The following is a 288,358-nucleotide window of genomic DNA, read 5'->3' as shown; positions in this document are numbered from 1 at the left end:
GTAGCTGTACCCCCGGGGCATGCACCCCGTGGCCTGTACCCCTTAGCTGTACCCCTGAGGCTGCACCCCACGGCCTGTACCCTGTAGCTGTACCCCTGAGGCCTGAACCCTGTGGCCTGTACCCCATAGCTGTACCCTTGAGGCCTGCACCTCATGGCCTGTACCCCGGGGGCGTGCACCCCACGGCCTGCACCCTGCGGCCTGTACCCCGTAGCTGTACCCCCGGGGCGTGCACCCCGCGGCGTGTGCCCCGAGGGCTGGGGCTGTGAGGTCTGAAGGGAACATGGGCACAGCCGGTGCAAGGAAGGCCGGGTGGCCCGAGCCGCTCGGATCCTGCTCACCCACCGTCTAAGGCTGCAGGTGCTAAGACATCAGCTGCACTGTGACTCCCTCACGGGGGCTGTGGCCTGTGCTTGGGCTGCTGCCCTCCCCCACCCCCCACGCCCCTAAGCAGCCCTCAGTCAAGGTGCGCTTGCTGGTGGACCAATTCTTAAAACCAATGAGCCCGCTGGGCCGCTGATCACTAAAAAGAGACCCCACCGTGAAGCCCAGAGTGGATCCAGAATCTTCAGGATCTTCCGGGCTCCTTGGAAATCCAAAATCATCTGGGGGTGGGGGGTGGGGTGGGGGTGGATCCAGACCTCCTCCTGCTGCTCTGCTGCACCCAAGGACAGAAAGGCCCCCCATCCCCCCAGTGCCCCCACCCCTCCCAGGGCCAGGAAAGGCAGTTTCCCTACGGAGGACTCTGCAGCTCTCTGCCCCCCACCAAACATCTCGGCCCCAGGGCCGTGGTAAGAGTGGCCAGTGACGGGGCGGCAGCGGGCGCAGTCCCTCCTGCAGACACGATACCCACGTGCGCCGCCCAGACAGTCAGGGTTATAATTTGTCATTTAACGTGTCCGTTTGAGGGGTGATGATCTCTGTGGCTTTCAGCTTTGTAATCGCTCGTTCCCCACCCCAGGGTCCCGGGGCTGCCCAGCAGGGCCTCTTGGGTCCTCCGCCAGCCTCCGCTCCCACCTTCCCCAGCTGTCTCTCCTGAGGGCTGCAAGATTCAAAAGCAGGGCCGTTCCGCTCACTCCTCCGTCGGTGAGCATTTATTGATTAATCCGTCAGTCGATAAGTACTTAGTGAGCATCTGTTCTGTGTATCAGTCATTGTGCTGGGAGCTAAGAGGACCCCTGAGAAGTGTAAAATTGGACCCACTCTCCGGGAGCTATGTCCACACAGGGAGCTCCCTGAAGACACACGATACTGGCCTGGATGGTCTTAAATGTTCTTGAGGGCACTGATATTATGTGGTTACAGACTAAGTGGTTAGGTTCGGGGCAGGCCGTGACGGATGGGGGGGGTCTGGCTACCTGGTAGGAGGTGGTGGGTGGGGGACGCTGTATTTCGGGGGCTGGAAGTAGGAAAGTACAGAGTGTCCTCCAGGGTCAGGGGGTCTGAGTGCTTGGGTGGAGGATTTAGGAAGATACGACAGAAGGTTCACTACAGTATCGGTTAGAGCTAACGGGCACGGATAGATGCATAACGCATCTCAGGCAGGAGAGAGACGGTGAGAATTTGAGCAGGTGAAAATCTAAAGTCGAGAAGAGTTTTTATAATAGCGTTCACACCCCACTGGGCCACTGTCGCCTCTCTGATGGACACTGCCGCCTTTGCCCTCCGCAGCCACCCCTGCTTCTTTTTTTTTTTTTTAAACGGAACGTCTGGGATCCCAGATCTCAAGTGCTAAAACTGGAACCACCCTGGGTAAACTGGGATGGAGGGCAGCCCCGTTAGGGCCTCTTGAAGCTCTTGGGGAAAAGACCCCCGAATGAGCTCACCGGCCGTTCCTGGTGCACCGTCTCTAACATCGGCCAGCCTCCCCTGCTTGGGCAGTCCTGGGCCCAGCCCGGCTCCCCGCCACCCCTGCCCCTTTCTCCGCAGCAGTGGTCTCCCGTCTCACCATGGCTCTCGCTCCAACTGCCTACCCGGCTCCCAGCGCACACCCTTTGCAGCTGACTTCTAATTTCACGGGAAAGAGAGACCGTTGGCTGTAAAACCCCTCACGCTCAGAATGCTTGTCCTTTCCTGCTGCTGGAGGAAGCCTTTCTCTGTCTCAGTGCGTTACTCCTCAGGAACCCAGAGGCCACCCCCGCCACGCCCCGCCGCACCTGTCAGGATCACCCTCCCTCGCTCCTGCCAAGGCTCACCTCTTTCTCACTATCCCTTCATCCTGGCTTCTGCCCTTACCCTGCTCTTGCAGGACCCGTCCCTGGGCTCCTTGGGGACCCATCCCTGGGCTCATCTGAAGCCACAGCTGCCGGCTCAGGGTGCTCCTGTGGACACCTCCTTTTTGAAGCCTGCCTGCCCTCCTCCCTTGATATCGATATCACCCCCTCCTACCTCTCTGGCCTTTCCTGTTCAGTCTGTTCAGGGACTTCTCTTCCTTTGCACTGTAAATACCTGTCTTTCCTTCCCTCCTCAAGTGTACTGGCTTCTTCTGGATGATTTCCGTCTCTAACAGTGGTTTCGGCGATTATCAGATCCTGACAGCTCCTCAATCTGTAGCTCCAGCCAAGACTTTTGTTCTCTGCCCTGACCTGTACGTGTTATGAAGTCATCCGTGTGATGGTCAAGGCCCGTGATTTTGGAGTCGGACAGATCCAAGTTTGAGTCCTGGCTCTACCACTTATTTACTGTGTGACTTGGGTCAGACGTTTACACTCTCCGTGCTTCGGTTCTCTCAGTTGTAAACCAGAGATCAGAATATACTTACCTCGTGGGGCTGTTGAAAAGATTAAATGAGATTATGCAGAATGCTTAATACAATGTCTGGCTCCTAATAACAATCAATGCACTTATTTTTATAGCATTATTTTTGTGTGTGTGCCTGTATTTCCTGAACTACTAGCCCCTAAGCGATTGAAATCATTCAATTATTAAAAACAAAAAATTTGAAACCCCGTAGGGTAGGTGTTATATACTCTCTACGGGTGAAAAAACGGAGGCTGACAGACAGAGCAACTTGAGTCAGGTCACTGGCTGGCAGAGAGGCCAAGCCCAGCTTTGAACAGATTGATGCCGAAGTCCTCCTTCTCAGCCACTGTAAGAACCCGCGTCTCGTTGTACCCAAATCAACATTCATTCTCTTTTCTGTGTCCCATGCTTGCCCTTCTGCTTAGAGTCCTGTTGTGCCAGAAGGATGTAGCACTAACCCGGTCAGCAAAAATCAACTGGGGGCGGGGGAGAAGGGTGTGGAGGGTGTGTGGAGACAGTCTGCTGGCTCCTTCCCTGGGGCTACTCCACCCAACCCTCAGGGGTCCCTTCCCGCATCTCTCCATCCACTGCCTCTGCCCTCCTGCAGCCCCTCCACATTTTCGGTGGGGCACTTCCTAAAGCCCCCTGCTAGAGCCAGCACCTACGAGAGTCATCAAATAACCTCTAAGGATCCCTGGCTGGTCTTAGCCTTGCCACCAGGTCCACCCTTTGCCCTGCCCTTAGGGTCTCAGTGCTAACACCTAACCCTGTTCAGTTCATTCTCCTGAGGGTCCCCCATTTCCCCAGGACGAAATGTCAGGGAGATTCAGGCAAAAGAGAAATTCCCGTATGAAAGGTTTTGGGGCCCCTCGTTGGAAAGGGGATTGCCAAAATGTGAGCCTCTGGGGTCTAGGGAAGATCATCCTCCTGCAGACATTGGGTGTAAGAACCTGGCAGTGGTGTCCAGGTAGATGTTTTTTGTCTCGGCTGCCGCCCAGGCCTCCCCGAGCTGTCCCTGTCACCCCAGGAGGGGTCAGTAGCGAGCAAAAGGTGTTGCTACCGGATGGGACTGGTGACCTTGCTTCTGTGCTGCCGATCCAGTTTCCCGGGCAGAAGTCCGAAGAAAACACTCCGGCCACACAAGTGGTCTTTTATTAGCATCTTTTCTGGCAGTCTCGGGGAGAATTTAGGGCTGAAGCGACTGGAAACTAGATGCTCCTGCCCCTGCCCCGCCTCCCCCTCCTGTCCCTGGGGCCACCAGGGGCCCCGGACCGGAGGACAGGCTGCGGACTTGGCTGGCTGGCCGGGCCTCGGGCACAGGCTTGCGGGAGGGCCTCCGCGGTCCTGGCTCCTCCGGGCATCCAGCCTCCTGCAGCCCCCCCTTGCCGTGACTCACACGGTTCCCTGCGCGGCAGCGGGAGGGGGCCGGGGGGTGCGGGGTGAGGGGGTCCGGAGGTGGCACCGGCCCTGGTCAGGCTGGGTGGTGTGGGGCTGGCTCCGGTGTGCAGGAGGCCTCTCTGAGCTTTCCTAGGGTGTCTCCCCGTCCCCCGTGCAGGGAGACCTGAGTCTGGGGGAGGCAGAGGGTATGAGGGTATGGATCGGGAGCCCCAAGCTGTTAAAAGTTGGTGGGAAGGGGCGGATGAGAATACCAAACAAAGGGAGAACCCTAAAGACAGAGGCTTACCTGCCCTGCAGCCCGGGGTGTGGCTGGATTGGTGGGGCCCAGCTGCGGGTTGCCTCTTGGGTACTTGCCAGAAGTCCTTGGGCTACTTTGAGATTTATGAGCATCAGCTTCTTACCTACTGGAATTCTGGAACTTTGGAGCCAGAGAAACCAGACAGAGCACCCATAGTTGTCAGTTCCTTACTTTAATGAGGAGGCCTGGAGGGCTAGGTGGCCTGGCCTGGTCCGTGCTGTTCCTGCTGTTAGTGATGAGTCACCCCTGGAACCCAAGTCCCCAGCTCTCCTGACAGCTGTTGTCAAAGGAGCATCTGCTCCTTGCCCTACCTGCTGGGTGGAGGGCTGGTGGCGGGGGGGGGGGGGGGGGGGGCTGGTTGGTGTGGGGTACACCGCCGGGAGCTGGCATTAGGGAAGCATTAATCGAATGAATGGGGTCTCCTGTGGGTTAAGAGCGTAGTGGTGGGCAAACGGTTTCGTGTCGCAGCTGGAAACTGGATCATCCGTGCCCCTCGTCTACAGCACAGCCTCCAGGGTCGTGAGATTCAAGCCCTAGTCCCACTCTTCGAGCGGGTTTGCAACTCAGTAAATTGTAGGTGGTAATTGATAGACAGGTAAATTCGGTCCTATAGGTAGAGATTTGACTTCTTCCCACCCCCACCACGTTGGCAGGAAAAAAAAAAAATCCATTCCAGTCTTCATTTGCAATTCATCTCAACATTCCCTTAACTCCAAGTAGATTTGTGCTGTTTTGACTTTTCCTTTGAACCAGTTATAACATCTACCTGCCTGGCTCTGTCCTATCATTTGAGCAAAATAAATTCTTTTTTTTTAAATATTATTTATTTATTTATTCATGGGAGACAGACAGAGAGAGAGAGAGAGAGAGAGAGAGAGAGAAGCAGGCTCCACACAGGGAGCCTGATGTGGGACTCAATCCCGGGATCCCGGGACTCGACTCGATCCTGGGACTCCAGGACTACACCCTGGGCCAAAGGCAGGCACCAAACCGCTGAGCCATCCAGGGATCCCAGCAAAATAAATTCTTTAACACGTGGTTCATGTTTTGAATATTTCTACGGAAGTCCCGATTTTACCTTGAGACGGCGTCACAGCTCCTCGGTCAGGCACAGCCGTCCCTCCGTGTGCTGTGGGGAGTCCCTGCCCGATGAGTCTGTCCACACGACCCCAACCTCAGTCACTCTTCTCCGGGTTTGCCTGGGGGCGGACAGAGGGGTTGACCGGGCCCTGCATCTCCACTCGCTGTTTCCAAAAACTGTGTCAGAGAGGAAGTCGAACCCAGTGCTGAGGACACGAAGGCGTCTTGGAGGAGAGGCGGAGGGCCGGGGAGAGAGCCTGGCTAGGGGCCTCTTCGGGTCATCTGTCCAGGGTTTGAAACTCTTTCCTCTGTCTTCTTGCTCATGGGTTGTTAGAACATCGAATAACAGAAGTACTTGCTTACTCTACTAAAAAGAGGGGGAGGAAGGGAGAGGGAGATGGGAGGAGATGAGGGAGCAGTGAGAGACAGAAGAAAGGGCAGCAGGGCCCAGAGACGTCTCATCACGGTCCCCTGGGCGACACAACATGATCCAAGGACAGGGCGTTAAATCAATAACGTGTTGAGATTATCCCTTCGTCGCTTCTGATGCTGTGAAAGAGAAGGCCTCAGCTTGGGGCTAGTCTGTCTTCGACACGTCTCTTAACATTTCCCATCTCCCCCCATCACCAAGGTGGGTCGGCCTCCAGCTCTGGGCCTCCTGCCCCGACCGACCGACAGGATCCAGCCAGAGTTTCATACCATTGCTCTGTTTTCGTTGTATATCTCTTCCTGTTTTATCATTTCCTCCTGCTTATAGCAAGGAATACTGATTTTTTTTTCACTGATGGAAACCTCCTTTTAAAAGTAACTGTATTCAGGTTTTTAAGAGGGAGTCAAGAGGGGGAAAAAAACAGCAATGTCAAAAAAAATTTAAGTAAATTGAGTATATGCAAAAATCACGAGGGCGGCACAAAATGACTGGAATTTTGGCCTGAAATAGAGAAGAAAAGGGAAGAAGACAAAGAAGAAAAGAGAAAGAAAACAGTAGGAAGGAGAGAAGTGAAACTGCTGAGGGGAGGGGCGGGGAAGGAGGTTGGGGGGGGCGGTCAGAGGGGGGTGTGTGTGGTAGGGGTGGTGGGGTTGGGGCCTGGGGCCGGGGAGCCCTGGTGAGGCAGCACAGTGAGTGCGGAGGGCCTAGAGGCATGGAGGAGGTCCGGCTTTTATGTTTGGGGTCGAGGGGAAGATGGGGTGTCTCAAATGTATCCCGACAGCTTCAGAGGCTGGGAAGTTATTCAGGGAAAATGTGAGTGGTTTAGGGTGACTCTGACCTTCAAGAAAGGGAAGGAGGGGGTGGTCCCTGCCGTGGGCTGCCCTGCAGATGAACTCTATACTCTCTTTCTGCCATTAAATAGCTACTGGAGTAGACTTCACTTCATTTTTTTCTTTCTTCATTGGTATTCATTAGATATTTTTAAATGTCTAATTGCAAGAGCTCATTTCAGGAAGCTTGAATGTTCATGCCGTGGCATGAAATTTGTGTCCAGTAACTCAGAGCCTGTCTGCTTCACTACTTAATTTAGAGATATGCTGGTTGGTGCAAGGCTTCTGGTGCCAAAAAAATCTCTCATTTCTGAAGACTTCTAGCCAAGCTCAATGAAAAATACAGCCATAAATACTCATTCCAACGACTCCCCAGGCCATAGTCACAAAGCTTTTACACTGCATTTACTCAGGGCTCCCCAGCCAAAATTATCTCTCTCATTCTTCTCCAGGGTCCTTGGAATCGTCTGTGTCCTCCCACCACCTGCCTCACTGTGTACCCCGTTTTCTTGCAGGCCATGTGTCTAGTGCCAGGTGGAAGCAGTGGGCCCTGATTTCCTGCAGCGATAAGCCTCTGACTCTCTGGCTTACTGGGAAGTGATGCCCTGGCCAGAGGCATTGGAGGCCGAAGCCTCGGATTCTGGCTTTTACTCTGGGAGGCCCTTGTCATTGGGGGTTCAGATATCCAGGCAGAGGTGAGGGGTCCCTGGGTGCTGGCCTGCAGGGTGGGTTTGCAAAGTTGATCCCTTTGGTCTAGCTTCCGAAGGCCAGGCGTAGACCAGTCACCGGCCAGCCCACACAAGGATGTGCTTGTGTTTCTCAATGCTGGCTACATATTAGAACTAACTGGGGAGCTTTAGAAATATTGATGCCTGAGCCCTGCCCCAGATTATTTAAATCTAGAATTTCTGAGGGCTAAACTTGGCCATTGTTTTTTTTTTTTTTAATTTTTTAATTGAGCTATAATTTAAATAAAGCAAAGTGCACAGGTTCTAAGGATACAGCTTCCTGAATTTTTGCACCTGGGCAACTACTACTGAGATCAATATTCAAGATGTGAAAGCTTCTAGCCCCTCCAAAAGCTCCTTTCTGCAGATGTCAAATATCACACAGCCCATCAGATCAGGAGCAGGTGCAGCCAGCACCTCTCTTGAACTTTTCTAGTCTTCCCAAACTGCTGGGGTAGGAGAGGAAAAAAAAATTCTTCCCTCCATCCATCTCAAGTTCAGTGGCTGGAGCTCTGTAAATCTGACTCACAGAAGACAGAATAATGAGAGAAAAACAGAGGTTTACAAACAGACACATCGTGCATAGCCATGGAGCCCTCTGCACCAAATCACAATGTATTTTTCAAAAAGAGACAGGACAAAGGAGAAGACTTTGAACTTCTAAGGGCAGAGTGTGGGAAGGCAAATAGCCAGGGAAACGGAGGAAGATGCGGGCTAGTATTAGCAAGGTGTGTGATACAGATTCCTCTGGTGCTGTCTCTGGGCTACCGAGGGTCTAGAAAAGCCTCCAGGGACTGACTTGTGTCCTTCCTGACAGAGAGGGCGGGGGGGAGGGGGACACCCATACAAATCTATATCTTCCCTTTTTAGGCACACAGGGGGAGGACAGAGAGCTTGTCTGTATCTGCTTCTTCAGAATTATCTTCAGCTCAAATTAGTCCTCAGGCCCAAATGGCATGTATCGGGGAGGCCTATTCTGCTCCCCTTCCCGGGAGACCCCTGTCCAGTGCTCTAGGTCCACCTCTTGGTCCCTGCATGAGGCTTGAGGGGAAGGGGAATGGCCGGGACTCCAGAGCAACCCTCTCCCTAGGGCCTTCACCACTAACATGCAGAAGGAGTGACTCAAACAGGTGCCTGATGCCTTCAGGAAAGTGGAAGCCTGGTGGGTTGGGTTTTTTTTTTTTTTTTTTTGCTTGTTTATTTCTTTGTCTTTAGAGCCTCAGGCCTGCCCCTGCCTCAAGTGTTTCTGTTTTTCCTATTTAACCTCCTACCCAGAAAGTTCAACACCTTTCCTTTAAAAAGCTGCTTTTGTCACCATTTATTTTTTAAGATTTTATTTATTTATTCAAGAGAGACACCAAGAGAGAGGCAGAGACACAGGCAGAGGGAGAAGCAGGCTCCCTGCGGGAAGCCCGATGCAGAACTCGATCTTGGGACCCTGGGATCATGCCCTGAGCCGAAGGCAGGCGCTCAACCACTGAGTCACCCAGGTGCCCTGTCACCGACCTTTTAAAAGTCCCAGATCACCTCTCTGGTATTATTGTTCTGTGTATGTAGAGTAAAATATACATCACATAAAAATTTCCATTTTAACCATTATTAAGTGTGCAGCTCAGTGGCATTAACTACATTCACATCATTGTGCAAACCATCACCCCACCCCTGATCTGGAAGTTTTTCAGCGTCCCAAAGGGACCCTTGGTACCGACCCAGGCATGACGCCTCTCGCCCCGGCCTCTGACCATCCTCCCTCTGTCCCCGGAGTTCGCCTTCCCTAGGGGGCCTCATGCCAGTGGAATCCTACGATGTCGGTCCTTTCCCGAATTCCACTAATGATGCCACGTCCTTAAGGCTCAGCCGTGCTGTAGCAGATTGCAGGACGTCCTCCCTTTTGAAGGACGAATAATAGTCCATTGTTTGGAGATACCACCTTTCGCTCCTGCGCTCATCTGGGGCCCTGACTGTTCCCACCGGTAACCCGGTTAGGGAGGCCGGGGCCCCGCTGGCTGTAGGAACTCTACCGCGTCCACACCTGTCCATGCACTTCTGCTGACGCTAGTGTGCGGCAGGGTCAGGCTCTGGCCCGGAGGCTCCTCATGCATGGTCCCTCTTCTCGGAGGGACCCCCCACAGGGCAGTTGGAGAAGCCAGGAGGTGGGGGCGCCAGGCAGGCCCTGGTACCATGGGGACTTCTGATTGATCCCGGGTCACGGCCGGTGCTGCCTCCTTGGAGGTGGGCAGGCTCCTGCTCCACCCAGCCACCACAGCATCCTTGAGCCCCAGAAAGTTCCTGGACTTTTTTGCAAGTTGGCTCTCCTTTTTCTCTTGAGATCAGCTCTGCACATGAAGAGTGGTAGAGAGGACCTTGTCTTCCACAAAAGATCCTGCTGCACTTTCCCCCGCCCCAGCAGACTCCACTAACACGACCACAAGGGGCCACTCCAAATATCTTCCTAGAACAACAAAAAAAATCTGCTCCAAGATGATTTCCGGCTTCTATCAAACCCCGGAAGCAGCTGGCAGCCCATAAATTGTCGTTTCAGGGGCTAAAAGGATATCAGCTTTGCTTAGCCAAGCACCGCACGGTAGTCACAGGCCTGCCAGGTGACGAGATCTGGCCGCGGGCCTGCACTGCACTGGGTAGCATGGGTGCAGTTTACCTGGTCTGCAGGGCCCGCTGTGCCATGGGGGCTGGGAGAGGTCCATTTCACTCCACCCCAAGGGGTACCTGGTGCGGCGCACTGGGGAGTGGGGACCTCGGGGGTGAGGGCTGTAAAGCTGGGATCTCCAGGGCTGGCAGCCGGGGATCCTGGGGTCAGTGCTCTGGGCTGCCACCTTAGCCTCTCTGGCAGGAGTGGCAGCGCCAATGCTTGCCTTGGCTTCCAGGGCCAAGACAGTGAGCTCACGTGCTCCTCCTAAAATCGGCACCAGAAGAAGCCGAAGTTCTGGGTTACGCAAGTGGGGGCCGAAGCCAAAGAAATCTGAGTTTTTATTGCTAATGGGGGTCCCTTTGGGGCCTTGGAAAAATTCTCCTTCACCTGGGTAATCCTCAAATTCCCATCAACAAATAGTAGGACTGGTTCTTAGAGAGGTAGCTTCAAATCTCCCCATTTCCCAGGACTACGGTCAGCCTAATTTGAGTTTCACCTTCCCCGACTGTCCCTGCTCCGGGGGTGCTGCTGTAGAGTAAAAAAGGGTTCTGGACACAAGGCTCTAGAGGCAGGGTGCACACAAACGTGGATTGTGTGCCTTGGAACAAGTAGCGAGGCTTATCAAGACTTTCCAGCCTTCTGCTTTTCATAAAGCAGTTCTTGTCCTGAGGATGAAACAGAGAGACAGCAAGAGCCCAGTAAACTAGGTCTGCCTGCTGGTGGCCAGAACGGGTCAAGCATTTCTGGGGCCACCACCTTCTTGGGGGCTTATTAAGGTCAAAGTCTTTTCTAATAAGGGCCAGGCAGCTGGTGAGCAGTAACTGCCTTCTCTTCATTGCAGCAGGAGCTGGAGCCCAACCGAGGGAGGCAGGGCTGGGACCTAGTCAACCCTGGCCAAGAATGGGGTATTAGAGACTCACAAGTTTTTTATGTTCTTCTTTCCCTTGCTAGGCTCTGCTCCCCAGCAAGCTTCAAGGGAGCACCAATTTTGTACAAGTCATTGCCCCGAGGGAAGAGAAAGAAAGAAGATAACAAGAAATTTACCATCTGGTAGAGGAGGGAGTCAGGCATATAAAGAAAGGAATCGATGCCCCAAATAAAGCGTAGAAGAGGAAACTCTTTCCCTCTACCCTCCTAGATTTGATAGTGGGGTCAATGAAATCAACGACAAGAGGCAGATTAGCTGGAGAAAAGATAAACACATTTATTAATTTTTAATATTACATGGACAAGGGCATCCGAGAGGGAAAAAAAGCAAATACCTGAAAAAAAAAAAAAAAAAGATGAGATTTGAGAACCTATGTACCATCTTAATGGAGAAGAGGGGGGAGATGCAGGTCACGTGGGGGAGGGTAAATGATTGGGAAGGATGAACGGGCCCTCAGAAGAACGGATGGGAGGTGTGAGGGTGTGGTGTGGACTTGTAGTCTCCTCTCCTGGGGTGGGAGTCGCTAGAGTTGATGAATCTCCCGGGTTGGGGACTTAGGACCATGGAGACCCTTTCAGAGGCTCTGAGTTTAGAAAGATGAGGGCAGTTCAGAGAGAGCCCCTCCCTGCCTCTGCTGTTTTTCAAGTGCCTTCAGCTCAAAATAATCGATAGGGCCAAGCAGCATGTTCTTGATCTCCTTCAAAAGCATGAGTGGAAAATGCCGAGTTCTGTTCACAAAATAAGTAATCCTCAAGCTGTGTGGAATGCTGTTCTGTGAAGCCTGCGGCATTGTTTTCATACAAGTTCAGTATTCTTTTAAATAATGGCAGAACCCTAACAAAATTTTATTAGGGTCAGATGTGTGCTAAGCACTCCGCGAGCATTAGTTTGTGTAGTGGCTGTGACGACCCTGAGAGGAAGGTACTGCCATCATTTTCTCCATTTTACAGACCAGGTCAGAGATGGTTAGAGATGTAAAATTGTATCCCTGTAGGAAGGGGAGCCAGAACCTTGACCCAGTTTGGTCCGACTCTAAAGCTTGAGTTCTGAATACGATGCTGCGCTGGACGTCCAGATGCATCAATAGGCATTTTGGAGGGAGCTCCAAAAAAGCGGGAGCTGACTGGTTCTAGTACAATCCAGCCTATAGCCCTACGTCAGTATTTTGCCTCAAAGGCTACGGTTTCCTTCTCCTTTATTTTAATGATTGAACCAGATGACTACAAATGCACCTTCCATTTACTAAAATTCCCTCAATCTAGGATGTTTAAGTTCCTACAATGAAACTTTCTCATGTGCACTCCCTTAAGTGCCTTAATTCCAAGGAACAAGGCAAGCAAGCTACTGTTGTACTTACCCACTCTCGGACCTTCGGGAAGGTTGCTAAAAAGGCCGAATGCAGTAGCAGGGTCGATCAAGGGAGTCCAAGGTAGGGAGCCACAATCACTTTAGGAAGGAACTCAGTACTCCTACCCTAACACACACGATGTGTATTAGAGTTGACTGCTACGTCAAACAGCCAGCACGTATCAATGGCTTAACCCAAGGAAAGTTTATTTCTCACTTAGGAATAGTCCAACCCAAGTGTCCTACTTCTATGGCTCTTCTCCAAGGGGCTTCTCAGGAACCCAGGCTCTGCCTATTTCCTAGGTCCTCAGAATACTTTGGCTCCAGTTGCAGAGGATCCCCTGAAAGGCTTTTAGGGAGCAAGAAGTAGCATCTTACTTCTACCCCATTCCACTGGTCAGAATTGGTCGAATGATCCCACCTGCTTTCCCAGGAGGACTGGGAAATGTAGTCTCACCGTGTTTCCGAAAGGAAGCTGACTTTGATGACTATACAGTGGTTTCTGTAGAAGACTGTAAGTAGTCAAGTCAATCTTTAAAAAGACAAGTAAGGAGGAAATTTAGCCTCCTAGTCGTGGAGGCTCTCCATTGCCGTCCTCTCTGGGATGCCGACAGCGCACCTTCCCACCATGACTGCTCATAGTACTAACCTGAGTGTCCTTTGGTAAGAATAATGTGACCCATCTTTTCCTTCTTGGTTCTCTAAGAAAGGGTGATAGGCCCTTTTTTCTTTCTCTTTCTCTCTCTCTTTTTAAAAGATTTATTGACCTAAGACAGAGAGAGAGAGCAGGGGGAGGGTAGAGGGAGAGGGAGAGGGAGACAGAACCTCAGGCAGACTCTGCACTGAGCTCAGAGCCTGATGCGGGGCTGGATCCCATGACCCTGAGATCATGACTTGGGCCAAAACCAAGGATCACATGCTTAATGACTGAGCCACCCAGATGCCCCTCTATCTTTCTTTTTCAAAGAAAAGTAGAATGTCACATGCAGTGCCTCATTTAGATGTGTCTGGAGTCTTGGAAGCTTGACTATCCTACGTTCTCCTACAAATGGACCTTGAGAGCTTGTTCAGAGTTTCCAGCAGGGGAGTGCAGCTGGTCCTAGGCCCTTGACTAAAGAATAGTTCTCTATGGGGGAGGGTCATCCTCTTCAGCTGAGTGTACAGCTTTGCGAGGGACACACCGAGTCGTGAGGGAAGAAGGGGACACCCATGTAGCTAAGCCAGATCAGCCAAATCCACCCTGGTGATCAGCGGGATGATGCATGTCTCAGCCAGATCCCCCTCACATCTGGTAATAGGCCTTTCTTCGAGTGTGTAATAGGACTTTCCTCAGTGTCTTGTCTTGGGACCAAGGGAAATAACAGTAACTAGCATTTATTGAGCACATATTATATAAACCAGCACTTACATCGTCACCTTAGTGGGGGCAAATCTCACCCTAGGTCTGGATGAGATGTGTAGAATTGAATAAATGGTTTCGACTTCTGTTTTTAACACCCATTCTGCTGGGTGTCAGAAAGGTCATTTCTGTTGCTTTGGCTTCTGCTCTATAACCAGATTTTGTCTTGAGTTTCCAGGGGATGGATGGGAAGTAGCTGGGATTCAATGTTCTGGTGTCCATCGGTCCATGGTGGCATCTGCCATTACATCCTGTCAAGTGACAAAACTAAAACAATTGGAGTTTAATGTCATTTATTCAAGGCAAAAAAAAAAAAAAAATCCCTGGGCCAGGGGAGGTGCCTCACAAGCCGTGGAGCTGTTCCCGAGGGCGTTTGGGCCAGAGTGAGCTTCACAGGGCCTTAGGAGAGGCAGCGCGGGAAGGCCGGGACCGGGAAGGCCGGGACCCACGGGGCAGGGGCAGGGGCAGGGAGGCTGGGCCGCAGGGGAGCGCAGGACTGAGGGCTGTGATGGCGTCTGTCTGCTCGCTTTCCCTGACGGATGGTTTTCCCAAGCTCAGGCTGACTTGGGTTGAGCTCTGTGACGTAGCCTCCACTGGGTGGGTCCCGATGTCCACATGAACGTCATCAGTCCAAACTGCCAGGCTTCACGGCCCGTCAGGCCGCCGCCTGGGTCGGTGCTCCGCTCACACCTCAAAGCCACGGTCGTCTCTGCTTCTACTTCACGTCCACCTCCCCCTTGACCAAGAACAAGCCACGGTTTCCGGCACCTGGAGAGATCCTGACACTCCCACCTCCTGCCTGACAGAGCCCCCCCCCCCCCCCCCCGCGCCCTCCCCCGGGGCAGGCCTTTCTCAGGGACCCTGCTGCCCGCTTGGTGGCTCTCCTGCCTCCATAGCCTCGATAATCCTCCTCTGCCTTGTCCTCTGAACTCTGTGTTCAGTATTTATGCCACAGAGGTGACGTGTTAAACTTTGCAGAGCCAAAGGGCTCCTTCTTACCACTGCTAAGTAGTCCTGTGGCTTTTGGGCCTTATCGCTCCTCCCCTGAGGCAGCAAGAGCCGCTGACTTCAGGCCAGATAAGGAAACACCACAGACGGGTCAGGAGGAGGCCAAGGGGCACTAGGAAGTAAATACGCTGTTACAAAAAAAAAAATTGCGAATTTGTCAAAATATTTTCCTGTCCCAATCTCACTGAATTCTCAAAGGCCCGTGTCTGAGGCGGCCGCCCTCACTCTCTACGGCACCGACGGAGACACTGAGTTGTACTCCTGGGATCTGCTGTGCCAGGATACGTTTTGGGTGTGTGGGGGATGGAGGAAGTTACTGCCGATTTGAATTGGTGGAAAGTTCGGAGAAGGGCCATTTCCAAGACATTCGCCCTTAGTACCCTGAAGTGCGGACACAGATGAACTGATACGAAATCTCATCCACTGGAGACGAGCCTCAGCCTTGCCTTTAACACATACCTGAGGCGCACTTGAAAATTGTAAGAAGCCTATTATTCGGAAGGGGGGGGAGGGACAAAAGGTTGGCGAAGAATCCCTTCAATTAAGTTAAACTCCTTCTTGCAAATCTCGTCTAATGATTTGCTTATTAGGAAAATCCTTTTATTTACCAACAGTGTGAATGTAAAGTTTGCTCAGTCATTCAATAAATATCGACCGAGGCCTTTCGAGGCCGAGTGCAGACAGTAATTAGGTTTTAAACTCTCCAATTTGCAGCATTGAGATGCTCTAAGCTGCCTCCTCCCCTCAGATTTGAAATCTTTCTAAAATTCAGTGAATCCTGGGAGCAGAAGGAAGGGGGTTCTGGGAGCCCCACAGGGATTGGGGGTGCTGGGAAGAGGTGCTTAGAAATGTGGGAGGAGACGAGGCTTGCAAGGTCTGAGGGAGGAACAGACCCTGCAGGGGAGCAAAAGGGATAGAACACCCCCCAGTCCTTCTGGGGACAAGGCCTCCATTTTCCATAGATGCTCCCTTACTGACCTGTGTTGACTAAATCTCCACGCCCAGGATGACGGGGCTTCTCTTACACCCCGGTGAAGCCCATCACACCGTGGTCTCATAGTGCCAGACAGCACCGCCGAAGAACCTGGAGAAGCAAAAGACGCAACAACAGGCGCAAACCAAGGTAAGTGTCCGGTTGGAGTATTGTTGGGACAGGGGCCAAGGTGGGTGGCAGGGGCTCTCATTTCGAAAAGGAAAAGGAACCACAGTAAAGTTATTTTTGGAGCTCGCCAACCTTTGCTCAGGCTTCCAAATGGCACTTACTAGAAAGCCTCTGGAAAACGCCTCCTCTACGCATCCGGGGTCAGGGGTTCGACGAGGGCTCATCATCTTCTGGTGGAAGAATTAGCGGCCTCAGAGGCCTTGCAGGCATGGGGTCAGCGGTTCTGAAGGCACTCCCTATTGTTAGAAAAGACGGCAGCGTCCTGTGGGTGGTGGGAAGACTGGGGCCCTCTTGAGAGAGCTGGGTGCGGCCTGCTGGTGTCCTTAACGAGGGGCACGTCTCAGTGGTGTTGGTATCGCCACCTAACTGCCTTCTCCGACACCAGCAACAGTAAGGGCCGTTTCCAATAGTTGAGCAGGTTCCAAGTCAAGCCTGAAGGTGACCATCAAGGAAGGAGTCAGGTGACTTGGGTTCAAATCCGGACCTTACCGCTTTCCAGGTACAGTAGATTTGGGGTGGCTGCAAATTCTTTGCACTCCTCCTCCCATTAAGAGATGGAGTCCAGGGGTGCCTGGGGGGCTCAGGGGTTGAGTGTCTGCCCTTGGCTCAGGGACCCGGGACCCCAGAATCGAGGCCCACATTGGGCTCCCTGTGGAGAGCCTGCTTCTCCCTCGGCCTATGTCTCTGCCTCTCTCTCTGTGTGTGTCTCTCATAAATAAATAAATAAATAAATAAATAAATAAATAAATAAATAAAGTAAAAAAAAAAAAAAGAGATGGCTTCCATTCCCCATCTTCCTTCTCTAGGCTGGGCCTGTGGTTCACCTTGACCTGGAGCCTGGGGTAGGAGTAGTGCTAGGCTAGTGCCACAGGGGACTTGCAGCTTCTGCCCTGGCCTCTCGGAATGCTCACTCTCAGGACATTCCCTGTCAGGCTGCATGGGACACTTTGTAGAGATTGAGAGACCTTGAGTGACTGCTCCAGCTTTATCTGTTCAGCCAAAGCTGTGCTGGGACATGTGGCTCAGTGGAGCCTCCACGTAGCTAGAGCCCCAGCCAACGTCTAACTGCAAATGCATGGGACTCCCCCCCCCCCCCCCATGAGATCTGCCTGCAGACGCCTCCAGGGAACCATAAGAACCAAGGCTTCAGGCTCCCATGTATGGGGGTGTGTACAGAGTAGGACCTCAGCTGAGGTACCTCACCACTCAGAGGGGTAGTTTCCTTCTATAAAAATGGGCAAAAGAGCGGGGGCTACTTCAGAGGTCTGAATGTGAAAATGGTGCAAGTGCCAAGCACAGTGGCCAGCACACAGTAGGTCTTCAATGCATGCCAGGCTCCTTCCCGCCCTTTCTCCAGGAGGTCCTACTTACGGCCCGGGTGTGAGTCAGTATAGGCTGCCGCTCTGGACCTCCTGGGCAAACACCCGACTGCCCTCAAAGGGAATGCCTGGGATTGAATCCGAAAATGGGGTTGGAGAGAACTTGATTGTTATCTTTCTGGGGCAATCTGCATCCCTCCACCCACCCACCCCATCCCCTGCCTTTAGGAAAAATATTACCATGTTGTATGAGGAAAATTGTAAGTTTTAAACACAATTTTTCTTCTCAGTTTAAGAGATTGAGAGATTAGGTTTTCGCCTCTCTCTTTTTTTTTTTTTTTTTAGCAAGAAATATGCTTGCTCACATTGAAAAGTACCGGCATGAAATAAAACAACTCCCCTTCTGTTCCCCAGCCAGCAGGTTTTCTTCAACACCCCAGCCCCGGAGAGCCACAGATTGCACAGCGGGCAGACTTTGTTGAACAGATGAACAACTGTGGCTTAATCTGTTTGGGGAAAGGAAAAAAAAAGTCCTGAAGCAATTGATAAAGAGGCTGAGAGGCTGAGGTCAGTGTGAAGGAAGAGTAAATGAGGCCAGATTGGGGAACGTTGAAACCTAAGCCTCTTCCCCCACCCTCCGCGCCTCTTCCCCCCACCCCCGTCCTGAATGGGGTGTGTGGGTAACACTCAGGACTAATCTGCTGGGAAAGGAGCTGAGAGCCTCCCGGACCGCCTAGGTCGGAGTCCTGTTTCCATTATTATCCAAAATTATTTATTTCATGGATTCATCTAGTTTATTACCCAAAACATTTTTTTTTTTGAAAACTGTTATCAGAGTGTAGCATAGGATAGTACAGGAATCCTAAGGACAGGCAAACGAGGGTTCATAAGCCGAACACATGGGGTAACCCGCACGCAGGTGGGGAACACACCCCCAGCCCCCCACTGGCCTAGTCGCTATCCCAACTTAGAACCTCAGGATGTCTCGGAGCTCATACACGTTCACGTGTGTCCTTCTAGAGACGATCTGCACATATGCAAGAATACGGATGTTATTATTTTATACAAATGTAGTAAAAAATGTATTTTGTAAGGTACATAGTGTATTATCCAGAATAGTCCGCCTCTGGCTTTTTTTCACATTTTTCTTGGTGATCGTTCTATATCACTATGTGGAAAGTGGCTACTTTCTTTAGTGGTTGCATAGTATTCCTTTGTCTAAATGTACCACAATTATTTAATTTTATTAAAAGGCAAAGAGGGGGGATCCCTGGGTGGCTCAGTGGTTTGGTGCCTGCCTTTGGCCCAGGGCGTGATCCTGGGGTCCTGGGATCGAGTCCTGCATCAGGCTCCCTGCGGGGAGCCTGCTTCTCCCTCTGTCCGTGTCTCTGCCTCTTTCTGTGTGTCTCCATGAATAAGTAAATAACATCTTTAAAAATAAATAAATAAATAAAAGGCAAAGAGGTTGTGTTCAATCTTTTTGGAGCTTTGGAGCTGGCTTTTCTTTTTTTTTAAGTATTCTTGAGGTATCTTTGTTGTCCTTCATATTTAAGGTGGCAGCTAGGCCTGAAAAATACTACCAGTTCCTACTCGATTCTGAAATGTGTTGGGTGTGGTACCACCTGGGGTGGTCGCCTATTTTATTGCCTCGTCCTGTTAGGACTCGGTTGTTCCGTGTTTGAGTATGTATCCAGGAAGTAGAAATAATGTCCCTGACCCCCCACTTCCCTTTCTGGCAAATCAGCATCCGGTGAATGAGTCCAACTGCTTTCCCCCACGCCCCTCTCTCAGGCCCTGGCTCCCCCAGCATTGTCCTGGCCCCGGGAGCTGGAGGTTTTGGAAGACAGGCCTCCAGCTCTTCCAGGCAGGACCAGTTGGAGGAACTGTGTTCACGCTGATTAAGCCGGGCCCTCCTTTCCTGCCTGCCTCCTCCTTCCAATGGTCTTTTTTTTTTTTCTAAGATTTTATTTTATTTATTCATGAGAGACACACGCAGAGAGAGAGAGGCAGAGACACAGGCAGAGGGAGAAGCAGACCCCATGCAGGGAGCCCGACGTGGGACTCGATCCCGGGTCTCCAGGACCACGACATGAGCTGAAGTCAGACTCTCAACCGCTGAGCCACCCAGGTGCCCCCCAAGGGTCTTTTCATCCCTCATCTCCCTCCCTGTCATTTACAGGAGCTCTCAGAGTCATTTACACTTGGTGTGACTTCACGTGGGTGCCTACCTCTTTCTCCAGCTGGCATTTGCTCTCGAAATTTCTTCCCTACCATATTTACAGCACACTAGTCTTTGCCCCCTTAGGGCCTTTTGACACCCTGACAGCAGGAGCAGTGATACACTTGGGGGGTTGGGGCAGTCTGCTCCCCTCCCTCCGCCGCCACCAGAATCAGGCCTGTGCTTTCCCGGCCCTCAGGGGACAGGCAGGAAGGGGTAGGCCTCGCTGGGCCAGGACCTCCGGGGAGGCAGGACGGTCCCAATATCTGTCACCTACAGCAGACGGGCAAATGCCACGGGCTCTGTGCAGAGGGGCGCAAGGCTGAGCTACGGAAGCATGTCCTCCAAAGGCGGGGTCGCAGGCAAGAGTCGGGGTTGGGGGCGCCCTCGTTCAGTGTAGGAGGAAGTCCTCGGGGTGCGACGCCAGGAGGCAAGCATCACTGGCTCACCTCTGCAACCGGCAACCAGGCCTCCCCGAGCCTCCGTGAGGGCGGTGACCGTGACCGCCTTGCAGAGCGTAATCGAGATGAGCTGAGCTGATGTGCAGCCACGTAAGCACGCCTGCGACCCTGACTGCTGTTCCAGGTGGCCCTGGTGCGGTGGCCCGGTGCTGGTCACCTTAGCCCAGGCCCTGCTCCCTTTGTCCTCCCGGGCCTGGCCTCTCTCCTGGCTCCCCTCGCTGTCCGAGCCTGTCCTGGTCTCTGCTCCCTCTTTCCCGCCCCCACCCCCTGCATGCCTGCTGCCTCCACCAGGAAGCCCTCACTCCTCCCACTCCCTCGGCCCGGCCCTCCACCCACGAGGGGGCAAAAAGCCCACCGCGAACCGAGGAACATACACCAGCTTCTTCCTCCAGAGCTTTTGTGTTTCGTTTGCCCCTTAGTCTCTGCACTGTCCAGGCTCCTTCCAAACTCCCAGCTCCAGGGTCTCCCTGACCCCCCACCTCCTCAGGTGCCCCAGGACGGTCTGGAGGGAGGGAGCAGGAGGTGCCATCCTGAGCCCTGGGGACTGCGGAGACCAGCCATGGCTAACACCCTCTCCACGGGCCTCACGTCTGTGCGTCTGTGCGGATGGTAAGAACCACGGAACGGAGCGATGTCCTGTGAGGGCCTGCTCCAGAGCCGGGCTGTTCCAGGCATTTCACGTTTTACTCTTCCATGTGATCCCCACAGCAGCCCTCTGGCCAGGGTGTCAGCAGCCCTCTGGCCGGGGTGTCGGAAGCAGCCTCTAGATTTTCAAGCTGCAGCTCGGAGTGGGTCCCTATCAAGGTTTCATCACTGCTCAAGTAGCAGAACCGGGACTTGAACCCGGGCCTGCCTGACCCCAGGGTCCAGGAGGACTTCTGGTAGTAGTAACGCTTCACACTCTGTTTTGTAGTTGGCTCAACTAGGCCAAGAACCGGTGTCCTCGACTCTTGAACTTGGCACGCACCCCGGACTAGCTGAGGACCGCAAGCTTTGTCTTGTCCACACGCAGATCTGATGTTGAAAGAGCCAGATTGTACATATTTGGAAGTAGCTTTGCCAAGACTCACGTGGGCGCGAGTGTTTTCCCAAACTTCTGAAATACCTTCCTCCATGAATGAATCTCCCGGGAGATAGTGGGTGTTAGAGAGGTGGTGTCGAGGGGCCCCCCGCCGCCCATGGGGACCTCCTCGGGACGGACGCGCATCACAAGAGGTATGGACGGGAAAACAAGTGGCTAGCGAAAGGTGCTCCTAAAAGGTGCTCCATGCGAGCTCCTAAAGGGCTTGAGAGTTTTCCTCAAAGCGAGCAGTGCTCCCCTTCAGGGTCAGCTGAGGGCAACAGCGCTCACAGCCTTCCCGTGGCCCAAACCTCAGGTTTATGGATCGCGTCCGTGGAGGCGCGGTCTGACCTTCCACCCGAAGTCTTTCCAACCCCTTTTTTCCTTGAGGTTTGGACTCTTCTTCCTCTGGATTTTTGCCTGCAGCTCTCACCTGAACGATAGCCTAATGATATCCCTAGTGTCCTAGCATTAAATAGAGGGGCTGCTCTGGATCGAAGTGTGTTCCCACAAAACTCACATCCACCCTAGAACCCCAGAATGCCTCATTACTTGGAAACTGGGTCTGTGATCGGCTACAATGAGGTCATCCCGAAGGAATTCCACCCCGAGAGGAAATCCCCTGCCTGGTGTCCTGCTAAGAGAAAGGAAAGGGGGGACCACACGGAGCCCCCGGGTGAGCCCGGAGGCCGGAGCCTAGAGTAACACGTCCCCCAGCCTGGGAACACCACGGGTGGCCGGCACCCACCAGGAACTGGGAGAGGCGGGGGAGGATGCTCCCTAGAGCCTTCGGGGGAAGCATGACCCGCCCACACCTTGAGTTTGGACTTCCAGCCTCCAGGACTGTGAGAGAATACGGATCTGTCATTTGAAGTCACCTGCGATGATTAGCTCTGGGAGCCCTAGGACACTGGTCCAGGGACTGTCACATGACTCTCTAAAGAAGATACTTTTTTGCTCATGAACATTCCATGGGCTTTGTCTTGTTTTTAAACAAAGCTCGCCGGGCCTCAGTTTTCTCACCTACAGGTGGCTTATTAGTCAACTCCGACTGCATTAAAAGTACCCCAGCCTCGGTGACACAAGGCACTGGGCCTGTACCACCAGGCTCACGGGCCCGTGGGGAGGCTGGTTGCTCTGCTCCACACATCTCTCGCTCTTTGAGAAGAAGTACAGGCCTCCCGGGCCTTCTTAAGGCCAGTGCAGAAGCCCCAGTGGGGAAACCCCGTGTGAGAGCACCTTGAAAGCCTCTGCATGTGGCACATCTGCTAGCATCCCTTGGCCCGAGCCAGTCAGAAGGCTCTGGAGGAGAATCCGTCTTCTTTCCTGTCTTGTTTTCTAGAGGCTGCCTGCATTATTTGGCTTGTGGCCTCCTTCCATCTTCAAAGCCAGCAGTGGCCGCCCAGACATCACTCTGACTCTCCTGCTTCCCTCTTAACTCCTAAGCACCCTGGTGATTTCGTTAGGCCAGCCGGACAGTCCAGGACGATGTCCCGGCCTCAAGGTCAGCGGACTGGCAACCTTAATCCTCCTGTGCCACATAACGTAAGATATTCACAGGTTCTGGGGACTAGGACGTGGGCATCTTTGGGGGCCATTATTCTGCTGATCGCATGGTCAAAACTAGTGTCACGGACTCGAGGGGAGGGGACGTAGACTCGACCATTTGCTGGGAGGAATAGCACAGCTTCTGTGGCTCTCTTTAACCACCGCAGCATGCATTGACTCACGCAATCCTCAGAGCAGCCCCACAAGGTGGGTACTAGAATTATCCACATTGGAAAGGAGAAAACTGAGAGCAGAGGTGTTAATTACGGGGCTAAGCTGAGCCAGCTGGTAAGCAGGAGAGCCGGCCTTCCATCTAGGCCGTTGGGCCGTGGAACCAGAGCACTGTCGTGCCTGGCATTCCCGGGGCTCAGCAGATGTGTATTTTCTCCTCTGTTGATCCCATTCTCTCAACCTTTCAGGAGCAGGAAGCTGGCCTGTAGCTCATGATACACACTCATCTCTCACGCATACACTCACACACACGAGGGCTATGGTAAAGTCCTCTTAATAATCGGGGTGGTGGAGTGATACCTATTTAAGTCAATAGAAATTTCATGTTGATCTTCCAACCCTCTTCTTTTTTTAAGATTTTTTTATTTATTCATATATGAGAGACAGAGAGAGAAGCAGAGATACAGGAAGAGGGAGACGCAGGCTCCCTGCAGGGAACCCGATGTGGGACTTGATCCCAGCACCCCGGGATCGCGCCCTGAGCCAAAGGCAGACGCTCAACCACTGAGCCACCCAGGCGTCCCTTCCAACCCTCTTCTGACTGGTTATTAGTTTTCTTGCGATTTCTCTCTACCATGGAACTGCCACCCAACTTCCATACTCTTGACTTTTTGACTCCAGCTCACTCCTGTCTGCTAGTCCCTATTTTCAGATGTTGTCTTAGTAATATGTGGGTCCCTTCCCCTCTCTGGTGTGGTGCCCTGGCCCCGACACTTCCCACCCCCACCCCAAGCCCAGGGTCCTCTCCCAGAGCAAACCTTTCTCTGTTGAAGCTGGAACGTCGCACAGTGCAGGTCCCAAAACCAAAGGCAATGGGGCGATGCCCAGAGGGAGTGGGAGCCGCAACATCTAAAAATCAGCATCTTGTTGGGTTGCCTGGCTGGTTTAGTCCGTAGAGCAATTGACTCTTGAGCTCGGGGTCCAGAGGTCAAGCCCCATATTGGGCACAGAGTTTACTTAATTTAAAAAAAGAAAAGGGGTGGGGGGCAGCCCCGGTGGCTTAGCAGTTTAGTGCTGCCTTCAGCCCAGGGTGTGATCCTGGAGATCCGGGATCGAGTCCCACGTCGGACTCCCGGCATGGAGCCCACTTCTCCCTCTGCCTGTCTCTCTCTCTCTTTGTGTGTCGAAAGAAAGAAAGAAAGAAAGAAAGAAAGAAAGAAAGAAAGAAAGAAAGAAAGAAAGACCACCCAACATCTTGTCTGAATACATTCAAATTTACGTAGGTTTTGAGATCAATGTATATGAAGTACTAGGGATCACGGGTGGGAAGCATTAGCCTAAATAATCATGCGATTTGCACCAAATTCTCTACGTCCTACCCTAGAACCCGTAAGAGCCTGGTGTCAAGACAGTCTGCAGACAGAAGTGGATGCATGCCTTTTAAATAGAGTAATGCTTTTGGATTCGTTCACTTGTCAGACAAATATTTATTAAGTACTTGCTATGAATCAGTCACTGTGCTAGGCATAGAGCACAAAGATGAATAATTTGGATGATTCCTGCCCCAAGGAGTTCACAGTTAATTACAACTATTATCCACATTTTATATTATCTACGTTTTATACGTGGGCATGGAAAGTCTAAAGATATTAACCACTATATGTGTCTGTCAGTTAGACGAGGTATTTTTCCCAGGAATTATCATTCAGAAAAGAGGGAAGTACTTGGAAGAGAGGCAAGATGGTGGAAGAGATGGTGGTCCTCGTTTCATGTGATCCCCCAAATTTAGCAAGACGAAAGTACTTCATCTTTGGGCCTACAAATTCTATACTAAATACTAAACACACTATAAAGGAATAATACAAAGTGTCCCCTTTACTACCCTTAGTCAGTACTTCTGACGTTTCTGGTCACCAGATGTGTGGATTTTCCACACTTCAAGCCATTGTGACACTATCTGGGTGTCCTACAATTTACCTCAATTCTGACACTCTCCCCCTGGAGATAGATCCCACAGGTTAGGGGCTCGGCCCCGTGAGACCGTCCCCCTCCCCCCTCATCTCAGTTCAGACACCAAGCACAAGTCCAGCTTGTCACCTGGGCTTCTGACCACCTGGCTGTAAATCCAGAGGCTCCCACAAACCCCTCCTCTGGTTGATTTGTTAGAGTGGCTCACCACACCCAGGAAAGCACTTTGCTTACTACACGACCAGTTCATCATAAAAGGATGTAACTCAAAAAAAACAAAAAAACCTTAAAAAAAAAAAAAAAAAAAAAGGATGTAACTCACAACAGGGAGATGGAAGACAGGCATAGGGCAAGTTACGTGGGAGGGGGTGCAGAGCTTCCACGGCCTCTCAAGGCCCCTCCACATGTTGACCAACCAGGACGATCTCTGAACCATGTCCTTTTTGGGTTTTTATGGAGGCCTTGTTATATAGGCCCGACTGATTAAATCATTGGCTATTGGCAATCGATTCACCCTCCAGCTCCTCTCCGCTGCCCCTAGTCAGACAGGTCAGGGGAGAGGGGTGGGACTGATTGGTTCCTCCAGCAACCAGCCCCCATCCTAAGGTCATCTTGGGACTTTCCGAAAATCACCTCATTGATATAAACTCAGGTATGGTTGAAGGGGCTTGCTATAGGAATAACAAAAGACACCCATTTCTCCTTTATGGCTCTAATCACTTAGGAAATTTTGAGGTTTTAGGAGCTCTGTACCGGAAACGGGGACAAAGACCAAATATACATATTTCGTAATAGAAATCCCAATATCATAGGATCCCTGCAACGGCTCCCATGTTACATCAATGCTTTCTAAATTGCTTTTTATTTAACAACCGTGTTACAGTTTTGAGGAAGACATTAGCCTAAAATACCCCTCGCCCACGCTAGCTTTGGAAGCTTCTGGAGATCATCGACTTGATACAAAAGGGGGACGAGGAAACGGAACACAGATTTGTTAGTTATTCCAGGGGATGCGACTTCACATTGGCAATGCTGGAAGTTGTCATAAGCAAGCCTTTTAGGATCACTGTAAAAAGCAGAACAGTGAGTAGTTATGTTGGAGAGACCAGAGAACACAGGAGCCGACCAATGCTATGCAGATGGGCACTTTGTAGTCTGGGATAAAATTTCCAGCGACAGCTTCCCCTACAGGGTCCCTGAGAATCCCCAGCAATCCCGGCGGAAGTGAGGACGCCTAATAAGTGGCCCTCATGACCAGGAGGACACAGGTGACCAAGAGGCGCGTGAACAGTTGGAATAGATCTGGTTCACGAAACAGGAGAGTGGGAACAAGGTGGTCCTTACAGATGAAATATTTTGCATAAATTAATTCATTGCATGAATGATCTTAAATATGTGTGTGTAACTAAACTCATACATCGAGCAAGCGTATCCCAGTTAAGTCTATGCAACAAAATGTTTTCTGTGCTCACGTTGGCCAATGATGTGGGAGGATTTCCCCTTTGGAAAGTTTAGGGCTGCCTTGTATTTGGTGCCAGCTTCGGTCTGGGCACACGTGGAATCTTTGCCCAAAGCCACCAACTAGGAGGGCAGAGCCAGATCTAATGGGTTTGCCTTAATTCTTCAGTCACGCCAAGCTTCATAAAATCTAAGACACTGGTCCCTGGCCCTGTTGTCCATCTATGTCATTCCATTTAACCTCAGAGCATTTATAAGCACCAACCCCCACCATGAAGGATTTGTTCTTCAAACCCTCGAATCACTTTTAGTGCAGAATTAAGAGAGAAGAGCCTGACTTTTAACTGAAGATTAAGGAAAAAGGAATAATTTGTCTACGAACAGCTCTAGATTCTAGGGTTCTGGGGGCCCCGGCTCCCTAGTATGCAACCTGAGTTCTAATCTTCCCTGTTCTCTCACTTACTTCCTGAGAAGGTTTGACAAATGCCTGTAGGCTCAGCCCCAGCAGGACAGCCTGCAAGGAACAAATCAATGAGCAAGTTCCCTTTGTCATCTTTAAAATAATAAACCAACAAACCCCATTCGTCTCTCTGGGTAACAGGATTTTACTGCTTTTTTTTTTTTTTTTGATACTTTGCAGTATCATGTTCATTTTCTACATGAGCATGTTCTTTAATAAGAACCCAAAATCTGAAATGTTCTTTATTTTTTCAGAGAGACGGAGAGCGAGAGAGCGAGTGCACGTGCAAGAAGAAGGGGAGGGGGGCAGAAGGAGAGAGAGAATCTTGAGCAGGCTCCCCCGCTCAGCGCAGAGCCCGGCCTGGGGCTTGGCCTCAACACCCTGAGATCAGGACCTGAGCCGAAATCAGAAGTCAGAAGCTCAATCAACTGACCCACTCACGTGCCCCTGAAACGTTCATTTTTGGAAACATGCAACTATTCAGCTACAGAATTCCAATTTCACTTCCCAGAATTGCCCGGAGCCCACCTCACATTTAAGTTCTTTCTTTCCAATTAATCTGGCCTAAGAGAACCAAACACTTGCCCATGGGAAATACATTCAGAGCTCCCCTCTGTTGGGATCTGCCTGCCACCCAACGCCACCTTCCCCCAGGACGCCAAGAGAGGTGTGAGTAAAGGTAAAGGGACAGAGATGCCCCAAAGAGCTTGAGCTTTATATTTTTTGTGTGTGTGTGTGTTCAACATTATTAGGTCTCCCTGAGACTTTCCTTTAAGGCCACATACTTACACATCTATCAAGTTCCTAGAAGTTCTGTGACATAGAGTAGAAGACCCTGTATGACTCAGAGCAAGCAGTGCAACCTCTCTGAGCTACAGTTTGCTCATGTGTAGAACGATGGTTGGATCCAAAGGGAAAAGGGGAAAAGAGCATGGCTTAGGGAGACAGCAGGACTGGATTCAAATCCCGATGGCTTATTGCTGGGCAAGAAGTTGAGCCTTGGCTTCCTTATTTGAAAGGAGACTTCTTGGGACCCCTGGGTGGCTCAGTGGTTGAGCATCTGCCTTTGGCTCAGGTTGTGATCCTGGGGTCCCAGGATCGAGTCCCGCATTGGGCTCCCTGCAGGAAGCCTGCCTCTCCCTCTGCCTGTGTCTCTGCCTCTCTCTGTGTCTCTCATGAATAAATAAATAAAATCTTAAAAAAAGAATGAAAGGAGACTTCTTGTCAAGATTAAATATACTGTATAATATATCCTGGTACATCTTATATGCTAAAAAAAAAATGGTAGTGCTGGTTGTTTTGATCATTACTACTACTACCATATATGCGAAAGGGCCTATTTCTCTTAAAACCATAAAGCACAAGGCTGTCAGCTCAGCTGCACAAGCTGTGCACTGCACAACTCCAGGGTGCCGTCCACATAGAACACAATGTCTAGGGCACCCTGAGAAAGCACTCTACAGATTTTAAATATTGATTTTATCGAGAATAACAGAGGTAACACAGGACTTCTCTTGTCATGTTAGGTGCAAATAAGGCTCTCTAAATGATAAAATAGGTTACAAAGGCGCTGGAACTTCTGGGCAGGACTTGTTAAATAGAACAACAAAACACGGAAAATCTACCGGTCACCCGCCTTTAAGTGATTTGTTCCAAGTGTTAGTAATGAAGACGCTGGGGAGAGAGTTGCCCTGGCCTCCTAGGCATGTCCCTTCTGCTTAAGGTACCTGAAGGGACCCGGTGGGCTTGGTGTGGGCCTCCGACAGTTAGGAAGGCGGGATAAGTTCCAAAGAGAGGCGCCGGCTGCCTTGCTCCTCGCTGGGCCGGGGACACTGCAAAGCAATCAGCCTCCGTCGCTCCAGCAGGATGGGATCAGATCGGACATATGGAAAAAGAACTGGCTTGAATGATTTTCCAGTTTCTTTAAAAGGCTTTTAGGCTCCATTTGCCAGGGAGGCCGAGCACGGGGGTGGGGTGGGGGGTGGGGGACAGCACATGCGGTGTGGATGCCCCAGGAGCAGAGGCTGGACCGAGGGGGAGTTTGGGTAGTGGGAGGGGTACAGCCCCTGCGAGGAACAGAGTGCATGCCCAGCGCCCCCAACCCAGGGTCCCTCTGCCCCTCTGCTCTGCTCGTGTTCTCTCTCTCTCTCATGCTCTCTCCCTCCCAAACAAATACATAAGATCCTAAAAAAATAAATAAAGTAAGTGCGAAAGCAAGGGCTTGAGGCTGGGCTAGCTGGAGACTCTTGAACAAGATGTGAGCTGAGGCTGGAAAAGCAGTGGGATGTGCCTTCTGAGATCCTCCAGAGGTGGGGGGATCAACACAGCAGGTGTTTCCAGCCTCGAGTCCACGGGCCTCACTTGATTCACCAGCCTACCGTCCTTGGTATTTGACAGGGTTGCCTCTGGCCTCCACCTCTCTAGATTCTTCCCTTCTACTCCTCGGCCAGGATAACCTCCACCTCCCCGGATGGACTGTGCTTAGGCCTCTCCAGCGAAAATGAATGCCCCTGAAGGCAGGGACTGTGTCTGGCCTTGTCCTCGCCCTCAGCGCCAAGGCCACGAGAAGCGTATTATTGAAGAGGATGAGAGGGCCTCGGTCCCAGAACAGAGGGATGGGAGGATGGTGGTGGGGGAGCAGGAGGGGGAGGGTGGACAGGAAATGGAGGTGCCGCACAGAGCTCATCCTCCCCCTTCATCTCTGGGACAGCCAAGGACTACGCCATTAGATTTTAGGAACAAGGAGAAATCATACACTGCCACCGTCATCTCTCCAAAAGCACCCTTCCCCGACTTAAAAAATTCAATTAGAAATTTAACAGCCCTATGGTAAAAGCTTTATTCCTCTGACCTTTTATTCATTGGAAATATCCAGTTTACTACCCATCTACCCTCCATGAGGTTGACTGTTGTTCTAATGATGATGCAACGCACTGGAAGTTTCCAAAGTCCTGAAGTCCTGTTCCGCCAAGACAGTCTGAGTTCCGCGACACGACAACTGGGTGTGCGGTACACACCGCGCGTGAAGTCTTCCAATGGTCGCTCTTTGTCACTTGGTTAGCCTGAACATCCCACTGCCCGAGCATGTCACATAACAAACATTTCTCGTTCTTGGGGGTCAGGCTCACCTCTGAGAGATGGAGCATGGACAGGGAAAATTCGCTCCTTCCATCGCTCAGGTAAGCCTTCATGCCACGTAGATCTCTCCAGGGCGGATTTCAGACGAGTGATGTTCAAGGTGAAACAAAGCGATGAGCCGACATGGAAACATATATCGCTTTCTCCATATGTTTATAGACAGATCTCTCTCGAACTCAAGAAAACACCTTTCCCCTCCACCGAAATACCAACTTCCCTCCAATTTCCTGGCAGTTCACAATCAGAGCACGCCGGGGAGGCTGCAATATTTTCCTTCAAATGTGTAGAAACACCTTGTTCTCCGAGAGCTGTGCTCAAGCCTATTGAGTGCTGTCTCGTGTGATCATCGGGGCCGTCCCACTTGTGCGGTAAAATGCTGGTTTATTCTTCTGGACGTCACAGATTCACTAAATCCAAAGTCAATGTCCATACAGAAGTTGTGGGTTTGTTTGAATGACATTCTCAGGCACAGAAACATGAATGTCCATGGTGGATTGATATAGAGGAAATTGTTAGATGTTGAGGGGCAGGGTGAGGGCCGTGGGAGGAAAGTTAAAACAAACAAACAAACAAACAAACAAGGAAGGAAGGAAGTCATCTCAGAGAATTAGGAAATCTGGAGCTTTCCTTTCTAGGCCTCGGATCTTTGTGGGATTCCATGTGGCTTTCATTTCCAGTTCCTTGTCTCCTAACAAAGAGAATAAAGATGGTTTTTAAAGTAAATGCGAGCCCTTCCAGGAAAAAGAGAGCTCCTCCTCCCTTCCCCTCTTTAAGTCCTAGTAGCAGAATTTTCTTTTGCACTATTAAAAATGGCGTGGGCCACCTTTTCTCCAAAAACACACGAAGCTGCGGCATAACTCTTTCCCAAATAATTAATCTTTCCAGTGGAATCTTTCAAAGCCCCACGTTTCCTGTTATTTTATACAGCTGCAATTTGTAACTGGAGCTCCTGCCCAGTGTTCCACGGGCAAAACGCCAAATCCACTACATTTCACCTACCAAGGTGCCCTGCACAAATAATCCTTAACCGCAAGTTAAACAGTTAGGTCCTGTTCTAGCCGAAAAGAAAAGCCCAAGGAACAAAAGACGTTTAACATACTTCTGCGTGAAAATTCTAGTGGATGCTCACAATATTCTATTTTCCAGGGTCAACATTGGGAGGCATCATCAGGATGCCACAATAAAAGAAGAATTTTCAAAAACTGATCGATTCTTGCGTTAAGCTATTATTTGTGAATCACAAAAATGACATCCTCTTCGTTATCCGGAAGCCAGAAACTCTGAGTTGCTGTATCAGACCCACCTTGTTTGCTTCCTTAGCTGGAAGGCCAGAGCTAAGACTGGCTGGAGGGCAAGTAGGGAGGCAAAAGGTAGGGCTTTGGCTGGGACTCCCTTCCGTCTCCTGTCTGCGTCTCCCCTCTTCCCTCCACCCAGTAATCATTTCTCCATGCTGCCCATGAAGGAAGTTCTCTCAAGATCACTAAGCCGGGGGTTTCTTCTATTTCAAACCCTTTCCACTCTTCTTCCCACTTTTCCACCCCCACCACACATTTCTGCATTTCACCTGCCTCCTACTTTTCAAAAATTGAAGCCATTGACCAAGACCCTCAACTTCCTGCTACAGCCTCACCTTCTCTGGCGCCATCCCCCTTCCTTTCCTCCCATCCTGGCTGAGGCTTCCTACCCTGAGGTCAGGCCCTGTGTTCTGGATCCCAGCCCCTCCTGTTCTCTCCTCTCCCCTGTATACTCCACCCTTCCCTGACACTGAATCCTTCCTCTTTACACTGAATCATAAAATTCCTCTTAAGATAAAACAAGAACACCCTCAACCCACAGCCCCTTCCTGCTATTATTTTGTCCTTCTCTCCCAGTGAAACTTCTGGAATAGGTTTATACTACATCTTCCTTTTCATCATTTTCCCTCACTTCTCAGCCCCATCACTTTGGCCACCGGTTAATGGCCACCATGTTGGAAAGCAAAGGACTCAGTCCTCACCTTCCTGGCCACTTTGGGACCTTCCCTCCTGAGACCCTCTTCCCTGGGTTCTTCTTGTTTTCCTCCTACCTCTTCCCCGCTCTTTCTCCGTCTTCTTTTCCTTACCATCCTTCTCCACAGAGCCATTAAATGTCTCAGTTTTTTTTACATTTCACTTCCCACTATATTCCCTCACTACCTTAAACAGCTACAGCTCCAATAATCAGGCTCATACATTCAGTCACCTACTCAAAATCTCCAGCTCGGCTTCTCAAAGCCACAAGTCCAAACCCCAAGTCACAATCTTTCCTCCCAAACATGAGTCTCTACCTCAGATTCTTATCTCAACAAATGATGCCACCATCTACTGGTTGCTCAAGTCTCATAAACCTGACATCCTTGGTAACTTTGCCTAGTTCTCAAATCTGACCATTCCCTTAGGCCTGCTGTTTATACCTGCTAAAATCTCTCATATTCATTCGCTTCTCTCCATTTCCACATCCACCACCCCAACCTTGGGCACCATCTGCTCTTGCCTGGACCATTGCAGTAGCTTCCCAGCTGGTTTCTGTACATCCTTTCTCAACGCTCGTTACGCAGTTCTCCACAACGTTGCCAGACTGTGGCACTCTCTTGCATGGATTCTTTTAATGATACAGGACACAAACTCTGTATGCTTCTCGGATTCCCTTAACAGTATCCTTTTATTTCTCCGGGTTGGTGTTCCCCGTATGCCTCAACCTCCAGGTTTGGATGAAACGCCTTTCACCTTGGGCACGACCACTGAAGAGGCTGGGTGGTTTGCTCTGAAAGCACAGGGGAATTAGCTCTTGTAGAGTGAAACAGGAACAATGGACGATGGAAGATGGGAGAATACTAGGCAGATGAATCACTCCCTCCTTTCTCCCTGATAAGAATGGCTCTGAAAATGTGATTTTCCTTATAAGCTTTCTAGAGAAATTCTGTGTGCGGCACAAACGCACCACTTTAGTCTTTAACTCAGAATTGACTTCCTAGCGGTCCCAGATAAGACAAATGTTTAGGATAAAGACCAAAATACTTATCCAAGACTACATGGATTGATTCCTGTCTACTTCTATAGCCTCTCTCATCTCCTACCACTTTCCTGTCATTTTTCTATCTCCGGCTACAGTAGAGAGGTTTTCATTCATGCCAAATCCTCACGTGCCAGAAAGTTTATCTGGAAAACTCTTCCTTTCCACACACACCACCCTCCTCCCCCGCTTCACCTGGCTAACTCTTTTCCCAGCAGATCTGTTTTACTTCCTTCACTTCCTTCCAAAGGAAATCTCCATGGCCCTCCCTCCTCCCTCCTCCCCCACTTCTCCTGTTTCCTCCGTTGCTAGGGACTCTAGATGATCTGTGTGGGGTTTGACTAGTGTCTACCCCTTCCCCACACTGATTGTAAACTCCATGAGAGCAGAGACAGCACCTGCTTTGGCTCTCCTTTGCATCCCCAGAGCAGAGCCTAACACTCCAAAAAACACACTGAGTAAATGAACTCATCCGATCCAACACTCCTGCTGGAGAAGCTAAGATCAAAGAGATGAAGGGATTCATTCAAGCTAACCAGTCAGTGGTAGAGCTCAGTTGTTCTTCTACCTTCTTTTTCAATCGAGAATCATCCTTCTTAATTCTGAAAAAGACAGTAACAGACAGATCAATGAAACAGAACAGAGGATCCCGAAATAGATCTAAATATCTGCTTCACATACGAAAAGCACTCACCCTCATTCATAATAAAATAAATGCAAATTAAAAATGAGGGGACTTTTTTTTATCTTTCCAGTTGGCAAAATTCACAAAGTTTGGTAATTTCCCCTCTTATGAAGGCACTCAACAGTAAAGAGCCAAATATATAAGAGTAAATATATAAGTTTTTATGGAGTATTTAAATTGTCTTCTTCCATGGGAGACAGTTTGACAATAGTTATTTGATTATAATAAGTACAAAATCACAAGAGCACATGTTCTCTGCGATTCAACCTAGCACTTCAACTTTTAGGTGTTTATCCTACAGATATATTTGCCCAGATGGGAAATAGAAAACATGCAGTTATTCATTGCAGCATTATTTGTAATAGCAAAAGATTTAATGTGTATCACTTGTGGACAGGTGAAGTAAATTGTGGTATTTTTATACAATGGAACAATATGTAGCTTTAAAAAAGAATGAGATGGGATCCCTGGGTGGCTCAGTGGTTTAGCGCCTGCCTTCGGCTCAGGGTGTGATCCTGGAGACCCAGGGTCGAGTCCCATGTCAGGCTCCCTGCATGGAGCCTGCTTCTCCCTCTGCCTGTGTCTGTGCTTCTCTCTCTCTCTCTCTCTGTGTCTCTCATGAATAAATAAATAAAATCTTTAAAAAAATAATGAGGTAATTCAATTCTCTTGACTTCCATATTCCTACCTGGGACTATTGCATATTCCCTTTGTAGAAATATTCCATATTCCTGTATATTCCATATTTTTATATATGCTATTATGGAACCCTTCCTACGATATATAAGTAAAACCCGAAGTGTACAGTAGTTATATAATATGCTCCTATCTGGTTAAAATGAACAAAAACCACAAATAAAGCCAACTGGATTGTAAACTAAACTTGGTGAGGACAGTGCTTTCATACAGTTTGTCTTTCTTACATTGAACAGTGAAGACTTCATTAATATTTTTAATTAATTTCAATGAGAAGAAACGTCCTCAGTGATAAGGGAAAGGAAGCAAAGGGCAATGGACAAGTAATCATTTGTTTGCCAACTGGATGAAATCTCACCAAAAGAGAAAGTGAAATCTAACAGTCAAAGATGCTCATGAATTGGCAGACAGCTTTGTTCATATGCTAAAGAAACAGGTATAAGTTGATTAAATCCAAGGTTCCTTATTGATGCCTGCATGTTCTTTTGGAAGATGTATGACTATAAAGCTTGGACCTGGGAAGTACTAACTGTGAAATCTGGCTATTGCCAAAGTAAATATCTGCATGTTTTCCTGTCGAAATGCTCAGTGTGTGTGCTCACTATGCCTCAGTGGGGACGTTATGGCTACAGAGGCATTTATGATATTTTTTCCTTGAAGGCTTTTTTCTAAATAGTATTCAAGTGTGTCAATACAAAAAAATGTTTTCTAGTGTGACAAAGGCCCAGTGATACTAATAACATCAGGAAGCTGTTTTCTTATCCTGAAATCACTATGTTAAAAGCAGTGAGAGTCTTTTCCACTCATCAGAGAGCAGGCAATGGGCTTTTTACAGGACTAGCCTTGACCCTTTGGCTTCATTTCAGATAGACAGATAGACAGATACACAGACAGACAGACATGGAAGATGGATACCTAAACGGTACATAGATAGAGCGGTGGAGAAGTCTGGAATGATGACTACATTTCTCAGCTTCTCTTGTGGTTGAGCAATCATATGTAGATGATATTTTTGTATGGATCTTCCAAGGACCTAAAAGAAGCTGAATCTGCTGGGATTTCTCATCCTTTGGGTCTGATGGCCTGTTAGAAGGCTGCCATAATGCAGAGATGAATAAGCACGGTCCCTCTCCTCGGGGCATTTATAATGAATTACACATTAAAGGTATGAAACAGAATACAGAAGGAAAGGGAATTGATTCTGTGTGAAGGAAACCCACAAGGCTTCACACAGAGGATGTGATCTAAGCTGGGCTTTACAGAATGGATTACAGCAACAATATCTCAGATTTATTGAAGACTCACCACATGCCAGGCAGTGTATACATGCTTTACAGGCATTATCTCATTTATTCTATGTGACAACCCTGGGAGGAGGGTACTAGGATTATTCCATTTTACAGATGAAGGAACTGAGGGACAAAGAGGTTAAGTGACCTGCCCAAGATTAGAGAGCTAGTAAGTGGCTGAGCCAAGGTCCAAACCTCAGCCCATCTGATGTTCCAAGGCTCAACCCCAGGATTCAGCTGCGTGGTGACTGACGTGGATGGAAGGGCAGGGAGAAAAGTGCTCACTCTCATCATGAACCAGTAATGGTCAGTGTGGGCAATTCAATCCAAACCGGTAGTTACGTAGAGATAAGGCCAGTATTTTCTAAAGTATAGTAGCGTATTTGGCAGGACATTCATCTTTTAAGATGCTCTGCAGAGAAAGTAACAAATACAAATAAACGAAAAGACTTATACACACACTTATAGGATGTGTAAAGGTCCTAAGAAGGCCTATGGTAAAAAAAAAAAAAAGATTAATTTTATTTTATTAAAGCTTGGATTTCTCAAACTTATTTGACCACAGAACTTTTTTTGCATCATAAAAATTGTTGAATGTAAATAAAAGTGGAAAGATCATGTATATACTCATTATCCAGCTTGGGCAACCACTGCTTTTCTGTCATACATGTTCTGTCTCTGACCATTTTGCCCCCTTTCCTTTTTTGCTAAACTATTTTAAAGGAAATTCCAGACAGCGTGATATCCTACCCTTAATTACCTAAGTGCGCATCTCCAAAAAAGGGGGAGATTTTCTTATGTAAAGTGTGATTAGCACACCTAATAAGAGTAGAATGTTCTCTTAATATTTTGTATTCAGTTCATATTCAATATTCCTGATTATCTAAAAAACAAGGCCCCTTTTCTAGTGAAGACGATTGGAACTCTCCGATTATTATATTGACTCAGTTTTATAAGCAAGTGCCAGTACCAAAGAACACATGTTTGAAAAATATACAATCATTGATAGTTCTTTTCTAAAACACCGTTAAAGAATTGAAGGCCTCTTAATCATTCAACCTGAAAAACACTGGGCGGATTGTGTTCAGTCCTTTACCCTCAAGATGTCTCCTGGCTGGCAAAGATACTAATAACTGGATTGAGCCACCTTTTATTTTTCCACTTGACTTTCCAAATGGCAACAAAATAGAATCCTTTTAGCATCCCAGGAATACATATTCTGAGGAACGCATTTTGGGAAAGCTTGATTTAGATAGAACAACCAGTTGAAAGAAGGCTTCACTTGACTTAGCCCTTTTGGTATTGAAGAGCTATAGCTTTGGACTCTGATTATCTAGGTGGGGTTTTTTTTAATTAAAAAAATTTTTTTAAGATTTTATTTATTCATCAGAGACACACAGAGAGAGGCAGAGACACATGCAGAGGGAGAAGTAGGCTCCCTGCAGGGAGCCCGATGTGGAATTCCATCCCAGGACCTGAGCCAACCAGGCAAGGCAGACACTCAACCACTGAGCAACCCAGGTGTCCCCAGGTTCTTTGTTTTTTTAAAGGCATCACATTGTAAAAGGGAGGACTTAATAATCAATCCTGGTTTTGACTCCAACTACACTTGTGATACTAAAACATGCACACACATGTCAACATACACATACGCATACAAAATAATACAAACGTTAAAACAGAGAAGCACGGCGGCAAAGTTAAAAATCAGATCAAAACCGTATGAAGCAAGTAACTAGGTTATTCGAGATCTGTTGGAAGGAGATGAATCTAAAAGAGACGCGTGCAACATGGATATGCAAAGTGACACAGTAATAAAACATAAAGCACAACAGCAATTTGGTTTCCCCATCTATGACAGTAGCTAAAATAAACACCTCATACCACTACACTGCCAACGGTATCTTCTAAATTAAAGAACAGAAGAAATGATTTCATTAATTGATGCTTCAATGGCTAGCTAAATATTTATACACCCCACAAGCACTGTACTCAAAATTTACAGTAGCAAAGCAGCCTGCAGCAACCAAAATATTGATTGAGTCATAAAAACTCAAGGTTATTAACCCAAATATCTTCTTGCTTTGTATAAAACTAATTGCTAGACCAGGGAATGCAATTTCTGAGACAATTACCAGGAATGGGGGCTTTAATGACTTTCTCTTACTCTTTGCATAAATAAACAGGAGCTGTCTAATCCAGGACACTGGATGCATTTCCTTGTGCAGCTCAGGGTTAATCAGATGTATTTCTCACCGTGTGTCCAGGTGATTCTTTACCGGACGTTAGACCCGGACACGTTCCAAGTTTAAAATGTGTGTTCTTGAAACAGTGTACATCCTCAGGCCCACGTCGTACCTGGTGGTACATTTTCAACCGTAAAGTTGTGGAAGGAAAACAAATACAAGTGTAAGTCATCAAACAATGAAATGTCTATCTATTATGAAAGCCCAGCCTAGTCATTTGCTGGTTTACGCTGCAGGCAGAAAATCTGGGCCGCTTCGAGGTTGGCTAGGGAAGGTGTCAGGGAAGACTTGGTAGTTACATGTGTTTCTTGCCAGTAGCCAGCCACCCTTCCTCCACATATCTTAAGACACAGTCAGTCCCTACAGAACACGAGGGACAAGAAGGAGTCAAGACCTAGAAGCAGAATTTCCTCCTAGAGTGGGAGGCCCAGCCAGCTGAAGGGGCAGTGAAGGTAGAGGCTGACATCTGGAAGGTGTGGTGTGGGGCAAACTTTGGTAGTGCCGGCAAGGGGTCTGCCTTAGCCAGCCCCACACAGAGCAGTGGAGGTGCCCCCAAAAGACAAACAAAGTATCGCAGCCAGAAAACCTGGCATTGGCGATATTCAGAAATCCGGGAAGATGGTTGTCTACCCAGGGGAGGTAGGTCGGTAGAAGCCAGGATGCAGGCATAGGCTGTAGGGATGACTTACGGGCATGTAGAGGCTCCGGTTATCAGAACAAGACAGAACCACAATGTTTTAGTCGGAGTATAAGCTGGGTAAGGCTGCGTAACAAAGACACCCAACACAGCATGCCTCAAATAAGACAGATTCTCATTCCTCTCTCATGAAGCTGCACAGCGGGGAGGACACCACAGCTCCATGAGGTTGTGCGGGGCCCCAGGAACCCTCCTCTGCTCACTGCGGCCACCTCTGTGCCTGAGATCGTCGCTCCAGCTGTCGTCTCCTCTCAGCCCCAGCATGCTGACCGGCACCGTGATGGCCTTCCAGGCTGTGGGGAGGGGAAGGAGAACGTGGTGGGTGAGAAACCTTATTGTGAAACCCAGGAAGCAGAAATTACACACATCATTTCTACTCACAGGCCAAATGGCATCACGTGGCCGCTCCCAGGTGTCGGGGGGACTGGGAGATGGAGTCCCAGCAAGGCGGCCACGTGCCCAGCTCAAATCCAGGGAGGAGGGCACTGGTAGTAGTTTCTTGTGGCTGCCGTAACACATTACCAAAAACTTGGTGATTTAGAACAACAGAAACTTATCCTCTCACAGTTCTGGAGGCCAGATGTCTACCATCAGTATCCCTGGACTGGAATCAAGGTGGGAGGGCGGGTCTCCCTGTGGAAGCCTTCCTTGCTTCCTGCGACCTCTCGTGACCTCTGATGCCGGCCGGCCTCCAGCATTCCGTGATGTGTTCCCCACACCATTCCATTCACCATTCCACTTCTGGAATCAGATTACCTTCTCTTCTGCCCAGGTAAAAATCCCCCTCTATCTCTCTTTTATTTTTTATTTATTTATTTATTTATTTATTTATTTTTATTTTATTTTATTTTATTTTTTTATAGCTCTCTTTTATAAAGATACATATAATTGCATTTTTTGGGTCCATGCAGGTCATTGAGATCCTTAATCACATTCGCAAAGATCTTTTTTTTTTTTTCCCCCAAGAAAGGTAACACTTAGAGGCTCCAAGGATTAGAACTTGCTCTTTGGGCTGAGGAGGGGGCTGTTACCCAGAGCGTTACAGGGGTACTCGATGCAAAGAGGAAGAAGGAGAAAATGGCCTCGGCATCACTCAGGCATCAGAATCAGGGAACTGGTCAATGCAGGGAACTTCATTCAGTGCTGAGCACCAAAGAATGTGTCTCTGGCTCTTCAGGTTTTCCTGGCTTGTCTAGCCTGGTGTGGAGCTTGAGCTGGGCTATGCCCTGGCTGGGGCCAGTCAGCCCTGGCCATGGGGAAAAGACAGCCACTACGCAAAGGCACAGGGGCCGGGCAGAGTGTGCCTTGAAAACAGAACCACCGTAGCGAGAAAGCTCAGGGACTGCTACCTAAGGGCACGCCTGAGGTCTTGCATCAGTAAATCGGCACTGAAGCCTTGGCGAAGCCCTGTTTGCAGATCACAGCCCCTTAAGACAGAAAGATACCTTTCACCCCCGCCTCCCCTACCCTCCTCACCCCCAAAATGCCCAAACGTCCACATGCTCGTTAGCGAAATGGTGAAACCCCCTTTCACCTACTTCCCCAATGTCACTCCCCAGAAGTAACCACTGTTAACAATTTGATCCTTCCTGGCTTTTCTTTTTCTTCTCCCCAATTTTTCTTTTTGTGTTTATAAACACACACACACACACACACACACACACACACACACAGAGGGAAATATAGTGGTTCCTTTTTACGTAAATTGGATTGTGCCAAAAATGTGTTTTATTTATTCACTTAATAATATATCACAGACATCACTGCTTGTCAGTAATAATAATAAATTCAGCGCTCACGCTGTGCTGGGCAAGATGCCAAGCATTTCCCACATTTTTTATGTTATGTCATTCTCACACCACCTTATTAGGTAGGTACTATTATTTTCTCCTCTGAGCGATGACAAGCATTCACAGGTTGCTCAAGGGACCGGCCCAAGGTCACACAGCGGGTGAAGGGCTGAGCTAGGGTTTGAAGCCAGATGGCCACTACCTGGACCTCAATCCTTGCTAGCACCCTTTGCTACCCCGTAGACATCCCTGGAAATGCTGTCAGGCAGCTCTTGCACCGGGAACTAATCAGCTGTTGCACCAGACAAGCTTAACTTTTGCATCACGACCTCTTAGACGTCCCTGGAAACTGAAGGGGTCTCCCTGGGTACTGGATTGCTGGCTGTCTTGTAGAGCACAAGGCTTCGGTGGCCCCAGTTTGTTCGGGGAGGGGGCCCTCTGTTCCATCCCAGCCGTTGCACCTGCCCTGGTCCCAGCCCCTTGACACCTGCCCTTGGTCCCTACTTTCTCTCTTCTCTCTAAAGTTCTCTGAAGCCCTAGTAGGTCTGGCTCAGCATCTGTCACCCCTGCTCAGATAAGCTGGCCAAGGGGCACCTTCTGCGGGGAAAATCTATGGTGGTGAATGAGTTTTTGAGGCTTCCTTGGGGCTCCAACTGGGAACCCCTCCTCTCTGCTGCTACAGGCAGTAGAAAGTCTGTGTAATCGTCAACCTTTCCTTCTGGTCTCCCCGTTGGCGGTGAGGCCCTGGTGCCCGTGAGACCTCTGCTCCCCTTCTGGACCATCACCATGGAAACAGGTGCCACAGAGGAACTACGCCCCCCTTCCCGTCTGTTCACACTTCCTGGGTGCTTACCTTCTAGGGAGCTCAGTCCCTCTCAGTTTCCCCCACTGACCTTCCTACCATTGAAACCTGTCTCGTGCACGTGCAGTGAAAATGGCCTAGAAGGTGGGCCCTCGGCCCCGGGTCTTCGCTACGACAGCAGGACCCCCGCGTGAGCAGCGGTCCCCGCTGATGCCCACAGACCCGGGTGCTGGCGGCTGCTGGTGGGGCAGGGCGGCAATCGCTTCAGAGACTCTGAGGCTTGTGGGCCGATCCGTGGCCTTTGGAAGCTAAGGGCTTGCCGGGGCCGAATGAGTTGCTCTGAGGTGCCAGGATACAAGGCCTCCCTTGGGGTGCTACTTGCGGGGAGCCCCGCTCATGCGCACATCCTTGCCGAAGCTGCCTCCTGGCCTGCCAGCTTGAGGGCTCAGTTCTTTGGCCTAGTTAGTGGCCTCCGGCCTCAGCAACCTGAGGGCCGACAAAGCAAAGAGAGCAAAAGGGTTGCCACAACATTGGTCACACAGACGCCACGGTCTCAGGTGGTGTTTCGGGTGGTTTCTCACAGGCCCGTGGATCCTCCTACCTGCCGAATTCAGATCTCCACAGTGGGACCCACAACGTGTCTTAACAAACCTCCCAGGTAAGTCTGAGGCTGGCTCATGTTTGAGAACCATTCTCCTGTGGTTCTTCTGGATTCTCTCTTTCCCCAGAGGTAACAGGTCCACTTCCCTCACAAGACTAAGGTTCTTTTTCCCCTGGGTAGCTGTGGTTTGTCACTTTGGACAAGGTGGCCAACCCTTGTCAGCCCGTGCCCAGATCTGTCTTGGGCCGGGAGCCAAACTTTTCTGTGCTCTGTTAGGAGAAGTCAGGTATCTACGAACGATAAGAAAGGTGCTTCACGTATGCCCCTCTCGGGGGTACTGGTGTTCTATGAGGTCAATGATGCTAACAGTGAAGCCTCAGGCTTTGGTTAGGAGAAGGATTTAGGGGAGACAGCACAGGTTTCCTTAAAACCATCATGTTGAGGGATCCCTGGGTGGCGCAGCGGTTTAGCGCCTGCTTTTGGCCCAGGGCGCGATCCTGGAGACCTGGGATCGAATCCCACGTCAGGCTCCCGGTGCATGGGGTCTGCTTCTCTCTCTCTCTCTCTCTCTCTCTCTCTCTCTGTGTGTGTGTGTGTGACTATCATAAATAAATAAAAAATTAAAAAAAAAAAACATCATGTTGAGAGGGCCCTCTTGTTGTCAGAGAGGGGACCAGACTTTGTAATGCCTCACGTGTACAGTCTCGTGCCACTTAGGCTGAAGTCAGACTTCTGATAACCACAACCTTCTAGAACTCGGGACTGGAGCGGGATCCTGCTGGGGCCAGATCATGAAAGGCCTCGAAAGCCATTTCTAAAAGTTGGTCACCCTAAGAATGATGGAGGAGTCATGGTTGGCTTTTAGGCTTAGGAAAGCCACACTCAGATTTGAATGTGAGAGACAGCTCTGGCTTCCTCGCGAAGAATTGGATTGGGGTGGGGCCGAGTAGGGTCAGAAAGAGTGAATGCTGGAAAACCAGCGAGGAGCACAGGTGAGAGAGCATGGCAGCTTGAGTTAGGGCATGGGCTGTGGGGGTAGTGGGAAGTGGACAGATTCTAGAAATATTAAAGGGGGAGAGGAGAAGGAAAAAGGAGAACGTACCTCCGTCGTACTTACTGTGTGCTAAGAACTGTCCCGAACATTGGCATGTAAAGCCTACAGTGACAGCCTTATGAGGTCTGTACTACTGTGATCCCTGTTTTACAGACAAGGAAACCAAGCCCAGAGAAGCTAAATAATATGGCCAAAGAGTTTCTGACTGGATGGATGTTGGGAGAGAGGGAGGGAGGGAGGAAAGAGTAAAAGGTGACACTTGGTTTCTGATCTGAGCACCAAGTGGGTATTTGTGCCACTTGCTGGGATGGACAACATGTGAGGAGAAGCAGGTTTTAGGGGGAGGAGAGAGAAGGAGCGCTCCCTTGCACTTGGGTTCGAGAGATGAAGCTCTCCAGCTGTATCTCCTTGGTCTTCTTTCTCAAAAAAGCCCCTGTGATGCGACGTACACATTTTTATCAGAAAGAATTACGATGAAAAAAATATTCAGGTGTTGGGAGGGGTTGAGTTTCAGGAATGTGGAGTTACTGGGACAGATTATTTTTAGGGCCCTTGGGTTCAGCCCACGCTTTAGGATTGTTATCCCTGAATCATGAACGATAAAGCCTTTGTTTTTTGTTTTTGTTTTTGTTTTTTCCATGCGTAGCCACTACCTTAGAGCATTTAATTCTCTTGTTCTGCATGTACAGCCACTTCTCTGCAAAAGGATTCTTCACCCAGGAGACCAAAATGAATCAAGTAAATATGTGTTTAGACTGTTTCTAAAAAATCTGTAGTTTAACCCAAGAGACCCGCAAGGTTGCTGTCTCCTAGGTAAACAGCAATTAAATGGTGTATTAAAATGTATATTATGTACCCGATTGGTCCACGGGGTAATTATGCATTTCAGGAATATTTTGAAACATGTGTTCTGCTTCCCTCAGCACTGTTTCAATCCGTCAAGTAACTGTATACTTAGAACATGTGTTCTGCATAGTAAGAGTGGTTTTATAAACCCCTCGTTAAAGGGAACCAAACTAAAAGGCATTAGCTGCAGACCATTTTTTAGAAGTGTTTATGCCAGCCAAATGTAGACAAAGGAACCCAAAACCCAAGAGGCAAAGTCGGCCGCCCCGGACCCTCCCAGACTGGCTGCAAGAACTCAAGGGCCATCCTGGACGGTGAAGAGCAGATGTTGGGGCTCACTCGGACACCTTCGAGAGTGAGGTTAGAAGATGTCAAAAAAAGCAAACAGGGAGAAGGGTTCAAGCGCAAGCACAAGGGGAAAATTCACACTTGCCCTGAAGAGAATGAGAAGCAGGTGTTGTCTTGGCTGGTTGGCAACTGAGAGGCAGTGGGCCGAGGTCCAACTCCGGCGAGTGCGTCGTGTCTGCCAAGGGGTCGGAGCTGTTGGGCACTGGGGGTCGCTGGGGATGGGGCTGTGGGGGGGCACAGGGGGAGAGCGAGCGGCAGGATCCCCGCTCTCAAACCTGAGGCCTGAGGCCCGAGGCCGCTGGGTCATCCAGAGCCGCCGGGGCCGCTGCGCTCCCGGGGCCTCGGCCCTATTCCCGGGCAGGCGGGGCCGGGGCACTGGCTTCTTCCTGAGCCACTGTGGCGGCGGGAAGGGACCAAGGATGCGCTGCCGCCTCCCTGGGCTGCACCTGCCCAGGCCTGTGGCCACTAACCCGAGGAGCCGGGAGCCAAGGGAGACGAAGAGCTTGCTGGGCAGGCCTGGGCGGGCAGGGGTGAGCCCGGCTGGGCGGGCAGGGGTGAGCCCCACAGTCCTGGGCGGGTAGGGAGGGGCTCCAGGGGTGAGCCCCGCAGGGCTGGGCGGGCAGGGGTGAGGCGGGCTGGGGAGGGTGGCCGGCAGCGGGCGGGCGGGGCGGGAAGCAGAAAGGTGCAGAGGCTCCCAGGGCTGATGGAGGGCGGGGAGGGGCAGGCGGCGCCCTCCCTGTCCGCAGGGCCGAGTGGCCGCAGCCCTCCTTCCTCCTTCCTCCGTGCTGCTAGCCCAGCCGCAGGGCCCATTATTTGGGGACCGGGAATTCCTTGACATTAGTTTTGGACCCCGTCCTAATCAGTTTTAAAGCACGACACAGACGTGTTCGTCTAATGTTTGATGCGTAGGGTCAAGGCTGCTGCGGACCGAGGGAGGCAATGCGCCGCCTGAAATGCCTGGTGGGCCGGGCAGGTGGTGCAGGTGCAGCTGGGCAGGTGGTGCAGGTGCAGCTGGGCCGCGGCAGGTAAGGCCACCAAGGGGCCCGAGGGCGAGGCAACAGGGACACCTCCGAGGCCATCAGCGCCATCCTGCCCCGGGTGGGGGGTGGCAGGCGGGGTGCAGGCCCTCGTTTGCTGGGCTCACCTGGTCCAGGCCTTCCCGCCCCTGCGCCACACTCCTCAGCCCTGATTCCCATGACGGGGGGCGTGGGGGGGGGAGGGCTCTACCTGCTTCATTTGACATCGGGGAGATCTAGCCTGATCCTGGCCTCCCGGGGGACTTCAGTCCTCGGGGCTGCCTGCACCACTACCTGGGAGGTGCCCTTGCTGAACTGCGTCTTCTGGGCTCATTCTTCACAGGACTCCGGCTTGTCACCCACCTGACTTTGTTCCTGTCGGGACAGCAAGTTGTGAGCAAAGCAGATTAAAGGAGCCCTGGCAGGGGAGGGGTCAGGGCCAGGACCCTGGAAAGGGCCCGCCCCCCAGGGTCCACTTGGTCACCTGCCGCACGTCCAAGGCCTGCCGGACGCTGCATGGGACACAAGGGGATGTTCACGACCTGCTCTGGAGGTGAGTCATGAGAAGCCACTGCATCAACCAGTCGGGGTTTGCAGAGCATCTGTTCAACGACGTGCTGGACAAGGTCGCTCCTGGGCCCTGGGCCCTGGGCTGGGGCTGCGAACAAAACAGACCAAAGTCCCTGTCCTTAGGGAGCTCTAGTCCGAGGGGACAAGCAGAAGAATATCTAACATCTATACACAGTAGACAGCAAGACAGGAAAGGGCCGCGTAAGGGGAGGAGGAGCACAGGGAGGACCTGGGAAGGCGATTGCCGCGCACACATCTGAAGGGAGCGCGGCCACCAGGTCGGGGAAGAGATGACAGGCCAAGGAAACAGCAACGTGGGACGGGGAGGCACAGGAGAGGGGGGTGGGCACCGAGTCCAGAGAGGGTGAGGCCAGAACGGGCAATGAAAGGTCTTGAGTGCAAGGGGAAAATGATCCTAATTTTTTAATCAGCTCACTGGCCACTGCGTTGAGAACCGTCTACACAGTTCTTAGGAGAGCAAGGACTGATGCCAAAAGACCAGTTAGAAATCTCCAGAAGTCCCCGAGTTTCTAGCCCTCCTTCGCCTCTTCCTCACCATCTATCTAATCCATCACTGAGGTTTAATGATTCTAACCCGCATTTCCCACTGGCCCTAACCCTAACCCTAACCCTAACCCTAACTTCTCCCTGAACCCCATCGCTGGGAGCCTGGGAGGATCTTCACCCCCCTGGCCTCTCACCCCCCAAGCCTTCTTCACATTGCTGCCAGCGCCGTTGCTTTAAGACACAGGTGGGATAATGTCACTTCTCTAGACAGCTTCGACCATGCCAGATGCTGGGGAGGTGGGAACAGGATCCCGGCCCTTGAGGAGCCCACAGTACAGGAGCGACATACCGAAGCCATGACCTGCTGATGTGTGCCACCAAAGAGGAGGGCACCAACCTCTGCCAAGGGCGAGAGGAGTGCAGAATGAGTCCTTTGGCAAGGCCCAAGAGGGAGACAGAAGGACGATAAGTACATCAGGCCATAACCGGTGAGGAACAAGTCTTTGGTGGAAAAGAAAAGAACAACATTTGAGGCAGGAAGAACAATCTGGGTCCATTCACTGCAGTCCAGGTTGACGGGCAGACCTGGCACACTGTGGGGGTTCCAGCTCTCAGAAGTGGACTCACATGAGCTGGACTCACAATGGCTGATGTAAACGCTTCAATCTGGATTTTTAAGAAATAGATTCTTCTTTCTTTCTTTCTTTCTTTCTTTCTTTCTTTCTTTCTTTCTTTCTTTCTTTCTTCATGAGAGAGAGACAGGCAGGGGGAGAAGCAGGCTCCATGCAGGGAGCCCGATGCGGGACTTGATCCTGGGTCTCTGGGATCACGGCCTGGGCTGAAGGCAGTGCTAAACCGCTGAGCCACCCGGGCTGCCCTAAAAAATAGATTCTGTATTTTTTAAAGCACTTTTAGATTCATGGCAAAATGGACAGAGATTTTCCATATACGCCCTGCCTCCTCATACACACTGCCTGCCCTACACCAAAATCCTGCACCAGAGTGATACATGGGTCACCCTCTAGGAGCCTATATCAACACATGATGATCACCTGAAGTCCCGAATTTCCCTTAGGGTTCACTCTTGATGTTGTACGTCCTATAGGTTTTGACAAATGTACGATGACACTCGTCCACCATCACAGGGTCACACAGAGTAGTTTCACTGCCCTAACATCCTCTGTGCTCCTCCTATTCATCCCTCCCTCCCCACAACCCCTGGCCACCACCATCATTTTAATGGGTCCATGGTTTTGCTTTTTCCAGAATGTCACAGAGCTGGAATCATACCCTACCATACCTGCTTTCTCAGGTTGGCTTCTTTTAGTTAGTAATATGCATCTAAGGTCACTCCCTGTCTTTTCAGTACCAGATAGTACTCCACTGTCTGCATGCACCACAAAAAAAATTTTTTTTAATTCATTGACCTACTGAAGGGTGTCTTGGTTGCCTCCAAGTTTGGGCAATTCTGGATTAAGACTGCTAGACACAGGACAGCCCCGGTGGCCCAGCGGTTTAGCGCTGCCTTCAGCCCGGGGCATGATCCTGGAGACCCGGGATCGAGTCCCACATCAGGCTCCCTGCATGGAGCCTGCTTCTCCCTCTGCCTGTGTCTCTGCCTCTCTCTCTCTCTCTCTCTCTCTCTGTGCCTTTCATGAATAAATAAAATAAAATCTTAAAAAAAAAAGACTGCTAGACACATTCCTGTGTACGATTTTGTGGGGATACAGGTCTTCAACACATTTGTGATGGTCTTTGAAATCCCCTCCTTTTCCTCTCTGACACTGTCCACTCCCAGTCCTCCTAAGGGGTAGACTGCCCTTCTTTCATCTCTGAGAGACTGTGAGCTCTCCTCATTAAGTTATGAGTGGTGATTCCATACCATTCTTTATTAATTTGAAAAATATAAAGAGCTTACTTCATACAGGACAGCATGCAGAGCTTCTTTCCCTGAAGTCTCTGTATAGCTTCAGAGGAGGTTTTGCGGGCTGCTAAGCGCTGATGAGAGAAATAAAAATTAGAAGGGATCCTGTCCTCAGAGAGGCCTTCCCAGATAGCTCTCTCTAAAAAGAGTCTCTCCTCCCAAACACACGGTGCTCTAATTTATCCCTTTGTTGATTTTCTTCCTAACACATCAGTGCTTGTCACTGTTTGCTGTTTGCTTAGTTTTTGTCCTCCTGGACTAGGATAACATACTCAGGGAAGGCAGAGACAGTAGATCTCCTGTCACTGCATCATCTCATGCCCCAGGACACATTATGTAGTATATCTGAGGTTCCTGGTATATATTTAGTGGTCAAATTTTTGTTTGTTTTTTCAAAGATTTTATTTATTTATTCATGAGAGACACACAGAGAAAGGCAGAGACACAGGCAGAGGGAGAAGCAGGCTCCATGCAGGGAGCCCGACGTGGGACTCGATCCCATGACCCTGGGATCATGACCCAAGCCAAAGGCAGATGCTTAACCACTGAGCCACCCAGGTGCCCCGGCTGAATTTTTTAAATTAATGGAATGAATGAATGAATCATTTGTCGGATGCAGTTCTTCCTCTCATCATAGGTAAGGGGGGCCTCTTCTGAGGGGTCTGGGACCATGTCCTCAGGCCACTGTCATTGCAGAAAATAGATGATGATGTCCACCAAACACATGCCAGAGTCTCTTCTTTCTCCTGCTCCTCTTCCCCAAACAATGCTACTTCTCTTGTGTGGGTTCTTAGTCTATACCATACAATTAATCACAGTTGTTCTAATAATTCAAATGTGTCTTTTTTATGCTCATGACACATTTTCATATTCCTGAGGATTTAGGAATCCAAGCCGTAGACCTTCCTATTATCTCTTGGTATGGCAAGACCACCACTTTGAGCCACATTTATTTATGTATTTATTTAAGATTTTTATTTTTAAGAACTCTCTACATGCAATGTGGGGCTCAAACCTACAACCCCAAGATCAAGAGTCACAGACTCTACTGACTAAGCCAGCTAGGCACTCCTCAAATTCCTGAAAATCTGGTTGTGCACTTGAAAAGTTGAAAAGATTCAACGAGGGCCTAAAGAAGTGAAGAGTGATTGCAAAGCAACGTCTCCCAGTAACCATAAAATTATCTACAGTTCCCACAGAAGTCTCCCCTCCGGCTGTGCATCTATCTCTAGGCTGGCACTGGATATAACTTCTCTAGCATTTAACACATTTCCAGCAAGTTGTACAGAGGTCTATAGCAAGCTGCAATATTTGTTGACTAACATTGTCGTAGGGATTGCACGTCCTGTTGTACCCAAAGTACATTTCACACGTTATTTTGAACTCATCCACCTGTGCGGGCTCTGCAGCCCATCGCTCGTCCATCGGTGTGCTGGTCTCTTGTCTGTCAGTCTTCTGACCCGTGGCTTGAACCAGATGCAGGAGAGCCACCACTGACGCATATGGGGTCCTGCTTGCTCTGTTCCACGCGTCCCTGGGAAGGGGAGCTATGTAACTCTGCAGATGCGTACAGTGGTGTCGCGTCTTCTCTTCAGCGTACTGCTGTCAGGCAAAACTGGCTATTTCTCTCCGGCTGTGTAAGCTGAAAAGGGTGGAAAAGGGAAACTGAGGATAAGCCGGATTGGCCTGGGCCAAAGCAGGAACTGTTCCAAAATCAGGCACAGCCATTGGGCACGGTGGCCACACACAACAATCGGAGTGAAAGAAGATTAAAGGCCAAGCTCAGCCAAGGGTCTGAGTGAGCTCCCAGAGCGTCTCCGCCCACCTGCTGTCTCCTAGGAAACCCATCACCAGGGCCCTCTAATTGTAATGAGGTGGGACCCAGAGGTAAGGCACGACAGAGCCAATGGGGGCAGGATATTCTGTGGTCAAGACACAGTGGCCATGAGGCAGGGTGAGGAGATGCCTGGGCAGGGGGTTAGAGTAGGGAAGGTTCTAGGGCCAAAGAAGAGGGTATATTAGGGCTTAGATCACACACCACATCGCTGAGCTGAGTTGTCTGTGGCTGGTGAGGAGCTCCCTGACAGGAAGGATTACGCAGGAGGTTATCAAGTGGGAATACCGTGAAAATCTTCCCAGATACGTGGCTCCTACCTTTCAGGAGGGGTGATCTTTTTTTTTTTTAATTTTTTTAACTTTTATTTATTTATGATAGTCACAGAGAGAGAGAGAGAGAGAGAGAGAGAGGCAGAGACACAGGCAGAGGGAGAAGCAGGCTCCATGCACCGGGAGCCCGATGTGGGATTCGATCCTGGGTCTCCAGGATCGCGCCCTGGGCCAAAGGCAGGCGCCAAACCGCTGCGCCACCCAGGGATCCCTAGGAGGGGTGATCTTGACAGCTAGGCTTCTGCCAGCCTCCAGAGGATGATCTGGGGAGTCAGAGCCAGTCATTAGGCACCACTGATGTTCAGGATCCATCCCACGTCACCTTGGTTTTATTATTCAAACATATCAATATCTCAGTAGTGGTTTATACGAGCCCCAGCCTCCCCTCCCTCTTCTCACTTCTTCCTTACTTGTGATTTTACATCTTGTACAGTCTTCAACTAAAAAGATAAATAAATAAAAAGTGAGTTAAGGGAGTCTGTGAAACTTGAAGTGGTCTTACTACTGTACATGTACCATACTATATGTGTAAGCTCGGATTTAAGGTATTTTTCCGGGGAGGAGGTTTAAATGACAATAATACCAAAAATGAGATCTCCTCATTTTCCGTGGATTTCAACATGATATGCAAATATCATCCCTCATACCATTAACTATCAAGAATTAACTATAGGAAAATAAGTACAGTTACAGATATAAACAGAGACACATATGCATATATCTCAAGTTTAACACTGAGAAAAGATCATTAGAAATAGATCTATTGTCACCTGCTCTTCCCGAGTTATCTTAACGATGGGAAAAATTGCAATATTTTATACATTGAAATCCATAAATGCTGAAGAAGCCAAAATAAAAAATATTTATTAAAAGCTAAAATGTAAGTTATTTTTAATAATACACAGATGGATTAGAATAGAAATCAGAAATGAGAGACTTACATAGCTATTTACACTATCTCTTTTAACCAAAACAAAGAAACGATTTCACTCACTCATTACTAACTAGATAGTGTAGACAAACTAGGGAATTTGGGCCAAAATTGCCACCTTGTGACCGAGTCTTTCTAAATTCTTGGTCTTCACCAAGCCAGAGTTACTATTCTCCCTCTTGTGTTACACTAGGCATAGGAAAAATGGATTCAATTTCAAAATCAGGTCACTACGTCAACAGTCTTGAAATCAATTTTTATAATTTAATGGCTGATTTCCTCACAGTTCACCAAAACACTAGCTCTTGACCTATTTATTTCTTTCATTTAGATATAATAAAAGGCTATAAAGAGTGTTGAACCTCTTCTCCACTTTTAAGTGAGTTAAATGAGGTTTCTTTTTCTTTTTTTTTTTTTAATCTTTGATATTTCACACAGCTATCCAAGGTTCAGACACATGGCCCTATTTGAACACCATTCATCTATTGTTTATATAAAAGCACAGACATTGAGAGTTAAAGGGATCCTAGGGCACCTCAGTGGTCAGTTGGTTAAGTGTCTGCCTTTGGCTCAGGTCATGATCTCAGGGTCCTGGGATCAAGCCCCACATCTGGCTCCCTGCTCAGTGGAGAGCCTGCTTCTCCCTCTCCCTCTGCTCCTCCACCCTGCTCATTCTCTCTCTCTGTCTCTCTGTCTCTCTCTCAAATAAATAAGTAAAATCTTTTTTAAAAAAAGGGATTCTACAAATAAATTAGTCTGCATTAGTCAGGGATTTGGGGGATGGGATACAAATGACAGAAAATAAACTTAAACCAGGTTAAGCAAAAGGGTGAATTAATTGGAATCAATCCGAGTGTCTCATTTAACTGTGGGCAAGGCAGGGGTATGTGTCGGTCCCAGAGACACCTGGTCCAAATGCCACCAGAACGATCTCTTATCTCTGCATGTTTTAGCTTCTTAGACTTTACATGGTGGAAACAACTGCCAAGCGGTCCTGAGCTCCATTCTGCACACTCGACTCAGAAGCGCTGATTCTCTTTTCCCAGTTCCAGTTCAAAACCCAAACCAAAAAACCTCAAGGAAGCGCTCCGATTGGCTCAGCTCCGGACAGGTGCCCCCTCCTGGACCAATCGACTATGGCCAGAGAGTAGCATGTAAGAAAACGGAGATCACAACAGGTGGGGTGTGGGAAAGAAACAGTTCCCAGAAGAAGTGGGGAAGATGATGGGCAGACTGCCCCCCTTCAACAAAAAGTCCACTGACTCATTTTACAGATGTGGAAATTCAGGCTCAGAGAAATTAAGTGACTCGCTCAAGATTACAACTTGTACTAAGCTCAGGTCGTCTGGCACCTGGTCAAATGCGTGCCTCACTCCCCCACACTGCTGCTCGTTTTGTGGAATCCTCGTTTCAAGCTCTTGGAGCAGGGCAGGTAGGGAGTGGGGTGGAGGGGAGTGGAACTGAGGGTCTTAACGCTACGCCGAGACGTTTTTTCCAGTGTTTGGCTGGAGTTCTAACTCCAGCAGTCTTTCTGTTGTCTGGTTTTGCTTCATTTTCTTACTGGGGGAATGTACACCAGAAGCGGGAATCCCCCTGTTGTCTTCGCCCGAGTTGGATGATTATCACAGAGCACTTAGCTGAGAGAGGACTTACAACGTACCAGGGACTGTTCTCGGCGCTTTGCGTACATTCTCTCATTTGACCCTCCTAACAGCCCTAGGAAAGAGCCATTCACAGCATTGGTATACCCATTTTGCAGATAAGAAAACTGAGGCACAGAAGGTTAATTGGCTTGTCAGGTCAGAGTTGGGAAGGGAAGGAGGCAGGATTTGAATCCAGCTGTCTGGCTCCAAAGCCCCTGCTCTCAAACCCGGTAATTTCCTCTGTCTTAGATAAACACCTCCAGCCTGGGGCTGCCTGCACTAAGCCCTGTTAGTGTCTGGGCCTCTCTGGATGCCTGCTTGACCTACAGTTGGTTCATCTCTGGGGCCTTCGCCAGCCTGTCTCTGCTCAAGGCCCCTCCCCCACTGTAACCCTGCTTCTCCTTCACCACTGCTGAGTTGTTGTGACTTGCCCGGGCCGCCTCATCACAGCTAGCAGGGGCTGCTGCTGTGGCTGGTCCCCGTAAGGGATCTGCCGTCTGGCTGCTGTGAAGAGCCAACTCTGCTGCCCACAATGGATGGAAGCTTGCCCTCCCCGCCCCCCAACCTTGCTGGCATGGTTTAGGGAGGAGTACTTTTGACCTCTCAAGAAGTCTTGCTCTCTAGGTGGACAGGTTTTCCTTCAAAAAACCAGAATCAAGGTCCAAAGGGGCAAAGGTGAACGTCATAGTGACCCCGTGCAGACTTACACACACCCCCATAAACAAAGACCTGGCCCCTGGAGACACACAAGGAGGAATACTGCAGCCCTCCCCCACCCCAGGGGGAGTCCCCACGACCTCATAGTTGGGGACAGCCTTTATCTCCTGCCCTGGTTGAGAGGGGATTAGAGTGTAGGCTTTGGGGCTAGAACAGGAGTCAAGGGCCCAGCTACCATTCCCTAGCCTTGTGATGTTGGGCGGATACACCCTTAGCCACTACTCTGTTGTTTTCTTTATTATTATTATTATTATTATTATTATTAATTTATGATAGTCACACAGAGAGAGAGAGAGAGGCAGAGACACAGGCAGGGAGAAGCAGGCTCCATGCACCGGGAGCCCGATGTGGGATTCGATCCCGGGTCTCCAGGATCGCACCCTGGGCCAAAGGCAGGCGCCAAACCGCTGCGCCACCCAGGGATCCCCACTCTGTTGTTTTCTTAAGTCTAAAATGAGGGTAGTAATATCTACCTCAAAATATTGTGATAATTAAATGAGATACAACATTAAGACTCACAGGAGAGTGCCTAGCATAACATAAGTCCCAATAAATGATGACATTACCAGTTTTGAGTCTTATTCCTGGGGGCTAGGCCTGACCTGTGGGGCCCCCCAAATCCTTATAATTTTTTGAAGGCGTGAAGGTGGCTTATGTGACTAGGATGGCTCCTAACCTATGTTTTGCTCTTGATCCACCTTCAGCTTAGGTCCAGGCTGGAGAAATGCGGGTTTGGTAATTCAGAAAGGTGGGCGGAAGTGGTGGCAAGATGGTGGAAAGGCCCCTCACCCACAGCTGGTGCTGGAAAAGACCAATCTGCCCGCTACCTTCCACCTGCAGAGGTAGGTGATTTTGTGCAATGTTCAGTCTCCACCTAACCTGAGGCCAGCCCTGGCGAAGCCTGCTGACTCCTGGAAATGCATTATTGCACAACCCTTACTCCTACCTCTCCTCTCGCCACTCACATCCTTTCTCACCTCCTAACATGTTAGCCACAAAAGGTATGCTTTTCGTTAAAACTTCAGCCATTCTTTTGCCTGGCTTTTTTTTTTTTTTTTTCAGGTCCCAAGTGTAGGAGCTATTTCTGATTTGTGTTTTGATAAATGTTTGTATTTTATACTCTATACCAGACTCAGAGGAAGGAGCCAAGAGTCAGACATTTCACAGATGGGAACAAGTGCAAGATGATGACCAAGGAGATGGCTCTCTATGACTTTCAAATACCGTATGATCAAAATTTTGCTTAATAAGTGTGTATGGGGGTGCCCGCGTGGCTCAATCGGTTAAGCATGGGATTCTTGACTTTGGGTCAGGTCATGATCTCAGGGTTCTGGAATAAAGCCCAGCTTTGGGCTCCCTGCTCAGTGTGGAGTTGGCTTGGGATTCTCTTTCTGCTTCTCCCTCTGCCCCTCCTCCTGCTCGAGCCTTCTCTCTAAAACAAGAAACAAAAATAAAAATGAAACTTAACGTATTAAGTGTGTATGTGGAGTGGGGGGAGTGGGGGGATATAAAATCCACATTCAGAGACGATTTGAAAACACACTTTTCTTGCTTTTCCTGCATGCCTTTTATTATAAGTAAGCAGCCCAGCACCCAAGACATTACAGTTTGTGATTTCTTCAGCTAAGATGGCTTGACCTATATATAAGTATAAAAATCCCAGCTAGCGCACACTTTCTGAAAGTGGAACTGTATAACACACGTCCCTGACATAAAATGCCATGAAACCTTCCTGGTTTTTTCCAGGAACCCTTGAGTCCTTAAGAGGACAGAACTTCAGGCCATGGGGAGAAAAACAAACAAACAAACATGCAAATTTATTGTTTATAAAAGAAAAACAAAAGAAAGTAGGAATGGAAGGGAGCCAAATTATGAAAGATTGAAATAAAATCAACTCAGGAAAGGAGGGCAGGGGAACCCGATGGAAGCGCCAAGCAGAAGGGAAAAGAACTGTAGGACTTGGGTGCACACACACACACACACACACTACAATGAAAGGAAAAGTGTAAAGGGGACCAAGTAGTTTGTGTGTGTGGAAGGGAGGGAGGCAGGGAGAGGGGGGAGAGAGAGAGAGAGAGAGAGAGAGAGAGAGAGAGAGATTGCGATCTGGAGACCTCGAGCGGGTCGGGCTGGAAGAACAAGCCGAGTGAGCCTCGAGCCTGGGTGGGGAAGCCCAGACCCATCTGTTTACAAAAAGACCGGCCCGTGGAAATTCCACAAGTGACTTCGGAGGTTCAGACCCGAAACAGAACAGGACCCAAGTGCACACGCTCCGGGAGTGTTTTCACCGCCGCCCGCGCTCCTGCCCCCTGGGCTCGAGGAGATCCCGGGCCTCCAGCAGGCGCTTGCGGATCTTAGGTTTCCGCAGACCGAGCTCGTCTTCCACGTGGCCGCCCCGCGCCCGCCCCCCCCCGCCCCCCACCTCCCAGGGCCGGGCCCCCCAGGGGCGCGCGGTGCCGGGGGCTGCCCCCCGCGGAACTCCCCTGCCCTCCGCCCTCCGCCCTCCGCGGGGGTCTCCGCTCCCCCGCGCGCTCCGGTTATTGTTCTGCCTCCGGCGGGGCGGGGAGGGGGGGGAGGGGGGGACGGGGGGGGGGCAGCGGCCGGAGGCGACGCCGACGGCACCCGCGCTGGGGCGCCCTCGGGCCCGGAGCCCCCCGCCTCTCCGCCGAGGACCGCGCGCCCGGGAGAGGCCCCCGTTCCCCGAGGACCCCCCATTTCCCGGGGCACCCCCTCATTCCCCCGGCGCCCCCCCGTTCCCGGGGCCCCCCCGTTCTCCGAGCGCCCCCCGTTCCCGGGCACCCCCCCGCTCCCTGGGGCCCCCCGTTCCCCGAGGACCCCCACATTTCCCGGAGCACCCCCTCATTCCCCCGGCACCCCCCGTTCCCCGGCGCCCCCCTGTTCCCCGAGGACCCCCATTTCCCGGGGCACCCCCTCATTCCTCCGGCACCCCCCGTTCCCCAGGCCGCCCCCCGGTTCCCGGGCCCCCCCCGTTCTCCGAGCGCCCCCCGTTCCCGGGCACCCCCCGTTCCCCGGGCGCCCCCCCGTTCCCCGAGGGCCCCCTATTTCCCGGGGCACCCCCTCATTCCCCCGGCACCTCCCGTTCCCCGGGCCGCCCCCCTGTTCCCGGGGCCCCCCCCCGTTCTCTGAGCGCCCCCCGTTCCCGGGCACCCCCCCGCTCCCCGAGGCCCCCCCCCCGTTCCCTGGGCGCCCCCCGTTTCCCGGGGCCCTCCCCGCTCCCTGGGGCCAGCCCCGTTCCCCGTTCCCCGGGGCATCACCCTGTTCCCCGCCGCCCCCCCCCCCCCCCCGTTCCCGGCCCCTCCCTGCTCCCTGGGCCCCCCCCCCCCGCTCCCCGGGGCTCCCCCCCCCGTTCCCGGCACCCCCCCTTCCCTGGGGCTCCCCCCCCCGTTCCCCGCCTCCCCTCCGTCCCCGGGCCCCCCATTCCCCGCCCCCCCCAGTGCAGGAAGCGGGGCGGCCGTCGGGTGCAGCGCGGGGCTCGGGCGGCCGCGGGGCGGGGCAGGGACGCACCGTCTATTCACAGAGGCCGCGGGGCCGCAGGGGCAGGCGCTCCCCCCCGTGGCGGGGCAGGTTGGGGACCGCGACCCCGGAGGACGGGCGCACCCGCGCGGTAGGACGGCCTCGTGCTGGCGGCCTGGGCGCGCGCTCTGGCCCGGGAAGGCCGGGGAAGGCCCGGGAAGGCCCGGGAAGGCCGCGGTTCTGAAGCTTCACAGCCCACGCGACTTCACGCGTCTCCTAAACGTGCCAGATAAATGCGTCTCTTGGGAGTTGGCGAGATCCGCCCCGAAAATTGGCTCCGACGGGATAAGGCGCAACCGCAGCTGGATCCGGAGAGAAGATGCTTCCCGCTGGCTTCTCCGCTTGCCACAGGCCGGCGATTCCCGCGGGCCAGTTTATTTGGGAGAGGAAGCCCAGAAAGGGAAAATCTTGCACATTTCAAACAAAAGCAGATTTGTCTTAGGGTTTTTTTTTTTGTTTTTTGTTTTGTTTTGTTTTGTTTTTTTGAAACTGTGGCTTTCTGATACCGACTTTATGCTTTTAGATGTGCACTATCTATATGATGAGAGGTGATTAAAAATAATTCTTACCTAGTCACATGAACATTTGCAGTAATTAAAACAGGGAATTTTTTTAGACCGTAATTTATTTCTCATAATTTGGTTGTTTGTGCGGCAGTCAAATGAAGAGGAAGCCTGATGATTATCTCTCATCTCGGTTTCTATTCAGTTTCACTTTCCAAACTCTGGTGTCAACTAACAAAATACTGGCTTTTAGATTTATTAAAGAAAAAGGTATACATATGTACACACAGGCCTATTTTAAGACAATTTTTTAAAAAGATTTTATTTATTTATTCATGAGAGACACAGAGAGAGAGGAGAGAGAGAGAGGCAGAGACACAGGCAGAGGGAGAAGCAGGCTCCATGCAGGGAACCAGAGGTGGGACTCGATGCCGGGTCTCCAGGATCACACCCTGGGCTCAAGGCCGCCCTGAACCACTGAGCCACTCAGGCTGCCCAAGACAATTTTTTAGAGCAATTTTAGGTTCATAGCAGAATTGAGAGGGGGATATACAGAAATTTTCTGTATGCCCTGGGCCCCCACACATGCACAGCCTCCCCCATGCTCAATATCACTCTCCAGAATGGGACATTTGTAACCAACAATGAGCCTACCTTGACACATCATAATCACCAAAGTCCATACTTTACCTTCAGGTTGACTCCTGCTGTTGTATATTCTATGGGTTTTTACAAATCGTGTAATGACATATGTTCATCTTTAAAATACCATATAAAGTATTTTTACCACCCCCCAAATTTTCTGAGCTCTGTGTAGGTCTATTTTTAAAAAAGTATAGCTAAACCACAGATCTGTTACCATGAAGGTAATTCTAAGACAGCAAAATGCAACCCAAATAACAGTCAATATGTCATTCTCGCTAACACCCAGTCTATTAAGTGACGGGTGTCTGTTATAACAGTTTTTATGACATGATTTTGCTGTGGAGGGTACTATATCCTAATACTGTGTAAGTTTTTGATGAAGTTAAAGTATGACCTCAATAGCAACTGTTACAGTACATTCAAAATGCCCCTGGTGAGAGGCAACTTGAGAGTGGCCATCACGTTTTTAAATGCCAATGCCCAGGGCACCTCCGTGGCTCAGTGCATTAAGCGTCTGACTTTGGCTCAAGTCATGATCCTGGGGTCCTGGGATCGAGTCCAGCATCAGGGTCTCTGCTCCCCAGGGAACCTGCCTCTCCCTCTCCCTCCGTTCCTTCCCCACCCTACTTGTGCACTCTCTCTCTCTCACTCTGTCTCTCTCTCTGCATTCTCTCTCTCCAATAAGTAAGTGAAATCTTAAAAAAAAATGCTTATACCCTTGGACCCATCAATTCCACTCTTGCGAGTTTATGCTGCAGATGCAGTACATACATGTGAAGTGTTGATCTTTACAGTGTTTGTACCAACCAAAGATTAGACACGTATAAATGTCCTGCAATAATGGCACATGTGTGTAATGAACTATTACATAGCCTTGAAGAAATCCCTTTTCATATCAACAGGGAAGTATCTCCAAGATGTGCTGTTATGTGAAGAAAGAAAGACGCAGAGACAATATAAAATGCTATCGTTTTTTTCAAAGATAAATATAAGTGCACATATTAACTTTTATATGTATCAAATGTGTACATATATGGAAATATTTTTTTAAAGATTTTATTTATTCATGAGAGAGAGAGGCAGAGACACAGGCAGAGGGAGAAGCAGGCTCCATGCCGGGAGCCCGACGCGGGACTCGATCCCGGGACTCCAGGATCATGCCCTGGGCCGAAGGCAGGCGCTAAACCGCTGAGCCACCCAGGCTGCCCCCATATATGGAAATATTTATGAAACTGGTAATAGTGTTTGCCTCTTGGGAAGGAACAGAAGGGAGAAACATATTTTCTATTATCTGTCCTTTTGTATCCTTGAATTTTGTTCCATGAGAATGCATCATCTATTACAGTTTTTTAACTAATAATACCTTTAAGTTCTTTATAAATTTAACTATATATGATAGATCTCTCTTCAATTTGTAGCAGTTCTGTATTTGGGGTTATTGTCATTTTAGAGACGTTTACTGTGTTGAAGCAAAACCAAAAAAAGCTAAGCTAAGCTTTTATCCTCAGGACTCTTTTCACCTGGCTCTACCTGAACTATGAATCATCTTAGAAATGCTTTGCCCAGAGGTTGCTAGAACTCTATTACCAGCATTTGTAAAGAAAGCACTCTGTTGTTGATTTTTTTTTCTCTATTAATGGGGCATGTTATGAATGGGAGCTGAGGCAGACTTAAGGTCTATTTAGCATCTATTATAAAATAATTATTCAAAGAGATTTATGATTCACCCATTTTATTTTACATCAGGCTGTTGCTTAAAACAAAGTTTTATTTACTAGAATTCATACTTCCTCCAGCGATTTTCTATAATTAAGATCAACTGAGGGCACCTGGGTGGCTCAGTTGGTTAAGCATCTGCCTTTGGCTAGGTTGTGGGTTAAATGGGTTAAAGCCCATTTCCAGGGACCTGGAATCGAGTCCCTATATCAGGCTTCCTGCACCTCGGGGAGCCTTCTTCTCTGTCTCTGCCCTCCGCCCCCCTCTCTCCCTGTGTCTCTCATGAATGACTAAAATATTTCTTTTTAAAAATTATTTATTTATTTAAGATTTTATTTATTTATTCATGAGAGACACACACACACAGAGAGAGAGAGAGAGGCAGAGACACAGGCAGAGGGAGAAGCAGGCTCCATGCAGGGAGCCCGACGCAGGACTAGATACTGGGACCCCAGGATCACATCCTGGGCTGAAGGCAGGCGCCAAACCATTGAGCCACCCAGGGATCCCCTTTTTATTTATTTATTATTATTTTTAAAAAATTTTATTTAAAAATCTTTCTTTAAAAAAGATCGATTGGTTAGATTTCTTGATATTCTAGTGAGGTAACGTGCACAGAGTGCATGTGCCTCCAACACAGAGAGAGAAAAAAGAGGTCTTGGCATAGACAAGGGGGTTGCACTATGAGGTTATACCAGAGATCAGCCAAATCATGTATATTTTCAGTTTCATTGTAGGTACTTTTTCTTTCCAGCTTTATCGACATATTACCTTGAACACATTTAAGGTATGCAATATGTTGATCTGATACACTTACATGTTGCAAAGTGATATTGTAGATATTTCTTACTTGAGTTTATATTGTTCCTCTTCAGTATAGCAACAGGAACGGGGTAGGACTGGTGTTGCCAGGGTGATTTCCGTCAGAGGGCCCAGCACCAATGCTCTGTGATGGGGATGATGGTGAAGACAAGGAGGAGGAAGAGTGTCTTTGCACAAACGAAAATATTGCAAATTTTTGTGTATACAATCTAACTACATAGAACACTTTGCCAAAGTCTGGCAGTTAAAAACGGCTCAAAATAGAATTATTATTGGAATGGGGAGAGGTTTACAATAGTCTCCTGGGTCACAAGTTCTGTTTCAGGTCATAGGACAAGCCTGCTCACAGACCATATGCCACTTTCTCAAGAACTGCAAAGTCCCCGTGAGATGTTTCCCACCTTCAGGTACCACCGAAGTGAACCACTTTCGTGATCCGTACTATCTATTATCGTACTATCTCTAGGCACCAGCTGTAATATTATTTCTAAAGGCTTAAAAAAAAATCATTCAAGCTAACTCTGCTCTCTACCTTAGCTTTTCTTTTTTTTTTAAGATTTAATTTATTTATTCATGAGAGACACAGAGAATGAGAGAGAGAGGCAGAGACACAGGCAGAGGGAGAAGCAGGCCCCACGCAGGGAGCCCGACGTGGGACTCGATCCCAGGACTTCAGGATCATGCCCTGAAGTTAAGCCCTGGGCCTAAACCACTGAGCCACCCGGGCTGTCCCCTTAGCTTTGTTCTAAGCAATAATCACGGCTTTTAGGTGTCCGTGGTATATATGTGTCTATGTGTGTGTATTATACAGTACACAGCACTAGACAAAATATACTGTGTATAGTATAATAGAATAAAAACTGTCTGTGAACCTGCTGGAAGCATCTCAGGTAGCGCGTCTCCCCTGTTGGGATGCAGAAAAGGAGAGCTCACCACCCAACTGTCTGTTTTTGACAATTTTGTCATAACCTGCAGAACATTTTGTGAGACACTTGGCAGCTACTGCTCCCCTTCAACATGCTCGGATTGGTTTGAGGTGGCTGCTCCGGAAGCTGGAAAACCTGATAATCACCTGCTACTCACGCTGCAAGGTGGACACTCTCAGGGCAGAGAGCTTTTCCAGTTCCCCGCCATGCGTGATTAGACCTGTGGATATCCAAGTGTCTGGATATCCACGTCTAGATTTATCCACCTTTGAACTTTAAGCAGATGGACTCTTTGATGACTTGCTTTTCCCCCCCTCAGCCTTCTATTTGTGAGCCTCAACCAGCCTCTTCCTCTCTCTCCTTATTGCAGACCCCAACCCAGATCCCCTCTGCGATTCTCGCATTTATCTCCCGTCCAGGCTCTCTGTCGACAGATTCTTCCCTCTAGAATTCACTGGGCAAACAGTTGCCAAATATTCACCCTAATAAAGTGTTGAGTTACGGGGGTGTCTGGGTGGCTCAGTCAGTTGAGCGTCCAACTCTTGGTTTCTGCTCAGGTCATGACCTCATGATGGGTCCAGAGATCGAGTCCTGCACGGGGCTCCATGCTCAGCGGGGAGTCTGCTTGAGCTTCTCTCTCTTTCCCTCTTCCTCTGCCCCTCCCCCACCCCTCCGGTCTCTAAAATAAATAAATAAATCTTAAACATTTTTTTTTAAATGCAAAGTTACATGTGAAATTGTTTCCTAGCGGCATATTCAGTGAGTAATGCTTATTACGTTGACAGATTTCGTACAAACATATTATAGATCACATTCGGGCAAAAACGTTAATGGTGTCTCTCCCTGGACAGTCAGATTCTAAATACTTTAATTTCCTTCCTGATGATTTTCTGTATTTTTCATGTTTTCAACGAATGCTATGAAACCTTGAAAGTGAGATTCAGGTCCTTCCCTGCTTTTAGTTTTCCACCTTCTAGTGGTTTCTGGGGTGTGACTGGTGGAAAACTAGGAGTGTGGGGCTCAAGGGCGGAATGCAGAGCCCCCTCTCTCAGAGACATAGCATGCTTACAGCCTCTGCTTTTGCTCTCACTGCCCACCCCCTGCCCCGGCCACCGGCCCAGAGCATCATTCTCTCAGCTGAGGCAGGACAGCCTGGCCCTTCATCTGTCCTTCCAGACAGGGCCAGTGTCACAGATGTACCATCACTGGCGCAGTCGCACCCTCGGATGGGCTCTTCTGTATCTACAAACTTGATTTTACTTTTGAACCTTTGTGTGTTAAGTTCCCCCACCCTGGACAAGGGAGCATGAGCCAAGGGCACATGTATATCTGCTGTTCTTGCCACACACATCCCAAACCCAACCATGAGCACAGAATTCCAGTTGTCCCAGGCCCTCTGGAGTTCAGCAAGATGCAAGTGTGTTTCATCTTTGATTGAGTAAGTGGGGGCACTGACAGCCCTGAGAGGTCAGGCTTTCTGTTCAAACCAGGACTTGTTTTGAAGGCAAAAAAAAAGGGCAATGGCATTCTAAAAGCATGAACCGGCAAAGAACCTTATCATATGATAACTGTCTTTCTTTCTTACTTTTGATACTGTCTCTATTAGGCAACCACATAGGCTGAAAATGAAGACCTAGAAGGAAAAAGAAATGTAGGGCACCCCATGGTTCCTTTCCTCCCAATCCTTCCTTGAAGTAGAGTGTTGGTAGAAATGTGCACAGATCAGGAAGTGACATAAAAACAGTTGAATTAGTTTTGGCTTGTCCACTCTTCTGGGAAGAATAAAATACATCGGCACATACGAGCTGCAGCACATGAATTGGATCACTTCCGGGATTCTGCTTGTAAGTTAAATGCTCTTATATTTGCATTTAAAATTGGTATTTCGCAATAGAAAAAAAATGAACAAGAAAATTCAGGTAACAATTTAAGTCTTAAAATTTTCATTTACTTAGAATATCACCAAGTAAGTGTTTAAAAAACATGATAGGTTGAGAGACTGTGGAAGAAAGAGCAAACTTTTTTTATTTAAGCGCTTCTTTCTGGACTCTGCAAATTATGCTGTGCCCCCCCTCCAAAAAAAACTGTACTTGCAAGTCTATGGTGTACGTTGCCTTGTGGCTTTCCTCTAAAACGAATTGTCTCTGCTGTGAGGTCTTAAAGCCCATTTCCAGACCTGGAGGTCAAGAATTCACTCTCCTTTCTTTCTGAGTCTCTGTTGTACAGTATCCATACCCCAAGGGAAGGGACTAGGGTATAGGAAATGCAGAGGAAGCACACCGGCTAATATCTCAAAATAGTACCCTCTCTATTAAAAAACAAAAACAGAACGACACTCAGCAACTATAAATTTCTTGAAGGCAAGGACTTTCTCTCTCTCCCCCTTTCCTGTAATAGGGACTTAATAACTCTTTGTCCTTTCCCTCAGTGTTTGCTCAATTAAATTTAAAACACTCTTCTCATCATGCCATGCCAGTCCTGAAACACCTTCAAAGGCTCCCTATTGCCTTATCCTATAAATTGAAACTCTTAACCAGGCACTTAAGGTTCTATAATCTGGGCTCCATCTGCTTTTCCAAATACATCTCCTAAGACTCCCTACAACTCGGTAAGTAATTGTTGAATAAATAATTCGAAGTGATTGGATTACACGGCTTCTAGGAGTTACAAAAACTACCGATGGATAAATCATTAGACCATTTAGGGTGAGATTTATGTAATACCAGTCAGCTAACATTAATGCCCCAATAAAGAGTGTTGCAGCCCCCAAATGGTAAACATAATAAGATGAGTGATGCTGGGAAGAGTCATCTCTGCGGGATCTCATTCTGGCTTTTGCAAAAATCAGAGATCCAAAGCTAGTTGGAGAGAAGCCTGGTGGGGCTGTCGCTTTGGTCACTGGGAAGGGGTGTGGGCTGCTGGGCTTCACGAAGCTCCCTATCTGGGCTCACGCAAGCTCCTGCATATGGGATTTTGAAGGCCATGAAATCATAGCCATTACTAAGGGTCAGAATTTCATATGCTAGTAATGAGCCATTAGGAAAGCTTTAGGCAGAGACAGGCTTTTAAGGCAGCATAACCCAAGTAGGGGCTATTCTCAGTATATCTTTGTGGGAAACCATTGTGTTTCCAACGATGCTGGCTCCGAGGAGATTCATGATGAGACAGGGCTGGGAGAAACTTCAAGGGCCGTCCCATCCATTCCCCCCGTATTTAGGTTAGAAAACTCCCAAATCTTTCAGAAAACTACCCATCTATCCCCAAACCCTCTGGTAATTCCTTGCCTTGCTTACCCACCCTGATTTCAGGGAGCTATTTCTGATCTCTAACCTAGATCTCTACAGCTCATTATCTTTCTTCATCTCCTCCTTCCCAATCAACTTTAAAAGGCCTGTGTGTCTCCAGCTTATTGACACAAAGCTAATATTACAATCAGCCGCTATTGTTTCATCCTTATGGTTATTATTAGCACTGACAGCACACTAAGAGGTACATAAAAATACACAAGCAAATGCATTTTTAGGTCAGTCTTGAAATAAAGCTTTTGAAAAATCCAGTCATGTTTGGGTGTTTGTCCCTTGGAAGGGGGTAAGAGCGGCAAGGCTGTGCAGGATTCCCTATCTCTGACTCTGGCTCACTCTTCAAGGGCCGTTGCTCCTTTCCCCCCCAGCTTGCGAAGGAAGCCTACAACCACACTTGATCTTAGCCAAAAGGCCGAGAAGCGATGGAAGCCTACAACCAGATGCACGAATATGAAATATGTGTGTGGACGCAGGGGCGTGATAGGCAATGCCACGTTGGGAGACACTTGGGGAAGCCTGCAGGGGGAATCGCCCTGGGGTGTCGGGGGAGGCCCTGCATGAAAACCTGCCACGGCTTCGCGTGGAAACAGGAAGGACATATTCGAGTAAGAAGGGAGCTGTAACAGCACCTTCCTTACCCTTCCCTCAAAGTGCCCCAGCTAAGAGCAGACATGAAAAACATCCCTGTAATGCAAAACAGCCAGAGCCCAGTGGCTTACATGCTCTTGCCCCGTTTCTTACCTTTTCAGGCTTACGAAACATTTTATTTTATTTTATTTTATTTTTTTTTTTACGAAACATTTTAAAGATTGATTCGTGCTATACGATGTACATTTAGTACATTAGTTCATATTTTCCCAGAGCACCTGCTACATTTTACTTACCTCTAGTACAGGTGTTAGATACTCAGGTTTACCTGCAACATACAGCTACCTCAAGTGCTGCTGTGATGAGCGTCTTCAGCTGTGCCCTCTTAGGGATCCATGCAAGAGTTTCTTAGATGTGTGTATCCCCAGGAGTGGAACTGCTGGGCCAACAGGAAAACAGATGCTACATTTCGTGATGGATGGCCAGATAACTCCAGAACGGCCGTACCAGGGCTTAACCCCCAACAGCGACATACAAGGGTTCACGCTCCTGCCCATCCTAGCCAACACTTGGTGTTATCCAACTTTCACATTTTTGTTTCTTTCATGGATGTAAAGAAGTATGTTTTTGTTTTACTATGCATCTATCTGATTATAAGCAAGGTGGTGTATCTCTTCATCTTCTTATTTTCTCAAGGTTCCCTTTCGTAAATTTGCCTGTTCATACCCTTTGGCCATTTTTCTACTATTTCCTGTTTGTCCCCCTGCCCCCCGCCTCGATGATTTGCAAGAATTCCTAGTATATTCTAGATATTAATCTTTTCTTGGTTTTAGCCTTTAGAAATACCCTTCAATCGATCAACTCTCTCTTAAGTTGTCTATGGTATTGTTGTTGAACAGAAAACTTTAATTCTGATGCAGTCAAGTTTAGCAATCTTTTGGCTTTATAGTTTATGTTTTTAGAGTCTTATTTAAGAAGTCTTTTCCTATCTTAAGACTCCACAGCAACTCTATTTTTAACCTCTATACACCTAACAGTTTGTCTTTCCTTTTTAGGCTTTTTCAATTCATTAAGAGCTCACCTTTGCATATGGATGCAACTTTATTTTTCTCCATGGTGAACCGATTTTCCTAAAATTACCTATGAAACAAAACCTCTATATTAGATTGGATTGTCATTCTCAATCCTTCATGTCTTTCCTGCTATTGAATTATACACACGTGCCCTTTGCCACGTGATTTTGTAGCACCTTCTACTACTGATGTTGGACTTGGCCGTGTGACTTATTTGGCCAATAGAATATGTGATGGGAGCAGAGGTATTAAATGTGTTTGAATGACTTGGCTTCACCTCTTGAGCTTCTGTAATTGCCAGAATGAGACATGTGATGAAGACCTGAACTTAACCTGTGTCCTGGAGCTAAGCCCAGTGAATTCAGTGGAGCCCAATCAAGTCTTGGTGAATCCAGATGAGATCAGCAAATCTCAGTTCACACACAGAACCGAGAGGGAGAAAAAACAATAGCTGCTGTAAGCCGCTGATTTTCTGGGGTTGTCTGTTATGTAGTATTATTATTGCAGCAATAGTTGACTGTGTCAATGTGATTTCCTCACAGATTTGTGACATCACCATTATCACATACCGAGTTCTTAGAGGTAAGGGTTTTTGAGATCTCTCTTCTGTTCCACAGTTCTACATGCCTGTTACTGTCACTTAGAATATATCTTACTATATGGGAGGGTAAATTTCCCCTCTCTGATTTTCTTTTTAAAAAATGACCAGATTATATGGAATTTAGTCTTCCATATGCATTTGAAATGTTTAAATTCCTTGAATCCTGCTACAAGTTTGAATAGTTTGCATGGAGTTTATGAATACATTTTGAGATCTTTGATAGCTTAATAATGTCATTATCCTATCCACAAACATTATACATAACCCTATTTAGGTCTTCTTTGAAGTCTATTAACAGAATTAACATTTTTTTCCATAAAGGTTTGTGCCTTCTTTCAGGTTAATTGCCAGAGACTTTATAGCTTTGCTGCTATTGTAAATAATATCTTCCTTTCCAGTTTGTTAGTACTCCTGCGTAGGAATACTTCTGGTTTTCATGAATTGATTTTGTGTTTGCGGATCTTGCTGTATCAGTTAGATGGGGTTTGGCTATAGGCAACATTCAACACACATACACACATAAGCTAAAATAACGGTAGCATGAATTAGATAGAGGTTTATTCAGGAAGTTCAAGAAGACTCAAGGTAGATATTCTAAGGCCGGTGCTGGTAAAGGAGATGCCTTCTGTCTTGCTGCTCCACTGTGTGTGGCTTCCATACCCAAGGTCAGTTCATGCTCTAAGATAACTGCTAAAGCTCCAAGCCATGTCTTCATTTCAGAGCATAGAAAAAGGATGAGGCATATCTTCTCCTTTCTAGGACTTACGTTCCAATGCCACTTTTAACCTATTGCCTGGAAAATGGAAATACTTAGCTATAAGGGATGCTGGCAAATGCTGTCTGTGTTCTGGCTGGCCTTGTGTCATGTTAAAAAAAAAAAAAGTATAGTACTATGGAAGAAGGAGAAACGCATCTCTGTCACCTCGCCGATTTCTCTGATTATTTCTAATAGCTTGTTTCTATTGGATGTTTTATATGGTTGATCAAGTTACTACAAACAATTCCAGTTTTATCTCTTTCCTTTGGATTCTTCTGTTTTTCTTCTTCCTTTTGCAAATCTTATCCTGTTAGCCAGGACTTTTAGTATCATGCTAAACAGCAATGGCAACCTTATCTTCATCCCATACTTAAATGGAATGTGTTTCAAGTAAAATCTATTAATAGTTTGTTGTACGTTTTGGTCCTTCATAAAGTTCAGTCAATTTCTTCCTATTCCTAATTTTCTCAAAGTTCTTATTATTAAGAGGTGATGCGCTTTCTCAAATGTTTTTTCTCTCTTAGTCTTTTTGAGATGAATTACCGTAGGTTTTCTGATACTGAATCATGCTTGAGTTTCTGGAATAAACCCTACCTGATCTATTATATTCATGATAAATGGCTGGATAGGAAGCTAGAGAGATGTATAAAGATAGGAAAATGAGGCTCAAGGTTTTTCAGAGTTCACTGGAGTAGGCATGTTGGATTTGGTGAGTTAATATTCTATTTAGAATTTTTGCATTTACATTCATAAGTGAAATGGGCCAGTATTTTTCTTAAACTGTCCTTTTTTGCATTTAGAATCTAATTCTGCTAGTTTCCTTTTTCTCTGTTTCTGTTTCCTTTCAATCACGATGGCTTTTTTACTTCATTTGTTTTGTAATTTGGATTGTGAGCTCATGCTTGTCTAGTCTCTATCTGTGGGAATTCTGTGAGACCTATTTTCTATTCTCAATAAAGGATGTGCTTTTACTTCCTGATCCATGTGGGGTAGTATATATTCAAACTAATTTATAACTAGCTTATAATCTAATTGAGGTCAGCTACAATCATATAAATATCTAAATAGCAGTAAAAGCAAAATAGTTTATAATCGCATACTGCTTGTATACTTTTTATTTTAGATTTTAAAACATATGGCTCTAAATCATAACAGAGTAAAATAAGTAAGCAAAAGGAAAACTAGATAAAAAATGAACTAAATCCTCATCTGTGATTAAACACACTTAAAGTCTTCCTAGACTTTTTCTCAGATTCCTATTTAACTGTTGCATGTGTGTACTTTGGAGCCTCTCAGCTAGGTCTGAGGCAACAAAAATCTCATATATTCTTTTTTTGGTAGTCATCACACTTCCTGGTATATCATTAGTTTCATTCCACTGGTTAGAAAAATTATGATAACAATATAAATATGTTTTTTGCATGGTGAAATTTGAGTTTTGAAATGTGACCCCTACATATGAAAACTTCTATATCTGTGCACTTTGAAACTATAAAATACTAAGTCTCAACATATCGGAGGTTCATATATAATATCGATTACAGTGATATTTTTAAGCTTATAAAATTATGACTTCCCTGTAGCTTTAAGTGTCATAGTTATAAGGTATGCCTATGATATTTATGAAAGACAATTTGCCAGCTTCAATCTCCTTTTTGGGGGATTACCCTGCCAGTGTATAACATAGACTTGTGTGCAAGAAATGTAGAAAGGGAAGTGATCATCAAAATAAGAGCTTGGAAATATACAGGAAAAAGGAAATAGGTACTGTGTGAGAAAGGAAAAGAAGAAAGAAGAAAAATAATACGGGTGCTCAAATTTTCAAAAGGAAGGAATAAATAGGGGTTCTCAAATCAAATGCTGATTTTAATATTTATTCAAGTCACCTGGGGTATTTGTGACAAAAGCAGATGCCCAGGTCCTGCCCGCAGAAATGATGATTCAATAGATCTGAATGCAGGCCTAGGAATCTGGGTGGGCCTTCGACAACCATTTAAGAAATACTGGAATTGAGAGGGCACAGAATTAGAAAATGACACATGGTAGAGATTAAAAGCATGCCAATAAGGGTTTCCCCTTATTGGGGGCATTTTCTGCCACAGGATGCTAAACCTGGGTATTTGGAGATCTTCTGAAAGATCCTAGTGTATGTCTAGATTCAAAATCTTCTTCTGTGTTACTAATACAGTATCTAAGATAACACGTTCACCAGGACTCAAGACTAAAGGTTGATACCATGGAGTAGGGCTAAAGTCAGAGTCAGCCCACACTTAGGGCTCAGGGGAAGGATCAGTACTTTAAAATGACAATAATCTAGGAAAGTCTCAATATGGCTAGAGTAAGCCGTTGTGCTAAGCTTATTATCTGTCCTCTGAATTTCAGACCACTGTAGGTTTTAATCTCATAATTACGAAAAAAATTATCTCGCTCACTTCAAGACCTAAATCAGGGGCACCTGAGTGTCTCAGTTGGTTAAGCAACTGCTTTTCACGCAGCTCATGATGCCAGAGTCTGGGATGGAGCCCCACCTCAAGCTCTCTGCTCAGTGGGGAGCCTGCTTCCCCCTCTGCCTGCCACTCTCTCTGCTCGCCCTCTCTCTGCAAATAAATAAATAAAAATCTTAAAAGAAAAAAAGAAAAGACCTCAAGTCAACCCTTAGGTCTCTCCAGTTGACTTGTCCATGAGAAATGAACAGCAGGCATTCTAAGCGGAGTTGAAAATCTTCTTGTAGGCACGCAGTATATACTTTGTCTTTTCCTTGGTTTTCTGGGAGGAAGCAATTGTTAAGTTTCAAGTAACGCGCGGAAAGGCACCTTGTGGGAAAGAAAGTGGGTTTTTACCACCGTCTTCGCTTTTGTGAGCATCTCTGGTCAGATGGGTAATTAAAGTGACTTCTAAGTAGAAGCGCGTGGAGAGTGTGAAGGTCTGTAAGATGATCACTGGACCGCAGGCAAGAAATGGAGAAAAAGCCAGAGCTGCTGGGAATGAGCAGTGAGAAGACCCAGCAGCGACGCTCGCTCCCCAGCACTGCCCTCGGGGTGCCAGGTGGAGGGTGGGCACACCAGCGGGAGGGAGGCCGAGGCACACACACGTATTTAAAAAAAAAAAAAAAAAAAGCAAAGCCCATATGGCTTCGCTCCTGCCAGGTTAGCAAAGTGCCTTTTCCGGGAGCTCGGTAAAGAAATGGCATGTGTTCGGGAGCTGTTTCAACCTGTCCACACCCTACCCCGACTTCCCCAGAAGACCTGCAAGCAAAGGAGGCTCAAGCCATTGCCAAGCCCCGGCTCCCGGGCTTCCAGCTTCCCCAGATGCCCGAGCCCCGCCCCGCAGGACGTCAGAGGAGTTGCCTCTCGGTGTGGGCACTGCGGGGACCCGGGGCAAAGTTCGGATCCGATCCACTGCTAATTCGGTCGCCCGTGGGGAGTGGGGTTTGGCCGCAGGGGCGCCCGCGGCAGCAGCAGCAGCGGAAGCAGCGGCCGCCTGCAAGCCGAGCACCGAGCCAGCCCCCGCCGCCGCCTCCTCCAGCCGGTGCGGGGCCCGCAGCTCCGCCAGTGCCTGCGGCTGTCACGCCGCCAGCAGCGCGGCCCCTCCGCCGCCCCCTCCCCCTCCCCCTCCCCTCCTCTCCCCTCCTTCCCCCGCGCGGCCCCAGCCCTCACGCTGTTATTTGCGTGACTGACCCGAGCCGGGCCGGCGGGCGGGCGGGAGGGAGGGGAAGGCGTTGGCCCGCCCACTCCTTCCCCTCGGGCTCGGGGCGGCACCTCCTTCCTCCTCATTGGTCGCACGCCTGCGTCCATCACCCCCGCGCAGCCTCCCGATTGGCGGACGGCGCACTCCGGGCGCTAGCAGGGCCGAGTGACTCCGCCGGTCCCCGGCGCCTCGTCTCTCCCTCCACCCCCCACCTCAACGTCCACCCACCGCTCCCCACCCCCCACCCCTGCTTCCCCCGCCCCGCTCGCGGCAGTGTCCTTAGAAGACTCATTGGGCCAGGGGCGAAGCCAGCCGCCTATGGAGCCGCGCCGTGATTGGCCGACGCCCACGCCCGTCGGAGCGGCGGGGCTCGCCATTGGCCAGTCGCTGCGCTGCGCTGCCCGCCCCCCCACCGCCTCGCCCTCCGGCTCGCCCCCTCCCCTGCCGGCGCTGCCTCGGCCCCCTTTCCCCGCCCGGCCCCGCCGCAGCTCCCCTGTCCAGCTGGGCGGGGACTGCTGTACGACTCTGTAAAGTCTGTGAGTCACTGCACAACCCATCAATCCAATTAAATGTCTTGAGCGAGCCGAGCAGGGGGTGCCGCCGCCGCCGCCGCTCGCCCCGCCGCGGCCGCCCCTGCTCGCAGCGCCCCTGTGATCCATGGCTGTCTGTCTGTACTTGTTACGGTGTAACCTCCTCCTCCTCCTCCTCCTCCTCCTCGTCCTCCTCCTCCCTCTCCTCGGGAGCCGCTGCAACTTCCCCTGTGCCAGCCTCCTCTGCTTGGGGACTGCAAAGGCATGGGATAGATCCAGAGCCACTTCCATCTCCCCTCCAGCCCTCGCTCAAGCCCTCCCCCCCGCCCCCTTTAAATTAAAGTCTGTTCCTCGCCTCTCGTCGTTTTAGAGATTTATTCGTCTATTATCTCCCCCGATTTATTCTCCCTCCCCGGGGCCGGGGGGTCGCAGGGGCCGGTGGGTTTATTTTAGGGAAGGGGCTCTGCACCCCCCACCCCTCCCTCTCCTCCTCCTCCTCGGGCGGTGACTTGATTGCCCCGCTCCTCTCCGCTCCCACCCCTCGAACTCACCGTCCTGCACTCGAGTGACGCACCGACACCCCCCCCCCCCCCCCCCCGCCCACAGCCCAGACGTCCCCTCCCTCGCTGCCACCCCGGCCGGTCTCGGAGCTGGACCCGCTGCAGACTTCCTCGCAGAAGGGTGAGTACCGTGTTGGGGTTGGCGTTGGGGTTGGGGTTGGGGTTGGGGGGAGGCGGTGTGGATCTGGAAAAATGCAGCCTGTCCACTCCGGGGAGGGCAGGGATCACGTTGTAGGCTGGAGGTTCCTGGTCCGGCGTGGATTCGAGGTGGCGACTGCCTCCCTCGCTCCCTCTTCCCCCGCCCCTCGACTCCTTATTCACCAGCTTTGCTGTATTTCTAGGTATTGCCAGACTTCCACCATCGGGGCATTATCACGCTTATAAAATGAGCGGTAATGGCATGTTTTGTTTTTTTTTTTTTTCTTTCTGTCTTTAGGATGCTTAGTGAGCGATAAATAGTCAGCGATGGGATCCCCTAGATCTCACTGACCTGCAAAAAGTGTAAAACCCCTAATGAGTGCATTTTACTCTGAATCACAGTTCAACTTTTATTTAATAAAGGCAAAGCAAAAGATATTTCTGATTTGAATGTGTGGGGATAGAGCGAGGGAAGACAGGTTGCCTAGGGGCACGGCTTTAGTATTTTTATTTTAAAATAGTTTTATGGGTTCCCTTTTGGGGGAAGAATATGCATTCCGTATTAAAGACCATGAAGTCTTTGAACCTGTTGGAAGAAAGCAAGGTAAGATGGAAATCCAGCTTGACACTTCATCTCTATCTCACTTCTATTCAAGCGAGGCATTACCGCACAGAATTTTTTTTTCTCAGTCCCTAGGCACAGTGGGATGTGTTAAGGATAAATATGGATTTTTTTTTCCTCTTGATATCCATTTTTTGTATACTTCGCTGCTCTTAAGAAATGTCATGCTACAGAATTTTGTAGGATTTAATTTGGTTTCTTGGTTGTGGGTGACTCAAAGGTACACATACCTGCTGCCCCTATATCCTTTATGAGAATCTTGCCTTAGGCATCTTTCATATTTAATTTGAGACAAAAGTAAAAATTATGAGAAATAGTTACTTTGAATCGGCTTCTGAGGTCACTTTTGAGAATTCAGCCTATTTAAAAATGGTAGTACTCTTTTTGAATCAAGTTCTGGTCTAGTTGTCCACAAGATTCAAATTAGGCCAAACCAAACATGTTTTGAAATATTAAAGTACAGGAAAGGCCTCTTAGTAGTTCATTCTCTCCTTTTCTTTCAGACTAACCAGAATAAGTTGTTACTAAATTTAATTTTAAAGAATAGACTGTTCCTGTACTGAAATCTGCCAAGTTTCTGCAGAAAGATTTCTTTTTAAAGAGCAGAAATGTGTTTATGATCAACCCAAAGTAGTAATGTTGACTCAAATGTAAATGCTATCGTAAGGAAATGCTTGTCATAAGCCCCCAAACCTTGCAAAGTGTTTCAGGAAGACTTATACAAAACCTTTTGGAATTGTTTAATAAATTTTTTTTCTTGTGGCCTTTTTCATGAGTCTGAGACTGAATCATTGAGAGGCCTTCATAGCATAGTGGAGCCCTGCTGCCTGAGTTTGAATCTTGCCGCCTACCCTTAATGGCTGTCTGACCTTGGGCAAGTTTCAAACCTGGCCAGTGCTGGTTTTCTCCTGCAGTTGGAAAGGATGACTTCTCTTCAAAGGGTTGATATAAAGATAAATAAGAGAGTGCATGTCACAGAACATGGGGTGTTCGCTGTCCCATCACCATCACCATCTGCCGAGAGGATGTCTAGGGTAGTGCTTCAAAGTGTGGCCTTTAGAACCAGACCCTTTAGGTTCAAGTCCCAGAATTTCCTCTTGTTATCTTTGTGACCTTGGTCAAGTTAACTCAAGATTCCTCATCTGTAAAGTGGGAATAATGGTAGCATTTGCTTCATAAGGTTAGTGTGAGTTTAGAATGAGTTGATAATATGCAAAGATCTTGACTAGTGTTTGGTAGGTCTTTTTGAACTTAATTCTCTAGTGTTTCGTGTATGTTTTGAAACACCAATGGCTGTATTTTTTAGAAGTACATTTTTGGTAAAGATATATTGCCATCAATGAAGTAAGCAGAATTCTTATCAATATGCATGATGTTTTATTGGATTTATACTTTTAAGCTGGAGCTTATATGAGTCTTCATGATATTTAGTTATTAGATGAGTCGGTCCCTCTTTCATTTAAATTTGCATCACAGAATGTATAGATCTCTATTATAATGGTACCTATCACACATTTGCTGTTATCTACAATTTTCTCCTATACTAAACAGAAAGCCCCTTGAGGGTAAGACTCGTTTTTCATTCAAAATTTAATCTCTCGTGCCTAGGAGAGTGTTGGGTACATAAAGATGCTTAATGAATGCCAAATAATAAGTTTTAAATACTGTTATTCTCAAGTTGTTTACGACTAGTTGAATGACATTTTAGGTGATACTGTGGAACTGTGGAGAATACTATTAATATTGCTGAATTGAACTTTTACATTCTCAATTATTATTTTTGTAAATAGAGAGTAAACAAGGGGAATTACTGTATTACTTACATTTTATTAAGAACATATTTTTCATTTTGAAAATTAAACTTAAAATAGTCTGAAAAGTGCATGTTGAATAATTTCCTTTGTTATCTGACATGTCCATTTTTTATTGTGAGACTTTCTGACTCCCAAACTTTCTGTCGCTAAGTTGGGTGTTACTATAATTAATATGAATTATACAAATTCTATTTTGAGTCTCCCAAATGATGATATGATGTTGTTATTGGCTTCAGAATTAATAATAATAAAGAGAATTTATCATACTCACACTGTGAAAATAAAGCAAACATCATTTCCTTAAGGACCAAATCTTCATTTCTCTTTCCACTCAAGACTAAAACTCTTTTTCTTGAGCACTCTTAATAAATAATTAACTTTTGAAATAGCTGTAGTAATAGTGTAATAGGAATCATAAAGGAGGTATATGTAATTAGTAAGTAAAACACTTAAACTTTAAACTTCACTGCACACTTAATAGGCATTACACAGTTGGGGAATATATATATTTTTTAAATAAGCAAAATTGATGGGGCCTACCAGCTGCTTCATTTATAGAATCATTCTGTTTTACTTGTCAATAAAATGCAGTTTAATTACTGTGCCCTCTGAAATTATAAAATGCAAGAAATGACTTTCATGAAAGGGAGATCCTCAGCAAAGAAACCTGAATACTAATCTACTCAGGAGTGTACAGTGTTTCATAACATTGTTAAAACTTTTCAAGTATGTGCCCTATCTACTACACCGTGGTATACATAATCCTTTGTTTAACTGAATCATCGGTTACCCAATTTAGCTGAATGTATTGCATTTTTATTGGCTAAAACAATTAATTTAATAAACTTGCCCTTTTTTATCCATATACTTTTAAAGCAGCCAATCTCAAATGAAACTTAAAAACGTTAACTTATGGACACTTAGAAACTACACTTAGAAACTTAGCGTCTGGTTTGTTTGATGGAAAGTTGCTTATTTTTTGCTTGACACATTTTAGCATGACATTGTTTCTGTCGTTCATATCTCTTTACCATTTTTGTAAAGTATTTATTAGCATTTTGCAGATGTATATGATGGGTCCAACTTTTAAAAAAGCAATGTTTCTGATGAAGAATTGCTTGGAAAGTAGAGGAGAGGGATAGAAATAACTTTCAGGACTTGTGATTTCTAGCCCTGTCTTTTTAACATTGAGAAAACGAGTAACTGTGCACTCTGTTAGTGATCGAAAAGAGAGGAAATAATATGTACATTATCTATTGACCAACTTAGAAGTAAGGTCCATGAAGTTCTAGACTGAGCAGTGCTACTGATTGGCACGTGACCTTGATCGGGTGCGCTTCACTTCTACTCCCCATGTTCTTACCCTTTCAGTGGGAAGAGGGAAGGCATTGCCCTGCCCTCACTCAGAGAGGACTTTGTAGGGGTTCTAAGTGCTTTTTAAAAGCACTGGAGAAGGACAAAATGCAAGCAAACACAAAATAAACATTAGCATTTAGAAATGGATGTTTGTTTATCATTATTTAAAAATTGTAACCTTTTAGATCTTTTGTCTGAAGGACATTTTTCCTTTTAACTTTGTGTTTGAAGAGACTTCTTATTGATGTGTTCACAAGAATGTGTAAGCTACCTTTTAAGAAGACAAGGAACTCTGGTTTAATTGAATGGGATTTTAATGTTGCCACCGAATTTTGGTATATCCTGAGTTAGAGCAGATGTTGATGTTGAAGAACAAAGTGTGTATCGAGGAGATAACTCATTTCATTCAGTTAAAGCTTGTAAAACCTGCACATACTTTGTAGGAAAGAAATGTTGAGATATATCAGATTCCATTAGACGTATATTCGAAGAGAAAAATTAATCGTATTATTTACTTTTAAATTTTAAAAGGATTACTTGGCTGTAAGAGCTTTCCCTATGCTCATTTATTTTGTACCTTGAATGCACTGAAATATGCACATTTCAGAATATGTATAGTGAATTGGAAGATTTCATTTATTATAGCTAATCTTTTATTTGGGAAGGTGAGTGAAGACACATATGGAAAGGCTGTATGTTAGGCAACTAGTTTTTTTTTTTTCTTTGTCTCTAAAAGTGAAGTTAGCAGTCTTTAAAAGTAAAAAGCCCAGGGTTGGCACATTATGTAAGTTTCTTTGAATTTAGCTTTTCCTCTCTCTTGGTTAGTAGAGAAGCGTTGACACAGCTTCATGACATTACTCACTTTTTAAAGTTGAAATGAAATTCTAGTGTACTCAGAGTAATACCTATTAAGACAAGTGGGACATATGAGAAATATTATTTATTCCATTTAATATTAGGTATAGGGAACAATGATCCTCAAATGCAAGATTGCTAAGCAGAAAGCAACTTTTAAAAATATATTGTCCTTTTGTCCTTACTGTTCAGTTTCCAACTGATAGAAACTTGGGGAATGATCAGATTTCTTCTCCACTTTTGAATTTAAAGTCTATGTTGATGTTTATAATTTTGTGTGGTGATATATATAACTCTATAGTACTGTATGTTTACTTTTAAGCTATTAAATAAAATGATCAAGACAGTTCATCCTTTATCTAAATTTGATCTGTTTTTCACAGCCCTCTACCCCTTGTACTACCATTGTTTTCAGTTTTCTAGGTGTTTCCACGAGTTTCTTTCTTTTAATGCAGCATCTTTCTAATTTGCTCCATCTCCTTTTCGCATTGGTTTCTTTCCCCTCTATCACTGCAGGTTTTCTCCTTAGCACTCTTTTGCCTCTGTGTAAGGTATAGAGGAGGGGTTTTCATTTAGTTCAGTCTGCTTTTATGAGACTGTGGCAACATACAAAATTTTCTGTATAGAAAATTTGCTTGGCCTTATCTCAACAGATGAACTCTCGGATCATCTTACCAACACAAAACTTCAGGGGACCATTTTGTAAACCTACAACCAGGTCTTGGCTTATGTGAGGTGCTAAAAAGGCAAAACTGTGACATGCTTATTATTTACTGCTTTTCTGTTCGCCTCTCTTATTGGGGAATACCACAGCATTTTCCCCATCCATGTTACCTTGAGACATCTCAAAGATCCAGGCTTTCTGGTGCGCCTTTTACTCCGTGTCCAGCGTGCTGGCAAGCTCTGGAGCTGTCTCAGCAGTGACCATTGCCACCTGACCACGTTGGGGGTGGCTGGCCTGAGAACATCACGTTAGCCGGAAAGAGCAGCTCCTTTGTTTTGTTTTGTTTTGTCGTTAACTCCTTAAAACCAGACAGAATGTCAGACCATGTCCACTGTGAGGTTTTCCAGGGTTCACCATTGTTGGATGATTAATGGTTCCTGGTGAAGTAACCATCAGCTTTATTGTCTTCCATGGCTTCAACTCAAATGAAATGTATCCCTTTGGGTTAACTTTTGTTTTGATTTTAAGGTTCTTTTCACCCAGAAAATCAAAGGGTATGAAAATGAATATGTATTTTTAAACAAAAAAGATTTACATAAAAATCCTTTGGGTAGAAAGTTTCCTAAGGACCCACATCCATTGATTTGGAGAGAATGTTTAATAGTTTCCCTAAATATCTGACATTATTCAGACATCAATAGTAGAAAACCTTTCAGTTTTATTAAACAAAATTACTCCTCCTTTTGATTTAGATAATAAACAGTCCATTGCTACTTTTTTTTTTAACTTCAACAAATATAAGATTAGATAAGCTGTATTTTAGTGTTAAGGAAGAGATTTTTCCAGAATTGTACTTTGTGAAACCTATGCCTCATAGAAAAACTTGATCTTTTTTTTTTTTTTAGGCACACCTGTATCCCTTTCCTCACTTCCATTCATTCATTTATTCAGTTCATTCAACAGATATTTATTGAACATTTACTGTGTACCAGCTATTCTTACTGGGGAAAAGAGTCAAATATTCCTGTCCTTGTAGAAATTACATTCCAATCCATTCTGGTGTGTATAAAGCTTGTTATTTACCATATGCAGTAGTCATAACTAAACATTGTGTAATAATGGTCTGGAAAAAAGTAAGATTTCTTCATACGGATTTTATGTCCTTCAATTTGGCATAAAAGGAATCCTAACTCCTGAAACAAAACTCCATTTGAATGGACAATTATCATTTGAGTTTGAGCTGAAGTGTTAAATGCCTATAATGTTGCTGGATGTTTCCACCAGAAATCCTGCAATCAGCCTCATTTATGAACCCTGGGTAACCTACCAGTGGATACAGTTTGAAATTTCTTCTTTGTTTTCTTTATACATTTATACATTTTTTAATTTATTTGATTATTTACTTATTTATTTCAAAGAGAGAGAGAGGGAAAGAGGGCCCACATGAGTGGGGGGTAAGGGCAGAGGGAGAGGGACAAGCAGATTCCCCGTTGAGCAGGAAGCCCTATGCAAGGCTGGATCCCAGGACCCCGAGATCATGACCCGAGCTGAAGGCAGATGCTTAACTGACTGAGCCACACACAGGTGGTCCTTCTTTACACTTTAAAAGTTGTTTTCTCCTTTTGCTTTGTTTTCTTTGTGACAGAGCCTGAAAAAAATGTGTAACGTTGAAAATTGCACAATGGAAATGTGGTCATCTCAGCTATATTGCACAATTAACAAGAAAATATTAAGTTTGCTTTGTCTAGTATACGTAAAGAACTAATTTTGGGGGGACGCCTGAGTGGCTGAGTGGTTAAGTGTCTGCCTTTGGCTCAGGTCATGATCCCAGGGTCCTGGGATCAAGTTCCTCATCAGGCTAACCACAGAGAGACTGCCTCTCCCTCTGCCTGTGTCTCTGCCTCTCTCTCTCTCTCTTGTCTCTCACATGAATAAATAAAAATTAAAAAGAAAAACCTAATTTTTGTCTCCATGATTGTCAAAACCATGTAATTCCTTAAACAAACAAATAAAACCCTTAGTGTACATTTCCACCCCAGATACTAAATATACCTAAGTGTTTTTGCTGTACAGACAGCATTAATATGATACGATATAATATAATGATTTTTATTTTTAAATTTTTATTCATAAATGAATTCAAGTGCTTGGGGGTATCAGAGACTAATAAGACATGGCACCTGTTCATAATGGTATTCACAGCCCTTTTCGGGAGACAAAATATCCCCACACGGAAATCAAATCTCTTCTATTAGGCAGTATGGGATTTAGCTTGATGGGAAGTCTCCTGCAGGCCGCTCCAGTAAGCTGAACCCTTGGTCAAATGGACTTGCCTCCTGGAGGCCCTGGCTAGCCTTCACGGGACTCCATCTATCCTGTTCAGTTTGGGCAAAGCCTTAAAAGAGGTTTTCTTGGTGCCTTAGGCACCTAAGGGCAGTGCAGTCCCCTTTCTAGCCACTGCAACTGCTCAGCAAGGAAGGGAAAGGAAAGGGAATGGAGCCCACATCCTAGGCATTTCTTAACATTCACTAGCAAACCGTGTCAGAGGCAGAAACTTCGCCTGTGAATGGAATGTGTATATAGATACCATGGATATGGTTCAGGTTCTTGAGGCCAAACAATTATTCCATAGGTTTGGGAAGACTGATATATTAATGGAGGCCCTGCAAACAAGGGGAATTTCCTGAAAAGCAGAAGCAGCACTCAGAGGCGAGGAAAAGAAGTGTAGACTGCTGAGGCTTTTGGCCGTCACTCTTTCTTCCTTAGTTTTGCCTGGAGCAGCCCTGCCTGGGAGATAGGCATGCTCTGGGCCTGATATGCCAAATTTAGCAAGTCTGTATGTAATGCTATAATCCGTAGATACCATCTTTCTAAATTGTTTTGCTTCAGAATTGGCCAAAATTCCTGATATGTGTGTATTTAAATTCTCAAACAAAAATCTGTGTGCCTATGGTTTTTGTTTTCATTTCCCTAGATATTTGAAGGTATTAATAAGCATCTCTTTGTTTTTAGAGTACATCTGTTTGTTTATTTGGACCTCGTCTACGATAGAATAACACATCACGTGCTTGTCTCTTAGATTTAAATTAGAAGGAAAAAAAAATCCAAAGCCTTAATGTGTATTTTATCTGTTGATAAAATGTTTTATCGGTTGAAGGTATTTGGACACTTGTGTATAGATTTCTTTATTGGTGTTGTTATTGTTTTAAATAACAATTTCTATCAAGTATTTCTTTTCCTGAAAACTATATCTGGGCAAGAACCATCTCACATCTATTTGATTTGAAAGGCCACCTAGGGTAGTTATGTTCATCATCTTGATTGCTATGGTGGTTTCAGGGATATACACATATGTCAAAACCTACGAAATTATGTACTTTAAATCTGTGTATATCAATTAAACTTTTAAAAAGCCACTTAGGTCTTAAGGTATATTTTCAAGATAAAATCCCCATTATAAGAATTATATTTTTAAAGTTTGTCATTTGTTTTTTATTTCTCTCTTTTATTTTATCTGTCATTTATTCACCTCCGTCCTATACCCCAGACACATATATTTTAAGAAAGACAAATAGAACTGAGGAGGCCTATGCGTCAGCTGAAATTTAGATATGGGACCTTAGAGAGCTTTTTTCCATATGTAAGGCTCACTGGAGTATCTTTAAGTAAATTGTACACATTTGAATTTAGAGAATTAGAGTTGTATATTTTTCAAGAAATCCTCCTTTCCTTGTAGTTTAACAGATTATGACTCATCTTTGGCATGGAGTAAAGAACATGATTTTAGTAAGACCTTCTTTTTCTTAAAAGAGGTTAAATGGCTTAATGCTTCCTCTTAAATATTGTCCCCCCCCCTTTTTTTTCCATTTTATAAACTAAATTTTGGCATGCTGAACTATAGACTCTATGAATAGATTTGTTTAGGAAGAACTAAATCTGCTCCACTCTTCATGCCCCATGGTCTTGAGCACAGCACAGAAGACTTAATATATGTTCTGTTAAAATGATGATTTGCTATTAATTGAGTATTCCTTATGTCACCCAATGTATGTTTCAGGGAAATTTCTTTATTGTTGGAATAATGCTTAAGTTTAAAACCCTGGCAATTTTTTATGAATAATAAATAGTCTAGAAAATTTTTCAGAGTTATCTTTACAGGATTGGGACTATCAGAGTTGTGACTTGAAAGTTGAGGCTCTTTCTAGCATACCAACCATACACATTAGGATTACCCGTGCCCAGGGCACAATCCCAGGGTGAAGCCCTCATTTAAGAATTTTTTTTAATGCCGCCAGGTTATTCAGTGTGCATACACACTATTTCCTCGCACTCAAGCTTTATTCCCCCCACACTCAAACTTTCTATTGTAAAACTTTCAAACATGTAGAGAGCTGGGAAGAATAATTCAGCAAATACCTGTATTCTCTTTACCTAGACTCAGTAATTATTAACCTTTTGCAGCATTTGCTTTATGCTCACATTCTCTTTTCTCTACATATATACCTTGCTGTACCATATGAAAATAGGTGTCAGACATCGTGACTCTACTATTAAATACTTCAGGACGCATCTCCTGGGAATAAGGACATTCTCCTACATAACCACAATACCATTATGACACATAAGAAAATTAATAATAACTTAGAATGCTCTTTAAGACCTCAATTCCATTTATTAAAGGCATATGAATTCATATTCTACTAAAAATTAAGTGCATATGAAATAAATTCTTCAGAACATGAAATTCTGGGAGTTCTTGCTAATGATGTGTTTTTCCTCTGTGTTTGCTTAAAACGTTTTATTGAGATAAATGCATTTTCTTATGTATGACGAGGTAAGAACCTTCCTAGCTCTCACATCGCATGATCATGTAATGAGAAAAAAAGTCACTTACCAAAGTTCATGCCACAGTGGAGTTTAATGGAAAAAATCCCAGTTTCGAGCCAGAATGATGTTGGTTCAAACACTTGCTCTGCCACTTACTGCAGGTGACCTTGTAGATACAGAATTCTATATTAGTTAGGATGCTGTCAGAAACTGCCTTCAAGCTCACTGGAGTGATCAGGAAATTTATTATTTTACAAGAAATCCAGAGGTAGGGCAGGCTCTGGGGTTGGTCAGTTCTGTCGTTTGGGATCTTAGCATAGCCCCGCCATGCCAGACTCCTTACTGGCTCCAACTAGTTTTGGGCTCCTCCCTCAAGCTGGTTCACATCCATACTTTATGCCATTCAGAGGAAGTCAGAAACCTCCCCACAGGTGTGATCTGTCAGTCTTTCTGTCTAATTGAACATCTCTGCCTACTTACGGACCAGCGACCGGGAATGGGGTTTTCTTAGGGAGAAGAAGGGAGGAATGGACGTTGGGTATACCACTAACAGTGTTCATCACTCCTCCAAGCCTCTGTTTTCTTTGCTGTAAAATAGGAACAATGATGTCTACTACTTCTGTGACTATCAACTGACATAAAATAGGTAAAGCGACAAACACAAAACTGATGCTTAATAACGCCAATTCCTATTTTATATCTCTCCTTTTCATTTTATAAAAAATTCTGTCTTCCTTTGACACTGTCACACTACATACTAGTGAGCACATAATAAGTGACTCTTCCTTACCTGGTCTCTTGTGCATCCTCTCACCTCAGTATGTAAGGCAAAACATTTTATGTGAGCTTTGTAGATTGGTCAGATACCCTCCATTAACCTGTTTTGGCCCATCTTATGTTTTCTTATATATTTCAGCTTCACTTTATATTAATGCAGAGCCAGGGAAATGAAACTGTCAACAGTGGGTATGTATTTATCAAGATCCAGATCAAATGTGAGCAGAAATCTCTTTAATGTCACTATCTGTAAAAACAACAAAGTTGAGATAGTTTTTTTCCCCTTTTATTAAAATAAAATAAGTGCACCATGACCTGTGAAAAAGTCAGCAAAATAAATTGCTATATTTGAAATATAGTATCTTATTTGTCCAGTATAACCCAGATCTTTGATACCTTGGGAAAATCTAGGCTTATCATCATAGTTTAGCTACTCTGACTTCTTCAGAACCTACTTTCTAAAAAGAATTGTGTCTTGTTTACCAGCAGTTATTTTTTTTTGATTGTTTGCTTTTGACCTTCTTTCACCTACCGTGAGAAAGTCATCTTCCAAAGTCGTGTTTTCCAATATGTGTGAACACTGGAGGGTCTTTGTTCAGACGTGCCCTTTTCAAAATATGTAGAGAAGGATTGTCATATTTTTCTCCCTATGGAATTTTTAAAGCACTTCTGAAACACCTATGAAGTTCTGCAGAATTATTACAAGCCAATCACATGGGAAGATCATCACCCTGTTTTTGACTTCTCTTCCTAAATAATCCGATCACTCTTAAAAGGAAGCTATTGCTCCTTCCTTCTTGACCTCTCAAGTAGAATATTGAATTCCTGTTAACCTCCATGACGAGAAAATAAAAGAACAATGACAAACCCAGTATCTCTCCCGACTTAGAAGATGCTGAACCTTGGCTCATCTTTTTTCCGTTACGTTTTTTTTTTTACTTTGTCTTTAATTTTGTTATTGAGGTATCTATTAATCTAGTAAGCTCTGTGAATACTGAAAATGGTCAGATTTTGAGTGGTTCCATTTATAAGTCAAACCTTCTGCTGGCATGAATCATTTTAGCCAGAGGGATATTTTTTATTTTGATTGATTGATTGGTTGATTAATGTATTTATTTCAGAGAGAGTGAGAAACCATGCGTGCACAGGCAGGAGGGGCAGAGGGAGACAGAACCCCAAGTAGACCCTGTGCTGAGTGTGGCGCCCAACGCGGGGCTCAATCCCATGACCCTAGATCAAGAACTGAGCAGAAACCAAGAGTTGAAGCTCAAATGACTATGCCACCCAGGTGCTCCCAAAGAGATATTTCTTAAAGGGACTTTTTAAGTGTGTGTTGATGTTTCTTATACATCTGAATGTATAAGAATGTTATACTAAATGTTCTCTAAACATTTAGTTATGAAGCAGCACAATCAAAGCAGAACTCTGAAATAAGTTATAATTTTATTTAAGAAGCCAGCTAAGGGACGCTGTGGCTATAACTTTAGTTAAAAGTGCTAGAGTTTTAGAAAAAGAAGTTTGAAATTTGTATTGCATTTCCTCAGACTGCTATTGGTTACTTTTAAAAATGGTGACATGTGATTATAGCTTATGAAACTTGATTTTGTCTGGGCAGATTTTTAATTTTAGCGCCTTGCCGGAAAGTTTTGTGGACAAGATTCCCTTTGCTGTGTAACAAATGCTTTTACTGTTTAGTTAAGGTTTGCTACCAGTGGCTCAGAGGCTAAAATGAAAAGTGAAATGGCTGTTGTTTCCCGTCTAATACCAGATTTTATTTTTATTTCCACTATGCAGTGTTAAAAAAAGAAATGAAAAGAAAGCAAAGATCAAGATCCAAAAGCTCAAACTAAAATTTAATTTCCTAACTAGAATACGCCTGAGTTTTGCCATGATGTGAAGAGTCATACGTAGGAAACATTTGTTCATAGTTATACAGTTGGCCATACTAATTGCTGGGATTAGTAGTTGGATCGGCATGTATCCCTGTCTTCAGACACTCAATCAGGCACGTAGAAACCAATCAAGGCTTAGAGGTTGAGATTGACTCAACTTTTATAACTCCCTACTGAGAAATGTTTCTACTGTGCTTCTTGAGAGAATGGAACAAAAATCTAAGTGATAGTGGGTTGGAGAGCAGTGCATTAATCGCCTCTTTTTACCCAGGACTTTAATGATAGAGTAATTGCCAGAGCTTTGTCTCTGTTTCTTCCTTGATTCTTTCATTTCTGTATTCTGTCTTGGAGCTTCTTCTGTGTTGGGTCTAAGTTGTATGGAATAGATTCTAAGGGCAAACTGCTTTCATCTCGGGTCATTTTTTTCACTTTTCATACGGAGTTCTTATTTTGACTGAAAATCACAGCATGATCAATGAAAAATTCTTGACCAGCTAAGAAAAATACATTTACAGTGGCTTTTAAAAATTATGTGGGAAAGAAATTATACTTGGAGAATCATTTTTGTTATTATTTGCAGAAGACCCAGTACCATGGAAGATTTTAGGGCCATGAATACATTTTGCCACTTCGAGCATTGTGCCATCCAATTTATAAATCTTCAACTATATGCTGTGTGACTGAGTCATGAAGTATTTGGGGGTACTTACTGGCCATCTTGAGTTTTGAGAAGTGATTTTTTAAAAATATGTAGCTGGACAAAAGCAAAGGGTCATTTGAGAGTATTGGAACTGTGTTATTAAAAAACTTGAGGGACGCCTGGGTGGCTCAGTGGTTGAGCGTCTGCCTTTGGCTCCTGTTGTGATCCCGGGGTCCTGGGATCGAGTCCTGCAGCAGGCTTCCAGCGGGGACTCTGCCTATGTCTCTGCCTCTCTCTATGTGTCTCTCATGAATAAATAAAATCTTAAGTAAAAAGTTGAATGTCAGAAAATTTGTCTGTAATTAGCCAATACATTTAGATTTATTGTAAACCAAGTCATGGACCCTGTTGGTGGTACAGCCCGTCTTTCTCCCAACTGAGCATGAAAACCTGGTAGTACAGGGACGCCCCTGTCTTCTCAGCATTGTCAAGTTACACTGCGGCTCCTCTCACATGTTACCGCTAACATAGTGACTACCAAGTGGTGAGTGTGCTACACTGATGTGGGTCATGAAGTTTTGGTTTTGTTCTTTGCAGTACTTATGCGCCCTGAGAACAATATGATGACAACCGACACATTTTCTATTTGGACTAATTTAGGATCACCAAGGCATTTGACCACTCTTCTTTTTTTTTTTTTTTAATGTTTTGCTCTTGTGTGATGACTAGATGGGGAGATGGGCAAAGAATCTATATTGGGGGTGATGGAGGAGAGGTGCTTGTTGCCACCACTTTTTGTTCATCTGTGTGATCATTTCATATGGCCTCTGGCAACTGCTCTGGTGGCCTCAGTTTCACTTCCTTTGCAGAAACTGTGACTTTTATTTTTGAATAATTGTATGAATAAGAAGGTGTTTTTTTAAAAAATGGATTTGCCATTTCCTAAAATAAAGTGGAAGCCTTTTGTTTGCTTATTCTGCTTCATCTTCCATTACCATTTGTACCCTGGTAGGCATGGTTGGTGTGAGAGCCTTTTCAGAGCTTTCCATTTGGTTTTTGTCCAAGGGGTTGACATTCCAGCTAGCAGTATCCCTACTTCTTCCTTGAGGAATATAAAGTGCATTGAGATGCACTTTGGAATATTTATTCTTTAACTTTTGAATATTGGATGCAGGTATTAGTACATGCTCAGTACACCATTATGTGATGAGAAGAAAAGAGACGTGTTTATGACTAGCGAGAAATTCTTGGCAAAGGGGAGTTCTGTCCTGTTCAGTCAGTGACTGAGATGGAACTGAGTTTTCTTTTATTAGGTGTGTCTTTGAAGTTGAAATGATTCAGTAGTCGCCTGTGAGCATTAGTGTATTGAGTTCTTGGAACCCTTTGTACTCTCACCGAGGCAGTTTGTGAAGCAGATGTATAGCAAGCACGTGTGTTATGACTTTTCTAAATAGTGTGCCGCATGGTGGATGATGTTTTGGTGGACGGGAATGTAGCAGTTACAGCATGATTTGTCAAGTGGAAACTCGGGCACTTGGTCCATCCAGTTAAAACTGTCTCCTCTTCATACACCTTCATTTTTCTCAGTGCGCTCTATAGCGATCCTGTCAGTTTGGCAGCCGGGCAACAAAAATCAATCCCAAATTGTTGCTTTTAGAGTTTGAAGTAAGGTGGATAGGGAAAAATACTAAGTATGAGGATTACCATCAGTTTGGTTTCTCTTACTATTCCTCTTGCTGGTTGTTTTATCAGTTGACCGCTTTACTTTATATGCAGTTTTATTTCTTTAAAAAAAAAAGTTCATGAACTCTGTACTGGTTCAGGATGTGGGAAGCTCTGCTGTAATCACTGCTCTGTTCAGTCAATAAAATACTTGTGATTGTAAAACATCTGTGACTGTCAGACTATTAATGTTCCTGTGTGCCACCATTTTACCATTGTTCTGTATCATCGTGGACTTGTGTGTTCAGGTATTCTTCACCATGTGAAGGAATGATGCTGATGACAGCCGTTTTCAGATATAATCTATACCTACTTCCATATTTTTCTACAGGGTTTTCTGGCATCCTTTATTTTATTTTATTTTATTTTATTTTATTTATTTCATTTTATTTTATATTTTTTGGTCATTCCACGTTAAGGAGGAGCCCAGAGATGGCCTTTCAGGTTTCTTGGTGTGTTTTAAGAATATGTCGCCAATGTTATTTGCTGGAACTGGCCGTAAAAAAGTTGAACTGGTGCCATATTTTTCATGCTACTGTTATGTCTAACTATAAAATGAAAGAAGTGCTAATAACACTTCCTACTTGTTTAACACGTTTTCCTCCCCAACTCTCAAAGGAGTTGGCCAATATCAGGCTGGATTCCCAGACCATGTTTCCATTATTTTCTAGTTCCTGTAGTGTATTGTAATGTTACATAAGACTTTCACTAGTTAGCTTCTTTTTTCTTACATTTTCCTAAAAATTGGAGACTAATATTTGTTGTTATCGTCCCCATTTCTCAGATACAGGGACTAAGGCTTGCCTTGGCTAAGTGTTTGATCTAGCATTATATGATAATCAGCTGCAAAGCCAAAAGCAGAACTCAGAATTCATTCTCATTTGTTACCGAGCTGTAGTTTCTCCTCTTTTCAGCTATACTTATAGCAGGACCAAAGAAAATACATTTTCAGGTACCAAAACTATTTCCCACGTCTCTTCTTCAGTGTTCAAATGTTAAGATATACACTAGATTTATTGTCTGAAGTAAAAAGTTCCTGTGCCAGTTATAAACATGATCTGTTGCCATATTATTCCTGATTTGACTGCTATCCCAGAAGGTGATGGATCATTGAAGAAAGAATATAATGAATACAGTCCCTATTTTCTTTTGCCCTTCTAAATTTGATTTAATATAAGGTTGCTTTCTGCCAGGAAATTTCATGAATGGGCATATGTTAATAAGCCAGACCTTTTTTTCCCCCCTCTTTACAGTAATAAACTTAACAAAATATCTCCCCAAAGTGGATTCAGTTGCTGTGTGTTAATACTTGAGTGAGTACTTCCTGAACTTCTAGGAGGAAGCAGCTCCAGCCACTCTGAAAATGAAGTCGTTCCTTATAAAACTTGGTTACTGCACTCTGATGAATCTATTTTGTGCTTTGAAATAGATCTTCCGTAATTCTTTGTGTTAGTGAATGTTTGTGGAACTTGAGCAGTCTGTTAAAACCAGAAGAATTGACTGTTCTGCTTTAAAAATACTTTAAAAAAAAAATCAAACAATGAAGTTTCAGGGAGTGGCATTTTTTTTTTTTCTTCAGAATGACAAAAGTGAAAGTTGCATTTTGATCAATTTTGATCAGGCATCTTAGTGAAAACCTAAGACCCAAAGTGTGTGCTGGTGCACACATACAAAGCAGTTTTCGTGTTCTGGCCCCCCCTCCCCGGCTCCCATGGACTGTCGCATGTATACACATGCCACACATAAAGAGTCCATTCTTGCTCACGAGCAGCTGAAGGAGGCTGGCCACTGTGGTCTTCTGCTCACTGGAAATTGGCAGCCTTTCTTCTCCTGTAAACAACAGCCTGACGTCACCCCATGCAGCGGTGATAGCAGACCCACTTTAGAGATTCTCCGTTGGCAGCGCAGTTGAAGGCCTGTCACGGGCTTTGGTCACCTTCAGCCTCACTTGAGTAAACGTCATGCAGGGAAATTTGTTAATGTCAGGAATCCGGGGTAGGCCTTTCAAGCTGTCTCTAAAGTCTTTATCCTTGAATTTGCACATAGAATCCTAACAAGAAACTTGTATGATGAGCGGGAGAACTGGACTTTTTCCCCGTTTTAGAAATGAGCTAACTCAAGTCCAGAGAATTAAAAAGTGTGCCAGTGGTGGTATTACTGAGATTCAGGCCTTCTAAACACGGTTTTTGTCTCTCTTCCCACTGTTTTAAGTAACTTCTTTAGTAATTGTTAACTGTTCTATTCTGTTACTTCCTCTCCCTTCTGAAATGTGTGGAGATGATGATTTATGAGGTTTTTTTTTTTTTTTTTTTTCCTGTTAAGACATCTGCGCATTAAAATCAGATAGCCTTGATGCATTTGGGAACCCTCTGACAGTAAGGCAACCCACTCCCTTGTCTCAGAGCCTTTTGGAAAATCTAGTGTAAGTCTACACTCCCCAGCGTAATTGGAAAGATTTATTAACAAGATGATCCTGTTTTTCATTTGGTTTCTGAAAGCAACATAAAATTGAGAGAATGAATGATTACAGTTCTTTTGTGTTGTTAACTGGAAGAGACAAAACCAACATGAAAGAGCCGTTCTATTAGTTAGAAGTCAGATTTTTATTGGGAAGGAGAGGAGAGTTGAGCCACTGGTAAGAATATAATTTATTTGTTATGTAAAATAGTTGTCTTTCTCATGTGGCCACTTCTAGTGTATTTTCAGGCAGCTGCAAAAAGTGAAAAGGAAGAATTTTACCTTCTATGATTTATAGTTAGTTGCATATATGGCTTTGGACTATTTTTTTTTAAGATTTTATGTATTTATTCATAAGAGACAGTGAGAGAGGCAGGGACCCAGGCAGGGGGAGAAGCAGGCTCCCTGCGGGAAGCCCGATGCAGGACTCGATCCCAGGACCCCCCGGGGTCATGACCTGAGCCAAAGGCAGATGCTCAACCCCTCAGCCACCCAGGCGTCCCTGGACTACTTTAGGTTTGTAGATAACCCTTAGTTTTCTGTTTGTGACTCTGAGATGGTTTTTCACTGTGACATTAGGACTAGGCAGGGAGGGTTTTAAATATGTGTAGATTATCCACAAGAAATTACTTGTACTTTAACTTCTCTGCTGACTGCCCTAACCTGAGCCAGCCACCCTGATTTTGAGGTGTATGTTTAGGGAATGCAAACTGATGTTGATTTTACCTTAGCCTTGACAGAAAAACAGTTAAAACTCCATGTATCCAAAAGGCAAATACGATTTTTTTAAAGGCTGCTATCTAGTGCTGCACTTTGGAACACAGTAGGCACTCAAAAATGAATTTTAAATGAAGCTATGATAATCAGAAGTCAACTATGTTGGCAACCTCGATAAGCTAGCATCTGTACAGGAGCTCACTGAAATATATACCCAAAAAAGTGCATTTGGGGTGAAAAGAAATGTATTTTATTGCATGACTTAACATGAACCAAAAGAGCTGTTTATTTTGCATTTTATTTATTATTTCATCGAGTGGGGAAAAAATCGTTTTTGCCTTTAAAAGATGATACTGCCGGCTTTTACAGTCCCAGCGGGCCGGAGGAATAGAGACCAAGTACATAAAAGAGAGAAAGCAGGTGACTACACTTTCACTGTCCTTCCCTTCGACCTGTGGGTGACCAGGAATAAGGGGTCAGTCCCGGCCTCCAGTCGGAGCCCCTCAGTCCTGCTGGGCAGCGATGTGGGACACCTGGAGTCACCGCTGCCACCAGCGGCCGGGCAGCAGGGAGCCTGGGGAAGCCCCGGCCTGCAGGACGGCCCGGCTCTGCCGCCCTGCAGGTTAGGGAGCCGTGCCCCAGGCTCTCAGCCTCTCCTGCAACCCAGGTGGGGTCCTCATAGGCTAGACGCCGCCGGTAGAGGTAGGGGCGGGCGTGAGGAGCTCAGCCTGCGGGCCGTGGGCCAGGACTCCTGGGTAAGGGTCTTGGCTTCTGTTCCACCGGCGGCGGGGGGGGGGGGGGGGGGGGGGGGGGGTTCTGATGTGAGCGGGAAACAAAGGGGGAATTTTACTTTTAACCCTTCATAGAAGTATTAGCTTTTTATTTTTAACCATTCAGAGTTTGTTGAAAAATGGTAATTTGGCAGACGTCTTACAAATCATGACACCACGTCGAGGTCGAGGTGCATGGTGCGTCGCGGTTTGGAGGCGCTCCAGGGGCATTATCCTCTCCCACAGCCACGGCCACTGCCACCTCCTGGGGTTGTGCTCTCCGCTCTTATATATAAGGAGAATTCTGAACGTTTACGGCTTGTCCAGGGTACCTAGGAGTAAGCAGGAGAGTACGGACTGGGATCCCTGCCTTTTGACCTGCTGCCCCAGTGTTCCCTCCGCCAAGCCAGGAGCAAGCACTTTTGTAGAGTTAATCTTTTTTTTTTTTTAAAGATTTTATTTATTCATGAGAGACAGAGAGACACAGAGACATAGGCAGAGGGAGAAGCAGGGTGCATGCAGGGAGCCCGATGTGGGACTCTATCCTGGGACTCCAGGATCACGCCCTGGGCTGAAGGCAGACACCCAACTGCTGAGCCACCCAGGCATCCCAGGAGCAAAGCACTTTTGATGACATCCAGCTTCGCAGTCTTCCCCACCTCTCACGCTTGTATCTCCCCAGAAAACCCCAGCCAGCAAATCCAGACTGCTGACCAGGTCATGTTCAGGGTAAGAGCACATATATTATCAAAGGGCAGCTTCTTGATTGACTTTGAAGTTAATACTCCAATAAAAAAAAAAAAAAGAGCAGTCTTGTTATTTCTTACTTAGAAGCAGAATGGTAGTGCAGAATGAACCTTAGGGACCGTGCAGTTTTAATATACTTTTTTTTTTTTAATCTACAGTAAAGCTCTTCCATTAGGAGAGTGAAACTTCATTTAATTGCAAAGAAATAAGACTTAGGGCTCATTCCCCAGACCCAGATGAGTGTGCTCTTTCTTTTAAAAAGTATATCTCCCAGGAGTGCCTAGGTGGCTTAGTCGGTTAAGCACCAATTCTTGATTTTGGCTCAGGTCAGGATCTCAAGATTGTGAGATCAAGCCCTATGTTGGGCTCTGCGCTGGGCATGGAGCCTGCTTAAGATTCACTCTCTCCCTCTCCTTCTGCCCCCCTCCCCTTTGCCCCTCTCTCTCCCAAAAATGAATAAATAAATAAAAGTCTACATCCCTACACAGAGGCTACAATTGCCATCCCAGGAGCTAATTTGACAGGAGCTTCCAGCAGACATTCCTGAGTGCCTGCCCTGTGCAGAGCCCGGTGCTGGACCCAGAGCCACAGGAGTGTGGGAACCAACGGGGGAGACTTCATTCAAGCTAAGGCGCACCCAGTGCTCGGTGTTCAGACATTTGAAAGACCAGGACTGTCATAGATCAATTCATGGATAACTCAGATTTGGCCTCGGCCTTCTGGAAACATTTATGAAGAAGCTCTTTGTTATATAACCTTCTATCTGTATGAAGAAATGACAATTGTGACCACTTTGGAAAGTTTCAGAAAAATGCTGTTCCTCCCTGAGAAACTGAGGTATAAAGATTAAAAGTAAATTGAAAGGACGCCTGGGTGGCTCAGTGGTTGAGCATCTGCCTTCGGCTTAGGACGTGATCCTGGGGTCCTGGGATCGAGTCCTGCATCGGGCTCCCCAAAGGGACCCTGCTTCTCCCTCTGCTTGTGTCTCTGTGTCTCCCATGAATAAATAAATAACATCTTAAAAAAAATAAAAGTAAATTGAAAGCAAACGAGAAGCACCTGGGTGGCTCAGTCAGTTAAATGTCTGCCTTCAGCTCACGTCACGATCCCGGGGTCCTGGGATCGAGCCCCACGTTGGGCTCCCTGCTTCCCTGCTCAGCAGAGTCTGCTTCTTTCTCTCCCGCTCCCCCACTGCTCTTGTTCTCGCTCGTGTACACTCTCCCTCTCTCAAGTGAGTAATTTAAAAAATCTGGACCAAAAAAAAAAAAAAAAAAAAGCAAATGAAATTGTTAGCAGCAGATTTTTCTTTGGGTGTTGTCCCTACAAGTTTTGACTGAGAACATCATATATTATTGTACCTTGTTATAAAAGCTCTGCTGATTACTTTTAATTCCTCGGCATACATTTTCAAGGAGCTGACGGCAAGCATGTCACACACTTGCTAGCCCTCCATGAGTGCTCTTCAGCTGAAAACCTGGAGAACCTTTTTGAAGCCTCTCATGATTTGGGCAGTCTCCAAGTCAAGCTGAATTGATAGGGAATGCAGAAAATGATCAGAATAATTACAAGTCCCATTATATAAGAGATTACTTTGCCAACAAAAACACTCATGGAATGCCTTTATAGACCTTCCTAGCACCAGAATTAAACTTGTCTTTCTCAGTAGCTGTTTCCAAAGCTGAACAAACTGCATTGTGTAAGTGGGTCAGTTTGTGCAGTATTGTGCATGAAATGTTCAGGTACACACACAAAGGCAGCTGGATTATAAATTTCAAGGGCAAACTAGCCTCCAGTAAAGCACAGACAGGAGGAAGCTGTTACATTCTTAGAGGAAGAGGCGTTTCTCTTTAATTTAAAAGCTGTGTTCAATTTCCCCGTCTCTTGACTTGGCTCGTACTCACCTCTGTGAGCTCCAGGTTTTGCTCTTCAGCCAGTCTCTCTCCATTCTCTCACGTTTCTGCCTCCAAGTCCTTGAATCTCACTCAGCAGTACTTGGTTGTAATCAGGCAGTGCTGCCCTCCCTCAAGTCTCCAGGGCCTCAGAACTTGATGGAATGATTTTTGGATTTGCTTTTAAAAAATAAACAGATATCCCATTGACTGAGGCCTGTGCAGTACCTTTCTACTGTAATGCTACCGGCTTCAAATCAGGCCCAAGACAGAGGCAAAATATTATAAATGGTGCAGATGTGAACTTTGCTTAAGAGGCTTTGAGGGTCCTACCTCCATTTACTGTGTCTCTCCCAAAGTGTTCTTTATTTCATTTTGGTAGTGAAGACCAAAGTTGAATTTCAATAACAGCCTTTTTCATATTTGTAGCCTCCTTCTGAGTTGTGCTAGTTTTCCCTCTTAGATGATAAATGGTGGAGCGGGGGGGAAGGGGAGTTCCATAGATTTTTAGGGCAAGAACCCAAGTCGTCATTCATTGGGATTAAATTTTCAATTCATCACTTCAGGCCCCAAGACTTGAGGAGAAAAACAGGCACTGCACGTCTGCCTGCTTGATTGAAAGTGTCAGAAACCTATCAAAGTAACTTTGAAAACAGAGACTTGACTTACAGAATCTAAGAAAGGCTTGGGTCACCCAACTGTGGTACGCATGTGAAGTGTAGGATTGCAGTTGGCCTGAACGTGGTCAGAGTTCTCCTTTCACCTCTTTCTGCACATTTGTTTCATTCCTCCTCCTGGCAGACCATTTCCCCACAGAGTTGGAAGCATGGCCACCAGCAGTTTATTTTTTAGCTTCTGTCACCAAAAAGTTCTCTGGAGGCCAACTTAAAAAAAAATCATAGTCGGGGAACTCATCAGATCAATATAGGTCATGTGTCCATTCCTGGAACACTCAGCAAGGATCAGGGGTGGGGGTCATGTAGGAACATGGTGACGCATGTGTTTACCCACACAACTAGAAGTGGGTGGGTGGATGGGCATTTCCCTGGATAAGAGATGATCGTTGCGAAGAAAATTCTGTAGCATGTGTGCTCACTACAACATGCCAGGCTAATGCCTTTCGAGGATTTTGACAGAAACTCATGGTAAAAAATACATTTTACATCGAGACGCACATTAGACACACGTTAAATATTTATTTTTCATGAAGCAGTATTCACCTTCACTATGATTTAAGGCATTTTGATATTTCCTATTACATTCTATTGTAGTTCATTAAACAAATACTGATTTTAATTCACCTAATTGATTTCATGACTCATTAGTGGATAATGATCTCTAGTTTGAAAAAATACTATGCTAGACGTTAAAAGTAGCAGACAGTTCATATGAAAACAGATACTTGGGCATGAATATTTATTGAGTCTTGTTGAAGAAATAACTTACATTTTAAAAAGATGCTGGAGTCTCAGGGTGACAAATATGTGACATGAAAGCCCTACCCAATTCCCATGGTGAATATGATGGTGCTTTTCCTACTGAAGAATCCTGGAGCCACTACCCAGACCTCTGTCAATTAAAGTGAACGAAACCAGCACTGTATGCAAGCATGCACTTCACTCTGTTTTAGATTTACCTTTTGCTGAGAAATACTGAAATCTGTAGACCTAGAAAATTTCCCAAAGTGCTTTCAATTCTCTCTTAAAGCATCAACACGACTTTCTTGAAAACCTCGTTGTGGCAGCGTGAAGGGCAGCTTTGCTGATCACTGTAACATTATAAAGAGACGGAGGATATATTTACTTACCAAGAGCCAGTTGAAAAGCCAAGGTATGGAATGACTCCTGAATGAGACATGGAAATGCAGAGAGGACTAGTAGAGCTCATAGAGGTCCTAAACCGATAAGCATGCAGTGCCATGAATCTCACTTGCGAAATGCAAAGCGGTGAAACGTTTAGGAGAGCATATTGGAGAATACAGAGTCAGGAATATGGAGAGATTTCATAAACAAGACACAAAATGTACTGACCATAAAGGAAAAGACTGATAAATTGGACTACGATTGATTAACTTCCGTTCATTACAAAGATGGGACAAACAGATTGGGAAAAGCATTTAGGACAGCTACAACGAAGGACTCATATTCAGAATACAAAGAACTGTCGTGGGAGTGTAAACTGGTACAACTGTGTTAGGAATAGGTCTGGTGGTATCTCGCGAAGCTGAAGATAAGATATCCTGTGACCTAGCAGTTTCACTCCCAGATTATACCTTCAGGCAGCAGTTCTTCAAACCTTTTGATCTCACTTAATACTTTTACGAATTATGGAGGACCTCAAAGAACTTTTGTTTATGTGGATTATAGCTAATGGTATCATCTGCCTTATTAGAAAACAGAGAAATTTAAAGAATATTTGTTTACTCATTGAAAACCCATTATGTGTTGACATAAGTAACATTTTATATGAAAGATAACTAAATTTTACCAAAACAAACCAAACATTAGTGAGAAGAGTGGCATCGTTTTATAGTTGTGCAAATCTACTTAATGTCTAGCTTAATAGAAGACAACTGGGTCCTTATATCTGCACCTTTGCATTCATCTGTTGTGGTATGTTGTTTTGGTTGAAGTGATGAAGAAAATGTGGCCTTGCACAAGTATGTAGTTGAAAAAGGAGTATTTTAATAACCTTTTCGAACAATTATAGATATTCTTCTTTGATGTCCAACTAAAACTACAAATGGTAGTTTTCTTTCTTTTTTAACAAAATATTTTATATTTTTTATATTTATAATATTTTTTATAATTTATATATAAATATTATAATTTATAATATTTTTTATATTTAAAATATTTATTCATGACAGACACAGAGAGAAGGGCAGAGACACAGGCAGAGAGAGAGGCAGGGTCCCTCTGGGGAGCCTGATGTGAGACTTGACCCCAGGACCCCAGGATCATGACCTGAGCCGAAGGCAGACGCTCAACCACTGAGCCACCCAGGTGCCCCACAAATGGTAGTTTCTTAAAACTCGGTAGCAGTATGAAACCTGAAACCATGTCAATGAGTTTGTAGTTATTTATTAATTAAAATATCTTAGTTCATCTTGCACGTTGCATAGGTTTTTACTCATGCATGATTTTGTAACACCAAACATCCAATTATTTGGAAAATACTAGTTTACTGAATTATGCGGATCTTTTCATTGTTGACACGTTTCATTATACAACATTAAGATGTCACATTCTTTAACTCCACTACTGATCTCATTAGAAGACTGTTTAAGTATTGGGAAGCTGTCAAGCACCCTAGTGGCAGATACAAGTTTTCCAAAATTCCGATTTTCACTTGAAAGCCCGAATTTTATCACTGGCACCAAAACTGTCAGTTGTTTTTCTGAAGTGATAGGCTTCCTTGTCTGCCAGATACTCAAGTCTCAATAACCAGAGTTCGTCTGGCTGTCATTCCTTCAGTAAAAATGGTGTCCCGTGAAAAAAGCAGCCACCGTCAGCTCAAAGGCAAACAATTGCCCAAGTGTCTTTCTCTAGGCAACCTTCGAACCTTGGTATGCAGCAGAAGTGCTTTATGTGTACTCTCGCGTTTTGTCACAGAATATTAAAAAGACATGTTCTCAAGGGTAGAGATGGAACAAAATTAATATTTTTACTGCTCCGTTTTAATGCGAAGCTGGCATGTTTTCCTTAGTGTGCGGAGGTGAGGAACACAGTGATTGCTTGTGCAGTTTGGTACTCCTGCCTTTGTTCATGTCATTTGAACCCATCCCAGTTTTCCAATTTTTTTTTTTTTAAGATTTTATTTATTTATTTGAGAGGGCTGGAAGTGGGGTGGGGGGGCAGGCACGAGCCTGGGGGGAGGGGGCTGGGGGGAGAAGGAGAAGCAGACCCCCCGCTGAGCAGGGAGCCTGACATGGGGCTTGATCCCAGGATTCTAAGATCATGACCTGAGTGCAAGGCAGACGCTTAACCGATTGAGCCACCCAGGTGCCCCCTCAGTTTTCCAGTTTTTCAGTAGTGAAGGGGTCTGGGATCCTGGGACCCCTTCTCCACTCCAGGTGTTCATTGGACTATGCTTGACGACTGCTGCCCTAGAGAAGGCACAGCTCTTGTGCACCAGGATACACCAGGATCCATACATTTTAGTGGGGGTCGAGGAGGGGTGTCTAGTGGGGAGGGTGCCTCTGGGATGCTGGCGATATTCTATTTCTTGACCTGGGTGGGGATGTCGCTCTATAATATGCAACTCGGTCCATCTGTATTTATGCACTTTTCTCTGTGTTTGTTAGTTACAAGTGCAGTTCTCTGACTTTTGCTAGTATTTCTAGTCTCTGGTTTAGTAAGATGGGGTGTTGAGAAGGGAGGAGCCACCCTCCAGCGTTCCCCTCTTTATACTGGATGCGGGATGTATTTGTCCAACCTCTTCTGCTTTTTGGGCTGTGGTTCCTTTGGTTCTATCACAAGTTGAGGTAGGAATTCAAATACTTCAGGTGCGTTTTCCTCCTCCTCATTACTGACGTGGCGAAGGCAGTAAAAATTATGACCAGGAAACTTTTTAAATTCAAAACTTCATGTAGTACTTAGTTATTTGAGACTTAGGAACCTTTCTGTAGAAGCTGTTCCTATATCCTTATTTTCTGGAAGGGGAACAGAGTGAAAAGTGACTTGAGTGAGGACTTAAATGGAGACTAAAACCATTTCTGATTCTTTCTGCTGTTATTAAATCTTAAAACTCTGGTGACTACAAATGAAAGAAGAAATAGCAATGAGATTTCAGCATTACTGGATTTTCTTACTTATGGTCGTGTGTTATAAGTGGCCAAATTTTATCTCTGTGACACTGAACTAAGCCCACCGAGGTCCTAAGATTTGTATTTCATAGGTAAGAAAACCCAGGGACAGAAAAGATCAGTAACTAACTGCACCAAAGCGAAGACTAGTCTAGATTGCGTGACTCCTAGGATTTGCTTTTCCCATGAAGCTAGATAAATTGTAAGGAATTCGAGACAGTTACCAAGCTGCGGACTCTTTTGTGTTTACCTCTTTGGCCCTCTTGCTGCAGGCCGAGCTCAGGCTCTCCCACTTCTGATCAGGACCATCAGTCATGTTCTGTATGTACATGAGCACCATCTACTGTGCTTCCTTATGTTCTGAGACTTGGAATGAGGACATTTAGAAAACCACAAAGACCTAAATCATTTCAGTTTTGTCTGTTAGGAACCGAGTCCGTTGAGGTGTGAATTCTCGGCTACTAATCATGGCCTTCAACCTCCATCCCCGCGCCATAAGCCAAGAGGAGTGTTTATTCCCCGGTTCTCAGTTGTCAGGATGACTGCAGAGCGGTGGAGCTGAGCTGCAGATGTGCCTGGTCTTCCAACAGGACTTTCCTCTCGTTCCTTGGCAGAGGTTCACACACTCTGGGTTTGTGTGTGCAAGAGTGTGCGCCCTGAGAGAAGAGCATTATCCCAGCTTGGTTGCAACAGATTAGGCAAAGATTGCTGGACCCTGGAGGATATGCCTGTAGAACAAGCTCTGATTTAAGTGGACATGTGAAGTCTTCACGAAAGTGGCTGAGAATCTCTGCCAACAGAGTGAAGGATGTTAGAAAATAAATTAAGGCTCTTTTTATAGTTTGTCCGGACTAATCTTTTTTTTTTTTCTTTTGAAGTGATATTTACCTTTGCTAAGGGTTAGTGTCCCTAGATAAATAAAAACATTTTTGGATAATATAGGCCTGTTGTTTCACAACCAGGACCCACATTCAGTACATATTTTTTCTCCTTAACTCCTCTCAGGATATTATTTCTAAGATTTAGGTCTTAACCCAAGTCTTTCACAAAGTGAGATATAACAGAAATCTAAGAAATGAAACTACTAATTGCACTTTTACTGATGCATTTCAAATAGGGCAGTCTAATTATAAGCAACCCTATACACAAATGGCTGTTGCTCTTGCCCCAGTTTTCCCCTTTTAACCAGACCCAGATGCTGCTGCCACGGGAGGCATTATCTGTGCTCATAGAATCTGAGGGTCAGAGTAGAGGAAGGAGGGAAGATTATGGAAACAGTGGCCAGGGGAGTGGAGGCCAGGAACAGAACCAGTCTGGTCACACTGTGGCAGTTTCCTGCCTTCTTGCCTTGCTACCAGAGTTCTTCTTACTCATCCTCGTCAAGTGCCACTGAACACAGTTAACAAATGTGTGTGTGTGGGGGGGAGAGGGGGAGCAAGAGTCTTCTTTAACATGTAGCAGGGAAGATAAGAGCATGAGTTTGGAGTCTGATGCTTCAGACTTGAAATCACATCCCAGCTGTGGAATCTTTGGGCAGGTGGCTCTCCTTCACCTGCCAAGTCTATTTTGTCTTCTGTGAATGAGGATAATTATAACTCCTTCTCAAGGTCACTCTAGGATTAAATTAAGACTTGTGTACGTACACCGGACATGGGCCCATGCTTAGGATGTAGTAAGCTCTCGGGAGATAGTAGCTCTTACCATGTAATGCAAAAAATTGAAAGGTTCATTAATGATCCCTCTAGCATACATTTTCTTTCTGACCATGTTTTATTGCAAATATCTAATTGAACTCTGCTCCCTAGAGGAACTGACGTTTCAGGAGTGGTAGGATAGGAGGGAACTTTTGTCAGAGAGATTCTAGGGAAAGGGGCAGGTGAAGGTGAGAAATGCAGGGGATTTAGAGCATCGTGAGGTTCTGTGCAATGGGGAGAGGAAGACTAAGAAATGGGATTGGGTGCCTTCTTTCCCCAGAAAAGGGGGAGAAATCTTCTTCATTTTCCTCCTCCCTATTGAGCCACATACATGTTGTTGCCAGGACCCCACACTCAGGTTGAGGTTGTTAAGACCTTTTCTGCCCTCCCACTGCACATTCAGGCACAGAGCCGACCCGTGCTTGGGTCTTGCCCCCGTCCCTCAAATCCGAATCTCTTCAGGGGTGAGACCCAACAGCACCTCAGGGAAATGATGTGCAGCCAGGGCTTGGAGGCACTCGAGCTATGTGTGGGTTAAGTATACTTGTGGAGGTTAGCCTGGACACCTGCCCATTCCAAGTCCTAAACAAGTGAGGACTTCTTACGTACACATGTGCATGGGCATGCACTCATGCACATGTGAGTATGGACATACACTCTTAACTTCACCAAAACTTAGCCCTTTGCTGAGTCTATGGTCGTGAGGGGCGTAGAAGAGGCTATTGTCACTGCTTTTATGGTGGAGAAATAAGTTTATTTACAAATAACCATAAAATTTCTGAGATGTCATGAATGCCATAATAGAGGCAGAGATTAGGATGACAATTCAGCGGAAGGAAGCACTCATACGTGCTAGCATGGAAGGCTTTTTAGAGGAAGTGCGTTTTGACTTGAATCTTAAAGGATGGGTAGAGTTCTGGATCATGGGGATGGAGAAGGAAAGGCATTCCAGAGAGAGGGAATGTTGTCAGCAGAGATGCAGAGATGGAAAAGCCCGAGGTGTACATAGGAACACTGGATGGGCCAGCTAGGGAGAGAGTTGAAGTTTACGCTGAGGTATCTGGCCAGTTAGTGGGTGTTTTGAAGCAGAGGCTAATGTGGAGAGAGCTGCCTTTTAAAGAAGGCGAATCTTCCTGATGGTACTCAGGATAGAGGACTGGAAGCAGGTGCATTTTCATGGATGTACTGGCTTTTCTGAAGACATAGAGGCTGCGTGAAGGAGTGAGGGAACAGTACCTGGGCAGTGGATGGTGGTGGGGTGACTGGAGAGAACAGGAAACGGGAGGGGAGGCGACTGGATCAGGGGAGAGGAAATTCAATTCTTTTGCTCGACCTGTGGTTGCCCGATGTCTACATGTTATTCTGCAAGATCTGTGTTGGCCCATTTCAAACCACGATTTGGGTTATTTCTCACAATGCAAGGGTGCAGAAAAAAAAGCTGGAAAAAAATTTTTTTGAAAACTACCTCTTTTCCCCGAGACTTTTTTCCCTGAAATTGAGCGTAGAACAGTAGAAAAATTGTTTATGATAAGGTGTTCCTATTGCAACCTGCTTATAACTGCTGATTCCCCCCAACCACCCCCAAATTATTTCTAAAAACCTGGCAGTAGACAGACTTCTCTGGAAAACCATCTGCAGCTCTCACTTCCCTGAATCTCATTCTCCCTTTGTCAGGCATTCTTTATCTAATGGCCCAGATAAAATGAACTCTGGGAGAATCTGAGTGCATTTCCACTTATGAGCACAGAGAAATACTTTATTTAGAAATAGGAAGGGTTTTGTTGCAAGCCAACCCGTGTGGCTGCTGAGCTCTGCTATCCAAAAATTCAGGAAGGCATGTGGGTGTGGGGACACCTTTCCTGGATTTGCCTGGATTTGCCCTGGACTCAGAATCTTGAGAAGGGATCGTGATTTATGTTATTTCCAGTTAATATAAATATTAAGAATGAGAAGAAAGGCTGTTGTTACTGCTGTCTTACAAATGAGACTAATTAGGCAAAAACCATCCATGAGAGAGGTTATGATATGGGATGAGGATGGGAGGTGGCCTTGCCTTAGGAAGTTTCTTCCACCTTAAAGAAATTTAAAAATTGGGTGATCCCTGGGTGGCGCAGTGGTTTGGCGCCTGCTTTTGGCCCAGGGCGTGATCCTGGAGATCCAGGATTGAATCCCACGTCGGGCTCCCGGTGCATGGAGCCTGCTTCTCCCTCTGCCTGTGTCTCTGCCTCTCTCTCTGTGTGTGACTATCATGAATAAATAAATAAAATTAAAAAAAAAAGAAATTTAAAAATTGGTATAAAGACAATATAACAATATTTAAAGTTTTTATTTTTAGGAAAGACACCTAATCAAAGCCATTGAACTACTGTTTTTATTTTTGACATTTGCCTTATTCCAAGTATACTATTTATATAAGGATAAGTAAAATTCATGCCATGATGTTGTCTGCAATATGCACTTAAAATATAACAATCATTTTCCTGTATCTCTATGTCATTTTTATTATAGAAATTTAGCATTATACAAGTTTTGTTAGATTTATAAATCATAATTTATCAAGCATTCTTTAATTCTGGATCGTTAGATTATTCCTTGTTTTTAGGTACGAGAAAAACGCTGCTTGTATATCTTCTACATATGCCATTTTGCTTTTATTCAGTTACTTTCCTCGAACAGATTCCTGGGAGTAGATTTATTTAGTCAGAGGGTATAATAATATCTTTATGGTGCTTGTGTCAGTTCCTTTCTAAAAATGAGTACTTTCTGTATCTGCTCAATGCTCTAATGATAATAAACCTAGAAACTATAAAACTTTCTTATTTTACTGCAATTTTGATGTTAGGGTTTTTAAAAAGGACTTATTTGTTTGAGAGATAGAGAGAATATGTGAGTGAGGGGCAGAGGAAGGGAATCCTCAAGCAGACTCTCTACTGAGTGCAGAGTCTGATGTGGGGCTTGATCTCACAACCCTGAGATCATGAGCTGAGCAGAAACCAAGAGTCGGTCGCTTAACTGACTGAGCTGCCTTGATTTTAGTGTTTTTTTTTTTAAGATTTTATTTATTTATTCACGAGAGACACAGAGAAAGAGAGAGAGGCAGAGACACAGGCAGAGGAAGAAGCAGGCTTCATGCAGGGAGCCCGATGTGGGACTTGATCCCGGGTCTCCAGGATCCCGCCCTGGACCGAAGGCAGACGCTCAACCACTGAGCCACCTAGGAATCCCCCTGATTTTAGTTTTTTAATCTCAGATTGACAACAAATACTATTTCCTTAAAATTAGGATCTCATAAATACATTTATAGCTGTACTATAAATTAAAAATAACTTAAGTTCATGAATTTATTATCTAAATAACTGATATCCTTTATTATGTAAAATAAATCCCACACATGATCTTCTCTTTTCTTTAATATTTCCAGAAAGTTCATCTCACTAGTTTTTTTAAACTATAAATTCCTTTAAAATCCCACTTTTTCCTTTCTTCATAATATACTAGGTCAATTCAATCGTATTTCCATACCTACTGTGTCTCAGAGTTTCCTTTAAAAATTCGGTGTTTTGTACATACGCTTGTGTATTTTTCTTTTGTTAATTTTAAAAAGGACAAACCTCATTCTTATTTGAGCTATTATATATTGATCTGGTATATTAAAATACATTTTTCTGCAGTTGCAAGTCATTTCGTGTTTAGGTGGGTCTTTTTCCAAGGGCTTATTTTCTGTGTGTCTGATATATAGCTATGTTAAGACTAAAATAAGCTTTGTGGCTGAGAATAGTCTCCTTGCCAGTTGGTTTCTGCCACACTTTTCTTTCCCCTCTGGTCCATCCTATTCATTACCCCCAGATTAATTTTCCTAAAACACTGCTTACTGAAAAACCTCACTGAAAAAACCTTAATTGACTCCCCATTTCTAGATGAATTGAGTGTAAACTTTTCACCTTGGCATTTAAGACCGACGACAAAACATGCTTGTGCAGGCTCCTGAGAACCCCCGGTGAGGACACTGGCTGCCACGGCCCCCCACCCCAGAAACCTCTAGGGGTAGGACCCTCTGAAGTCCCTCGCTTTTAAAGCTCCCCCGGTAGAGCACCGCTGGCCAGGGCTGACTTACCCTGGGAGAGGGCAGACACAGGCTTCCATCCTGGCTTTGCTGCTTCCCAGCTTAATGATTTCCAGCATGGGTGCAGGGCGAAGTGTAGGCTTTCTTCTCTCCATAAAATGGGGTCAAATAGTATCTTGTGGGAATCGCTGCAATTCTGCATCCAGTAATTGGTACAGGGTAAGAACTAAGCAAATATTGACTGCTACTGTTTCATAGTAATAGTAAGTAGTCATAAAAGTCCTAAGCTTTGCATTCGGGCAGAAATGGGCTTGTATAACTCAGTTCTTCCTTCCCGATTGTATCTAAATAACATGGTTCTCTGGCCCTCAGTCTCCTCACCTACAAACAGGGCTAATGATACCCCCCTTTTTAAATATAAGGTACAAGATAGAAAATATTAGCATGTTGCTACATAGGGACACAAAATTATGTGCCAGGGACTGTTCTTAGCTCTTATGTTTTAATTACCCTTCCCATGAACCCTGTGGGTTGATACCACTGCTATCATTATTCTACAGATGAAGAAACTAAGACACAGAGAAGTTAAGTGACTTGCTCAAGGTCACACAGGTAGGAAACCATGTGTTTCGACTCAGTTCTCTCACTCCAGAGCCCATTCTCATCCCCTGTGCAGTATTCCTTCTCATTATTGTATTGCATTATTATTGACTGACTTTATTCCCACCCCACACACATCTCTGTCAGCACTAGCTCCCTTAGGAGGGTAATTGTTCTTTATATCCCCTTGCAGCTCCTAACAAGTACCTCATCTGTAGAAGACACTAAACCAGTGTGTGTTCAACTGAGCATAATAAACATACCCATTTTTCACATCTGATCATAAGTAAACTAGTTTTGGCTTTAGGCAGCTATCTTCTGGCAGACTGTCTTCTAGCTTCAAATTAGAGGACTCTTAATTTGTGCACTTAGCTGCTTTTTCCTAGCCTCTTCCTTTTAAGCTTTAAAAGTCTGTGTCCTGAGGAAGGGAGGGTGGGAGTCTGGGTTATAGGATTTGATAGGGACTCTCCAGAAGGCCCGGGCACCTGGAAGGCAGCCTGGTTGGGGATGCTGGAAGGTGAGAGTCCAGCCTAGGAAATAGCTGTCTCAGGGGAAGGCAGGGTTAGCTGCCACCCATTTTGCCCTTCCCCCAATGACTGTGCCAAGAAGCAGCTCCCTCCTGCAGTTAACCCTGTACACCTCATTGGGTTCAGAGAGATGTTGCATTCATTTTCCGAAAAGTATGACCCCATCTTGACTTGCTGTTTTTAAAGGGGTCAGTTTGGAGGTGATTATCTTCCCTGACCTCTTTCCCAGTCTACAATGTAATGAGAGCATCAGTTACGTTCTCTTTTCATGCTGCTACCCTGACTTTATGGATTTCACACTTACCCCTTAAAAGACCCTTTTATTTTAGCTTTCTCTAGAGCAGAAATTTAGATGTACATCTTCCTTTTTTACTTATATTCTGAAAATTTGGAGATTTAATCAGAATTCCTATCTTCCTGAGTAATCTGAAATTCTGTATTACAGTTGTGATTTTTTTCTTTGATATTAAAATTTTATCTGGATCTTTGATTTTTTATAACACCTGGTATTGTATTTTTATATTATCAAATCAACATATATTCATCATAGAAAACTATGTAAAAATGCAGAAAAGATTAAGTTAAAAAATAAAAATTATGCAAAATTGTGGCATTTAGCGATACTTACTTTTAACAATTTGACAAGTGCTCTTCCGCTGTTTTTTCAATGAATACACACACACATAGAGTGTATACACACACACAGTGACCTTTCTTCCATAAAATTACCATTTGGCTGCACATAGTAGATCTTAATTTTCTTTCATTGTGTGATTTATAAGTATTATCCATTGACTTGTTTGAAAAAATAGTGGAAATGAATTAAAAGGGGACTTTGTATACATTGCTGACAAACATCAGGCATTTATTACTAATGCGTTTCTTAGGACCTGGGCAGCCTTTTGTCTGAGCTCCATTTGATAGTCTGTCTCAGTAGTAAGAGTGACTAAAAGAAAACAAGCTTGACAGGGAATTTCAAGGTGGTTCCCTCTATGGATCACAGGCACTGGCCTTCCCCTTGCCACTCGAGTCCTGTTAGGGAAACAAAGCTGCCTTTGGACTGTGCACTACTGTATGTGGCACTTGATTCTATATGTGCTGGTTTTCCACATACCTCGCCAAATTGGTTTCCTGACCATGACCTTGTAGTTCAGCATTTCCCTTTCCCGCCACCCGTTTCCTGCCTTTACTTTTGATCGTCAGGATTTTTTTTCACATGAATCCCACAGTAGTAATGTAATAGTCAGACCCACTATTGGGAGACCCCACCCTTGGTCTTCTGAAATTCTTTTTGGAAAAATACATTTTATCGGTCTGTACTCAGTAATTGTTATATGAAACTACCACACAATGAAAAAAACTGTCTTTTTCATTTTATTTTTTGTAGCAAATTTTGGCATCAACATTGCTGTTTTCAGCTCTTAACCTATATGCGCATGACTCCTACTTCTTATTCAACCCTCACATCTCCTCTCTGTTCCAGTTCTGTATACTTTTAGGATATCTCTAGTTAAGTATAACATTATCACTTTAAACTCAGCCTCTTATATGGACCTCATTATCTTGCATACAGACCTGCTTCAACTACCTGTCATTTTTCTTTCCTGTGGAATCTACTACTCTTTCACTGTCCTAGAATAACTATTAGTAGAAATAAATACCACTAGAGCTAGTGAGAAAAAAACAGTAAGGTGGCCAGATGCAAAGAAAATATACAGAATTCAATAACTTCCCGGTACATCATCAGTGATCACTTTGAAAATGTAGTGAAATAAAGCCCCCGTCACCATTGCAATTAGAACTATGTAATATTCAGGAAAGATTTTAATGGTAATTCTGTAAGATATATAACAAAATTTTGCTGAAGGACTAAATATATAGAAAGGCATATTCCTAGATGAGAAGATGCCAGTCTTCCCCAAAGTGGTCTATAGATTCAGTGCAATTACAACCAAAAGTCCTAATGGAATTTTTAAATAGAATTTGATAAGCTGATTCTACTGTTTCTCAAAATTTGAATAAGAAGAATAGTGAGGGATCCCTGGGTGGCGCAGCGGTTTGGCGCCTGCCTTTGGCCCAGGGCGCAATCCTGGAGACCCGGGATTGAATCCCACGTCAGGCTCCCGGTGCATGGAGCCTGCTTCTCCCTCTGCCTGTGTCTCTGCGCCTCTCTCTCTCTGTGACTATCATATATAAATAAAAATTTAAAAAAAAAAAGAAGAAGAATAGTGAAAAGGAATAAGAAAGAAAGAAATAGTGAAAGAAATAATCCTAATGGGTATAGTTCTACCTTAAATCTAGCATAATTAGTACATTAAAAATGATGCCATTGACAAAAAAAAAAAAATCATGCCATTGGCACAGGAAGAAACTAACAGATCAATGGAATGGAATAGAATCCAGAAGGGAAAAAAAAAGACATAGAACCAAACTTAAGATATGATAAATACAGCTTTCGTAATCAGAGGGAAGAGAATGGGCTGTTCAATAAATAGAAAGAAGGGATAAAGAGAATGTTGTAAAGCCCCTGAAGTGAGAGAGAGTGTGTGGTGCTTCCCTTGGAACAAGATGTTCTCATGACTGGAGAGGACGAGTAGGAGCAGTGAGAGAGATGACATTAAGGAGGTGAGCCGGGGTCCTTATAAAGCCTTTTCGAGTGTGGGTCTTTTATTCAAGTGCCTTAATCATCCTCAGATTAGTAAAAATATTCTCATATATTTTCTTCCGTGTTCTTTTATGATTTCTTTTATTACATTTAGATCTTGAATTTATCTGGAATTTATTTCTGTTCATTACATGAGGTAAGGATATGACTTTCATTTTTCCTGACTAAAATAATAGCCAATTATCCCAACTGCATTAATTGAATCTTCTCCCACTGATTTTAAATGCTGCTTTAAGCATCATCACATACAAAATTATTTTTCTGGGTTTGTTTCTGAACTCTGTTCCATCTGATAAACCTGTCGGAGTATTCCCATTTCTATATAAAATGCATCACCTTGGGTAGTCTTAAGCAGCAGAGTGACATGATGAGATCTACACCAGAGATCACACTGGCCAGTTAGGATTCTGTCCCAGTAAAATTCAAAGCAGGACAATTTCAGCTGGAAATACACTGGAGCAGTTGGAGTGGAACAGGCAAAACCTGGTGCTTGCTCGAACGCTGTGCATTTAGAAAGAGGAGGGGATGAGAATGGTGCTCAGGTTTCTGACATGGGAAACTGAATGGATGAGGCTAATGCCTCCCACTGAGAAAGAGGAAGAGCGGCTGATCTGAGGGGAGGCTTGAGAAGAGAATGAGTTCGGTTTTAGACATGTTGAATTCGAAATACCAAGAAGACAGAATTCTCAGAGGAGAAGTAGAGTTAGGCATTTGAGCGTGTAAGTGCAAATCTCATTAAAGATCTGGGTGAAGAAATACTTAGGAGGCGTCAGCAGATACCGCCCACAGTTGGTGTGTGGAAGTAGATGAGGGTGTACAGGGAGAGGACGTAAGTGAGCAGGTGAGGAAAGCATCCTCTGAAATACTTGAGCCTCACCAGAAAAGTGGAGAGAAATCCAGGTGAAGTGTTTTGGAAGGCAGGGGAAGAGGACGTTTAAAAACAATAGAATATGGTACAGTAGTTTACAGTCCTGTCCAGAGCTCAGGAAAGCTAAGCTCTAGAAAGGTTTCTATGGACTTAGTAACAAGGAGGCCCTTGCTGACTGTGACAAGAACATCTAACTCCATCTAGATGGAGTGCTGGCATGGAAACTTGTAGTGAGTTGAGCAGTGAACGGGAAGAGGAAAAAGTCAATATAGGCACTTGTTAAGAATTTTGACTGCAAAGAGAAGAGAGGTGGTGATGCCTAAGAGACAGTGTAGAGTTGAGCAATCTTCTGAGTTTCTTTTTTGAAAATGAAGAAGGTTTCAGTATACTTAGATGCTGATGGGAAGGATCCAGAAAAGGGAAAGGAAATAATCCACAGGTCCTGGTCTCTATGGTGGCTGACAACAAAAACCCCAGAGGGATTGGGAGGCAGAGACAGGGTGCACGTCAGGTTGTGGTGCTAAGAGAGTGTGAAGGCTTCTGTTTTCTCTGTGAAGTAGGAGCAAGGTTTTCTGCTGTGAACAAAGAGAGATGTGGTAGGGGTTTGAGAAAAATGCAGAAAGACTGAAATAGCCATTAGTAGAATGGAGAGTGGCAACTAGCACAATATGATGCTTTGGCTATGTGGAGTTTAAATTCAGAGGGACAATATCTATGTGAGGGGAGGGTCTGGAGCTGAGGCTTGAGTTCAAGATTAGATGTAGGCTTTCAGATCATTAGGAACCTTAAATTAAGGGTTGAGAGGAAAATGATCAATTGGCGGAGCAAATGGATCAGAGGAAGATACTCCAGACAAGGGTATTGAAGAGGAACAATAGAAATAGAAATACCCGAGGAGTAGGGTATCATGGTGACCAGTAGTTTCAAGTGGAAGGGGTGAGCTGATGAACAAAGGCAGTGTAGAGCCATGTTTTTTTTTTTTTTAAGATTTTATTTTTTTATATATAGAGAGAGCACAAGCAAGGGGGTGGGGGACAGAGGGGGAGAGAGAGAGAGAGAATCTCCCCAGACTCCCTGATGAACACAGAGCCCTATGAGGGGCTCAATCTCAGGACCCTGAGATCGTGGCCTGAGCCAAAATCAAGAGTCAGGCGCTTAATTGACTGAGCCACCCAGGCATCCAAAGCTGTGGTTCCTGACCCTGACTGCACATTAGAATCACTTGGGGAGCTTAAAGCAAGAACCCAGCCCTCTGCCAACCCAAGACCGGTTAAATTGGGAGTCTGCAAGTGGGGCCCTGGCATCAGCATTTATTTTGTACTGAGAGAAGTATCTCGTTGGTAGCAAGGTTGAGACTCACTGCTGTAGGGAGAGAATGATGAAGACCAAGTCGTGCTTGGACTTGGCAACCAAGTCATCAGTGGCTTTCAAAGAGTCGTTTCAGTAATGAACGCAGTGAGACCAGATTCCAGTCCGTGGGAGGAGGGGCTGGCTCCTCAAGACAGAGAGTTGTGTGGTGAAAGTGAAGTAAATGGAAGGAACTGATACTCCATGGCCCCCATCATCTTATAACGTAGGTGTTGTTGTCAGCCACTAACTGTAAATGGGGTGCGGATCTATTTGAGACTTTGTGGACAGTGGGGGGGAAAACTGAACAGATGCTGTGAGGGGTTGTAAGAGACTGTAAAGCCGCAGTAATGGCCTAGATGAGCATGAATTGCATTCTGTAATTATCTGGCCTCTGTTACTCACTGTTATTGAAGTAGCACGTACAGCGCTCATGCATATGGTGGAGTTGCATCTAAGGCAGGAGATAAGTTTTGAAGATAGCATGTAAGGCAGAAATTGCATTTGGTCAAACTTGCTCTTGTAAATCCCCAGGAAGGTTCGCAGTGAAATGACATTCCGTCTCCCCAGAGAGCCAGTTTTCCCTAGCAGCAGTGGACTAATCACGGTTTCTTTACTTGGGCCCGGATGAAATAGTTGACTTGCATATAACTAATGTTATATGAAAAAGGTCTCTTAATACTAAAACCACACTCCGCTTAATTAAATACTCTCTTGAGTCATTAAGGAGGGATACTTAAATACTGAAATGGACTAAAGGTGCAAAATTCGTTTCCCCTCTCCTGTCCTTTTGAGCATGATAAAATAAGTAAAACAGAGGGAGTTGCCTTTGCTACCTAAATTGTTATTTTCCAGTTTCTTCTTCTTTTTTTTTTTTTTTAAGATTTTATTTATTCACGAGAGACACACAAAGAGAGAGGCAGAGGGAGAAGCAGGCTCCATGCAGGGAGCCTGACATGGGACTTGATTCAGGGACTCCAGGATCACGCCCTGAGCCGAAGGCAGACACTTAACCGCTGAGCCACCCAGGCGTCCCCTCCAGCTTCCTGGATAATACACTACTGTATTTTTTTTTTAATTTATGTATGTATTTGGGGGGGGGGGTACAGGAGGGGCAGAAGGAGAGGGAGAAGCAGACTCCCCGCTGAGCAGAGAGCAGGACGAGGACAAGGACCCCAAGACCAGGACCTCAAGATCATGACCTGAGCTGAAGGTAGACACTAAACTGACTGAGCTACCCATATGCTCCTCACACTACTGTGTTTTTTCTTGCTTGTCCCAAATTATTTTGAGACAGTAGAATACAGTGGTTAAAGTGTTTTACTAACCAAAAACAGGGGCCATATTTATGACATTTAAATAATTGAACCTGCTGCAAAGGGGACTTCCTCAAATCTCACAACAGAACAGAATCACCAGTCATCACACCAGAGACCTTTACACTAAGATAAATGGTAAATATGCTGGGATATTGTGGATTTCTAGTAATGTGTGTTTTACAGATCATCTTCACCAAAACCAACTCTGCTATGTGTTGAAGGCACTCTTGTAGATTAAGTGATACCGTGAGTTGGCCAGATTTTAGGTCTCATGATTTTTCGCAAAAATAGACATTTATTTTAAAAGAGCATCCCTACTGAAAAGGGACGATGAAATGAAGTCTAGTGATCTGTTAATGAAATGAAGGGATGGCTCAAAATGGAGTGAGAAAGAAGCAAAAAGAAGCAAGCTTCATTTTAATATAATGAAGTGGGGGAAAGGTACATCTAAGATTAGAGCATTTCTTAGTACAAGGCTTTTTATATAGCTGGATTTTGTAATGGTCCCTTTCAAATTTGTAGTAATTACTATTGTAAACAACTCATTACCAGTTCTTTGAAGTATGTGTGTCATGTTTGCAAAGATGTTTTCTTTTCAGAATAAAACCTGCAACTGATAAACATACTCACTTTTACAAATTGCCTATTTGAAAAAAAAATTACCACATTTTGGCTCAGAAAATTAATTAGATTAAGCCTCTGAACTCTTTGAAACAATTGTACTGTGTAAGCTTATGAATAACATTTAGTTAATGCAGAGTTTTAAAGCATCTCAAAGACGTAAAATTAATTATTCACTACTTTTTTAAAAAGTCAGAACCATAATGAGTTGAATTATAAATGCCTTAAAACTTAAACTTAGCCTGGCTAGTTCCATGGCTATCCCACTGCATTAGAGTACTAGAGTCATTTATGCCCCATAATCATATAATAGCTAATACATTTATTGAGCATTCTCTGTATAAGGAACTGTTCTGAGTGTTTTATGTGTATTAACTCAGTTAATCATTATAGCTCTGAAGCAGGTCTTATTTTGTCCAGGATTTCGTAACTAGTATGTGCAGAGCCAAGACTTGTACTCATACCATCTGCCCCCAAAGTCTTAACCACTATGCTACACTACCTGTACTTGAATATGTAAGTTCTGAGATGGAGTTTAACATTCTTGCGTTTGGCATATATCTTATTTCTTAAAGAAATGGAGAGAGTTCGGGGCGCTTGCGTGGCTCCGATGTAGGTTGAACATCGACTCTTGACTTCAGCTCAGGTCATGATCTCAGGGTTGTGAGATTGAGCCCCACATTGGGGTCTGTGCTGGACATGAGCCTGCTTGGGATTCTCTCTCTCCCTCTCTCTCTGTGCATCTCCCCTTTGCCCCAGTCCCCCACGTGCTGTTTCTAAAAAAAGAAAGAAAGAAAAAGAAGAAAGAAAGAAAGAAAGAAAGAAAGAAAGAAAGAAAGAAAGAAAGAAAGAAAGAGAAAGAGAAAAAGCTCACGATATTAACTTGGATGGATTGTACAAGTTATGATACCCCGCAGAGAGTTTTCAGTTTCAAAGGCAGAATTCTTTTTTTTTTTTTCCAAAGGCAGAATTCTTGAGATTTTGTGTACTTCAGGATATTACAGGCCATTGAAACAAGACTTTTAGATACACTGGTTGTGCTATTTACTGTTATTAGACTGACAACTTGTATTACATTACCTCTTCCTGCATCAATCTTGCTTTCTATATTACATGCCAAACAATTTACTTTTTCGTTTTCTTTTTAAGATTTATTTATTTATTTAGAGAGTGTGGGTGTGGAGGAGGGACAAAGGGAGAGGGACAAAATCTCAGGTAGACTCTGCAATGAGCCCAGAGCCCGAGGAGAGGCTGGATTCCATTACCCTGAGATCCTCACCTGAGCCGAGAACAAGAGTCAGATGCTTAACCCACTGAGCCACCCAGGGGCCCCTGCTTACTACTTTTTAAATTGATAATATGTTTGAGGATTTTGGAATCAGTGGTGGGTGAATATGTTTTAGTTTGCAGCAAAATGAGAGACATTCTGGCAGTGTTGGACAAAATGATTCCACTGCATTTTGGATGTGTTTCCTTCCTTCCTTCCTTCCTTCCTTCCTTCCTTCCTTCCTTCCTTCCTTCCTTCCTTCCTTCCTTCCCTCCTTCCTTTCTTTTTAAGATTTTATTTTTATTTATTCATGAGAGAACTCACAGAGAGAGGCAGAGACACAGGCAAAGGGGGAAGCAGGCTCCACGCAGGGAGTCCGATGCGGGACTCGATCCCAGGTCTCCAGGATCAGGCCGTGAGCCAAAGGCAGACACTCAACTGCTAAGCCACCCAGGCGTCCCGGATGGGTTTTCTAGTGTGGGTTTTCTGAGTGATCAGAACTGATACAGTGACTATCTGAACAACTGACAGCCTTGGTTTGCTCCCTCAGTTCCTCAGTTTACTTGTTTTTTGTGTTAATTCAGTAAAGCATCATTTATAAGATAAAACTAGTTCTTTTCTCAGAATGCATTACCTGGGTAGCTTCTCTAGCATCTGTGTTGGGTCTTACACCACTAGAATGAAGGTGTGTTGGGGGGGTGGAATTTTATTCCTGGGTAAGCCAGTTTGGTCAGTTTTAGGCTTACAATACCATAATGATTAAGAGTCTCTCATATCTTATCTGACGACATACTAAATTTATTTCCTTTAGATATTGTACTAATTCTACATGCATAGGCATGTGTGTGTCATTTTATTATTTTGTATGTTTACAAAGATAATATTTGTTTATTTCAGAAATCCAAACCATAGAAGTATAAATCCCCCTAAATCGTCCACTCAGAATCTGCTGGCATAATTCTGATGAATAAACTTCTGGACCGTCCCCTAGGGGATATGTAGAAATTAATAACTTCATTAAATAAAGTCATACTATAGAAGCCGTTTTGCTTTCTGTTGTTTTCAGGCAGGGAAACCTTTCCATGTCAATATAGATTATCTTTTTAAATAGCAGCATTGTATTCCAGTGTGAATGGATGTATAATGATTTACTCACTGAACCAATATTGCCAGACATTTGCATTGTTTTTCATTTGTTTTCGTGGAAGCAATGTACTGCTGGGAATATCACTTACACTTACATCTTTGCACACTTTTCCATTTTTCTTAGTAAGATAAATTTGCTATAGGTTTGCTGAGTTTAGTAGAATGTACATTAAAACACTTAAGGGCAGCCCGGGTGGCTCAGCAGTTTAGCGCCGCCTTCAGTCCAGGGCGTGATCCTGGAGACCCCGGGGATCGAGACCCACATTGGGCTCCCTGCATGGAGCCTGCTTCTCCCTCTGCCTGTATCTCTGCCTCTCTCTCTGTGTGTGTCTCTATGAATAAATAAATAAAATCTTTAAAAAAATAAATAAAACACTTCTAATACTGCCGATTTCTTTTCTACTGTCTGTATAGTGTGTGCTCCTCCTAACAGTACGTAACAAAATCCGTTATATGTTATATCATATCCATTTGCTTATTTCCTAAACTGATTCACTTGTTTATTTAATAAATACCTGGATGCCTACTATGTGCCAGGGTATGCTAGGGTTTCAATGATAAACAACACAAAACTGGTTTTTGCCTTCCCAGGATTTGTGGTTTTGGGAGACTAGTATCTTTCTGGTTTGCCTTTTTACCTTAATTTCTTTTCTTTTCATTGATTTGAAATTTTTTAAACTATATGTTAACTAGTATTCTTTTGTGAATTGCATATTCACATATTTATTTGTTTATATTATATTATATATATTATATATATTTATCACATAAATATTCACATATTTATTTTTCTTTGTTTATTTTTTAGATTGTTATGTAGTCAGATCTATCTTTTTTTGGCAGGCCTTCTCCAGCCTAAGATCATAAAATCGTTTGCCTATCGCACCAGCTAGGGTTCCTGGTTGCAAAAACAGAAACTAACTTTGTTCTTCTACTTAAGCCATAAATGGACCAAATTCAGGTGCTCTCCTGAATCACCACGAATTGCCTGGAAGGCTAGAAACAAGGGGTCGAGAGAAGCTGAGTCGTCTGTAGCCACATGACAGGGATAGGCTCTTAACACCAGCCTTCCCATTCTGAACCTGCTTCTGTTCAAATAATAGCATCAAGAATATGTATGTAATTTTTCCTTACTTTTCTTCATTGTTTTCTCTTGTGGTGTCTTCAGTCTTAGGTATATCGTCCCTATGTGATAGTGGGGACAGCCAGAGGCAATGGTCTTACCTTTTTGGTATCCTTAACAGAAAGAGGGCAGTTCTTTCCCAGTCGTTTGTGCAAAGATCTTGGCATTGGATCTCATTGGTCTGTCTTGGGACATGTATGCATCTGATCAGTATGAACTGATCACCGTGGCAAGGGAGATGGACTGCTTTGATTGGCCAGGCCTATGTCATGTGCCCATCCCTGTATTGAGAGTAGAATCAGCTGGACTGAAAAAAAGGGAGGGGTGGCTCACAAAGAAAAGTACGGTGCTGTTATGGAAGAATAATAATAGATGCAACAAAAGCAACAGATGTCCTCTGTAATGATGGTACTTGACATTTTTAATAATACTGGATTCTGCATTCTTTCAGTAGAGCAAAATGCCACTTTGTAATTTATTGTTTCAGAAAATTAAAATTTTTTTTATTAAATAAGTTCTTTTTCCCTGTACATCAGTCACTAGGTAAAGGAAATATTAAAAACCCAATAAAGAAAGTAAGTTTCATCCTTCATTTTGAATCAATTATATTGAATGAAAGACAGCTGTGTAGAGGAATGATGAACTTTTTCTTTTTCATTGTATACATAAGAACATGGGTTCTTGAAGATTCATACATGCTGAAAATGGACATTTTACCAAAAACCAGTATTTTATTAAAATATGATAGCACGCTATAAACATGTTTAGGAAAGCCAAAAATATAAAACTGAAAAGATAAATACTTATACTATCAGTTACATGGCACGAAAAGTCACTGTCGTGTGTTACAAGATATTTCTGTTGTTATTCAAAACTGTTTCCCCATTTGAGTCAGTACTTGCTCAATGTGTTTTCTACCATGAGTGCTGGTAACAAACAGAAAAATATCAAGAAACAGTGAAGTGTAGTGAAACAAACATGAGTTTTAGAGTCAGTCAAACTTGAGTTTCAATCTGATGTTAAATGATGTGACTATGAGCATGCAGCCCCATCTGAAAAATGATGTAATATCTACCTCACGAGTTTAAGGACAAAATGACATTATTTGTATAGTAACTATTAATTGTCATTACAATTTGGAATTACTATTTGGGAGAAAATAACATTCCTTTGGAAAATCAACTGTGTCAGTATATGCAGAGACAGCATGTATATGAAAGAAATAAGATGCATTCCCAACTGTGTAGTGGGACTTTCTTTTGATATCTGCAGTTTGAGTGTAGCTGTGGTGAGCCTTTGGGGTGCAAAAGTTGATTTACCAAAGATAAGACTATAATGTGCTGACTTGAATTATTCTCATGTTTGAGGATCTGTGAGAAACTTTCTGTACATTTTCCGGTATAGGAAAGAACAGCAGTAGCCCTATGTGTAGCCCAACACCCTTGGAATGGAATGGAAATGAATTATCTGTGGAGTTGGCCTAATCTAGCCTAGTGGCATTAAAACTTGGGGCCACACTTTAATTTGATGAACACTTTCACTTATTAATGATCTTGTTGCTTTAGCACTCTGCAATTGAGTGATTTATACAAAGGCTTTATCCTTTGGGCAAAGCATGTATTTGTTGTCTAACTACAGAGTTTAGCATCAAATAATTTTATGACAGACCACATTTGGCATGCCTAGTTATTCAGGGAATTTTCAAAGAACTGTAGTGGGACATTTTAGTCACACATCCTCTCCGTTCTTAGTCATCCGTTCCTTTTATGGTAGTCATTAGCAAATATCTTTCAACCTCTTCTGTAATGGTTAGCAGTCAGGGTAAGCTCTCTGTAGCGTTGGCTGTTCTGAGCTCTGTGTACTTAATTATAAGACAGTCAGCATATACTTGTGAAAACATAAACTAAATGTTGGTATATTCTCCACATGGTTTCTTTTTACAGACCTACTGTTGTTAATACACAGATTAAACTATTTCAAAAATCACTAATTAGAAGATTTTTTGTTACATATATCTTTTTGGGTATTATCTTTTCTATCCTTTGGTTGTACATCTAAGTGTGGTAGATTACTTTCAAAATTAAGGAAAAAAACTGAAGAGCCAGTATGATTAGAAGTTTTGTTTTAATGCATAGGATGGCAGACATTTTTATCATCCAGGTGATCAGAAGCACCTTTTACATTGAACTACTTGCCCCTAATGGTTTGGTCAAATTCCAGTGTTGCACAATTGCATTCTACCTTCCCTAATACCTAGTAAATCCGATTGTTTGGCTACCTCCTATTTACTTTTAAGAACTGTTTGTTGACTGTGCTCGTATTGTAAGGATACACCAGAAGCTGTATTTGTCACTTTTCTAAAAATTTGATAATTTTCATTCCACCACTGTCTTCTAACCCTTCCACTTCCCCCCCCCTCAAACTCATAGACATATTTCTCCAAACATATTCAGCAGTGCTTTTTCATACATCCAGAAGACTTTTGGACATGTGGGTTGAAAGCAACACTAAAGGTAATAATTAATTAAGGTAAGAAAAGGAGATAATGGGTAAGACCTTCCATCTGATCTCCAGTAAGGTATTACAAAGGATCTTTCTAAATGTCTTACATTCCCCTGACTCAGCATATCTGGAGTTAAATTTGTTACCTCAACCCAGACTCTAGTTTACGCTCCTAAATGCTCTATCTCCTGTTATTACATCTCTCTCCAGCCTTTTGTCATCTCAACTGGAAGCCCAGCTCTCTTCCTCACACTGCAGCTCCAATCTTCTCAGCTCTTCTGTGGGGAAGGGGGGCTAGTGGTGGCCCTGAACAGCCCCAGTCACCAGTGTGGTCATTTAGCAATATTTTAACTGTATCATGCTGTACAAATCCCAGCAGCATAGTGGCTATATGACCTTGGTTGTAAACCTTTAAGTACTCAGTTTCCTTCTTTGTAAAATGGATGTCATAATAGTCTCTAACTTGTGGAGTTGCTATAAAGATTAAGTGGCAGATAAAACTATTTAGTGCTCAGTAAATATTATCTTACTGTAATTATATAAACTACTGAAATATTATTACATTGTTCCTTTTGTGTACCCTCTAATGGGTCCTAAGTTTCTTGTAAAAAAAAGGGGGGCTTTGTCTTACATCTATGATAATGCTTGGCATTAGTAGTAGTAGTAGCAGCAGCAGCAGCAAGTGCTCTGTAGATCTTCCTTTTTTAAATAAAAGATTTTTATTTATTTATTTGAGAGAGAGAGACAGAGAGAGAGAGAGAGGTAGTGAGGGACAGGGGGAGAGAGAGAAGCAGATTCCCTGCTGACCAGAAAGCCGGATGCAGGGCTTAACCCCAGGCCTTGGAGATGACCACCTCAGATGAAGGCAGATGCTTAACTGACTGACCAGCCAGGCACCCCTTTGTAGATCTTCCTATGTGCCAGGCACTATTCTAAGAACTTTGTTAACAGTCTGTCTCATATAGGGTTGTTGAGAGGGTCACATGCCCTGATAACAACCCTATGTGGGAGATACTGTTGTATCCATTTAACTAATGGGGAAACTGAGGCACAAAGAAGAGCTTTGTCCAAGACTACAAAGCAATTAAAGGGAGGAAACAGAATTTGAACCCAGGCGTCCTGGTTATAGATTCTTGCTCTTAACTAACCTACTAGGTTCCCCTATACTAGGTGCATAATAAATATCTATTGGAACAGATAAATGAATGTGATTCAGATAAACAGGCATGTAGGACAGAGTGATAGGAGATAGTCTTATTCAATGAGATGTAGATAAGAAGCAAAAAAAATTATCAAGAGTTTGCTAAGTGAATAAAAGAAAAACATTGATAAAATTGTAGTAACAGAGGATATAATCACTATCAGTGACAATGGGTGGCTGCCTGGCCCTTTGCAGATGCATAACTGCTCAACAGGCAGTACAGGATTGTGATCTCTCAGAGAGGGAAATGGAGTAAGCCCTGAGATCATTACAGGTTTCTGCCTGGAGCATTGTTTGTCCACATTGTAGCTGAACTGAGGAGAGACAGATTAGAGTTCAGTGAGGCTGAAGAGACTAGAATTTGCGAGGCCATGCACTAGAGAGGGAGAGCTATGCAGACATCTACATAGGCATCCCTGAGTCTGTTGCTGAATACTAAGCAATGCATGTCTGTGGTTAAACTCCACAAAGCTGGGTATGTTGGTGATCCCAGGATCACCATCAGTTTGATATTCTAGGAGGACTCACAGGACTTGGCATATAGTCATACTCCTGGCTCAGATCTATTACAATGAAAGGATATAAAGCAAAAGTCAGCAGAGGGAAAAGGTTCATGGAGTAAAGTCTGGAAGAAACTAGGTGTGAGCTTCCAAGAGAATGCTTCCAGCGGAATCACACAGGACACAACTTCCCCAGAAATCACCTGTGGCAACACGTGTGGAATGTTGTCTACCAGGGAAGCTCATTAGAGGCTTAGTACCAAGGTTTTTATTAGGAGCTGGTCACGTAGGCTTGTTCTACCTGACACATACCAAAATTCCAGACTTTCACAAAGAAAGCAGATGTTCAGCATAAACCATATTGTTTGTACAAACAGTTTAGGTCCAGTGAGCCACTCTTATCAGTATGTTGGGAACACTTCTGAAGTCCAAGTTCCTAGGAGGCCTTTCAAAAGATAGCAATCTGGCCTGCTATGTTAACTGTTTTCTGTACACCAGACAAAGAACTGGGAGAACCTGTAAGCTAATGATTCCCAGACCTCACCTACAGCATTATGCTATTTGAATCCTGAGTAGCCAGGGGGTCATTTGGTAGAGGTACCAGAAAGGTCACACCTTGGAAATAGGTCTGAACCAGACCTAGAGTAAAAGCTACCCTGGACTAGTGGTTCTCAACCAGGAATAATTTTTTCCCCATCAGAAGACATTTAGCTAGAGACAGTTTGTGTCATCACAACTGGGAGGTACTACTGATATCTAATGAGTAGAGGCCAGGAATGCTGCTAAACAACCTGTAATCCAGAGAGCAGGCCCCTGACCAAGAATTATATGGCTCAAAATATCAGTACCAAGATTGAGAAACCCTGCTATCCTAACAGAACTTTAAACAAGCCTAGAAAGGATCAAGTTGATCTGCAAATAACTTGAATGCTGGTCAAAACAAAATAACAGTTTTTAAAGGAAGACAGCAAAATCCAGACCCTTAAAAATGCAACATTTATAATGTCCAGCATCCAATAAAAAATTACTAGGCATGTGAAGTAGAGAATATGATTCCTTACCAGGAAAAAAACAAAAACAAAAACAAAAAACTTAGTATAAGGAGGACTAGAAATGACTAAGATGATGAGTTAGCAGACAATTATTATCAGTATGACGAAGGATTTGAAACATAATCATAAATAAGGACTGAAATGGAAAATACTTAAAAACAGAAACTTCTAGAGCTAAAAAGTACAATGTCTGAAATGAAAAATTTACTGAATGGTATTCACAGCAGATTAGAAATGGAGAGTAAAAGGGTCAATGAACTAGAAGACATAGCAACAGAAACTATTCAATACGAAGCATGGAGAGAAATGACTGCCAAAAAGAAGAAAAGAAAAATGAACAAAGCTTCAATAACCTGTGGGACAGAATATGTGGTCTGATATATCTATTGAAGTTCTAAGGATGGAGGGAAAAAGTATTGGACAAAATAAAGGACACAGCCAAATTTTCTGAAAACTAAGCCTACAGACTCAAGAAGCTAAATGAATCTGAAACAGAACAAACACAAAACCATGCCAAGCTACATCATAACCAAATTGATGAAAACCAGTATGAAGATAAAGATCCTAAAAGAAGCTAGGAGGAAAAAAGTTATTTAGAGAGACTTTTACATACAGAGAATTTTTTTGAAAAGTATCATAAACTACTTATCAGAAGCTATACAAGCAGAAGACAGTGGAATGACATCCCATAGATGCTGAAGGAAAACACAGCCAATATAAAATTGCATACCAGGTGCAAACACCCTTCAAAAATGAGGACAAAATAAATGTCTGAGACAACAAAACAACAAAAGTGAAAGAACTTATGGCCAGCAGACCTGCACACCCAGAAATATAATAGGAAAATTTTCAGGCTGAAGGAAAGGGATCCCTGATGAAAACTTTGATGTGCACAAGAGAATAAAGAGACTCGATGTGGGGAATATGTGAATAAATGAAAAGAGTTTTCTCCATGTAATATTAAACAAAACAAAACTCTTTGACAATTGACTATAAAGCAAACAAATAGATTGTATTGCAAGTCTTATTGCATAGTGTAGAAGAAAGGTGAATGACATCAGTAGTACCAGGAATGGTTCTCACAATATGTGAAGTTGTATATTATTTGGAGGTATATTGTGGTAGGTTTAAAAGGAATATTGCAAATACTAATAAAGAAATGAAATAAGGGATCCCTGGGTGGCGCAGCGGTTTGGCCTTTGGCCCAGGGCGCGATCCTGGAGACCCAGGATCGAATCCCACGTCGGGCTCCCAGTGCATGGAGCCTGCTTCTCCCTCTGCCTGTGTCTCTGCCTCTCTCTCTCTCTCTGTATGACTATCATAAATAAATAAAAAAAAAATATTAAAAAAAAATAAAAATAAAGAAATGAAATAAAATAGTAAAATATACTCAGCCCAAAAGAAGGGAGGACAAGAGGGAAAATGGAACAAAGAACAGATGAGATGCTAGACTTAGAGCCAACCTAGTTTAATAATTACATTAAGTGTAAATGGTGTAAACAATACAATTAAAAGGAGTCAGACTGGATAAAAAAAAATAAGATTCAACTATAAGAAGGGCCCAACTATATAATAACATCTATAATTATATATTATTTATACACTTACAATATAAGACACAGAAAGGTTAAAAGTAAAAGATTAGGGAAAAATAAACTGTACAAACACTTATCAAAAGAAAGCTTTATTATTATTATTTATTAGGCAAAATAGATTTCAGAGTAATAAATTGTGCTGGGGAAGCATGTGGATGGCTCAGTCACTTGGGCATCTGACACTTGACTTTGGCTCAGGTTGTGATCTGAGCACAGTAGCAGAAAGTACATTATTTTAAGTGTACTAGAATATTCACCAAGATAGACTATATTACTGGCTATAGAAAAAGTCTCAGTAAATGTTTAAAGATTGAAATCATGGAGAATATATTCTGTGACCGTGATGGAATCAAACTAGAAATCTACAACAGAAATACACCTGGGAAATTTACCAAATATTTGGAAATTAAACTTTACATTTTTAAAATAACACATAGTTTAAAGAAATTGTAAGGGAAAATAGAAAATATTTTGAACTGAAAGAAAATGAAATTGCAATGTATTAAAATTTGTGAGATGCAGTTAAAGCAGTGCTGAGGGAAGTGTATATACTATACATTTGTATGTATATGCTTATATTAGTGAAGAAAAAAGATCCAAAATCAATGACTTGTTTCTGCCTGGATAAACTAGGAAAAGAAAAGCAAATTAAACCTAAAGTAAATAGAAAGAAGAAAATAATAAAGAGAAATCAATAAACAAAATAGGAAAAAGACCAAAGAATATTTTTTAAATGATGAAACAAAAACTGGTTCTTTGCAAAGAACAATAAAATTGAATGTATTATGAGTCTGATTCCTGTTTGCATCATTAAAATATGACGCAGTACCTTTTTAAAATGAAATTTTGAAAACTAAAACATTAACTGCTTAATTGTTTTTTATTTAAGATACATAGCCTTGTTTTGAGATCTGGTTATTGAGATATAATACAAGTTATTTAAACAAGTCTTTTTTAAAAAAGATTTTATTTATTTATTCACGAGAGACACACACAGAGGGAAGCAGAGACATAGGCAAAGGGAGAAGCAGGCTCCATGCAGGGAGCCCAATGCGGACATCGATCCCGGGACTCCAGGATCACACCCGAAGGCAGGCTCTAAACCGCTGAGCCACCCAGGGATCCCCTTAAACAAGTCTTAGTTGCAAATTTAGTTATGATTAATTTATTTCAGACAGATTCCTTGGAAAGATTAGTTATACTTATGGAGAAATAGTATTTGTTTAAAAAAAAAAAGAACCCTTCACAATTTCTATGTTCTGTTTTTTGTTTTCAGTTTTGAACAAGAAATGTATATAAAACAGGCAATAAAAAGTTTGAGATCAAGAACAATAATATAAGTTTCAGGAAAATCCAGTTAAAGATGCTGAAAAACACATAGTGAGCATTTATAGATTTCATTTGCAAGAAACCTGTTTTCATAGTATACATTTACTACAGGGTGTTGTACAGCACCATAGATTATAAACAAATACCTGACAAAAGAAATAAAACTGTACAGAGACCAAACCGTTAATGTGCCAAATGATGATGTACAAGTGTAATAGTTGATCTCTTCAGTTATCAAGCCTACTGATAAATAATCTGTGCTACAATTTGTGGTGTTTTGTTGAAGCAAAAGATGAAGTGAGGTAAAAATGTGTAAGGAATCACGTTGTCCTTAATTAAGGTGATCTTAAAGATTCAATTTTATCTGAATTGTAAGATAATAAGCTAGTTACTTATAGTGTTCAGCAAAAAAATGAATACTAGTCCAGGGAAAAATAAAATCAGGGAAAATTCACTTAATCTCTAGGATATTTGGTAAATGTATATCCTTTCTTGATGATTCATTATCTGATTATTCCGTTCAGGGATTATACAGTTTTCTGTTTCTGTTAGAATCAAATTACATAATCCAGCCCCCTCATTCAGTTTCCTTTTGCTCTTCATCTTTTGAAACACTTCACTGATTATGAGCCTCCCAGATACAGGAAGGAGTACTTAAAACCAAACCAGTCAGTTCTGCTACATTCTAATAGTGTTTTTAAAACGTTTCTTCGTGTAGGGGGTAGGAGTGGGGGAAGGAAGGATGCACAAAGATAAAACAACCAAAATTAGGATTTCAGGATTATAGGTGAAATTCAATTTCAGATTCTAATTTTTAACTTCGTTTATTCGTCTCAAAGCTATTGTAATATGTTTGTCCACCTGCTTCTCAAGAACAGTTTCTTTCTGGTTTTGATAATCTTCCTTCTGAAGTGTGAATCTTTACCCCAGACAGAAGGTTGAGAGGTAATGGACTGTGAGGGCAGACTCAAGGAACACTTTATTAGGGTTCTTTTTCTGGGGGAGTTTGGATGGTTTGATTAGATCGAGTGCAGTGCTCAGAGTTAGATGATCTTTGGCCCAGAGAAAAGTCAGTTTTAAGGACCGAGTATCATTCTTCCTATGTGTAGATTCAGCCACCAGGAATTCCTTAAGTGCTGTGGATCCCAGGGACTGAGTGTGACAGAGTAATAGTTACACGCCTTATTGTTGGGAATTGCTTGCACTCTTATTTCCTGTATTCACGTCCTCCTTCTACATTTTTTGAGTTTGCTATATTTGACAGCTGTGCATCAGTGATATTTTTATAGTTCAAAGTAAATAGAAGGTGTTCTGGCTGTCACTTTGTACTTTCCGCGATTTTCTTTTTCACTCTCTAATAGGAGGGGTTGTTCTTCTTTGTCTGGAGCTGTATTTAAAAAATAAAGGGAAATAAACACCAAGCAAACTTGAATTCTGAGATGCATTGTTGCAGAGGATGAAGTCTAAAGCCTTCATAAATTGCCAGGGAGATACAAAATGAACGTGACCATTGCACTGTTTCCCTGTTCTGAGTTCAAGTTCTTTACTATGCCTTCCCTCTTTCTTAATGTTCCCAGGTGTCTCCTCTTGGGCAAGGTGGTTCTTGTTTATTTCTTCTCAGAGCTTCTTCCTTACGTTAAAAAAAAAGAAGGAAAAGAAAGGGCATAACTTTCTTAGAACCTAGTTTTACTTACCAAGTTTATTTGGCAGATAGTATTAAAAAAAAAAAAAAAGAATATTGTGAAATCTGTAAACTTTCCAGTAAAAGGCTTTCTTTCTATCAGAGTGGGCACTCATTAATTGTTGAATTAAATTAAATGAATTCTTATGCTTACATTTAATGAAGGATTGAGAAATACCAGATCATAGGAGTCCCCCAAAAGGATCAATTAATCCCAGGAGACAAAAGACAAAGATCACACATTCCAACGGTTTTGTAATTCTTCAGAGTCTGACAAAAGGGAACCCTTGGTTATTGGGTCACGTTGCATAAGAAGAGGCCTGAACTCTGTTCTTACAGCCTAGTTATTTACTACCTGGAATAAGCCAGGCACTGTGCTGGTGTTGGGATGTGGTGATGAGGTGAAAAAGGTGGCACTTCGCTTCCAGGTTCCCTGAGAAGGCTGTTCCTTGGCTTAGAGGCAGCCTTTTCTCATCTGTTTTTTCTTCTCTCTTCTCTTCTCAAACCAGTTCTAGGAGCTTTCTATGTTACATTCTGTGACATCATTACTTTGGAGCTCATATCACAGTGTATTAGAAATACTTATATGTCCCCTTTGCCATACCATAAGGGACTGACTGTCTTTTGGTTTGTTGCCCCAGTCTGCAGCAGCATGATGGAACGAGATTGGTGTTGATGTTTGTTCACCAAATAAGTCAAATTAGAATAATGCTTCACAATCTTTTTCCTGCTGTGATCCATAGAAAATGCTGAAGAGGGTGAGCCTTGCCTCTGCACTGGCTGAAGAGTTTCCATTGCTTTGGGCTGCCTTACAGACTGAGGGATCAGCATCTCAGCATACCTGCCACCCACCTGTGACGTTTTGCACACTGTACAGAAGCTCTGCACTAGAGAGTATCATGTGCTTTGGGAGGCCTCTGGATCAGCAGCTAGGAGGAAGGGGAAAGAGCAGGCCAGGAACAACTGTAAGACTAGGGGGATGGAGGACAGCATCATTAAACTAAAGACTGAAAAGGAATCTAGGAATTTTATTTTATTTTTTTAAAGATTTTATTTATTTATTTGACACAGAGAGAGCACCAGATAGCACAAGCAGGGAGAGTGGCAGGGGGAGAAGGAAAAGCAGGCCCCTCACTGAGAAGTGAGCCCAGATTCAGGGCTTGATCCCAGGGCTGGGATCACGACCTGAGCCAAAGGCAGATGCTTAACCAACTGAGCCATCCAGGCGCCCCAGAATCTAGGAATTTTAGCCAGTTGTCTGAAGAAGAGTAAACTTTGAAAAAATGCCTGCAGTTTAGCTTTGGAAGGTGGGACTTTAGCCTGTGAAAGGGTGATAGTTTCTGTGAAAGTTCCTACTTTTCTTTCCATCCTGGCCTCTCAAAACACCAAGTGCAAAATTAGTTTGTTGTATGACTCTGACTACACTAAAAGCCATTGAATTAGATGCTTTGTATGGATGGGTCATATGGTATGTGAATGATATCTTAATAAAGTTGTTAAAATTTTTTCTCTGCTGTATTTGCGTTTTAAAAAAATGAATCTGAAGGAAAAAAAAGTTGGCTGCTTCCTGTACTAGAGTCTACTTAGGGGGTTGAGATTACCAAGATATAAATAGTTAAATTACTAATAATTAAACATTTCCAAATCTGAACATATAGAAATTTGCTTAGTATTCTTGATATCTCATGGATTTTATAACATTTTATAAATGTCACAATTAGAGTTTGAGACTAAATTGTACTATTATCAAGATGCTATTTTATTTTGGTGGAAAAGAATAAGATACCTGTATGACTATGTAATATAGAGCATTACTTTGATGTGAAAACGTTAGTCCTCAAATATTTAGAAAAATTAATTATTTGGTCACTTTCAAAATCTGATTTGCTAGTGTCCAAATTGTGTAACTTAAACAAAGTTATTTTCATACTCTAGGTAATATATTCCTTTCTTTTTCACATAAGCACTACCTACAAATTTCTAGTATGTATAAAAGCAGCAAAACCATGAAAGGAAATCTATATATGACATTTTTTTGCTCACTTTGACAGCACATATATATAACTTTTTGAAATTGCAATCTCTTATCATCAATATTTATATTTTGGGACAGCTATATTATCTGTTACTGTATAACAAATTACCCCAAAACTTAGCTTCAAACAATAAGCATTTATCATTTTAGTTTTTGTGAGTGAAGAATCTGGGTGCAGCCTGGTTGAGTGCCTTAGGATCTCTCATTGCCAAGCCGGGCTGTGGTCTCAAATGAAGGCTTGACTGAAAGAGGATCTCCTAAATCTCACTCACATGGTTGAGGACAGGATTTAGCTCCTCGCAGGCAGTTGGAATGAAGGCCCCCATCCCTCATGGGCTATTGGAAGAAATTTCTTAATTTGTGGGTTTCTGTCTAGAGTAGATCACAACATGGCATCTGGCTTCGATCAGAGCAGTTGAGCAAGAATGGGTGAGTAAGATGGAGGCCACAATCATTTTGTACATCTAATCTTGAAGGCGAAATCCCTTCACAGTTGCTTCGTCTCTCTGTTAGAAATGCGTCACAGGTCAGCCTATAGTCAAGCGGAGAGAATTTCACAAGGACCTGAATACCAGGAGGCAGGAGTCGATGGGGACCATGTAAGAGGCTGCCTCCTACAACATTCCTCTCAGAAAGGTCTACATAATATGTATTTTAACTTAGAATTCATTTTTTTACTAAGAATGTTACAGCATTTCTTGAAAATATTAGTGATACTCAAAAGATGTCATAGATAAGGGACCAGGGAACAGTACACAAGAACTGTTATCATATCACCTTCTATCTTTTTGCTCCACTACCCTGGAGCATTACCTTTGTCCAGGATGGTGCAACATCCACTAAAACAGCCACTGGAAAGGGAAAACAGGCTGGGGAGGGGTGGGGGGATGGGCACACACATATGTCACATAAGCTGTCATTTCAGCCCAAATCTCATTTTCCAGAACTTAGTCAACTGGCCACCTCTTTCCCCACCCCCCACCCCCCCCACCGCTGCAAAAGAGGCTAGGGAATTTAGTCTTTGGTTGGGCAGTCGTGGCCTTAACTAAAAATTACATTGTTATTGAAGAAAGGGAGAATATATATTGGGGCAAGCTAGAAGCCTCTGTGCAAAGCTTTCAACAGCATTAAAATGGATATCACATGGCCATGCATTAATGCATTTTACTCAGAGGTGAGTAAAATCATGTCTTCATTCAGAGCCTATTACTTTTAATTTAGACAGAATTCTTATTAGCATAGTTACAAGGCTTCCCAAACCACTGCAGATTAGGAGGAAGTGTAGTAAGAAGTAGGCATCTTGACAACTCTGAAAATTGAGAGCAGAATGTCCAGTAACGAATATGGACATACAAAAGGCTGAGGCTAAAACTAAGCTGGCAGTTCAGAGAAATTTGATATAGGGCATACAGTTTTCTGGTAGCCCCAAAGCTTTGCTCATTTAACAACATTACCACTTAGTAAAATACTTAGATTCAGTAACAGTGATCCAGAGTATTCGTTGTGGTGAAAAGAGAAAACATTTTGGCACTCCCAAAGAAGTAAGTTTCATTAATTATTTAGAAAATTTATTTATGTAGAGCATTCTATGAACATGATCCTGTCAAATAAAGGAGCGGCCCCTCTACTTATAATATTCTTTATCTAATTACCTCCACTTTATTTGTATAGAAAAATTCTTTCTGAGTTCCATTTCTAATATCTAGAATTGTATATTAGAGTGGTTGGCATTAGTAAATTGTTTTTAAAGAAATTATCCGTATTAGCCAAGTCCCAGATATTGCATATTACAAACATACAGCTATTACTTCCCATCCTCACCATCTTGTAAAGAGTATAGAACGTTCTGATTACACATAGAGTATTATTGTAAGAAAAGGATTATCAGAGTTCTGCAGTTCTCATATTTTTTAAGCCAACTGGAATCATAGCTGGTATTACCATTCTGACACGTTAGCCCTGAATGTTCTTCCTCATTTCTCAATCTGGCAAACTCTTACTCAGTAAAGACCCAGATCCATTACAAAATAAATTGCATTGCACATAGCATGATCTGTGAAAGGAAGAATTGGCAAGTTAAGCCATCAAAGATAAAGTTTGCTCTATGAAAGACTATGTTAAAAAGATGAAAAGACAAGCTGCAGACTTGGAGAAAATATCTGACAAAGAACTAGTATCTAGAATATATAAAGAACTCTCAAAACTCAACAGTTAAAAAAAATCCAATTAAAAAATGGGCAAAAGACATGAAGAGACATTTCACCAAAAGGGATAAAATGGATAGATGGCAAAAAGATGTTGGACATCAGACCGGGGAAATGAGAATTGATGCCACAAGGAGATACATACAGATCTATCAGAATGGCTAAAATAAAAAATAGCGATGACACTAAATACTGGTGAGGCTGCTGAGAAAAAGTAGATTACAGATACATTGCTGGTAGGAATGTAAAATGTCACAGGCCCTTTGGTAAACAGTTTGCAAGCTAAACATGCCACAACCACATGACGCAGCAGCCGCATACCCATACAGTTAACTCAGAAAAACAGAAACTCAGGTTCATTCACACACCTGTATGTGAATGTTTAGAGCAGCTTTATTCATATAGCCCCACACCGGAGACAACTCAGATCCTTCAATGAGGGAATGATTAAACTAACTAGTATGCAGCACTACTCAGCAACGAAAAGGAACCAACTAATGATTATACGCCACAACTTGCATGAATTGTGCTGAATGAAAAGAGCCAGTCCCAAAAGGTTGCACACTTTATGATTCCATGCACATAACGATGTTGAAGTGATAAAAGTACACAAGTGGAGAACAGATTAGTGATTCCCAAGGGTTGAGGAAGGTAGAGGGTGAGAGAGAGGGAAGTTGATACGGCTAAAAAAAGGCAAGGATCAGTGTGGTGACAGAAACGTTCTATATCCTGACTACATCAAAGCTAATATCCTGTGCTGTGGTTTTTTTTTTTTTTTTTAATTTTTATTTATTTATGATAGTCATACAGAGAGAGAGAGAGAGAGAGGCAGACACATAGGCAGAGAGAGAAGCAGGCTCCATGCACCGGGAGCCCAACGTGGGACTCGATCCCGGGTCTCCAGGATCGCGCCCTGGGCCAAAGGCAGGCGCCAAACCGCTGCGCCACCCAGGGATCCCCTGTGCTGTGGTTTTGTAAGATGCTGCCCTTGGGGGAAACTGAGTAAAGGATACATGGTATTATCTCTTGGTATTGTTTTTTACAACTGCATGTGAAAATATACTTATCTCAAAGTTAAAAATTATGAACTTCTTACAACTCCATTAGACTGTGACCTTTGCAAAGGAAAGGGTTATCTCTATTCCCCCAGCAGCTAGGACAGTGCCGGACTCATAGAAGATGCTTTAAAACGTTTGTGGGTTTCCTGAAGAGTGAGAGCTGCAGAATATTTGAAGGTGGCCATATTAAGCACATCCCAAAATGAAGGGTGTCTGTCTGCTGACCCATTCATTTAACAACTGTTGAGCATCTGCCTCATGGTAGGCATTCTTCTAAATGCCAGAAATACAGCAGTAAACAAAATCAGTGGGAAGGGAGCCCCAGCTTTCATGGAGCTTACAGTTTAACTGGGGCAAAAACCAAGCATAATACATAAATTATACAATATGTTAGGAGATGTGAAGTGCTATGAAAAAAAGTTTTAAGGGGTTGTTTAGGGTTAGGGGTTTGATACAGAAAAGATAGGAGTGAGAGAGCTGCAATTTGCGATTTTAAAGAGGATTTAGGGGATCCCTGGGTGGCGCAGCGGTTTGGCGCCTGCCTTTGGCCCAGGGCGCGGTCCTGGAGACCCGGGATCGAGTCCCACGTCGGGCTCCCGGTGCATGGAGCCTGCTTCTCCTTCTGCCTGTGTCTCTGCCTCTCTCTCTCTCTCTCTCTCTGTCTATCATGAATAAATAAACAAAAATTTAAAAAAAAATAAAAAAAATAAAGAGGATTTAGAAACAAAGGACAGTTTTTTTTTTTTTTTTTTTTTTTTTTAAGATTTATTTACTTATTCATGAGAGACACAGACTGAGAAGGAGAGGCAGAGACACAGGCAGATGGAGAAGCAGGTTTCTTGCAGGGAGCCTAATGCAGGACTCATCCAGGATCCTGGGATCAGGACCTGAGCTGAAGGCAGGCGCCCAACCGCTGAGCCACCCAGGCATCCCCAAAGGACAGTTCTTTTGAGCAGCCTTAAAGGAAGTAAGGGAAAGACCAAGCAGGTATGGGGAAAAAGAGAGTTCCAGGCAGAAGGGACAGCCAGTGTGAAGGCTTTGAGGTAGAAAAGTTCTAGTATTGGGCAGCACGGGTGGCTCAGCGGTTTAGCACTGCCTTCAGCCCAGGACCTGATCCTCTATCAGGCTCCCTGCCTGCATGGAGCCTGCTTCTCCCTCTACCTGTGTCTCTGCCTCTCATTAATAAATAAATAAAATCTAAAAAAAAAAAAGAAAAGTTCTAATATGTTCAAGAACCGGCAAGGAAGTGAAGCTGGTGTGGGAGGAACCAGAATGAGTGAGGGAGAGTAGTTGACTGATAAAGTTAGACAATGAAAATGCGGAGCATAGAGAGAGCCCTTTAAGATGTTGTCATCTTTGGGTCCTACTTTGAGTAAAATGTGAGATATTGGAGGATTTTGAATGAAGCAGTGACATGACCTGACTTAACATTTTCAAAAGGGTCATCCTTCTGGCTGCTGTGTTGAGAATAGATAGTAGAGGAACAGGGTAACAGCACGAAAGAGTACTTCAGAAGCTATTTCAGTATTTTAGGCAAGAAGTGATGGTGGTTTGGACAAGGGTGATAGCAGTAGAGGTATGTGAAATGATTCGTTTGTATTTAGATTTTGAAGACAGAGCCAGCAGGATTTGCAGTCAGATTGGATGTTAGGTACAAAGGAAAGAGGAACCAGTGGTGACTCCAAGGTTTTTCTGCTGAGGACTTGCACAAATGGTGTTGCCATTGAGATGGGGGAAACTGCAGGGCTTGGTGTGTGTGGTGTCCAAAGGGACAGCTTTGGGAGGAAGGTGAGTGCATGTTGAATTTGTGACGCCTAAGTGGAGATGTTGAATGGGCAGTTGGATATTCCAGTTCGGAGCTCAGAGGACCAGACATTTAAGTTTGCAGGTTGCCAGCATTTGTATGGTATTTAAAGCCATGAAACTGGATGAAATCTCCAAGGAAGAAATGTAATTAAGAAGTCCAATGTGGCCTATAGAGGGACCCTATAGAGGTCAGGGAGAGGGAGAGGAACGAGCTGAGAGAGGCTGAGAAGCTATGGCCAGCAGAGAGAGGGAGACCCAAGACCAAGAGTGCAGGATCCTGGAAGCCAAGTGAACGAGGTGATTTCCTGAAGGAGGAGGGAGTGATCAGCCAATCAACCGTGTGGGTCCAGTAGGACAAGGACCGAGAATGACCATTGGGTTTAGCAATGTGTAGGGAACTGGTAACCTCCACACATCAGAAAGGAAAAATTTCAGTCATAAAACTGAGTCATTACAAGGACAAATTTAAGTTTTAGAAGCTGTTTTAAAAAGCTACTTTTCGGTTTCTCAAAAAACTATAGCATTACCATATGATCCAGCAATTCCATTTCTAGGGCATCCCCAAAAGAACTCAAACAGACGCTTGTAGGCCCGTGTTGAGAGCAGTATTACTCACAGTAGCCAAAAGGTAGAAATGACCGAAAATGTCCATCGACAGATGACTGACTGGCTAAACAAAATGTGGTATCTACATAGAACGGAATATTATTCATCCTTAAAAAGAAAATGAAATTCTAATACATGTGACAACATAGGTGAACCTGGAAAACATACTAAGTGAAATAAGCCAGACACAAAAGAACAAATATTGCACAATTCCACTTATGTAAGGTACCTAAAATGTCACATTCATAGAGACAAATGTAGAATAGAGGTTGTCAGAGGCTGGCTGAGGGGCAGGAGAGAATGGAGAGTCATTGTTTAAAACATATAGACTTGGGACGCCCGGGTGGCTCAGCGGTTGAGAGTCTGCCTTCAGCCCAGGGTGTGATCCTGGAGACCCGGGATCGAGTCCCACATCGGGCTCCCTGCATGGAGCCTGCTTCTCCCTCTGTCTGTGTCTCTGCCTCTCTCTGTTTCTCATGAATAAATAAATAAAATCTTAAAACGTATAGACTTTCTGTTTGGGATGATTAAAAAAAAGTTCTGAAAATGGATAGTGGTGACGGTTGTACAACAATACGAGTGTGCTTCATGCCACTGAACTGTGCAACTCAAAAAGTTTGGATGGCAAATGCATAATAGAAAGTATAGGATGTGGGTACATATGTCTAAAAGAGAAATTGATTATATATGTATAATTCTAACATTATGTTAGAATAAAATCAATGAATGAGCAAAAAAAGAAAAGCTGTTTTTCACTTATTTCTGATCTAAGAACTAAGTTTGCTTGAGGCATTATCTAAGATTTGGCTTTCTTTGTAGATCCTTTTGCACATATTTGTTTCACTCTTTTCTTTCTTTCTCTCTCTCTCTCTTTTATTACACTCCTTGTTACTGGCTCAAGCCTTAGCCATTGCAGTTAAAGAAAATAGTATTCCTTTTTAAAGTCATTGTCCTCAGGATGACAGAAGAGTCACTTGTTACAGAATGATCCAATTAATTACTATTTTTGGGAAAAGGATTCATCTTTAAAAGATATATTATATAAATTAAATACATACATATTAAATATATGTGTATTAAGTATAGATTCCTCACCAGGAAAACCTTTCTCACACAATGGTCCTTGAAAATAATGTTCCTTGAATTCATATGTAAATATTTTCCTACTAAAACTAGCATTTTTGATAATTTAGCAGAGCTGATATGGAGAAAACCTTGAGTACTGGAAGGTTTTGTGGCACAGCATATTTAATAACCGTGACAACTCAAGAATTTTAAGCAGACTCGCCTCCTTGTCTGGGATCTGTCGGCACCAGTGTGTCTCTACTGGCAAGCCCCTAAATGTACTATTTCAGCCAAAACTGTGCTAATGATGGTCTACCAAATTTTAACAGGATATTTTTAAGACTTGATAGTCTCATGATTAAAAAAAAAAAAAAAAATCCAAAACAAAAACTTTCCATCATTCCTTTCAAGAGCTGCCACTCTAAAATATGTAGCAAATTAAAAAAAAAAAAAAAAAAAGAGGTCTAAAATTGCTTTACAGTCTCGATGAAACAAAGACTGGTGTGTTGGTGTGGCTGCAGGGAGCTCTGCGCTGCTTTTGTATGATTTCAGAGGTGAATTTAGATGGCTGGAAGATAGATGGGTGCCAGATGCAGTTTGACATAGATTCAGGCAGCTGCTCCTGGGCTAGGTTTCATTAGCTGGTAAGTGCGCCAGCAGAAGCAGCAGAGCGAGGCCCCAAATGCCAAAATGACAGTGAGAACAGTGGAACAATACAATATTCACCAAGTGATTTTAATCTTGGAGATTAAATATCACCCAATCAGTTTCCAGGTTTTAAAAACCAACTCCTATGAAGCCATTAGGAGCGCCAAGTTGTTGTCCACTGGGGGGAATAAATGTTGTAGTTAAAAAAATGTTTGTTAGTTTAAAAATAAAAAGTGTCATGAACTCATTTTGGTAACATCCAATTAAAAATCATGTCAACTTCCTCAACACATACACGGCAGTAAAAGAAATACATCCGTGATATTGCAGCCAGGCAGTTAATCTTCAGTAAGTGGGCCCAGTGTTGGCTTATCTATCTTTTTCATATGCAAGTCTTGGGTGAGCTTTCCAGGCTTCTTCTGGCTATAAGGGTTCCCCCCCCCCCATCACCACCACCACACCCGTTCTTCAAAGAAAGACCAAGGTCTCAAAACCCAAAGAGTGTACTTACTTGCTTTTGAGACCTTATGATTCTGCACAGCTAGTGGTGAGTATATATGCAACCACATAATTGTGAATTAAAACAGTTTTTTCCTATAAAGAAGTTTTGCTCTAACTGCTTGTGGGGTTGTAAGTAATTATGAAACTGACTCCAGAAGTCCCCATACTTGACTTCAACTCACATGTTTTCTCAGATGAAGAAGGGAACCTTTATTTAGTCTATTTTTTGAACTTACTAAACTTATCTTTGCTTTTCTGAAAAGAGTGTCATGATCTAATCTATCAGTGATGCAACCACTTCATGTGGGACAATTCCTTAAATTAAAGTTAACACAAAGTAAGTAATTGGTGGGACATGTACATATTTGAAAACTGTAAATCTAACCAGTCTCTGCTTTTTCTATTTAATCATAGGAAGCTAATGCATCACTTATAATAGCTCTGAGGCATTTACACGGTATTTCTTTTTTTTTTTTCCTCCAAACGAGTGTGTGCTCAGCTCTCTTAATAACAATGGGAGTTGTATATGTGCTCAGAGAAGAATAGCTTCCATTGTGTTTTAGTATTTTTAGTATTTTGCTTAGTAATAATGTTGTAATACTACTTTTTTGGGGGAGGGGGAAGTCCAGAGAATGATTACAGACTTAGAAATAAGCTCTGATTGAGTTAGAAACTATGTTCAGGACCAAATCCTAATGTTAATTAGTGGCTATATGACACCCTGCCGAGTTTGAATATATTCTGGACTTGAATATGTTGCATACGTGTTCTTTAAGGTTTAATTTCCTTATGTCAAAGCTACCCATCTGTGAGCTTACATTTGAATGAAAGGGAAGAGTACCCGAGGTGACGTGGTTTTAATTCGTACAAGTGTTTGGGAGTTGTTTCAGTGATCAAAGCTCCGCCCCCCTTTCTCTTCCTCCTTTTCTCTTCCCGTCTTCTGCGGGTCTAGCACCGACGACTTGACTATGTTGACCTCAATATTGAGACCTTTTTGTTGGTTTCACTGGACGTACCACTCACAAGGGCTCGCCTTGCAAACCTCTTTGATCAGGGGTGAATACTGGGTTAATGAAGAGGCTGTTCGGTTCAGCACACTCAGCTTTCGTGAATCTAATGAGACTCAGTTTGCATTTCTCTTGAATAGCCTTTAAAAGCTTGCCTAACCTTTCCGAATCCCTCACGGGGTCCCTGGGAGGAGAAAATGAGGCACATATGTAACACATTTAGCATAGTACTTGGCACAAGGGTTCATTTGGTGGTTCTAGAATCCTGTATTTCTTTCCTTTACCTTATGCAGATATCCTCTGGAAAATTTCTCATTTGACCTCGTGAGAAAAGTTAATATATGTAGAAAACATATGGAGTTCCTCAGAGAAAAGGGTTATAGGAGTAAGCCAGGATGCTGTTGTGGTCATTACTGACCAATACAAAGCCATTTCAGTTGTTAATAATCATTTGATATCTTCATTCATTTTTTTCCCCACAATGAAATCATAAATTTAAGCCCAATCTTTTACTGCTTACGGCCAGTTTTGTTAGTTATCCATGTTATAGCTACTCCCCCGGTTACTTCATTCTGTTTTTTGTTTGTTTGTTTGTTTGTTTGTTTTCAGTTTTGTTTTTGGTGGTAAAAGACACTTAGCATAGCATTTAACATAGGAACCGTTTTCAAGTGTACATAGTTCAGGGGTGTTTAAATACATTCACACTGTTGTGTGATCATCACCACCATCCATCCCTAGAACTCTTTTCATCTTGTAAAACTGAAACTCCATACCCATCAACAGTAACTCCCCATTCTCCCCTACCTTCAGCCCTGGCAGCCACCACTGTACTTTCTGTCTTTGATTTTGACCCTCGGTACTTACTCATAAAAGTGGAATCATACAGTGTTTGTCTTTTTGTGATAGGCTTTTTTCACTTAGCATAATGTCCTCATCCATGCATGAAGTGCATCCATGTTGTAGCATCCTGCAGAATTTCCTTCAGGAAACTCAGCCTTTTGAAGGCTGAATAATATCCATTGTATGTGTATACCGCGTCTCACTTATCCATTCATCTATTGATAGGCACTTGGGTTACTTCCACATTTTAGCTATTGTGAATAATGCTGCTGTGAGCGTGGGTGTACAGATATCTTTCTGTGACCCTGCTTTTGATTCTTCACCCAGAAGTGAGGAAATTGTTGGATCGTATGGTAATTCTGTTTTTAATTTTTTGAAGAACTGCCTTACTGTTTTCAATGGCTGCACCCATTTTTACATTCCCACCATTGATGCACAGGGTTTCCAGTTTCTCCACATCCTTGTCTGTACTTGTTGTTTTCTCTTTTTTTGATATTAGCCCTCCTAATGGATGTGAGATGATATTTCATTGTAGTTTTCATTTGGATTACCCTAATGATTAGTGATGTTGAGCATCTTTTCATGGGCTTGTCGGTTATTTTCATATATCTTCTTTGGAGTAATGTCTTCAAATCCTTTGCCCATGTTTTGTATCAGGTTATTTGTTTTTGTTGTTGACTTCTAGGAGTTCTCCCTATATTCTGGACATTAAAGATAAAGATAAAGATAAGGGATTAACTCTTATCAAGTATATGATTTGCAAGTATTTTCTCCCATCCTGTGGGTTGCCTTTTTACTCTGTTGGCAGTGTTTTTATTTTTATTTTTTTAAGATTATATTTATTTATTTGAGAGAGAGAAAGTATATGAGAGAGAGCACAAGCAGAGAAGAGCAGAGGGTGAGAAGCAGACTCTCTGCTGAGCGGGAAGCCTGATGCGGGGCTTGATTTCAGGATCCTGAGATCATGACCTGAGCCAAAGGTAGATGCTTAACCAACTGAGCCACCCAGGTGCCCCTGTAGACAGTGCACAAAATTTTAAATTTTTCATAAAGTCCAGTTTGTCTGTTTTCTTTTGTTACTGGTGCCTTTGCTATGAAACTAATGCCAAATTCAATGTTGTAGAGCTTTTGTCCTATGTTTTCATTTTAAGAGTTATTGTTTCAGGTCTTATATTTAGGGACTTAATCCATTTTGAGCTAATTTTTGCATATGGTATCAGGTAAGGATCTAGCTTCATTCTTTTGCATGTGGATACTGGTTTTCCCAGCACCATTTGTTGAAAAAACTGTCCTTTCCATATTGAAGGGTCTTGGCATCCTTGTCAAAAGTCATTTACCCTTATATGTGATATATGGTTTGTATTTGGGCTCTCTGTTCTTTTCCACTAACCTATACATCTGTTTTTGTGCCAATACCACAATTTTGATTACTGTTGTTTTGTAGTAAATTTTGAAATTAGGAAGTATAAGTCCTAATTTTGTTGTCCTTTTTCAAGATTGTTTTGGGTATTCAGAGTCCCGAGATTCTGTATGAATTTTAGGATAGTTTTTCTGTTTCTACAAAAAAGCAACAACACTGGGATTTTGATAGGGATTGCATTGAATCTGTAGGTCATTTGGGTAGTATTGACATTGTAACAATATTAAGTCTTTCAGTCTATGAGCATGAGATGTATTTCCATTTATTTATTTCCTCCTTAATTTCTTTAGTAATTTTTTGTAGTTTCAACTGTACAAGTCCTTTACCTCCTTGATTAATCCTGGTGATTCTGTAAATTGAATTGTTTTTGTAATTTCTTTTTCAGATTGTTCATTGTTCCTGTATAGAAATGCAACTGATTTAATGTGATTACTGATAAGGAGGGACTTCTGCCATTGTGGTATTAGTTTTCTATATGACTTAATAGCCTTTTTTTTTTTTTGTCCCTCATGTCCTGTATTACTGTCTTCTTTTTTGTGCTGACCTGATTTTTTTGTAGTGAATGTTTAAATTTCCTTCTCATTTCTTTTTGTATATTCTATAGCTACTTTCTTTGTAGTTACCATAGGGATTACATTTAACATCCTGAAGTTGTAACACTGTAATTTGAATTTATACCAACCCAACTTCAATAACATATAGAAACCGCTCCTTTATAGCTCCATCCCAACTCCTTTTGGTTGTTGATATGTATTCGTCTCTTAAATTGTAGAAAAAACAAAATTTGGAGTACAAACCAAAGTTACAATAATTGTCCTATTGTCAGCTTTTCCACTGATAATTATTTTTTCTTTAAATCTATTTGTGTCTTAAATCACGTAGAAAACAAAAATTGCAGCTAAAAACTAGTTTTGCAATTATACTAGCTTTTATAATTGTCCATGTATTATTTACCTTTTTTGAGATTTTTATTTCCTCATATGTCTTTGAGTTTCTGTCCAGAGTCCTTTCATTTAACCTTGCTGGATTCCCTAGAACATTTCTTACAGAATGGGCCTACTTGTCATGAACTCCCTCAGCTTTTATTTATTTGGAAATGTCTGAATATTTCCTCACTTTTGAAGGACAATTTTGCCAGATATAAGATTCTTGGTTAATGGTTTAATTCTTTTAGCACTTTGAATATATCAGCTAACTATCTTGTGGCCTCCAAAGTTTCTGATGAGAAATGTCCTGATAATCTTATTAAGGAGCTCTTGGATGTGATGATTGACTTCTCTCTTGCTGCCTTCAAGATTCTCTGTTTTTTGAAAATTTTATTATAATATGTCTCAGTGCAGTTCTCTTTGAGTTCATCTTACTTGAAGTTTGGTGAGCTTCTTAGATGTTTATATTCATGTCTTTCATCAAATTTGGGAAGTTTTCAGCCATTATTTCTTCAAATATTCTCTCTACTCCTTCCTCACCCTCTTCTTCTGAGAGTCCCACCGTGGATGTTTTTGCTCCATTTGTCCCACAGGTCCTCTGAGCTCTGCTTGCTTTTCTTCAATTTTGTTCTTTCTGCTCCTCAGACTCAATACTGTCCTATCTTCAGATGATTCTTTCTTCTGCTCAAATCTACTTTTGAATACTTCTAATGAACTTTTCATTTCAGTTATGCTTTTCAGCTCCAGAACTTCTTTTTCGCTTTTTTTTTTTTTAAGATTATCTCTCTATTGGTATTTTCATTTTGTTCGCATGTAATTTTCTTGACTTTCTCCACATTTTCCTTTAGTTCTATGGGTGTCTTTATATCTCCACTAGGTCTTTTTTTAAGGACATTTGCTAGTGATTTTTCTTTTTTCCTTTGAATGGGCCATATTTTCTTGTTTTGTTTTGTTTTATTTAATGCCTTGTGATTTTGTTGTTGTTGTTGTTGAACACTGGACATTGGAATCAAATAGTGTGGCAACCTTGGAAATCAGACTCTCCCCCTTCCTCAGCGTTTGCTGTTTTTTTGTATTGTTTTTATTTATTGTTTTGGGGTTGTTTTTTTATTATTATTATTGCTATAGGCTGTCTCTGTGTCAAGGATCAGCCTGAAGTATAAATTTTTTATTTTATTTGTTTAAAGATTTTATTTATTTATTCATGAGAAACACAGAGAGGAGAGAGAGAGAGGCAGAGACACAGACAGAGGGAGAACCAGGCTCCATACAGGGAGCCCGACGTGGGACTCAGTCGGATCCCAGGTCTCCAGGATCACGCCCTGGGCTGAAGGCTGTGCTAAACTGCTGAGCCACCGGGGCTGCCCCTGAGGTATAAATTTAAAGTCTCCTCAGGTTTTTTTTTTCCTGAGCTTTTCTCTGGGCGTGCTTGGTCACTTTCTTATTTTCCCTGTATATTGTAGTTCTTTATTAAATGCCCTAACCTTTAATGTCCAGCTCCCCAAAAGGTTAGAAAAGAAAAAATAAAAAAGAAAGTGGAGGCAAAGGGTGTTGGCCCTTTAAGTCACCTGGAAGTCAATTCAGGGGAAGAGGGAAAGGCTTGCAGCAGTACTGGGAGGTGCCACAAAAATGTCTGCCTACCTCGTCGCCCCTCTATGACTGGAAACAACAATCAACAAACAGGGCGTATGGGGCGCTTGGGTGGTTCAGTTGGTACAATGTGTGACTCTTGATCTTGGGGTTGTGAGTTCAAGCCCCATGTTGGGTAGAGAGCTTACTTTAGGAAAAAATCAAGGCATAGATCCCCAGTATTTGGAGGGGAGGAGGTTCTTTTTTGCCCTCCTGGCTCACATAAGCTGTTTGCGAGCTTCTCCAAGAGCATACATACAACTGGGGGTGGGGGATGAGTAGCTGCTAATGTTCTAAGAGCTGAACTTGTCTGAAATTAACCAAAATTCACTGTAATTTACTGTGTAAGTCTTCCCAGGAAGTTGTATGCCTTCAGCAGACTCCAGAGTTCCAAAATAGTTACATCAGACAGATTCTGCTAGTGCAGCTTGTTGCCTAGTTGGAGTGACAGATTCCTGGTGCTTTCCACTCTGCCCATCTTCCCAGAATCCTCTCCCATTCGTTTGGTGTTAAGAGAATACTTAAGAGATTTTATTTGGGGTAACTGTGCTAAGTTGAAATACTTGCTATTTGGACACTCTAACATTTGAGATGGCTAACTCTTTGCATGCATCATCTCACTTAACCTTCGCAATAACACCAGCCTCAGGTCCTGGTTCTGTCCCCTATCTACAGCTGAGAAAATTGAGGCGTAAGCAAGTTGCCTAAGGTCTGATAGCCAACATATGGTCAAACTGGAACTTGAAACTCTGTCTGTCTCAGGACCTTTTGACTCCAAAGTTAGTGTTGTTAGGCATGTCAGAAAATGTTGACTATAGTTTGCTTAGCTACATGTTAAATAATCTCTGACTACTCTGTATTTTGTATTTTGGTTTTTCTGCAAAGAATCAAAAGGTAATGGATATGAGCGGCCTAAGTCAGAGTGAAGACTTTTCTATTGTTAATGTAGAAAAGATGATTTCTTTACAGAATCCTTTTTTATTTACTTTAGTTTAACAGTTTGTCTCTCCTGCAAGTGGGAGGGTGGGTCAGAGGTGGATAAATATGCTCTGCTGGAGTTACACACAATGTGTGGTAGGAGCAAAAGAGCATGAATTACGTTAGGCAGAGTGCAGCTTCACATCCGATGGGTATATCACTGGGCTGCACGACTGTGGCAGCCTTGATGAATCATGGCATTTTAAGCTCTGCTTGTGTCATCAACGTATGTGGGCTGAAATTGCATGGAAGCATAGTAGTCCACTAGAAATATAAATAAGAGTAAAATATACCGTTGGAATAACAGCAGCATTTCCTACAGCAACCAAATACTTGTGAAACCTGCACATTTTGAGCTTTTTGTTTTTAGAGCTAATGATTTTGTTTACTAGCTTAGACCAGCGCAGCATTTTCTATTTATTTAAGTGTTTGAGATTCAGTCATAAAATTTCAGTTGGAGCTAAAGCTGTTTATAGAAGTTTAGCAGGTGTGTGGGCATATTAAAAAGAAAGAGATAATATATGTATATTAAAAGATCTATTAAAATTTTTCTGATTCATTGTGCTTTGTAAATAAGTAGATGGGTAGGTAAGTAGAGAGATAGATCCCCACACTTAAAGTGCCCATCTGAATTTGTTTTTAGAAATGTGCTTTGAGGGGATCCCTGGGTGGCTCAGCGGTTTGGCACCTGCCTTCAGCTCAGGACGTGATCCTGGAGTCCTGGGATCGAGTCCCGCTTTGGGCTCCCTGCATGGAGCCTGCTTCTCCCTCTGCCTCTCTTTCTGCCTCTCTCTCTCTCTCTCTCTCTCTGTCTCTCATGAATAAATAAATAAAATCTTTTTTAAAATAAAGAAATGTGCCTTGACAAGAGTCTTTATTACATGGTTAAGTGAAGTGCTATTTACCATAATGTAAATTTGGAAATGAAAAGTGGATTTTGAATCAGATCTAGATTCCAGTCTGGGCTTTGCTGCGTGGTCATTGTGGCATCTTGAAAAAGTTCTCTCTGAACCTCAGTTCCTCAAAGAAAAACAGTATAATAGTAGCTGGCTCTTGGGGCTTTAGGGAGAGAAGACCAAATAAGAAAATGATGTCAACATGCTTTCTAATGTGTAAATAAGTAATTATATAGATTTAAAGACGTGGTATCATTTTTTTAAGTTAATTAATTTATTTGAGAGAGAGAATGTGTGCATTGCACATGGGGGACGGGCACAGGGAGAGAATCTTCAAGCAGATTCCCCACTGAGCATAGATCCCAGTGCAGGGCTGGATCCCACAACCCATTAGATCATGGCCTGACCTGAAACCAAGAATCAGACACTTAACTGACTGAGCCACCCAAGCAGCCCTTAAGGTGTGGAATCGTTACCGTATACTTTACAGCCAGCAGATGGACTGATCTAATACCATCCCTCATTCATGAAGCTGACAGTGGCAATTTTGGTCTCTCAAACAACACAGATTTATTGAGCTCTTATGATGCATGAGGACTTCTTCACATCAGCAGACTTATGTATAGATTTATAATAGCTATAGTTCATATAATGACTATTTATATAGCATACAGGCATTCTGTACCCATGCATTTTATAGATATTTAAAATTTCCCTTTAAGCACTCAGATTTGTTGGGACGCCTAGGTGGCTCAGTGGTTGAGCAAATGCCTTCTGCTCAGGTCCTGAGATCCTGCATCAGGCTCCCTGCAGGAAACCTGCTTCTTCCTCTGCCTGTATCTCTACCTCTCTCTGTGTGTCTCTCATGAATAAATAAATAAAATCTTTAAAAAAAAAAAAAAAAGCACCCAAATTTGTTAAATGTGAGCTAGTTTGATAAAAATCTTTCCCTATACCATTATTGTTCTTGTTGTTATTATGTTTTTCCCCACAGAGAGCATTGAGCGTAATCCTACCTTTTCTTCATAATTCAGGATCATTCAGATTGCTAAAGTATTCTATTGGAATACCTTAGGGCAGGGCTAGTAGCAAGGGAGGGGCATGGTGTTATTTACCACTACCTTAAATAATCCCACATCACCAAATTTTTGGAATTCTTATATCAACATTTGAAACCCTTGTCCTCTTTCAAATTGCTAGCTGCCTCCGACACCCTCTTTTGGCTAGTATCATGTACAATCCATTCTCTCTTCTGACTTCCATTTACAATCTATGGTTTGGAGGGGAAAAAATTAAAAGTGTCTTTAAGATTAAATAGACACTCAGGAAATACATGATAATGCATGGGATTTGGTGCATGGGCTTTGTGATTTCTTCTTTTTTCTCAAAGATTTATTTTTGCTTGCTTTGTTAGTTCCACATACCTGGAGTCTCTTTGGATGAATCATACCACCCGATACCATCATTCTGCATCAGTTACCTCTAATCATCAGTGATACTTCTATAGCTCTTTACCAATTATAAAATGCCCCCATGTATATTGCCTTGCTTGATCTTTACATGATCATGAGAGATAGGCAGGACATACATTATTTTCATATTTTACAGATAAGAAAACGAAGGTTGGAGATTATCAGTGGATTTAGCCAGGGGTTCCAGCTGAATCTCCCAGGGAGGCTTGTCTACCCACACGTGCCTGGTGTCTATACCTGATAGTTCAATTCCATTGGTCTAGGGCAGGACCCACACACATATATTTTGGGAAAACAAACAAACAAACAAACAAACAATTCTAATATTTCTTCACTTTCCCAGACCCTTTTATCCATCCTCTACCCCTCATCTCTGCCCCCATTGAGGACCACTAGGTTAAGTTTTTATGACCAGTAAGTGATTTACTAGGATGCTTTCATGTGCAAGTTACAGAAAGGCCAACAAACAGTGGCTTAAACCTGTGATTTGTAATGGTCTCATAATCAGCTGAAGTGTGGTCAGAAGAGCGCCCTTCATCCATCCTCCCCCACCCCCCGCCCTGCCCCAGCCCCTTCTGTTACTTTACTTGATAAAAGAGACTTTGTAGATGCGGTTAAATTAAGGCTCTTGAAATGGAGAGGTTATCCTGGATTGTGTGGGTGGGTTCCATGTAATCACAAGAGTCCTTATAAGAGGGAGGCAAGAAGGTCTAGGGCAGAAGAAGGGGATGGGGCAACAGAGCAGAGATTGGAATGATGCGTTTTGAAGGAGAAGAAGAGTCCATGAGCCAAGGAGTACAGGTGACCTCTCTAAGCTGGAAAAGACAAGGAGACAGATTTCCCTCGAAGCCTCCAGAAGGAATGCAGCCCTGTCAACACTGCAGTTTTAGTCTTCTGACCTCCAAAACAGTAAGAGAATAAATTTGCATCACTTTAAGCCACTAGGTCTATGGTAATTTGTTAGGGCAGCAATAGGAAACCAGTACAAAGGAGAAATATAAAAGGCAGATAGATTCTTAGGCCTCTCAAGCCTCTCCCGCAGAGATAATGTTTTTAGCAGAGCTGAGCAGGGTCCAAGGATGGGGGTTAAACTAGTCCCTAGGTGATTCGCAGGCCCATGGCCCTTGGACCTCACCTACAGCGTTATAAACATACCCATAAGCCATTTGTTGTTTCTCTCAGAAGTTCAGGATGGGCATTCCTGGCGCCAGTGGTTCTCCCTAGCTCAGTGATGTCGTCAAGGACCCAGGCTCCACCTCGACCTCTGCCCCACCAGCCTCAGTGTGTTGGACTTTTGTGCTTAGCCTTTTTACATCATGCACACAGGAAAGCACCGCATCCTCACACACAGCCAGGAACAGGGGAGGGGGCTCTCTCTGTAAGCCTGTGTGCCCCTCACTTATTAATCAGAGTGGTAAAATTCTTCCCCAGGGCTCCCGGCAAACTGACTTCCCCTTACATCCCGCCAGCCCAAACTGCATCACCTGGCCACCTCCAGCAGCATGGGAGGGAGGCAGCAAGAAACCTTGAGTCCTCCTCCTCCTGGGAAACCATTGCATCCCCTCAAACAACACCCACCTCTCACCAAGCTGTTACCTCTCTCTTCCAAGACGATCCTTTAGTGCCAGCTCCTTGTACCTTTTAAATCACCTCATGTACCATCAGTGGCACCCTTCACTTTGAAAAACAAATACATTATCTAATTTAATCTCCGTAACACTCCGGGGTCGATAATATTTCCCCCTCCTCTTTTTTTATAGTTAAGAATCAGAGATTGATTAACATGCCCAGGGTTCAGTGGCGGAAAGCTCCTAAGTGGCAGGTCTGCCTTAACTGTAAAGCTCAAGCTCTTAACCGTTACACCCACTGGTTACACAACTGGTTCTCAGTTGTTTAATGTCCGTGGCACGTTCTCAAATACTAGAATTTTTGGCACACTTGAAGAGATTCAAAACTCAAAGCAACGCCAAGCACATCGGTCATTACAACACAATCACCCTCATTGGAGGGTTTTGAGTAGGAGCGTCACGACCTGACTTTTGTTTTAAAAGCATCACTGGCCACTGTCTAGAGAGTACATCGTTAGGGGTCAGGAGTCATCGGTTCCCTTCTGACTCAAGGTAAAAGCCAACCAAAGTCATTGCATTGGCTTATAGGGCCCTCCACCACTTGCCCCCTCTGTGTACCTCCTCTCCTTCCATTCTTCCTCTCCCTTTGGACATGGAGCCCTCAGGCATGTGTGCCTTTTCTGTTCCCTCTGCCAGGAAAGCTCCTGGGTTTGGCATCAGTTCTGACCTCCCTCAGGTCTTTACTTACTGCCATCTTCTCAGTGAGGCTTTCTTTTTTCTTTTTTCTTTTTTCTTTTTTTTTTTTTTTTTTTTTTTTGTGAGGCTTTGTTAACCACCTCTTCAAAATCACACCCCCGCTCCACACATACACACCCAAGCACACATTCCGCAACCTCCTTTCCTGTTTTACTCTTCTGGATAACGCTTAACTTCTGATACGCCATATGATATCCTCATTTATTCTGTGCATTCTCTTTCCCCTCACTAGCATGTGAGGGCCATGAGAACAGGGATCCTTGTGGGGTTTTCTTGTTTGCTGCCACATTCCAGCTCCCAGAACCTAGGACACGACAGACATTCAATAAGTAGTTGTTGAACGAATATAATTTCTACGCACAGCTCTGATTAGTTCTATGGAGAAACTAATGCTTCTCCTAGAAGCAAAAGGTCCATATTACAAGATATGGATATTTTAAAAGGTTCTTAATACAAACCCTGTCTTCTCAAGGTTGAATCCAGTTACACTTTCATCTGACAGCCCAGCCCACTGTGCCCTCACATGGTTATCCGTGTTAACACATCTGTAGCCAGCGTGGTGTGTGGCAATCATATTTCTATTTTAATTTGTATTGCTTTGATTGAATAAATTGGTGTTTGTTGTTTCATGCATTTTTTTCTTTGGGTGATCATTAGCTTGTATCCTTTGTTCATTTTTCCAATTCAGTGTCAATGTGTTTCTAATTTAGTATTGGCGTTTTTCTAATTGATTCCTGAGACCTTGTTAGGAAATAAGGTTACTTACTCTTCATTAACTGTGTTACAAATATTTTTTCCTAGTTTGTCCTTTTAATTTTGCTTACGGGGATCCCTGGGTGGCTCAGCCTTTTAGCGCCTGCCTTTGGCCCAGGGCGTGATCCTGGAGTCCCAGGATCAATTCCCGCATCGGGCTCCCTGCCTTGAGCCTGCTTCTCCTCCCTCTGCCTGTGCCTCTGCCTCTCTCTCTGTGTCTCTCATGAATGAATGGATAAAATCTTTAAAAAGAATAATAATAATAATGATAATAATAATAGTACTTTTGCTTATGGTGTTTTTGGTGTATAGTTTTGTAGTGTAATCCATTTTAACTTTATGGTTCTTTTGCTTTATGTTCGGAAAGGTCTCATCTACCTATCTACCTTTATGATCAGTTATTCCTCTGTAATTTCTTTTAGTTCTCGTGTTTTTTAAAAATATATTTTATTCTTTAGTTCATCTCGAGTGTTTTATCACATTGTTTGAGGCAAAAATCTAACATCCATTCTTTCCACTTAAATAGTAAACTCCTGTACACACATTCCTCTCACCCTAACAAGAATGCCATCTTTGACTATGTTAGATCTTTATACTAAGATCTGTTTCAAGTTTTTCAATGCAGATCCATTTGTATTTTTCTTTGGCCAGAACCCAACTCTATTATTATAGCTTTTTAACATCTTCAGTAAAATTTATTTTTCTCCATTTGTTGGTTATTCTAAATAACTTTTAAGATTATTCTGTCAAGTTCAGGTATAGATGTTGAATTAATGTCTGAAAATAAAAAATCATATCATGCCACTCCCCCATGGAAAATCTTTTAATGACTCCTCACCGCCTTCAGAATATGATGTCCAGGGGATCCTTGGGTGGCTCAGCGGTTGAGCACCTGCCTTCGGCTCAGGGCATGATCCTGGGTCCAGGGATCAAGTCTGGCATTGGGCTCCCAGCATGGAGCCTGCTTCTCCCTCTACCTGTGTCTCTGCTTCTCTCTCTCTCTTTCTCTCTCTCTGTGTCTCTCATGAATAAATAAATAAAATCTTTTTAAAAAAATGATGTCCAGACCCTTTAATGTGGCATCCAAGGCCTTCCTAGACCTGTGTGGCCAAACTCCTTACTCTTGTATGTTGTTGCTCCTTGTTTACACTTTACACTTCAGATCTGCACCCATATACTATGGTATTTCTCACCTCCCCATCTCTGCTGCTCCATCTGCCTTTAATGACCTTGACTAATCCCCATTTACCCTAAAGCCGTCACCATGGCTTTCACACTGGCCAGGCTCTGTGGCCACTCATAAGTGTCCATTGTCACCCTGCGCATGTCTCTATCACCACGTAACTGATTGCATTTCATTGATGAGTTAGTCTTCCCTGTGGATTTGGTGGGAGCCTCTCTTGTTCGTTTTGCATTTTTAGTACGTAGCATGCTACCAGTCACGCAGTAGGAGGTGTAGATAGAGTAGAGGGAGAGCATTCAAGACCGGAAGTAGGGAGATGGATTGTTGCAGTAATCAAGATGAAAGATGATTAGGGTCCTGACTAGGGCAGTGATGGGAAAAATGGCGAGGAGGGGGCATATGTGAAAAATATTCAAGAGGGAAAATTGACAGGACTGTATGTCTGGTTAAATGTGAGGGAAAGGGAGCAGGAAGATACTTTGAATCTTAGATTTTCAGCCTAGACACCAGGGGTACCTCGTCGGTACCTTAACCGTCTTGAGGCATTCAGGAGGAGGTGCAGATTTAAGGAGGAGGATACGATTAGGCCGATTTTAGATGTGCTGTGAGTTGGAGGCGCCTTTATGATACCCAGTGGAGATGCCTAATAGGCAATGGGATACAAAGAGGCTAATTATATACTTTTATTGTTCAAACCAGGACCGTTTTGAGATTGAAACCAGGTGCTATTAATAATTATGCCAGGACAAACATAAACTAGGAATGACCCTGACAAACTGGGATATGTGGTCTCTCTCTATATAAAGGTCAGATATGAAGCTCAAAGAGAAAGGTCTGGAATGTGGTTAATGTTTTGTGAATCATTAGCATATAGATGCCCTAAGAGTGGGTGAGGTTGCCTGGGGAGAGTTTATAGGAGAGAAGAGAAGAAGGAGCAAAAGAAAACCATAGAGAATACAAACATTTAGATAGTGATTATCAACTGGCAAAATTTTTTCAAAACACTCATGTCTCCAGTGAAGATTCCAATCATCTCTATCTCCCACTCACCTCCTTGACATTCTCTGGTCCCAATTGCAACTGGAGGTGATTTTTTTTTTTTTTTTTAAGTCAAGAACTATTGGTTTATAGGGGGGGTCAGAGGAAGAGGAGCCAGCAAAGGAAACTATAAGTGCCCAGAGAGATAAGAACCAGCAGACCACAGTTTAAACAAAGTCACTGAAAGAGATGGTTGGAGGCTGCCAGTAATGTCAAGTGCTGCAGAGAGGCTCAGTAATATGAGGACCTGGGAAGTGTCCATTGGCCTTGGTGCTTGGAGGGCACTGGTGCTCTTTTCTCAAGGTGGTCAAGGGGTGGCCACAGTGTCCTGCAGAAGCCAGAGGAAGGAGGTGGGACTAGAGCTGTGAAAGGTAGAGACAGGAGCAGCCACAGGCATTCCTGCAGCACTGAAGAACAGGAAGATTGTTTCTTGTTTTAAAACTGAAGATAGAGAGTGTTGAGTCTATAATTTATTGACTTCAGGAAGGAGCCAGTAGTGAGGGCAAGGCTGAGTGTAGAGGAGAGGGAAGAAATAGCAGTTTGCACTCATACTCAGGCTGTTTTCCTTGGCCCCATTTTCTTGTCAGGAGTACCCGTGCTGTCCTCTAGTTGAATGCCACCAGCCCTTTCCAGTAGGAGTCACTTTGACTTTGAAAACTATCGTTCAGATGTCTTTTTATTTGGTTAGCTTGGGATCTGGATTTTTCTCCCAGTTTTTCATAAAAGACTCAAGATGGGAACCTTTGAATAGAATGTAAATTTATCCTCCAGTTGTACTGATTTGCTGAAAAGTCACTAGCAAAGTGTTAATATCCCATCAGTGTAGACTTAGAGGTTGATGTGATGTATCCTCGTCAACATTAGCCCATAGAAACATAGAAACGTACTGCAGATGAACAGATTCCTTTAGAACATACGTGCGTGTTTATGTGGCGTTGTATGTCGTAGAAGGAAAAATGAGTTTTGAATGAACTGAGAATTGATTTTTTTTTTCTCCGTGAGAAGCTCCATTAGAAAAACCAAAAACTTTATGTTTCAGAATAGACACTGTCCCGTTTTCTGATCTGCTACCTCATAGTAAGAAGTCAGTTGTAAGGTTAACTTCCTCGGAGAGAAGAGAGAAGAAGGCAAGGACACCGGCAAAGGGAAAAGAAAGGTTTAATTGCTCTGCAAAGGCCCAGACATGCTCTGAAAAGTAAAGATTTCAGGCTTAATGTGCATGGAACAAAAGGCCGTTGTGAACTGTGTACAAGAGTTGGTGAGAGTTTGTCTTCTGCCCCTTTTTTCTGTGGGAGTTATTTCCTGTTGTTGACTAGAGTTCTTTATTTAGAACCACCTAGCTTCAGAATGCCTGCTAGCACGCAGAAAAGTGTGTATTTAAAACATAGGCTTATTTCAAGACAATCTCTGAAAAAAAGTCACATTACCCGTGCACTGAGACAACATCATGTTCCCCGAGGTCAAGAGAGCATGTGGGCTTTATTTCTATCCCTCTATCAAGAGACCTAGAATAAGAAAGAATCAAAATGCATTTGGTATAGAAGCCAGTGGTCACCTCAACAAGTGAAAGATATTTATTTCATGGGTAAATGTGTTTCCGTTGTTTGAACACACACACACACACACACACACACGTCACTTTTTAGTGCTAAATGCGTTATTTGGCATATTAAGGAAGTAACAAGCCTTCCATATTTTGTGAGGAAGCCTTTATCCTTTCTGGCATGATAGAAGTTAGCCTGGCAGGTGAGAAATACACCCCAAACCTGGGCTTTATACCAATTATTCTCTTGTACTTGACCTGTCAGCTGGGCTTCCTATTAAGAACTTTAGATTATTATAGTGTTATCATTGGATTTTACAGTCTGTTATTAAGAGAGAGAGTAGGACAATATATCAAAACGAATGAAAAGAATAAGTTATTACTGAAATAATGGGGGATAAATAGATACATCAAATATAAATACTGCCCAGTGCTTTATTAATAGATATTGGAAATTGTAGGAAAAAACTTAGGAAGTTCTACTTCACAGGAACCATAGGGAAGAAAGAAAAGAAAAAAAAGGAAGAAAGGAAGAAAAGAAAGGTATTTTTTTTAACGTGATGAAATCTAAATCAAGAAATTCAAATTGTTTAGTCCAACATACTTCCTTGCTTTTCATGTTTTTAAAAAAGAAATTAAACATTATAGATAAAAGAGAAGGCACCTGTGTGTCTCTCCTTGATTCCATTACCTTCCTCTGTTTACCAGAGGTAACTACTTTCCTAAATATTTTTTATCTCTGATGTTCGTATTCTGTAATTGCAAACCTGTGTATTTGTAAACAAATGTATAGCAATATTTTGCACGTTTTAAAAGATTTTGTATAATGGTAGTATACTGTACATATTTAACAGCTTTCTTTGTTTTCTTCAACATTTATGTTTTTTAAGATTTAACCATGTCGATATATGGTACTTGTAGTACTTCTTAACCACTATAGTTTTCAAGTGTACCAGTTGGTTCTCATCTTGATGAACATTAAGGTTGTTTCCAGTGTTTAGCTATTACAAGCAAAGCTGCTACGAACATTCTTCTGTGTCTCCATGAGGGATAAAAGCTAGAGTTTCTCTGGATTCTAGATTTAGCTCTTCTCATCCAGAATTCCTCCAGAGAATTAAGCTCCAGTACCCTGAGGCATCCATCCATCATATGTAATGAGTTAACAACTGTGCTCCTGTAAGTCTAGAATGGTTCCAGTGTTGGGCTGGAGCCAGAGAGTGATACCTGCCTCTGAGAGAGGTTGTGTGAATCTCTTTCTGAGTCTTGAGTCCTTTTGGGAAGCTTGAAATCAGCCGTGATAGGGGTATTCACACCACAGAAATCAACAAATGCTACAAATAAAAGCTCCTTTCCTCATCCACCTAGCTAAACATTTACCAGCACACGACTGGTTTTTAGCTTTATACCATCTGTAGGAGAATTGAGGAAATAGCCACTTGAATCATTTTCTGTAGGGCTTACTTTTTCATGGAACCCCAGTAAGAAAGATTGCGTGTCTGTGGGTCGGACGTATGTGTCTCCAGAGTTACCAGATCATGCCAAATCATCTCCAACCCCAAGATGGTCAGTCTGGTAGTTGTGAACTATCTTTTTATAATTTGCATTTTTCTAATTACTGATGAGTTTGAGTGTCTTTTCACATGTTTATTGGACCTTTAAATTTCCTCTTTATCCCCTTTTTCTGTTGGATGTATATGCCTTTTAAAAACTTGATTCAGAAAGGTTCTTTATTCTGAATTCGAATCTTGTGTTGATCATATGAATCACATACATCATTCCACAGCCTTTAGCTTGCCTTTGTTTGGTTTAATAGATGTTTAATTTTAATGTCATCAAATTATCTATCTTTTTCTTTATGGTTTCTGTACCGGGTGTCTTGTTTCTGAACAGTCAAAAGGTCTCGGCAGGAAACAGAATTCCATTCAAATGATACAACTCCTGAGACTTTAGTAAAGGGATTTTTTACAGAGATGTGACAAAATTTGAGGCATGGAGGACCAACAACTCTAGGAAGCTGTTCCTATCCTTAAATCTAAAGGGGAAAGGGGGTGGGGGGAATGGTGTTGCTTGAATTTGTTAGAGTTGACGCCCTGGAGAAGGGGCCACCCACAGGAGCTGTGGGTGTGGAGGGATGGATAGTGCCATGACAGAGGCTCGAAGAAGGAAGGATCAGGAGAGAAATACCTCTTTCCCCTCTGGCTCACTGGTCTCCTTCTGTTGCCTTGCTTTCACTGAATCCAGCTGGCAACCAGTTGGCAAAAGAGCTTAGTTCCTAGGGGGTCAATGTTTCAAGGCACGGAGCAAGGCAAAGGCAAGTAGAGAGTGAATCTTAGGAATTAAACAGTAATTTCACATTCCTTATCCTGAAGCCATAAACATATTCTTCTATATTCTCTCCTTAAACCTGTTAAAATTTTGTTTTACATATTTAGACTTAGTCCACCTGAAATGTATTTTTTGGGAAAATATTAGGAACCTCATTTTATTTTATTCTTCATGAAGTTAACCAGGTGACCCTTAGCCATTTATTGAATAATCTGTTCTTTCTCACTGATCTGTAATATGACCTGTGTCATATTTTACGCTTCCATATATGCGTGGGGCTATTTCTGCACTGTCAAATCTGTTCTGTTGATTTATTTATCTATCCCTATGACACAACACTCTCCTTTACTAGAAATTTATAATAAGCCTTGATATCTGACAGGACACATCCCCCATTTTGTGCTTTAAACTTACTATAGCAATCTTTCACCCTTTGCTATCCCAGAGGATTTCTGGATTTCCTTACCTAGTCCCATAAAAAAAAAAATGGGATTTAAATTAGAATTGCATTTAATTTATTGATGAGTTGAGGGGCGAGAGAAGTGATATTTATAAAGTATTAAGTATTCCTGTCCATAAATGGTATAGCTTTCCATAAATTCTGTTCTTTTCATCTGAAGAACTTTCAGAAAGGTTTCTGCTTTCTCACTTTTCATTTTTAGCCAAATGTGAATATAGTAATTCTGGAGTCTTTATCTTTATAGCTGTTATTATCACCCAAACTAAAAGTATGATGTCTAACAGTTCTAAAGTGGTAACAAATGAGAATGGATTGAAAATGAACATCTGATTCATTGCAATTTTTGCCAACCTTTTTGTAATTTGGGCCTTAATTTCTTAAATATTGTTAAAAGGAAGTATAAATGCTCTTGAAATTACAAGTATTATTCCCACAAAAGCTAGTTACCTGCATCCCCAGCGTGGACAGTACTACTCTGTATAATAAGGCCAATGAATCACTGCAAAATCAGGGAATCTGGCCCTTTAAAAAGTGAGGGTTTTTTGTGTTTTGATGATGTGACTCTTTCACATTTATATTTTCCCCTAAAAGAATCATCTTTAGGAATGATTAACTACATATATTGTGTGAGCAAACTCAAATTCATAGCGTGTACATTGATTTGTAACAGAACAGCACACCAGTGGGCGTCTATGCTATAACATGATATTCTCGCACTCTCCTTTCTAAATTTGGTGTCTCAGATTCAACTTCTGTTTTTAAAAAGGGAAGTTACATATAGCTCATTCACACTATTATTTTCTCCTTAAAAGCCAGTTTCTCTGATAATTGCCCATTTAAGGAGTTTCATATAACTCAAACGAGACTTCTCTAAGAAAACAGTTTTGAAACAAGTGTTACTTAGCACGCTTAAATTTTTTGTTCAATATTTAAAGCATGTTTAGAAAAACAGCTGACTGGCCACACAAGTGTATCTGATGTGTCAGTGTTTATCTGGGATGCTTGCTTGGGTTTTTCCTACTTGACTTCACTTTGTGCATTTCTGAAATTTTAAATTAAAAAAAAACTTTAACTTAAAAATATAACCTTTTTTCAATTTAAAGCAAGGGGCCAATATGATTGGACAGTTGGATAGTTTTGAAAAAATTGTGTATTCTTGTTTATTCTGGCAACAAGTCTTTAAAAAAAAATAGTTCTACACTGGTGACTAAGAAAAGTCTATACCATTTTACCCAAGTGTTACCTATCTTCCAGAAAACCCAGTAAAAATTCAAAGTGGCAAACAAGCTGATTCATTTTTAGTTGTATACTATGCTTACATTTAAACTGGGTTCTCTGGCCACATGCTTATTTTCTAATGATACCTCATAGCCTCAAGTTAGAGGCATTTCCTGGGCATCTATACACATTAAAGCTTTGCATTTTTTTTTTTAACTTCTCAAAGTAGAATTTTTACAGCTGGGACTTCAAAAATGACTTAAATATTTTATTTACATTTCCCAAATTACCAGAGTTCTCTTAAGTGACTTCTGTACTCATTGGTGATTTAAAGGTACACATCCTAGATAGTTTCTACAAGAGATATGAGACTCTGTTTAGCCAAAAATAGAATTTAGCCTAGCCAGTTATATAAATGCTTGATTTTAAAACATAAAAGACAGCTGGCATTAGAGTAATACTTTAAAAAAAATTATTTTTCCTGTCATCATTTTGCCAAGTTTTCCTGGAAGTTAATATTGGTTGATGCTATTCATAATGTATTTGACATTGGCATATTTTTATATTTCATGACCATGAATGCATAAAGGTGTCACTTATGAGTGGGCATTTGAACCTTTCAGATAATCACTGAAAATTTGGATAGGCGAGTCTTTGCACATACTCCCTCTGTAATTATCAAATGCTGCTGTGGTTTTAAATATCGTTTGATTGAGACCTTTAATTCTTTTTTTTTTTTTTAAGATTTTATTTATTTATTCAACAGAGAGAGAGACGGAGCAATAGGGGGAGCAGCAGGGAGAGGGAAAGGGAGAAGCAGGCTCCCTGCTGAGCAAGGAGCCTGACTCCAGCTCAATCCCAGGACCCTAGGATCATAACCCAAGTCAAAGACAGACACTTAACTGACTGAGCCACCCAAGTGCCCCAAGACTTAATTCTAAAGTAGGAAGAGAAAATCCTTATAAAGAAGTACAGAATGGTAGAGTTAGGGCATAATTTATCTGCAGGGTTATTCCCCGCATAGTGAGACTGTATAGACAAACAGTACTATGGGAGTGCCCATTAGTCCTTGTAACTATGTTAAACCCAACTGGTATATTTTAGAATTGCTGAAAAGCAGTTACAAGGACAATATTATATTACTCACAGTGATTCTTCTAATTATGAAGGTCCTCGAATACCACTTAAAAATTCATGGTATATGGTTATTTATACGTGTTATTTACACACACACACAGCGCTTAGTGAAAAGGCAGTGAGAGGAAAACATTAGCAGGAAAGATTAACCCTTTGAGTTGATGAAGCTGGTATAAACTCTTCGGCATTCTTTGAATTATTCGTTCAGTGAAAACTTACAATACCTGCTGTGTCAGGTACTGTTCCAGAGGCTAGAGACAAAGTGGTAAACAAGAATGCCAGTTTTGCAAACCGTAGTAGAAATGAGTGAGGGGACTGAAGGGTGTGATGAAATTTCTTTCTTTTTTTTGTTGTAGTGTTTATGGGTTATTAATTCTGTGGACTAAAATAGGATGCTAACAAAGCCAAGGACAGGGAGGGTTGCGGGGTTGGAGTTCTTTGGGTAAGAAGTAGAATTGTTATTTTATGACTCTAGTGTAGGGTCAAAGCAAAGTGGTTTCCAGGTCATGGCACGGCACTATGCTCCTGGTGGCCTCTGCATGTCAACTTTGTACTTCCTGCTTAGAAACCACCTTCCTTTCATGAGGACTTCATGTTCTTCTCTTCTCAGGACCCTCAGCTGGGTCTTTACTGGCTCCCACAAATAATTTCAGTGAATGTTAGAAATCTCACAGCCTCCTGACTTTCTTTGTCCTTGGGAGTCAGCTTGATAAAGGAGTTCAACTGGTAAGTCCATCCCCAAACCTCTGTTTAACTCCTCTGTAAGATGTGGGAAGGAGTACCTGTCCTGCCTATGGCATGGGGAAGGTGTTATGAAGTGTGAACATGTAAATCCACATGAAAGTACCTTGTAAACCATCCCACTACTATCCAAACGTTGGGGGCATCCGGGCTGGGGGGCCGGCGGAATACAGATTTCCCTGCTAAATGACCTGAACCAAAATGGGCAACAGATCCAGGAGAATGTGGATAGATTGCTCAAATCTGTCTTCTAGATATGAAAGTAATTCCAAGAACATATCCTATTAAATAGAGTATATTGTCATTATTTGTACTTTTCTTTTTGAAATGTGTGAATGTGAAGTTAGCCTTATATTCCTCCAGTTTGAGCAGATGATCTCATTGGAGCCTAAAACTCCTCCATGGGGGTAGTCTCCATTGTAATCACTTTTTTATAGACTCCTAACTCTGGGAAGGGGCTGCAGAAGTCTTTGAGCCTGAGCACCTCCTTTTGAAGGCTGTGAAAGCAGGCCCCGTGATGCCAAGGGTCTGATTCAGCCACCCTGCTGGCTGTGGCTGAGGAACTAGACCTGAAATCTCCTGACCAACAACCTGTGCTCTTTTCCCCAGAACCTGTGCTGCCCCTAAATTTGTGACATATGGATTAAGAAACTAAAAAGTCAACAATTAATCACAGTTAAGTGATGTATTTGTACAAAATCTTCCAACTCCTGCTCCAGGACTCATCATCTCATCAAGCTGGTTCCCAAGGACAAGGCAGGCCTGGAGGCCACACGATTTCTAACATTTATTTGATGTTTTCTGTGGATGCCAGTAGTGCCAAGTATCATGAGAAGACTATGAACTTCTCAGGAAGGGAGGATGGTTTACAGACAAGTAGTACAGAGTCAGCATGCAGAAGCCACTGAGAGGGTGGTGCTGTACAGGGAACTGGGGACGAGGAAAGATGCTTTTAAGAAGCCACCACCAGTCTTCAGTGGAGCAGCATCCAGCAGGAAGGAAACACTGGAGTTGTTACCAGGAAGGGCCTTCGCTTTCTAGCTGAGAAAAGAGTGAGAGCAAAGGCTGGAGTCTCTAAGAAGAGCTGCTCCCAACTGGACCTCAAAGTTTATCTGAAGATTTTAACGTCAAGTAGTGGCAAACGGAATAGGAAGGAAGCTAATGCCCAACAGAAGCTATCTTTTCTAGTAATGGTTAGAAGGGATTAATCAACGTTAGGAAAATAAAAAAAGGTTTTAAAAGCATTTTCTTCAAATATTATCATTAAGATTTTGTCCCAAATTAGGATTTCAATACTGTCAGATTTTTTTTTTTTTTTTTTTTTTTTTTTACTGTCAGATTTTTAAAAGAGAGGAAGGCATATTGCTAACAGAAGAATAACCCTCTCTCAGAACATGAGGGAAGGACTGTCAATGCAAAACAGGCCAGTAAGAATTAGGGAAGCTTTGCAAAAGCAGCCCTTCTCTGGAGTTGAAGTTCTGCTTGTGTGAGCCGTGACTTCAGGGAGAAAGAGGGAAAAAACCTGACAAAAGTAGGTGGAGAGGAGTGTGCAGAAGTGGACGTGTTAAGGTGCTCGGTTGCTACCATGAAGCTTTAAATTGCTAGTGGCTGCAAAGTACTGAACCTGTCTGTGCCATCTTTGTGAGAAAGTAGAGTTTTCCGGATCACTGTGTCCTGTATCAACTCCTTGGTATCTCAGTTGGGTGATGTGACTTCCAGAACTTGATTTTGAAGTTAACGGTTTTAAGTTATCAGTGAATGGGAAGTCCAGGTTCAGTGAGATGTCTGTATTTTCCATGAAAAGATGATTTAGCCCAGCTGGCCGCATACAATGTGTTTCAGTAACTGACATGTTTATCTTATTTTTTCTCCATAAGACCAACATTTCCCAGGTATATAGGTGGAGTTGATTACTACTAGTATTTTAAGTGGAACCACAGATAAATTACAGTAAAGGAGAAAGAAAAATTAAAGTTTAGAACCGTTTTAAAGTCTTTGTTTCTCTGGTTTATACAGCGGGCTTGTCCTGGTGTCATTTCTTGGGTGCATGCTAATGAAGTGCTAAAAGTGGCCTTTGGTTAGTGAAGTAGTCTAGTAGTTTGCAAGACCTGAAGGCACAGAAACTCTCAAAGAGAAGCAGTGAAGTGCAAACTAGTACCCAGAATACAAAGCACGCTTGAGAAGCACCTCTCTGAAACTAAACTAATGAGTATTTTTGCAAATTACCATCACCGTCCTGTACTTACAAGAGCCATGTTTGTTCTCTCCCCAAACGGATATGTTGCTGATAGTTGAATGTGGATGGCTGGCCTCATTTCTTATACGTGAAAGTGAGAAGGAGAAACTCTAAACTCTAAATCCTGAGGGTAGGATTATTTTAAATGGGCTTCTTAAATGTTCCAAAGAGTGAGAGTGAAAAACCACACTTACATGTTCACGAAACATTTCTTGTTCATTGGCTAGGAATAAGCAAGGCTTTCTTAAAAATCAGACCACTGCATACTGAAGGGAGTGGACTTCAAAAGCCCAAGGGAGGGCTCTTCCTATCTGTGGAGTTGGGCTCCCAGGGCCAGGCAGGGATTGCGGTGCGGGCTGGGGGGGGCTCGGCCTGGGGGAGGGGCGGTTAACCACCTTGTGTCGCACCACAGTAGCAGCTGCCCAAGCTGCCACTTCATGCTTTGGTGAAAGATACCAGAATCTAAAAGTGGGGGAAGTGGAACCCGTATATATAATGGGCACACTCTTAAGAGGCTACTTCCTTTAAAAGTGTGGAAAGGTGAAAACCTTATCCCCCAAAGACTCAGGTTGCTCTCCCAGGAAGTCAGAACTTGGAGACACAACAGTTGTCACTTTGACCTCAGTTCTTTTTTCTGACCTCAGTTCTTCTGTACAGGAACGCTGCCTTTGGAAATCCATTTGGTAGAGAGTACCCAAGTGTCACAAAAATTCTGCAAGTCTAACTTGCTGCTAACTTCCATTCGTGAATAACAATTTAAATTTTAAATTCAACAGAGCCTCTGGCCTCTGCTGCAAAGATATCACAGGAAGAGATTACTGCAGCTTCTATTTCGATGGCTTTTCCTTAAAGTGAGCGCTTGAAAGTATAAGTGAGTGGGTGGTTAGGAAACTGTTAGTAGTTACCGTTGTCTCAAAAAGGCAGAACTCTGGAAATGAAAAATATCTTGGCTTTCGCAGCAAAATGTTTGAATGCTCCGCCACCCAGGCAGAGACTGAGCAGGACCTGCAGAGGGCCCCGAGCATTACTTCCATGATGTGTAATATGGAGCGCCACTAGAACGAAACTTTCCAGAGATATCCACAAATAATTAGGTTTGGGCATTGGTTACACTTAAAAGAAAAATCCGTGAGATTTTAATTATAGTGAGGGTCAAGTAAGAACCTTTTTTATTCTCCTTAGAGATAAAACAAGAAAACAACGCCGTCCCTACCAGCATTTTAACCCAGGTTTAATTTCAATAAGATCATCAATTTAATTGATAACAAAATTATTCCAGAAGACTTGAATAGGTCTCAACCGGTCTTGATGGCAACGACTTTAGGTTAGCTAGGCCTTAACGCTTTCTTATCCTTAACTATAACTAGTGTAGTGAACCCCTAAACGCCAGGGATCTGAGACGGTAGTGACTGGAGTGGCAGCCAAAATCTGAAGGTGCCTGAATCACTTTTCTGTAGCATCTTTACGCTGGACGCGCGTGCAATTTTTAAACGGAGCATTCATCTTCCAGAGGGAGCCTGTCTCTCTTTTCCTGGTGTTTGTAAATTGGCACAGCTCTCGCAATTAGTAGAAATGCTCCTGCTACGTGGAAGTAGGTGCTTTCTTAAGGGGTGGGGGTGGGGTGGGGGTGGGGAAGGTGGTGCCCTGGGAAGTTCGGCCTCCGACCCCGAGCCTGGCTTCCCTACCTGCGAGCGCTCCGCCCGGAGGAGCGGCGGGGCTCCGTCCTCCTCCCGGGGAGCGGCTGGCTCGGCGACCCCCGCAGCCCCGGAGCATGCCCCGGTGCAGCCCCGGAGCAGCCCCGGTGCAGCGCTGCGGGCCACGCGTGCGCCCGGAGGCGAGGGTCCCGGCTGCAGACGCTCCCGCCCCCCCCCCCCCGCCGCCCTCCGGGGACCGCGAGGACCCGGTGACCCCGGGGTCGAACGCCGGCCCCTCACCTCCGCGGCCCCCCTCCCCCGCGGGACCCTGCCCGCCCCGCTGACCGGCCCCGAGTTGCCGAATAGCTCAGATGCTTGTCATATTTGCGGTCGCGCGACTCAGCGGGCTGTGCGCGCGCTGCACTCGCCGCCGCCTTTGTCACCAGCCGCTCGGTCATTTGCATGAGTGTTTTCTGGAGTGCGAGGGGATTGCGGGCGGTTAGCGGAGGTCCCCTGGCCGGACTGCCTCTTGTCCCTCTCGCCATCTCCGTAAGTCTTTGCTTAAGAGAAAATAAAGGGCGCGCCGGCCCGAGGGGAGCGGGGGCGGCGCTGCCACCCGACGTCTCCCGTGCTCCGCCTGCCCCTTCCTGCTCCTGCGGCGGCCGGGCCCGGCTCGGCATTTATCGCGCCTCCCGGGACCGCCGGGGGAGGGGGCGGGGCCTGGAGGGGGCGGGGCCCGGGAGGGCGGGGCCGGAGGGCGGGGCCTGCGGCGGCCGGGCCCGGCTCGGCCTTTATCGCGCCTCCCGGGACCGCCGGGGGAGGGGAGGGGAGGGGAGGGGAGGGGAGGGGAGGGGGAGGGGGCGGGGCCTGGGGAGGGCGGGGCCGGGCGGGGGCGGGGCCTGCGGCGCCGGGGCCGGAGCTCGCGGGAGGCTCGCTGGCCGCACGTCACTCCTGCACGGCGGGTGCTGGAGCACGAGCTGCCGCTCGCTCGGGCAGGGCGCCCCCTCCGCCCGCCTCCCGCTTCCTCCTCCTCCGCCGCCGCCGCCGCCGCCGCCACCATTGTATAATGCTCCGAGCGCGCCGGCGGAGGACTGCGGAGTCTTAGCTTCGGTCTCGCCGGCCGCCCGCTCCCCGGCGCCACCCTCGGGCCCCCGGAGCGGGGACTCCGCATGGACAGGGAGTAGCTTGAGGAGTGGGCGGAAACCCCTCCTGATGCGTTAGTTCCCAGGTGGAGCTGCATGTGGTAAGTTCTCCCGGCGCCAGGCTGGAGGGGATCCTCGGATGCGCCGGGCTCCCGGCGGGTGGGGGGCGGCGTTGGGGCCGGGCCGGGGCCCGAGAGCGGAGGGCGGAGGGCGGAGGGGGGCCCGGGGCCGGGGGACCTGGCCCGGTGCAGGTACCCGGAGGAGCGCGCCCTCCCCCTGCTGCCCGGCCGCGCACCCTGAGACCCCCGGGGCGGGGGCGGGGGCGGGGGCGGGGGCGGCGCCGGGCCCCCCCAGCCTGCGCGGGCTGATCTGCTGGGGGAAGGGCGGGGGACGGGCAGTCACGGGCCCGGGTCAGGAGGGGTCGGCGCTGCCCGGAGCCCGGCGCTGGGGCCGAGGCAGCCTGAGCTGTCGCTCTTACAGCTGGGATGTGTGTGCGTGTTGTGGCCGTTGTGTTGTTGTGAACGCACGAGACTTTTTTTTTTTTTTTTTTTTTTAAGGCTCGGATTGCTGGATTCACTTTTGGGTTCCTTGACCGGGTCTTCATCTAACTTGCTATGGTGTGTTTCTGTGAGTTTGCCTGTGCTTTTAGCTCGAAAACCTCCCCCTTCCGCTCGTGACAAGTGAATGGATTTTGAATGTATGTGTGTATTAAACTTAACGTGACACTGGCTTTTGAGTTAGAAACCTACAAGTCATCTTGGTGGTAACCGCCTCTGCCTGAGAGGGAGGGGGCCGAGGGGAGCCAGCTGGCCCTGGCCCTGGACTTTGTACCTCTAGGGCCGAGGGTGCCGTCAGAGGGCCAGCGCATCCAGAGAAAATCCCAAGTTGTTCTTGTTTTTATTCTTGGCCCTCAGCTAGTTAGCTTACCTTTAGCAGAAGTAGTAGCGATAGAGATAGGAGGAGTCTTTTGCGTTTAGTCTTAAATTTCACAAAAAGATTAGGTGTACGTAGCCTGTCTTAGGATAACTTTTTGCTTTCAAAATGGGCAGTTTCAGAATGTTTCGGGTGGTAGAAAGTAAGTTTTTACAGGCTCTGAATGAGGAAGGGCAATCAGCAGGGCGAGACATACAGCCTCACACGATAGCAGTTTTTATTCGAACTGCATTGGGCAGCCCCGCTTAGTCTTAAGGAAGGCAGAACGTGTTTTCGAGCTTTGTTCGCGAAATAAGCTTTTTGATTTCCCAATGTATGTTAAGAAATGTCCATAATGTGTGTGTAAAGAACCTAGAAGTTGTCGCAGCCAATAGGATCTGCGAGGCCTTAAGTGCTCAAAGTAGCATTTTATAATTAAGGACTAGTCTCTGACAAGATTGAAGTGGGCTCTTGGCTCCACTCAACCCCTGGAGGACAGTCCACCTGAGAGCCTCTCCATTGTTTTGCTGAGGGGGGTGAAGGGGATAGTTGCTCAGCTAACCAGAAGGCATGCCTCACTCCAAGAGCTCCTCCCATTGCTCCCACTTTTTATAGCAGTCTATTCTGATTTGAGTGAGCGAGGGTGTGCTGTGAGGGTGAAAATACCCATCGGAAGACCCAGCTTCTGGCCTGAGCAAGAATAGCTTCTACATGGATCTCTGCTTTTCCTGTTAATTTTATCAGTTTCTTTGTGGAAAAAAAAGAAAGACAAATGTTGGAAAGTTTTCCTTTAGCCTCACTGACTGATTTAGAGAAATTATATGTTAATATGAAGTTGTTTATGTTGCTCATCAAGTTTGGAACCCTTGGAAATACCCCCCCCCCCATTAAAACGTACATAACCATGTTGCTGTCAGGTGACAAATCCTACGAAATGGATTTGATAGTCTTTTTTTTCTCTCCCCTTTTAACAGTCTGTTCCTTGCTGTATTACAACAGGTAGGAGAGCGGACTCACAATTTATAATACCAACCAAGTATATACAACAAGAGGTGTCCTAAGGAACAGTGTTATTGTCAGGCAAGTGTCACAGCTTCTTAGGTAACAGCTGCTCAGGCTTGTTTCCCTTTAAGAACTAAGAGAAGGATATTAATTCAGATTTTGAAATTCTTTAGGCTCCCGTTTACTGAATTGTCCCTCTTGGAAGCTTTTTTAGCGAGAAACTGAAATATAAATTTTACTCAGTTGCCGTGCACTGTATTATTAATAATGAGCATAGAAAATAGTAAAAATTTTGCTATTTTAAAACTCACTCAAATGTATGTAGCAACTGATATTTTTGGTATCCACTATTTTAAATAACGCTCCAAAGGCAGAATAAAAGTATAACAGTACTTTAGAGAGACACAGACACAAAACATAAAAAAAGGCATGGGGAGGTCAAAAATACAGACAAATGCATAAAGGGGAGGGTTTTTTTGCTTAAATAAAGTAGCATACTACAAATTATTGGTATCAAGTTATATTACAAGGCTATCCTCTGTCAAAATATTTTACACTTTAATGAACTAAAAAAGGTAAAATCTACAACAGGAACTTTTTGAGTTTGTTTTTGGTTTTTTTGCTGTGGTTTCTTGTTAAAGATTACTAGTAAAAGCACGAAGCTTTATTTCGTATTCCATTTATATCAGAAAAATCAAGACCACTGTCAGTATTGTATGTAGATTACAAACGTGTAGAGATAAATGTGATATTGAGGAGTGTGAACTTTAATTCACTTGTAGAATTTTTTTAAAACTCTTGTTGCTACAGAAATTTCATATTTATTGTTATGGCATATCCTGTAGGAGATGGTTCTAGTCACAGTAGTTTCTTGGCACAGGACAGAAAGAGAAAGAGAGAGGTATCTTTGATTACTGAGTCCAAAGATCGCATATATGCTAAAGGCACCAGAGGGCAAGCTTCAGTTTTAAGCGAAAAGTGGCCTTACAGTAAGGGTAGCACCTACCTTCATAGATCTTTCCATTAATACTGAGCAACAGAACATAAAAATTCTGCAGACACTTGCATATACATAAACCATAATTTTCTACCTACTGTTAATACTTATTACTTAAACAGGTGATAGAAACCCATAAGCTAGGACTCCTGCTTAAGAAGTATGTGAATATTTAGTTTTAATATTCTTGAAGGAAACAGCTACTCACCAAAGTTGGCGTGTCTTTAAAAAAAAAATTGTCTCCAATGGCCAGTGCAATTGGTATGAAAAGCAAACTTCTGCCCTCTGTGCAGATGCTGGGAAACCCTGTGAACAGAACTGTCCCCTGGAGCGCCCATCACTCATTGTGTGGAGCAGTGTCTTTCTCCATGAGCACTGTGTGGCAGTTCATTCTTTGTATGAATCTGTGAATGGCATATGTCAGGCCAATAAGACGACATTCCTATTCTGGGTAATAAATAGATGCCTTGTGCTTTTTTTTTTTTTTTTTTCTTTTTCTTTTTCTTTCTTTCTTTTTTTCCTGAAGATCATGAGACAAACAAAAACATGCTTGGCAGTCTAAAAAAATTCTCATTGAAACACAAAAATTTCAAAATAAAAAATCACAGTATCTTTGAAAACATATGACTTTTACTAGAACAAAACCAATGCTTCTCACTTCCCCTCAGCACTTGAGACAAGACAGTGCAAATTCCCTTTTGGAAATTCGGCTCTCTTTGTGGTTCTGAGGGTTCCAAAACCTGGAAAGGCTCATTCGTCTCCAGTCAAGGTCTTCTGTCCCTCGTCTGAACTCAACTGGAAATACCTGCCAGGATTCACTGACACGGACACCACCATTTATTTGATTTATGTATTTTAGGAACCCAGGATCGCACAAGCTGTCTTCTGTCCCCCTGGCCGCCCTGGGTTCAGAAAGGAGCCGGGCATCTGCTGGCCCGTGTGGCCTCCCCTTGCACTCACCCACTGGGCGTGCAGCGCTGGGCCCGCCTCGGAGCAGGCCTGGCCGGCCAGGGACAGGCAGGCCTGGGACGGGGATGGCAGGACGAGGGGTGAGTGTGCCCGGCCCGGCACCGCCCTGGGGGAAGCAAGCTATGCGGATGCGCGGGGCGGGGGCTGGAGGGAGGAGAGCGGAGGGCAGCTCGAGCCACCACCGTGCAACCGCTACAGCAGGTCTGACTAGTTTTAGGTGCCCAAAGGCAGCTTTGTTTCTCTGGTGACTCCAGGTAGCAGCAAACCTAAATTCTTAAAACTGATTCATGTCTGAATTACTATCTTTCTGTCTCCCTGCAAGAACCTGTAACTTTGCAGAGTTACCAAGCGGTTCTCAGGTTTTTGCCGTAATAAGCTTCATAGGCGGTTAACTGCCAAGAAGCCCCCTACACCAGGCATCTTCTGTGGTTCTAGGGTGTTCCGTGTGGAATAGTGAAGGGAAGGGATTCCGGCTCTTAAGGGCATTTTCTGTAGGCACACTCATGGTTAGAGAGGGCTGTGTGAATCCGTGGAACAAAAGAAAAAAAGAACTACTTGAATGTGCCACGGTCACAGAGTTACACACGGATATGCCACTTGCTTGCTGCAGATCAACCTTTAGCTCCTTGCTCTCCTCTCCTGGTGGCTGCTTATCATTCCACGCCACGCCGCAGCTCCTGGGGTTTGGAGCACCCCACCCTGGTGTTTAGAAGTGTTACCGGAGTTGAACTCAGGGAATCTCAAAGTCCCAAGGTCATCTCTACCCCAAAACAGGTTTGCATAAAACTCTAGCCACACTAACTGAGATAACAAGGTGGCAACTGTTTTAAACTGATCCTCCCTGAGTGGTTAGCCCATTTTAAAATAACGCATGCGACAGATTTGCTTTTCAGATTTCTCTCCTTGGAGGGAGCCTCCATGTGCATTTGAACTCTGTGGTCTGCAGCTGAAGAAGAAATGTTTGTGCTGCCTCTCTGCTTGGCATGAATTTGGTGATGTTCTTTTCCGAGTACTTTTTAAAACAGGCTGATTTTTTAAAAATATGTTTTACCGCATATGGAAACGTAAAATAAAATCGATTTCACCTGGTGACGATCGTTAGCTCGAGCGGTTTACAGACTCAAAGCGTGGATTCTTCCAGTGGCACCTGCCTTCTTGCTTCTGAAACTCCTGAAGATAGGCAGGGCGAACGGCATGTTAGGGGTAGCAAGTGCAGTAGGCTGGAGGAAGGCTGTGCTTAGGGGTCACTGAAGGTCTTTGAAGTGTTAGGAGGTCGGTTCCGTAGAAAACTATACTTACCATGTTCAGTGTGGTACTCTGGCTATTCCTACTGTCTTCCACCAAGTGACTTTCCATTCCATGGGTCTTTAATTATCAATATGCAGAAGTCCTCATAAAGAAATAGGTTTTATCTCAAGGTAGCCCCAAAATTACTTTTAAAAATGAATGCTGGCCATATTTACAAACTATCATCTACTGCTCTCTGGTTTAGTTTGTCTGTTTTTTTCTACTTTGTGAAATTATTCAAGTATATGATATAAAGTTTAAATTGTCTTTGTAAAACCTTATCACTAGCCTGCCTAATTCTTAGGAGTAACTAAAATAAACATGCCAAGTATGGATGTCACTCATATGGGACTGCACCCTCCATAGTTTACTCCCTCTCATGTGTCTCTTAAGTATATTTCTGTTATCCTATACCTTCAGTTAGTTTTTATCCTCTCATGTATGTCTTGTTGTAGAAATTTCTTTTAAGGAAACCAGATTTGGACCATTACGGTACAGGGTTCAGTTTTACTCATTAAGTGAATTTTAAAAAATAACTAGACTGCATGTGGAAGTTAAAAGACAAAATTTGTTCGATATTTGTGAGGCATATTTATAACCTGTCTTCTTTAAAATGATTTTTTTTACAGTAATAAAGCATTCTGAATTTGAGTTTAAAAACCCCTCATAGGGATTCCTGGGTGGCTCAGCGGTTTGGCACCTGCCTTCAGCCCAAGGCGTGATCCTGGAGACCCGGGATCGAGTCCCGCATCGGGCTCCCTGCAGGGAGCCTGCTTCTCCCTCTGCTTGTGTCTCTGCCTCTCTCTATCTGAGTCTCTCATGAATAAATAAAAAAAATCTTTTTAAAGTAAATAAATAAATAAAATAAAAAAACAAAAACCTTCATAGTCCATAAGAAACACTTGCATAGAAATGCTTCCTGATGTAAGTAACATGCTTAGTTTTTGTTAGTTTCAGTGGCAAGTAGTTGGCTAACAAAGCCTGGAAGACAACCTTTTGTTTTAACTAAAGATGCAATTTTTTTTAATATACAGATTCATTCTAACAAATTACATTGGCCTGTTTTAGGGTGACTGTTTAATATATCCGATGGCTCTCTTTAAAAGAAAACATACAAAAAAACTGTCACTTAACTTTTGGCAAAGCATCTGGTTTCTACCCTAAGCCTTTTTATTCCCCTTGACATTGTTTATTAAGGGTCTCTAACGTGAGGGGAAAAACAAGGTATCTTTGGGGAAAAGACGCTACAGGAGAGTTGATACCAGAATCCCATCCAAGCAATTATAAATACAGGAGAAAAAAATATTTTCATTATGCGCGGGAATGGGGGTGGAGCAAGGCCGCCTCGCCTATACGGACACATTATCTCAAGGGAAAGAAAGAAATTGAAGTCTAAGAATTTTTTCCCTTAATTGATTATGAGTCTTTAGATTCAGCATGTTAAAAGATGTTCCTGACACCCAATTAGTATGAATTAGCATCGTAATTTTAACAATTGTAATAAATTATTATAAAAATAATATGTTTATAAAGTTTCAAATGGAAAGATTGGTGATAATAGTTCATGGCTCATGGACATTATTGTGGAACATACAGCATCATAGAACCACAACTTGTAATTTGAGTAGAAAAAAAAACTTCAGCAAGCTAGTTACACAGTAACTGGTTTCATTATCTAAGGTTAACTTTGTTACATTTTACAATTAAATGGCTCCTCCCCGTATCCTTTATGAAGTTTTCCCAAATAACTGCCTGAAGCAGCTGTCTGTTTAGCGTGGAAGCACTGTTCTGAAGAAGCACTAGGATTATCGAAGGCTTTTCAATACTAGTACAATTCTTAATGCTGACACCAAGACGGACTCCTGGTGTGGTTGGGAGTCCACTTTAGGATCCACCCCCTCCCCTGGAAATTCTGAACTGTTGGCTTCTCCCAAGTCCTGACTTGGGTTTGTATGTTTGTATGTTTGTTGCTGCTGTTGTGCGTTCTCACTTCAGGACTCCTCCAGGGGTTTCGACCTGTGGTTTTTGAAACGGCAAGTGTCACTTGGGTACAGGCAACGGCCTTTCTCTCAGGACAGCATTTTCAGAGCCTGACCCGTAGCCCAACATGACTTAGTCGGGTCTTGGCAGGGCTGTTGGCTTGCTTCGCAGGGTCCCGCGCGGCCTGGCCCGTGGGGCCCCCCTCCTGGCCTGTGCGGGCCTGGGGAGATCCCCAGGTCGCTGCCGGGCGCGCCCCCTCGCGGCTGTGCCTGCGCCTCTTCTCGGAGCTGGAGAGGAGTGGACTTGCCCCGGGCTTGCTTGTTTACCCGGCATCGGCTTCGGCCTCGACAGCCGCCTTCTGGGGAAGCTCACCATCGAGTCATGGAGAGTTCTCGCCGACGGTGCAATTGATGTATTGCGCTTACTTGATTTTTCACTCGTGGGATTTTAAACGTCTGTATGGACGCGTGGCGTTGGGAGGGTGTTTTTAACTTTTTATTATGGAAAATTCCAAACACCCGAAAAGTAGAGTGCAACGCATCCCCTTGTACTTATTACCCGGTTTCAATAGTTGTCGACGTTTTTGTCGATTTTATTTCATCTCCATGACCGGTTTTTTGTTTGTTTGTTTGTTTCTAGAGCATTTTAAAGCAAGTCCAGGCATCATGTATTGGTTATGTTTTTGTTCAACTTAGGAATCTGTATATTTCTGCTTAGTCTTTTATTTTAAGGGTGTGGTGCTTTTAGCCAGAATCCCCAGGTAAAATAAACTAAATAGTTAGCATTTCCACTGTCTTTGGAAGAAGGTGACTGGTGTCCCCAGTTGCTTCAGGGTTAGCTTAGAACTAAAATGCCCAGCTGGTGGAGGAACCAATAAGGAGGCTATTAGAAACCCTTTATACTACTGAACAGTTACATTCTGAAAAGACCATTTTTCTTTCCAGATGTTTATTAGCAAGGCCATAATATATTCCAAAGAAATATTTACTTGAAACATTCTCTCCCAGAATTTGAGTCTGTTTTGCCTGCTAAACGCAGTTAGTTGTCCAGGTTTAAATTTCTGCTTTTTTTTTTTTTTTTTCCAAGAGAAAAGATTATATTTGACAAACCAACTGTGTCTGAAACTGTCCCCAGTTTCACGGAAGTTTGGAAGTAAAACTCCTGAGAGGGAAAGCTGGAGTTTCTTAAAATGTGGACTTCAGAAGACATTCATTCGCAGAGAGTAAAAGTTTTTTGTTTTTATGTTTTTCAATTTAGTTACAGGCGGACTCCCTGGCCGGGTTTGGGTTTTATCTCTAGGCTTTAAGGCGCTGTCGAGAAAGCCGAGAGGACTGTTGCCTGGGTCCCCAAGGCAGTGCAGTGGGGGGGGGGTGTCCCCCCAGCCCCCCGAGCCCCCCCAGACCCCAGCGCAGCGGGCAGAGCCGGAGGAGGCGCCGCGGCAAACAGTGGTGTCGGGTTACAGCTTCAGAATAGCGCCCGAGCGCGCCTAACTGGCTTCATCTAGTGACTGGCTTCATAATTACATTGCTGATTTGTTAGGGGAGGCTTTGTCTTACTTACCAATTAGCATGGATGTTACTGCAGGGACCTCATCCTGGATGAGCTTCGGTTGGATTTTTTTTTTTTTTTTGCTCTGTTTAAAACACACACACACACACACACACACACACACACGCACACACACAAAGCAAAACCCCTTCCCAGTGCGGGCAGCTTTAGGGGTTCTGTTACTGACACTGTCCCCTGTCCTCTGGGAGTCCTGGCCCTGCCTGTAATAAGCAGAGAGGCTTGCTCCCCATTGGAATTTTGCCCCTGTTTCCGCCACTCCCCGAGGCCAGAGGCAGTCACTTTGGGGTCTGAAGGCCGCCTTTGGGAGGGCTGGTTCCGCCCGGTCTCCCCCACCCACGCCACCACCCACCCCGAGCTGGGGGTTCTGTTACCACCTCCAGGAGCAGCGTGGCGATCGGCACAGCCGTGGGTGGCGAGCCCTTGGAGGACTGGGCCTGTTCCTGTTGCTGTTTCCGTGATCCTGTCCGCCTGCCCCCGCCACCCCTCAACCTACCGCGTCCTTTATAGGGTGGCCTTTTTGCTTTTTGTTTCTGGGTGTGTTCTGTTGTTACTTGGGGGAGGGAGGGTGTTAAAAAGTGTAGACATTATCAGATTTCTGAGTCCTGTGTGTTTTTTAAGGTGTACTATTTTACCAGTGTAAAAAGTTGTCTAAGCAAGTGTGGCTCCCCCCCGCCCCCAGTTGGATCCGGCTTTTCCGTCCTGCCTGGGAGTTGCTGTGTGACAGTCTGACAGGAGAACCATTTCTCAGAGTTGTGCCCTGTGGCCGGTGGGAGGTGTCCTTTCTTAGGCACAGAAGTTCTCTGTTTGGACCACCTCAAACACAGGACCCAGAATGCATCTTAAGGCAAGTATATGGGGGGAGGAGAAGAGAAATGAGAATATTCCGTGCTCAGAAGTTGTCTCTGAGCCATTTCTCTGGCCAGCCTCGCTTTGGGTCTTGGTCGACTGTCACACGCACACACAATGATTTTTGCCAAGGGCACTCCTTCCTTCTACTACTACCCCCAAAAGAAACTGAAAGATTGTGTGTGTTTCCACTTAAAGGGCTGTGGGTTTTGGCAGCACAGGATGTCAGATGAGGAAATAGCCCCTGCTAGCCTTTCTGAAGACACTTGTCACACATTTTGTCTTAGGTTCTTGTTTTCTTCAGATGAAGTTGATCCATGAGATCAAACCATGGTTCTGAATTGTTGGCATCACTGTAAATGTCTCGTTTTTATGATTTTTAGCGTCAGCTTTGGTACTTCTGTACCTTCAGCAACCAGCGGTCACATTGCAGGATACAGTTGAAGAGATTAGGGATACGGCTTCCAAAGCTCCCCTTTGAACTGGGAGCCTTTTTCTCAAGAGCTATTAACTGTATTTTTATAATTTTTTTAAATTTATGATAGTCATACAGAGAGAGAGAGACACAGGCAGAGACACAGGCAGAGACACAGGCAGAGGGAGAAGCAGGCTCCATGCACCGGGAGCCCGACGTGGGACTCGATCCCGGGTCTCCAGGATCGCGCCCTGGGCCAAAGGCAGGCGCCAAACCGCTGCGCCACCCAGGGATCCCTTAACTGTATTTTTAAAACATGTTTTTTGAAAGTATAGCATGCACACGAACACACGCACAGACCCCAAGTGTGCAGGCTGGTGACCGGCCCCCCAGGAGCAATGCCCCCCGCCCCACCTACCCTTCCCTGACTGCAGACATCATGGCTTAGCTCTGCCTCCTTAACTGACTTTTAAAACAACATGTCAATCGTGAAGCCTGCTAACACTCCTGAGAAGGGAAAACACTGGATTTCTAGTTTTTATTTACTAGTCGAAAAGAAATTGGAACAGGCTCTTGAAAATGCATACAAGGTATGAACCAGTTCGGCCTTGAGGTGTTTTGAAGAAATGATCTACATCCTTTTTGGACCAGCACATAGTCAGAAAGTCAGCCCTCCTGGTAGGCTGAGGAGACTTCCCATTCAGGGCCCCACAGGACCAGGGATGCTGCGGGGGAGAGGGGGGGGCTGGGGCCTGTCCCTAGGAGTGCTGTGGAAAGCCTGCAGGTTAAAGCAACGGGTTGTTGGGAGGGTGGGGATGTGGGTGGGTGACAGAGGTGGTAGTTTGCAAAAGTAGATTTAATATTATTTTTTTTTTAAAGGTTTTATTTATTCATGAGAGACCCACAGAGAGAGGCAGAGACACAGGCAGAGGGAGAAGCAGGCTCCATGCATGGAACCCGATGTGGAACTTGATCCTGGGACTTCAGGATCACGCCCTGGACCCAAGGCAGGCACTAAACTGCTGAGCCACCCAGGCGTCCCTAGATTTAATAGTCTTAATTTAAATATAATACTTATGTTTGACAGTTCAAATAGCATTAAAGGAGAGGGTGTTTTTTTTTTTTTTTAATTTTAAGGCACAGCTTTTAAAAAGTTGAAAAACATGGAGTTAAAAAGAACTTTATTTATTTATTTATTGAGTTTGCATTTTTTCCTTAATGCCTTAACAATTCAAAAGCTATGAAACGTCAGCCTTTTAACACATGGGTAACACAGAGGTACTGTTTCAGTTCCGTTTTGGACACTGGGGTTAAGGCCTCACTAGCTTATACTCTGAGATCACAGCCAAGAAGAATCTGGGTCCCACTGAGCCAGTGGGATCTGATGCATTAGGCTGAGAAGCTGGGCTTTACCATTAAAGTTAAACTGAAGACCCTTTAATTCTGCATAGGCTTTTTTTTTTTTTTTTTTTTTTTAATGTCAGTTGTCAGTTGCCATTGCAAAGGCACTGTTCATTTCTTTTTTTTTCCTTACTTGCTTAGACACAAATAGGGAAGACCTTTGGACTCAAGATTAATTGGATAAAAATATCCACAGGCTTAAACATGAAATGGCCAGATAGGGAAAAGAGGTGGTTGTGGTTCTCAAAATAGGGTCCCCAGACCAGCATTACTTGTAAACCTGGAAATACAGATTCTTGGGTTCCCACACTAGATGTGCTAGATGAGAATCTTAGCGGCAAGGGGGCCAGCATTCTGTGTTACAAGCCCTCAGGTGGGTCGGATGCTCCCCATGTTCGAGAAGTGTGACAGGCATTCATTCACGAGACAGCCTTCTGAGAGCTAAGGTTTCCCTGCCCACCCGACGTGCCTCAATCCAGCCGAGTTGCCTTACGAGGTCCCGCCCCGTACAGCTGTCACCTGGGAGGTCTGTTCAGTTCTCCTCCTCCTCAGACCCTCCCTCCCATGCACAGTTCACACTCAGGGAAAGACACACACATCTCTGTCTCTGCCTTACAGTTCTCTGGCTGTCCTTCAGAGGCTTTCCTCATTCTTTCCATTTACCGTTCATTTAGCCAGGGATTTTTTTTTTTTTTTTAAGGTTTTATTTATTCATGAGAGACACACAGGCAGAGACAAAGGCAGAGGGAGAAGCAGGCTCCCTGCAGGGAGCCCGATGTGGGACTCGATCCCAGGACCCCGGGATCACGCCCTGGGCTGAAGGCAGATGCTCAACCACTGAGCCACCCAGGTGTCCCTGGTCAGGAATTACTTATGGGGCATCTTCTGTGTGTGTTGGGGACTGCCCTGTCCTGAGAATCCAGAGATGAATGCAACGGAGTCTGTGCCCTCATAGAGCTTACCATCTGGAGTAGGAAACAGGCATTATGAGGCAATCCCGCCTTAAATTTAAATCTCAAATCCTATCTCCAAAAGTCTTTCCTATCACCCCAGCCCATAATAACCTTGCTATGGATGTCACTCAGAATCTGGAAGTGCAGGGGTACCTCGGTAGCTCAGTCTCAGGTAAGGAGGCGACTTTTGATTGCTGATTCCAGGGCTCCTCCGGTTGTGATCTCAGGGTCCTGGGATCAGCCCCACCTCACTCCAGGGTCAGTGGGAGTCTGAAGATTCTCTCCCTCCCACTTCTCTCTCTCTCTCTCTCTCTCTCTCATAGTTCAAAAGAGTTTAAATTCTTAATAAATATATACCATAGTAAATATAGAACTTTGAATTTTTTTTAAGAACTTTAACTTTTAAAAAGGTGAAAGTAGTTTGATACTGTTGAGTTACAGAGTTAAGGGCTGAAAAATAACGTTATCCTCTCTCTCTCTCTCTCAAATAAGTAAATAAATAAAGTAAAATCTGGAAGTGCAAACCCCTCCAGAGTGAGGTAAAATCAGCCCCTGTGTTTCTGGTCCTCCTTCTTCCGAAGACAGCCCTAGTGACCCTTTGTTACTTTTGATCTTCTGTCCAGGCAGATTGTACCTTTTGAGGGCAGGGTCCTTTCTGGTGAAAGCTGTGCAACTGAAAGCCAGGTTTGGTGTACAGAGTTGTATTCAGTATTAAACTTCCTAGAAAACCCCAAAGAGACATTTTCATTTATGTTGGTATTCAAGAATTTCACTCTTTATTTTCAAAACTTAGTTTGCTGTAGTGAATACTTGCTAAAATTTACGTTAAGAGAATCAGTACGCTAGAAGTTTGTTTCTAACAGGTTTATTGGAAAGAAGGGTGTTTTATCTCAAGAAGCTTATATTAAGAACCACCGGATATCCAAGAGAAGAGTGCCTGTGGTTGGCTTTCGGCTCCTTTGGAGGGGCAGAAAAGGGAGGAAGCAGCCACCTCCTTCCTCCATGTGAGGAGGTCTCTAACCAGCCCTCAAGTTCTAGGGTTGGTCTTGGATCTTTGAAAACTTGGGTAGAAGACATGCGCTTTGGGCTTAAGTCCTCACAAGCCAAGAGAGGAGACAAAGAGGGGGGTCAGGGCTCTGGATGGCCTAGAAGCCACACTTGTCACAAGCCCCTCCTTTCAGTGGACGGCAGGCCCCTTGTCCCCAGCCGGGGCCTCTGAGGCAGGAACAGCGGAACACCCCCTGCCCCAGGGTTCCCTTAAATGAGCCCCAGCTACTGCTTCATCTTCAAGCTGCAGCCTAGTGAGGCCTTTTAAAAGGTCACGTGCGTCTCCACTAGGCGTGCTTTCAAGAGCTATTGTTATTTTCTTAGCGTGCCTGGGGAAAGAGGCTTCTGAGGAGCTGCTGACCCTGGCTTTGGCCAGCCCAGCTCCAGGCCCAGAGACACCATTTGGCTTTGCCCTCAGGTTCTTGAGTGGCTTGTCTCGTCTTCTTTGAAGCGTGCCCTGCTCCAGAAGGTGGTCATTAACACCCTTACTGCGCTGCGAGTGAGAGTTCTCAAAACCTCCCACTCCGGGAGCTGGAGGCCTCCTCTGAACGTGGTCAGTGGGAAGACCGGACTCAGACGATGTGCTAAAGCAAACTCTGGAAAAACTTTGACCTTTAACAAAATTTCTTTTTAATTTAAAGTCTTTAAGGGAAAACGTGGGGCTGTTTTTATTATATTGTTGCATTTTCTTCCTTTTGATAACAAGGTAGATAGAATCAGGAATACGACTCAGGATCGTGTGCGTTTTGCAATCTCACTGGGTGTGTGGAGCCAGTTTTGCCTCATAAAATGCTATAGAGAAATGAAGGCAAACCTGCTTTGAGACACACTCTATCATGGGTTCTTATTTACACACTTGAAAAGCATCCAAGGTTCGATTTGTCTATCCTGCTTACGAGGGTCCTCCACCTTCCCCTTCCAGCATTACAACATCTTACCAGGCTGTTCCTAAATCATTAGGATTATCACACAGCTATGACCAGCTGGATCATTCTACTTGGAAATTAAGTGCTTCTCACTTTGAAATCTCATCCAAAACATCGCCACCCGTCTCCTTCAGCTGTGGGAGTTCTGCTAAATGCCCATAGTACTGCATGCTTGGTAAATATTCGAGTTTTATTCATTCAGTAATTATTTCTAGAGAAGTAAGTAATCCTTGCTGAGAAAGTTATTGAGAAAGTATTGTTTATCCTGGCACCAATTCTTTAAAAAAGACAATCCTGTATCGATGACTAAAAGGAAAGTCTTTGCTGTAATTTGTTGTTAGTTGTTTGTTATTTGTTTTTGGTTAACATTTGGGGACAGTGCTTCTCAAACTTTCTGTGATAAAGGATCATCTTGTTTTTTCCTCCTTCATAGATGAATACTTTAGTAAAACATAAAAATACTTACTAGAGAAGTGAAATCAAAGTACAAAGACAAAAATGGAAGCCCCATTTTAGAAATTAGATATACAGATATACAATTATTCTGTAAATTTGCTGTAAAAGTTTCTAAATAACACAGTATCTCTGTTTAACTCGCCAGGGGCCAGTAACAGTTCACAGACTGGCACCTTCCACAGACCACACTTTGAGAAACACTGTTTTAGAGTGTATTTATATGCATATGTGTACTGTTGCACAGGTTTACATGTATCAGGTGCGATTACCTGTAACCAGTAACATAGACCATTTTATAGCCTTATAATGAGAATTACACATGCTCAGTGAGCTCTTTGGCAAAAATGGAATTTTCCTAGAAGTATTTTAAAGGTTAAATTTTAAACAGATACAAATAGTATAACTGTTTCAAAACACAGTCGTCCAGTAACACTTCTAAGGCATAAAGGAAAAAGTGTTTTGTAACGTGAAATGGAATCACCTCGTCTCTGATTCACACTCAAGTTTAAATGAGCACAGATACTTTAGATAGGAAATGTTCTATGCAAAGTATATATACAAATGACTTTTTAGCACTAAACAGTAGGAAATGTTTTTGTCATGTGGAGCAGTAGATATAAGAGTTATTACTAGCGTATCTTCCTTGCCTCAGAGAACATTATGGGACAGGTCTTTGGTCCTTGTGATTGACATCCATTTTCTTAATGTTTACATAAGGCAGAGTGTTTCATACAAGTAACTGTACATTCTTTATGAACGTTAATAAATTCGCAAGCTGATTCTGACGTTGATGGGTTGCGGCTGTCTCTCTCTCCTGGGGACTGAGGCACGTGAAGGCAGTGACTACTGCAAGTGGAACTCGTGTGTCCTGTGACCCACTTGCATGTTTGTCCGCCTTGGAGGGATGGGGGGGTGGTGTGGCATGGTCTTCCTTAACAAAGTGTTGCAAGGAAGATCTGTGAGGTTTTATTATGGTTAGCTTTATTCCTTTAGGATGAGACTCAACTCAAAATGCTAATGAGGTGTAGGAGATGATATTCAGCCCCTTGAAGACCAGGCTTTATTCATTGGCAGGACTACCCACTTTCTGGCAGAGTGCCCACGACAGCATAGATGCAGAATGAGTAAACAAATATAAAGACTGAATGAGGCTCCATCAAAATCAGCTGAAGCAATTCAGTAAAAGGCAAGTCGCTTTTAGAAGAAAAATTGGATAAGTACAAACTACTTGTATATGAAGATATCAGTGAGTGGCACCCAGGAGAGGATTAACACTCGCCTGTGGGTAAGTGCTGCAGACGGGCTGGGGGAGCAAGCACAGGCCCGGCTTAATGAGAACCACGTCTTCTGGTCTGGACAGCAGGAGAACAACTTTCCTGATTAAATGGTTAGAAAGTGAGGTCTGTGAGGCAAAGACCAGTGGGCTTGCAGTTGTACTGAAACAGAACTAAACAGAACAGTTGTTCTGTTTAGACGGTAGAAGTTCTGAAAGGAAGGAACACTCTCCAGAAGGTGCAGCCGGCCGAGGGAGTCCTCAGTAAGGCCAGCGCAGGCAAGGAGGCAGCGGCATAGGCAGGGAGCGGCAGGTGAGGCAGGGCAGGTGTTAAAACTCACGCCATTCCCAAATGTCAAGGTCTGAGATATGAGGTGGTTGGCTCTTTTCCGAAGCACGTGTGTATCTGTGGAATCACAGTAGGTATTTTGTTATGAAATGTCTCACGTACTCAAACAGCAGGTCTTATAATCAGAACAAATTACTTTTAAATTCGTGCGGTTGCAGTCAGACGTTAACTGTACGCAATCAAATTGAGCCACTGGCGCTTGGGCTGGGAAAGCCACATTCCTCCACTTTATTCTGGGCTGAGAAGCGGTGGCTGCTCCATCGCTGTGGTCACTTAACCCAGGCCGGGTGCTAGGCCACATGTCACCCAACAGGCAGAAAAGCTCTGGGCATGCTGAGGAAGGAAAAGACGTTTTGCACAGGGTTCTAGCAAAATTGTGTGTGCCCTCCTCTTCTCTCCCCCCCCCCCCCACCTTGGTCCTTTTAATCCTTCGAGACGTGTTCAAGCTGTAATCTGGGACACCTTTATCTGTTAGGTCATAGCATTGTAGGTGTTTTCTTGGGCGTTAAAAATAAATCTGTTTGGGGGAGGGAAACTGAACCTGCATGGTAATGTTAGGCAGGCGAACGCAAGCGCACGAGTGGAGAAAGTCAAAATCATGGTTTCCATGGTAACGTTTAACTTGTCCGTGTCGTACACATTTCTCAAGAAATACATTCACCAGACTACCTAGTGATAAAAATTGCTCCACCAGCATACAAAGGTAGATTTCCCAATGCTCTCGCATTCCATCAGACACACACACACACGCCCTGCCCCGCCAGTTCGTGTCTTCTCACCAACCTGGGGCAAGCAACTGAAGTCCAAGCCCCGAACCCCGAATCGGCGTCCCTTTTAGGGCAGAAAATGATGAGTTTCCGTGTGGTTGATGCCGCTCCCTTTCCTTTCTCCTCTGCAGATATATGTTGGGTAAAGGGGAAAAACGGAAGTTTGACGAGCATGAAGATGGGCTGGAAGGCAAAATCCTGGCTCCCTCCGACGGTCCGTCCAAGGTGTCTTACACCTTACAGCGCCAGACTATCTTCAACATTTCCCTTATGAAGCTCTACAACCACAGGCCCCTCACGGAGCCCAGCTTGCAAAAGACCGTTCTCATCAACAACATGCTGCGGCGCATCCAGGAGGAGCTCAAGCAGGAAGGCAGCCTGAGGCCCGCGCTCGCCGCCGCCGCCGCGCCCGCGCCCGCGCCCCCGCCCCCGCCCGGCCCGCTGAGCGACAGCTACCGGGAGGCCCCGCCCCCGGCCCCGGCCCCGGCCCCGGCCCCGCCCCCGCCGGCCGGCGGCGACCTCGGAAGCACTACGCCCCTGGACGCCTGCCTCACGCCCGCCTCGCTGCTCGAGGACGACGACGACGGCACGTTTTGCACTTCCCCGGCCGCGCCGCCCGCGGCTCCCCTCAGACTGCCGGCCCCCGCGCCGCCGCCGCCCCCGCCCCCCCCGCCGCCGCCGCCGGCGCCCGAGAAGGACAGCTTCGCCTCCGCGCTGGACGAGATCGAGGAGCTGTGCCCCACACCTACCTCCCCCGGGGCCGCGGCGGCGGCGGCGGCGGCGGCGGCGGGGCCCGACGGCTCCAGGGGCGGCGCGGCCGCCAAGCCCGACGACCCGAAGCTCATGGACCCTCTGCCCGGGAACTTTGAGATCACGACGTCCACGGGCTTCCTGACGGACCTGACCCTGGACGACATCCTGTTCGCCGACATCGACACGTCCATGTACGACTTCGACCCCTGCACGTCGGCGGCGGGGACGGCCTCCAAGATGGCGCCGGTGTCGGTGTCGGCGGACGACCTCCTCAAGACGCTGGCCCCGTACAGCAGCCAGCCGGTCGCCCCGAGTCAGCCTTTCAAGATGGACCTCACGGAGCTGGACCACATCATGGAGGTGCTGGTCGGCTCCTGAGGGCCCCGCGGACCGGCGTCCCCGCGCCCCGCCCGCCCGGCGGCAGCGGCGGCGGCGGCGCGCACCCTCAGCTCTCCGCACTGCGCATGCGCCCTTGCTTGCCTTTTCCAGAGAAGATCGTTTTACTCGAGGATCACACTAGTTTGTTTTTGGGGTATTTTTTTGTTTGTTTGTTTCTTTTTCTTTTTTTTTCTTTCTTTCCTTTTTTTTTTTTTTTTTTTTTTTTTTTTGCTTTGAGCAGAGTTGGAGTGCCTTCATCCACGTAGGACCACTTTCAATACGCCGTTTCGAGTGGTTCCCAGAGACCTACCTGCCCTGGAATAGGAAGGAACACCTTTGAAGACCACGTGGCTATGCCGAATGACAAAAGACAAACAGTTCAAGTGAAGCACAAGGAAGAAGTTGGAAAAGCTGTAAATTGCATGTGCATATTTGTCTATTTTTTCTATAAGTTTTATTGCAAGAGGTAAAAAGAGAAAAAAATATATATATATATTATTTAGATAATCTCAGTACCTTTTCTGGCATTTTTCGCCCTGTATAGGTTGACTTGGCAATTCAGCCTTTTTAGAGGCATTAACTACTCCTCCTAAGTGTTGCATTTACATGGCTGTTTAGAAACTGCTGCCCAAATTTATTTTATATTTTTGTACAGATTCTGCAGTTTATGATATTGTTTTTCTAAAAACAAATGCTGTTTATACATATGAGATAGCTATTTTGATAGGATTTGCTCACATAGTTCCTGCAAAACTTCAGATGTACAAGTTGCACTTGTACTTTTATAGAGTTGTAATGTTTTATATGTGTTTGGTGCAAAGAGAAAATTGGATCAAATTAATCCGCAGTCGATGTCCCCAAATGCAAACACACACACACACACACACACACTGCTTTAAGAAAGGGCCAGGCGATGCATCACACCCAAATCCCACAGGCGACCGACCCCCTGGCATGAACACCCGCCAGCACTGTGACTTCCAAAGCCAGAGCCATATCCGCTCATCAAACTTGCATTCAGCAGTTGGCGGGAGATGGCCTTGGAGCTCGGGGGAGGGGGGGGGGGTTGAAGTGATGGTTCTCTTTAGCTCCCTCTCTGGAGGGGAAGGCTACCGAATACTCACCGTATTTATGCCAAGTTTGTGCTTTTAATTGTTCTTATTTTTTTAGACAGAAACCCAGATCTTTCCCTTTTGGCATAATTTTTACAATGACCTGAAATTTTACATGAGAACAAAATTTTCTGAAAAGAAACCGACCTCTTCGTGGAACTAAACCCTGTTTGCAATGCTTAGGGCTCGCAAGGAAGAAACTACCCCAGAAGGCATCCATCCACTGTGTTGCTCAATTGTCTTTTCCAGCTTCCCTTCCCTAGAGCTTTTTGTTCCCTCTGTTGCTAAGTGCTGAAAATGGCATCCTGATGATCACCACAGTGAGCTCAGCTCACCTCGGCCCGGCCAGGGATGCTGTCTTGTAACATCCGTTGGCTCTTGAACCTGGAGTTGGTACCGTTATGTCACAGCTTCCAGTCTGGTTGCTTCCTTGAATCAACCGCTTCAACTACACTTTACAAGGCTGTTTTACCCAAATACACAGACAGGACTTTCTATGCATGTTCCTCCTCCTTCCCCCTGCCTCCCCTCCACTCCACCCCCCACCCCCACCCCCAGGACACTTGAGAAGTAGCTTTTTATTCCTAGCGGTGTACATTTAATTTTAAAACATTTGCAATGTATCATGCTTGTTGCCGAAATTGTTGATGGCCTTTTCGTTTCAGTTTTTTTTTTTTTTTCTTTCTTCCAATGGTACTTTAGCTGGTTACAACCTTATATTGTTGAAATGCAGATGGCTTCTTTAGGAATAACTTTTATATTTATTTAAGAATTTTTAAATTATGGGATTTGTGTTATTGTTGTTGTCTTTGTTGTTGGTCATTTGTCAATATTCAGTCACCAATTCTGCTCACTTCTTGCCATGGATAAAATTGAGTCTTTCTGGCCAATTAAAATAAGACAGCTTTATAAAATGGCACTTTAAACAAGCCATAGATAGTTTTATTTTTATAATGCACATGGCAAAGCAAATACATTTGTGATGAAGGAACTGCTCACTTAAGCAAAAGATTTGCGTGTGATAGGATTAAATTTTTCTATAATCGAATTTACTTCCCCCCCTCCCCCATTTGAATGTGTTTTTAAAGGCTAATTGTCAACTCCGAGCAGTGAGAAACAGATCAAATTGCACTTGTTCTCCTACAAGCAGCCTCCACCTGGGCACCTCTCACTGCTGCAGATGTGTCATTTCCTTTGACAGGACCAGGGACCATACAGTTAGGGTGAGGGTGGTTGTAGATGCTTCCGTGTCACTGTGCCTGTCCATTTTAAGAGCTTCCTTTTCCTGTGGAGAACAAGTCTGCCCAGACACCATCCTTCTGATAACCCAGCAAAGTCCCCACATGCCGCACACACATACGTACGTACACAGACACAATAGTGTTGATTATTCTGAACAATAACAGGGCAAGGCGGTTGATTTGCCATTGTTAAAAACTGATTTACAGTAACTTAGAACAACTGTACTTTGGTTGGATTAGCAAATCGTGTGTTTAAACAAATCCCATATGTTGGGCAACAGTTCAAATAAGCACAGCAAAGTGTTGCCCAAACATGGTTCTCTGACTCTCTCATATTTGTAAGGCTGGGCTTCAAAATCAAAACAAAACCCCCCCAACAACAGCAGGCAAGTGCTTTTTAACGCTGGACACCCTTGTCATAAATGCTCAATATTCCAGGTCTGTTGAGGAAGACATGGGAAATTAATGGCCCATCTTACGAAGAACAAAAACATCAAGCGTCCAAGTTATCTTTGTCTTATTTTTTTCAAAGCGACGTCCCAATGGGGAAGAATGCGGGCCTGGGTGTGATCTCCAAGCCCCAGTTTGAGTGTTGGGATGCGCTTCCAGACGCCACCTGGCTGTAGTGCCTTCCCCCTTTCTAAAGGACATGGTGTGGCATTTGGAGTCAGGCAGGCGGTTTGAGGTGCCTTTATGAGAAAGACGTGCTGGGTGGGGCTGGGAGAGGAAAATTATTGACAGTGATGTGCAATGAAATGACAAGATGAGAGCAGAATAATAAGAGCTTTGAATTTGAAGTGATTTTTTTCATAAGTTATTTATTCCTTTTTTTTCTGTGTAAATATATTTATTTTACTGTGGAGCTCTAACAACATCTGGATCGTACCATGTGCAGAATGTATGGTAGGAATGTATTCATTCTCTTGTAGGAATGTCAGTCTGTGTTCAAAGGGGGTCCGAGCCAGACCCCTGGATCTTCTCATTGTATGCACCGTCCACGTTCAGTTTTATCCTCTTCTCTGTATAGGTCTATTTGAAATATGCAAAAGGTATGGATGAGGAATGTTTTAATACCTCCAAATTTTTTTAAGAAAATCAAGCATCAAAGGGTTGATATTTTTAAACTTTTTTTAGTAACACTTTCTCTTGATGACAGAAGGGGCAACCACACTGAGACCCTCGTTCACCCCCAAGGGTGAGAACTAGCCAGAGCCTCCGCTACACCTCGAGTGTCTTTATCAATTGAGCTTTTTATTGCCATATCCCCGTGGAGTATCCCAACTGCCCTGAGGTCAATCAAGGAAAATTTCTTAAATAAATAAGCTCCAAAGAGCCAAAGTATCATCTTACAGATCGTTTTTAAAGCTTAAATTTATTAACCACCTTTGTGGTAAACAATGAATTATGAATACCACAGGGCAGCCTTCTTAAATGACAGATGTAAAAAAAAAAAAAAACAAACACAAAAAGACTCTACTTTGTGCAGCGATTGTTACCCTCTGTATGAATTGTCTTAATTTCAAAACCTTGCTGTTACAAATTGGACCTTTATACATTTTACGAAAATACTGAAAAGAGCATACCTAACCTGTTCTGGCTGTGAATGGTTAACTTCCTGTAACTGCCAAAGGCAGCGAGGTGTGTGCGTCCTGCTTGTGTACAGTTGTTCTCAGTGCTTCTAAGAATGAGTCTAAATGGTTCTTGAAAATTAGCCAGGATCAAATGCTATTGCAGACAAAGCCAATAAAAATTTCGGACGTGTTTTGGGGATAACAAGTTTGGAAGAGAAGTGCAGTCCAGACAAGCAAACAAACAAGATTTTGGAAGAGATGTACATAGTGACATGTTTGGTGCATGGTTTTTGAGGAAGGCTTTTGTCAGAAAGGAGGTGTAACCTTTCCCCCACAGACCTGAGAGCTGTGCCTTTTCTATGCAATATTACAGACGTTACATCGGAACCCAGATAGCTGTATTCACACGTAGGTTCGGGCTGTAATCTAAACAATTGGACAGATTAAATGTACATGGAAATGAGCAGTCTTACTTTTGTAGTTTTATATTATACAATAAACAGTTAAAAGATGAAGAGAGGCGTGTTTGCAGTTTGCTTCTGACTGGAGCACTACCAGCTGGGGTGTCACAGTTTGCTTGTGCGAAGGAACGGCCCACTCGGCGGCCTGTGCTGGGGTTGGTGCTGTTGAACTTCTCAAACTGTCTCGGCCTCCTGGCTCTCCTACCCCCCCTTGACCCTTCTCGACCTCCTCGTTCTCACTTCTCTTTCCCAGCGGGAGCTGACCCACTTGGGACTATGAAAACTGGTGTCCAGCTCCTGCCCCTCTCTCTCAGGCCCTGGCATGAAGCATCTGCCAGCCTTGCCACCTCACACTCACCCTGTTGCCCCTCCGGGCCTCCCTGCAGTCCCGGCCACCCCGCGCCACCACATCCGCGCTCCCGGGCTGCCTCCTTTCCATCCCGACCACAGCTTCCCTACCCCGGGCCCGCCTCTCCTTGCCTCCCATTGCCGCAGCTGCTTCCTATCTGCTGAGTGCCCCCGAGGTTTCTCTAACATCCTTGAGGCTGGACTTGACGTTACAAAGCACCAGTGGTTCGCCACCGTGTTCCTCCTCTTCCAGCAGGTCCCCTCCCTGCCCGCCTTACTCACCATCATCTTCCAGAGGTTCACGGAGGAGATGCTGGGCAACCTTCTTTGATGGGAGTCACGGGGTCCAGCCTTGCCTGGTCCAGGCCTTCCTGGCCTACCATAGCAGCTGGTAGGGAATGGAGCTGGACCTGAGGGGCCTGTGTAATGAAGATCCCATTCAGCCAGCAGTGGAATATGTGGGGGGTTGGTGCCGGGGAGGTGTTACAGGCTGAATTGCGTGCTCCAAAAAATGTGCTGACGTCCTCACCCCCAGGACCTCAGAATGTGACCTTACATCTGGAAGTAGGGTCTTCACAGAGATCACCAGATTAAAATGACTAATCCAATATGACTAATGTCCTTGTAAGATGGGGAGGTCTTGAGCACACAGGGACAGCACCGTGTGAAGATGAAGGCAGAGAGAGCGGCCTATACGTCTGCAGGCCAGCGAACACCAGAGACTGCCAGCAAACCACGAGAAGCTAGGGGACAGGTGTGGAGCAGATCCTCCCCGCCCTCAGGAGGAACCAACTCCGCCAACACCTGGACCTCTGACTTCCAGCCCCCAGAACAATACTTTTCTGTTGTTGAAGCCACTTGGTCTGTGGTACTTTGCGATGGCAGCCCTAGCAAACCCACACAGGGGAGAACGGGCAGGATGAGCTCTCTCCAAACATTCCGGTGGAAGATTCTCCTTAGGCAGCTGGAAATAAGAGCGCGCTGCTCGGTGGAGTGGCTGGTCCCTGCAGTATGAGCATCTGCTATTAATTAGAGGTCTAACTTTGGCAGATCGTTCACGCTCTCTGTGCTTGGGAGGGCGAGATAAAGTCACAGGTCCTAAATCTTTTTGAAAATGTTCGCAGTGCAATGAAAATGCAAGGTACGGGTAGTGTCCGTCCTCCTGCCCACGGCCGTGCCTAGCACATAGTAGGCACTCGGTGTGTCTGTTGAATTAGAAGAAGAAGAAAAGAAAAAAAGCATAGTTCTCTCTTTTCTACCATGTGGGAGAAGCCCAGAAGCAGCTCGGTCCTTCTTGCCTGGGTCCCAGGCCCGCTCCTAGCCCAACCGCCGGAGTGCCCCATTCCCAGCGCGCTCCATGTTCTTGCTCGTGCCCCTACTCCTGCTTGTAGAAATTCTACCCATCAAGGCCACGCGCAAGTGGCCGCGCGTCAGGCTTTCTGGGCCTCCCCCGAGTCAGAGCCAACCCACCGCCGCCCTGGTTCTTCGGGGTACTGCCTGTGGCTGCTGCCCTACCACGTGGCGCGGAGCCCAGAAGTCTCCCCGAATCTGAGATATTTGGCCCTTACCAGAGTTTGCCCCAACCCCGGTCTGTGCAAACCACGTAAGGCTTAGGACGGTGTCTGAGGGCAGCGGGGGCCCCAGAGCGGGGCAGGCAGGCCCTGTGCCCGGGGGCGCGGGCCGAAAGCAGCCTGAGCGCAGGGGGCAGGAGGCTCCGGGGCCGAGTGCGGCCCAGGGCAGAGCCGGCGGCAAAGTCACACCAGGGTGGACGTCTGAGAGCCGAGGGCGTGGGAGGAGGCTTGGACACATCCTTGCGGTGAAAAGGCCCCATTTTACAGACATAAAAGCCGAGGCGCGCGATTAGCGTCCAGTGTGAGCCGCGGTGTCCCGCAGGGGGTCGGGCAGGGCCCTGCGAGGGGACGGCCTGCCGGAGGCCCCGCGCCACCGCTCGCGGCCCGTCCCCTTGGGCAGGTCCCCGCGTCTCGGTGTCCTCAGCTCTCATCGCTAGGACGAGGGCCACAAGGGTCACGCCTGGGCTTGTTCCCCGCGACGCTGGGGATTAACAGCACTCGGTCGAGGACGTTGAGGGCAGCCGCCCACCGGGAGGGCGGCAGAAGGCACCTTCTGCGGGGACCCGGCCGATTCCCGACGCCGTCCTGGTCGTACCTGTCGGGGCGTCAGCTGTTGCTTGCCGGCGCCGGGGCCTGCTGCCTCTTTCCTCTGTGCTTTCATCCCAGCCCCCCCCCCCCCCCCCCCCCCCGGGCTCCTCCGGGAAAGGGACCAGGCAGCGCTCGGCGGGAGGCCACGGGGAGGCCTGGTGGGCGCCTCACCGCCCCGAGGGGGAGCCCGGGCTCAGGGGGTGCCGAGCTTCTCCAGGCTCACGAGCGGGCAGGTGGCACCGCCGGGATTGTGCCCCTTGTCCTGACCCCTTCGGCAGCCCCTCCTGTGGCCCTCCTGCTGGCGTCAGGAGGTGGGGACAGGCCAAGGTGGGAGGCCGGGCAGGTAGGGGCCAAGAGACCTTGCCCCACTCTGTGCTTTAGCTCCGTCACCTGTCCCCTCACCCACCGCTCCTTCCCTGGGCTGTGCATCCCCCCCGGTAGTGACCCCCAAGTTAGGGCCCCCCGCAGGGCCGGACACCCGCCAGGCTCTGTCGCCCTGGCCCTCCGTGACCCCGGGCCAGCCCCTGCCCCCTGGGAGACTCCGGGGCTCGGTGGCAATGGAGGGGGACAGACGCAGACACTTAGAATCCCAGGATGGGTAGCACCTCCGGGCCTCCAGCACCAGCACCTCGGGGCCTCCAGGATTTGCCACAAACCCTGGCGGGGAGGCTCCCACTGCCCCGGGGGCACCAGGGCCAGCCTTTGGGGCTTCTGGGATGGCCGGGGGTGCGTGGGCCAGGGGTCCCCGGAGCTGGGGAGCCCCCCAGGCCAGCTGCCTGGGCCGCAAGCAGCTACTGCTGCCACAGGGCCTCCGTGAAGCAGGCACGAGCCGGGGCGCTGAGGGAGCACAGGCCCGAGGCTGGGAGGAGGGGGAGCTGGGGACCCGTCTCCCCACCGCACCTCCCGGGTCGCCCAGCACAGACGCCCCTCCCCGGCCGCCGGCTTCACCGTCTTCCCGCTGCGACCGGCGACCAGCCTGCGCCACTGTCCAGGGGGCCGAAGGCGCTAGGAAGGCGGGGGGGGTCACTCACCTGCCCGCCAGGTGCCCCAGCACAGCGCCCGGTGCCCAGCGCTCGGGAGGGGGCCTGAGGGCGTGGGGGGGGGTCGGCCCGACACCTGCGCACAGGTGCAGCTCGGGGCTGTGGCTCAGTCGCTGGATTTCTCACGCCTCTTCTGAAGGGGGCGGCGGTGGGGGCGGCGGGGCACCCCTGGGGAGACCGAGGTGCCCAGGCAGCGGGCGCGGGGGAGGCTGCCTGCAGCCCTGGGGTCCTGCCTTCAGCGCCCGCAGAAGCCAGGACCGTGGTTCCGGGAGCCCCAGGAGCGCCGGGGCTCTGAGCAGGGGCTGAAGGACTTGGGAGCTCGCATCCGGGGTGCTCCCCCCCAGGGCTGCGGGGGGCAGACGCAGCTCAGCTGAGCCCTCGGCCTTCCCCAGCCAGGCGGGCCCCCCAGACGCTCAGCTGAAAGTCAGGCGCTCGCGGAGTTGGCCTAGTGCTGAGCACAGCCCAGGACACCCCCAAACCAAAGCGCCCCCTCGGCCTGGGCGGCGCTGAGCTTCTGTGGCCACCGGCCCGGGGCTGCCCTGCGCCTCTCCGGGTCTCTCTGTCTCTCCGTCTCTCCAGGTCTCTGACTCTCAGCCGCTCCGGCTCCTACATCAGGGCCTGAATGTGGGCTGCACTGCCCGGAGTCTCTGCCCTGGGATCCGGGGACTGGGCACAGCCCGAGTGACCCAGTGACAATGGGTGGGGGGTCCCTGCCCTCGGGGGCCTGGGTGCTGCCTCTGAGTCCTCAGCCCCCCACGTGAGGCCACCGGCTGCGGGGTCCGTGGCAGGACACAGGACTCGCTCTGCGTCCCAGGGCAGCCTGAGCAGCTGTGACGGGACTGAGTGTCGCCAGCCCGTGGGCCTGAGCACCCCTGGGTGGGGGGGGCCCAGCCGCTGGGGGTGTCATCCTGGCTGAGGGGGCTCTGCGGGCAGCTCTCTGCCCGGCAGAGGACAGGGCCCGGTGGCACTCGCAGGGAATGGACATCGGACGAGTGTGGGTCATTGTTCTCAGTGGCCGAGAGCGCGCGGTGTGGGCGGGGGCGGCTGGCCCCGAGGGAGGCCGAGGGGTCGGGCTGAGGGCCTGGTCCTCAGGGAGATGAGCGCGGGCAGACGACCTCCTTCAAGGCGCTTCGTTCTGTGGACACTGGGCTGGGCCTCTCTGGCCACCCTGTCACTAATCCATAAGGGAAACTGAGGCCCAGAAAAGTCAGGCGAGTTGTCCAAGGCAGTATAGCTGGTACCTGGGGTCTCGGGGCAGGGGTGCTGTGTGTGCCTGTGGGACTCTGTTCCGCACCCGGCGGGGTGCACAGCCCCCTCGGTCCAGGGGACCCGGGCCGCACTTGGGCCATCGTGGAGAAGCTACCCTGCGATGCTTGGACCCTGTCTGTAGCCTCGGGGCGGGCCCAGGAAAATAGGGGCCAGGCGTAGGTTCCGGTCCCCAAACCCTAGCAGTTTGCATCCCCGGCCTGCCAACCTCCTCAGCTGGGCTGCAAGAAGAACGGGACGGGAGGAGAGAAACTTCGGAGGCCAGGAGGGCTCCCGCCCAGCAAGGCTGACCCCCGGGGCTCGTCAGGGGCACCTCAGGTCTGGGGACCCTCCTGGCTCATTTGTTCAAGTAGCCTTTGCCGAGTCCCCGGTGCAGGTGCAGTAGACGGTGGCACCGCTCACCTGGCGGATGAGGCGAGTCCTTGGAGTCGGTCCTGCCCCCCCCCCCAGCCCGCTCACCTTGTGCTCTGCCTCCCAGCCGATGGATGCAGGCTCTGACGCTGTCACCCTTCTCCAGGGGGGTCCCGCAGCCGCCGGCTGGTGTCCCCGCCCCCACCCCTGTGGGGGTCATCTGTCTTCCACAGAACAGCAGAATGCTCCTTTGGAAATAGAAGTCATTACCGTGCCCCCCACAATGTGCGCGCGAACCCCCCGGGATCCCGCACAAGGGTGGCTTCTAACCCAGCGGGTCCGCGAGGGGGCCGCGCACCTGCCTCACACGCACCCGGGCCTGGCGCCCGGTGGGGGCACCTTCCCTTCCTGATACCAGCGTCCCCCCACTGCATCGCGGAGCCCACGGGGGCTGGCATCTGGGTGGCCCTGGCCGTGGGGACCGACTCTTAGGAACGACTTGCTGGTGGAAGGACGGACTAGCTCCCGCCGGGCGCCCTGGCTCCAGGCCCGAGCGACGCGGGTGGCACCTGCCCTGCTGCGAGCTACACCCTGATCCCGCAGGAGGACAGGCACGGGGGGCAGCGACCAACCGGTGTGGTCAGTCTCTTCTCAGGCCTGCCCTCGGCGAAGTGTCATCCGAGAGGTAGCTCATTACACCACGACAGCCCAGGAAGGTTGGCACCATCACTGCCACCTCCCTCGGGTTTCAGGGCAGCCTTCTGCTCGCCCTGTAGGGACGCCTGCTTGAGCTTCTCTCTCTCCCTCGGCCCCCTCCCCCTCAGGAAAAAAGTACAGAGTTCCCATCTATCCCCTCTCCCTACCCCCCTTTCGCTTCCCCCATTATATCATTTTGTATTCGAATGTTAACCTTTGCTACAACTGATGAGCCAATCTCAACGCATTAATACTATCTTTTAGAGTAGGGCTGGACGGTTCACTTCCTGGGCTGGATGGTTCTACGGATTTTGACAAATGCATGATGTCATGTCCTTAATTCCAGTGTCACATAGAATGGTTCCTCCACCCTAAAATCTCCCGTGCTCCACCTGTTCATTCCCTCCTCTCTCCCCCGGACCCGCTGTCCCCTCCTAATCCTTTTCCTGTCTCCGTCGTGTTGCCTGCTCCAGAACGCCGTGTAATTAGGATGCTATCCTATGCCGTCTTCTCAGACTGGATTCTTTTGCTTAGCAATACACATTTCATGGCTGGATCGCTCGCTTCTTTTTACTGTTGGATAATATTCCACTGTCTGGACGCACCACTATTTGGTTATCCATTTACCTATTGAAGGCTGCTTGCAAGTTTTGGCAGTTATGCATGAAGCCGCTCTAAACATTCGTGTGCAGGTGTTTGTGTGGACGTAAGATTTTGATTCCCTTGGAAAAATAGCTGTATGCATGATTGCTGGATCGTACGGTAAGAGTACTTTTTACAAATATTTATTTATTTGAGAGAAAGAGGGAAGGAGTAGAGGGTGAGGTGGGGAGGGAGGGCAGAGGGAGGGGGAGAAGCAGACTCCCCGCTGAGTGGGGAGCCCGGCTCAGGGCTTGATTCCGGGACCCTGAGGTCATGATCGGAGCCAAAGTCAGACACCTCACCGACTGAGCCACCCAGGCGCCCCAAGGGTTTTCTTCGTAAGACACTGCCAAATCTGTCTTCCCAAGTGGCCACTCCACCAGCAATGAGTGAGAGTCCCTGCTGCTCCACATCCTCGTCAGCATTTGGTGTTGTCAGTGTTTTGAAGCTTAGCCTTTCCTTTTTTTTTTTTTTTTACCTTAGCCTTTCTAATAGGTGTAGCGATGCTTGTTGTTTTAATTTGTGGTAATGATCTATGATGTTGATGATCTTTTCACATGCTTATCCGTCAGTTGATACAGTGCCTATTCAGATCTTTTGCCCATTTTTAATTGAGTTGTTTCTTTCCTTATTGTTGAAAAATTCATTGTATATTTGGGATCCCAGTTCACGATCAGATATGTGTTTTGCTAAGACTTTCTCCCACTCCATGACTTCCTTTCATTGTCTTAGGAGTGTCTTTTGCAGAGCAGAAATGCTATATCTTAACGAAGTCCAACTTTTCAATTTGTTCTTTCGTGGATCACACGTCTGGCATTTTATCTAAAAAATAAATGCCAGGGACGCCTGAATGGCTCAGCGGTTGGGCGTCCACCTCCGGCTCAGGTCGTGATCCTGGGATCTGGGATCCTGTGGAGAGCCCGCTTCTCCCTCTGCCTATGTCTCTGCCTCTCTCTCTCTCTGTGTCTCCCATGGCTAAATAAATAAATCTTTAAGAAAAAATAAATAAATAAAAAATAAATGCCAAACCCAAGGTCACCTAGATTTTCTCTAATGTTATCTTGTAGAAGTTTCAAGTAGCTCAGCATTTTACATTTAAGTCTATGACATGTTCTGGGTTGATTTTCATGAAGAGTACAAGGTCTGTGTTTAGATTCATTTGGTGTGTTGTGAATACTCAGTTTTTTAGCACGTTTTGTTGAAATGACTATCATTTCTACATTGAATTGCCTTTGCTCTTCTATCAAAGATTAGACGCTATATTTGTGTGGGTCTGTTTCCGGGTTCCTCTGTTCTCTTCCACTCATCTGTGTTTCTTCCTTCCATACCATGCAGTCTTGATCATCGTGACTTTATTGTAAGTCATGAGGTCAGGTGGTCAGACCTTAAACTTTGTTTTCTCCTTCGATATTGTGTTGGCTGTTCTGGGGTTTGGCCTTCCCATACAAACTTTAGAATCAGTTGGAATTCTGATTGGGATTGTATTGAATCTGTAGGTCGAGTTTGGAAGACTAGGCATCTAGGAGTCTTCTCTCTCCATGAACATGAAGTTTATTTTCATCCCCTAGTCCCAGGTTGCAAGGGCGGGGGTGGTGAACGGTGGCAGCAGGAGCTCACAGGCCTCGGGTGGCTCTGAGGCATCCCCAAGTAGACTGTGATGAACATTTATTTAGATCTTTGATTTCCTTTGTCAGCATTTCATATTCCTTCCCTATCTATATCTATTTTGCCCATAGATTTTGTGAGATTTATACCTAAGTATAAAAAGTGTTAATATAACCGGTGTTAAGTTTTTAATTTCAAATTCTAAAAACGTTTGATATCTCAACATTCCAAATAAGAATCAGGCTATATCCTGGCCCTCCAACAACTTACCACTGAACTTAAATTCCCGACTCCTTCCCTGACCAGTCTTCCCCTCCAACCTCATTTTTCCTAAGTGTTTTTTCCTTGCTTGACACCACGCAACTCCACTAACCATTCTGAGGTTGGACCACCACTTCCAGCTTGGTTTTGCCTCAGGACCTTTGCATTTGCTGTTCCTTTCCTCTCTGTCTTTATATTTCATTGAACCCTATGAAATTAGTATTTTTTGTAGACCCGCCCCCCAAAAAAGTTAAATATCCACGATGACATGAGCTTCTACCTAATATATCCCATGTTTCTCATCCTCCAAGATTCAGCTCAAATGCCACCTCTTCAGACAGTGGCCATCCCTGAGCATCCATGCTACACCATCCTCAGGCAGGGACACCGCTCTGTTTTATTTTCTTCATAACATTTATTGCCATGTGACGTCATCTCATTCATTTATTTGTTTCCTTGTTTGTTACTCATTTATTTCCTGTAGCATATAAACCTCCTGACAGTAGGGACCTTATCTGGCTGATAAATTCTTCAGAGGCCAGGCCAGGGACCGTAGATATTTGCACCATTCTGGGGAGGGGGAAGCCTCCAGCCACTCCAAAACTTGACTGATGTCATATTTCCAACCAGCGATCCTGCTGGGAATGGAGCCTGGTTTACCTGACATAGAACAATAGGGAAATATGATATCTTTCCCATAAGTGTTGAGGACCAAATTCAGAATCTCCCGGATCTTGTGGTTGAACAGTAGCATGGATTGTTCTAAAAAGGTTTCCTACTGGAGGCAGAGGGCACTGGGTGAGAACCGGCCCTGCCCCAGCGGCTACCACCTGCCTACCAGCCTGTCCTCCTCACACCCCACCGTGTTCCTCCGGGCCTATAACTTTCGGAGGTTCCTCATTGCCAGACCCTTCTGAAGTCCTTCCTCCCCTGGAGCCCCCCAGACCCTGCCCCAGGCCTCTGGAGCTCAGCGTCAGCCCCGCCGCCCCCAGGAGCCCTCCCTGCCTGCCTTCCGGGCAGCGACCTGTTATCTCTGGGCTCACAGGGTTTCTTTGAGGATTGCCGGGGCCTGTTTCGGGGCTCAGGCTCCAGAAGGGCAGGGACTGAGTCCAGAGACTGAGGGCCTGCCCACTGCCGCCGGGGAGTGTGACTTGCTAGGAGGGGAAGGAGGAGAGACGGAGGGGCCTCCCAGCGCCTCCCAGCGAGGGGGGACCTTTGTCTCCTCCTTGGTGGGGCCAGACCCCCAAGAACACACCAGCTCAGAGGGGTCGGGCATGGCTCCCCCCACCCTCCCGGTGCCTCCTTCCTTCCCCCTCCCTCCCCCAGTGTGGAGCCGGGTTGACTCAAGTGGCAGGAAAGCCACCCCCCTTCCAAGCTGCTGCACATCTGTGCCCAGACAAAGCCAGCTATTAATCCTAGCTTTTGTGTGAGTGTTTGGGTGTTGAATTCCACTTGGATCTGCCGGCTTTTGGAAAGGGAGATTGGAGGGGATTTAGTGACAACAAAAGGAACCCACTGAGGGGAGTGGGAGGGGGCCAGGGGAGCTAAGAAACCCAAGTGCATTCACTCTCAGCCTGGTGGGGGCTCCTGGGAGCCGGCAAGAGCCTAGGCTAGCGAGGCTCCCAGATTCCCAGGGTCTGAGTCACAGAAAGGGGCCACTCCCCAAGAGAAAAACACCAGCTTCGTGGGCCTGCCTTGCACTCCAGATGCTGCCTGGCGCCGAGGTTCAGCTGGACCGGGCCTGGGCACTGCCCCCTGGTACTGCCCCTTTCAGGCTGGAGCAGCCCATTGTCTAGGGGAGTCCAAGGGTGGGAGACGGGACCCAGGGGCCGGGCAGAAGGCCAGAGCCCCGGGGCAAGTCCAGATGGGGAGAGCCTCAACGCCCACCCCACCCCCCACCTGAGTCAACAACAGAGCAGTAAGGCCGGAGGCCCCAGAGGCCGAGTTGGGTTCACCCCAGAAGTTCTTAGGCACCTGGTCCCAGCCAGGAGCTCATCCTCCAGGGAATCCGGTCCACACAAACCCTAACTGTGGCTCAGGCATCCAACACCCAGGATAGCCCAGGACAGGGTCAGAGTGCGTATGTGGAGAAGAGGTGGCTCTTAGAGCATCAGCGACTCTGTGGGGGAAGACCTAGAGCCCGGGCAGGTGTCCCTGGATTGTCCCACTCAGCAGATGCTCTGGTCTAGTTACGCCAGCGGGGAGCGCAGCCTGCGGTGTGAACGGTGTGAACGGAAGCCCCCCAGTCTGCCCTTGGCCCTCCTGCTCTGTGAATTTTGCGTTTTTAATTGAGCCTCCCATCTGGGGGCGCCTGACTCCAAAATCTCACCCCTTCTCAGGTCACGCGGAGAAGTGTAAGTGGCTTCAACTCTATGTGGTGCGGAGGCACACCCGGAGCTTCCTCCCCTGGTCCTGCCTTATCTGAGATGTGTGGTCAAATCATTCATTCACCCGGTCAGGACTTGGTGGAACTATTAGTGCCCTGCAGGCCCAGTTTGGGTTTAGCTGCTAAGCCAAAGCAGCAGATGCAAAATGTGACTCCCCACCGACACTTGTGTGCTCAGATAAGCTTCTGGGTTTATTTCCCTCTTTTTTTTTTTTTTTTCTTTAAGATTTTACTTATTTGAGAGAGAGCAGCATGAGCAGGGGGAGGGGCAGAGGGAGAGGGAGAGAGAAAATCTCAAGCAGACTCCCTGCTGAGCGAGGAGCCCGATTGGGGGCTCGACCCCACTGCCCTGAGATCGCCACCCGAGCTGCAGTCAAGGGTGGGCCCCTCGGGCGCCCATCTTTAGCTATCGTCTACAGGTTGGCACCCTTACAGAGTTTTTAAAAACAGCTTTTACTTGACTACAGTTGGCACACGATGGTGTATCAGTTTCAGGTGTACGACGCAGTGCCTCAACCTCTCTCTGTGTCGCGCCCTGCTCACATCTGTCACCGCACAGTGCGGTACAGTATCACTGACTATATTCCTTATGCTGTCCCTTTTGTTCCCACGACTTGTGTCATTACTGGAAGCCTGTGTCTCCCACGCCCCTTCCCCCAGCTTGCCCGTCCCCCAACCCGCTTCCCTCTGGCAACCATCAGTTTGTTCTCTGTATTTATAGGGTTTAGATTCCACATATGGTATTTGTCTTTCTCTGTCCGACTTACTTCCCTGAACATAATCCCCTCCAGGTCCATGCATGTTGTAAATGGCAATGCCTCATGCTTTTTGGCGGCTGAGTCATATTCCTCCGTGTGTGTGTGTGTGCATGTGTGTACTACCTCTTCTTTCCATGAACATTTTATCCTATGTTAATTAACTCAAGAAATAAAAAAAAAAAGAGCCAAATCATTCATTTATCCATCCCCTCATTCATTCAGGAGAGGTGAAGTCAGACTGGGGGGCTTCCGGGTCCTTTGTACTGGCAACCGCAATTGTTCCCCCACCTCTTTCCTGATCTTCAGGGAAGAGGATGTCACAGGTGCTCAGGGTGCTGCTGTAAAGGCTCAGTCCTCACAACACTGTTTCCAAGGCCCTGGTCCCGGGCAGCCCTGCTCTGGAGGGAGGTGGAGAACAGGTGGGCCAGTTGCTGCCTCCAGGGACTCTGGCCTCCTCTGGGTCAGGGAGTGGGCACAGCTTCTCTATCTCCCAGATGGAGCCTTCTAGGAGACCACAGAGCCACTCTGTTCCCAATTTTGTCAGAAGGCACCTGCACTGCTGTCAAGGAAGCTCCTTGAGCCTGGGTGACAGGTCCCAGCTGCTGCACCGGCGGGGACCTCTGAACCTCACTCTGCAATGAGGAGCTGGGTCACCCCAGTGGGAACTGCCTTCGGGTTGGTAGTAAGGGGCTCAGCATGACAGCATGGAGATGGTCATGGGGTTGAGAGGATGGGCGGGTGAGTTTATTTTCATCCCCTAGTACCAAGTTGCAAGGGCGGGGGTGGTGAACAGTGGCAACAGGAGCTCACAGGCCTCGGGTGGCTCTGAGGCATCCCCAAGTAGACTGCGATGAACAGAGGTACCGTGGAGGAAAGGTCAAGATGCAGAACCAGAGTCCACAGACATTTACAGGAAGGAGGGACAGGGCATGTGGGGAAGGGGCTACAGGTAAGAGCCCCCACCTAGGTGATAAGTCTAGCAGAGAGTCTAGAAGGCCCTTCTGGAGTCTGTGGGTCAGCGGTTTGGCTTCTCTCTCGTTTCCTTCCCAAGACAGTCAGAAGGGCCTCGGTGAATGTCAGGACGGTCAGAGGCTCCCGGTGTGGCTCCCCCACCTCCCGGGCAGGGAAGAGTCTGGCATCCCAAATCAGAAATGATCAGAAGTGCCATTTGTCGAGTGCTTTGTGCCGTGCGACGTGCTAAACACTTTACGTCGCCTTATCCCAGGAAAGCCTTGTGAGCAATCACCAATGAGCTCAGCACTATTATTATTCCCACCTTACAGCTGCGCACAACTGAGGCCTGGAGAAGGTAAGGGCTTGACCCAAGGTCACATAGAGCTAAATAGAGGCAGATCCAGGACTTCAAAGCCTGGGTTCTTCTCCACGCTGATGGGATTTCTCAGACCTCTGGATCCTCTTCTTCCCCCAGCGCCAACTCCTAGCCAGTTCCCACAGCTCGACAGTGTGGGAAAGGCCTGGAAGGAGAGGAGAGATCCAAATTGAGGCTCTATTTTGGCTTCTTGGTCAAAGATGAGATGCTAGAGGAAGAAGAGCGGAGGGGATTATCTGGAGATTTCATTGCTCCAAGATATTGACTGCCCCTCCCAGAAGAAAACAGATTAGCAATTTTGCTCTGCAATGTAAGTTTTACAATTAAAAAGATTTTTTTTTCCTTTTGACCAAAACAAGTGTGTCCTTTTGTAGGGCAAAGCTGGAAAATACAGAGAAGCAAAAATAAAAATGTAAAATCCTCACTTTTGTCTTAGAGGTGATGACTATTAAAACCTTACATACGTTTTTGTAAGTTCCTAAGTGCAGACGCCTACATACACACACACTTTTCCATACTCTTTATTTTTCTAACAAAACAAAAACGGTTACCATTATTATTTGGAAACTTTTTTGCACTCAATAATTTATCCGAACATTTTCCCCAAGCAGGGACATATTTATTCATCTACTATATCATATTCCGTGGCTGGGTGGCATTCTGTTCTATGGTTACACTGTAATTCATCGAGCTAATTTCCTAATGTGAAATATTTAGGAATTTCCATTTTTTTTTTTTCTTCTTGCAATGATTAACAACTCTAGTTACAATCTCAGGACATCCTGATCTAGAATCTTGAGGTGACACTGACGGGTTAAAAGCGCAGGATGCCGGAGCCCCCCACCACTCACACTCACACACTCACAAGGCACTACTGTTGCCATTCCTAGGAATATTCTTTCATTTAAGAAAAAAGAAAGGTTGACAATTTGATACATGAAATGCTATCTCATTATTGTTTTATTTAGCATTTCTTTAATTATTAATTGGGGTCAACTGTTTTTCATGTGCCCATTAGCCATTTTTATTTCTTCTCTGAGTTACCCCTTCGCCTCCTGGGTCCATTTTTCTATCGAATCCTCTTCTTTCTAACACAGTTGTTTCACCTAATGTGGGCAGTTCTCGGCCCTGGCAGATGAGACTCACCTGGCTGACTTTTTAAAGAAAGGAAGAGAGGGAGGGTGGAAGGAAGAAAGGGAGGGAGAGAGACAGGGAGAGGCCTCATCCCAGAGCAAATATTTGACGGAGCCTGGTTATCGGTATGTTTTAAAGTGTCCTCGTGCTTCTAATTTGCAGCTACGGTTGAGAACCCTTGTTATAAATTAGATTTCCCCCTCCTGGCTCCAAATGCTTTTATTGCAGAATCTATTCTCCTCTCTTTGACACCCAGTTTTCTCTTGTGAAAAATGGGCGGCAGAACTGGGAAACAACACAGCCCCCGCCCCCCTCCTCCCCTAAATTCTATAAATCCCATCAAGGAGGCCAGGGTTTCAGGAGAAAGGGTGAGGCAGATGCTGTGGTCAGGCTCTCTGCCAGGTGGATTGGAAAAAATTAAAAATGCTCGCTCAGGCAATAAGGCTTTCCCTGAAGACAGCCTGGGCTCTAAGCGGGAGTGGGGGTGCGGGTGGGGGTGGGGGGTGTTAAAGTTGGCTTTCTACGGGACACGTTTGCTTCTCCATTGTCCCCCCTCAGATGCACAGCAATCTTGCCCCTCCGGGTCCCTAAGGTTTGGAAGGGAAGCCTCCTCTGAGGCACTGCATCTCTTTCCAGTTGTCAGCGCGACAGAGGAGCGCAGGCCCAGGGAGCCAGGTGGTCCAGGGGTCCGGGCCCTGGTGCCAGCCCGCCCGGAGGGGTCCCGCCGGGTGGGGGGGGGACCTCCCCCACGTCTGGGCCTCTCAAGGGGTTTAGGACGTCGTCCAAGCAACCATACTCGAATTCTGCGAACCCCGGGATCTGCCCCGCAGCCGCCCTGCTCCAGCCCGTACAGTCCCCACCTGGGGGACAGGAGGGGTGAGGGGTCTCGGGGAGCACGCAGAAGGTTCCCCGGAAAGCCCCCGAGCCTCCGCTTCGTCACCTGTCACCCGGGGGCAGTACGCCCAGGCCCAGGCCGCTGGCACCCTGTGGCTTGTGAGCACCCCCACCCCGTGTGCCTCTCCACGCCCTTTCCCTGCCCTCCCCGGAGCTGAAGGCTCCCAGTCCAGCTCGGTCCACACCCTCTCTTTCATCCCTGTGTCCCCCACTTACTCCTTTGCTCTGGGTCGGAGGAGGCACCCCGAACCCCCCCTTCCTGCACTGAGCCTCTCCTACCCCGGAAGCTGTACCCCGCTGTCTGCACTTAGCCCCCTGCTTCATCCCCCCCCCCAATCCCCCACTCCCCCACCTTTCCCCACAGCCCTTGGGCTTTCTCACCCAGACTTGACTCAAGTTTTTACCATAAATCTCATTTTTATTGAGCTTCCCGGGTGCCAGGCACCATGCTTCATCTCCATCACCTTAACTGTTCACGGGAACATTCTTGTTACCCCATTTTACACATGAGGAAAGTTAGGCTCCTTCTGCCCAGGTTGCCCACAGTCACAGGGCACTGGGAGCACAGCTGAACTCTCAGGCCACCCTGCCCTGTGCCCCGGCCTGTCGCCACTTTCCCCCAGGCCTGGCCCCAAGGAGCTTACATTCCGGTGCTCCCACTGCATGCTGCTCACCTCTTCAGGATGTATCCTACCCTGCCTTGGGTTGGTATTTTTTGGGGGTACCTCTTGTCTCCTTGGACCTCAGTTCCTCCGAGACAGAAAATAGGCTTTTGTTATCTTATTCATCTTTGAGTCTGGTACAATGCTGAGAGCATTGTAGGTTCTTAAACTATTTTTTTTCGAATGCTAAAGTAAAAAAGCACTCATTCTAGAAACACAGATGGGAAACAGCGAAGCAGAAAACACCTATCACCCGTGATCCCACCACCACAGAAAACCTTTGTGAATTGGTGAATTTCCTTCTAGTCCTTTGTTTTATTTATATCTATTATCTCTATTACAATAATATGTGTTTTTAGATAAATAAGATGTATTTCTGGATAAAGTTCAACAACATGCAACACCATTTTTTAAAAAAAGATTGTCTTTCCAAGTAATCTCTACATCCAACGTGGGGCTCGAATCCACAACCCTGAGATTAAGAGTCATGCACTTCACCTGCTGAGCCAGCCAGGCCCCCCTACAATACTATTTTTATGCTGCTTTTCAGCCTTATATCATGCGAAACTCCCAGATCATTAGAAATTATTTGGAAAAGGGATTTTTGATGGCTGAAGACCGTGGTTTCATGTGACAGCGCCCCTCCTGTTGCAACCGCTCCCATATCGTTGTGGCTCATTTACGGTTTCTCTGATTATTCCCAGAAGAGAAATACCTGCAGTGGACTTGTTGGGACAAAGAGGATATTTGCAGGCTCTTGGCATATCACAGTTGGCTCTGAACAAAGCCCTGCTCTCTCCGGCCTTCCCTGGTCTCACCTACCCAGGGGCACCCGCTGACCAGCCAGGGGCCCAATTCTCCAGGCGCTCCTCTCACTCCTTAACCCCTGTGAACATTCAAATGCTCAGAGGCAGGTGGGAGGGTCACCTGGGAGAGGGGACTGGAGGAACGTGGCCACCCCATGCCCGAATCTCCCCCTCTCTGATCCGGATCCCGTCCTTAGAGTTATTGCTTGGGTTAAGGGCAGTGTGGCCCGAAGGTTGCTGGCTGTAAAACGTCTGGGGTGGGGGGCATTCCCACCAAATCATCGCTACCAGGCTCCCCTTCTCTGTCACTAGGGTAAGACCTGGGCCTGGGGGATTGGGACACATTACAGACTTAGGCGTGTTTACAATGTTATTGAAAACATTATATTAAAATAAAAAAAAAGAAAACCTTATATAAAGGTATTGAAGATGACTCTGGGGAAAAGGATGAACTAGGACCGTCTCTTGGCTCTAGGTTAGTGAAGCGAGCTTTCAGATCGGTGTCTCCGAAGGGACCCAGGACCTTCTGGGTGGATTGTCACTGAGCCTATAAAGGACCTCCAGGAAGCAGGGCCCGCGGTCCCCCAGGAGGCGCGGCGCACCCAGGACTCGCCCCGAGGCCCGGCTAACCTGTTCCAGCCCCACCAGCCCCAGCCCGGGTTAGGCTGCGGAGGCGCTAAGTGCATCAAGGCTTTGAGGAAACTGGGGTCCATTTCCGAGTCCCTCGTGGCCGTCACCCAGGAAAGACCATGTCTATGGGGGAAGCCGGGCTCGCCTGTCCGCGGTCCCCGGAGGCCGAGGTGAAGGGCCGGCCCACGGCTAACAGGGAACGAAGGCAGGATCGGGTCCTCCCGAGGCCGCGCCCCGTGGACGCGCTGCTCTAACTCCCGCCGACGTGACTGTGCCCTGGGGCCTGCGGAGCGCGAGGGGGAGGGGGGGGGGCGGGGGGATCCAGGCGGTGGGGGGGGTCCGGGCGGTGGAGGGGGAGGGGGGCCCGGACGGTGGAGGGGGAGGGGGTCCGGGTGGTGGAGGGGGAGGGGGGCCCGGACGGTGGAGGGGGAGGGGGGTCCGGACGGTGGAGGGGGAGGGGGGCCCGGACGGTGGAGGGGGAGGGGGGTCCGGGCGGTGGGGGGCGTCCGGGCAGTGGAGGGGGGTCCGGACGGTGGAGGGGGGTCCGGACGGTGGAGGGGGAGGGGGTCGGGGCGGTGGGGGGGTAGGTCCGGGCGGTGGGGGGGTCCGGGTGGTGGAGGGGGAGGGGGTCGGGGCGGTGGGGGGGTAGGTCCGGGAGGTGGGGGGGGTCCGGGCGGTGGAGGGGGGTCCGGGCGGTGGGGGGGTCCGGGCGGTGTGGGGGGGGTCCGGGTAGTGGAAGGGGAGAGGGGTCCGGGTGGTGGGGGGGGTCCGGGAGCCCCGAAAGCCTGGGCGTCTCCCATCCCGGGAGGGGCGGCTCAAGGCGGCCTGGCAGGGAAGGGGGGTATGTGCAGGGGCGAGGCGGGGTGGGGCGCAGGGGCCTGGGGCCGGCACAGGGACCGGAGCCCGACGTGGCGAGACCGAGGCTTCGCCTCTGACCGTGTGGCCGGCGCGCGGGGCCGCCTCCTGGCGCCCAGGACGAGCCCGAGGCTCAGGGCACCGGCCCCCGCCGCCGGGCGCCCCCCATCCCGTGCCTGGTGCGGAGAGCGGCTGGGGCACGGGGGTTGGGTCTGCGAGGCCCTTCCCGCTCTCGGGGCGGTGGCCGTCCCGGGCGGGGGCGGGGGCGGGGCCGGGGCCGGGGCCTACAGGGAGCCGCGCGGGGCGGGGTGGGTGGGTAAGGAGGGTGAGGCGGGAGGCAGGCGCCCTGGCCTCCAAGGCACCCTTCTCTGTGGGAATCCCCTCACTCTCTGGGCGCCCGGCTCAAGTCACGTGTTTGCCGGGGGATGAGGGAAGGAACAGGAAGGAACGTGCAGACTTGACTGGAAAATCCAGCTGGACAGGAGACGGCTCCCAGCTGTACCTCCCGAGGCCGGAGCCCGCCCCCGCGCCGCGGCCCCGCCCCCGAGCAACAAGCCCCGCCCCCGTGCACTGGCCCCCGCGTGGCCGGGGAGCCCCATGGGGTTTAATTCTGGTTTAAAAAAAAAAAAAATTCTGGTTTTAATTAAAGTAAAATGATAAAGTCATTATGTAGTCCAGATGCTAATGTTCTAAGTAATAATATATATTTACATTAAGCTAAAACTTAAGCAAAACCGTGCCTAATTTGTTGGTTTATAACTGAACTGGGGTCTAGAGCTCATTCATGTTCTAGTCCTGCTTTAAGAATCTAATAGCTCATTTATTCTAAAAGCTTGGTCAAACAAGTTGGTGTTATGTTGGTTTTCACTAAAGCTCCTGGGATATCCGCCCAGGGGGCGGCGAGCTCCTGAGCAGTGTGCAGTAGTAGCTTTTCGCTTTGGGGCTTTGCATGTGCTCCCCAGGTTGTGTGGAAATGACATTATTTTCAACTTAAATCCATTTTTCTGTAGGTTTGCCGAACGAGTTTAAAGACAGTAGTTCTTGGGACAGCCGGGGTGGCTCAGCGGTTTAGGGCGGCCTTCAGCCCAGGGCGTGATCCTGGAGACCCGGAATCGAGTCCCACGTCGGGCTCCCTGCATGGAGCCTGCTTCTCCCTCTGCCTGTGTCTCTGCACCCCCCCCCCTCCCCTGTCTCTCATGAATAAACAAATGAAATCTTAAAAAAAAAAAAAAAAAGACAATAGTTCTTAATTTATAAGCTTGGCAGCGGCTTCCAGCACATTAACCCAGAGGCCTTTGTGTCCTCCCCAGCCCACCCCGCCCCCCTTCTGCAAGAAAGGAAGCTCCTACAAAATGTCCAGATGGTTCAGGGAAGTATAGAACACAGTCTGGTGGCAAGTGGCAAAAATGCCCTCGCGAGTGGCTGAAAGATATTCGTCTGAATAGAATGTATAAATATGTGTACTATTTTTTTTAAGATTTTATTTATTCATGAGACACAGAGAGAGAGAGAGGCAGAGACACAGGCCGAGGGAGAAGCAGGCTCCACGCAGGGAGCCCGACGCGGGCCTCGATCCAGGCCTCCAGCATCACACCCTCGGCTGAAGGCGGCGCTAAACCGCTGTGCCCCCCCCCGCACCCCCCCCCCCCCGCCCCGGGCTGCCCATATATGTGCTATATTGTAGGTATTTTTGCCTCCGAGAATCCAGATAAAGGTCAAACACTAGCAGGAGGGGCAGGGAAGTGATCGGGTCTTGAAAGCAGCGGGACCCTGCAGGCAGCCCCCAGCTCGCGGACTCCCGGTGTCTGGGGCTCTTCTCCAAACGTCTAGAGCAAGGGAATGCGTAGCAGACCACACAGAACTTTCGGGAAGGGGTTGCAGAGGCCCGACGGCCTCACCCAGGCCTCCCTGCGAACTGTGAGTAGGCCCGGGTGGCACAGCAGGCGGGCGGGTTGGGGTGGGGCCGCGGCCTTGCTCATCCCTGGGTCTCCCCTCGGAAGGCGCTTCTCCCAGACCCTGCAGGAGAGGGAGCGAGGGGTGTTAACCTCGACGGGAGGGGGGGGGGGCGGCTCCCGGGGGCGGCCCAGGCCCCGGGAGCTGTCGTTAGGGTTAGGGTTAGGGTTAGGGTTAGGGTTAGGGTCCCGTGCGCAACCCCTCCTCCCCCGGCCGCCCTGCCCCAGGGGGACCTCTTGCCCCTTGAAATTCCTCTTTCTTTTGGCTCCCAGCCCACACGGCAGGCGGTCTGCAAGGGGGCTGCAAGGGCGCCGGGAGCCCCCGAGATCGCCCTCGCAGCTCCTGGCGGGGGGAGCCCGAGGGGGAGCGGGGCGCTCGGACCCCAACCCGCAGGCCAGTCTGCGCAGGTTGCACGTTGCGGGAGCTTCGTGGGCGCAGGGTGAGGCGACAAGCGGGGCGCCTGTGCCCAGGGCTGCTGGGAGGAGCTACCGTGGGGGACTCCGGGGCGGGGGGGGGGGGCGCCGGCACCTGCAGGAGACCCGCGGGAAGTGACCCCGCATGCCCCGCCCCGCCCCTCCCTTGGGCCGCGTCTCCCTCTCCCCCCCCCCCCCCCCCCCCCCCCCCGTCCCCTCGCGCTCCTGGAGGGAGGGGGCCTGCCCTGGAGCTTGACACGAGGCTTGGGTCGCCTTCCAGAAAGCTGCCAGATGCCGTCTTGTGTTTTTCTTCCCCAGGGGAGGCTTGCGGGAGGGGGTGGGGCGCTGTCACCAAGCTGCTGGGAACAGGCGCACCGGCCTCTCCCCAGTGCACGGTGCCTTGCGGGGTCGGGGATGGCGGGCCCCAGAGCCCCTCCCTAGGGCCCCCCCACCCCGGGGCTGGCTGTTGGTGTTACTGCAGCAGAACAAAGGCTGCCCCCTTGCTTGGCTCATGGGTGGGAGGCCCTCGGCTCGGGGCTCCCCGCCCCCCACTCCCTCTCCCAGGCCCCGGGCTCACTCGGGCCTGCACCAAGCCTCGACCAGCGCTGGGAGTGAAAAGGGGCACCCTTCAGCGGTTGAGGGCAAACAAGAAGGCGAGAGAGAAGAAGACTCAACTTCAGATTTAAAAAATCAGAGAGAGGGAATCAACCTCCAGCCAAACGCCGTAAGTGAGCAGGCTTTTTATTCGCTGAGTGGGACGAAATGGTATTTATGACCAACAGGCCCTGGACTCGGCCCGAGTTGAGCCATTCGGGAGTTGCCCAAACTCTGGCAGCAGGGAGGGGGGCCCCGGGACTGCGGAGGTCAGACAACTTGCAGGGGAGAGTTTATTGCTCACCATTGGTGTGATTTTTTTTTTTAATCTACTTCATGTCGAGTGTCGTTTTGGAATTTTCATACCTGTTTCTGGGAAGATGATAACTTCAAACAGTATCTGTTAAGGTCAATTGTAGGCTTGGAATGGGGCTGTCCGCTGTGGGGCCCATTCATTCATTCATTCATTCATTCATTCATTCATTCAAGATTTATTAGGTGCCTTCCTTACCCATGACAAGCTGTTCTAGGCACTGGAGATAGAGCAGCGCACAAAGCAGCAAAGCTCCCTATCTTTATTATTATTATTATTTTAAAGATTTATTTATTTATTCATGAGAGACCCACAGAGAGAGAGAGAGAGAGAGAGAGGCAGAGACCAGGCAGAGAGAGAAGCAGGCTCCATGCAGGGAGCCTGACGTGGGACTCGATCCCGGGGCTCCAGGGTCACGCCCTGGGCTGAAGGCGGCGCTAAACTGCTGAGCCCCGTGGGCTGCCCCAAAGCTCCCTGTCCTAATGACGTTTAGAGTGTTGGCGGGAGAGACAGATAAACCACATAAACAGTAAATATATGTGGGAGGGGAATGTGCACTGAGAAGAAAAGCCCAGCCCCGAGTGTGGCGCGTCCGCTCGTAGCTAGCGCTCAGGAAAGGCTTCTTGGAGCTCTGAGCCATGCAGAGGCCTGGGGAGGTCCCGGGGGGGAGGGAAGGCCGCCCACCAGGTGGCCAGTGCTGCTTGGGTTGCCGTAGCCCAACATGACAGAGGACCCACGCGGCCACTTCCCACAGCTGGGGGATCCCAGATGGCCGCTGTCTGATGTCCCCGGCCTTCTGCGGGAACCTTCCGTGGGGCCTCTGCCTCTGTCTTTGCCTCTCTCTGTGTGTCTCTCATAAATAAATAAATAAAATCTTTTTAAAAAAATTGCTACTTGAAAAAAAAATTGCTATTTGAAATCCTAAGCCCCAGTGTGAAGGTATTTGGAGGTGGGGCCTTTAGGAGGTGATCAAGGCCTTTGGGATGGGACTCGTGGCCCTCGAAGATGCCCCAGAGGGCTCCCTCACCCCTTCTGCCGTGTGAGGATGTGGTGAAAGGACCAGGACTCGGGTTCTCGCAGGAACCTGGCCAAGCTGCTGTCTTGACCTTTGACTTCCCAGCCTTCAGAACCGTGAGAAATAAATTCCTGATGTTACAAACCGCCCTTGTCTATGGTACTTTCTTTTAAGCAGCCTGAAGGGACTCAGACACCGTTGGAGGAAATACAGGGGATGGAAAACAAACAAGCTACGCGGCACCGGGAGGAAACAGGCACATCCAGAATCTGGGACATTCTGCCACACAATTGGCCTGGTCTCTTACAAACAGCAGCAACAGCAACGTCATAAAAAATAAAAGGTCGAGAGAACTGTTCTAGATTGAAAGGGACATGTGGTCAAGTGGGACGCTCCCTCCTTGAGTGGAGCCCGGTTTGAACAGGCAAGCTCTGACTTTTTAGGGACACCTCGGGGAGTCCAAGGAGACTGGTTTTCAAATGGCGTTCAGATATTATCGTTCATTTTCGCGGGGGTGCCACTAGCACTGGGGTTAGTGAGAAGACCCCTGTGTTTTGATGTGACGCTGGCGTGTTGGGGGGCACATGGGAGGATAACCACCCTTTATTCAGAAATTGTTCAGCAAGGTAAATAAGTAAATAAAATCTAAGCTACCTAAGGTCTAGGACGGCTCAAGGAGGGAGAATGAGGTGCCCCGAGGGCCAGGGCTCGTGCCCTCTGGACCCCCGTGCTCCACACACCCGAACCCCTGCACCCCCTGCGTGTCCAGGAGGGCCGCGCGCCAGCGCAGGGCGTTCACTTGCTTCATGGAAGATGAGGAGTGAGCGGCAGCCTCTGTGGGACTGAGCTCTCCTCCCCTAACGTCTACCTCCCAGCTACCGTGGCAAGGCCACACTGAGGGGCGCCTGGGGGGCTCGGCGCGTCAGGCGTCTGCCTTCTGCTCTGGTATGATCGCAGGGCCCTGGGTTCGAGCCCGGAGTCAGGCTCCCTCCTCAGCGGGGAGTCTGCTTCTCCCTCTCCCTCTTCCTCATTGCTTATGCTCTTTCTCTCCCTCTCTCTCAAAAAAAAAAAAAAAAAGCCCACCACCAGACAGGACTTGCACAGGTCACGTTTTATGGAGACGCCCTGTGCGTTCCCTCTGGAGGGTCCGGGCACCCCTCTGCGGCCTGGGGCCCCCACAGAGACCCGGGGCCTGCTCGCGGGCCTCAGCAGGTCTGGGCCTCACCGTTCAGGTGGAAAGGCGGTGAATGGCCGGCCTGCTGCTCCCTAGTTACTTCTTGGACTGGGGGGCTGCACCCTAACTTAGGCCTGAGGTCCAGAGGCTCCCAGGGCGGGCAGAGCACACTGCGGGCGCCCAGGGGAACGCGGCGTCCTGATAATCTGAGCGCGCAGCATTTATTGAGCGCTTAGCGTCGCCACGTGTCCTGCTCAGTGTTTAACAGGACGTGTGTCCTGATTTCTCCTAAGAAGCCTGCTTTGGTCTTCTGCCCCCTGATTCCCACCCGCACCTTACAGGCTGGGTCTGGTGTCGCCGTCAGGGAGCGGCAGTGCCAGGCCTCGAAGCCTGCTGCCTCCTTGCTGCTGCTGTCCCGGGAGGGATGTTCAGGCCACCTCAGGAGCCCCGTGGCGGGGGCTGGTGACAGCTGGGGACAGCTAGCCAGGAAAGCTGCGGCTCCAGGTCCGTTTGTCGCCCCTCCCAAGCGCGCGCCCCTTCGCCGCCGCCCTGGACGGCCAGATGGACCAGTGTCACCTGCTGTGCAAGTGGCTGGGAGGACGGTCTCCGCAGAAGTGGGCGGTGGAGACACTACCCCTGGGTGACACCCCCTCGGCTGGGAAAACTGCCTCTGTTCTCTGCTCTCTGGTCTGCCCTTGGGGCCGCTGTTCCTGCGGGGGTCCCCCATCTCGGGAGCCGGGACCCACCACTGGCTGTCATCCTGCTCCTCTCTGTCCGCTCGGCTGAGGCCGACATTAGGTAAATACCAGTTGTCACCCGTGGGCTCTGCCCAGATTTGCCACCCTTGAATGCATCCTTTCAATAGGTGTTTGGTGACCCGGCCCGTGAGGTCCCGCCTGCCTCACAGATGTGAGGTTCCAGCCACAAAACAAAACAAAACAAAATCTGGGATGGGAAAGAAGAGTCCAGATTTCACTGCAAATGAAGCTTTCCAGAGCTGCTGACTCAGGAGTTTTCTTTCCAAACATCTGAAACAGCAAACAGATTGTAAATTAGGAGGGAGTTACAAGATAGTAGCCGAAGGGAAACGCCGCCTCCCCTTCGCGGGTCGGAGCCCAGGCCGCGCGGTGCCCGGGCGGGGGTGATTCCAGGGGCTGGGATCGGAGCCGGGATCCCGGCGGGATCGGGGCTGGGATCGGCGGCGGGATCGGGCAGGGATTGAGCCGGGATTGGGCTGGGATCCGGGCGGGATCGGGACTGGGATCAGGGCCGGGATCGGGGCCAGGATCAGGGCCAGGATCAAGCCGGGATCGGGCTGGGATCGTGACTGGGATCCAGGCCGAGATCGGGGGCAGGATCGGGGCTGGGATCTGGTGGGATCAGGGCAGGGATCGAGTCGGGATTGAGGCCAGGATCAGGGCTGGGATCAGGGCCGGGATCCGGGCGGGATCGGGACTGGGATCCGAGCAGGGGTTTGGCCGGGATCAGGCCCGGATCGAGGCCACGAGCCCGAGGGGCCGCCCGCCGAGTTCTGGCCTCTCCTGGGCCTGGCGGGGCGCGGCGTCTTCCCACGGAGGCAGGAGGCTGAAGGCTGGTCTGTGCCGCCGTCTTGAGCCCATGATTAGCGGCTCCCACCGGGTCACAGGTCCGGCCCCCAGGACAACTCCGCAGAAATAAAGTGAAACAAACCGTAAGCCCATCAAACTGCGGCTTCGGAGGAGCGGAGCCCGAGGGCTGGGACGGTCCGGGGCGCCCTGCTCCCCCCCACCCGCCCCAGGCACGGCAGCAGGGGGGGGTCGGGGGGGTTGAATCTAGCGGAAGGCGAGCGGGGTGTGGATCCCACCGCTGATGGGCCCCGGGGGATGGGGGGGTAAAGCGGGTGGCCGCCGTCATCATGGCCCAGCGGTGCCTTCAGGGTCCTCGTGGTCACCGGGGGAGTGACTGTCAGCGTGCCTTCCCTGGGGGTACCCAGCTTGTCTGAGGACCAACCCGGGGGTCACGTGGGGCCTTGCTCGGAGAGGCGTCCTTGCTGATTTCCCCCCAATTCCCAGACAACCACCTGGGGGGCATCCCCGGGAAGGGGGTGATTCTAGGTTTGGGGGTCTCCTGGCGAGCCGTGCACTTTCAGCCAGGGGCCACTGGCGGTGTAGACCACAGGGTCGGCCCGGAGTGGCCCCGATCCCCACTCGGCCGGCCCCTACTTGCTGCTTGCAGGGCAGGGGCTGAGGCAAAACCAGCCCCAGACAGATGGTTTCGGCCAAATGGAAGCCCCTGGGGCGGGCACGGTGCCTCGGCTGCTCCAGAGCTTGGAGGCCGAGTCCCCGAGCCACAGGACAGGATATGTTGTGGGGAAAACCACATGGGGCTTGCGGGGGGCTTGCGGGGGGCTTGCGGGGGGCTTGTGGAATTTGCAGGCATAGGCAAAGCACAGATTCTGGAAGGATCCCCGTGCACCTCACCAGGGGGCTGATGCATGAACTAGTTTAGGAAGCGGACGAGGTGAGGGTTTGCCCAGGTGGCGGCGCCGAGCGGGGGCCCGAGGCCAACAGGGGCAGACACTGTCCCTAAGTGCCCTCGGGCCTCGCAGCCTGAGGAGAGCCAAGGGCCGCCCCGAAGTGCCCAGAGGTGCCGTCGGCCCTCCGCGGCCCGGCCGCTGCCGCTCTAGGGAAGCGTTCAGCCTTCGGACCAGACGGCTTGGGTTCTAGACTCTCCTCCTCTGGCTGAGTGACCTTGGCCGTTCCACGTTCTAGGCCTCGGTTGCCTCACCAGGGAACTGGGGCGAGGACAGCTGGGGTGCCTCTCAGGGCTCCGGGGAGGCGGGGGACAGAACGGGAGCGCCGCCCGCGTCTGGGCCTCAGGTGGGCTGGTGACGCTTGCTGAGCCCTGGGGGCTGGGGAGCTGCCGCGTGGGTGAGGGGGGCCCGGTGGGGGCGCCGGAAGGGCTCCCGGGAGGGGCCGGCAGGTGAGCGCATCCCGCAGCGGGGCCCGGGGGGCACAGGGTGAAATCGCAGGTGCCGCGCCGCGGTCACACGGTCACACGGTCACACGGTCACGGGTCTTATGTGAAGTCATCTGAGAAATGCTCTTCTCAGGGGCGCAGGGGGTGGGGGTAGGGGCTCGGGGTGGAGCATCTGCCTTTGGCTCAGGTTGTGATCCCAGATCCTGGGATCGAGTCCCACGTGGGGCTCCCTGCATGGAGCCTGCTTCTCCCTCTGCCTGTGTCTCTGCCTCTCTCTCTCTCTGTGTCTCTCATGAATAAATAAAATCTTAAAAAAAAAAAAAAAAAAAAAAAAGAAATACTCCTCTGAGCTAGAGCCTGGGCCGGAAGGATAAGCTGAAACAACGGGTAACTGACATATAAGACTCCGGGGGTCAGGCTGACTTACTGTCAGGAACAGCACTGCCGGAGTCTGTGGGGACCCTGGGTCTCCACTGAGAAGTCCTACCGGTCCTGCCAGCCATCAGAGCGAGCTTGGTGGTGCCCCCGTCTTCTGGGACTCGCAGCTCCCTTGAGGTCCCTACAAATGTGGCTCAGGCACAGGCTGGCCTAGCCACCCCTCCAAGGGGGGGAGATGCGGGAGGCTGCAGATGAAAAGACCGGGAGTCAGGAAAACCGTTTTCAGGTCCTGCCTCTGGTTATAGATGCGTAATGTTGGGCAAGTCGATTTCCTGTGTAGACTTCCCATTTCCTCAGCTTGGAGAATTGAATCATCCTTGGCTTTTTGAAATTTGCAATCTGCAACACCCCCGTCCCCCGACATAGAGGCCTGATGAGTCACTGCAGGGGCCAGCCCTCCCCTCCCCCACTGCAGGGCCCCTGGGGCTGGTTTCTGGGCATCTGTCTCGTTCATCTCCCAGCCCGAGAATTCTGTGGTTCTCTGAGGTTTCTTCCTACCTTAGTTTTCAATTCTATAGACTCTGAACTACCTGAGACTCGGAAAAGGGATTTGTTCCACACGCTACAGCTGGTTAGTGGAGAACTCTCTTTAGAACACACGACCCCCAGCTCCATCCCTTGTCCCTTCTACCTCCCCAGGTGCTCTCTTCTACCATCCAGGATTGTGTCCTAGCATCTGTTCCTCCCAGGTCCCAGTAAACTTGTGTTGCTGCTCACTATAGATTCCTTCCCCCTCTTAAATCTTTTTTTTTTTTTTTTAAACTCATATAAGACACACAGAAAAGGGCAGAGATACTGGCAGAGGGAGAAGCAGGCTCCACACGGGTAGCCCGATGTGGGACTCGATCCCAGGATCCCGGGATCACGTCCTGAGCCGAAGGCAGATGCTCAACCGCTGAGCCACCCAGGTACCCCGATTCCTTCCCCTCTTAGAACACCAGGAAGTCAACAGATCCCGTCCTGAGACAGTGACCCTGGAATCCACTTCCCTAGGTATTACTGTAACTCAGTGAAACACTGCATGCAGTGAAAAATGAGGCCCAGCTCTGCAGATGTCCTAGGGCCTGTTCTCTCCTTCTTCCTACCAGACTCCCATTTAGAGGCTGCCCAGAACACAGGTCCTCCCCAGTCTCTTTTGTAGCCAGATACGGCGCTGCCACCACGTTCTGGCCACAAGGTAGTAATTAGAGTTATTTTGTAGACCTTATGGAAAGTGCTCTTACGGAGAGGGAGAATGCTCTCTTCTTCGCTCTTCCCTCACTGATGGCTGGAACATAGGGCTAGTGGCCGAACCATCTGCAGCCACCTTGGACCATGAGGTAGACACCACGTGTGGGTGGTGGCGGAACAACGAGATAGTCAAGAGCGTCAGTCACCGGTGATCTCGCGGAGCCCCGTCGCCAGCCCTAGCCTGCAAGACAAACGAACCTCAATGGTTTAAGCCGCCATTACCAGGTCTCATCAACCCTGGGCCTTGACCGTAGACGGCATGAGCTGGTGTGTCACTAACACAAAGACCCCTGCCGGTGAAATGGGTGCCCCTCCAACTGTAGGGCACATTCCAATCTCGGAGCAGCTCCGAAGTATGACAGAAGTATGAATCTTATTACACGGAATGCAGTATTTTGGGTTTTTGTTACTCACAGCCAAACCTAATCCTAACGGATTCAAGAAACGCGAGGGAACGAAGTGGCAGGTTCTAAATAGAGAACATGATAATCATGTAGAGGGAAGAACAAGCTTCTATATAAAAGCATGACTCACAAAAATAGTAGTGACACATGACTCAATTTAGGGACATTTCTCCCATATTTCCCAGTCTGGATTAAATGGGGACCTAGGTACGGCTGCTGGGGTTTGACCAGCAAGGGGAGATGCGAGGCTGGGGGCTGAGGGGAGCTGGCTTGAAGGCGTCGAGGACACAAAGCTGACGGCTACACCGGTGTCCACTGCGCGTGGCCGGCTTTCAGGGCCTCTGCTCTCTGGTTTCTTCTCCCGGCTCTGCAGGGCCCGCCCGGTTGACGAGAAAGACGAGGGTCAGCTGCTGTTTGCCGCCACGGCTCTCCCTGGGCTGACAGACCCCGGGACGCTGGAGGCGCTCCCCGCACTGCCGCGGCCTTCGGGCTCGGTGGGGGCACTTCCGGTCAAGGCGAGTCGGCCTTTAACCTGTGAGAATGCGAGGCGGACGTGCCTGCTGTGACGAAAACATCGAAGGCCCATAGGACAGACAAGCAGGGAATCTGGCTTGTCAGATTTATTTTGTGATTTTTATTTGTTCATTTATTTGTATTTAGTTTTTTAGAATGTGGTTCTAAGAAGACATATCCATTGTGGGTGTCACTGAGGCAGGGCCACTTCGAGGACGAAGACTCCCTGGACCACTTCTTTTTTTTTTTTGTTTTAAGTTTTATTTATTTATGATAGTCACACACACACAGAGAGAGAGAGAGAGAGAGAGAGAGGCAGAGACACAGGCAGAGGGAGAAGCAGGCTCCATGCACCGGGAGCCCGACGTGGGATTCGATCCCGGGTCTCCAGGATCACGCCCTGGGCCAAAGGCCGGTGCCAAACGGCTGCGCCACCCAGGGATCCCCATCCCTGGACCACTTCTAAATAACAACGCCATCCCTTGTTACTTGCCAGGATCCTTCCTCCTCCTCCGATGGCTTCTTGAATCTACTGGGATGGGGGGGTGTGTGGGGAGCATCACAGGTTTCGCTGCCTCTAGGTTCTGGCTACGTTGGCTCTTTCCTCACGTGACAAGCGTTCTACATTTATTAGAACAGAGCAGCCCCACGGGAGGGTAGTACCGTGCCCTTTTAAGTCTCAGAGAGGCTGATGACCTTTCTCACAGGAACGCAGCTAATCCACGGCTGGGAGAGGCTGCCATTATGGTTTGGTCTCAGGGTAGAAGCAGCCCTTTGGGCTCTAGTTACTGCAACTGGTGAAGTTCTGCTGAGTGCTTCTATCCTTCCACTCGGAAGGGTCACTGAGGACTTGGGACTATTCGGAGAGAACCCCCAAAACCCTCCAGAAAAGTTGGGGAGATGGCGGGTGGAGGATGGAGAGGCGCCGTCACTCCAGGCTGTGCTTGCAACGGGGGTCCCACAGCCCGGGTGAACCCGGCAGCACAGGACTGTTGGTGAGGGAGGGGCCGAGGCTTCCACCGGAGTCTCCCCACAGGCTGAGGGCCGCTGTCGGGCGGGCTGCCACTCTCTGATGAAATAGGTCATGTGACTCAGCTGACACAACAGCTAGTAACAATATTTATATATTTTTAAAGATCTTGAGAGTGAGCGAGAGAGAAAGTGAGAGACACAAGCAGGGAGGAGAGGGAGAAGCAGGCTCCCTGCCGAGCAGGGAGGCAATGCGGGACTCGACCCCAGGACCCTGGGATCACGGCCTGAGCCGAAGGCAGACGCTCAACCACTGAGCCACCTGGGCACCCGGCTAATAACAATATTTAAAGATTACCTTGTAGAAATTTCCTGCTCACCTTGATATCATGCATGTATTTTCTGGAAAAGACAGAAATTCCCTGTAAACCCTTATTTAATCTTGCCAATTCTGATGAAGATACATTTATAGTGAATCATGGGAATTTCTTTTATAATCTCATGTTTTACATAAAAACGGCTCCCCTTTAGTACTGACCCAGTTCCCATGGGCCAGATCCTAATTCCTTCTGCTTTCAAAAAAGTGGAAGCCCTGCTAAATGATTTCCTCTGGATTGAAATACATTAAAATGGAATAAATCTTTGCATCCAAACTCATATTTTCCCTCAGATACCAAAGTATAAAGACACCACGCTCAATTTCTTTTAAATTATTTTATTTTTGTGTAAGCTAAAAGGAAATTTACACACTGAAATCTCAAAAGACCTTGGGCATGCACATTAACCTTGTCAGAGGTTCTTCTACGTGTCTTTCTTTTTTCCATAGGAATTTCCCCAAACATGTAAAACCCATAGTTTTTTTCTGTATATACAGCCTAAACCATAGCAATCTATGATTATGTCATTTTACACTGTGCAAAATCCTCAAAAAATAGTGGTACGATAAAACAAAAAATCATTAACAAGTAAATTTCATTGTAAGACATTCATATAATTTGGTCCTTCTCCAAACCAAACTGATTTAAAACAGACACAATCTCTTTAAACCCCTCCAATCAAGTTCTGACAATGATCCACACACCCTATAACAAAAGAGCAATCGATAAAGTACCTTGCAAAAGGTCAAACAGCAATATGCCAGATTGAAAAGATTAAAAAAGAGTGCAAAAATGTTAACAAAAAGCCAGATCTGAAACATACCCACCACACATAAAATTGGGGGGGGGGGGGGGAAAAGCTAAACAGGGACTTTGGAGCTTATTTATGATAGCAAAAGTAATTCAACATATGATATGAAAAATTAATAGAACATTCAATGCAATCTGAAAAGACTGAAGGGGATTTCACAGACAGTGGAGATTTGAGTTTTTAATTTTCTTTTTTTTATTTCAAAAGTTTTGTAAGAAGGACACCACCAGTGTATTTCACAAAGACATAAATGTATACACCCCAGCAACACAAAAAGAATAAATCTTCAAAAATGTTCACCCCCGATTATTTACATTTTTTTTCTAATATAAATTTAGGACTTCAGTATGTAAATAAATATACATTACTATGTATACCTTTCTAGTGCGGCTTACCAACAAATCAGCTGAACTTTTTTTTTTTTTTTTTTTTTTTTAATTAGAGCAGGTATGCTTTTGATGGTAGGTAAGGAAGGGCTGGAGGGAAGGAAAAGCAACTGAAATTGTCCAATCCACATCAGTTATCCATCCGCTTTCTCCTGGGACCTTGTGGAAGGTGTTAACGTGGCTGGGAACATCAACACCTTAGCATGCATGAACGTTAAGTCAGGAAGGCTAGCGATCACCTTGATGGCTTCTTCACTCAGGTGCTCTTCTCTTTTCGGTTTCCTAAGGACAAATGAAAAAGAGAAGTGTGTTGACAGGACTCTGCTGTAAGACAGCAGGGAGAAAATCCACTCTCAAGGTAGACAGCGGCCTGTGGGGACTTCTCTGCCAGTTCCTGACCCCGTAAGGAACTGTGTGTGCTTCTTGCGCCAGGTACCACTCTTCCGAAGATGCATCCCCATTTGTGTATGTGCGTTACAGCTGGGCGTGTGCACACATACACTCGCATGCACCTAGGTACAGCTCACAGATCTGCTTAAGGCTAGAAGCATCTACCCGGGCACACTTTTATAATTTTTTTTTTAATTTTTATTTATTTACTTATGATAGTCACAGAGAGAGAGAGAGAGGCAGAGACACAGGCAGAGGGAGAAGCAGGCTCCATGCACCGGGAGCCCGACGTGGGATTCGATCCCGGGTCTCCAGGATCGCGCCCTGGGCCAAAGGCAGGCGCCAAACCGCTGCACCACCCAGGGATCCCCGGGCACACTTTTAAAATGTTACTAAGCAGAAATATCATGCTGGAGCCCTAATAAAACTTCACCCAACTGGATTTCCCCCTGAACCCCACTAAACTACCAAAATTACTTCAACATAAGTATGTCTGGCACAAGGCCTTGTAAATCATTTTAACCTCAGGCGTTCTTCATCCCTTCCTGGGGAATTCCAGGAGAGGAAGCCCTTGGCTCAGAAACGCCCAGTCTCAGCCCTGCCGGGACACTGACAGCAGGTCCAAAAGGAGCAGCACGGGAGCTGGTCGCAGGTGCTGAGAATGGACTTATGCAGGAAGTGCTCAGGGAGAGGGGAAAGCTCGAAATCCTTGGGCTTCTGTAGACGAAGTAGATTTTACTCGCTGGCCCCTGATATTAGAGGTGAGCACTTCAGGAAGAACCCCTTTTACCCAGGGCTTCCCAGATGGTGAGCTGCGGAAATGTCAAGTGAGCCTCAAATGTGGCTCAAGTTGAGCACATGACTGTAAGCCAACCTTGATTTTTTTCCAGGATGTTAAATATATTGAAAGAATAGTTGTAGTCATTGAGATATTAATTTTAGACCAAATTTTGCTTAAAATTGTTGATTCTAAAAAGCCCAATTCTCTTTTATGGTAAAATAGTTGGTCCTATATTAGGTGTGACACAAGTTATTTCTTCCACCTGAATTCTTTGTCGTTGGAATGGGGAACAGGAAGTCAGGAGATGAAGCGAGAAGGGAAAGATAGATAACGGGCTTTTATTTCATATCTAGGCTTTTCTGTTGTCACTTTTAAATTCAGGCTGAAATGAAAAGATTTAATAGAATGATGGAAAAATCAAACATCACAATTTTAAGACCGAAGTTCTTCAACGAGGGGTGGGCATTGAAACCATCAGATCAACCAATACTCAGTTCTAAGGTTTCTCAGAAGAATGGGAGAGCAATCCAGTATTTTCTGCTTAAAATCTACAATTTTAATTGCATTTAAATGGTGGCAAAATTATTAGGTGGATGTTTGATGAAGAAAAACCAGAGAGTTCATTTTTAGTCTCAAAGTGAAAGACTGGAAGTGTCTGTATAATGGAAAGAGATCAAGGCTCTCACCAACGGTCAATCTTCGCATCACTACTGAGGAGTCACCAGGTCACTATGCAACTTCTGATGCGGTACAACACCTGTGCTGTATTCCAGCCAAAACCTTTCATTCGAATTCATCTAATTTGTGGATATAGTTTCTAGCTTACAGGAAATAGGGGGAATAGAGAAACATATTAAATACTACTAGAAGAAAGCCAACAGATAAATCCAGAGGTTGGGATGTTCTGCAGGACACCTGGACATCTTTTTAATAAGCTAATGTTAAAACTGAACACAAACAAAAGGGTGGGAGGTAGATAAGTCAGGTTAAAGGAGGCTTAGAGGCTGAAACAGCCAGGTACAACAGTTCCCTGCTTTGAGAACTGGTATTGAGGGGACATCTGAATATAGCTTTGGTATTAGATGGAATAAAAATGCACTGAAGTTCACAGATGGAGATTTCAGACTGCAAAGGTAAGTTCATTTCGGTATGGACTATAAAACCTCATTTTTGGCTAAAAACCACACATATGGATATATTTGCATAGCAAATGATCTGAAAGGAATTATACAGATCTGAGTGGTAAGAATGTAAAACTGAGTTTTAATTGTTTTGTATTTTCTAAGTTTCTATAATATATCTTATTGCTCCTATAATGATAAAAGTTATTAAAAACAGTAACAAACAGGGGTGCCTGGGTGGTGCAGTCTGACTTCCACTCAGGTTATGATCCTGGGGTCCTGGGATGGAGCCCTGTGTTGGGCCCCCTGCTCAGAGGAGAGTCTGCTTGTCCCTCTCCAGCCCAGTTGTGCGCTTGCTCTCTCTCAAATAAACAAAATCTTAACAAAACAAAACAAAACAAAACACAGCAACAAATAAAATTGGACCTAAATGGACTTTCTCATTTGTGGAATGCAGTTGGGGTGTGGGAAAGGAGAGCAAGGTAGAAGCTTATACCCAAGAAATGGTTAGTAAAGATTACTCTAGATGTTCTACTAATGGCCTTACTTTAGAAGCGCTATTTAGAGGCAACAGGAAATTGAAAAAAAAGTTTACAGAGTTGATAGTTTGTGTATTATCTGTAGTCACTGTGCACTGATGTGATCTAGTTTTCTTGGACTATAAGAAGAAAATTGAGGAGAATTTAAAAATAAAAAGTTGTATCATGAACTTTTCTCAAATCCAAAAGCAGTGACCTAATTTTGATTTACATTCTCATTAGCTAAGATTTATCCTTTTTGTCAGTGGAATACAACTCAGAGTCCAGAAACAAACCCATTATTTATGGAAAACTGATTTTCAACAAGGGTGCCAAGACCATTGATGGGGAAAAAAAGAGTCTTTTCATCAAACAATGTGGGATATCCACATGTAGAAGAATGAAGTTGGACCCCTATCTCACACCACATTCAAATATTAAATCAAAATGGACCAAAGACCTAAATGTAAGAGCTGAAGCTATAAAATTCTCAGGAAAAAACCTAGGTGTAAATCTTCCTGACCTTGATGTAGACAATGGTTTCTGGGATGGCTGTAACCAAAAGTCAGACAATAACAAGCCTTGGAGAGAATGTGGAAAAACTTGTATCCTTACATATTATTGAAGAATGTAAAATGGTGGCACTACTTTGGAAAACAGTCCAGCAGCTCCTCAAAAAGTTAAACATATCGATATATTGTACGACCCAGTGTTTCACTCCCAAGAAAATGAAAAACATTTGTCTACACAAGAACCTGTACATGAATGTTCACAGCATTAGTCAGAATAATCAGAAAGTAAAAACAGCCCAAATATCCATCAACCAATTAATGGGTAAGCAAAATGTGGTGTAATCACACAAAGGAATATAATGTAGTCATAAAAAGGAATGGAAAATACTGATACACTCAATAGCATGGCCAAACTTGAAACTGAAAACACACTAAGAGAAAGAAGCCAGGAACAAAAGGTCAAATACTGTATGATTCCACTTATACGAAATAACAAGAATAGGCAAATTACTGGAGACAGAAGGCAGATGAGTGGATGTCAGAGGCTGGGAAAAGTGACAGAGAGGGAGTAACTGCTAATGAGTATGGAGTTTCTCTCTGGGGTGATAAAAGTGTTCTAGAATTACATAGTGGTCATGGTTGTGCAATGTTGTCAACATACTAAAAGCCAATGAACTGTATACTTGAGAAGGGTAGATTTCATGGTATGTGGAATATATCTCAACTAAAAGCTCAAAAAAAGAAAGATGTACGTATCACTTTTGGCGATGAGTCGTTCGGCTTGAATAAACCTGACTTGGAGGTTTGCCACTACTAACTGGGTGGCCCCACTGATTAGAATCAGGAGGGAATTTTTCTCTATATTAGAAAAGGTAAAGCAAGAAGAAGGAACTATTTTATTTTTTAAAAGATCTTATTTATTTATTTGAGAGAGGGAGTGCATGAGAAAGGGAAGGAGCAGGGGGAGGGGCAGAGGGAGAAGCAGACTCCCTTCGGAGCAGGGAGCCCACCGAGACTTGATCCCGGGACTCCAGGATCATGACTGCAGTCGAAGGCAGACACCCAACTGAGTGAGCCACCCAGGTTATTTTAAAACTAAGTTATTTTAAAACTAAGAACTTGCATCTCTTTTAAGAAGTCACTTGTAACAGCTTGTGTCTGGAAGGAGATGAGCACATGTACTTCTTGCATATGCATCAAAGGCACTTAGAAAAGAGTATGTCCTTTTGTTACTCGCCACCTTCCTCTGCCTACAGCACAGCTTCTTAACCTTGTGGTGTGCCCTACAGTCACCCTACCTTCTGTGTGTTGTCAACAGTCAAGTTTGCTGAGCTTTGCTTTCTGTAGTTTTATTCAAAAACAAAAAGAAAAACAGAACAAAATGTAAAAGTAACAAAGACACCAAAATCTCCTGAAGTGATGCATGCCATCCATCTTTTTCTTCCCTGTACAACTGAGAATCATTCATGGAGACATTTTACAGTATTACCTTCTAACTTTAAGACTTGTGAATATCTGCATTTCTTACCATTTTCAAATAATTAATTCCTCAAAACAAAATACAGAGTTGGCAACTCATTTTCTTTTCAATTTGTTGTGTTTTATTTTTTTAAAATGGCTTTTTTTAAAAAAAGATTTTATTTATTCATGAGAGACACAGAGAGAGAGGCAGAGACACAGGCAGAGGGAGAAGCAGGCTCCCTGTGGGGAGGCCGATGTGGGCTCAATCCCAGGACCCCAGGATCATACTCTGAGCCAAAGGTAGATGCTCAACCACTGAGCCACCCAGGTGCCCCTAATTGGTTGTGTTTTAAACGCAAAGCTGGACAGATACTAGAGAGCAATTCAACGCCGTTACAACACTAACCTTAGGATACACACAATGATTCTAGTACACTCTGTAACAGTACAGAGTAAGGGAAATGATGAAGATAATTTCTTAAAGTGATAGGAGTTGTTCAGGTTGCCTGGTGTACAGGGGATGTTTCAAGAATGAGTAAAACAACAATTAGGAGAGCAAGCAAGCTGACAATGTGGTGTAGAGCTCCTCCTAATGGCACAAAGACTAATTCTCATCATGGGACTGGAAACTACCACAATTCATTCAGTCAGACAGCAGAGGTAAAAAAGTAACAAAATGGTACAACCGTCTTTAGAAAAGGTTGCCCTAAAAATGGCAGGGGAAAGCTCAAACAATAAAAGCATCAGTACTTTTTTAAAAAGTCAAATGTGTAGTAGCTTTGGCTATTGATGCATTTATAGAAAAAATGGATGAGAAATTTGTATGAGAAGATTTTCGATTTGAAAATATGATTTGGAGACAGAAAAAATTAGGAAATAAGCAAAAATAATCCACGGAGGATTCATTTGCAAATAGGTTCACTAAATAGGAAGCCTTCCTAGTGCCAGGAGGCGTTACCACAAAGAAACAGGAGCAAGGAGAATGACAATCTGTGGTGTGTGCATGCCATAAATTATTCTAGGGAAAAGTTAAGGAGATTCATAATTATGAAATAAGTAAAAATGCCTTTTCATAATTATAAATAATAATACATATCTGGTTTAATGAATGGATATTTAAGAATACAGTTTGAAAGGCAATGTGATAATTCAAATCAAAGTTTTAAGACCGGTAAGCATTTATTATTCATAAGAAAAAAGGGCTTTTTAATTTTTTTTTTTTTTTTTTTTAATGATAGTCACAGAGAGAGAGAGAGAGAGAGAGAGAGAGAGAGAGGCAGAGACACAGGCAGAGGGAGAAGCAGGCTCCATGCACCGGGAGCCCGACGTGGGATTCGATCCCAGGTCTCCAGGATCGCGCCCTGGGCCAAAGGCAGGCGCCAAACCACTGCGCCACCCAGGGATCCCCAGAAAAAAGGGCTTTTTAAATGGATGTTTTTCTACAGAAGAACTGATTAAAGAGATAAATCTGAATCTGACCTGGAGGCAGAATGGATTTATTTAGGAGTAAGGCCTATAATACTTTTGCCAAAGCGAGCAACTAGCAGGTAAATATTTCCACTTGAAAATGCTGACGAATAATGGATTTGGAACAACAAAGATGGTACCCCTATCAACCAGTATTTGCTATCGCAGTAGTGATTTCCTGGTTCACAATGACTACCTCTTATTAGGAACTGGCCTATTCTTATGGCTAACGTGTCAAGGGAGTAAGCATGGCTTACTGTTCCAGTGCTAAATTATGTAAAACTAAAGGTTTCCTGAATCCTGAGCACAGGGGCCCAAGTGACATTCTTTCTGTCTGGTTCCAACACTGCTTTTCTATAAAAGCCATGCCCCTGAAGGGCCTCCCAGAAAGCTTGGCAAAGCAAGGCTTCACATCCCAAGTTAGAGGTGCTGCACATCAGCAATAATGCAGAAAATAAAATAGTAGCCATCGCCTACTCCATCTTAGGTCAGGAGTAGCAAGATTAGCTTAAGTGACTCTGGGAGTGTGAAAGTGAGTTCCCACAGATGATCAGCTCAGTGGTTATGAAGGGAGAGGGACTGTTTCTACAATGGCTTATGATCTCAATACTTAATCAGAATTCTTCTCCACAAAGTTTATGGGGGTGGGGTAAAAAGAAAACCTCATCTGTCAGCCCTTCCCAGCCTCTCATGAAATAGCTCTATTCTAATAGAGTTCACAATTAAACATAATTTGATAACTGTTTTCTGGAATGAGGCATCATTTATTGATTTTTATAAATAAGAAGTGAATTTTAATACAATATATTGAAATACTGTCAACTTACTTGCTTTCCCATTAGAGCTGTTTTGTTTAACATAGAATTCAAAGCAAGGTGTAATGAACACTAGCTGTTTACCTGGTAGATGTGCTTGTCTTCTCTACTGTGGACATGAGTCTTGCAAATGCATCCGTCACTTTTAGGCTTGAGGTGGAGATTTCCAGCTTAGAAGTTGTTAACTCATACAACTCTGGATCCACACCTTATAGTATAAAACAACAGTCAGTGAGGGCAAGTTGCAGTGCGTTACTCAATCAGCCATGATCCAAGATGCAAAAGGCACTCATTCTGTAAACATCTGAGTCTTTTATGAGCACAAAAGGTCTTTAGACTGCTGTAGTATTGTATTTGTTTTTTAAATTATAGATTTCACATTTCAGAATTTTTATAAAGTAGGAAAATACTTTTAGGATCTCACTTTGGTATAAATGCAGCCTTAATTCATCTAACATTTATGCAGTAGATATGCAAATACTTCTAAAATTTCTATCTGTTATAGAAAACTCAATTTTGGATTAGTTAGCAATATGAAAGTTATCAATGTTGCATAGAGAGCACATATGATTTGTTTGTTATATGATACTTCAATTTTTAAATGGACTGATAAACCTCATTTTTGAAGTTTTCTCTCCCTCTACACGTTTGTAACCATTTTACCTCCATTACACTTTCTTCCACACCAAAAGATTCAGAAGCTAATCTAAAGTCTCAAATACGGTAAATGACTTGGTTAAATATATTCTGATGCCCTGAGGACACGAACTATTACTCAAAGCATCAAATTAGTGCTAAAGATAAATTATATACCACATGTTCTTTCTTCAGGTCCGAAGCAGGGAGGGTAAAATATTCCCAGAAAAACTAATAAGAGCACTAATTTTAGACAAAATGAAAATTGTCTCAAGGATTACTTATATTTCTATGGTCTCATATCCAGTCTGGTTTTAAGGAATTCAAAATGAAGCTGATTTGTTAGCTTTGATTGGACTTCACTAAATATACACATATATTTTTATATTTCCCTTGGATATAGATTTATATTAAGTAATAATGACTACAAAAACACTGAAACGAACAATTAAACATTTTTGACTCAAGCTCAACTTTAGTTAATAGAGACTCAGATTAAAAAAAATCAATCAATCCTCTACTCTCTGTGGTACCAGCAAATTACTTGAGATAAAAAGTTTAGTAGTTTCAGAATATAGCAGAAAAGCAGACTATAAGGAACAATGTCTTATACTTTCATCAATCCTTACTTATAATTTCTCTGAAGATAGAAAATTATATATAAATGTAAATATTAATGTTATTAACAAGCTTCTTTTTAAGATATTTTAAGGCTAAGAAAGTCAGGAACTGCCTTCTATTAACCAACTTTGCAGATACCTAGCAGATGTAAACACAGATCTCAGATGTTTACAGAAATCAAACAAGCAAAAGCAGCTTCCACAGTTATTATGTCCAACAAGGGAGGAAGGCTATAGAAAATGTTTGTTGACTCTCCCAAGTTCTTAATATTTCATTAAGGTACAATTTCAAAATATACTTAATGAGGTCCTTTATTTGTATCTCTGTAAGTATATAGGTTTCAATTAAAATCTAAAAAATTGTAGATGCCTATAAGGAACGAAATGAACCAAAAGTACCTCCTTCCTCTACTTTATGAAAGGTTAGATTTTAAGTAACCACAAAATTTAAGCTGATGTCTAATATATAATGCAGAATAAACAACTGTATTCTGACTGGCAACAGAAAAGTGGTAGTAAAAATTTGGTTGAGTTTGAAAAATACTGGCCACTTGGCTGTCAAAGAATAAAGTGGGAGATAAAAAAAAAAAGACAACAAAAAACCCAAACTCCCTAGCCCAAAACAAAACAACCACCATCACCAAAGAAATAAAAAATAAAATTAAAAAAAAAATAAAGGAAGGTACATGATACCGTGACTATTTTATATTTTTCAAAAATAAGATAACTTACTCTACACTAATTATTGGAGAGTAATTTTTTTAATGGAAGAGTTTGCTTGTTTTTTTTTTTCAGAACCTTAATGAGGCATAGTTTAGTTACATAACTAAAGCTAGCCAACCAAGTTCTATGCCAACCTCCTAAGTCTCACACACAAAATAATTAAATAACCGCAAGCTAAGACAAAATGACTTTCCCAGAAACAAGTCAGAAAAAGTGCAAGCAAGTGGTGAACTGGAACACTGAGAAAAGTGTTGATACCTGTAGCTTGATGGTAAGTTTTAACAAAACCCAATAGCAATAAAAAGAAGCCAAAGCAAATTTATAGTAATCAAGTTTATATAGCGGCTAGAGCATACTAATGAAAATATGGAACAAAAATATTTAAAAGGTTCCAAAATAATGAGGACTGCATTTGAGCATGCTAATTTCACTTCCATTACAGCTCTAAGCCTCTGAAACCACTTGCTCTTCTGTGTGTATTTTGAGCCTGGTTATCACGTAATTTCTGTATACTTCTTATTTGTGTTCTTAACGGAGTTTGAAATGTAACCAAAAATTAAATTTAAACCAGGTTTTAGGTGTCCAAAAATAGTGACCCCATGTAAACTATAGTACAGTTCATGACAAAACAAATCTGAGAGCAAATTAAAAATGGGAGTTTGGTAATTCATTCTTGGGAATATGGTAAAATAAGGAAACTGATACACAAGTTTTTGTTGTCTTTTTTTCCCCCAATTAAGTATTAAAAACAGCTAATTAGGCTCACCCCGGTCATTCCATAGCTCAAATGTATTTTAGAAGTAATTTGAGTAAATAGTAAAATAACATTTTGAAGTCAAAACCAGACAGATTGGTTTTTTATCTGCTTGCAAAATCTTGGAAATAATGAAAATGATAACCAGGGGCTTAGATTTGAGAAATCCAGTCATTCTATCAAATGGCCTTGGAACTTCCTCATAGCAGGATCAGATTTCAATAACCATATTCTGGAGAAAGATGTTCAGGGTTCCAGGCCCACCCTTATCTGACTTTTATGGTTTTCCCCATTTCCCACCATGGCTCCTGAAGTGGGTGACAGGATATCAAGTGGAATAGAACAAAACCAGCAAATTCTCAGGAACCAGGCTGGCTGTGTAACTGGCTGCTAGAGGGCACAGACAGGGATCCTTGCTACGCATTCTGGGCATCAGCATCTATATAGCACCCCAACAGCTGTCCGGTGATCAATGGGCATGATTACCAGATCACAAGGTGGGATGACAGGGACTCATTAAAATCATATTGAATAAAATGTAAACATAAAAATGCCATTATATTTTAATCTTTTATTCAGTTAAAAAATGACAAAGTACATTAGTCCTTTGGTCAATAAACTGAACTTCGCAGGGCTGAACATTAATTTAACAGGCACTCCATTAAGTTTTAATTTCTAGTTTTTAATTTCTCATAGCAATTATTTTCTACTATGACTTCTGTAACAGTTTTTTTTTTTTTTTCTCCATGAAAAACTAACAGAATACTTTCTATTTAAGGGCTACATAAATTCTATGTGGGACCTATATATAACTCAGTGCTAGACTCTAACATTTTGGAACCTAATTATACATTTAGCATTAATAAACAACTAACTGCTAGAATTTGTAGAGGTTCTATTATCACAGGCACTACAATGTAAAGTCATCTTTGTATACTAAAATATCCTTATATTTCTAAACCCGTATTTTTTTAAATGACTTTATAGAATATGCTTTTAAAAATAAGCATATAAAATATCACATTTTCCACTTACAGGAAAAAGAAAAAAAACCCACAAACAAACCTTCCCTTTAACTGGCTAAAGATATTAGGGCTACTTTATTCCTAGAAACTACTTTCAGCTCTGAATAGTACACTGAGAAAGCTTTCTTTAAAACATGTTTTACAGAAATCATTTGTTATAGTCAGATACTAGAAAATAACAATAGATAAAAGAAAAGTATTAGAAAGATATTATAGAGAATACAACTACTTGTTTCCTTGTTTATAGGAAAGTCAAGTGATGTGGTCATGCTTTTAGTAATTAAACTAGAATTGTGGTTTTAACACTCTGCTGACCTGGGATTGTGGTGCTGCTGCTAGAGCTACTGTCATCCACGGGCCCAAAGAAATCAAGGTTCAGAAGAGTGGAACCTCCACTAGCTTGAAATTCAGTGACCGTGTTGGTAGGCAGCCACACAGAAGGTAAGCCAAGGGAGGAGGGGTTATGTGTAAAAAGGGGTAAGACACACACTTGAACATGCAGGTTATAATTAGTAGTCATTACATATTTTAAAATCAACATTAAAACAATGTGTACAGTATTAGTTTTTCATTACTAAGGACATTTCTAAAGTAACAATTTAATAATTCAATGTACATTTTCTCATGTACAAAGTAAATAATTTAACACTTAGTAAGGTTTTAGTTAGGAGTTCAGTTCTTTCAATCAAAACTCAAAGCCATACCAGAAAGACCAAGGGGAAAGTATACCCGTTAAAGGGAAACAATACTTTAATCTCAACCCAACAGTAAATCACTGTACATGCCCAAATCAATCTTCCATGTTAGTAATGTTGGTTTCAAATTAATGATTTTTAAAAAGTGACAAAGTTGTCAGTTTCAGGACACGCACCAATACATTAACTTGGTTTAAATTAAAATAACATTAATAAGGACTATCATTACTGCCCTACCCTGATGTGCAACCTCAAGCTGTACTGTTCCCCTTTAACTCTGAAACAGTAATCAGAAATAGTATACAGTTTTAAAGAAGTTGTTTGTTAATAAAAAGCATGATGATTTGACTGAATATTCAAGACACCAGACAACAGCAAAAGGTGCATCCAGGCTTTCCTTCAGCACTGTTATTCAATTGGATGCTTTCCAGATCTAGGACCCCCAGTCTAAGGCAAAGCTGATGGAATGACGGGTGTTTTAGACAATGGCTCAAATAACTTATAAAGTATAAGGAATAAGGATAATTGTATCTTAGGGTCCAATCAAAATTTGTGGTGTCAGCACACTGGAAAACGAGCATTTTGTGTCATTTATTTTAAAGACCCACATTACTAGGATAAGTTATTCCTTTTCCAGGATTTTCTCTTGAAGCCATGAGAGAAACCAATTATTTCTAGAACTACCTACTAGTATTTTGAGATAAGTTTTAGAAAAGGATCATGAAAATCATTCATTTTCCATTTGCATAAGTGCTCTATAAAATATTATTAAATCTGAAAACTACTTTGAGTCAATAAATATGATCTATTTGCACACTGTTTTTGGTTATATAATTGTGCTTTGTGCTTTTTTTAAGCAGCCTCTAGCCACAAGACTTTGCATCCAAGAAAATTCCATAAATTAAAACTACAGGAACAAATTTCAAGTAAACTGGTTCTACCTAAAATATCATTTCAACTACTTAGATACTTGTAAAAAATAAAGAAGCTTGTTTTTGACTTAAGATAAAGAAATTAAAATTTTACCTAGCTACTGCCACCTACTTATGTACTTAATACTGTTTAATAATAGTAACAGCTGTTTTTTTTTTTTTTTGAGCAATTACTATTCAGAAAGAAAGCCTGAATTTCCAAAGATAAGAAGTTATGTTCAAACAAAAAAGGAAATCAGCAGAGAGAAGTTTGTCTGAACTTTGTAGCTTTCTTAACTCTAGCTCTGGTGCTAGAGGCTCTACGGAGAGACGTACCATCTAAAGGGTTAGTAAGGCCACTGCTACTCCAGTCAAACTGGACGGGTGGTAGAGACTCCTAGAGTTGAAAACCAAAAAATCAAAATTAATCAGTACAGGCTATAGCAACATAAAGAATCCTTAAAAAACCAAAAACAAAAACCAAAAAACAAAAAAACCCCAAAAAACAAAAACTATTATAGCAAGATCATTAGGCAATAAAGTACCTAAAGACAAAATTGGGATAATTTACAATTTCAGAAGGTTACTTAAAAATATGAACACGAACTGAAACTGAAAAATTGACAAAGTACAGCTTATTGGTAATTTAAAAAAACTCTCTGAGAAAAGGAATTCACTTTACATTTTCAAACAGATTTTTATGGACTGATTCTATGTCAAGATTTCAATCTATTCTCAAGTTATGATCTAAACTATTGGCTAGATTATAATACAGATATTTTAAAAAATCACTAACTTTTTTCACTAACGAGTGATCTACTTTATATTAAATAACTAGCCACTTAAAATTTCTCAGAGGACGGTCTAATGCAATACAGAAGGTACTATATGAAAATAAGGAGATCGGCATTTTTCAAGACTAAGTAACTACTAAATAACTAGTTATATGACCATATCTGGCTTAATTTAGTTAGTCTCTTTGCATATAAAATAAGAAGGTTTAAAGTCTAAGGTCTCCGGTTCTTTACAATTCCCCAAATTATAAAGAAAATTACGGGACAGAAACTACATTTAAAATTAAAAGAATTTTTAAAATCAACTTCTCCAGTTTAGAAATTACTTATAGTCAGCATCAGAATTTAATTTTTAACATACTTAAAAGCATAATCAGAGTTCCATTTGACTATTTTGGGTTTTTAAATTTTGTTGACTGCCAAACACATAAAGATAAATTGAGTAAATTATACATGTAAGATGGAAGGTAATACAAAACATTTAAAAATGATCACTGCCTTAAGAACAATCTTAACAAGAAAAAAATCTTAAGAAAAAAATCTTAACAAGAAAATCCTGATTTTCTTTTTTTATTTTGGGGATGGTGTTGACAACATTTACTGGAACAACCTGGGTTCTGATAGACTCTTAATACCAACACGTTGCTTTTTTTTGGTTATTGCTTACCACTATGCTTTATTGTAAGGTAGGTACTATTAAAACATTATATTATATTGGTGTATAGATAATTGCTTGTTCCCTATAGGAAAGGAGCATGAATTGGTTATTTTTGAAAGTCTAATCCCATGATATTATAATACAATTGTCTTGATAATTGGGATACAAATGACAGGCATGTTACTATATGCATTTAGTCTTCCCTATATCAGGTCAGGACTGGAGGTTGAGGAGGGAGGTATAAACAAAGCAAAATCCTCACATTAGTGGTTGCCAGAGGGTTGGGGATAGCTGGGGGTGGGGAGGTCTATTAAGAGAGTTCTTTATGGTGATGGAAGAGTTCATGTATCTTGATTGTGGTGGTGGTTTTACGAATCTACCCACATGACAAAATGACATAGAGCTATACACACACATTGTAATCAAGTCATATCTCTGGTTTTGATATTGGGCTATAATTAAGAAAGATGTAATTAGGGGGAGAAACTGGTGAAAGGTACAAAGCATCTCCTCTGTACTATCTCTGCAACTTCCTGTGAACCTATAATTATTCCAAATAAAATAAAAAATAATGCTGGCGAAAATCTGATTTATAACTTATCTGCATGATTAATAAACATTTAGAAAAGATCTTTGTTAGCTGATCTCAAAAACAAACAAATGAAAAGCTCTAAGTATCCCAACAGATTCAACTTCTATTATTCTACTCAGAGACCAGTGAAAGAAACCTTTACTGGTTAGACAACACCCAGGATGGACAACAACCAGGTTAATGCACTAACAAAATTTCTGGTTGAAGAAAGCAAAGCTCTTTCATTAACATGTTTTATCTAAACGATGTCAGTTAGCTGGTTGCTTAGAAATATTTCAATGATTTGCTGGAATTTTAGATTCTCATACAGGTATGTGGCATTTTGAAAACATAGCCAATATTATAATAATGAGGTACTAAAACACTAGTCAATATTTAGTGGAAATAAGACAGAAGTAAAACAGGAGACATTAGCAATTATAAGCTAACTAATGGCACTGGTGAGGAGGGCTACTTAAAGAGAAAGCACTGAATGAAGCACTAAAACAACCTCAAGCAATGTGGTAAAAGTGATTACTGCAGCAACTAAAAGCACTAAGGAAGAAAAGGTCATAATAAAAAGAGCAAAAACACTATCCGTTAACTAACTGGCATCTAAATAAAAACTTGAAATAAAAAATGAAAGAAGAAAAATTAAGTACATTTACATTTATCCCTAAATATTTCATGGTTTTGTTGCTTTGGCAAGTAACATGCTTTTTACTTCAATTTCCAATCACTTGTTTTTAGGATATTTAAAAATACAGCTTATTTTTATATAGTGATCTGATATCCCAAAATCTTGTCAAATTCACCTATTGGCATTACCATGGTTTTCTGGTAAATTCACTGGGATTTTCTATGTAGATGATCATGTCATTTGTGAATGACTTGTGTGAAAGACAAAGAATGCCTGTTAAAAAAAGAAAAGAGCAGAACCCACCTCACTCCCCCAAACCAATGGAGGCTACAGATCAGAGGCATACATCATTTAGCCTTTCCAAATATGTTCTCTTAATGTAAAAAGAGAGAACAATGCCATATAATCATTTTTCCTTTCTTCTAACTTTAAAATTCTGATTCACAAATGGAACAGCCACATCAAATGGCCTAAGAGGATATTTGCTAAGTAGTGACTAGCTAGATAAATAACTGCTGGTCAGAGAGCTGACTCTACTCAGCAGTGGATAAGATGTGGTTGACATACTGATCTTACTAAGAGGGGAATCAGTAGCAGCACCGTGAATGATGTGACCATAAAATTCAGTGAATGAAGATTTAAAAACAAAACAACAAAAGTATCACTACTGCTTTTTGCCCATAAAGCTATCTTTTCAGGTAAAAGTATCCTGGAAAAAACACCAGGAACAGTTGTTAGTAAGTCATCCAGCTCTTAAACAAGAGATGCAATGGTTACAAGAGTAATGAGTACAAACTAATTGGGGAAAAAAAAACAAACAAAAAAAAAACAAAAAAAAACAGTAAAAATTCAATGGATACCAAAATTGAAACAGGACAGACAGAAGAGAAAGCAGATATCATAATGAGAATTAAACAATAATGTGAAGTTTGAAAGTCACTGTTAGTGATGGCGCTATAAAAACATAAAAGCAAGATTTGGTGTATGATTGACCAAAAATAAATAAATAACTAAATAATTAGGTATTAAACAGATCCTTCCTGACATATTTTGCTGAACTGTCAGCACTGAAGGCTATGGCTGTTTCCTTGGGGTATTATGACTAATGGGAAGATGTAGTGTATTACTGCATGGCTAAAATAGAAAGTAACAATAATATATACAAGCCTGCCAAAGAATAGTGGTAAGAAACATCGCTTTATAGAAAGAGAATCTTACAATGCATTTTAGATGTTTTTAAAATATTTTAACTTGATTCAGGGGTATAGAGCCAAGCAAAGATCATACAGTCTGGTGAAGAAGATGAGGTACCTCAGCACAAAATCCCGACATGTATAATGAAATATCCAGTGTAATTGTGTGTATGTTAGAATGAAGACCTAGAGAGGCTCAAGCTGATTCAGAAAGAAGTCTGAACAACAACTCCCACTGGGAAATATTATTTTGGTTCCCAAAAAAGTCTAAAAGGGAAAGCTAATGAGGATCACAAACTACCACAAAAAAAGTACAGAATGAAACTTGTTAATTCATACTTTGTGTATTTTTTAAAAAGAGAGGTGTGTGTACTAAACAGATGTGATTATCAAGTTTTTAAAATATAATTAGCAAGAGACCAAGTTCCATCTTCTAGCAAAAAAGTTAGATATGCTTCAATGCTGCTGAAAATATCTATACTTGTCTATCAATACGGGGACAGTAGTCTTTTGACCATAAATATAGAGGGGTGTATATGTGTAAAGAGACAGCAGCAGCTAAACACGTATCATGGAGCTATGACTAACCTCCATTTAATTAATACACATTAATTTCCATTAAAAGTTCCATTAAATTGACACACTTTTTTTTTATTAGATCATCTAGACTTTTAGTCATTTACAATTAAATTCTGTAAGGAAGATGATAGATATGAAGTGTGACTAGAATGAAATATAAGAAGTCAAACCAACTAGGGGCAAAAATGACAGGTGACAGCTAACTGACAAAATAAGCAATAGCTTATGGGGCTGTAACACAGAGAAGTGCTTGGACGGAGGAGAGGAGGAGGAGGTGGTGGCAGCTAGCAAGACTAGCAACAAGTGGCCTCAAATAAAGAATGGCTTCATTTTCAGTAAACATACCAGGTAGTTTGAACCAGGTAGTTCAAATTACTTTCCTAACATCTAGCACTGTTGGAATAAAAATGCTGCATAAGGCAGAAGTGGGAATGTGCTGTGGGAGAAGTAATTTTGGAATCTGCTTATGTAGGGCAGGCCTGGGAGGGAAGCGGAGAGCCAGAGAACAATAATACAAGGGCAATTAACGGAGAATAACTAAGGACAGATTCTACCTATGGAGACAAATTTGCCAAATCACCCTGCCTGTTGCCCAACCATCAACAAGGCCAGGCATTTTATGCTTCAGGCTTCCTTGCCCACTATTTCAGTGCTAGTAATGAATTGGCTTCAAAGGGATGTTTAAGTTATGCTCAAGTATGAACCACAGTGGTACACAGCAGTAATGTTAAATGTTCCTTGAAACACACGTGAAAGGGTAGGACTTTGCTTTATATCATTATTTTCTAAAGTATATTCTTCAAAATACTAGTTCTACAGGTGTTATGGCCCTTTTCCCCTGGTCTCTGCAGAGAAGGATCCTGTGGCCAACTAAATTTAAGAAATAAAATTAAATAGGGTTATTAACTGCAGGATTCTCCAGAGTGCTTAATGTGTGTTGAGAATCTCCGAGGGTGGTTACAGGGTATGATGAAAAAATTTCCAAACTTACTTCCCTCGGAACCCTTCTTTAATGGAACATCTCTGGGGATTAGCATTCAATGGAACACACATTTTGGGAAAGGCTGTCCATATTTGTGTGTTAGATATAACTAAAGATGATACTGAGATGATACTGAAGGTAAGAAATGACAAAGCAGATGTTTTACAAATGGTAATGTTCACTTAAAAATATCAATCTTTGAAAAAGAATGCTTAACCAGCACTGAGTCAGTTTCTAATTTGATGTGGGAAGAGTAAGCAAATTTTTTTCCAGATAAAAAAGCGAGGGGAGCAGCTTTGATAATAAACATATTAGACTGAAAAAAAATTGTGCTTAACAGTGCCAAGGAGGTGAAGGATAAGAAAGGTAAGACAGTTTTCTTTTTTCTTAATCCAAATAATGTTTGGTAAAGGCCACATCATTTTCAACTTAAGTAACACTTTTATTCAAACTCTCAAAACAACAGTTTTTGATGTAATAAACACACCTAATCTTATTACTTTATAAAATGGGTAGGCTTCAGGAAAAACACACATTAGCAAATTTGAAGGGTTTGTGTAAATGCAGTGTTTCCCAATTATTCTGAAAATCAGTACTTACCAGATTGGTGTGTCAATAATTATGATCATACAATGTTCAAGCTGTAAGGGATTTTTAGACAGGCCTGCTTCAAAGTCTTCATTTTATAGGTAAAGAAATTGGGGCCTAGATAGGTTTAAAGGACTTACCCATAACCAGCCAGTTCTCAAATTGTGCCTTTTTTTGAAAATTAAAGATCGTTTGTTTATTGTATTCCAAGGGATATTAATAAGTAATCAAAATCATGTCCATCATTAAACCAATTTTTAAAATATTTTAAACTAAAAGTTACATATTATGGGAAACACTGTGTCTGGACACATGTGTGTATACATGCATAAGTGTATCAATACACATACAGATATTTTTACCTGGAATTGGTCAGATGTACATGTGTTCATTTCTGGTGACATGGTGTTTGTCTGACCAATGGAAGCAATTTTTTCTGCAGCAGATAGTGGTTTCAATGGTTCCTTGGTGGGTTCTAACATACCCTGAAAAAGGCATATTAGCTATTAGTGGAAGAGGGGGGAGAAATCAACTCCAACTTTATGGGAATGTCAATCTAGCAGAAAGTAAAAAAACCAAGTCATTTGGAAAGCACTAAAGACAAAAATGAACTATTCTTATATTTTGTTTGGAGACAATCTTCTAGCACTATAATGGAAAATGTTTTACAATAGTACCTTTGGAATCCAAACTTTTTGAAGCAAGACCTTGTATTTTAGATTCAATTGGTTTTAAAGTGCCTAGTTATCACTGCTACACAAAGGCATAAGCAATTTGGGATGGCAGGGGCAGGGAAGAGGCAAGTACACAGAATAGGCCCTAAGAATCCAACAATATTATGATATTTCAGACACTGAAACTGCAGGAAAGGGCACCCTTTGTACCCATTACACCAAGGTGGTGATTGGAGAAGTGAGCATTCTAAAACTTGCCATCCATGATGATGATGTCTACCTGCTTCAATGTAAATTTAGTATTTGATCCTATCTCCACTAAAGGGTGGGAACCTTAATACTTAGATCTTTGGGCTAACAAAGCAGAGACACAGCTATTTCAGAGGGGAAAACATCTTACATGTTCCACTGGATGTGTTATAAATGTAACGCACTTTTTGAGTAAGAAAGGAATGAATTCAGGGTGGAGGTAGAAATAAAGAAGAAAAATAAATCAGCAATGTGTATCAATACTCTACCAAACACTAATAATAATGGGTAATCACCAGTTAATGGCCTGAAAAAAAAAAACCAAGCTTTAACACATTTTAAAATAATACTTGATAAACTCTTATGTATTTATCAACCAGACCACACAAAATCTTCCTTTACTGGAGGAAAAATATCAAAGCAGCTAAGACAGTAAGGTAACTATACATTTCTAAAAACAAGTTTTCAGGACAATTCCCCTTCTTATAAAAGAGGGCATATGCTAACTAAAGCAATTTATAGATTCAATTTTTAACAATGCTATTTGTGAAAGGCTTTATGCCAGCAACTTGACTGAAAATAAATTCATGGTCTAACTCAATAGCTTATACATTATACAGGCTTTCTAGTGCACCCTTATCTAAAGCGACAGTGCACGCAGCAAACAATTCCCAGCTAGCCAACTTTTCCAAAGTGAAACATCCCACAAATCAGTGGTTCTCAAAGTGGTTCCCAAGTAGTTTTTGCACCACCTGGTAACTTGTCAGATGTGCAGCCTCACCCTTACTGAGTTAGAATCTCTGGAGGTGGTGCCCAGCATTCTGTGTTTTAACATGTCTTCCAAACATTTCTGATGCATATTAAGGTCTGAGAACCAGTGACTTAAATGATCATTTCAGCTCCTATTCCTCCAAATGAGACCAAAAGATACTAAACATTTCATTGGTTGAAGCACCATGGGAAGAATTCAGGTATAATTAAAATTGGAAACCAGATATGAAAAAGAATAAATTTCTAAATGTAAAAGCATCATAAAGATGGTAAAGGAGAGATATATATTCACTAAATCAACTTTGGTATTAAAAGCTTATAAAAAGGGTAAAATTATTACCAAGAAAGATAGTAATTAAGGTAGGAAAATAAAGCAAAAACATTGGTCTCTAACTTCTCACAAAATTTAAAAAGAACTGGCTAATATGCTGGGCTTACACATAAGGATTAAGTAGGTTACTGCTCCCCATGTGCCGAATGAAAACTCCTACAAATTAAATTCATACTTTCTACTCAGAATGTGACAGTTAACACCAACAATCTTTAAAATGCTACTCCTCGAGGAAAAAAGAAATACAAATAACCAAAAGTTAAAGAATGTTCTCCATTATTTTTATCACAACAGAAAAAAGTATAAGGATAATCAAGGTGTTTTGAAAATACAAGATAAATTCTATTTACACTTATAAAGGAGAAGAAATGGATTAAAAGCTGAAGCACAGAAAACTTTTTGCCTAATTCCATAAAACAAACAAAACTACAAAAATGAAACAAAGTAAAACATTTCAATTCATTACCAGTAATTAAAGTTTATTCATGAAAATGTCTGTAAGATTAAAGGTCAAGTTTCACCGCAAATTCACTTTCCCGTGCACATAAAGGGTTGTATAATTTAAATTCCATATCAAGTTATTTTTTTCTTAAATATTGTATTTTACCTTATTTTGTAGTTATTGGTGTAAGAATTTAAAAATATTTCTAGTTTAATAGAACATTTTTGTCCACCAATAACTTAAAGACACACCAAAAAACACAAACACATCAAACTTTAAAGTGTGACTGAGTCTTGATAAGGTACAGAAAGAAAATTCCTCAGTTATCCTGGGCTACCTGGCATATCTGAAAAAACAAAATTGAACATATTTTAAAAAATTAATGGAAAAACTGAGGACCAATTATGGATTGTGGCTCATTTTCAATTACTAGCATTTGGTATTCCCAAGCTTTTATATACATCCACAGCTTCACTACTATATCATTTAAAATTGATCAGAAGTGGATTAAAATACATGATATCTCAGTCTTCAGATACTTTAGCTTCCACTTTTTAAAAGCAAATTTAGAAAAGAGAAAAAAAAGGCAGAAAGAACAAGACCTCCAAAGGTACATTTTAGAGAGAATTAGGAGCACTATGTTACTAAATCTTCAATTCAAAACAAAACAGTGTTTTTAATTAATACAATATAGAAAAATGTCCTTAAGTCAAGACTTGAAAGGATTTATGAGATCTTAAAGGAAATTAATAGTTATTCATTTAATGTTTCCACACTAAATGCCCCCTAAAAAACACTTTCCGTGTCATGCCACATAAGATAAATTTTACAGAATGCAGCGATAATAAATTTGCACACAGACATTTTTGTACTTACCAATCCTGCTGCATACATGGGCACTATAACAGGCTGCTTCTTATTACCCGTGAAGAGCTACATACATGTGTTACAGAAAAAGAACATTTATTTAGAAAATGACATGTTATACAATGAAACAGTTAACAAAATATGCTTGCAATGCTTTATTATATACACTGTGAAACATAAATAGAACAAATTATTAAACTGCTCATATGGGCTTCTGTTTTTGATATCTTAGTCCAATCCTTTCTTTTTATAGTTAACAAAAAACACTAAAACCACTTTTTCTTAAAATAACATACGACCAGAGAAAAATTTAGACAGATTTATGTTTAAAAGTTGGCATATTCAGGGACACCTGGGTGGCTCAGTGGTTGAGCGTCTGCCTTCACCTCAGGGCATGATCTTGGAGTCCTGGGATCAAATCCCACATCAGGCTCCCTTCTGGGAGCCTGCTTCTCCCTCTGCCTGTGTCTCTGCCTTTCTCTCTCTCATGAAATAAATAAAATCTTAAAAAGAAAAAAAAACCTAATAAACATTAAGAAAAAAAGTCATATTCAAAATAAATTAGTTTTTAAGACAACTAATAATTATTTTTCTGAGGAACTAGCTTATCATAGCTTGATCAGAAGTGTAACAGAATTTAAAAACACTTATAGATCCACTAAAGGATTTTCCAAGGTACTAACAAAACTCACAATGTTTCGGGTGTCTATTCCCAAGGAGCACAAAAGCTTCTTGTTGCTATGGGAGCCGCCCCACTGATATCTCAAGCCATGTGCATCATGGATGTCCTGTAGCTCGGTCCACACATCCAGCAGTTCCCTGATGATGAAGCCACCAACAACAGGTTATGCAATAGCTTTCACCACAAATTCTAGTTTTAATGTGATGGTGAAATGTTATATATTCCAATAAATCTTGCGTTTAACATGAGTATACAATTATTACAAATCTGAATAAAATCAACTACCACTTAGTTATTAAAATAGCTAAGTTAAACTCATTTGAAACAATTTGCCAATAACCAACCAAAATCTAGTCTGTTTTTTTTTTAAATTGTAAAACAAAAATATTTAAAAGGAGAAAAGAAATCACTCATCCTTCTACCATATTACTACAGTCATTTAATATTTGTGCTTTCTCTTTAAGTCTTGGCCCAATAACGCAGCTGCAATTATAGCATATAGAAAATTTTTTTCAGATTTTAAGCATTTCTTCATCTACATGTATACCTTTTCAATGGCTGTGTAACGTTCAATTAGACAGAATGCATCATTATTTAATTGACCACAATTCTACAGTTTAAATAAGTTGTTTTTACTGTTTAGGTCTTATTGTTAGTAAGGCAAAAAATATTTTCCTGTATTTTATGGTTTGTTTTGTTGTAGAGTTGCTATATCCCCAAAATGAGTCTCTTGGGGAGATTCCTGGGTCTATTTGGACAACTAGCATATTTTAAAATAACACATCTAAAAGGTTTTAAGATGGTAAAGCATAAACCTTTGTCCCCTTTTCTTCTCAGAAATCATCCCCCAAAAACCAAGAAGCAAATCATAATCTCTATCTTTAAAGAAATTAAGAGGTACTTAAAACCCTGCACTGTAAGCACTGAAGTCACAAAGAGGGATGGAGAGACTTGTAAAGAGGGAGAGAATGTGTCCAGACATGGATAGTAATGAAATGCAAGAGAGTACAGGAATAAGAGTAACTTTGAAATGAGAAAAACAACCTAGACCATCTAACATCTAATAATTAATGGGAGATCCAGAAAGACAATGGAGGGCAGGTAATTGTCAATACAAGAGAACTGCCCGATACTGAAACATCGTACACCTAGTACTTAGTCCAATGAACGAAAAGATTTCTATCAAGACACTTCATTGTGAATTTTCAGAATACCAACAACAAACAATCCTAAATTATAAATTTAATGGGAGAATAGAATAAAATAAAATTTTACCACCCATGTACCCATTTATTTCTCAGGAGGCATTAGAGGATGTGCTTCACCAAAATGGGCTCTACATGAAGGGAACTACCAAGACAACATGTAGACAAGAAGCCTAGATTGAATCCATTCCAGATTAGAATAGGACTCAGGAGGACTGAGTCCTCTCATAGAGGACTCAGGAAAAAAAATGGAATGGTTTGATCCTAAGTAAAACTGTACTAATAGGCTGCTGAAGGGTAGGAAAAGACTTAGTAAATGAAAAAGAGAGGCAATTATACATCTGGAAAGAAGCTCTAATAATGGACAGTGAGCACTATTTACATGATACAATAATGCAAATACCAAATATCAACTCAACAAAAAATATAAGTATATAGAGATGATGGAGGATAGCAGATGTAAAGTCTAAATTCTCATCTATCATACTAGAAGTCAAAAGATAATATATAAAGTGATGACAATATCCATTTAGAAATATTTTTTAAAGTGTTCAAAAATGGAGCAGGGAGTTTTTTGTAGGACAATATGATTTTTTAAACTTCAACACAATGTTACAAGAAAATTTTAGAACCTTGATGCTTTAAGAGAACTTTGTAAGTTGGAATATTTGAAACTAACAAATATGCATGCTATCTAAAAACTGTCTACTACTTACCCACTTTCAGCTAAGGCCTCTCTTGTTTTTAATGGGAAGGTGCTTGTTTCCAGCAAGTGCTTCAGGGAAGTAACTTCCTCTTCAGTATCAGGGATAAGTATTGAAGGAAAACATGCTTCGAAAATTCGCTCCAGGCGGTTTAATAAAGCTGTCTGCATCAAAACACCCCCCAAAAGTTTATTTTCATTTCTCTAATTTTAATGTCAGTTTTATCATCAATACACACACGCGCGCACGCGTCTCTAACTCTGCACCCTGTTTACCACTATAAGAGAAAGGGAGGTTAACTACCAGTCAGGGTACAGGAAAACACAGGGGCATAACTACTCATAAAACAATTGTTCTAAGTGATCACATTAAGTAATCATGGTGATACAGTGGTGACAAATGTAGTTATATGCCAAGCAACATATCTGGTACTTCACAAACACTACCTTATTTAATCTATTACAGAATTCACAAAGAAAAAATTATTATTCAATTGTACAGTGAGAAATCATTCTCAAAGTGTGAATAATCTACCCAAACCAAAAAAAAACAAAAAACAAAAAACAAAAAACAACCCCTCTCCCCCCAAAAAACAAATAGAAACATTCAGAAAAACAAACAGGCAGCATTCATATTATTTACATCACTGAGATGCTCCCTATGATCACCCATGTACTCCAGATTTAAGAATACTTAAACTGGATGTTTATGAAAAATATTATGCAGTCATAGTTGACAAAACCTTTTTCTTGAATATAAACATTTGAACTTTAAAAGCCTTTTCGAAATATCTCTGCTGCTAAAAGAACCAAAGTATGAAAGAATGTCTCAATTTTTACTAAGAAATTCAATAGCTCACTTATCATTTTGATGATCTGTGTTATCTTTTAAAAATTCCATTTTTTTCTACGCTTCTATATATGGTGTGTATATAAGTATTTTTTAATAGAACACTGCCTTTCCTCCATGCAAAGACTGGATATTCCCTGGAGTACTTTCACTGAGAACGCTGGCATTTTGGAGTATTTTCATTAATTAAAACTTGTTGAATTTAGACTGACTGACATTTTTGGGGGGTACTACTAGGTTATTCTACATGTACAGCCTACAATAACATTTATTCCTACTTTCCTTACTGTATGTCAGATACATGGGAAATATTTTCAATTTAGCTCAATTTACTATTTTTTTCCAATTTATTACTTAAATACCAAATAGGAATATACACTGTGAAGTTAAAGACTGTTGGAAGTGTACTACTGAAATGATACCAAGTGTACAAGGAAATGCCACATCATGGTAGTATTTCCTGCCAAGTAACAAAAACAAGTTAACGCTTGATTTCTGCTGTTTAGTATACTCAGCAAACAGGAAAATGCAAAACAAAAGGAAAAATCTTCACAAACATGTTTTTCAAACTAAAACCTCTCTTTTGGAAGCAGTATCAGAGCAAAAACTTAACAATGAATAATTAGTCTCAGGGTGCTCTTCTGTTATCTCTACAAAAGTTACTCTAACACCTTCATTATATTCATGTGTGTGATATGGGAAAAGGTTCTCAGTATCAATTATGAAACCTACAGTAAAGAGTAGACTCAAGATCCCAAGGCTTGTGAAACTTGAGTGTGTCAAGGGGACCCATACTTACTTGCTTCAACAGAGGGAATGGACAGACATTACTTTTAAAGGGATCAGATAACCATCTAATTGGAAACATGATGAGCGCTGGCTCCTTCTGGGCAAGGAAGGTAAACAAAAACTCACATATGACCAAATTTTACTTCTCTGTAAATTAAAACTGAATCTCTCTTGTATCCTCTTTGTTATCCTTCTTGGGAAAGAAAAAATATTTATCAAAGGAAGAAAGAAATGACCCCAAAAGACATCCAGTTATTTGGGCAATATTACACCTAACTACCAGGTATACCAGTAAGCAAATTCTCAAATCAGTGGAATGTACATGAACAAACAGAATATCACATTCACCTCAAGTCTTTACTTACTACCTAACTTTTTCTCATGGAGAATGTAAGTTACATGGAAAATTTAAAAGAAAGTTCCATTTATCTTTGTGGTTAGATATTACATTCAATTGCTTTATATATTTTCTTTAATGAAGTAAACCAGGGGTCAGCAAATTTTTTCTATACAGGGCTAGACAGTAAATATTTTCGGCTTTGCACCATCTATAAACATATGTGTCTTGTGTTCCAATGAAATTTTATTTACTAAAACAGCCAGCAGGATAGATTTGTTTCATAGGCCAGTTTGCTGACCTCTGAGGTAGAGCAATAAATAACAAAGATTTAAATAATCAGAACCTACTAACTGAACAGGACCACCCACCATAAGGAGGAACTCTTAACGATTCAACAAGAAAGCAGCTAACAGAATTAACAAAGATTGTGATGAAAAATAAATTTCCTGACATTTTGCTTTAAAAGTATAATTTCCAGCTACCCAAACAACTAGTCTGATGGTAAAAGGGAATCTTCTACGAAGAATTTCTTACTAATATGTTGTTCATGGTTATACATGCCAAATTTCATTTGCTACTAGTTAATTCCAGGAAGTAAACGTATGATGTAATATAATACTTCAATAGAGGACTGTGGACCCAGGGGTGAGACTCAGTTTCTGGATTTATAAACTGAAAATATCAGGGGCAATCTCACAGGGTGGGTAACCAACCACAGGATTAAATACTTGGTACCCAGTGTGTGCCGAGAAAGTGGTAACTTTTTTCACTACTATTGTTATTATACAGGTGGTACATAGAAACACAGTGGGCTACAAAGGAATAAAATAAATGTCAAATCTAGGTTCAAATCTCACTAGAGATGTTTCTCTACCACTATTTAACATTTTTTTTTAAAGATTATTTATTTATTTATTCATTCATGAGACACACACAGAGAGGGAGAGACACAGGCAGAGGGAGAAGCAGGCTCCATGCAGGGAGCCCGATGTGGGACTCGATCCCGGGACTCCAGGATCACGTCCTGGGCTGAAGGCAGGTGCTAAACCACTGAGCCACCCAGGGATCCCCACTGTTTAACATTCTAAATCATTATGAAGGGATCCCTGGGTGGCTCAGCGGTTTAGCGCCTGCCTTTGGCCCAGGGCACGATCCTGGAGTCCCAGGATCAAGTCCCACATCAGGCTCCCGGCATGGAGCCTGCTTCTCCCTCAGCCTTGTCTCTGCCTCTCTCTCTCCCTATGTCTATCATGAATGAATAAATAAAATCTTTAAAAAAAAATCATTATGAAAATACTTGTTTCAATCTATCGATTTCTACCACAGTATAAGAAGAAATGAAATAATCCAAATTTTTGCACCCACCTGAAGATCCTCTTGAATTGGAAAATAAGAACCAATTTAAAAATGTCTATCATTAAGAGCCACTTGTATAAACAGAACCTCTTCCTGCTACTCATTGTGGATTTTATTTTTTATTAAAAAAATTTGTTTTTTTGAGAAAAAGGGGGGGATGGGGCAGAGGGAGAGGGAGAATCATAAGCTGGCTTCAGGCCCAGTCTGGAGCCTGAAATGGGGCTCACCCTCACAACCCTGAGATCATAATCTGAGCCAAAATCAAGAGTTGGATGCTTAACTGGCCACCCAGGCGCCCCTCTTTGTAGATTAGTAAACATTTTGGTTGACACTTTGGCATTCATGACTTAAATTGTGATCACATATAAAATACAAAGTGTAAAATAAATAAATAAAATAAAATACAAAGTGTGTAAACAGCATTGGGTTTAAGAGTGCTTTACTTCCCAAGAAGTGCAATAAAATTACAAGTTCAAAAAATATGATGGAATATAGTCCAAATAACTTGGTAAATAGAACAGGTATAAGAACATAACATAATGCTCAGAAGAAAAATTAACCCACTATAAGAACAGTTTTTCTTGTGACCAAGCAGATAGGTTTCTTTCAAGAAACAGATTTTTTTTTTTAAAGATTTTATTTATTTATTCATGAGAGACACAGACAGAGAGAGGTAGAGACACAGGGAGAGGGAGAAGCAGGCTCCATGCAGGGAGCGTGATGTGGGACTTGATCCCGGGACTCCAGGATCACACCCTGTGCCAAAGGCAGGCACTAAACCACTGATCCACCAGGGATTCCCAGAAACAGATTTTTTAAAAAAAATTTTATTTATTTATGATAGTCACACAGAGAGAGAGAGAGAGGCAGAGACACAGGCAGAGGGAGAAGCAGGCTCCATGCACCGGGAGCCCGACGTGGGACTCGATCCCGGGTCTCCAGGATCGCGCCCTGGGCCAAAGGCAGGCGCCAAAATGCTGCGCGACCCAGGGATCCCAAGAAACAGATTTTCTAAAACAGATAATAATCACACGCTAAATTAAAAAAAATATTACTGTTATTCTGAGCAAAAAATTTAAGCATGAGATATAAGTTATATATCAAAACCATGCTACTGGTAAAAGTTGTTTTAATTATTAAATAATTTTAACTGTTGTATAATATATATAATTTTTCCCTCAACACTATCAGCCACAGTTTAATACATATAACAATTTAAAACCAAATCAGTAATAAAATTAATATTACATCAATACTAGGTTTAACAAAGTGAAATATTATTTAAACTTGGACTTATTCTGTGTATGAATGAAATGGAACTTAATATTACCCTGCTTCTAAGAATTCTTATTTATCTAGCCATAAGAGGCAATCTACTCCTGTTTTTTTTTTTTTTCCACTCCTGGTTTTGATTAAATAGGAACACTACACATTTTTAAACTCCTTATAGCTGATTCAGAAAAAGATGTGAATTAAATAATAATGTTTATTAACATGTTACAGTACATGTGGACTTGCATTAGATGCAAAGTTCTAAAAGACTGTATTTAATATTTGGAATTAATGGTAAAGTTAGACTGGCTACATGAGTTTCCCTAGGCAGATAAGGCAGAACATGTAAAGCAAACCATGTAAGTATAACCCGAATCAGTTCAGGAAAGTGAGAGCCTAAATTCAGTAAAAGATCAAAAGATGTTCTCTGAAACATAGTTAGAAACTGCCAAAGTCTGATATGGTGCATTATATTTTTTATTTAATGCTTACACAGTGCTCACCACATGCCAGGCATTATTCTAAATGCTTTACAAATATTAGCTCATAGAAGAACACAGACAAACCACAGGAGGGAAGTAACAGTCTATATTATCATCCCTTTTTTAGATGAGAAAAATGGAGCACTAAGAGGTTAACTTGCTCCCAGTCAGATGAATATTACATGCTGAATCCTAACCTAGGAAGTATAGCTCCAGAGTCTGTTCTTAAACACTGTATTATGCTGTCATCAAAGCAGTTCTAGGTTAAATTTCTAAAAATTATATGGGACTATGTCTCATTTTGAATCTCCAGTATTAGGTTCCTGTACATAGTTGATACAGAAATGTAAGCTAAATCAGTGTGCACTAGATTAAGAAAAAGAACGAAAGAAAGAAAAAAGCACTTCACTTTTATTTAAGACTGCAGGGGGCATATTTGTTCCACTTATGAAAGTATATCTTATTATAAGCCATCTAACCATTGTTGGATATATTTATATAATTGTAACAAATATAAATAATTGAATCCCTTATGTACTAGGTACTATGCTTGATATTATATATATATACTACTTTATGAATCTTTTTAAAATAAAAAACCCCAAAGATAAATACTATTGTTTCTAGTATAACAAATCAAACTAAAGCTCAGGGAGACTAACCACAGTCTCATGCTGGTCCTGTGCACAGCAAGGATTTGATCCCAAGTCTGAACTCCAAAGCCTACTATTTTCACCAAATCATTCTTTTACCCACTTTTGGTGGTCTTTCAAACATTTGTAGCCATGAGATAAGAGATTCAACTGTTAACTGCTGAGGTGATGACTATACCTAAGAAAGCAATGATTTTATCTAACACTACAATTCATAGTTTTCAACAAAGCAAAATGTACATTTTACTAAAGAGTGCTGCACTGTAAATTAATGAGAAGTTGCCAAGTGCCCACACACTTAGCATACTAAATAGTTAGCTATTTACGGTTACAACCGTAACTGAATAGCAAACTAAATGAAATAATATTCACATTAATTACTTGACTTTTAAATGCCTTTAACTCCAAAGTCATATAGGAAAAGCAGTCGTTAGTTCTCCCTTGAATTTGGACTTAGAGAACTAGTGACTGGTTTAGCTGAATATCAGTTACGTAAACTCAGTCTTGTTCTTCAGTTCACATGTGCATCAAATTCTCAGCCTACGGCAAACAGCAGCACATCTGGCCAGTACACATTGTAAGAACTGGGAGCTGATACATGTAGACTTGAAAGTCAAATACCATTCAAGGCAGATGCCAGAGTCCATTTTATTTTCCCTATTTACGTCCAGTGCTAGGACAAAGAAGGAGGGCACTAGTATTCAGAAGAGTTCCTAATCTGCCAAAACTATTCTGAGAATGGAAACTAGCCCAAAGCAGTAGCTTTCTTCTCAAAATAGTTTGACAGATGAGTATATAGCCAGAAATAGAGGCATTCTCACTCAAATTCTTATTTGCCCACTATTACTTTCTGCCATTCACCATAAACTTCAGTTGGCAACACTATTTCTTTGCACCTTTAAAGACCATTTTCCAAGAAGTTCATTTCTGAGAGGATCCGGTAACTAACATTTGTTGAGCACTTATTATGGTGCGAGACAATGTGGTAAGCACCTTTACATGCACACTTTCATTTTACCTTCAGAATGAGAGATTTTAATAAGTACTATTATTCTCTAAATCTAAGGTTCAGGGAAGTGACTAATACAAGTTAGTGCTGAAACCTGGACCTCAGTCTAGCAGTATGACTCTAGAGTGTTGCTTTTAAGCACTATACTACTGCCAGGGCCCAAGGCCCACATAACTTTAGGGATTTATGAAAATGGTTTTTAATGATGTTATTTATTTATTCATGAGAGACAGAGAGAGAGAGGCAGAGACACAGGCAGAGGGAGAAGCAGGCTCCCCACAGGGAGCCCGATGCAAGACTCGATCCCCAGACCTGGAATCATGCCCTGAGTGAAGGCAGATGCTCAACCGCTGAGTCACCCAGCTGTCCCTATGAAAATGTTTTAAAAATAGGTATTAACATCCTCATCTTTATACCAAGTCACAAAATAGAATTTTAAATATCTTTTAGAGGTAAGTCACATTAAAGTCACATGTGGCCCTAGCTATGTTACTCTCAAGGGTACACTGGCTTTTTTATCTTTCCCAATTTTCTCATTTGTCATAAATTTATTCTCCTACCAGGGTCCTTTATTACCTTGAATGTCTCTATAATAACAGTTACTACTTTTTCAAACCAGATGTGATTTCTGGGAAAGCACAAATGATCTACTACCCAATGGTTAAATTCATCAACGGGGGCAAAGCATCAAGTATGCATTCACTTACACTCATTCTCAGTTCTCTCATATCTCGATGTTTAGAGTAGGAGGTATATAAGCAATCATTTCATTTTACCCACTGATGTAAACAAGTCATATTATCGAGTGCAGAGCTTCCCAGTTGGTAGGTCCCAGTCACAAACAGGTTGCAAATCTCCTGAAACCCTGAAAGCTGTACAGGGACAAATAGCACTCCCTCTTCTGGTGGTTAATTTTATGTGTCAACTTGACTAGGACATGAAGTGCCCCTGCCCAGATGACTGGTCAAACATTATTCTAGATGTATGTGTGTGGAAGTGTTTCTGGATGAGATTATCATTTGAAATGGCAGACTGGGTAAAGCTCATTGTCTTCTCTAATATGGGTGGTCCTCATCTGATCAACTGAAGACAGCTTTAGGACTGTATTTGGGACTTCTTTACCTCCAAAAGACTTGAGCCATCCCTTTTAATAAGTCTCTCTGGTTCTGTTTCTCTGGAGAACCCTAATATACCTCTACTTTATAAATAATTATACTGGAGTATAAAAAGTATATTGAAAATCTCATTAAGTTTTCCAAAGGGGTGCATAAGACTAGCACCTAGGATTCAAGACTCTGGTTCTTATGCCACTCAATTCAGATCTCCTTTAAAGTAGCTTGTATTTACGGCAATTCCTAAAGTTCCTTCAACATGTATCTAGTTAGTTTTTTTCCTTCAGAACAAAAGTTGATTAATGCTAATAATTTTAACACGGATAGCATTAGATTTTGCTCTTAAGTGGAAGTTTAGAAGAAACACAAAATCCACTGGGTAATTTAACCTTCCATTTAATAGGTTACCTTATGCCTTGCCACCATTAAATATTTAGTAAGATATCAAATACAATCTACAATTGTATACTTTATCAAGAGTGACCAACTGTAATATTCACCTGTTCTAAAAAGATGGTTAGCCCCTTCTGTGCAAGTTGTGGGTAAATCTAGTGAAGTATTTTTACCTATTTTGGAACTAGAGACCAGAATTTCTAATTTCCTGAGGGGAAAAATAACAAAAGAAATTGCTATCCAGATACTTCAAGTAAGCAAAGAGCTCTAAGGCCAAAATCTCAATTTCTTTCTTTTTAAAAATTGAGATATAATTGACATATATTAGTTTTAGGTGTACAACGTAACGATTTGATATGTATATACTGCAAAATGATCACAATACACCTATTTAACAGCCATCACCACACATAGTTACAAATTTTTCTTTTCTTGTCAAGAGAACTTTTAAGATCTATATTCTTAGAGATTTTCAGTTATAAAATATAATGTTATTAACTATAGCACCATGCTATACATTACATCCCCTCGTTTATTTTATAACTGGAAGTTTGTATCTTTTGACCACTTAATTTCTTTATTTGGTTGATTACTTCTTTTTTCAGTAATAAGTTCAGGTGTTCATCCACAGAAGGGAAACCTTGCATGTATCTTAGGCAGATGATAAAATAAACAAAGGTAAAAATGTGGAGTTAAGAGTCAGTTTGAGAATGCTGACTTTCTGGTGAACCAAAAATTTAATTTAAAAGTAAAATAAGCCAAAGTATTAATAATTCTCTTCCTTTTTCTTTTTGTGATACTCTTAATTTTTAAGGCTCTCAAAAAAAATCTTCATCTAGTAGCACCTCTCAGTAGCATTATCAAGTAGATAGCTAATAAGAAAAAAAACTACTCCTGGTTCCTTTTCTATAGTCGAGTAATATAAAGAGATTACTTACCAATTACCTACATTCTCAAATAACATCCACAGCAATATTTTAAAAATTTTACAAAAGCTCAGAGTTAAATGTAGTACGTACAATATTAACTTCCTTTACCATACATGTACGAACAAGTAATCTTAGTTATTTCAATCAGATTTCCTTTCTGGAATATTAACAGGTAGAAGGAAGGGAGGGAGAGCAGGAGGGAGGAAAGAAGGAAAGAAAAGGGAGGAAAGAAGGAAAGAAAAGAAAGGAAGGAAGGAAGAAAAGAAAGGAAGAAAGGAAAGGAAGGAAGAAAGAAATCAGTTAAAACTACATACATAATGGTCTTTTGGAAAAGAGGACTGCTTCGAAATTAAGGAGGATTTTTTTAAATCATCTTTTTGTTTTGAATCTTAGCCTAAAAACCGAAGAACAGCTTGGACCTCTTTTCCAATTTGTTCAACAGAGATACCACTACTTGTTTTCCTCTACAATTTATGAGAATGTTAACAAGAAAATAAAATATATTGATCCCTGTGTTCTCAGAAAACAATGTTCACTGAAAGGGAAGAAGATTTCGCAGTACATGGTCATGTATGGTTTTATATCAAGGCTTGAACTCTCTGAGGCTTGCTAGACCCACATTTAAGAAGTAGTTTGACTAAGAACATTTTACAAGTTTGGAAGATTTCTTTTTGGTTGACTTCTCACTAAGTAATAAGTTATTACAATAAAGCTGCAATAAAACTGTCTCTTGATCCAAGGAAGACATATTTTATTAAAATATTAAGATATCCTTTTGGTAGCCAGAAAAAAAGAAAGTACTAAAAAACAGAGACCCAGACAACGTTATAGTGAGAAATAGAAATCTGAAATGACAACTGCACTCATTTCTTGAAACAGAATTGTTTCCCATGTTTGTTAAATGAATTAACTAAGCTATGAATTCTGAAAGACTCACAACATTCTGCCAAAGCCGAATTTGGACAAAAGGACTTGAAGATACTCTGTTCAGGACAGAATTGTTACATTCAGGTAAAATTTAAAAGGAAAAAATCATTCTAAATTCCACCATTAAAAACTTAATGTTCACTGTCATTAGGGGCACCTCGGTGGCTCAGTTGGTTAAGTGTCCAACTCTTGATTTCAGCTCAGGTCTTGATCTCAGGGTCCTCAGATCGAGCTCTGTGTCGCGCTCTGTACTTAGTGGGGGGTCTGCTTCTCTCTCTCCCTCTCTCCACCCTGCCTCTGCCCCTCACCATGCTTGTGCATGCTCTCTACAATAAATCAATCTTAAAAAAAAAAAAAAAAAAAAAAAGAGGATTTCTGTTCTGTCCCCAACACTGTAGCAAGCAGATGAAACATTTTAGGAAAAATGCTAGTAAATCTAATCCTCTCCTAGGGGACTTAGATTAATGTATTTTTCCAGCATGTTTGGGAAAAGGAAGAAACTGCAGGCCACAAGCCTCTTTCACAACAGCAGAATAAGAACGAATATCACTTCCAACTCGTCATTTACCGAGTAGGGGCTTACCCATTTCCGTACCTCAACTTCCTTCTAAACTTATCTTCCAGCCCCTTCTAACAATTTCTCCTTTCCAAAATCCATCTCTAAGTTCTGCTCATTTCCCAAATCTATTCAGCAAAAATAAAAGTCTAAGGACTGAGCCAAACAAATCTTGGGAAGTCTTAATGTATCTTGCCACATCCACACAATTTTTGCTTTATCTTTACAAAATAGAATCATACTACAAAATTCTTATTTTTCAGTGGATTTTTTCATTCACTTTAAAATTTCCTGTCATTTTGTCTTCACAAAAGTCCCTTGAAGTGGATATTATCTCTCTCTCTCTCTCTTTTTTTTTTTTTTACAAACACCTGAGCTCAGAAGTAACTTACAAAATCATAAAGCTTATAAGAGGCTGAGTCAAGATTTGAACTCAGATTTGTAAGGTTATACAAAGCTTATATACTTTATTACCTCTTATACCCAGTTATCAAATTATAAATAACTTTAATCAACTTGTGTAATGCAAAAAAGTCCTTTTTGAAGTGGTCATACTTTTAAAAATTTATTATCTCATGATGTTACAAGTTCTAGGGCTATAAATTAAAGATCATTCAATACCAGTGTCACCTTACTAAGATGAAACTAAATAGGGAAAGGATTAGGTCAAAATCAACCATCAACAGTCTTGGCTTTGCATTATATAATTAGTTTACTCCTTGTTTAAAACTGAAAGCTTCTACTTCAATAATTAATTAATCAACAGGAATAATACACATTAGCCAAACCATATAATAACTGAATTAGCAAATTAAGCTGTTCAGACACTCAAAGTCAAATGAAAAGTGATTAGCTGTATATACCACCTGATAATATCATAATAATATCTTCATGTATCAAAGCAACGATGTATAACCATTTCAATTAACATCCAGACTTTGGAAATACTTCCAACTGAAAATGGTTTGCTTAGCAAAAGATAAATGGAAGAATTTGCAGACTCTGATTTTGTCCTCAGGATCTTTAAAAAAAGCTGGTGAGACAAGTGTTCCTTCTATCAACTGTCAATGCAAAGCAGTAATGTTCTAGGGAGTGCTCTTTTTAACACCTCTGGGGTTGAGGAAACGTTAGGTTTAGCACAGGGTACAATTCATGACTGTGGAACAGCCTGGATATCAAAATATATCTCTAGGGGCTACTTTAGGTCAGAATAAATCTTGATGAATCGTCTCTGAAAGAGTCTGGAACAGAAAAGGATAAAGTACAGGTGCTGGAGGATAAAAATATTCTCCCTGACATACCTACTCCCCAAAAAGTGTGAACAAAAATGTACGTTTGTAAGAAACTATAAGCAAATAAATACAGCCACAGTAAGTCAACCTATGACTGTTTCTTGTTCTAGGTCTAACCCTTGATCCTTCTCAAACTCTCATCCTAGGTCTTTAGTCATTGTCAAATTATGAAATCCAAATCTGCTTTGCTCAAATTCTCTTTCTGTCCTTCAATTCCCTACAGCCTTCAGCACAGGCTGAGGTTTAAAATTCTGCTTGTTCTGTCCTGCACTCAAAACTGTACTTTAGGGGCACCTGGGTAGCTGAGTCAGCAGAGCCCCTCTTTGGTCAGGCTCTGCAGGGAGTCTGTTGAGGATTCTTTCCCTCTCTCCCTCTTCCCCTGCTCCTCCCCAGCTGGTGCACGTCAATTCTCTCTCTCTCTCTCTCTCTCATTCTCTCAAATCAATCAATCAATCTTCAAAAAATGGAAACTTGATTCTAATTTCCTAGGTCTCTTGGTGGGCAAAATTAAGAGACATTATTTCTGAAACTTAAAAAAAAATCTTCTACATCTCGCTTTAATCTTTCTTAAATGACTGTAAAGGTAAAAACTGAAGGATTCATTGGAATAATTAGCTAATGAATGAATTTTTTACATAAGTGGTATTTATGTTAATCAAAAAGCAAGCTGATGGATTTCTGTAAGTACTAAATTCACTGAGATAAAGAAAAACCTTACCAAGCATTACTTACTATAGGATTGTCTATTGAAAGTTTACCAAAGGGTTGTGAAAAATATAATCTACAAACCAAGCATTATGAGACTCCTTCAATAGGTACCCACCCAATTTAAAAATACTTTCTGAAAAGCCTCTACAGCAATTAATATGTCATACAAAATAGAGTATCAGTAAATACCTGAACTGAAGTGGCTGTTTCCTGTAAATGGCCACCAGCAACTGCTCCTTTGGAAGCTGCTGAAGGGACACTGTGCATTTTGGGGGTTCCTGGAGTATCAATCTTTTCATCTGTCCTATGTGACTGCCAAGCTTCCTTTCGATGGTGCGATTCAGTAGCCTGGTCTCCAAAAGCAGCCCAAGAACAACTATCTTTTTGTCCATCCTCAAAAGCATTCCAATCTACAACCTGGCTAGGCCCAGCTGAACTGAAGTCTGCAAAATCATCAGAGTCTTGAAAAGCACTGCAGTCATCTTGAATATTTGGCACAGAATCAAAATCTCCAAATTCACCTTCTTGCCCAATTTCCAGTTTTGAAATAGGATCAGTGCCTGTTCCAGTAGACTTTCCTCTCAATTTACATTCCTCTGATAAACTATCAGAAGTCTGTTTTAGGTCGGATTCAGTAAATATAATTTCATCTTGGCAAGAAACAGCATTTGTATCCCCAAATTCTCCAAAGTCATCACCTGGTTCACTAAAATGTGGAAAGTGCTCTGAGGACTCTTCAAAAGTGATATCGCTCATTGAATCTTGAGTACCAGTAACGAAAGGTGGAGTTGCGCCACTGGCTGTGCCAAAGTCCCCAAACTCATCCTCGTTAGTATCATTGCAAGTCACAAAATCATTACTACTGTCACCATTTTTTACACTTATAGAATCATCCAGAACACTTTCTTCTGTGGGATCAATACTGGGGCTTTGGGAATAAGTAAACTTTTTACTTTCTTCTTTGGAAGAACCAACTTCATCATCGGCATCAGAAGTTTTAATAGAATCCATACACAGGTCAGCACACTTTGAAGTAAATAAATCAAGTTTTTCCTCAGTTTTATACTCGTCTTCTCTTATGCTGGCTTCTAAATTATCAGCTGAGTCTGCCAAACTCCAAGGCTTTGACTGAACACTTGATTTTAAAAATTCATCCTGTTGCAATGTTGGAAGGCGTTGCTTTTCAGTACTGAAACCTCTGGTACTCATTCTGTTTATTTCTGAGACACAAACCTGATCCTCTCCATCAATGTCTCCTTTTTCGTCAAAACTTCTACCCAAAGACATTGCTTTTACAGAATTAAGTTCACTGACTCTATTAATTTTATTGTTTTCCTGAATGGTTAATGCTTCTTTATCATTCAAAATTTCACATCCTATTTCTTCTAGTTGTATCCTTTCCTTTTTGGAAAATGTGGCAAAATCTGCAAATTCCTCAGCAGGACTAGGTACACAGTCTAAGTTATACTCAGTACTATGAGTGCTAAGAGGCTTTCTTCCTTTTGAATCAGCTACAATGTCCAGATCATCTGTTCCCTGAGGATTTACAGTTTCCAGTACTGCAAACCCATTTGTCAGAATCTCCAGACAAGGAGGCTTTTCACCATTGCAGCTCTCTAACTGCTTGTTTTGATGAACAATGTTCATATCAGTTCTAAAATCTCCTGGAGAGAAACTTTCAGGCGTTCCAACATTCTGTCTCTGCTTCACTATAGTATTTAAATCTTCTGGACTTTCTATGCCATCAATGGAAGTATCTAAAGTTTTAGATGAAATTATTTCTTTGCTGGTGGTAGAAAGTAAAACATCAGACTGTCCTTCCACAGGAGGAGAAAGTTCAGCTCTGATTTCTTTATCATTACCATTTTTAATGGACTTAAAGCTAGTAAGGCTATCTACATTTTCTGAGAAATCATGAATTGGCATAAAATGGTTTGAAGGTACAAACTCTTCCTTGGGACGAGTATAATCTGGTGTATCAAAATCAACAAACCCTACACCAGAAGGGCTCACTTCTGAAAACCCACCAAATTCCCCAAATTCATCATCATCGTCATCCTCGGCTCCATTGTCTAGTGGTGGTGGGGATGAAGAGTACATTCGAATGATGTCTGGCTCCATTGTTCAATTGCTTTCAAATGATTAATTTACACCTGGAAAAAAAAAACAGATTTTTTTTTTTTTGGAGGGAACAGATTATATACAGTAAGGTCTTTCAAAATTGTCTCAAAGCTATTTCAAAACAATGCAAATTACAGTGCTCTGTTTGTATCCTTTAAATTATTTTTCTCTTAGGTGAGATTACACAGTTATAATGGCAAAAAAAAAAAAAAAAAAAAAAAATCTTTCTTCCAGGGCACGTTTCCAAGAACAGTGGTATTACATTACTGAATTTGAGGTTTCCAAAAATTTTTGAGTAAACACAAAAGTGTATCTACAAAATTCTCTCTTGGGGCACTTGCTTGTTCTCTGGAGTTCTCTTTCCAGTCTACAGAGGATTCAGGGTCTGTCTTATGGATTTATATGAGTTCTTTATAAATAAGACATGAAAATAAATTTTATCTCTAATAATTGCTACAAATATATTCCTCACCTTGCTGTTCAATGTTTATTTCTGACCCATTTTTTTAATAGACTTTTTAGAGCAGTTTTAGGTTCACTAAAAATTGAGCAGAAGGTACAGTGAATTCCTATATCTTCCCTAACCCTATTCATGCACAGCCTCCTCTATTATGGACTCCTACACCAGAGTGGTGTATTTGTTACAACTGATGAACCTACACTGACACACATCATTATCACCCAAAGTCCATAGTTTATGTTAGGGTTTGCTCTTGGCGTTGTACATTCTATGGGTAAGGGCAAATGCATCATATGTATCCACCATTACATTATCACAGAGAGTAATTTCAATGCCCTAAAAACCTTCTGTTCTACCCATTATATTCTTCTCTCTCCCCTGCCCCTGGCAACCACTGATCTTTTTACTGTCTCCATAGTTTTGCCTTTTTTGGGGATATCATATAATTGGAATCATATAGTCTGTCACATAGTATGTAGCCTGTACATACTATATGATTGGTTCTCTCACTTAGTAACATGTATCCAAGCTTCCTCCATGTCTTTTCATGGTTGATAGCTCATTTCTTTCTAGCACTGAATAATATTCTGTTGTCTGGATGTACCCCAGTTTATTTAATTTTTTAAAATAATTTTCAATATTGAAACCATTTCTGACTTGAAGTTACAAAAACAGTAGAGAGTTCTCATGTATATTCCATCCAGTTTTCCACAACGATAATATGGTAAATAACGATAGTACATAACCAATCCAGAAAAGTGACATCAGTACAACACTATTAACTCAGGTACAGACCTTATTTAGATTTCACCAGTTTTGTGTGTAATTCTATGAAATTTTATCACATGTGCAGATTAGATTCAAATAACCAAGACTATAATTGAGATAAGCACTGCCTGCAAAAATAGTTCAGTAATATTCATCAATATAAAGAAACTCTGTTGTTACCTCTCAATATTCACACCCTCCTCTAAGCCCTAACTCCTGCCAGCCACTGATCTATTATCCATTATTATAATTTTGCTACTTCACAAGTATTATGTAAATGGAATTATATAATACGTAATTCTTTGAAGTTGGTTTTTCTTCACTCGACTTAATGCCCTTGAGATCCATCCATGTTGTTACATGTCAAGAGTTTTCTTTTTTTGTTGCCAAGGAGTACTGTTATAAAAGGGCTCACAGTTTCTCTGTTCACTCACTGTAGGGCATTTGGATTGTTTCTAATTACAAATAATTACAAATATAGCTGCTATCAATATTTGTATACAGATTGTTATCTGATCATGAGGTTTTATTTCTCTAAGATAAATTCCCTGGGGTGCAAATGCTCAGTTACACCTAAGTGTAAGTTTAACTTTATAAGAAACTGCCAAACTATTTTCTAAAGTTAATTTGTAAGAGATCAAATCAACTTTCCATTAGTAATTTTCATTATTTTGCTTTCATATAAACTTGAGATTTAATAAATATACAATTTTATTTTTTTCTACCTCAGGTGGTTTCTTTGCATTTAGTTTTTTTTAATAATTTATTTTGATATATGATCTAAAGCAAAGGTCTAAGCATTTTTTTCTTTTAAATGGCCAAGCAATTGTCATAATCCCATTTACTGAGTAATCCTTTCCATACCCATTAGTCTATGATATCTGCTTTCTATATACACTTAACTCTTAAATGGAATCTGTGTCTGGGCTATCCTGTTTCTTTGTACTAAATAGTCAAAAGGGCCACAAGACAGATTTACATTAGAAGCAAAGGAGAATAAACAACAGAAGTCTTAGAACAAAACCAGCCCATAAATTGATAGTTCCAATGAACTGAAGCCCAATGAATATTTCCTGCAATTCACATTTGTAAAATTAGATACACGAGGAAAATATTTTACTACAAAATTCAACCAGTTTTGTAAGCTCAACAAAACAACCACTTCTAACTCTCAGAACAAAATTTCGTAAGATCTTCCAGCTTTAGGGAGAAGATACCTTAGAAACTACTTAACTTAATTAGATATGAGGAAAATGAAGCCTACTGATAAGCAACTTTCCCAAAGGTCATACAGCTGGTTAGTAGAGAATGACTTCAGAATTTTGAAAAGGATTTTTGAGGTCAATGACTGGTCAGTCACTGAGAGTTATTTGAAAGAAATTGAATAAATCACAAGAAAAGAAAAAGACTCCATTGTAATATATCTATTTTAAACTGTCTTCCTTACAAAACCAGCATCATAAATAAGAAAATTATGGCTTTACTTCTGAGATACCTTTTCTGCTGATTTAAAGAGAAAAGGAAAAAAAAATAGTAAAAGATACATATAAACCCTACTTTCCTCCTTTGTCCAGAGTCCTGATAACCCCTTACAATGCTTATACAAGGCAATTTGGCCTCTAAAAGTTTCCCTGATTATGAAGTTCCTATTATTTAAAAATACTGATTGTTAATGAGAGTGTGGAGAAAAGGACATTTGCACACACATACTGCTGTGGATGTGTAAATTGTTAGAAGGCTTCCAGAAGGCAATCTGGCTATATTATACAAACTGTGTATGGTTTTTTTTTAAAGATTTTATTTATTTATTCATGAGAGACAGAGAGAGGGGCAGAGATACACGCAGAGGGAGAAGCAGACTCCCTGTTGAGCAGGGAGCCCAATGCAGGACTTGATCCCAGGACCCTGGAATCACACCCTGAGCCGAAGGCAGATGCTCAACCACTGCCACCCAGGCATCCCTGTTTTTTTTTTTTTTTTCTTAAAAGTAAAACAAAAATGTTCCAAAGGGATTATTTAAACAAATTACGCTTTGTCCTCCCAATAGGATGCCATGTAGCCATTAATATCATGATTACTCTTTTTTAAATTTAAAAGCATTCATAATGATACCAACATGTCAAAAGGACACAAAAGCCAGCTTGAAGGGATTCCTAGTGGTAAAATCGGTGACAATTTGAGCATCAAAATAAAGATAATATTGGATTATAATCCACCAAATAAAAGAATCAACTATCAGTCCTCAGATACAAACATGTAAGATACTGCAGTTTCAAAATATCTCCCCACAACATACTCAATTACAAAGGAACAAAGTGTAACTTTACAGTGGTGAAGGCTGACACTTCATCAAATGATCAAAGTGAACATGATTAGTAATGGGAATACTGAAATCATGTATCACCTGACAAGATGTAACAAGAACACAGGATCACTCCTGCAATATTCCTGACCAAAATACACAACCTGAATTTATTCATGAGGAAACTTCAGACAAATTCAAATTGAGACACAGTCTACAAAACAACTGGCCTGTAATCTTCAGAAGTATCAATGTCATGAAAATTAAGGAAAGACTTAAAAACTCTTCCAAATTGAAGATGACTAGAGACATGACAAGTAAATTCAACACATAATTTTCAACTGGCTTCCCTTTCTGTACAGGTCATTATTGGGACGACTGTGAAATCTGAATAGAGTCCAAGGAGCAACGTGTTGATGCTAATTTCTTGATTTTGAGGGTAGTATGGTGGTCACGTAAGAGAGTGTCTTTGGTTGTCAGAAATGCACACTGAAATACTTGGGAGAGATGAGACATCAGGTTGGTAACAGTCTCAAATTATTCTGGAAAAACACTTATTTGTACTGAACTTGCAACTTTTCTATGTTTATGATCATCTCAAAATGAAAATTAAAAAATTAAAAGTATTCAAGGAGATTTATGTTTGCATTTAAATATGCATGTTGTATAATAAATACATGTTACTTATAAAGTATCTTCTTTTTAAATTTTTTGGCAAAGTATACATAAAAATTCCTATTTAAAAAATTTAAAAATGAAAAAAAAATTAAAAATGTACTATTCTAACCATTTTTTAGTGTACAGTTCAGTGGCATTGAGTACATTCACATTGTTGTACAACCATCACCACCATCCATCTTTAGAAATCTTTGTCTTCCAAAATATTAAAATATTTTCTGTACTCATGTTTTTAAAAGACTGATTGATTGATGAGACAGAGAGAGAGAGAGAGAGAGAACAAAAGGGAGAAAGAACCTGAAGCAGACTTTGCATTGAGCATGGAGCCCGACATGTGGCTTGAGCCCACAACCATGAGATCATGACCCGAGTTAAAACCAAGATCAGACACTAAACCAACTAAGCCGCCCAGGTACCTGTTTTCTGTACTCATTAAACAATAACTCCCCATAACTCCCCATTCTCCCACCTCCCAGATCCTGCAACCAGCATTGTTTTTTCTCCACGAATTGGACTGCTCTAGAGTACCTCATATAAGTGGAATTACACAATAGATATCCTTTTGTGACTGGCTTATTTCACTTAGCATAATGTCCTCAAGGTTCATATATTTTGTGTAGCATGTGTCAGAATTTCATCCTTTTCAAGGCTGAATATTATTCCATTGTATGTATATACTATCATCTGTTGATAGACAGTTGGGTTACTTCTACCTTTTGGCTGTTGTGAATAACGTTGTTGAACACAGGTGTACAATATACCTTATTTTTTTTGACTCTTTGTTTTGAAACAATAATAGATTAGCATAAAGTTGCAAAAATAACAGACACCATATGTATAGCCTTCATCTAGCTCCCCCTAATGGTGAATCTTATATAGCTCTAGGACAATAGCAAACCTGGAAACTGACCTTGTTGAAACATTACTATTACCTAGACTGCAGTCCTTATTCAGTCTTCACCTTAAAAAAAAAAGAAAAAAAAAAAAAAGCTTTTGTGTGTAGTTCTGTTTAACTTGATCCCATGTACAAATCTTTGTTTTTTTTGTTTTTTTTTTTTTTATTTATTTATGATAGTCACACACACAGAGAGAGAGAGAGGCAGAGACACAGGCAGAGGGAGAAGCAGGCTCCATGCACCGGGAGCCCGACGTGGGATTCGATCCCAGGTATCCAGGATCGCGCCCTGGGCCAAAGGCAGGCGCCAAACCGCTGCGCCACCCAGGGATCCCCAAATCTTTGTAACTACAATTATCAAGATACAGAATTGCTCCTTCTCCCCCACCCTATCCCTGGCCAACCACTGATCTATTTTCTGTCTGCATAGTTCTGTCATTTCAAAAGTGTTATGTAAATGAAATTATACAGTATGCAACTTCTTGAAGTTGACTTTTTTCACTAAATATAATGCCCTTACGGTCCATCCTGGTTATTACATGTATCAATAGGTCAATTATTTTTATGGCTAACTAGTATTCTATAGTACAGATATACCAGTTTGTTCTCTCACTCATCAACTGAATGACATATGGGTTATTTCCTATACTTTATTATTTTAAGTAGTACCTAAACTTTACATAAACATAACCTTAATATATGTACCAATAGTATATTTAAATAGTATACATATTAAAGATGCTAACAACATTTATGTACAGGTTTTTGTATTTCTGAATCAGCAACTTTATAATCACACCAACAATACAAAAAATAGTCCTTCCTGCCACATCTTGACAAAGTATTCTCTTTCTCCTTCTAGATACAATAGGCTCTGTCAGCCTCCCTGACTATGAACATTTCCTTATTTCTCTAAACTGTGTCACATACTGATGGGAAGAACTTGGGCTACAGATTCCCTTCCTGCAGGTCTTGCCTTTGGTCCAATTCATCCTTCAACGATTTAAGAGAATGTCACTCTCAAGTTTCAGTCAAGAATGCCAACCAGCCAGTGTGGAGGAGGCTTGGAACTTTTCAGAAAATTCTTCAGTGTCCAGGGCAACTCAGTAAAATTTTTTAGTTGAAGTATTATTTGTTAATTGAAGTATTTGATGAATTCGCATACTAAGTTTGACTTAGACAAATCTACTTCTTTTTTTTTTTTAACAGAAAATATGGACTTTAAATAGCTATTCTTACTTAACCGGAATAAGAGATAGATGAGCTACCTTAATACTGTGCCTGGCACACAGCAACTTTAATGTCTCTTCAGCTGTCTTAATGGACTCTTACTTCATACCACAAGGAGTTCTAATCAGTTGTCTAATTTCTTTATAATCAAAACAAGTACATGCACACATGTGCGTGTGTGTGTAAAAGGGTGTGTTCAACTTCCCAGTTTTATGCCTGCTTATTCCAAGACCTCATAAAGTGGAGTAAACAAGTAATGAGGGTATCTAGAAAAGATTCAAACCATATTATACACAAAAAGTAGGCTTTCATGGGTAATAAATGGGGTATCCTAAAGTTAGAGCATGCAGATAGAGAATTTGGCAGACTACCTGCACTTCAGAGTCTGTCCATGGGAAATCACACCCTTAGAACAGAGACTAGGGGACAATATAAGTGAAAAATAGTAAAATAAAAATGCAAGCCAAAGAAGACCTTCAGGGCTACAGACTATGAAAATCAAAGGATCTTGGGTTTGGTAATTCTTTTATAGGAGTCCACTAGAAAGGAACCAGGGGAAGAATCCAGAAGCCTAGTAGCAATCAGCTGTGGAACCCTGAGTCCTGTGCCAGAATAGCAGCCAGGGTAACAAGGCATACAATGGATGAAAGTGATTCAATACTAATCTCTCATAAGAAAAGAAGTTGTACCTGCTTAAGGAGTTCTAGCCTCAAGTCTGAAATGGTCATGGAAAAGAAGAGTTGGTAGGTCTATAAGTTGAAAGCTCTGGGGTCAAGTGGAAAGGAAGGGTTGGGAACGCAGAGGAATGAGGAGGAATGGGGCTCACTATCATTTAAGACTATCTGGCAATTTAAAAATAGTTTCCCTAAAGGAACAAAGCTGAAGCACTTAAATTACCAGATATCAAGACTTGTTTAAAGCTACATGTCATGTGATAACAAAGATGCCACTGCGGTGTGGAGGGGGAAAGGACAAGCCTTTTTTTTTTTCAACAAATGGTGCTAGATTAAGTGAATGTCTATACAGGTGGACTCAATCTTTGATTCTACCTAGTACCTTATACAAAAATCAGCTCCAGACAGATTGTAGGCCTAAATGTGAAAGGTAAAAATAATCAACCTTCTAGAAGATAACTTAGATTATTTTCGAGACCTTAGGGAAGGCAAGGTGTTTTAAATAAGACACAGAAGGCAGTAATCATAAAAGAGAAAATGGTAAATTGGACTTCATTAAGATTTAAAATTCCTGTTACCTAAAGAACAACATTGAGAGAGTGAAAAGGCAAGCCACTGACTGGGAGAAGAACTCTGTGCTACATGTAACTGTAAAAGAACTCATATCCAGTATATATAAAGAATTCCTACAAATCAAGGTGAGACAACTCAACAGAAAAATGACCAAAATATTTTGAACAGGTAAATCACAAAAGAGATTACACAAATAGCCAATAACTATCTGAAAAGTCGTCAGGGAAAAATGCACATGAAAGCCCCAAGAAGACACTATTATACACCCACCAGAACAGATAAAATTAGAACAAAACAATATTAACCACAGCTACCAATGGCAACAATATGGAACAACTGGTACTCTCTTATTTTAATGGCTGGAGTGTAAACTGGAAACTGGTATACTTATTTGGAAAACTGTTTGGCAGTACTTACTAAAACTGTACCAGGTCTATACTCCACAGAAGTGAGTACATGTGTGCATTGAAAGGCATGTACAGGACTGTTCATAATAACTTTTTTTTTAAAGACTATTTGACAGAGAGAGAAAGAGTGAGTATGCATGTGTGCACAGGCAGGGGAAGCAGCAGGCAGAGGCAGAGGGAGAAGCAGACTCTGCAGAAGCAGAGCAGAGAGTCCAGTGCGGGGCTCAATCCCAGGACCCTGAGATCAGGACCTGAGATGAAGGCAGATGCCCAACCAACTGAGCCACCCAGGCGCCCCCATGATAACTTTATTCTTCATTAAAAATAACCCAAGTGTCCATCAGCAGACTGGTTAAAACGAACCATGGTATACACATACAATGGAGTACATTATGAGTTATTATTACATGCAACATGGATGACTATCACAGACATGATGTGTGAAAGAAGCCAGATATACACGCAAAACACATATTGCGATTCCATTTCTGGGAAGTTCAAAATAGGCAAAACGAATCTACGGGGATAATTCAGAACAGGGGTACCTATAGCAGGTACAGTACTGACTGGAAGGGGGCATAAAAGAGCCCCAGGGTGCTAATAATGTTATTATCTCTTGATGAGAATACTAGTTACACAGGTACATATATATTTTACATATATGAACAATGTACTAAGACTCGTACATTTGTTCTGTGTATGTAACAATAAAAAACAAAACGTGTTTCTCAGAAAATCAACACATTTAACAACTACGTTAAAGTGAATGCATATGGGATCATAATAATAAGCATACCATTTATCAAAAAAAAGTTTTGCTTATTTATACTTTTCCTAATTCTGGGATTTAAGGTAATATGCGTTTGTCTCAAAAGGCAGCATGGTACAGGAGAAAGATCTTGGATTTGGAGTCAAAGAGATCCTAGGTTCAGATTCCAGTTTCCTCATTTACTAATTATGTGAGTTTGCCCTCCTTGAGCTTCGGTGTCCTATCTATAAAAAGGGGCTAGCAGTTCCTCCCTTTCAATGCTGTTGTGAGGATTACAGATAACAGACCTTCAGTACCTGGCACATTCTGTACCTCAGCAAGTTATCAACTATCATTACTTTTTAACTTTCACCAAGTTTGTGGTTCAAACCATAATCTACCTTTAACAAAAATCTAAGCCAATGTTTGCTTAGTTGCCAAAAACATTCACATGACTCTGCATATACTTTAAAAGGTCACTGAAAGAATAAGTCACTTAAGAAAAATATTCCTAGCTGCACTAAAGATACAAGACATTGATTTTATTGCCAATCTCTCTAACCCACCCCTGGAAAATATGAAACAATGCCCAAGGTTGAAGGACTGAGACCACAGCCTCTGAACCAACTCAAGGGACTAGTAGTAGCTTATTAAAAGATGGAGGTTTTGATGAGGACAATACAACCCAGAGTTCTCACAAGCAACTTGAAGTAAAGCAGCTGTAGATATTATCCATTTAGAGAAAAGACCACAAGAATAAAGGCTTCTAAAAAACTACCTAGTTGGGATGCAAAGGATTTTACATACTCCTCTAGGATAGAGTTAATTCGTGATCACCCCTCTATCCTCCATCATCCACACAAAGTATTAACTGTCCTAAGGGTCTCTGGGCTCACATTTGGTGGTAGTGGTGGGGTCTCTAAGCAGCCCTTTAGAAATTTCCCAAACACTGAGAGAACCTTCCAGATAAGCTAAAAACTCACCAGAGAGAGAAACTCCTACGTTTTACAGGGCACTGATCAAGCTGCATCAATGTGTACATCAACTCTGAAGGCCAGATAAGCATATCTAGATTATATAATCCCCAGCTTTACTGAGAACCTTTCACTCCAAACTTATTTTTATAGGACTGGAATGGAGGTGGGGGTAAGTAAAGGAGAACACAAACAAGCAGAAGGATGGTGGTAAGAAAAGAAAAAAGAAAAAAGACAAACAACCATGTAAATTGTGCTACAAGCTCTAAGTAGCACAAACCACACTAGCGAGGTTTAGTTAATGGATCACACGCAAAAGAACCCTGCTACCTTTTTATCATGATGTCTGAGGTTTTTAATGAGTCACTTGTCAAATCATTTGGGTGAGTGATGGGAAAAAATGTGTATTTTCTTTAGAAAAATGAATGAAAATGTTACACAAGCAATTAACAACATCGATTTGCATTACAAATGTTGCCTGCTATTGCAGTAGTTCAAATTATTCAAATCTTTACTGTAATATCTTCACAGGAGTTTTAAGATACTATAAAAATATACTGCCAATGAATCTGCCCAGCCTACATTCAGTTTAGGTCATCTTGTCTCAGAAAGAGCCCTTATTCTGAGTGATATGAAGATAGGGATTTTAGTTAACTTTCTGGTTTTCCAAACCATCTAGAGACAACTGGACCATGCATGATGTCACGAAAGTTTTCATGCTTCTAAAATTGAAAATCTACAAAAATGGTAATTTTCATTTTCTCTTTTTGAGTGATTTCTCCTCAGCATATTGTATTAGCTCTATGGTGGCTAACAAAACAAGGAAAGCCCCTAAAAATAGATGCTTTTTAGTAAAAAATTGAGAAGCGTTATGTTGTTGTGATTTGTTTCTAAGATTCCCTTCAACATAGGCTGCAAACTTCAAGGCTCTTTAATCAAACTTCCATAATTCTAAAGACAAATATTTTTAAGAGATATGATTTGAACTTGCTGACTTAAGAACAAAAACGCAAGACATTATAGACATCAGCTATATCAATATGTCAACATGTCATCAACTGCATTACATACAGTATTATTTAAAACATTTGTTGAACCAACAGTAGAGTCCAAGCACTTTCTTCTGCTCACACCAATATCAAGGTAACATTTATTAAACACTTACTATGTGCTGATACTATATGAAAAGCATTTGTGAATTATCTCATTTACTCCTCATACTATGCTATGTGGTAGGGATTATCTTCATTTTACAGATAAACGCTTACAGAGGTTAAATAATCCCTCATGGTAGTGTAACTACTAAGTGGTGAATCAGTCACAAGCTAATAAAATACTTGAAAAATATCTTACTGCAGAAATAATTGAGAGCAAATACTAGAATTACAAGAATCATCCCTTAAAGTTTTCTGAGTTAAGAAAAAGGTTTCTGAAACTTTCACGATAGTTTGAAAGAGGAAAAAAGATGCTTACAAGCTAATAACCAACAAAAATGCCAAGAGGTGAATGTCTTTTTAGTATTAATGTATACAATGGTAAAAATGTAAAGAAACAAGCAGCAAAATATCTTTATAACTAAGTTGATCACCCTCAAAAGGCCAGATTGCCAAAAAGTGACAACCAAATTTTCTATCTTCCTGATTTTGATGTCAATAACGATGATTCACAAAAGTACAAATATCATACCTATAACCTAAATGACAATATGAGCAGCAACTCACACTCTTCAATGAATGTTGCTAAGTAGCAATAAAAGTTATCATTTTACAGAAGGTAGTTTTCAAAAATTCCTAAGAGCTTTTCTTTTATGTAAATCCATAAGGCATTTTGTGTTTTTCTAGCTGCACAGTAAAAATTAAACAAGATAAATAAAAACTTTTGAAATTATTTTATCTTTAATTCATCATATCAACTGACCATATTTGAGAGATTACTAGCTTTTATTCCCCAAAATGTACTTCAACTTGAAATTGGATAAATGATATTGGATAACTGTTGCTAACAAAGACAACAAAACAGAAGCAGTGGTGAGAATGGATGCATTAGCCCTGGGAAACAGTTTTTTTCCCTAGTACTCTCTGCTCTTATTACACAGTTACAGAATAAATTAGCCACTCTAATTTCCTCCTTAACATCCCTGAAACTTTACGACAAAAACAGAATCTAAAAGCAGAACTACTTCAGTTTCAAGTCCTTTCACTCAAATCTTGCTTATATCTACCATATTGTCTACAGATAACCTCTGGACTTTCTGTTCTCTTTCTCAATTGCTTGCTCAGGGGACCCTTTGAATTTCTCCATTACTACTGATGCTTTCTCACCAACCTGTAAATGTTCCAGAGTCTTCCAACCTTAAACAAATCAGAGCAAAACAAAACAAACTCCTCCCTTCTGTGCCCTTCTAGCTCTCCTCCTCCTCACCACCAAGCTTCTTCAAAGGGCTCTATTGGCTATCTCTACTTCCTAGCCTCCCACTCACTCCTCAACCCAGAACAATCTGGCTTCCATCCTACCACTCCACTGAAACTACACTTGCAAGAGATACTTTACTTGAGCTCAAAAGACTGGAAATACTGTGCCGGAACAGGCCTCTGCTGTTGACCACTGCAGCTCAGGGCCTGGTGCACGGTAGGAACTGAATACCCTATTACTGTTCTTGCTGGGGCATTACCCCACTGACCACTTGTGAACTGTCTCCTTCTCCACCTCCCACTAGATTTCTATAACCCTCGCTCTGGTGCTCCACCAAGTAAGTTAGAAAACATCGAAGTTCAGTCAAGGTAAGTAAATATGATCTGGGAGGCTGGTCTGAGATGTAACATGTGCAAAAGAAAGCAAGTCCAATCATTTGTGCTGCACCTGTCTGAAAAAAAAGAATATGTTGAGCAGGGTAGTGTTTATATGCAAACTAGGGGGAAAAAAACCAAACAGCTAAAGGACAAATTTTTGTTCATGTATGTGTTTAACAGACCAGCCAGTACGACTTTCTGCTTTGATTTGAAGCAGTTTCTCACCATAAGTGGAAGTGTCAGCTGGTGTCTCCAGAGCGTGATATGACTCTGGATGGCCCAACTAATTTCCCCTGCTCTTGTTCTCTGTTCCCAGAAACTTTAATACTCCATGTAAAATTTCCCACAGATTTGCAATCAGCCAGCATGAATAGCTGACATGTTTTGAAAGAAATTTCTAGCTGTAAAGCTTTAGATTTAAATTCTGGTCAAGAATGATGAGTTAAACCTCAAGATCCCATGGTATTCTGAAAAAAATAAAAACCAAAACCACAAGACCTACTTTATGGACTTTCAAAACGAAAGACCCCACTCTAGTCTGTAACTCAAATTGTTCAGGCCTTTGGCAGCTACCCTTCCTGACACTGCTACTCTATATATTATAAATCCCACCAGGAGAACTCATCTTTTAGAGAAAAAAACATCTAGTAAAGGTTCTAAAACTGCAACCAAATGCAGTTAGAATTCAATCACCTGAGCTAATGAAAAAGGGATGCAGGCAGTGTCCTACATAATCTATAACTCACAAATTTGGCCTTTAAATATGTCCTATGCAACAGCAGATTTACCTCACAAATTATCTTTGCTAAATGCTATCTGTTAATTTCTTCTCTGACCACCCATCAATTGAGAAAAAGATAACCTAGAAACATGGGAGAAGGAAACCAGATAATGAACCAGGCTTAAAGATAATCATACATCATCCACAAATAATAACATATAAGGACGTTCTTGGGGTGATTATAAAACAAAAGCTTTGTATATGTGAAAAATCAAACGTAAACACATTCCAAAACAGTGCTCAAGAGTGTATGTTGTGATATACCCAGGTAATGCCACAAGTAGGTCCCACAGTACTGATAACCTTCATGGAAATTATGGAAGGAATTCCCATAGCAAACAAATTCTAGGTGGTTGACCTTTTAATTATGTTGTTCCTTGGTTTAAAGTTTTACTTTCCCCTGAGAGGTAGAAAGGGTAAAGGGCAAACAGAATTTCACCAACTAGTACTTACCCTTACTCTCTGGGTACTCTTGATATTTTTAGTTCTATTTCACTTTTTCTTAAAAGTTGGTCAGGATCCCCTAAATTGATTTTATAAACCTAAATTTTATAAACCAGAAATAGGTCATAACCCAAAGTAAAAAATAATAATAATAAAAAAAAGACAAAAAGGACACTGAAGAATTTAAAGAAAATGAACAAAACTAAAAGTCAATTTCCCCTAAATACTATTAGTATCACTGAGGTTAGGGAAACGCAGGTCCTTCTATATAGATGTTATGAATAATGTCAATAAAAAAATTTGAAATTTGGGGATCCCTGGGTGGCACAGTGGTTTGGCGCCTGCCTTTGGCCCAGGGCGCGATCCTGGAGACCCGGGATCGAATCCCACGTCGGGCTCCCGGTGCATGGAGCCTGCTTCTCCCTCTGCCTATGTCTCTGCCTCTCTCTCTCTCTCTGTGTGATGCCTATCATAAATAAATAAAAATTTTTAAAAAAAATTTGAAATTTGTCCATAGTTTTTCACCTTTAAAGTACGTAAGTAGCACAATTTAAGGCGACTTAAAACTCCTGCATATTCTGGGTATTTTCTAAGACATCAATTCTCCTATGATCACTTTTATAGGAATCATTTTACAGTCTTGTAGTCATTGCTTAAAGTTTGCTACGACAAGAAAAAAATCTCAAAATATCTCTGTACAAAATCTTAACACAGAATTTGTATTAGTAATGTATGTCTACCACAACAAGAATTGTTTGCATGCATCAATTTTGTTCAAGGTTTAATCTCCCTCACAATAATACTATCACTCCCTTTCCTTCTGATCCACTTCCTCTAAATCCAATTACTGCTTCCAGCATATAAGAGGAGGGAACAGAGCTTCTTTCAAAACAAAGAACTCCTCCTTGATCTGGTGCTTACAGGGACAAAATGCATTCTTAAATTACATTATTTGAATGAGCCAAGTAATTTGATAAAGTGAAAGTGTTCCTTTTCTCTTCACAGAATTTTACATAAAGTAATAACAAATACTATCATTTTTTCAAATTCATACTACCCTCAATCTACAAAGCAAGCCACTTTAAGGATAAAATTAAAGATACTATTGGTGGGACTACATGTTGGTTCATACTCCAGGTAATTCTGCAATATACAAAAAATTTTAATGCACAGTTTTTGGACTAAACAATTTCATCCACAAGAATGTATCCTATAGAAACAATCATACAACCATCCAAAGATCACTCCACATAAATGTTAATTCCTGCATTGTTTAAAAAGTTAACTGAAAATAACTGAAATATTTATCAATAAGAAATAGGGTAGGGGCGCTCAGTCAATTAAATGACTGTCTTTGGCTCAGGTCATGATCCTAAGGTCCCAGGATCCAGCCTGGCATAGGGCTCCCTGCTAGGCAGGGAATCTTCTGCTCCTCCCTCTGCCTGCCACTTCCTATCTTTGTGTGCTCTCTCTCTGTCAAGTAAGTAAATAAATAAATTAATTAATTATTAAAAGAAAATAAGGAATAGGGTAAATAAAAACTATGGCCACTAAAAAAAAGATAAAGCTACAATATTAATTGGGAAATGTGTCTAAAACACTTTTAATAAAGATTTTTTTACTTGAGATCGAGTGAGAGAGAATATGAACAGGGGGAGCAGCATAGGGAGAGGGAGAAACAGACTCCCTGCTGAGCAGGGAGCTCAACAAGGTGCTGGATACCAGGACCCCAAGATCATGACCTGAGGTGAAGGCAGATGCTTAACCGACTGAGCCACACAGGTGCCCCTAAAACACATTTTTAAGTTAAAAAAAAAAAAGCATTTTCTGAAAGGCAGTCTCTCTTGATTCTCCTCTTATCATAGCCTTTCTCCTTCAATGAATCTGCTTCTTCTGCTGGTCTCTTAAATTTCAGTGTTCCTCAGGCCTTGGTCTCCCCATATTCTTATCCCAGAGGGTTCTCAACCACCTTTTCTTTTTATATGTTCAGAATGCTAAAACCACTATCTACTTACAGGCTCTCTAACCTCCAGATCTGTCTACCTAAATGCCTTTCTGAATATCTCCACTTGGATGTCCTTAAGATATTTCATATGTTCCAATTCCAAAACTGAAGTCAATCAACCTCTACTCAAAACAACAGAAACTGGACCCCCCCCCCCAAAAAAAAAGAACAGAAACCACTTGTTCTTATACAACTCTTTTCTTTTTCTTTCTTTCTTTTTCTTTCTTTCTTTCTTTCTTTTTTCTTTTTTTTTTCTTTCTTTTTTTTCTTTTCCCTCCCTCCCTCCCTTTCTTCTTTCTTTCTTTCTTTCTTTCTTTCTTTCTTTCTTTCTTTCTTTCTTTCTTTCTTCTTTCTTTCTTTCTTTTCTTTCTTTCTTTCCCTCACTCCCTCCCTCCCTTCCTTCCTTCCTGTTTTATTTATTCATGAGAGACATACAGAGAGGCAGACTCCAGGACCAAGACGCGAACAAAAGATGGACACTCAACCACTGAGCCACCCAGGTGCCCCCCCATATAACATTCTAAATCCAAAGCCCAGAAATCTGAGGGTTAGCCCTGTTTTCCCTCTGCCCCCATCCCACCCCCATCCCACAAATTAAATCAACCATAAATGAGGTCTTTTATATTTCTTACTGTATTTATTTTAACATCCCACAACCAATAGCTTATGTCAGGGCCTCATTATTTCTGGCTGGGATTACTACAGTCTATTTGAAACACCTATCTTATCCAACATGACTAAGATACTCTCTCTTTGTACCAATCAGACAAAACTAACCCCTGGTTCCTCCACTGGCTCTGTTACCTCTAGGTTGTCATACATCATTTTTTCTAACTTCCTATTGTTACCTATTCAGATAGCCCACTTACTACACTTTCAAACCCTATCCAGGCATGAAGTTTTCTGTGAAGTGAGATCCACCAATACTTATCAAGTTATTAAGTCATAGGTACTATGCTAGGTACTATTCATACATGATCCAACTTAATCTCAACCATCTATTTTTGTAGAGGAAAAAAACATGCTCAGAGAGGTCAAATAATCTGCTCAAGGTCTCACAAAGTGTAAGTACATAAAGTAGGGCCTTAACATTACAACCACTGTTCTTTTCATTATGTTAGTTTGCCTTTCTAAATCAATTAATCCTTCTTTATATCTACCTCTTTTATTACATTTGACAGAGTAAATCAAATTTGTTTCCATGTTTTTCTCTAGTAGCCTATAAACCAATGTTACTCAATCTTAGCTTTGTATTAAGTTTTTCCTTTTTAATAGAACAGGTGGACCTGAAGATCTGTATTTTTTTTTTTTAAAGTTTCAAAGATGATGCTGATTGTCAGTAAAGCTGGAGAAACACTGAGTTAAGTTTCCAGAAGATAAGAATGTTACTGGACTTTATAACTTTGGGGTTGACATAAATGCCTGCAAACTTCACTGCTGAACACACTGATGGAGATAAATCAATGAAATTGTCATTTTTCTTATAAAATGTTTTCCTTTACTTACAATGATCTGATTGTACAAACATTTCTAAAATTTACCTGAGAATATCACAAAGAAATTTCACACTCAAGATTTATAAAAGAAAGGGGTGCCCGGTTGGCTCAGTTGGTTAAGCACCTGCCTTTGGCTCAGGTCATGATCCCAGAGTCCTGGGATGGGGCCCACGTTGAATTCCCTGCTCAGTGGGAAGCCTGCTTCTCCCTCTCCCTGCCACTCCCCCTGCTTGTGCTTGCTCTCTGTCAAATAAATAAAATCTTAAAAAAATTTTTTAAAGAGTTCACAACAAAATTTTTGATACTTTTCTTAAAAATAAAACTTGGAAAATTTCCTTAAAGGATCAAATTTGAATTACTGTAATAATCCTGGAAACAGATACAATTATGTACATAATTTAAATGTTAATAGAATTCTTGGTAAAAATAAAACCATGTTTAAAAATTTAATCGGTTCCACTTGCTATTGAATATTAAGAAATGAATGTGAACAGCAACAACAGAAACTCTTCTCTACTTCCAGAAACCAAGGTCACTGATAATCTGATTAAAATCTGTACTATTTAGGTGTGACGCTTGCACTGTGTTGCAAGTAAACTTCTGAAACCTAATGAGACAGAAAGCTATCATCTGCTAGCTCGTTATGATATAGAGGGATAAGTCTGAAATACGAAAGGAGGATGAAGTAATGAGGACTTAACTATAGGTAAAAAGTAATGAATATTTTTTTAAAAAAAAGTAATGAATATTCAAACATTCCAGTTTGGGTTTTGGGAAGAGAAAATATGAATGTTATACCTGAAACTCTTGGTATGATTTTTTTTTTTAAGAAGCAAAGATACTATTAAAAATATTCAGGGCATCCCTGGGTGGCTCAGCGGTTTGGCACCTGCCTTCAGCCCAGGGCGTGATCCTGGAGTCCCGGGATCGAGTCCCACACATTGGGCTTCCTGGATGGAGCCTGCTTCTCCTTGGTCTGTGTCTCTGTCCCTCTCTCTCTGTGTCTCTCATGAATAAATAAATAAAATCTTAAAAAAAAATTTGGTGCAAAAAGAGTTAATTTATTTCTTAATGTAGGTTCATTAATTTTATAAATAGCTACTAAAAAAAAAGTTTTAAGAAAATAAATCAATGCTTCAGATTCTGAGTGTCACTATAGCAGAAGTGTTTTACCTGAAAATACTCCAGGTCAACATTTCTGCATCCAAATAATGAACAATTGAGATGAGAGATGATTAACTATAGCAAAATAGAAAATACTACAAAACATAAGCAATGACTAAGAAGAAAACAACAAAAAAAAATACCCACCTGGGAGGGTGCGTGAGGCAGAAACAGTATTCATTTTATTTCTTTGGTCTCATTAAGAAATATGCAAATATTAAAGATCCTACTCCTAGAAGTCTTGCTTTGGAAAGTATCATTTAAAATTAACATTTAAAGAATAAGAAGATGTGAACTAGGAATGATATCCTCTGTTATCTAAACACAAAATTGTTATTTAATGCAACAGAAAAATCCAATGTTAGCAATGTAGGATTTTTACATTTGTTGTTAAACTTGTTAGGTTTTTTTTTTTTTTTTTTTTTGCTGCTCATGTAAAATGGGGTCTCCTCTTCTATTTTCTAACTGCTAAGTGCTACTTATAAAATTGAAAGCTCCTATTACTTGTAAAGTATACCATCACATCATAAGCAAACTGGAGTAGTCTGATCATTTCCTTTCCAATTCTTATGTCTTTTTCCTTATTGACTGTGCTGGTTAATGCCTCCAATACCAAATCTACTAGTAATGGTGACAGCGGGCATTACTATTCCCCCTAAATTAAAATAATGATTTTTGGTTTGAGGCATATACATTTTATCATATTGCAGAATTATCCAATAATTTTTTTAAGTTGTTTTGTTAAAAAAAATTAAAAGTGAGTTTCAAAATTTATGGAGACAATTACAGTATTTATGGAGAGAATTACATAATTTTTCCTTAGTTCTGGTAATGTTAACAAAAAGAACCAATAGTTATTCATAATTTTTTTCAGCGTGTTCAGAAGGGAAGCCCAGCTTGTTTTCTGATGCAGGAAAAAGGTATGTTTCCAAATAATCAAATAAGCATTGTGTTAGATTATTTGCTCGATTACACACTTCAAACAGAAATATTTAACTTACTTGATCTAATTTACTCTTTACTTTCACTTTACAAGTAGGTCTCAAAACAAATTTACATTTTCTTGTTAAGTATGAAACATATCCAAATTAGTAGTGTAGGTTCTTCCAGGTTTCGTGCAGGCTCTCTTCTTATTCAACGTCCCCCCTAAACAATCTCATCCACCTAAGGCTTTAATTACCACGTTCTAGGACTCCCAGATTTATTCCTACAACCCTGCTCTCAAACCAGAGCTCCAGACCTGCCAGGCCAACTCTCTACTAGTTCTCTGCACTTGAATTCTTCAACTCAAACTGAGCTTAACAGGAAGAAAACTCAAAGCTTTTCTTCCTCAAATCTAGTCCTTTTCCAGGGTGCTCTAACTCAGGGAATGGCCCCTCCACCCACCTAGTTACTAAATCAGAAACATAAGAACCACCCTTGACAAAGCTCCTCACCTTCCCCTATCTTCTAAAGAATGATTTGTATCTCATAAATCCCTCAATTCTAGAATATCTGTACTTCCTTTCACCTTCTGTGACTTGTTCCAGTCTAAGCTGCCATTATCACTTAAACAGCCTCTTCCTGACTGGTAAGCAATCATGCACAACCTAAGTAATCTTTTAAAAAGTCAATCTGATCACACTGATTCCCTGCTTGTGATAAAGATTTTTTTTTTTAAGATTTATTTATTTATTTATTCAGAGAGAGAGAGAGAGAGGCAGAGACACAGGCAGAGGGAGAAGCAGGCTCCATGCAGGGAGCCCGACGTGGGACTCGATCCCGGGTCTCCAGGATCACACCCCAGGCTGCAGGCGGCGCTAAACTGCTGCGCCACCGGGGCTGCCCTAAAGATTTAAAAAAAAAAATCTTTAATAAAGTCTATATAAGCCATTACCATCTCTTCAGTCACCTCCTCCTCTTCCCTTCCTCTATTGTTTCCAATACTCTAAACTAGGCCCTCTTTCATTTACTGAAAGCATGCATTCTTTTGTGCCACAGGGCCTTTGTACCTGCAGTCCCAATGCCTAAAACATTCCTACATGTTCTTCAATTCTTAGATGAGGGATCAATTTCTCAGATAAATTCCTAACACCCTTCTCCAAGTCTTCCTGTATATATTTCTTTGACAGCATAAGACCTGCAGTAAGTTATAGTCTATAATCAGACACTTATAATTTGAAAGATGACTGCAAACTGTATATCCTATGAAAAATATACTGACATATCGAAATGTAAGAAGTTGGTTTTTAAAAACTTACTGCTTTTCAGAAGAGTGAAGTTAATCTTACGTTTCTTTTCCATACGTAAAAACAAGTCAGTGTCAGGCTCTAGAGCACGACAGTCCAACTGAAATACGCTATGAGCCACATATACAATTTTAACTTTTCTAACAATCAATTTAAAAAGCAGATGAAATTATATTTTGCTTAACCCAAAGCATCTAAAATATTATTTTAACATGTAACCAACCTAAAACATGTATCTTAACATTAGTGTCGGTGTGTTTTTTACATGTAGAACACATCTACTTTGGACTAGCTTTGTTAAAAGTTCCACATGTGCTAGAAGTTATTGTACTGCACAACATAGTTCCAGAAAATAATACTGTATTTCCTGTACTTAAATAGCTTACTAACATAATCAGTTATTTTTAAAACAACACAGCATTAAGCAATTTTAACTGCATATCAAATAAGGACACATCTCGTATTTAAACTTTTCAAAAAATGTTTAAATTATGCAAATATTCCATACTGCTGAAAAGCCTAAATACAAAATAAAAATTCAGGTAAACAGTTTAAAAACTGCATTTTTACTCATCACCTGAGGAGATTAAAGGAAGACAGGTACTCTCAAACACTCCTTGTAGGTAAGTGATTTTATTAGAACCGCTTGGAAAGCAACCGGCTTTCCCTTTCTTTTAGTAACGCCGCATCTAAGACTCAGTCCTACAGAAAGAACCAAAAACAAAGTCAAAGATCACAAACTTGTTGACCAAGATACAACATGATTCATACGTACATGTGTATATGACACTCATACCCACAGGGGGAAACAATGGAATGCAATCCAAAATTTTAGTTATCTCTTTGTAGTGTGATGACTAATATTCCTTTTAACACATATTATTCCTTTTAACATGTATTTATTAAGTGCTACTCTGCTAGGCATTAAAACAGATGGGTCCCTGCCATCAAGGGACATACCAGTTTTCTTTACACTTTTCCACATTTTCCAAATATTCTCTAAAAAACACATTATCCTTTCATAATTTTAATAACCAGAAAAATAAAATACAACGTGCAGTGGATGCTGATTTGGGCAAATCAGCTATAAAGGGATATTTCTGGGTTACCTGGGGAAGAATTTGAATAAAGCCCTGAATATTAGTTTAGATGAAAATTTTCTAAAATGGTAAGAGGAGATTAGTTGATTAACACAAAACAATCTACAAAACTGTTAACGGGGGGGTTTCTGAGCAGCAGGAATGTGATTTTCTTTTCCTCTTGTTTTTTTTTTTTTTAATTTTTTTTGCTTGCCAATTTTCTACAATGCTCCTGTAATAAAAGACTACTTTTAAAAATTAAAGTATATATACCCACTATTTCTGAGCATCTACTACATACAAAACTGTGCTAGGTTCTATAAGAGGCAGAAAGGAGTAAAAGGAGTCACAATCTTAAAGTAAACTACGATTATTTAAGGGGAACAACACATAAGAGAAAAATAAAAGTAATTAACACAAACCAGAATATAAACATCAAATGAAGTAAAATGCAGTTATAAGGATTCTAAGAAAAAGAAAGACCTTACTTGATTGGAAAGAGGAAGAATGGCAAAAATGAGAAAAAGCTTCATGGAGATAGAATTTGAAATGAAAAGGCTTTTAACTGATACAAGTAACAGCAGACACTAAAAATAAAGTATGGGGCAAGTGTCAAAGAACAGTAAGTCACATTAATAGAGTTTGGTTAGAATGCGGGATATATGAAGGAAGTAGGCAGTATGCTCAAAAAGTAGGCTATGAGGGCCTTGAATTTTCAGAAGGGAAATCTTTTGAATTTAGCGATGGGGAAATTACTAGAGGTTCCAATTCAAGAAACTGTCCATATCTCTGTAACCACCTCTTAATGGAATCTTCCTGCTTCCACTCCTGCACTCCTTTAGTCTATTTTTCGTACAGCAGCCAGCCAGATCCTTTTTTTCTTCCCCAGCCGGATCCTTTTAAAACATAGATTATGTCACATCTCTACTCAAAAGTCCTGCAATGGCCTCCCATTTCACACAGTAAAAAGCCAAAGTCATTAGAATTTCTACAAAGCCCTGCACACTGCCCTCTCACCCTCTAACTCTGTGATCACATATACTACTCTTCCCCTTGCAATGCTTTGCATATTCCAGGCATACTTCTGCTCCTACCGCTCTCGCTCATATTCTCCTCACCAACTTCAGGTCTTAAGCTTTCTCTGACTCCATCCAACATACAACAGCAAACCCCAACAACAACCACCTCCCACTCCTGTCTCAGACAAAAAGTCTGTACTCCGGTATCCCTCCAAATGGACTGTTCTCTGTGACACTTCACATCATATGCCATCTCTATATTTTATTTTTTCTTTTCCCTATACACACACACAAATACAAGAAAAGCTCAATGAGGGCTATTTTTTTTCTTTTTTGTTCATTTCAGTATCCCCAGCATCTAGAATAAAGCCTCGCGTATTGCAGTAAGAAGCAAAGGAAGAGACTACCACGGTGTTAGATATTTAGCTGAAATGGCTTACAGCATATTGTAAGTATTTACATAAATAGAACCTACAGTGAATTTATTCTAATTCACTACTATATTTTCCTCTGAGAACTATTCACCAAAACAGTGCTTATAAATTAAGCTTTGAGCATACAGACAACCTTTAATTTACTAGCAATTTATCTCTGCAAGGTTTACTTAAGTTAGTATTTGAAACAGGGATGGTGGTGATTGAGGAAGAAAGGAGGGAGTATTAAATCTACTTGCCTTCTTCTTTCATTTCCCCCAAACTAATGAACACAGACTCCCCACCTCTCTGCTTCCTCCCCAGTGTAGTTTCTGACTTTTTCCTTTTCCTAGGGAATAGGTCTAATCCAGACCTATAAGCCTTATCCCCAGGTTAAGGCCAGAAATAGAAACTAAGAGTGTGATACAAAGCTTTGGAGATGGTTGGCAGGATTAAGAGGAGAGCCAGGCAGGCAAGGGAGGTTACTGCAGAGGAACTTCATATATTTTAAAAGGAAGTCAATACAAAATAACACTTAGCTACTTAGCTACTTCCCTGTTCTAAAATATACAATGCTGAAAGACAAGTGATACTTTATTTTTAAAATGATAAACCCGATCTTTTATTTTATTATGATTTTAAGCACACACGTTTAGAAAAAAAATTAATGAATGATCAAGTACCCTTTTACTAAATCTGCTACAGATTTATTTTTAAAACAGCAAAGCTATGGTTCAAAAACAAAGGCCCTTCCTAGATCCTTTATTCTTCTTCAGTTCTTCAACGGTAACTTTTATTCTCATTTGGTATTTATCATTCCCATGAATGTTTTTATACTTTTGCTACCTATTCCAAGATTCCCAGAAAATATATTGTATAGTTTTGCATGTTTTAAAAACTGTATTAAAACTACATAAATACGATAAGCAAAACTATACTATATTCTGGTTCTGTTACCAGCTGTTTCACCCTGGGCAAGTTGCTTAACATCTGTACCTCAGTTTCTTCACTGAAAAATGGGGATAATACCACCTACGAGTTTATAGGGTTGTTATGAGGATTAAATGAATTAATATACTCTATATAAATCGCTTAGATAAGTATCTCACACTCATAGTAAGTAGTGTATATTAATTAGTGCTAGCAATTATCATAAAGTTGCAAAAGGACCTGTGATTGTATTACAAACACACACTCTGAGAAAAGACTAATTATTGAATTGAGAGACATATATAGATATATACACATACATACATATATATATATACACACACACACACATATCCCATATAATGCCAGACATTTTACAAATTGTGTAAAAATTATAAATACTTATTAAGTCAGGCTGGAAAGGTTCACTAGCCTAGTTAAAGAGGAACTGAAAGTGCTAAGAGAGAATAAAATACTTATTTTTTAACTTTGGAATTGTAGGTTAATTACAATATAAACATTCGATTTAAATGATTTATGACAGTTTAAAAATACCTAAATACTTAATGGCCTCCTTTCATGAGTTTTGGGAAGTAGGGTTAGGAGAGAAGGGGTAATTCCTCAATGAGAAGCTATTCAAAGACTTTTTTTAGACTGTTAAGGGAAGCACTTTGGATCTCACACAAAAATGAAACCTTTGGTACTCAAATTTCATTTGTTTTCTGGAGTAACTTTTAACTAACTGCAAGTAAAACAAATTACAATTTTAAATGATGTTTCATAAGAGGATTCATCTAGATCACAAAATTTTGATAAAGACAACTGGATTCTGCAAAATTTATCAATGCAATTATGGACTCAGTATCCAATAAGGGAGACATTTGATACAGAATTATTTTCATAATAGTCTCTAGGTCAAAAATCAGAAAACAGAAAAAACAGATGCCCTACATATTATGGGAATTCTAGTGAATTTCTTACAAGAGCTTTTTAAAGGTTTTAAAATATACCTATGCTTTGAAGGTCAATTAATATATCTAACTGATATATAAAGGAATTCGATCTAATGAGAATTTACTAGGTGTCATTTACTGGGCTGAATATTTTTATACGAGATTTTTAAATCCATCTGCAATATCTTCATGGACAAAATGCACAAGGCTGCCATAGGTACTCTGTACAGACACAGATACTTCTGCAAAGAGTTAAGAATGACTACTACGAAAGCCAACAATTTAAGCCGGCAAAGTATATCAAATGTAGATAAACTGCAAATTAGATCAACGGAATAGTGTTGAAACATTTGTTTCCCCTGGAGTCTGGCTTACATTTCAATGTCTCAAAGGCTACCTGAGAATAACAATTAAATGTAACACCAGGGGTCAAACTGTGTCCCTCTCCCACCCTCAAAACAAAAACAAAAACAAAAACAAAACCCCAGTTGGGAGGAGGAGAAAGCCCTCCGTGAAAGCCAGCGAAGAGGGAAGATCAAAGCTCAAAAGCAAAGTTTTACTTTTCTTCCCCTAAAGTGAGAACTTTGGAACCGGAACCACTGCTTTTGTCTCACTTGTCCCCCTTCTGATGCCCCCAATGAAACACTTACAAGTGTGAGTTAGTCCCTTCCTCGGCCCCCAAAGAGAAGGCTCGGTGGGAAACCGAGCTAAAACTTGCATTAACCTCTAGGAGAAAAAAACAAAACAAAACAACAACAACAACAACAACAAAAAAAAACTAGCCACTCGGTACTTTCTTAATGGGAGAAAAGACCCTCGGACCGTTCACCCTATACTCCTGTCCTCTGCCCGAGCAAGACATTGCACCTGCCAGACCGGGCGCGTGAAGAATAATGGTCCAACTTTGCGAACGCAATCTGGGGAGCAGACACGGAATATTTCTCGAGAAGTGCAAGAAAGGGGCAGAAAAGGTCCCTTTCGGGAAGGGATGCATGAGCTCTGCCTGTTGGGAGGTCTCAAAACCCGCTTGCTTCAGAGACCCTCGGAAGCAGCCACACTCCGGTCGCAGCCGGCCTCGGGCCTGGGAGAAGCAGGCAGTGTTTACACCTGTCACGAGGAAGGGGGAGGGGAAAAAAAAAAAAAAAGAGGAAACCGGAGCAAAGCCCCAAACTTCTCGGGAGGGAGGGAGGGAGCGGCCGGCCGGAGCTGCGGGCAGGTGGAAGCGGAGGGGCAGGGCGAGCCGGCGGCGGCCGCGGACGTGGGAAGGGCTCACGCTGCCCCGGCCGGTGCCCGGGATGGCGGGCAGGGAGCCTGTGCGCTTGGCGGCCGCCGCGGGCGTCCCCGCACCCGCCGCGGAAGAGGGCAGAGCCCCAGTCCGGAGCCCGCAGGCCCGCAGAGCCGGCACCGTCCCCGGCCCCGCAGTCCCAGGCTCCGCGGCAGGCAGGTCCTCCCGGCCCGGGCGACGGTCCCGCCGGTGGGCCGGGCCCGGCGCCCGCCCCCTGGGGCCCCCGCGCGGCCGGGGACGCGGAGCGGAGGCGCTTACCTGGCTCGCCCGGGGCGGCCGCGATGGGCATGGCTCAGGGGCCCGGGGAGTAACTGGCTCCCCGGGGAAGGACCGGCTAGCCCGACGCGGAGCTGGAGAGAGCGGAAGGCAGGCTGCTCCCAGCCCCGTCAGCGAAGCAGCGCCATGGACGCCCACCCGGAGTTTCAGCGCTGCCGCGGGACCCCCATCCCATTACCCTCCGCCCTCTTCCGCCGCCGCCGCCGCCGCCTCCACCTCCTCCTCCGCCGAGACCCCCCGCCCACTCCACACACTCTCCCATCATGCAGCGGGGGAACCGCTGCCGCCGACACGTCACTTCCGGGCGCAGGTGGCTAGGTCGGGGCCGGGCGCTGGTGGGTGCAGGGGGGCGGGGGCTGCTGGGGGGGGCGGGGGAGGACACTCCAGGGGGAATTAGTGTCACAGAACGCTTACCCCTGCGCAGGCGCGGTCGCGTGGCGTGCCGGCCGCCATTTTGGGTGTGGGCAAGCTGCCCTTCTCCTCTACTTCCTCGCGAGGCGTTGCGGGGAAGGACGTCTTTCCGCAGCCCGCCTGCCGCGGGAGCTGCGCGCCGGGCCGGGTGCTCCCCCGCCGGGTGCTCCCCAGCCGGGTGCTCCCCAGCCGGGCGGCGGCGGCGCGGGCAGGACCGAGCCAAGTGTCCCGCTCTGCAAACAACAGTTGCCAAGATTTTGTTAACGCCTGCACCATAACTTCTCCACCACGGAGAGCCCTTATCAGCTTGCCCTCCCCCCCCCCCCCCGCCCCGTAAATCGACTTTTTTTTTTTTTTTTAAATTCAGTCCAATGTTCCTCATTTTTAATTTAAACTCCCAGAAGAGGAAGCTGCTGGTTTTGCTACCTTAACAGAGAGATTGTTATAAAGCAGAGGGAGAGCCCCCGCCGAAGACGGACAAATGGGCTTTTGAGACCAGTAGCTAATATGTTCCAAAAAAAAAAAAAAAATTTTTTTTTTTTTTTTTTTTTTTTTTAAATCGGGAATTTTGCTAACAGATGGAGACCCTCCAAGGAAGCCGAAGGTGTCAGGTCGACGTGTGCGCTCCCCTGGTTCATCATGGATTTTTTTTTGCTGCCGTCAGCCTCCAGCAGCTGATCATTGGCGTTTTTGTGACCTTTCCCCCTCGGTTTTATCACAAATATCTGTTCGAACACTGACCACTGCAAAAAAAAAAAGAGACTCCCAAGGCTTCAAGGATCATTGTTCATCGTCCAGGACGAGGCGACCGGGGTATCCAGCCTGCAAATCGGGAGCCCCGCTTGCTTGCCGGGCGCTCATTTTCCTCACTTTTGGGCAAACCCGCACCGGCAATTTGAAAAATTTAAAATAGTCCCAAGACAGCCAAGCTCCAGAGCTGCGCAAAGAAGCAAGGATGGAAAACACCCCCTCAGCCACGGAGAAGTGTCCACCCGCCCCCCCCGCCTCCCTCCCCCTTGAGTGGAGGAATTATACAAATCAGGGGAAAGATAAGGACAAAAGCAGTTCATCACGGTTTAATCCCGCCTCTGCAATGTTCTAGACAAATTAATTGGAGCGCTACAACAGACCCGCATTGGTCTTTTTACAACTCAAATCGCTGTAAGAAACACGGAGACTGCATCACTTTCAGTGGGAGCACCGACTGCTTTGTGGTCCTGCTGGATTTTTGGTTATTGCTCAGTCACTAAAGAAAAAAAAAAATCTGTATGGCTTGTCAAATTCCTATTGTATTTCGCCCCCTGCTGGTGTAGCTCACGTGCAGGCTTGGAAAAAAATAAATAATGCACATATATGTCACCATAAATGTTTATTGACCGAGAAGGAAAGAAAGAAAAGTATTTGTGTGTTTGTTGTGGAGACTGGGAATGAATTAATTTTAGATGAACACGTGCTTGTCCTAATTTGAGAGCTCTGCTACACGGAAATCTCGGAATGAGAAGAACATGTAAAATCCTTAAGGCAGACCCTACACCAAGAAAATGTTTGCATTGAAATAGTGGACTCAAACATCAGAACGTTAAAAAAGAAAACCCTGATTTTGGAAAAAGTAGGTCCCTGATCCACACATAACATACGATTCCAAAGTGATTTTTTTTTTTTAATGAGATAAATGGTAGGAGCCAATTCTATCCACTTGAGGACAACAATTTAGAAATCAGTGTCCAACTCTGAATAAGGCGATTGGGTAGCTATTTGGTCAGATGACTTGTGAGTGCAATCAACCAGCTGGTAATGGGTAATCTTACACAGGGTTCCCAGCAGCATTCCAAAGCCTACTAAAGTCTAGTACAAAAGGACAGCCTTTGTTACTCAATGTTTTTTAAGACGATGAGTCTGTAGGAAACATAATTACTAAAATTCATCGCATTTGGGGAAAAACAAAATTACTGCATTTGGATCTAATGATGATATTGTTTTGGTTTACTTTCTAAAAATTATGACCAGAACTTCATTACCCAAGAATTTGCATCAAGAAAAGAAAAAGTACTATCACGAATAAATAAATACATCTTAAAAAAAAAGAAAGAAAAGAAAAAGTAAATGACAGTTTATCACGTGTTGTATGTACTTCTAGTGTTTTGTGTAGATTGTTTACAAAGTTGTAATCATAACTAAATAAAGCTAACTTTCCACTTAATATTTTGTTGTAAGCATTTCCCTCTATTGCTTAACATTTTGTAAGACCTTAATGATCTCCATGGTATTCAATGGAGTGGACATACCGTGATTTATCCGTTATCCTATTAGTAGATATTTTCCACCATTGCAAATAATACTCTGATGAACGTTTTGTGCATGGGGCTTTGTCCAATTGTAGGACTTTTTTCTCAATATAAAAATGATTGAGCCAAAAAGATATTAATGTTTTATTGGCACTTTATCATCTCATATTATTTTCCAAAAGACTATGCCAGTTTACAATACTACCAGTAATATAGGAATGTACCAATTTTACCACTTCCTTACCAGCAGTGGATAATCATTAAAAGAAAAAAAAGATGGAATTATGCTTTTTAGACTAAAAGTTGAAAGGAAGTTAACTCATTTATATAAGAAATCAACAAGCATAAAGCCCTAGCAATCTGATATTCTGGAAGAAGAATAACATAGACCTGGGTTCATGAACAGGATCTATGGCACTATGATTTTGTATAAATTACTTAACCTCTCTGGACTTCAGTCTTCTTCTATGTCAAATGAGAGAGTGAAACTAGATCACAGGTCCTCAACTCCTTTAGGACAAGTAACTAGCGCATGTATCTCTTTGAGTATATGGTCAAAGCTTTGACCCTTTCTGCGGGAAATGCTCATCCCACAGACATTCAAATTTCTTAGACCTCCTAGAGCTCATTCATGGAAGAGGGTCTATGAACCACAGCTTCAGAAACCCTGCCCAGATGACTTCCAAGGTTCTTTTCATCTACACGTTTTCCTAGGATTTCATTTTATAACCCAGTAAATGCTTTCTGGCTAAGTAATACTTTTTAGTGGACAAATAAATTATAATATATTCATAGATGGATTGCTTTTCAGCACTTAAATAAACTAGACCTGTAGGTATCAATGATTATAAAAACAAAAGTGAATGAGGTTTCAGAATGGGTAAAATGTGATATGAATTTTATAGTGTATGTGAGTTTTAAAAAATAAACCAGTAATTAATGGATATAAATTTTGTATAATAAAGTACAAAAATATGGACCAGAATAAGATACACAAAATTCATTAGAGGCCAGTATGGAATGGGTCAGAAAGCACCAAAGTGGATTTTTACCTGTAATTGCAATGTCTTATATCTTAAAAAAAAAAAAAATCTGAAGTAAATGTGGCAAGCCATTTGCATTTTTTCTTCTTTTTCTAGCTTTGTTGAGATACAACTGACAAGTAAAAGTTGTATTTAGTTAAGACGTACAACTTGATGCTTTGTTCAAGCCATTTATATTTAATTCTAGGTGGAGGGTACAGGGTGTGTGTTATATAATTCTCTGACATGTTCTGTATTCATTTTTTCAAGTTAAAAAACAGCTTTTCCAGAGCCAGTTAATTTAAAGCGACAAATTGCGAACAGCATCCTAGAGAGAGTTCCTGGTGTATTATGCTAATGTTAATATCTAAGATTTGTTCAACTGTTCAAAAACGCTTTTAAGTATATTTCTCTCCTGATTCTCGCACAGTCCCTGTAGAGCCTGTAGGTCCCCCAAGTGTCTGCTACTACTACTGCTCCCCCAAACTTAAAAATCACTCCAGGAGCCAAACTGCCCCACTGGTTTTCTCAGAGCTTTCTACTAGCATTTTGGGCCTCCACTGGCATGTTACAGCTGACAGAGACAATAATTCAGAGGCTCTGGCCTCTGGGTCCATATTAAGTATGCCAGACCCTAAATTCTTATAGGTCTGTAGACCCCTGTAAGTAAAATGTTGCTGTGGTGCTTTTCCTAATAGGAAATCAGACCAGACATCTTCCAGAACAAGGCAAGAGAGACCTGAGCAGGGGCTATGCCGGGACCTTACTCTCCTTTTATTCTCAGACTCCAGCCGGGATCTTTGCCTCCCCTCATTAATACCATCAAGATGAATGTCTCTCCTCTCAGGTAATCGAGTCAGCCCAAAGCTAAGGGCTCAGAAGCAGACAGCAACCCCCAAGGGGCTCACTGTCACTTCTATCCACACCTTTAGTCCTGTTGGAATCCTGTCTTAGACTGTTTTGTCTCACCCAACCTGCGTGCATTATTTTTGTGTGTCCCTCCCCAAAGTGAAAGACAAAGGCAATTGGACACAATGAGCCCCCAGTGTGATGCAGTGTGAAATACACAGATCACAGAAGTACACAGCATTTCTGCCAAATATATTTAATCTGAATCTCATTAAGCCTTTAAAACTACCTTCCAGTTTATAGGAAATACCGGAGCAACGAGTTAAACAGGACTACTAAGAAACAAATGTACCAATCCAGTACATGGATTATTCTACAAATAACATGTTCTCTTGAAAAGGGATAGTCTAGGTTAAAAGAAATGCAAAAGAAATAACAACCTAGTGCAATTTGTGGTTCTTGACAGAATTGTTATTTGAATGAACCAGTTAACAAAGACATTTTTGGAGATAGTTGAGGAAATCTGACTGTGTATTGGCATTTAATGTTCTTGAGGATTTATTGTGAATTTTTAAGATCTGGTAATGAAATTATGGATCTGTATGAGGATGTCCTTACTTTCTGGAGATGCCTGACATATAATGATGTGTATAATCTATTTTAAAATGGTTCAGAGGGGATCCCTGGGTGGCTCAGCAATTTAGCGCCTGCCTTTGGCCCAGGGAGTAATCCTGGCGTCCAGGGATTGGGTCCCGCGTCGGGCTCCCTGCATGGAGCCTGCTTCTCCCACTGCCTGTGTCTCTGCCTCTCTCTCT

The 288,358-nt window shown here is 43.7% G+C and overlaps 2 protein-coding genes and 8 long non-coding RNA genes across 21 annotated transcripts; 5 read left to right on the top strand and 5 right to left on the bottom strand.

Annotated features, from left to right (window-relative positions):
• Nucleotides 1–14,657: 14,657 nt before the first annotated feature.
• Nucleotides 14,658–27,859, top strand: LOC112673664 (uncharacterized). 2 transcript variants are annotated; one of them, XR_003144967.3, is made up of 3 exons: nucleotides 14,658–15,317; nucleotides 15,844–15,961; nucleotides 17,734–18,849. It is a non-coding gene; the product is annotated as an uncharacterized LOC112673664 (long non-coding RNA). The 2 variants fall into 2 exon arrangements; XR_004819233.2 differs by lacking the exon at nucleotides 17,734–18,849 and adding an exon at nucleotides 26,918–27,859 and having other exon boundaries at nucleotides 14,661–15,317.
• A 24,256-nt stretch (nucleotides 27,860–52,115) lies between these two features.
• LOC118355895 (uncharacterized) lies at nucleotides 52,116–54,728 on the top strand. The gene is made up of 3 exons (XR_004819231.2): nucleotides 52,116–52,431; nucleotides 54,064–54,201; nucleotides 54,490–54,728. It is a non-coding gene; the product is annotated as an uncharacterized LOC118355895 (long non-coding RNA).
• A 12,884-nt stretch (nucleotides 54,729–67,612) lies between these two features.
• Nucleotides 67,613–71,283, bottom strand: LOC112673663 (uncharacterized). The gene is made up of 3 exons (XR_007413651.1): nucleotides 70,469–71,283; nucleotides 69,713–69,829; nucleotides 67,613–67,862 (listed from the first exon to the last, which is right to left on the bottom strand). It is a non-coding gene; the product is annotated as an uncharacterized LOC112673663 (long non-coding RNA).
• Nucleotides 71,284–71,937: 654 nt separating this feature from the next.
• On the top strand, nucleotides 71,938–185,941 carry SERTAD2 (SERTA domain containing 2). 3 transcript variants are annotated; one of them, XM_025469386.3, is made up of 3 exons: nucleotides 71,938–72,049; nucleotides 72,650–72,724; nucleotides 180,503–185,941. In XM_025469386.3, exon 3 carries the CDS (start codon nucleotides 180,507–180,509, stop codon nucleotides 181,500–181,502), a length of 996 nt encoding a protein of 331 aa, XP_025325171.1. In that variant the 5' UTR covers nucleotides 71,938–72,049; nucleotides 72,650–72,724; nucleotides 180,503–180,506; the 3' UTR covers nucleotides 181,503–185,941. The 3 variants fall into 3 exon arrangements, with proteins under 3 accessions (XP_025325171.1, XP_025325181.1, XP_025325161.1); XM_025469396.3 differs by lacking the exons at nucleotides 71,938–72,049; nucleotides 72,650–72,724 and adding an exon at nucleotides 162,437–162,629; XM_025469376.3 differs by lacking the exons at nucleotides 71,938–72,049; nucleotides 72,650–72,724 and adding an exon at nucleotides 163,006–163,323.
• LOC112673660 (uncharacterized) lies at nucleotides 90,498–94,681 on the bottom strand. The gene is made up of 3 exons (XR_003144964.3): nucleotides 94,503–94,681; nucleotides 92,019–92,186; nucleotides 90,498–90,620 (listed from the first exon to the last, which is right to left on the bottom strand). It is a non-coding gene; the product is annotated as an uncharacterized LOC112673660 (long non-coding RNA).
• LOC112673653 (uncharacterized) lies at nucleotides 176,403–180,528 on the bottom strand. 2 transcript variants are annotated; one of them, XR_003144963.3, is made up of 2 exons: nucleotides 180,388–180,528; nucleotides 176,403–179,661 (listed from the first exon to the last, which is right to left on the bottom strand). It is a non-coding gene; the product is annotated as an uncharacterized LOC112673653 (long non-coding RNA). The 2 variants fall into 2 exon arrangements; XR_003144961.3 differs by having other exon boundaries at nucleotides 176,403–179,937; nucleotides 180,388–180,493.
• Nucleotides 185,942–206,818: 20,877 nt separating the features above from the next.
• LOC125755967 (uncharacterized) lies at nucleotides 206,819–214,691 on the bottom strand. 2 transcript variants are annotated; one of them, XR_007413650.1, is made up of 4 exons: nucleotides 214,333–214,691; nucleotides 213,792–213,979; nucleotides 212,558–212,753; nucleotides 206,819–210,835 (listed from the first exon to the last, which is right to left on the bottom strand). It is a non-coding gene; the product is annotated as an uncharacterized LOC125755967 (long non-coding RNA). The 2 variants fall into 2 exon arrangements; XR_007413649.1 differs by having other exon boundaries at nucleotides 213,792–214,691.
• Nucleotides 214,692–216,383: 1,692 nt separating this feature from the next.
• On the bottom strand, nucleotides 216,384–283,221 carry AFTPH (aftiphilin). 7 transcript variants are annotated; one of them, XM_025469345.3, is made up of 11 exons: nucleotides 282,959–283,194; nucleotides 277,599–277,723; nucleotides 254,474–256,437; nucleotides 241,630–241,781; nucleotides 239,719–239,845; nucleotides 239,036–239,092; nucleotides 236,055–236,177; nucleotides 230,024–230,084; nucleotides 228,397–228,480; nucleotides 224,408–224,531; nucleotides 216,384–217,540 (listed from the first exon to the last, which is right to left on the bottom strand). In XM_025469345.3, the coding sequence occupies exons 3-11, from the start codon at nucleotides 256,403–256,405 to the stop codon at nucleotides 217,393–217,395; spliced, it is 2,808 nt and encodes a 935-aa protein (XP_025325130.1). In that variant the 5' UTR covers nucleotides 256,406–256,437; nucleotides 277,599–277,723; nucleotides 282,959–283,194; the 3' UTR covers nucleotides 216,384–217,392. The 7 variants fall into 7 exon arrangements, 6 of the variants coding, with proteins under 6 accessions (XP_025325130.1, XP_025325114.1, XP_025325138.1 ...); XM_025469329.3 differs by lacking the exon at nucleotides 277,599–277,723 and having other exon boundaries at nucleotides 282,959–283,219; XM_025469353.3 differs by lacking the exons at nucleotides 277,599–277,723; nucleotides 282,959–283,194 and adding an exon at nucleotides 262,485–262,592.
• Nucleotides 263,255–279,678, top strand: LOC125755966 (uncharacterized). Its single transcript, XR_007413648.1, has 3 exons — nucleotides 263,255–263,481; nucleotides 275,668–275,713; nucleotides 279,466–279,678. It is a non-coding gene; the product is annotated as an uncharacterized LOC125755966 (long non-coding RNA).
• On the top strand, nucleotides 268,220–272,017 carry LOC118355894 (uncharacterized). The gene is made up of 2 exons (XR_004819228.2): nucleotides 268,220–268,742; nucleotides 268,831–272,017. It is a non-coding gene; the product is annotated as an uncharacterized LOC118355894 (long non-coding RNA).
• Nucleotides 283,222–288,358: the final 5,137 nt, after the last annotated feature.

Source organism: Canis lupus, chromosome 10 (assembly GCF_003254725.2).
Source record: "Canis lupus dingo isolate Sandy chromosome 10, ASM325472v2, whole genome shotgun sequence".
In the NCBI taxonomy this organism is placed as follows: Eukaryota; Metazoa; Chordata; class Mammalia; order Carnivora; family Canidae; genus Canis; species Canis lupus.
The sequence above is the reverse complement of the archived record's forward strand: the minus strand, read 5'-3'. Positions and strand labels throughout refer to the sequence as shown.

Excerpts from the sequence above, each read along its gene's own strand:
- AFTPH (XM_025469329.3), bottom strand. The coding sequence starts at position 256,405 with ATGGAGCCAGACATCATTCGAATGTACTCTTCATCCCCACCACCACTA. Across the intron at positions 241,782-254,473 it reads AAACAGCCACTTCAGTTCAG|ACAGCTTTATTAAACCGCCT; the intron begins GTATTTACTGAT and ends GTTTTGATGCAG. Across the intron at positions 239,846-241,629 it reads GAGGCCTTAGCTGAAAGTGG|GGAACTGCTGGATGTGTGGA; the intron begins GTAAGTAGTAGA and ends CTTCATCATCAG.
- SERTAD2 (XM_025469386.3), top strand. The coding sequence starts at position 180,507 with ATGTTGGGTAAAGGGGAAAAACGGAAGTTTGACGAGCATGAAGATGGG.